We start from the raw sequence: 279,998 nt of genomic DNA on the forward strand, positions 1-279,998 counted from the left end.
CAGCCCTAGCAGCCTGTTAGCCCACTGCAAGGCTTCTGGCCACATTTTGCTTTCCCAGAGTGTCAAGCCCTGTTGAGAGCCATTGCTGATGCCCACTGCTGATGCCCATGGCTGAGACGGAAACACGCTCTTCCCAAAATTGGCCTGGCTGTGGCTCTGCTGTTGGATGTGTGTTCTCTCCCATGCTCAGCAGCCTGTCTGGATGCAGAGTGAAATGCCCATTTTCCTGCCAGCTTCCCGTGCCCCTGGGTGTGCGAGCGCTGCCGTTCCCGTGCCAGGGCTGCCGGGATGAGGCGGCGGGCTTGGCTGGGAGAGCAGCAGCTCCACAATTCCCCAGCCCCACGAGGTGCCAGCAGTGCCAGGCTCTGTCAAGCGACGTGTGAGTCACCAATCAGCTTCTGCTCAGCAGCGGGGCAGAAATCCACAATTCTGGCAAAATTTAGGCCCTTTTGTTATTCTCTCTAGCAGCCTTACTGAGCTGGCTCCCTTAGCGTCCCAAACCAGAGTTGAATAGAGCTGCCAAGGGCTGTCATCCCAAGTTTCTGTTTCTAATTTCCTTGCAGTGGAGATGCTGAGATGGCTGAGAATATTTCATTTTACCACCTGGCCGCCAAAAGGCTGGGTCTGCATTTTGGGTGATGTCACATTTCCTGAGCTTTGGAGAATGGTTGTCTCTCCTTTCTCTTTTGGCGCAAAATGATCTCAATCATTCAAAAAAAGAAATCCCTCATGAGCTGCCAAGGAAATACCAATGAGAGAGACAGGAACAAAAGCACAACTGTAAAATCAGAGGAGACAAAAGGATTCAATAAATCTGATTTTTTTTTCCCCACACAGACTGTAGCATCCATGTCAAATAATGACAAGAATTATTTGGTGACATTGGAAGGAGCTGGAACAAATCTGTTCTTCCTTAACAGCCTTGTGTTTAAATCACCCATCCCAGTGGGTTTGTGGTTAATCTGGCTAAGGTCTATGCCCTCTTGGACACAAGCTGTAGCTCCCATACTGCCCTTCCTAGCCGGATTCATCTCAGAGATGTCAGGGATATGACTAATAACCAAATGTGCTCTCAAGCCCAGGGACTGAATTCATTTGTGTGGCCAAAAGCCCCATTAATAGTCTGTACACACAATATATATAGTTACCTTTTAAATATAGAGGCTTTGTCCAGAGGTATTTCCATTAGCCCTGTTTACTCCCAAACCACTCGGGCTCAGACATCTCGACGTCCTGAACCTAAATGTGGATAAAGTGTGAGGCAGCTGTCCAAAGGGTGAGACAGAAGGGAAATCACAGTGCCAAGCAGCTTTAATGGAAAAAAAAACATTTGGAGTTGCCACAGTTCAGTATTTCTTTTTCTTTTTTTTTTTTTAACCTTTGTAGCCCAAAAAGTGCAATGGCTGGGTTACATCAGAGGTAGGGATTACCACTACATCAGGTGCTCATGGAAAAAGAAGATATATCAGTCACAAAGGGAAAGCTTGATTTGGTTATTTGAATATCTCACTACTGGAAAAGTTTGGAGTCTGATTTGCTGGGAATTCCCACAGCAGCAACAATCTCCTCTTTATGTCAGCATTTGCCAGAGCATGGCATTTTTATCAGTTTGCTAGTGAAGTGACCCCAGCTTCTTTAAGAACACTTGCAAATCCAAATAACCTATAATAGAACCTTTCCTCAGTGATTTTGGGTTTAGTATCCAATGGCTCCTTCCTATTTGCTCCTTATGCTGTGCCACTCAAGAGCTGAATAGCAGCACCAAGTTTTGATTTTGGTTTGAGTTTGGTTTTGTTCTTGAGGGTGTGTTGACTTTGGTTTTTTCCCCTTTCTGAATTAAGAACAGGAAATCAGTTTAAAAGAGCAACAGGAAAAAATAGCACCTCTATGGTGAGGACATGTGATCAGAGGACAGGCAATGCTTAATGAACACAGGGGTTTGGAAATATTTTCACCCAGAAACAACGTTCCACCACCTGTAAATAGCAGCAATTCAAACAGAGAGCTCAAGCTCAGAAATAAATACATGAATCACTGTTTTTATTCCTTAGTCACATTAGTTACTAAATCCTCAGGAACTCCAGTTCTTCCACTCTTGGTTGGGCTGGGAAAAGCAGAGGTGTAAGGCCAAATGCTGACTCAGAGTGGCAAAGTAAAGCATGTATGTGATAGAAGGGCTTTCAAGAGCCATTCTCCATGCAGTCTGCCTTATTCCTGCCAGAGTTCTTCTGAGGCTCCTGTTGAGGACTCACAGCTTTAGAAACGAGGTTTGGTTTGATGAAAATAAAAATGAAGCTCTCCAGCTAAAGGAAAGCCTGAGAGTCAATGGCTCAGTGGTGGTTCTGCTGGCTGGGGTGGGAAAGGATGCAGCAGGGGTCTGATCCCAGCCATGGGTGGCTGTGGGACTGCACTGTTCTGTGCTGCCATCACTGTCCAAAAGGACAGTCCTTTTGGCTGGCTGCAGGAGATCAGTGCAGGTCCCAGCTCACCAGGGAGGCTTCTGGAACATCTCCCAACACGCCAGGAATGACAACCACAGCCACGAGCTTTCATTCCCACATTTAGAGAAGCACTGTTGGTGTTTTTGGCAACAATGAAAACACATGAAAGAAAAAGGGGTCTTGGGAAAGGAAACTGGGAGAAATTAAAAGGAAGATCCTGAGACTGTATCTCTGTCACTGAAGGGACAAAGAGAAATGGGCGTTGCTAATTAATGGGTGTTTTTCAACATTGTGTAAAATATCCTATAAAGTCTCCTTTGAGCACGAGGTGCCCCGATGTGCTGGGGGATGTTTGGGCCTTTTCAGGTCTCAGCTGGCTCTGCAGAAGTGGGGCATTCATTCATGCTGATGGAGTGTTAATGATTTCACCCGCCGTAAACCCGGCCACTCAGCCATGCTCCATGGACACACACCGAGATGAAATGCTCCCTGTGAAGCCCACCAGGACAGGACTGAATTTTCTTCCTGGGAGAGTTTCATCTCCATCCCCAGGGAGGTGCCCATGGGAAGCATTGTTTCGTTCCTACACATTCCACCAAAGAAAAATCTATTCCCCTTAGCCTCCCTGGTGTTGGTATATTTTAGCATACTTAGACAGCCCTGGGCTCAGGAGGCTGTTAATGCCTGACCCAGAGCATTTTCTTGGCTCCTGCATTGAGAAAAGGGCATGGGGACTCTGTACAGCAGCACTGAGGGGCAGAAGACCTTCTCATTGCTGAGCTCTCCACCCCAGACACACACACAGTTAATTTCTTCCTCAAGCACTCTGTTGACAAATTTTACAGGAGGCTGGGAAAGTAATGAAAATAGTCTGCACTGCATGTTTATTTGAAAAATGCTGTAAAAGCCCCTGAATTACTTTTACACTGAGGTGATCTGACCAGCCTGACATGGAATTCTTAAGTGGGTAACAGCCCCAGGCCTGCCTGCATCACCCAGCTGGGCACGATGCTCTGTGCTCCTGGTGCTGCTCCAGCCATGCCTGGGGCTGAGACAGAGAAATTATACCTCTCTGCTGCTGCCTCTGGGCTGCTCCCATTTGCATCCAGCTCTGGGATTTACCATGTCACTGTCAGGATGACTGGTGCACTGCTGTGCTCCCCAGAACATGGGATACAGGGAATGTGCCTGAACCAGGGATGCTCCTGCGCTGGGAGATTCTCCTGTGGTGACTGAGGGTAGCAAAGCATCATCCCAAGGTGAGGGGAGTCAAGGGGAAAGGGATAAGCAAGGAAAAAACAGGATTTTCTTTCTGTTTTCAAGGAAAGAAAATCATGAAACCATTCAGATGTGGTAAATTAAATGTGATCCTATCTTGGGAGCCATCTCTTCAGATGAAACTTCACAGGCCTGTCTCCCAGAAGACTGGACATTTGCAGTTCAAAGGAACTACAGATCCCAGTGTGCAGTGGTCCCTGTCCTTCTGGAAGGTCTGAAGGGATTGTAGATACTGCTGGATTGAAATATTTTCACTAGTGAGGCTCCATGCCAGTAGAGATGTTTCTATAGCTTTTATCCTCGCTCAATCCAATGACATCACGAGTATTTCCCTCTATGATTCACAAATGCTTTTCCCACAGGTGTTCACAGCAGGAAGATCCAAATCCACCATCTCCTTTACAAGTTTACAGGATGGTCCCTTCCAGCACATCCTTCATGGATGGAGACCATGAGAGGGGGGACTGAGAGCTGGTGAAGAGCAAGGGTCTTCCCAAAGAAAGGGATAGGCCACAGCAAGGCTTCTTCTGGAAGAGTCATGAGCAACACCTCCATAAAACTACATGGTTCTTTTGGAAGGAGGGATTTCTTTCATGGGGTAGCTGAAGTCAGAATTTGGACCAGTGTGTAGGACAACAACTCAAGTTGTTCTGGGCTTCAAGAGGACCCAGCAATGCTTCTTCCAGGGACAGCCACCTGCACTGCTCCCCTGCCCATGTCCACACTGAGACAAAGATTGTTCTTGGTCCCAAGAAGAAGATTTAAAAGCAAACAAAATCTTTATTTGGCTTCAGCACTTTCAGGTATTTGTCACAGGAGCATAGACCCAAAATACTGACACGGCATGAAAAACGTCTCTTCTATTATTAACCTTCCAGGGTTTTTTTTTTTTTAAATTATACCTGTCACCCAAATGAATTAAGAATGGACCTTTCAACATGAGGAAAATTTTTAAAAACCCTAATAATAATATCAATCTCTACTGAGCTGGACAGTCTCACACTGGATACTCTGTGGGATTTTGGGTCTGGGACACAGTGGGAAAACATCATAACTCTCTAGCACAGCTCCTCCGGCACACACAACACTCTAATGGACTCATAACATGACACTCATGGTGTTTGCTTTGTTCCTGCACAATTCCCTGTGACTTTCTGTGGAGCTTAAGCATGTAAATCCTGCATAAATACATAAATTGGTTATTTCATAACAAAGCACCCTGCTCATAACTTTTCTAGGAAGGAATGGCTCAAGAACAGCTGGGGATGTGGAGGGTTGAAGGTTGATTTTTTTTTTCTTTCTATTTACCCAAGTCATATTCTCTGTATGCAACATCAGATTAAGGTGTCCCTTGCAAGACTAGGGCAGGTCCCCAGCAGGGACTTGCAGCAGAGCCACATTCAGCAGGACAGTATTTCTGTGACAGATCCCTGGCTGGATGTTCTTGCTGGGCTGTACGTGAGTCCCACCTCACATATTTCATTAATACTCCCATCACGGGAATTTGGGAGTGTGTTCATCACCTCTAGAGTGACAAAAACCACTCCAGTGTCTGGGAGCAAAAGGAGCTGCTGGAAGCATTTCTGCACTGCACAGGCAGTTCCCAAAATCCTCCTAAAACCAATTTGGTAGTGGGTGGAGGTGGGAGGAGTTCTCCAACCCCCACTGCGAGTTATCCAAGGTGAGTCTCAACTATATTGCACTGCTTCCAAATAAAAAATATCACTGCTTACACATAGTATTTATATGTTCCTCCACCCTGGTTTTGGCTCCTTCCCCCTTTTCTTCAGAAAAGGCTGAAAAGGGCCATTCAGGGAGGCTCAGCAACATGAACACGGCTCCAGCCCCTCTGCCAGCTCCCTGCTCCAGAGTGAGCACAACACATTTTCAGCAGGAGAAAAAGATGTCTTGGCCTGTGTTAACATTTTCACTTCTCACACTCAGACTATGATCCCTTGGGCTTTTTTTTTTCCCTCTCCTTTTCTCTTTTTGATACTGACCATTGTAATAGAGACCATAGCAGCAGAGCTGCAGCCCATGTAAACTGAGCTGAATTTCTATGTCTACATAAGCCTGAGGAAGCAGCACCTTCTTCCCACGACCCCTGTTCTGAGATTACACTAAACTGATAGATTACACTAAACTGATGTAGGTAGCCCTTGGTTTCTGCTCCTGAAACGTATTTGCAGCTGGTTCCCTACCAATAAGTGCAAAATGGAAAATAAACACGAATATGCATTTCCCTGTTGTGGATTTGGGCATATGATTCCATTGTGGGGTTTTTTTTCCTTTTTGGAAACTGAATTTCTCGGTCTCTACAGTATATTATCTGTGTCCTAGTGATCAGATCTTCAGCCAGGACAAAACAGTGTGGCTCCACTTGCTCACTGGAGCATGGCTGATGTGCATTTCACAGCCAATTCACCTCTCAATTCCAGTGCCCTACAGGCTTGCATGAACACACTTCTGTGTCCCCATAATTGCTATGAAGCTGATTTTCAGGGGAAATTTGAAATCTCTTCACTGTATGTCAACTCTCTGAAGACATTCTTAGTCTCTTGGATTGATACCTCTAGTTATCGGTGCAGGTAGTCTGGGCAGAATTGGGACAGAAGATTTTCAATGGTCAGTAAGGTCAAAGTAGTCAGTATTGGTCAAAGATAAGCTGAACCTGGTGGGAGAAGCACATGGAGGACTCTGGAGCACACAGAGTGACCTTGATCCTTTTGCCAAATCACCAAGCCAGGCAACACCAAACTCCACAGCTGCTGGTTTTAAGCATGTTGTCACTGGGATCAAAACTTGGATTTCCCAATTCCTGCAACTAAAAATACTACTAAATTGTAATGGCTTTTGGACATAGCCAGGGTCAGAGGACGCTGTTCTGACAGAGAGAAAAGCTGTGTTCCTCTCCCAGTACTTCTGCCGGTTGTGCAGGGGACAACTCTTCCCCCCCAAAGGCACCAGGGTCCATTTGCTGTGATTCAGGGTCATGTTTGTTGTACACAACCACTCCTCCAGCCTTTGGGAACCTGCAAAAAAATTTGTGAGTGCAGTGCACATAGCATCTCAAAGATCTACCTGTGAAGGAGATGTTTATGGAGAAGCACATCATTATTGTCCTGGTTTTGAAAATATGCTTTATACACCCAGGGTGCTGGACTCTGGTGGCCAATTGCCAAATGTGGATGCCAAATGAGTGGAAGGATGCATCACACAGATTGCCATGGGCTGGCTGGGGTGATTCAATAACTCCTTAAAAACATGAAGGAGAACATGGTGAGGGCCTGGTCCCATGCCAGGGTTTGTGGTGGGGATGCCAGGATGCTGAACAGCATCAATTCAATTCCCATCATTTCAATCCCAAGCTGCATCTCCTCTCCAGGTGAACTGAGACAGAAAGAGAAGCTGGGTTTGTGCAAGATTTTGCACAGGAAACGGGGAGTAATGGCAAGCTGGGGGAAAGCTCTGCAATAAACCAAACTATGGGAAAGACACAATGCTCCCACAGCAACACCCAGAGCTACACCTGAGGACTGCTCATAAATCCCAGCCCATCTTCACTCTCCAAAACACCCCTGGGGCAAAGAGTGCTGCCACCTGCCCTGGTGTGACCAGACCTTGTCCTGTGAGCTTGGCAGAACTGCCCCCAAGAGCAAAACCAGGCCACAGTGTCTCCCTGGCATCTGCCAGAGCACTCCAAGTGCTGCCCAGTTCCAGGGATCTTACAAGCTTTGCTTCTCCCCATGCGCTTGCCATGTGTGTTTTCTTTGGCCGCCTCGCCCCAATCTCCTTTTCATTTCTAATTTTTGTATTCAATCCCTTCACACACAGCAGTTGGCTCCAGCTGGAGCAGACACAGGTCCTCACTTGTTCCAGCCAGAGCCATAGACCAGGGAGTGCTCTGAGTTGTGAACAGGAGGAAAATGGTGACAGAGCAGAAGTGACTGAGAGACTCAGGTGAATAAAGGACAAGGAAAGTGGAGGGGACTGCGTCATGGGGATGCTGGCCCAAGGGGTTTGTGGAGCTGAGTGAGCTCCCCTTTCCTCAAACAGCTTTCTGTTGTCCACCCAAAGGAACATCATGTTTTTTAAAAACCCCAGCAAATCACAAGTGCCAGCAGAATACAAAACACAGTGTTGTTCATGGCTGGGTTTTTCATCCAGGACTGGTTTTGACTGTATTTTTCCTGTTGTTTATTGTCACTTGTGGTGTGTGTGTGAGCTGGTGTCGGCGTGCCCTGGTGAAATGAGACACATTGGTTTGGTTTGCTTGTTCTTCTCCAGGAAATGTGGCTCCCTTGTGGCAGCCTGGTCCTGTCACTCTCTTCTGTCTCACCATGTAAATGCAGAGGTTGTGATGGTGTCTGTGCTAAAAACCATCACAGAATGCATGGAAGGGATGGACCCAAGACCTTACAGAGAACTGCAATGGAGGTGAGCACAGGATGCAGCTCTGTGCCTCAAGCACAGCCTTTGTCCTCACACAGGGACAAGAAACTCTGCCACACTGAGGGAACTTTGAAGGGGTAAAGCCTTGAAGTGGTGGCCACCCATACACCACACTCTGCACCTGCACTGGGACAAACCTCATCACCCAGTGGCAATTAACAGGTGCACTGAAGCTGGCTGAAGAATTAGATAACATCCTTTCTTCTCCTTGACGTGCTTATTGCCTTTGAAATGTCTACAATGGGACACTGCCAGCTTGGTCAAGCAGGGTTCTATAAGGGTCTTCACAAACATCAGTGCTCCCATCTATAATGTCACCAATGTCCTCAGGACTAGGTTAAAAATCTCCAGCTCTTAAAGCTAACATGGTTTCTGAAGACCACTTTTCAATTTTGCTTTGACAGGTGACTTTTTACTTCTATTGATTTTGCAGCATGGAAGGGTCACATTATGAAATAAAACACCTCTGACCATAGACACATATTGCTTCTGAAATGCTGCCCAAACAGAGGCCAAAAACTGTCTCAACCACTCAGAAAGGCACAGAAATGAGCCACAGAGCTTGTCCCTGCCCCTGGGGAACTTCCCAATCTCCTACTTGATCACCATCTTGTGTCACAAGGAGATGAAAGGAGATGCCTTTTGAGAGGGAAAGGACCATAGTCATCACTGTCACTGTGATACACTGGCACTGGAGGAGTTAAACCAGCAGCACCTCTGAGGGGCTGGAATGCACAAAGGTGTGCAAATGGCAGTCAGCCTGTCAGAAATGCTGAGTTTGCCCAGGGACTGCTAAATTCCTGCCTCTCCCCATGCAGTTGACATCTCCATCCCCACCAGCTTGCTGGCTGCCTTCCCTTCCCTTCCCTTCCCTTCCCTTCCCTTCCCTTCCCTTCCCTTCCCTTCCCTTCCCTTCCCTTCCCTTCCCTTCCCTTCCCTTCCCTTCCCTTCCCTTCCCTTCCCTTCCCTTCCCTTCCCTTCCCTTCCCTTCCCTTCCCTTCCCTTCCCTTCCCTTCCCTTCCCTTCCCTTCCCTTCCCTTCCCTTCCCTTCCCTTCCCTTCCCTTCCCTTCCCTTCCCTTCCCTTCCCTTCCCTTCCCTTCCCTTCCCTTCCCTTCCCTTCCCTTCCCTGCAGAGCTGGGAGAGAGAAATGAAAACACACATGACTGTGAGGGAGAAAAGGCTCCCAAAAGGTGGTTTCTGGCACAGGAGGCTTTGCCACGTCACGGGCACTTCTTGGCTTCAGCCCTACGAGCAGCTCCCACCGAGGCAGCCAGCAGGCTGTGAGGAGGAGGATGGAAAAGTACCAGGGAGTGCTCTCTCCCAGCCCTCCTCCTGCTCCTGTGGGGCTCTCAGACACCCTGCACACACTCACAGCCTTGCTGTGGTATTTAACATGGGGCTGTGGTGCTCTCACAGGGCCTCGAGGGTCACTGACCCTGCAGTGGGAGCAGGGAGGGCACAGGGAATACAGGACCTGGTCCTTGCAGAGCTGCACTGGGAAAAGGTCTCCAGCTGGCCCTGTTCCCACAGATGATCCAGGGCATTACAAGGACAATGGAGGGGTCACTTGGACAGACTCAGGGTTTCCAAGCCTGTCTGCTGGCAAAGGTGTTAAATCTTTAGACAGCTCCTACCAAACTCCAAGCCCAAGAAGGAGTAGATGCCCCAGAGAGGACAGACAGCCTGATTTGAGAGCTGGATGAATGTTTTGCAGTCACTATTTAAAAACGGGACATGAGCAATTTATAATGAAGCAGTGTCACCAGCTGGCATGTGAAAAGCATTTCCTCTCCGTCAGTAAGCAGGAGAGAAACTGGAGGGAATTGCGTGAAATCGAATTTCATTTGCCTTTATTTATGAAATTATTGCCCAGCTCAGCAGCTGAGCAGCCTCAGGATCGGTTTGGGGATCAGGGTTCAGGTCAGGGTGTGCCCTGATCCTCCAGCAGCAAGTGCCTTCAGCCCTGTTTGTGGTGTGATATTGCAAAAGCTTGCCAAGGCAGCTCCTGTGTTTGAATATTGGCAGTGGAGTCATGCCCATATTTTCTTAAGCTGATGCTATGTAGGAGATAAGAAAATTCAAATCTCATGTTTGTGGGCTTCGTGCAGCCATGCAGAGAAAGAGAAACAGCTTCTTTCTACCACTGAATCTGATTTGCCCATTATCTCCCAGCTCCTGTCCTCCAGCCTGGGGAATAATTGGGAATACAGATCTCTTTATAATTCTTCTCCATAAGCACATGAGTCAGAGCTGCTGCCTTCATTTGCAGGTAATCACACTAGTGAATGCAGCCACACTAGTTCCTTGCTTTTTAGCATCCTTAGAGGGGGTCTTTGAAGTTTTAATGCTTTGGATCTGAATTAGCTCTTTCAGCTCATTATTTATGGCCCTTTCTCCCACCCTTTGGGTCCCACAAACTCTCTGCTAGGTGGATGAGAAATCATCTAACTCCAAGGGGGTTTCTGGAAGTGTCACTGCCCTCTACTCCAAACAGCATCCTCAAGAACATTTAGCTTCATGATTTTCCTGCCATTTAATGTCACAACTACCCCTTCCATGCCTCTGCAGCTATCAAGGAGTCCAGGGGCCTGTGCAAGTCACCCTTCTCTGTCACAGAAACACAGTGTGCACAGCATGTCCCCTCTATCTGGACAAGGGGAAAGATTATGCACTGCATTGCTGTACAGGTGATAAATCATTGACCTGGCTCCCTCTTCAGCCTCACTGGGCAGTAGGTAGTCTGTTGGGAAGGATGAGAGTTTGACAAGAAAGTCTCGCAGATATGTATCCTTAGCAGAAAGATTTTTAAATGTGGAGTCTGATGAAGGAATAGAGATGGAAGCAAGTTTTGATACAGAAGAAAAGAATTGCTGAGCCAGTCTCACTGGATAACCAAGGGCGAGTTAGTTAGAACGGGTTTTTATGACTTAGAGCAAAGGATAAACCCAACTCAAACAAGAAGATGTTTTTACCAAGCAGAAAGAGAGCACAGGCAAACAAGTCAGCAAATGTGGCAAGTAGAAAAAAGGTCTCAGAATTTTCCACTGCAAGAAAACTGAAAAACAACTTCTAGCTTAAACTGTAATGTACCAACTTTTAGTGATTGGAGAACAGTAACATGAATATGGTAATTACAGTAGTTATGATAGGCTATAGATAATAGTTAAGGTATAGATTGGTTCTACTGTATTGAGATGCTCAGCAAAGAAAAGTATATAATGCATTGTAACCAAAGCCAAAGGGTCTCCAGGCCTGCCTGCAGCTGGAGCTGACAGCTGTGGGCACAGCTCTGTCACCCACCACCCTGGGCTGCTGTAATGTATTGGATGGAATAAACTGCATTTTGGAGAGCCCCTGGAGTCACACATCTCTCATTTCGGCTCTTACAGTAGTCAGTTCTGAATTAATTCCTCAGTTTTTCTTACTCCTGTGGCTCTGCTCTTCAAAGGCATTACCATCACACACCTGTGCTAGGGCAGTGCTGCCACTCCTGTTTTGTAAGAGGAAATCCCATTCCTGAGAGGACAAAGGCCACAACGTCCACTCAGAGGCAATGCAGGGAACTGAACAGGTCAACACTGCATGACACAGACATCCTTCCACCGGGGTGGAGGGAGCCCATGGAGGGAGCAGCACTGCAATTTATCACTGCCCCTAAGTACAAAGCACTTAATGCAACTTGCAGTCTGACTCATGGCACTCCTTGGAGTCATTTATTGCTGTATGATGTCATTTATTGACAGAGATTTGCTGTCAGTCAGGTTCCTGGTGTTGGATAGCAGGAAAAATTTCTTCACCAAAAAGACTTTTAAGTGCTGGAACAGCCTGCCCAGGGAAGTGGTTAAGTCTCCATCCCTGGGGGTATTTAAAACCTGTGTAGATCGGGCACTAAAGGACATGGCTTAGTGGTGGGCTTGGCATTGCTGGGTAAATGGTTGGATTTGATCATCCTAGAGGTCTTTCCAGCCTTAGTGACTCTGTGATTCTGTGATCCCCCAATGCCATCAGTGATCCTGCTCTGAAGATCCTGGTGTGGTAAAATGGGAGGGGAGGGAACTGGAGAGCAGCATCCCTACCACCTCACCAAGCCACTCCTCACATCTCCAACCACCTCACCAAGCCATTCCTCACACCTCCAACAACCTCACCAAGCCATTCCTCACACCTCCAACAACCTCACCAAGCCATTCCTCACACCTCCAACAACCTCACCAAGCTTTCAGCTTTGCTAAAGCAGGAGGAGCAGTGGTGTCTCCATTCGATGCCATGGGTAGCTGTAGCCTGACTTCTGCACTGCCCAAGCTCAAGGCTGCTCTCAGACTTCACAAATAACCATTTAACCCCAGATAACAGTTTGACTCCCACTGAATTCCATTAAAGGATTGAACAGCATGAGTCTGTTGAGTTCTACGGGGAAAAATACAAAAGCAGCAAGCAAAAGAGCCTGTTGATTTAGGAAGGGTGACAGGTAGAAAACAGCTGTCCAACCAAGCTGAGGAGCGTGCAGCAAAGTGCAGGGCCCACTCTGAGCCCTGCTAGACAAGAGTGCTCTGTGCACAGAGAGCTGCAGGACTTCCAGTTCTTCCACAAGTCCAGCTCTTCAGTCGCTGTTCCCTGCCAAATGCCTGTGGTCACCAGCTCCAGGGCACTGGCAGCCAGGACAAGATGACCAGAGTTGCCTCTTCTCTCCTCAAATCACAGTTATGCAAGTTGCTCATTGGCTTAACAAACTGTTTTAAATTAAACATAGATGTATAATTTTTTTTTTTTTTTACCTGAAGGTTGCAGTGCTATCTGTGCTACCACTAAGACCAGGAGGGTATGTTAAATTCTTGCCCAGGGCCTGAAAGAAAATCAGGGCCAACAAGCAGAGCTAATCCAGTTTGTACTCTAAGCCTACACAGTCCTCAGTGTTTTTGTTTTATCACTCAGAAACCCATCTCCATGCACTTTCATGCTGTTTTTCTGATGAATCTTAACCTTCTCCCAAAGGACTTCATCCTGCCACCACTGGCAGGAGCCCTTGGTTTATGTCCACATTGGTGCCTTCAAACCCTGAGTGCTGTGTTAGGGCCACTTCTTGCATTCCCATCATATTTCTGCTGCTTTCCCCACACAGGCACTGGCCTAAAACCTCTGTAGATTCCTGTTTAAGAGCTTCAGAAACTTTGGCCATTTTCACACCAGAGCACCCTCCTTCTTTACTTTAACTTTTAACTTTAACTTCTTCTCCTGACTTTTCTGAAGTTGGGGACTTCACCTCTTCCCCAGCCAGGACACCTCATGATGGATTATTATATTATATAATAAACATAACCTATTGTAACAGATTCACTGGTGTTTTTAGGAAGATTCACTGGTCAGTTGCTGGAACAAATGCCTAGCAGCTGGAGCAGGGCCTGGAGAAAAGACATCCTCCATAAAATCCCTCTCTACAGCTGATTAGAGCTCAGCAGGTTTTTCTGCTGAGACACTAATGCTGTCCTTGGTCTCAGATAGGGACTTTTCAATATTCTGAAGTGGATTGTTTAGTGAACTAAGCACTGGACTGGGAAGAAGACTCCCACTTTTCAGCCCCAGGGCTATCTGCAGCTTTGGTCCCATCCTTTAAAGTCAGTGTTTCATGAGTTTCTGTGAAGAGGCTGCTCTCAGGCCATGTGTGCACAGTTATCCAGGGAGCTTTAAATGAGTTACCACTGGAAGGAGCCCAGCCCCAGGTGTCCAGCTTTCAGTGCTGTGGACCCAACCTGTTCCCCCAACAAGGAGCCAGGATTTAGGCTCACCCCAGTGTCACCAGGAGAGACACCCCAGCAAACCCTGAGCCCACAGTTCCATCACTGCAGTCTGGGGCTTTGACAGGCAGGGCCACCTAAATTAAGGCAGGGCCACCTTAATTTCATGTGTGAGTGCAGCAATGCAGACTGCCCAAACTGTGCTGCACCTCCAGCCCTTCATCCCACACATAGACCTGGCCTGGCAGGTGCTTCTCCAGCCAGGGGAAATGCATCTCTGATCAAACCTTAAAATCTCTTTTTCTCTTGCTCTTGCTTTCTCTCTGCTGGTATTTTCTGGTCCCGCTGGGTGCTGGAGCTTGTGCAGAGGTGTCTGATGTGTGAAGTGAAATATGAAGGCAGCCACAGGCCCTGCAGAGAGAATCTCTGAGTCTCCAACAGCAGCAGGCTGGCTGTTCTCAGAATACAGGCTAGCAACCACCCCAGGACAGAAGATTCTGTCTGAGTGTGTTTGAGGTCAGCCTGCTCTGAGCTCTGTCAAGCCTCTCATGGAGGCTTCAGCTCTTATTAACCAGTCCCTTCACTCCCCTGCAGCTCATGTCTAGAAAGGAAACCTTTTTCTTCATCTTTACACCCTGAATTCCCTAAGCAGGAGGTCCCTGCAGTGCAGAAAGGCCCCATGGAGAGGCTGTACCCAGGGTGGGGAGGCAAATACATTGCTGTCCAGAAAGCCAGAAGCTGTTATACCAGACCAGTCTCTTCTTCCTCCAGCCTCATAAATATCATGTTATTTCTTTTGCTGTACTGAAAAGTGACCATTTATATCCCAATCGGGATTCTGATCCTGGATCTCTGATTTTGATCTTGAGGCAGAAGTTTCCCATCAACTCTCTCCAGGCTTGCTGCTTTGAGGGACCTTAAAATAATTGAATTGTTGTTTCATATTATATGCTTGTATTCATTTGCCAGGTGTATTTCAAATGAGATTCCTGCTCAAAGTTGGAATCCTTGAGTCATTCCTCGTCACACAGAAAGGAGGCAGTTTTCCTCCTGTGCTCAAGTTGCCTTTAAGGTTAAAGTGATGCAGGCAAGGTAAAATTAAAGTGTCTTTGTTAGGAGACTGTCAGAGAGGACAAAAGTGAGAGAGTTTGGCAGGGCCAGCAGCAGGGAGGGGATGCTCTCAGCATCCACTTGAATAAATGGCAGGGAATGTGCTGGTCTCTTACTCTGAGTGGTTAGGGACTGCAGCCTTGAGCTGGGGCAGGGATCATGCACCTGGCCCAGGTATTCCTGGGGGCAGGGGATTCCTGAGAGCAGCACTCTGCTCTGTGGGAAGGACCCCTGGGCTGTGGGGCAGCACTTCCCAGGCAGTGGGAAGGGAGGATGCTTTGGTGTGACGGTGTTCACAGGGGTCTGAGGATGAGGGAAGAGATGAGGATCTGACTCCCATGTTTCAGAATATAATATATATCATATTTTATTATATATATTATGTTAAAACTATACTAAAAGAATAGAAGAAAGGATTTCATCAGAAGGCTAGCTAAGCTAAGAATAGAATAGGAAAGAATGATAACAAAGGTTTGTGTCTTGGACTCTCTGTCTGAGCCAGCTGACTGTGATTGGCCATTAATTAGAAACAACCACATGAGACCAATCACAGATGCACCTGTTGCATTCCATAGCAGCAGATAACCATTGTTTACATTTTGTTCCTGAGGCCTCTCAGCTTCTCAGGAGGAAAAATCCTAAGGAAAGGATTTTTCATAAAAGATGCCTGTGACACTTTGGGGCACTCAGTTTCCAGCTCCCCCTTTCCCACCACTCCTGCTGCCCTGTTTTGCTCTCCTCTACCTGTGGTGTGCCACACTCTGCATGGCTGTGGCAGGAGTGCAGGACCACTGGCTTTCCTGAATCAGAGACACACCAGCAGCTTATTTGCCCACGTCAGCAGAGAAAGAATTAATGTCACAACCCAACCTCAGCACTAACGGACACGGAAAATTGGCAAGGAAGAGAGGCCCATAATTGCAGAGGCTGCAGCAGCATGGAACAGTGCTGCCAGACACACATCAAAGGAAAATCCCTGCCGACCTGGCTGCCTCTGCCTTCAGCCCTGCTGCCCTCCTCCACCAGCCCTGCTGCCCTCCTCCACCAGCCCTGCTTCCCTCCTCCATCTTTTGTCTCCTGGCCGAGGCCACCATGAGCCAGCCCTTCACCTCTGCAGCCAGAATGGGATGTACATTGTGGCTTTAAATGAGAGAAGAGTGGCAGTGAAGGGGCAGATGGAGCCTGAGTGTCTCCAGGGCTCCCAGAGGTGGGTCCTGTCCTTCCTCCCACCCCAGCCACATCCCCACACCTGAGCAGTGTTAAATAGAGGAGCCTCTTTAGGGACAGCTGGAGCCGGGGCTTTTCCAGAGTCAGGGACAAAGATGAGAGCCACACACATGGCAAATGGAAAAATCCAACCAGCACACCTTGCTGGTGGCTAACAGAGGGTTATTCTTGGCCACCTTCACCCTGTGCCAAGGAGGAGCTGTAAACACTGTCCCAGGGCCTGCCCTGCCTCCTGCTTCCCAATTAATCAGCAGCCTGAGTTACAGGCAGCAGCTTAGTAATGGGAATAAACACTCATTTGCTTAATAATTTTCCCAGTGCCCAGCTCTCCTTGGCCAGCAGGGGTTTGATGCATGCCGTGTTCCTCAGGTCCTTTCTCAGCCCCTCAGCACCAGTGCAGCACCTTCAGCTGTGACAGGGGGGTTCCCTGGGCAGATCCTCCTGCCTAAGCCCCTTTGGGTACCTTTCCAGTCCCTGCACTCACCTCCAGGCACTGCTCCTTCCCTAATAGCAACCACCACAAACAGCCTTCCCTCCTCTCCTAAGTACAGCAGGAAATAAACAGCCTCAGTGTGTTTTTGCCTTCTGCTGTAAAGCTGGCACATGGAAAAGCAGAAGGAACATGAGCTGGGAGCCAGGGATGTGCACAAAAAAATGACCTTTCAGATTGGAGAGAGGTCAGAAGCTTCAGGAGAGCCTAAGAGATATTCCAGCAGGGAATATTGTACAGGGCAAGGTCTAAAGTCCGAAAGGAGAAGAGGACACGTGAGCTCCCAAGAAAAAGAGATAGGCAGAACTTGAATGTAGTGAATGTAGCTTTTTGCACTGCTTTATTTCCACAGCCCTCCCTGCTCAGCACCCCTCAGTGTGTGTGCTGTGCCAAGCACCACCCTGCAGCCAGAGAACGCTCGGTGGCAGCTGAGGTGACACCCAAACAATTGAGCTGCTGTTGAATTACTGAATTATCCAGGTGCTGCCAGCTCACTTGTGGACCAGTTAAATATACTGATGAGGATGAGGAGCCCAGGTCATGTCATTTTGCCCCTCAAAGCCAGTGGCATTGCTGTGAATGTAACCCAGGAGCCCCTGCCCATCCCTGTGGAACCACCAGGCACTGCTCCTCCCTGATGTCCAACAGCAGCCACCACAAATATGCCTCACTCCTCTGCACAGCACAGCAGGAAATAAATGGCCACAGTATATTCCTGCCTTCTGTAGAGCTGCTGTTCAGCCCTGGCATTGCCCTCAGGTAACCTGGGAAAGAGTGGCTCTTGTATGACACCCAAGACACTGCTGGCCACAGAGTGATGTAAGCTTCAAAAACCAAACAAGCAGAAACAATAAGGAGGACAAACCAGCCAGCAGCAAGCACATTATTTTCATAGGAAACAGCAGGATTTGTGAGCAGGAGAGTCTAAATGCTGCTTCCCCTGCCTGGGAACAATTGTAGCAGGGCACTGTAGGTTGATTTGTGGGCAGCTAAATACGTGTGAAGCAGAGATTTTTAACATGGCCTTGGGCAGGGCTGTGCACTTCACATCTCTGCTCTTAAATCATGGTACTTCTGTGTGTCTGAAGTTAAAGTGACACCAGAGAGTGGATGGAGAGCTCAGAGAGTTCAACAGAAGGTGCTGTGCAATAAAGTACCAGTGTGGGTCTCATGGACACATCACTCCTCTGCTCCTGTATCAGTGCCTCTCAAACGAGAGTAAAACAGAAAATTAGGTTCTTCATTTTCAGGCATATCACTGAGCTACAGAGATCAAAAAATGCCACCTGAATAAGATCATATCTCACTCACATAACGCTGTTTTTGGATGTAAGTAATGTCCACCAGGAAACTCAGAACTCCAGGGAATGCAGAGCCCCTAGTGACTGGTTTCATGGAAACACCCAGGGAGAGAAAGGCTTGTGAAGGGCTTTTCACCAGAGTATGGACAAGGCTGAGCAACTTGGGTTTGTCTTGGAAGTTTTTGCATTGAAAGAACTCCTGTTCTCTTAGGAGTGGGTTCAGCAGATGGAGGAAGTAAGTGAGAGCTCTTATATTATGTTGAAGAGGTCTTCAAGACAGAAGGACTGGCTGGTTTCTCACACTGGCACGGGGGTAAAACTGGAATTGGGTGGCTTTATCTGTAGGAGACACCAAGGATTTTGATACTGAGCAGTGTCTTGGCCCTTGCTCTCCTCCATGCATGGCAGTGGAGTCTCCCCCAGGGCTGACCACCCAGCCTGCAGCCCTGGTGGGGCTGGGGGAAGGCAGCAGGAGCATCCTGGCCTGCAGCAGCTCAGTTTAATCCCAGCCCCTGGTGCACATGCTGCCCTCCTGAACAGTTTCTTTCTTGCAGCTTGAACACTCCACATTGTCCTTCCCCTCGGTTTTGCAGGCAGGGTCCTTCTCCTGGCTGCTAGTGTTAACACAGCTTTCCCTTGTTCTGTCCCTTGAAATTTCCAGTAAAGCGCCCTTAATACAATCTCTCTGTGGCTGTGCTAATTATGTGTGAAATATTTTTTTTCCCCCCATAAACCAAAGAAAACAAATCAACACAGTAAGATCCTTTCTCTCGGGCTGTTTGGCAGGTCTCACAGTCGTCAAAAAAGTTACCAAAGGTTCACACAGCCTCTGCTGTCTTCTCAAAACAGCTACTTTTGGGTTCCTGTAAAAGGACCCAACAAAGGAAAGGGTAAAACAAATCAAAAGCCCTGAAAGACTATTTCCCACCTGAGCAGTCCCAAGCCAAAGGACAGGCTGTCTGCTGAATGTTTGTGCTACGTGTGGGGGCTGAAGAGGGCAGAGGAAAGGGGCAGGGAAGCACATCCCCACAGCCCTCACTCCCTGGTGTGGGGATTTCCTTGGTCTGACTCTGTTTCCACCTCTGCAGCCTCAGCTGCTGCTCTGTTCCTCTTTCCCAAGTAATGGATCTGGATTTTCCCTGTATCCAAGACATGTATCCAGCCTTTTCTAACAGTGCTTGGGAAAAGAGGGGACAGAAGGTAAAGCACAAGATGAAGCATGAATGCCACTCCTTCCATGCAAGAAAATATTCCTATATCTTTGTTGTTGTTGTTTTTCAACACCAATACCAAGCACTTAAGGGAACACTATCCCTAGAGGGAGGGAGGGAGGGAGGGAGGGAGGGAGGGAGGAAGGAAGGAAGGAAGGAAGGAAGGAAGGAAGGAAGGAAGGAAGGAAGGAAGGAAGGAAGGAAGGAAGGAAGGAAGGAAGGAAGGAAGGAAGGAAGGAAGGAAGGAAGGAAGGAAGGAAGGAAGGAAGGAAGGAAGGAAGGAAGGAAGGAAGGAAGGAAGGAAGGAAGGAAGGAAGGAAGGAAGGAAGGAAGGAAGGAAGGAAGGAAGGAAGGAAGGAAGGAAGGAAGGAAGGAAGGAAGGAAGGAAGGAAGGAAGGAAGGAAGGAAGGAAGGAAGGAAGGAAGGAAGGAAGGAAGGAAGGAAGGAAGGAAGGAAGGAAGGAAGGAAGGAAGGAAGGAAGGAAGGAAGGAAGGAAGGAAGGAAGGAAGGAAGGAAGGAAGGAAGGAAGGAAGGAAGGAAGGAAGGAAGGCACAGTTTTGGTGCAGGAACTGCGCTGGAGTAGCATCATTCCTAAGCAGGTATCAAGGCTGTTGCCCCCAGGCCCTCAGACATCTCTGCTGCAGCATCCAAGTCAACTCACTCGTGCATTTTGCTGAAACTCTACAGCATCAGGGCAATGCTTGCTGCCTGCTTCTCTGAAGAACAGGCTAAACCTCACCCCAGCCTCAAAGGGGCAGATGAGGGCTGTGAGCAGAGCCATCCCCTGCCTCCCCCAGCCCTCAAGGAATGGCCAGGGGCTTCTGCAGCAGTGTGGAGTGCCCCAGGCTGAGCCCCAGCCCTGTGCACAGAGGCTGCATCTGGCAGGACCCTTCCTACTTCACAAATATTGACACTGGGATCTCAATATCCAGCTGAGGAATAACATAGCCTGAGAGCCCATGATCTGCAGAGCTGCTCTGATAAAGATGGGGGAATTTGGATTTTTGTCCTTTGCTTTCATTTCCACTGTAGCGACTCCTCAGGTGGACCTGTCCAGCCCTGACCCAGATCCAGGCCCCAGGAACCTCTGGAGAGAGGCACAGAAATGCCTCCTTGGCGCTGCAGGGGATGTTTCCCAAAATGTACAGATGCCAGGAGGCAGCAGTGGTCAAAGGGAGACCTGTTTAGAGCTCCAAGCAGGGTCCCAGCTGGGTTTTTAAGAAAGCAGGGAAGTAGAATGTACAGATCGCTGGGAAGTAGAATGTACAGATTGCTGGGAAGGTGTTCTGAGGATTTCTCCCCTTGCTGGGCCCAGCAGTGGCAGGGAGTGCAGATCTGATCCCAGCACAGATCTGATCCCAGCCCCACACAAAAGCCTGGGGCACTTCACAATGTTCTCTCCTAAAACCAGCACAAGCCAAGGCAGGTTTTTCTTACCAGCCACACCACATGAGCTTCAACCCAGGCACAAATCTCTGTTGTTCATCTCTGTCGCAGACATCTTTTCATTAAAAATCCTTTCTTAGGATTTTTCTTCCTGAGAAGCTGAGAAACTTCAGGAACAAAATGTGAACAATGGTTATCTGGTGCTGTGGAATGCAACAGGGGGATTTTTGATTGGCCCATCTTGGATGTTTATAATTAATGGCCAATCACAGACCAGTTAGCTTAGACTCTCTGTCCAAAACACAGACCTTCATTATTCATTCCTTTCTACTCTTAGCTTAGCTAGCCTTCTGAGATAAAACCTTTTCTTCTATTCTTTTTAGTATAGTTTTAATGTAATATATATAATAAAATAATAAATCAAGCCTTCTGAACCTAGAGTCAACATTCTCATCTCTTCCCTCACCTGAAAACCCCTGTGAACACCGTCACACATCTCTTCCAGCCAGAAACTCAGCAGAGGGCAGAAAGAGACATCAGCCTGAGGGAAGGGCCCAGCAGCACAGAGCTGAGGAAAAGGAGGAGGCTGGCTTGAGGTGTGTTTAATAATGGAAAACCATATGAGCATCTGGATGCTTCTCTGCTTCTCTGACTCTGGATGCTTCCCTGAGAACCCCAGCCCAGTGCTGGGGAAAGGATGAGAGGGGTCACAATCTCCTCTCTAACCATGGTCTTGTTAATGGGAGGTTTATCTGTCCCCCTGAGTACTCAGAGCTGAAAGGTAAGACGGGTTATATATTCCACTGGCAGAAAAAGTAGAGGTTGTTCTATTAGGAGTAACCCTGAGGATATTTCTGGGCCTTTTGACCTAAAACTCCAGCTCCACCTACCCAATCTAAAATCCAAAAAGAGAAATGTCCTCTCTTCTGCAGCAAACAAAAAGACACATTTGCTGAAGACTGGAAAACAGAGAGTGAAATGATGGAATCAGAAGATGAGATTTCATAGTTAAACTGAAAAAGAAAGAGAAAGAGTAATAATAAATGCAAGAGAAGTGGAAGGAACAAGCTCCCTACTCACTGCCAACCCTGAGGTTGGATAATTTATCGAGGTTTCCATGTGTCATGCCTCAAGAAGCCCCCTACACTCTTTTCCATTTGTACAGGTCTGCAGCTGAGCTCTGGCAGCTCCAGCAGCTGCAGATAGCAACATCCAGCTCTGATCTTACATCCACATCTGCTGTATGTGGGTCTGTGCAATTACTGCCCAGCTGAGTCAAGCTTTTACTGGGATTTTGGTTGTGAGATCGACTTTTTAACAACATTTTCTTGTTTACCAGAATGAAACCTCTTTCACTTGCAAATTAAGAAGTGAGATATAAATGGGAAAGGGAAAATGAATATTCTGGGCAGGAGTGAGAGGGTTAAGAGGCTCAAGGGGATTCTTGTGTTAATGAGACGACAGAAGAGGCCAAGAGATGAGTATACACTTCTTGCTGAGGGCTGAAAACCAGTTTGTAAGAAAAGCCCACTGCCTGCTGTGAGTGTTCTTGGACAGTCTGCTTACAAAATGACCTCTGGGCCGTTGCATGCCAGCAGAGCCAAGTCTCCCTGCAATCCCTTTATTCCTCAGCTGAAGCTGCTCAGCCTGGAGGATTCCTGGAAAGCTCTTTGCCACCAAGTGCCTTGGCCTGGTCCTCTGCAGAGGCTTTAAATTATCAACACAGTGGCCATGACCTTCAGGGTGGGAAATACAGAATGTGTTTTTTTCTTCCAGCTTTCAGGAGAAAGCCTTTACCCTTGCAGAAGTAAGTGGCTCTGGGTGGGGAGCACCTCAGCACTGAGAGGCACAGGTTCATCCCTCCTGTTTTTCCTGTCCAGAGGAAAAGCCATACCCAGAGCTTGGAGCAGCCCTTCCCATGGGTCAGGTTGCTGCTGGTGTTTCTGTTAAGCTTTCTTTTCACCATCAACAAATCAGCTCAGCATTTCCTTGTGAAGGAGCACTGGTGTGCTCAGGTGTGCCAGTGACCTCTCCCACCTCCAAAGCACCTGGCACATCCCACCAAGCCCAGAGAAGCCTTCAGAGGAGGCAGATGGAGCTACACCTGCTACCAGAGCCTGTTTGCTTCCTGCTCTTTGCTCTCCCACATCCACTCCCTGCCTCTTCCTCGCTGACCTCAGACAAGCAAACACTTTCCACTGGAACAACACAAACGCCATAAAAAACCTTGTTCCACAAAAACAGCAAACAAAAGCTTACAGGAAAAACTCTCTGAAGAGCTTCCCCTGAGCAGCAAATTTCACTGGGGGGTCAGGGAGACCTCCAGGCTCCTCTGCTGCCACGGGCAGAGGTGGGGACCCCCCTTGGGAGCGCTCAGGGTACGTCACCCCCGCTGGAGCAAGGGGTGCAAGGCTGGAAATACCCAGCCCAGCAAAGCTGCCGGGCTTGACGTAACCTTGCCAGGCTTCCAAGGTCAACAGCGCCCTGTTTGCACTGTGCAGGGCGAGGAGAGGCATTCTGGGAGAAAGGCAAACACAGGAGATGTCCCATGCCCGTACAAAAGGGGCTGTATTCCCGTGCTGCTCCGTCCCAAGTCGGGAGGAACATAAAATTAGCGCTGTTTTCATTTATTCATTGTACAAACACTCCGCGCCGTGCCCACCCCCACGTTTCCTTGCTGAGCCTGCAAGTCTCCATCAGGGAGGCTGGGAGGGGGGCGAAGCCAGGCTCAGTCCAAGCAGCTGATTAACAAGGTGAGGTGAGGGCATGAGTGTGGCAAGTGGGGGAAAAAGGAGAAAGGGACAGCCGTGAGTTGTGTGTGAGGGCAGGGAGCTGTGCACAGCCTGGCCCCGGCCAAGGGAGCAATCCACACTGTGCCTCCTGCACAAAAGCGGTTTCACCATCACCCAGGGATGGCCAGGAAGGCTGGACATGTGTCACACACTGTGAGCATGGTGCTGGGCAGCGGGAGGGACAGCAAGTCCCTTGTGCACCATGGATTGTGAAGCCACGTCTCACCCCATTAACAGCCCTGTGCCACCAGGCTGACACCTCACCACTGCCCTCTCCCCTCAGCCAGGAGATGACAGCCCTTCCCTGCAGCTCAAAACACAAGAGCAAGTACCCCTGGGGAGCCCTCCAGAAGAACAGAGGGATGAGCAGCCCCAGGACACTGGCTATCCCCTCTGAGTGCCAAACCCCAGCCCAAATGCTGGTGTGAGCCCTGACATCACATATTTTAATCAGGTGGTGCCCATCACCTCCAGACCTTCCCTTTGGCCATCCAAGGATGAAGAGGAGATGCTGGGCAGCCAGGATAAGCTTAAGAGGCCTCATCTTGGTGATCCAGTGTGACAGTGTTCACAGGAGTCTGAGGATGAGGGAAGACACCAGGATCTGACTCTATGTTTCAGAAGGCTTGATTTATTGTTTTATGATATATATTATATTAAAACTATATTAAAAGAATAGAAGAAAAGTTTTCATTGGAAGGCTGGCTAAGAATAGAAAAAGAAAGAATGAATAACAAAAGCCTGTCTCAGACAGTCTGAGCCAGCTGACTGTGATTAGCTATTAATTAAAAACAACCACATTAACTAATCACAGATCTACCTGTTGCATTCCACAGCAGCAGATAACCATTGTTTACATTTTGTTCTTGAGGCTTCTCAGCTTCTCAAGAGGAAAAATCCTAAAGAAAAGATTTTTCAGAAAATATCATAGCTACAATCCAGTGCTGTCCAAATCTTTAACCAAACGTGTCCATCCCCACTCCTTTCATACGGCCCCGTTGCACAATCGGAAAGACACCAAGGGGACCAGAGACACAAAAAAGAAGAAAACATTTTTTAAATAATCCACCACCAAACAAACCTGGGCCTGTGTGCACCATCCCACCCTCCAGCCCAGGATTCTATTTCAGTCAGGGGATGAAGAAGCCACAAGGTTGGGGTGGGGGCGAGCCCCACTGTTTACGTCTGCCCGCGCTGGCACGGGCTGGGAGCAAAGGCAGCTCATTCAGAGAGCTCCTGGCCACTGCAGCTTCAATAGGTGCTTTGTCCAGCACAGGAGGTTCAGGAAGGGCACTGCTTCCAATCTGGGATGCAAACAGGCCTGAGAGAAGATGTGTGTGTGTGTATGGGGTTGGCTCTTCAAATACGGGGTGAGTTTTCCACCTGCGCCCACAAGGCCGATATTCACACTGGAATAAAGGGGCACAGGTGCTGTGCTTGGTGGGGAGGTTCCTCTGTGTCCTTTTTACCCCCAGATGTTGACTCATTTCAGTCCATTTCCATGCTTTCAGGATAAAATTTAAGTAGACAAAGCCTCTCCTGGGAGGTTTTAGGCCTCTCCTAAGTTTTAGCTAGAGGTGTGTCAGCACTGTCCCTTTTCATCCCTCCAGTGGGACTCCAGAGTGAAGCTATACAATGACTCCCCACATTGTGACTAAAGAAATTACATGGACATTTCTATATTACACAATGCTATCCCCATCATGGGATTTAGGCTTGAAGAAATGCAGAACCCAAATTTGAGATGGCAGCTTCACCTCTATAGAGCATCACTGCCCACAAAAACAGCTTAGCAGAGCAGCAAACATACTCCTGATCTGTTGCAGCAGATAAGGCCTATGCTGGCTTTGAAAGAGAGAAGAGGGCTGGGAATGGAGATGTTCTGGCTGTAATGCTGGCTTCACCCATAGCTTTGAGCAAGGCACTTGGGTTCTGTGTGCCTTCAGCGTGGTGTCAGAGCTTCAGCTGCACCGCTGGGCAGGGAGAGCTCAAATATTGATTGCTGAAGGAAATTGTGGCAGCTGATCAAGAAGTGTCTGTTGCAATGTCAGATAACTGACTGTAAAAGCATGAACAATACTTTTTGGACATAAATCCAATCTAAATCCTCAGAACCAAAGAGTGTTCATAGACTGAAATTTTTTCATTCTGAGAGTAAGACAAGCTGAGAGCTGTGAGATGACTACTCTGGTAGCTGTAGGAAAGGAGCAGCACTTCACAACCATGAGTGGTTTGATTAGCACAAATTTAAAGCAGTTTGAAAAGTTTATTCTTTATTCTACTATTATTCTATTTATTTTTTCTTTCCCTCTCTCTTGCCTGAAAACCCATCCTAGCCCATTTTTCATTGTTTTTGAAAAACTGCAACTATCACCTTAATTGACACAACCTTCTTCTGTCTGGTGTTTTTCCCTTTGCTGGCCATTTTCATTCAGTGACTGCTCCCACTATATAAATTCTGGATATTCAATAATTTTCACAGAAAAACTATTATCTACTTTTACTTGGCCACGGGGTTTGTTCTCTGTTCAAATATTCATGCTCCCTGAACGCTAAACTTGACAGGGAATAGACATAAGCCTCCTTTTAACTTTATAATGACATGTAAAAAACTTACCTAAGTGCAAGCACTTTTGCAATGTGTTACCTGCATTTCAAAAAGCCATGAACTGTTGCTTTCCTTCTTTAAACAAAAAACAAAAGTCATCTATGTGACTTTTTTTTTTTGACCTGGCCGCTCCTCAGCTTAAAGAACAAACAAACACAAGAGCAGTTTATGAATCACAATTTCTCTGAACATATTTAGCTGTTTTTCCAATCCTTCCTGATTCAGACAAAAAACTGGGACAGCCAGCAGGTACTGAGCAGTTTCTATCCCTTTCCTGAAGCTGCTAAGAAACCACGATGTGTGGAGCATCACATTTTCCTAACTGGTCAGCTCTGAAGTGGAATTTTCTCTGTTCCCTGGCTTAAGCTCACCAAAGGTTCAAATGAGGTTTTCTTTGCCAAACCACGGCAGCAGCAGAGGGTACAGAGGGCTCAGTTATTCCACAGCAAAACAACTAAACATGTACATTTCCCAAAAGATCTTTATGTTACAGGGGAGAAAGGGCTGTGGTCAGGCATGAGCTGTTTCGGAGTGTCTCACGTACGTGAGTCTGAGCAAAATCAGCCAGGTCACATTTTATAGATCCTGTCTATGTGTCTTTTATACCCAGCTGGAAATACCGAGTCCTGCCTGGAGCATGAGCTGTCATGGCCCATCTGCAGTGTGTTTTGCCTGTCTCCCTTCATTGCCATGGCTACACTGTGCTGTCCATGAGGAAACACCCCAGCTAGTGCAGGGGGGAGGCAGGTGATGGTCCAGCACAGCCCTGGCTGTCCCAGCCCACCCAGCACCTGCAGGTGGTGGCAGCCCTTGGATGGATCCAATGCCCTTTGGGTAGGTCCCTGGTTTATCTCAGCAGATGAAGAATTAAATTTGATATGAGCAGACAGCATTTGTGTAGACTGACAGGTTTGTGAGGTGTGGGAAGCAAGCACAAATACAGGCTGGACAGAGAACAGATTCAGAGTTTACTCTCACTGATGAGCAGGACTTGGTGTTGGTGGATAACAAGGTCAGAATGACCCAACAATGTGCACTTACAGCCCAGAAAGCCAACATGTCCTGGGCTGCACCAAAAGCAGTGTTTCAGGTGTCAAAGACACTGTCCTTTCCCCAAAGCTTTCCCTCACTGCCCTTTGCACTTTTAACAGATGGGCACCTGGAAGTTCTGAAACTGGTATCTATTGGGGGAAAAAAGGTGTGTGGAGGTGATCCAAATGGAAATTCACAACCAAAATTTGGTATTGAATCTCTGAGACGGAATGAGGTACTTGCAGGAAGAAGTGAGGCTCCATGCTCTGTGGTCTGGGAGCATTACCTGTCAAGGTGATGGATGCAGGGCTGGTGGTTATGAGCCTCGGGTTAAAAAGTGAGGCAGTCAAGGAAGCAAGTTTTGAAGGGAGGCATGGGACCAAAATAATTTATGGAGAGAGGAGAAACTATTATATCACAAATCAGACAGAAAAGCAGGATCTTGGGAAAAGAGCGGGAAGTGCAAATATTAAAGATCATAATAAAAAAGAAATGGAAGGAGATATACTGAGGGCAGCCATGTGGTTTTGGTGCACAGGGGGACCTGCCTGTGCTCAGTTTCAGACTTTACCTTTACTTGTGGCTGGTGGTGCTCTATTCCATGTTAGAAACAACAGATTTTTCAAACAGAAGTGCTTTTCTCAAGTGTGAACACCTCAGCAGTTTCTCACCTGCTCCCAGCTGTCATCTGGCCCCTGCACAAGCCAAGGTGTAGGTCTGCAGTCACAGACCCATTTCCTCCCCCCAGTCACAGCTTTTTTATCCATCTTAAAGGTAACAGCAACCCCACAGAATAAAAAAAGGAAAAAGAAAACACATTACAGTTCTCTCAGCACTTTCTCACAACTTCACTGCTGCCCAGGATTCAGTTATGGAATCCTCCTCAGTTTTGGGGTAGTCTCTTCAGGCTCCACCATTACCAGGTGTGTGTATAGGCTCTCCATTTCTCCCCAGTTCACCCCAAATAACCTTTAAGCAAACTTATTCCCAATACCTCCTTTCTCTGCCTTTATATCACTTATCAGTCACTGATGTTCCAGGTGCTTCCCTTTTCCAGGAGCATCCCTTCCTTCCCTCCATCACCTGCCTCCCTACCTCAGCAGCAAGTGGGGCCATGCAGAAGTTCCCTGAACTGTCCTGTTTGCTGCTGTTTTTGGGGCTATCCCAGTGGATCAGCTCCTTTCTGCTCAGACTGCAGTGATATTGACTGCACTGCAGACACACACACTTTGCTCAGGTTCCTTAATTAGCTTCATCTTATTTTAGTTTGCATAAACCACGTTCTCTTTTTATTACACAAACTATTTCTTCTCTCTCAACCACTTGTGGTGCCCCAGCCAGTTTGCTTCCAAACCAGAGGGCTAAATTTAATCCCCCACTCCCCATTTGGCTTTCTCCATTTACAGTATTTTTTTTTCAGTAATGCTTTTTTTCCCCTTTCTTTTCTTTTCTGGGTTGGGTGTTTGGTTTGGGTTTTGTTTTTTTTTTTTTTTTTTTTCTTTTTCCCTCCTTCTTTCCAAGAGGCTGGGCTTCCTTTTTGGTCCATAAGCCCTCCTATTTCCCCCTGCCCCCTGGATGCCTGCCTACCTTTACTCTAAAATCCAGAGGAGGATCCAATACACTTAGAGTGCCAGCTCTTCAAGAGGTATCTAAGGAGGCTGACAGGAGTTTGATGGTCTCTTTTGCAGCCAGTGGCAGCTAATGTGGTCTGAAGCCCTCTCTCTCTTTTTTGCCATTCACACACAGTACTTACTCTTCAAGCTTGCTGCTGCTGCCACTGCCTGAAAGGACCTGAAATACCACATAGGGAATTTTGATTTCTTCTGGGGAGCCGGGGAAGGAAAAAAAAAATCAAAAATCAAAAACGCAGGAAAACTCATCTGGAGATTGTGAAGAAGACCTACAGTAACAGCAAGAAGTGGAAAGCTCTTTACTTCTTGAACACCGAAAAAGACCTCATTTCTCTGCCAGGTGTATGGGACTTAGATTCTGGAAGCACTGCACTGAACTGTTAAAGGTAATGTATTGCACTTTCCTCCTTTCTCTCTCCTTGGTGTCTTTTCCTTAACTTTCCTAAGTGCTCTGGAGAAGCAGGCTCTCAGTGGATTGGTTGTTTCCCTGCTGAGCAGCCAACAGAGAAATGTGAGATAAGTTGTAAAATTGATATTGAGCCGGAGCTTCTCCCTCCTGCCAGCCGTGAAGGGGAGCCTGTGCTGGGCTTCAGCTTCACCCCAGACCTTATGGGGAGCAGACCCCCAGCCAGGGGCAGCAGCTGTGTGCCAGATTTGTTGGCTGGCTCGGGGAAGGGAGGGAAACAAGGATGGATTCAGAGATGCTACAGTCAGACCATGAGGTGGGAGAGCAGAGATAGGGCTATCCCATTCTCCCTCTGAGCCATCGGTGTGTGTTTGTGTGGATTTCAGCTGCTGTTGGAGCTCAGGTGATGTGTCTGCTCCTGTCCCTGAGCTCTGGGCACAGAGGCTGCTGTCCTGCTGATTTGTGGAGAGTTCCCAACCAGCACAGGGGTTTCCTGTGGTCAGGGCTTTGCTCAGTGTCATTGCTCTGCCACAGGGCAGGCAAAGGGTGAGCCCTGAGCTGGAAGGGGCTGAAAAATTCAGGGGCTGAGCTCTGGAGGGGCTGAAAAATTCAGAAAGAGAATGAAAAGAAGCAGGGTGCCTGAGGGTTTGACAGCTCTCCCCGTACGTGAGGATGTCAGGGCTGGCGGCTGGCAGAGCCCCCTGGGCTGGTTCCAGTGAGCTGCTCCGGGTGTTCCTCAGTACCTGCCCGTTTTCCAAAGTCATTCACACATGAAGTATATTTTTAGCAATAGTTTTCAGGGAACTGAGCTCTTCTCCAGAAGTAGAGTGAGCAAAAAAAGAGGTTTTATTTGTCAGAATCTCGATCAGAAATTACTTCTTTCCATTCGTTTGCTACTCTTTAAGACTTCTCATTTACATCTTGTGCTCAGTAGAGGTCTGCACACAGAATAAAGAGTGCATTTAAACCTTTCCCTTTTGAGTTGTGTAGCTAAAAAGACGTCAGTTTGTTAAGCTTTCCTCAGTTTCTAAAATAGCTTTGCCAGACGTGGAAAGGGGGAAACATCCCACAATGAAATAGTTGGGAGAGAGGAATTTCTTAGCATTCCTCATGACTTTGGTTTCCATCTATAAGCTCCCGGTAAGGGATGTTGGCTGGGCAGAGGGGCCAGTGGTTTGGGGATTGATATTTGTGGGATTTCAAATCCTGCAAAGGCACTATTGGAAGCTGAACTATTCCTTTCTTTGCTTTGGCTGTTTGATGTTATATTTTCCTGCCGGCTTGAAGAGACTGTGTCTACCCTGACAGGTCAAAGGGGACATTGCTCCTTTCTGAGACGTTTCAGGTTGCTGTCACTGTGGAGAAGGGGAGGCATCACCTCCCACTATCGCTGGCTGGGACAGAGGCTGAGCTCTTTCTGCAGCCTGGGCAGCCTTTGGAGGGGCGCTCCATCTGTTCCACTTGAGCTGCTGTTTAATGTTTCATATAATCACCTCCCTGTACACCAGCCAGGTTTGACAGCACCACGAGGCCTGGGGGATGGATGGGCAAGGAGAGCAGACAGGATAGGAAATTGAGGGTGTGAAAGAGGTGGAGGGGAAAACTTACCAAGGAAAAGAGGACACTAAACAAAGTTCGGCAGACTTAGATTCCATCAGAGCAAACTGCAGCTCATCGCTGTAAAACACTCCCAATAAGTGAGGAACATTAAGGGGTTGAAAGGAAAAGAGAGTGGATGGTATCACTTTAAAGACAGAAATAAATGAATGTACATGGAAAGAACGGTTAGATTGTTGTTAAGTGCAGGAATGCACATAATGATTAGGGGCTGCAGAACTCCAAAACCCACTCCGTCTTTACTTTCCTCTTCCCTCTCTGGGCAGATCCCCTGCCAGTTGCACGGACCCAGTGACTTCACTGCCTTCCCATGCTGACTGACACCCGGCGGCAACGTGGGCTGGTGGTGGGCCAGCTGGTCCCATTTTACAAATCAACGGGACCTTTCTTAGCTGCCTGAGGCATCTTTTCCACCACCCTCCTCCTCCATCCCCTTGCTTCCCCCTTTCCCTTGCCAGCGGTGGCACGGCTGCTCTACCACAAGACATCCTAACCCAAGCTGCTCTCCTCCTCCTCCTTCCCCCCCTTCCCAAGCCCTGTGCAGGCTCCGCGTGTGGAACAAGCCGGGCTGTGTGTGCCGCTCTCAGGCAGCTTCCCAGCATCCCTAACAAAAGCTGTGTTCATAGCGGCTCTGGACCACATAGGGAGCCAGCGCACGACGGCTGCCGAGCAGCCCAGAGCAGCCGGGGCTGTTTAAAGAGTGCAGGAGAGAGAGGGACAGGCAAAGAGAGGGAGCTGTTATATATATTTAAAAAAAAAAAAAAAAAATTACTTGAGCCCAGTGCAACAACGGAAACCTTACAGTTTACTTTTAAGAACTCAGAGCTTCCTTGTGAGCGGGCAGAACAGCCCGGCCTGTGTGTGCGGGGCAGGTCTGCGGGCTCTGCTGTGTGCACAAGGGCGGTGTGTGAGCTGCCTCCCTCCCCTCCCTCTCAATGGGCTCACAGTATAAATCTAAAGAAGCTTTTTGTTGGCCTGATGAATAGGCAGGGGGTTTTGTCGCAGTCTTTTTTGAGACGCTTCACACCGAGATTTTTTTTTTTCCCCCCTCCATATGCTTTTCACTGGACTTTCCTTTTTTAAGAAAAATTTCCACGTCTCAATCCCCCCTTGCCGATGATTGATCCGTACAGAGCAGAGAGCAGAGGGGTGGGGGAAGGATGGGAAACACCAGAACCATTCTGCTTGGGCACCTCAAGCCCCTCCATGTGCTTCAGCTGTTGAAATGCCCTGAAGTGTTAAGTAGCAGCCCCATGGAGCATCCTGGTCCCACTTCCTTCCCCTGCTTTGCAAGCCCCACTGCTGTGCCATCAGCTGTAGTGATCCAATGCTCCCAAAGGCTCCAGCACATGGATGGAGGCAGCTGGAGCCGTATCATTGTTGCTGTGACCAAGCAAGGATAAGGGAGATGCTGTGAGTGGAGCATATTGGTCACACAGTGATGTCCAGAAGCCACCAGGACCCCATTCCTGCTGCACAGGCTGCATGGAAGTGGCCTGGAATCTGCTTTGCCTGTGGGTTTCCATAGGTCTGGCAGTTCCTGAGGATGGCTGAGGGGAAAACTTGCTGTGCTAGGGAGCTGGGCAAGAGGAGAACCACAGAAAGAGTTCTGCTGAGAGAAGGGAGCAGATTAAAGATTAAAGCAGGATAATTAAAGACCTCTGACAAGCATAATCCTCTGCGTTTTCACCTTTGTAGTTGCTCTTTATGTTAACCAAGGCTTTATGCAACTCATGGCTTTTCCATAGAATGCACTTGATAAATCAAGCCAGAGGATAGCTGGGGCAGTTGAAGAAATAGAGAAAATTTTGGACAAGACCCAAAATTAACTCAGGTGAATGAGTAGCCCTACCTCAGTGCTCAGTTCCTGTGTCCTGATTGCATGGGGGCTTATGATGGAAAGGAGCAGTGATTGCTGTGAAGAACTTGGGTTAGGGGATGTCCCATGAGAGGCAGGTCTGGACAGCTTAACCCTGGTGCTTGCTATGATATTAGTGAGACACCACACTATCCTTGAACACTTGGATAGTCCTGGTTGCCACCGGGTTATCAGGGAGCCACCAGGGAGCCAGGGATCTCCTGAGACACCTTAGTGAGGGAAAGATGAACCCAGCCTGCCTCTGTGCCCAGCACTGGGCAGGGCAGGTCCTGAGGAAAGGGACTCCAACAAAGCCCACATCAAGTGACAAGAGACAAAAAGGCAAGAGCAGCCACCTCATGTCATGGGGATGAAGTGATCAGGACAGGAAATCTGTTCTGGCAGGGTAGTGCTCACGGGTTAGGCCTGAGAGGAGTAAAATTGTCTATTAAGCCAGGCCAAATAAACCTAGTGTACATTAGTGGGAGAATATGGAATGTAAATACTCATGATTCAAGGCAGAAGGGAACCACTAAATGCCTTGTGTTCAAAGAAACTTCCTCCTCAGCAATTTACTCCCTATTTTTCGATGATGAGAACTTTGCTCTGAAGCTGGTAATATAGGTCTTGTCTAAGACAGGATGCTGGTCTGAGCACACACCATTGGTTTCATCTGGCCTGGCAATTTCCATGTGCCTTTGGATTCTCCAGTGCCCTTGGTTAGCAGTGGGCAGACGACTTGGACACTCCATTATTTGTTTATTTAGTCGTGTAGACAACCACTGAAAGACAGAAAAAATCATTTGTCATGGCTGTAGGACATACAGATTTATTTGACTTAATAGGAATGATTTGACAGGACACAAAAATCTGTAGGGGAAACTAAAAGGAAATAACCAAGGAACATCTCCTGCCTGAGGTTAGATCACAGACTGGATGAGAAAGGTGTGTGGAAAAAAAATGCAAAGGCCAGCAGCTGATAAACAGATGGAAATGCTTCTGATCCCTTCCAGCTGGAGCTCCCATCCATCATTTGCACCTCTGCTGAGAGAGCAGTGGCTGTGCTGGTGATTGAATAACCTGTAATCCACAGCACAACCTGCAGTTCCTGCTGGGACCTTGCACAGGGTCAGGGATAAACACCCCTGGAAATCCCACAGGCTTTGCACAGGGCAGGGCAGATTCAGGAGTTTTGCTGGCCTAAATCTACTGACTGCAGAAGATTATTCCAGCTTAGCAGTCCTATGGTAGAGCAGCTGTAGATCTCAGTATAATTAACATTACATCATCTGTACCACAGCTTCAAGGTTGAAATAGTCATGTAGGTTACATATTGGAAATTACAGAATGGCTTTCATGTAAATGATTAACTTTCACTGTTACTTACCCCAATAAAATAGTTTCTCTGGTGTTTGGTATATAAATAATACCCTGTACCTCTGTAGTGCTCAGCTTCAAAGTAATACTTCAGTGCTCCACCACAACAAACACCCTCCCAATCTGTAATAACTGGCCTGCAAATTATGTCTTTTCCTCTGTTGTAAATTACACCATGCAGTTACTGCCACTGCTGCTATTGCATTTGGTCTGGTTAGTAAATAATACTCTTTCCCTACCATTGTATCTGGGGTTTACATAATAACCTGTCCTCACAGAGTAGTTGGCATGTGAGCATCACCCTCATCCTGCCTGGCACTTTGGAGTGCACAGAACATCCTGCTGGTGCAGAGCAAATTGTAGCTTTCCTCTCCATAGTATTTGCCCTCTAAATATTGCTCTGCTGTTTTGTATAGCACTTATTGTATAAATAATACCCTTATTGTATAAATAATACCCTGCTGCCTCCTAGTAATTGATATGTAAGTGATCCCATCAGGCTGCAGGGTTCTTACTCTGCTAATATTGTCTACTTACACCAGCCCTGTGCAGAGAGGGACACTGGGCTGCCAGCTCAGCCCTTCACCACTGATACTTGGGCCTTCTCTCATGAAACAGGGTGGTCAGTGGCCACGGAGCCAAGGCTACCCTGAGCCATCTCTCTGTGTCAGCAGGAAAAGGGATCACCCCTTTGCTTAGCCAGCCTGTGGGAATGTGACCCTTCCTCGTGTCCTTCATAACCAGGAGCCACTTTTCCAGAGTCAGGACAAAATCCTTGTGCCTTCATAATTCCCAGATTCCCTGCAGTTTGTCTCCTGAAAAACTCCTTGGTGCTGCTTAGAGCAGAGATCACCTGCTAATCCTCTTGTGTGGCTCCTGCCTGTCACAGGAGACATGAAAGGATTCTGCACCACCAATGATGTTCAGATGTGTTTAACAGAGGACAGAAGGGTCTTCATTGCTCAGGTCTGAATCTGAACAGCATTTTGAATGCTCCAGGCCAACCCCAGCATGCCCTTGATCCCCTCTGCAGTTCTGCACCCATTTTATCTGCAAAATCATTCCCGTATCAGCACAGAGATAGGCACATGCACCTTCCATATACCCATCAGCAGATGAGTGTGTTTTGGACAATTTTGGCCATTCTTTTGCCATATGCAAGCAGGAATGTGAAGAATTTAATTAAGAACCCAGAGACAACCAAGATCTCCATTTCAGCTCACCTTCAATGCTGTGCTTCCAGCTCTCACTGGCACATAAAACATCTCACCCAGGCACCATCACTCTCTGAGAAATATGGCTTCAAGTTCAGTGTGGTCTGTGAAGCCTTCCTGAGAAATAAGTTCTCAGGCCAGCTGGCCTCTGATGAATATCACATTGCCCTTTTTCAGCTTTTAAATCCACACAGGACACCTCACTTCTGCTCTTATTTTGGTTATTGCATACAATTGCTGTTGGCCTCCTACTTGGATAAGCATATTGAACTGACACAAACACATGTTCTTTTTGAATGTTATGCTCATTCTTTCCTAGATGCTAAGGTTCTCCACTCCTCCTGCATATTCCATGGCACCTCATCTGCTCAGGTATTGATGGAGAAAGGGTGTTCTAGCAACTTCAGAATCACAGTCTAGCAGAAAAGACAAGAAGGTTGGGGTTTTTTATGCTTGGAATGGAAACTTTCTCACACTGCAGTCTCAGTTTAACTCTCAGGCTTTACTCATTTCTCCATTGTGTGTATTGGCAAAAGTGAAGATAAATACATTGGCTGGCACCTTCTCTTCAACCCTGGCACAGTTCATTTCCAGTATCTTCTGCTCTCCAACTGGATTGCTTTCTGCTCTGTAACACCAAGTGTAGCTGACTGCTTTTCTGTAAATCTGCATGCAGCACCTCACCCACCAGAGATGTCTCTCTCTTCTGTGCTGTTGGGTATAATTAAACAATAATATTACTAAACTGGTTGGGTACGAGGGTCATTAGATGCTCTGATAGCTGATTGGATTTATCTCCCTTATAAAATCAGTCCTTTCCCAGATTGTTGCTTTAGGGATTCAAAGCCAGTTTTACAGCAGAGTACCCAAAGACAGAGAGAAGCAATTCTGCAAATTCCATTATGTGCCTTGCTCATCCATTTGCATCTCTAAATTCTGAAATACCCTGCACAATTGGGCAGACCAGCAGAGTTTTACTGCACAGTGTTGACATCCCCAGAAATCTCACAGCATCTCATGAGAAAGCACTATACCCTTTGCTATAGTGTCAAAATTTGTATTCAAGATCCTTGAAAGCACCATATAGAAGCAATCTGTCAAATTTGTTAATGGCCAGTGGGTCTGGCGTCTCTTGATTTCCAAAATACTTGCTTTTAGTTTTTTGGGTTTTTTTAGTTTTCATTCCCTTTTGCAATTTCCTTATGGTGGGAATGAGATACACTGAGTTGTGCAGAGAGCAGGCACAGGGCTCACAGCCTGAGGGGAGAGGATGTCCCTCTGTACATTTTGGATGGATTTTGTACATTCCCAATGCCCACAGGAGGTTCAAGGGACTCCACATATTGGCTGGACAAGGCTGGAATCTGTATGGACCAAATTTAAGGGGCCAAAATGAATCTCACTGTAGGCCCTCACCTTCCCATTGTGTTTTCACTAAAAACCATTAACTGAAAATATGACTCATTCAACCACGTTTGCAGGAATGCTCATCCTAAATGTTAGAGAGAATATTTTTGGTTTGAACAGTTAGCTGTCAGCTATTTTCCTGAGCATCTCTCCTGTTGTGTGGTTTATTTCAGTGGTGCATCAATGCCCTCTAAAGCTGTGATGGCTGTGGAATTTCCATGCTCTGCAGGCTGCTGCGTGACAGTGCCCAAATGTTATGTATGATTTCATGCAATTCTCACACTGTGTGTAAAAGCCATAGTGCATTTTCCTTGCTGTATTGTCTTAAGGAATCAATTCTTGTTCTGTCTGAAAGCAGTGTTCTCTGTGCCAACTTGTGGGGATTTAGGCATCCTTTTGAGGGCTCTCCCTGCTGTCTTTTCAGGACTTGCAAGTAGTTACCTGTCTAGACTAGGTTTTAATAGAAGAATTTGGGATTAATGTTCCCAGCCTCAGAGGTAAATGGCATCTTTACTACTGATTCCAGTGGTAACTGGATATAGCCACAAGAAAATTTACCTGCCTGTCTTATTGGAAGAATGACAAGACAGGTTAAAATAAATCATAATTATTACTTGCTTTTGAATTGGTCTTTTATGCCAATAGTACAAAACAAATTTACTTTTATACAGTTTCCCTTAGTATTGTTGCATATTTGAGTTTAAATACCAGCATAATGTGCTCCAGGGTCCACTTTAAAGCCCACATCTCCTCCATCAACACTGGACCATATGTGCATATTTTAAACTCTTTGCTAGGCAGTTATTCTGCCTACAAGGGGATCTGTGTTGGTGCCTTTCTGTGCCTCAAAATGTGGGCACTGTTGGTTTTAAGGTGTTCCACATATCTCTGGAAAAACATTTTCTGTTGCCCTTACAGAACACTTCAGCAAACACTGGACAACATTTTGGAGCTCTTCCTCAGCCACATCTCATACATAGGAATTTATTTATTTACCTCTCAGAAAACTTGTTTTTCTCATCTAATTGCTGTTTGGGTTTTCTCCATACCTCACTTTCTCTTTTTGAACGTATGACATACAGACTTTGCTTAGCAAACTGCAAATTTGGGCTTAGCAGCTGCAGCTCTCCAAATGTCTGTGGCTTGTGTTAGGGTTACATTTCTTTCCCTTCACAGTCTACACCTTACAGAATAATTTTATATTTCATGTTAGAGCCTTGCTTTTATTCAGGATTCCCGTGGTCTCCCCAAATTCACATCTGGGCTGTCTAAGCTTGGCCAGCAGAACCTTTCTAGGTTCCAAGATCCCTAAGGCAGAGACTGTCATCTGTCTGTGCTGGGGTTATTCAGGGGAGCCTAGAGATGTGGGCTGGAATGAAAAGATTATTGATATTCATTCACTGACCCTAGACTGAAGCCCATTTTGGAAAGGATAATTGTCTTCCTCGTGTTCTCTCTTTCAATGTCACATCCACACAGTTTTCTCCTAAGTTATACCATTTATAAGATTTATAAGATTGAAGGATCTCTATATACAAAATGTACATTCAGGTCACAGAATTTGGCTGTATTTCCAGTGCAGTGTCTCTGTTCTTTAGTGTAGTTTCACCATGTGTTTGGGGGGAACAGACTTTTCAGTGTGGGCAGAGTTTCAAGAAGACACTAAGACCTCATTTGGGAAAAAAGGAAAAGGCTGTGATTGAGTTTTGGACTGAGCAATGGGTCCCATATGATTACAACCTTACCCTTTTATCTGTGTTGCTTTTTTCAGGAAGTGTTTGTTTGAAGGGTTTTCTTGGTGATGTTTTGGCCTGAGCCAAGATGAGAATCTCAAGGCAAGGAACTGAAACTCTTCTGCCCCTTATTCTCTCTCTTATGATGCAGAGTCCCATTACCTTTCCTCCTGAGTGGGTGAATACATCACCCAGAGAACAACATCCACTGCAGGGAGGACAATTTCTTAAGCACCTTTTCCATCACATCACTCCTTTCTTTCCAGCTCCCTTGCCAGTCTCATAAAATAGGACTTAAAGCTTTTGAGGTCTCTGATGGATGGTCCCTCTCTGTGGCAGCCACAAAACAAGCTAGTTTGGCTGTGAACCATTTTGTCCTTATCTTCTTTCTCATTGGGGTTTCTTCTCCTCTGTACAATTTGGCTCCATTTTAAAGCACCACCATAGCAGAAAAACACAAGGGAGAGATTTATTTTCTGCCTGGAGTCCCCGTTGGTTTCTTCCCAAGAAGAAAAGGACAGTCTGAACCAAAGGCAGGAATTACTGTTTGGACAAAGTGACCTGACAAGTGAATAGGAGCAGTGGGTGAGTGTCCGTGCCCAATGGAAGCACCCCTAGCACAGAGAACTGAGCATCCCTTGGTGTTCCCTGCATTGTGAAATCCCCTTGGAATGGCTGGTGCAGGACAGGACAGTTGGCTGCACTCTGTTCCCCAAAAGCAGCACTAAATTAAACACAGAACTTATTGACTGAGCCAGTTAAACACACACTGTGTGTCTCAGCTCAGAGTGAAACTAAGAAACACTAGAATGGTCTCCTGGTACAGGAACAGTTTGAGCACATGAAAAAAGGAAGGAACTGTGCAGGCATGCAATGCTGTGAAGATGCTCAGAGATCTGGAGCACTTTTTAAAGACAGGCTGGGAGAGCTGGGAGTGTTCAGCCTGGAGAAGGGAAGGTTCTAGGAAGACCTTAGGGCACTTCCCAGTGCCTAAAGGGGCTGCAGGAGAGCTGGAGAGGGACTTGGGACAGCAACATGTAGTAACAGGACAAAAGGGAATGGACTCAAAATGACAGAGGGGAGTTTACATTAGATATTAAAAAGAAATCCTTTCCTGTGAGGGTGGTGAGACACCAGTACAGGTTGCCCAGAGAAGCTGGGGATACCCCATGGCTGGAAGTGTTCAAGGCCACGTTGGACAGGGCCTTGAGCAGAGTGGTTTAGTGAAAGGTGTCCCTGCCCACAGCAGAGGGGTTGGCACTGCATGATCTTTAACATCCCATCAGACCCAAACCATTCTATCATTCTATGAGTGCCATGAGATGGCAACGGCTGGAAGAGTGACTGGGGATGAATACAAAGGGAAAACATGAAAGAAGAGATTATCTGGTGAGATTTCAGCAGGGCCTTAAGCCATCCACACACTTCCAGGAAAGGCCCTGGTCTGCAGAGCCAGGGCAAACCAGGACCCGCCGGCTGCTTGGCTCCATCCCTGGACCGGACCAAGAGGCAGAGCTTTGTCCAGGGCCCACAAAACCTGTCACCACTGCTGAAGCTGTCAAGAGGGGGACAAAGTGGTCTGGGAGAGCTGGTTGAGGAGGAAATGAGAGGAGACAGCGAACCATTCTCCTGCTGTCATGCATGAGGCAGTTTCAGGGGGTGCAGTGCCCAGGCATTGATTGAGTTTTCCTAGAACCAGAGATGGGAGTGAAAAGCTGCTTCTCTTCCTTAATCCTTCCTGTGCCATTCAACCTCCTGGAGAAATACAAGCTGGCATGGATGTTTTGTGCTCAATTTAGTTGTCAGAGGTTTGCTGGCAGAGGAAATGGAGAAGTAGGAGAGTCTTGTTCAACACAGCCAAGGCAGCAAAATCCTCATTTATAGTCTGAATGTGGAGCTTGTGCTCTCTTTGTGCTGCGTGCCCTCTCCATAAGCTGGAAGGCAGAGTGAGCCCAGGACCTTCAGAACTGACAGTGATCATATAATTCCCAGACAACAGACCACTCTGGTGAAAACCCACCCCAATGCTCTGGCAAAGACCCTTCTTTTGACACCAGAGTGCGTGAGATCCTTCAGCAGTACTAGCAAAACTCACAGTTTCATTGTGGCTGGGGGTTCACATTGCTGCCAGAGAAATTACCTGAAGTCCCAGTGAGTAGAGGCTGGGAGGAAAAGCTCTTTTCCTCCTGGGACTTCCTCTGCTTGCCTTGCACAAAGAGTGTGTGGGAACATTTGGTATGCATGTGCCTTTCTAAGGAGTCACAAATACTTTGAGGATCTGGATGCAGGAGAAAATATTTTTCCAATGAAAATGCCAGTGATCTGCTCAGCAAGAAAAGATTGTTCTCCATCTTCTGGAGTTATGAAGGAAAAAAATATGCCAAGAAATTGGTAGATTTCAAAAGTTGCGGATTATTTATGGCAAATAGCAACAGGCTCCTGGAGCACTGGCACTGCATCCTGAACAGCTCATGGCAGGATGGCTCCCCTCTTTCAGCCAGTAACCAGAAAACCCCAGGCCCTCTCCCATGCCATTTGCCCTTTTGTCTTCCAGGTCATCCCAAAGGGAGGATAAGTTTGAGATTCCACCTTCCTAGCAAAACTAAACTGTTCATGTCTTGAATTTATGAGACAGGAAATCCACTTGGGAGGAAAACTGGGCCTGAAACAGCCTCATTTAAGTAAATCTAAGCACAGTGTTTACACAATGTCTGGAATTAATGCAGAGAAAACTTTCAGGTGCCAACTTTGGAAGGAGAAAATGGGGAGCAAAAAGAGGCAGATAGTGAGGCTGTGATGAAGCTGGAAGCTCTTCCTCCAAGCTGGATGAAAGGTTGCTTTTACTGCTGTTAAGCACCAGCAGCATGCTGTACTCTAAATCAAGGCACAGATAGGATTTGATTGCTCCCCTATCTTTTTTTGGTTTTTTGTGAACACCATGAGGAGGTTTAATATCACCAGCTGTGTGTATTCCCAGCATGGACAGCCTCACCAAAGATCATAGTAGAGTCTGATGTGTGAAGAAAGGAGGAAGTGTCCTTAGCCAGAGGTTGCTGCAGTTTTGTATCTTGTGAGAGGTGTCCATTCCCATTAATTAATTAATAACATTAATGCAATGGAGCCATGGGGTTACAACATGGCATCAGTGTGGCACAGTGACTAGAGAGACCTTACAGCCACATACAGGGTCCTGTGGCTCTCACCTTGAGCCTCCTGAAGTTGTTGTTAGTCCAAGCTAACCATGATGTTTTCTGTCCACCTGGAAAAATCAAGCAGGAATCAGCTTTGCAGTGTCTCTTCCAGTGCCAGCCAGTGCCCTGTTAGGTGAACTTCCACATGGCATTTCTTAGGAGCATCCAAGGTGATTTTGGATAGCAGAGTATTACCAGCTACCAGACCTGGGCAGTAATGAGCTTGTGAAGATTTAGGTCTCCATGCCTACAGATTGTCTAATAAAACATGGTTTCAAAGACTTCATTACTTTCTGCAAAGCCATTCTTCTGAAGGGCTGAGCTGGGTCAGGGCAGAAGGGCTGTCCATGAACCCTTTAAGGTTCTGTTCCAACCCAAACCATTCCATGGTTCTTTGGAATCTTCTACCAGCACAGAAGCGCTGCAGAGATTTGCTGTCCCATAGCCATATTCACATCTTGTTCTGCAGCCAGAGAGGGATGATTTCTCATTTTTAAGGCCACATCTTTGTACAAATGAGGTTTCAGCCTTCTCCTGAAACAAGTGAGAAGCCAAACTGTGCACTAGGGAAAACCTCAAATGCAGCCTGTGCATCATCCACACACTCCAGCAGAGCAATAGGACATCCTGAGATGGGGACAAGAGGATGCTGCCCCTCAGATGAGCTTTACCCGTCCTACACAAGCTCCCTCTGAGGATTTTCCAGGCCCCTCAATCTTTTCCTCCTCCTCCTGCATACTGGGCTTTGGCAGCTCCAATCCTGTGTGCACAGAAACAACAGCTTTTGTGGTTTTCATGGGATTTATAGTGAGCCTGTGCATTTGGGTGGAAAAAGTTGTCAGCTTAAGGTCTCTTATTAAAAGTTAAATATTATATAAAGTCTATATTAAAAGTTGTCAGTTTAAGGTCTCTCCTTGGCTCATGGCCCAAGCTGCTATCTTCACACCTCACATCTGGGGAGAATCTGGTTGCTCTTCTTTTGTGTTGTGCTGGTTTTGCTTCTCATGTCTGGGGGAGTTTCACTTAAGGCTGACAGCAGCTCCAGAAAAAGTGGACAGGATAAAAGAAAATTTTATGGAGAGCATAATCACCCACCAATTTCTAAAATTAGATTTCTATCAGTGCTCCATGTTCCCTTGCTAGCTGACAGAAAAGGCTGAACTCCTCTTTAAAGGTTCTCAGCTCAGACACCTATTTTATAAGGAGATTAACTGCTCTTTAAGAACTTTCAGTTCCTCTCTTGGACTAGAGAAGATTTTGAGTGTGAGCTTCAGCCAGTCTCAAAGGCTCATTGTTCCCTTGAATTCACAGGCTCCAGTGCCTGTGTGAGTGTAGTTCTGGCTTTCCATATCAAGCAGACACTTGGAGCCACGGCAGCCCAGGGCTTGGTGCTGATCCCACACCTTGCCTGAAAGGCTCCAGCTTTCATCTGCTTGCCATAAGTGGGTGTTTTACAGCTTCCCTGTCCTCGAAGGATAGAAAAATTACCATGGTGGGTGTTGCTAGTGGCAGACAGTTCTGGTTTTCCTGCAAGAGGGATGGTTTTGGAATGACTGGTGGCGTCCTGGAGCCTGTGTGTTTAACTGTTGCTGAAATCAGTGGAGATATGATGTAAAACCAATGTATATCAGGGGAAGATGGGAGCAGTTCTGGGGCAGATATCAGATAAATGCTTGGGAAACATTTTGTGTTTTGTAGTTTTTTTCCAGCCCATCTGTCTGAGCTTGGATAAATAACTTAACCTAGAACAGGACTGTTTAGGTTTTTCTCAAGATTTCCTCTGGCATCTTGCTCATTGAAAGCACAAGCCTACAACCCTGAACATTTTGACTTTTCCTGCAGTGTGTGAGCAGTACAATCAGATAAATTATAACAGACTGCAACTGTTTTATTGGAAGAGAAGTCATAAAGACGCTGTAAAGGGCAGGGCAAGCACCAGCTTTGTCTGTGTGGGAGGACAGAGAGGAGCTCTGGAGCTCATGTCATGGCTAAAGGCACCCTGGTTTGACCATGTCCATACCTGCAGTGGCAAGGGGTGCTTGAGGACAGGAGCCAGCTGAGGCTTGAGGTGAAACCTCACATTATCCCTCATCTGCACTAAATGTTCTCTGTTTTGTGCACCTAAAGTGCCTCAGTGCCACCAGCTTGCCATCCCCTGGAGCAATCCTGCAGGGCTGTCAGGACCACATGCCTCCATGGCAAAATGTCTGAGCAGTTGCTGCCGTGTGTCGTTTTGACTGGGAAAAAAAAAAGAAAAGACTTTGTTGTTGGAGGGGTAGTTTCAGGAACTGAGCAGGCAGGAGCAGCATCCAAGCTGCTCTGCACATAAAGACCTTGCAGAATGGTTAGGAAGCCAGACAGAATGGAATATTTCTCTTATTTTCTTTACAGCTGAAAAAACATGAAAAATTACAGGAGTGCAGTTATTGCCATGTTTCTGTTCCAAAATTTTGCCTTATTTAAAAAGAAAAGAAGAAGAAATAAAACTGATTTTGCCTGCCTCACTCACTTCACCCACCTCTCCTTCCTTCCCTCCCGTTTCCTGGACCTGGCTGAGGTTTTTCACTGACAAACCCTGATTCCAGCACAGAGGCTGAGAACACACAGAGGGACAATAAAGTGTTTGTTAGTAGAGATCACAGAGGAGCAGTCTGTAGGTTCACAGAGGAGAGGAGAAATCACTGCTTGATTCCAAAACCTACAAGGGCATAGGGTGTGCTCTCCGGATGCCCCTGCTGGGTGATGGGGTCTCCTCAGACCCCTGGTCTCAAATGCTGATACCTGAAAAGGATAATGTTGAGATAAAGCTGGATGGAGGTGACCACGTGTCCTAGAGAAACAAAAGTCCATTCCTGGTGGGGAATAAGCTGGGGATGGAAAACCAGTTGAAGAAAGAGAATCCAAGGCTAAATAAACAGAGCTGAACTTAATTCTTGCTCAGGAGCCTCTTTATATCCATAATTTTAGAGGAAATACTGTGTTTGGACATGCCTTTATGTCCAGGCATATCTTCTAGGTAATGAGTGGCATTTTGTCAGCTGCCAAAAGCAAAATGGAAGTGTACTAAAGGCTTTCCAAAATTGAGAAAGTAGGAAGCTTAAAATGACACCTCTGCCCAAAAAAAAAAAAAAAAAGAAGAAAAAGAAAACAATTAAACAATTGCAATTGCAACAAGGGTGATTAACATGGTATGGAGCAAGCAAAGGCCACAGGAAAAATTGCAGCAAACATCTTTGACTGTGCTGCAAATGGGCCATCTGGCTATTTTCCACTGCACAGTCTGACTGTGTAGGTACTTTGTTGAACTTCCACTGTAGTAGAAGACTTCTCCTTTTCTTGCTCCCTCTTCGTTCTTCATTCCTTTGAAAAGGTGGGGATGTGGTTGGGAGAGCAAGGGATTAAACCTGTCTGCATATAGGCACACTCTTCCCTCCACACACACTTGGATTCTCAAATAAACACATTTATATGCAGCCAATTTAGGACACTGCACACAACCTGACACAGAAGCACAGTGTTAGGAGTAAAATAGAGTGGCAATAAACTTCAGTGAAAGGGACAGTTGTACTCTGGGATGGGGAGCTCCTGAGCAGAGCGGCAATTCCCAACCCTGTCCTTCTCAGAAAGGCAAGAGTTCTTTCCTGAATCCTTCCAGGCCCAGGGTGAATTGGAGAGGGCCTTGTTTCTGTCTTGGGCACTGGTTGGAGATGGTAGGATGGCTGGAATTTTTGTGGCACTTTGGTTGGATTCTTGTTGCTCCAGGCTGCTCGGTACCCCACACAGGGACAGAGGCACAGCCCTGACCTTGTGTAACTCCTCCTGCCTCCTCCTCCTCCTCTCTTCTCACCACAAACCTGCCTGCTCCCTCAGAAGGTGCAAATGGAGTTTTGCAGGAGGTCAGTCTGCAGGGATGGGAGGTGTTTGTGTAGCATGGACCTGGCAGGAAGCAGGGTGTGATCATTGCTGCCAGTCTGTGGGGCTCTGTGCTGCAGGAATTACCCCTCACAGGGCTCCCCACTAGAGCCTGGACAAACTTCTCTTCTCAGCTCCACCAAAGTGCAGAACAACTTCTGCCAGGGGAGAAGGATCCTGCAACTGAATTGGAGTTTGCCAGCAGTGACCTGGCAATTCCTTATTCTAGTAGCCAGAATACCTCAATGATTTTCAAAGAAATAATCAAAGGAGGACATGTCCAGAGGCCTGTGTTATTTATGACACATATGGTAGGGCCATTGGCTGTATTCCCAGCATGTTTCCAAGGCTTCTCTCCTTAGCCATTCAAGGGGGCCAACCAATAAGATCCTGAGCAGGGGATGCTCCTGCCACTGCTTAGCCTGCTCCAGGCTGTACTGAGCTGTGGCATTTGCAGGGGTCCCCAGGACGAGGTAAGAGAGGAGAGAATCTGACTCCATGTTCTTAGAAGGCAAATTTATTATTTTATATTATTTTATATTATTTTATATTATTTCATATTATTTAATAATATTTTATATTATTTATATTATTTTTATTTTTATATTATATTTATTTTATTTAATATTTTATATTATTTTTCTTTATTATATGATAATAAAGAGTGCCACACTAAAACTGTACTAAAGAATAGAGAAAGGATGCCTCAGAAGGCCTAACAAGAATGATAATGAAAAACTCTGTGACTGACTCCTCAGAGTCCCACACAGCTGATGGTGATTGGACATTAAGTAAAAAATAATTCACATGGAACCAATCAAACATGCACCTGTTGGTAAACAATCTCCAGCCACATCCCAAAGCAGCAAAACAGGGAGAACCAAATGAGGTAATATTGTTTTTTTCTCTGAGGCTTCTCATCTTCCCAGAAGAAGAAATCCTGGCAAAGGGATTTTTCAGAAAACACGACAGTGACACAGAGCCTTTACTTATCCTTGAGCACTGTTCCTCTGTGCCAGATCCCATCTGAGTGAGCACACACTGACCCTGCCACACACTGAACAGCACCTTCCTGCACCCTGAACCTACACCTCAGTAAGAGACAGCATCCACACTGCAGCTCCTCACCCTGCTCTGCCCCGCAGTCAGCCTGGGGTTTAGAATGACAGGATCAACCTCCCCACTCCCCTTGACAATGCAGAGCAGGTCTCCACCACCCATGCTATCCACATCTGCTCACACAGACCTCCCTCCTTACTCACTTGCTCCCAGAGCTGCTTCTTCAAGAAGCTGTTTACCCGTTAGCCAGTGCCTGGACATCCATCCCCCTGCAGACCCCAGGGAGCAGGGGCATTGCAGCATGGAACCACTGCTGTAACAGCAGGACAGGCATCAAAGGCACTCCCAGAGCACTGAACACCAACCAGAGCTGCCTGCAGACTCAGGGCTGGAGCTCCTTGGCATGCTGCAGAGCAGTGAAAAATGAAGATCAACATTGCAAATAGCACCCTGAGGAGTAGGTTGGGTTTCTCGCTGGCTGAGACTCAACACTTTCGCGGAATACACCCAAAACATTGTTATTCTGATTTGTTAACCACTGCTCACAAGGAAAATCCACTTCCTCTGGGCTTCTGTGGGATAGGAGGAGGTTGGGTTTTTTCCTCCATAGCTAAAGCAAACTGCAAAGACACCACTGGTCTCAGCTGCTGTCATATGGGGCTGTTTTCCCTTGTGGAAGATCAGCATGAAGCTTAAATAAGACTAAGAGTACATGAGCTTGTCTTGGCTTTTGGGACAAAGGAAATTTCTCCTGGTTAGGACATTCTGTGGTGTGTTGTCTACCTGATGGGCAGATGAACCTGCTCTCCTCCTATCCACTGCCAGTGTACACAGAAATACCAACTCAGAACAATACCTGTTTCCTGTGGCTACAAAACCTGGAAGTCTTTTCAGCAGGCAGCTCCTGTTATATTTAAACATCTGTGTCTCCTTGCTTTAGGGTATTTCTATTTCTTAGTAGGTAACCCAGGCCTAAAGCTGCCTGCCTCTCTTGGCTGAGTTTGTCTCACGACACTCAGAGCTATTCAGCCTACTTTGATTCTGGCAAAATGCAAGTCAGTGAAAGGTACCTCATCTAAGCAGTCTGGAGAAGCAAGAGCTTTTATTTAATGCTCAAACAGGTATTTTACTAGTGATTAGGAGGGTGTCCTCTACCCAAATCCCTTCTGATCTGCAGGATCCACCCTGACAGAAACTCCTTTGGTACCAGTTTCAGTGATCCATCACCCACTGTGCAGAATGTGGGCTTTGTTTCTCATTTGATTTTACTCAACATATGTCTCCAAGCTATTAGTTCTGGTCATGAATTTCTGCTAGATTAAAGAGCCTTTTAGCACCAGCAGTCTCTGCTTCAAATTACTTGTGCACAGTTGTCAACTTCTCAGTTTTTCTTTTTTTTATTTGTTGCAATAATTAGGTTCAAACTTCCTATTTTCTAATCTTCCTCCATATAGCATCTGTCCAGCCCTCAGATCCTTGCTAGTGATATCTTTATCTTTTTTCCTGATATCTTTATGACAGCCCAGGGGTGTGCAAAGTATTCCCATTGTTCACCTCTAAGCACAGAGAGGAATTCCTGTTTGGTTTACTGTTGCATAGTAGCAGTAGCTCTCCTGAGTGACTTCTTTCTAGGACTCAATATCCCATTGTCAGGAATGCATTTCTTGTACAATTTTATATTTGATTCTATTAAAATACAGTCTATATGGAAACCCATTGGCTCTAATACCAACCTGTAGATGCCCATTAGAAATATTTCCCTCAAGGCCCTCAGATGGATCCCATTAAGGACCCACCAGCCTGGCTTCTGCTCAGCCATTTTAATGGATGTGCTACTGGCATTACACATCTTCATACCATAGAACCCTGAAAAATGCAAACCTTATCAAAATCTAATTACATTGTGTTGCAGCCATGCAGGCAGCTTTATCAAACAAGCTTAGAATCATGCCAAATAATAAAAGGCTGGAAGCATCTGTTTTATACACAAGTGCCTTAACTAAGACTACTATTACATCTATTCTTCAGTGCTAATGAACTGAACTCTGTATCAGATTTTCCATTATTTTGCCTGGAATTTATGTCAATCAAAGTAGCACGTATTTGTGAGGCTCATCATTGTGTATCTTGGCTGGCTGTGGGCTCAGAGCTTCAGTGCTTGGGACCTGCCCCAGCAGAGATTGTGAACGAGCATCACTGGGCCAGCAGCTCACCCAGCCAGCTCTTTAAGGACTCCTGGGTACAGCTTGGCCCAGCTGAGTCCAGGCTGGTGTTTCCAACTCCCCTTGCTTTGCTGAGGAGCAGCAGGCCCTTCACTGCCCCCAGAGCCCATCCTGTGGGCTACCAGACCCTCTGACCTTCCCTGCACAGGGCAGTAGCTCTGCACTGCCCATCCCTGCTGGGAAATGTGAAGTCAGCTGTCATCTGCAGAAGAGGTTTGTAATGCATTGTTTGTGCAGACATCACTCCTCACCAGAGAGACACCCAAACACATGTACAGCTCCCACAGTTCTCCCTGAGGTTAGCTCTTACCTGGAATTTTATTCCCATACACAGCAGAAAATATCTCCATTTGATCTTGTTCAGCCCTACAGCTGCAAACTGCAGTCTCCACACTCCTCTGCCAGTGTGTTCCATCCCTGTTCTCTCCCATTTTCTGCCAGCAGAGCAGTCTCTGTTCACTAAAGATGAGGTTTTGTGGTGTGTCAGATTAAAATGAATGAGAGCATGTAGCTCAGCTTGTTCACAGGTGAAAGGTTAATGCTGAACTGTACAGGATGGGGTTTATTTCTGACCTTTTCTTGTGCCAGTGAGGATATGTAATGGAGTTTTCTACAAGTCCAATAGGCATATACCTGGAATGTTACCTGTCAGCTGAAGTCATCTGGAATCTTTCTAGATCACAGAAGTGAAACAGCCAATATCCAGACCTCAAAGGAAACACCAGTGATTCAGTAGGTGTGGTCCTTCCTTCTGAGTCAGGGCTGGAAAGTGATGCCAAACTGTGCTGGGTTGCCAGAGGACCTGTTTTCTCTTTGAAATATTGAAACCAACTTGAGTCTTTGTGCTGATTTAACACAACATGGTATTATGCATGGTAATCCAGTTAGGATTAAATTAGCTGGCCTCCCTATATTGCTTCTGTCACTCAATGTCAGCAGGACCATCCTTTCTTTTCCTGAAACCTTCATAAGGAGCAGGCTGCTCTGACTAATTGAGGGATCCCAAGAAGATATTTTTAGGGGAGATTTAAGATGCCCAGAACTGTACCCTGTGTATTTCTTGTATTAGTTCTGGAGCAATTTGCACTTGAGGATATGCTGGCTCTCTGTGCAAAAAGAGTTGTAACATTTCACTTTCCCCCATGCAGAGGGCAATTTTCCCTTCAGAGCATTTTAAGGAGTAGGAAATTCTTCCAATCATCTGGCCTGAAAGCCAGTTCTGGCTTGATTTGGGATGCCCAGTGAGGAGCAGCTCCTGTTCTGAGACAAAGCTTAGTGGATGTGATGGTCCCTCATTAGTAAATATATAACAAGTGTGTAAAACCTGTTGTAAAATTGTCTTTCTGCTCCATAGGTAAGACTGAATCACAAGAGAGGGAGTGGGAAAGCAGTATATTAAGTGTTGTGTAATAACACTTCAGACTGTTGTACATAGCAGAGCATGTTATTTATTTATCCCATGGACTGATGTCCCAAAGCAAGCAGCACTTTGGGGCAGAATCATTCCCCAAGGACAGGCTTTCCCTGCTGGTGTGAGGAGTGTAGGAGGCTTTAGGAGCAGCTGAAAGCATTGCACTGCCTTGCAGCAGCATGCACAGCACTCAGCTCCTGTGAACATACACAAATCATTTCTCCCTGTGTTGTTTCTTGCAGGTAAATTATGACCACTTTGCTATTAGTGTTTGTGTGTTTGCAAGCCATCACCGCAGCTGACTCTGTGGAGCTCTCAGGTACGTGTCCAGGGCTTGGCAAAGCAGGACTGAGCCTTGTGCTGCACCCTGGTCCCATCCCCATGGATGGGCAGCCCCCAGAAATAAGTTAATAAATATGCCCAAGGTCTGTGCTGTGCACACACAAGGCTCCTCTGTTTGGATGGCTGCTGTGCCACAGCCTCTCGCTGCTCTGGTGCTTGGGAAGTCAGGGAAATAGCTGCAGATCTGTGGGAAATGAAGAGAATTTCAGCATTTCCCTTTTAAAACATTATCAGGTATGAACTCATAGTGTGGGCAGCAGCTAGGCTGCAGCAGAGCCCTTTGTTCCCTTCATTCCCAAATCCAGCACTGGTCCAAATCTCAAAAGCAGCCATGGTGCAGTGGTCATTGCCACAACTTCCCTTTCTAGACTAGACAAAACAATCATGTCTGAATACGTGGGTACAGGTTTGCACAGCACATACAGGCACTGGATCATATGGAAGCATGGGACATTTTGTATTACAAGTGTCATTGATGCAACCATTGCTCTGTTTGGGAACTGGCAGACAGTAGTGATGGCCTGGAAGTCAAGATACCTGAGCAGTCTCCCCTGCGTGTTATCCTGGGAAGCTCCCTGAACATCCCCTGTTACTTCAACATCCCTGAGGAGCAGGACACCAGCGTCATGCTGACCCCACGCATCAAGTGGAGCAAGTTGTCCAACGGCACCGAGGTTGTCCTGCTGGTGGCCACGGGTGGCAGGATCCGGCTCAACAGCGAGTACAGGGAGGTGATCTCCTTGCCCAACTACCCCGCCATCCCCACGGATGCCACACTGGAGATCAAGGCGCTGAGGTCCAACCACACCGGGATCTACCGCTGCGAAGTGATGTACGGCATTGAGGACAGACAGGACACAATCGAGGTCCTGGTCAAAGGTGGGGTGCTGACCTTGCTCTTTTCTCTCTGTGTCTTGCTGCTTGGCCTGAAGGGAGGAAGAGGCACTCTCCTGGTTCAGGGCAAATTTTGGAGAGAAGGCCCAAAGGAGCTCCTCTAGAAAAGCAGATTCAATTGGCCCCTCGTCCGAACTGGTCCGGGAGAAAATACCTCCTTGGAGAAAAGTGGAAAAACCTGTTTATTAAACAATAAAACCTAAACAATATTAAACAATAAAACCCCTTGCTGCTCCAAAAGAGATGACAAACTGAGAAAGTTCCCTCCCCAGGTTGAAGCTCAGCTCACTCAGTCTCTGATCAGTCCCTCAGTGCTGGAAATGTCGCAGGCCCGGCCCGGCCTGGAGCTGCCAGTGCTCTGCTGGGTGTTCAGGCCAGAACAGATTTAAACAGCTCCAAAGAAAAGGGAAAAAACCTCCACAGTCTAGCTAAAACTAACTAAAACACAGGAGAGCTCTGTCCCGCTGTCTGTCCATCCGCAGACAGCACAGTGCAGGAGCAGGAATGTGGAGGAGTGAGTGCAGTGTCTGAAAACAAACTGCACACTTCTTCTCTCCCCACTTCACTCTCTGTGACAAGTCTTAAAGGTGCAAAATTTATTATTCAGCATAAACAGAACAAGATGATTGGGGATAAAAGCATCATGTAGTCAACCCAGGACAGGCACACAGAGGCAAAGAATGCAATGATTTCCTCGTAGGAATAAGCCCTTTCTCTCAGGTCACAGATAAGGTGATGAGTGGAGAAGCCACAGGCCAAGCATTGATTTTAGCAGGCTAGGACCAGACTAAACAAACCCGTAAAATGACTCATGGCAGAATATGGCAAGAAAACGTCTCTTCTGGCAGAAGGTGAATTGCAGAGGCAGCAAGACGACATCCTTGGCGGGAGGTGGTACTGGGTACACTGGGTTATTACTCAAATGGGTAAAGCTGGAACAGAACCTTTATCAGACCTTTAATTTTTTCCAAACATTTTAAGAGATGGGATGCCCTCATCTGGAGAATTGGGCTGTTCTGGAAAAACTTCCATTGCCACATTGTAAAGCCTGTCCTAGTAATAGGTGGATAAAACAATGAAAGTTTTGTACAATCCTTCTCCTTTTTGTGGTTTTTGCTTTCTGTATAAGACAGGGAGACAGCTTCCACTGCAGGGCTCTACAGGATGAGGTTTAATTTTGCCTTTTTCTTGTGCCTTCTCTGGAAGGCAGGGGCTGGTGGTTGTGACTGATGTCCATTGTCTTTTCCAGGCATCGTATTCCACTACAGAGCGATCTCCACAAGGTACACCCTGAACTTTGAGAAGGCAAAGCAGGCCTGTATCCAGAACAGTGCTGTCATTGCTACCCCTGAGCAGCTGCAGGCTGCCTACGAGGATGGGTACGAGCAGTGTGATGCTGGCTGGCTGGCTGATCAGACTGTCAGGTGAGAAGCCACTCAGGGGCAGTGAAAGCCACAGCAGCATTGTTAGGGAAGGATTCCTGTGATGAAGCCACCAACTGAAAATGGTTGCTAAATCTCAGCTGTTGTAACTGCTGGTGTGCAGAGGGGGTGGTGGATTGCAAAGTCATTCTCTGCTAGAGGGGAATCTCCAGTAGGAAAGCAGAGTGACCACTGCCCTCCTGGGCTGGTGGTGACAACTGAGTGGACAATGGCTTCATCCTGATCCTCCATCTTCCCTGAACAAAACCAGTGCTGTGCCAAGATGCACAAATTTGGCTCAACCTCACTGGGGAGGCACCTTGTCCTGATGTCTTTGGTCAGGGTTCCAAAGACCATCAGAGTGAGGGCAGGACAGCAGATCATCCTTTGCCTTTTCCATAATCTGGGAAAAGCCATAAATCACCCCACTGGGCAGTGCTCTGCAGCTCCCTCCCAGCCTTCAGTGGCTGCCAGGGTCCTGCCTCCCCTGCTTATCCACAATCTCTCCCTCAGGTATCCCATCCACTGGCCCCGGGAGCGCTGCTATGGCGACAAGGACGAATTTCCAGGAGTGAGGACCTACGGTGTCCGTGAGCCAGATGAAACCTATGATGTTTACTGCTATGCAGAGCAAATGCAAGGTGATTTGGGGTTTTTATTGTTACTAGAGGCAGAAGCAGTCAAAGCCCTGATCATGCCTAGACTGGACAACAGCAAATAGAGAAAAGACAGGTTAAAGCTGGAAAAGCACATTCCCTGGCCAGTCCAGATGTTCTTTACAGTCTTTTTATTAGACCTTGGACAATTTTAATGTCAAATGACTAATGCAGTGCAGAGGGTGGAGTCCGTCTAACCTCCACCAGAGTCCACGCCATCCTGCCTGGTCAGCCATTTGAGTGTGTGACATTCAGATGCACCAATCATTCATACTTATGACATGGAAATATTCAGCACAACAGAGCTGCACTTGTCCTTATCTCCCCCTTGCCCTGTGGCTCCAGCTGGTGTGGTGTGTTTTGCTAAAATCTGCATTTGGTCTGTAAGACTCACTTTCTTCTGGTCTTTACAAAGTCACCCACATGGGCTTGCATTTCAGCTCTAATACACACAACTCCTCATCTTATCCAAACTCTTTTGAGTGGGAGGGGAGCCAGAAAGAAAATTAGAATCCAACAGGTAACGAGGTAATCCTCGTGGTATTCACATGCCTTCTGAACAGAAAGAAGCTGTGAGACAAGCAGAGAAGAAGGAAAACACAATTCTTATCTCACTTGCTGTGCCTGTGTTGTGCTAAAATAGAATGCAATATGGAGATGGCATTCCACTTTAGCACAACACAGGCACAGCAAGCCAAAGTGAGGATGTTTTGTTCCCTTGGCCTGTCAGGACCAAGAAGTGTGTGTGTGTGTCAGATTGACACGGGACAATCACGAGAGAATGAGAGATGAGTGCAGTGTGAGCAATTGTGAGCAAGAGTGAGCGCATGGCAGATTCAGTTTAGATGCAATGTACATAGTATAGTATAATAATGTAATTTTTAGCCTTCTGATGATGGAGTCAGATGCACCATTCTCTCTCCCCTTTGTGCGAGTCACCTTTGATTTACAGTAATTCCTGTGCTAACGGATGATGTGATTGCAGGCAAAGTCTTCTACGCCACCGCCCCGGAGAAGTTCACCTTCCAAGAAGCGTTTGACAAATGCCGCAGTTTGGGAGCACGCCTGGCCACCACGGGGGAGCTGTACCTGGCCTGGAAGGACGGCATGGACGTGTGCAGCGCGGGCTGGCTGGCCGACCGCAGCGTGCGCTACCCCATCTCCCGGGCGCGCCCCAACTGCGGGGGCAACCTGGTGGGCGTGAGGACGGTGTACCTGCACGCCAACCAGACGGGGTACCCGCACCCCGACTCGCGCTACGACGCCATCTGCTACAGCGGTGAGTCTCAAATCTCTGCTGCTCACAGTGGCTCTGTGTAAGAGCGGAAATGAGGGATGCGGGACTTCAGGGGCTCTCCAAAATGCAGTTTATTGCATCCAATACATTACAGCAGCCCAGGGTCGTGGGTGACAGAGCCTGTGCCCACAGCTGTCAGCTCCAGCTGCAGGCTGGCCTGGAGACCCTTTAGTTTAGGTTACATTGCATTATATACTTTTCTTTGCTGAGCATCTTAATACAAGAAGATCTATAGAACCAATCTATACCTTAGTAGTTCTACCAATCTGTAGAACCAATCTATACCTTAACTATTATCTATAGCCTATCATAACTACTATAATTACCACATTCATGTTACTGTTCTCCAATCACCAAAAGTTAGTACATTACAGTTTAAGCTAGAAGTTGCTATTCAGTTTTCTTGCAGTGGAAAATCCTGAGACCTTTTTTCTACTTGTCTCCTGTGGGTCAGGAGACAGTCACCAGATTCTGGGCAGTTGAGTTGAGTTGGGTGCTTGTGAAGATTCCGTTTAGATGCAATGTAATATAGTATAATATAGTATAGAATAATATAGTATAATAACGTAATTAATTAGCCTTCTGATATAATGGAGTCAGATGCAGTCATTCTCCCCGCTTTGTCAGGGCCACTCTGCTTTTACAATACAGAGGAGCTCCCTGGCCAGAGACAACCTCTTGCTTCTTTGATGTTGAGGTTGTTTTTAAAAAAAGAGAGGGGAGAAAGCAGGTTTTGCAAAGGACTAAGTCCTCTGCTCATGTTGAGGTAGAAAGCAGATCTAGAAAGGCTGCTTGACCTGCACATGGGGGGCTCTGTGGAGGTGAGGGTAACACAGTTCCCATCTCTCCAGTCCTCCCACACCCTCCTGCTTTTAAAGCTCTCCTGGACACACGAAGCAGAGCTCAGGTGCTTCACACAGGAGACTTTGAATGCTGGAGAAGGAGGTGAAGGAGAAAGAGAACAGGTCTGACCCTGAAGATGTGTGTAGTGATGAGATGTGGTGTGGAACAGATGCGTGACTGACTTTCCATGCTGGGATAAATCTGAGACTGATGCAGTCTCTGGGAAACTGTGGATTAAAATTTCATCCCAGCTGCTCTCCCTTTCTCCTAACTTTACACTGTTCCCTGCAGCGAGAAGAGGGGGAAACAGTGATATTTTGTCTATTCAGGGAAACCAGAAGCTAACATTCAAGTAGGATTGCCACAGTTAAAAAAATAACAAATTTTAAAATATTTGTTGAAACCCTTATGATCAGATCTGTTGTGCCCAGATACCTCTCCCAGACCCGTGGAGGTACCCAGTTATGTGGCCAAGCTAAAGACTGGTCCACCAAGCCACAGCCTTTTGGTTATCTCAATGTTTGCCTCTGAAACTGCTGCATATGGTCAGTCCTTTTCCAAGCATCTTCATAGAAATCTCTGAATCCCTTGAGATCTGAAAAGTACTGCCTAAAATGAACCAGCAGCAAAATGGAATTGGAAATATAACAGGGAACGCATGATTAGAGGAAAATCTGGGCATTGTCTCATCCTTTTTCCCTCCCCTGCCATGCTGCACATCCAAGATGTGATCCACCCCTCCCTTATCTGCCCTCACAGTTCTGTTTCATGCTGCTCTACCAAACAGCGTCCTTGTCAGCTGAGCTGCTCAGTGCCATGTAAAGCACGTTGTCCTAGACCCAAGGGATGTGGCTTGAGCAGGAAATTGATTTGGAAGGGGAAAAGTGGGAGCTGTTTCAGTGTGTTTGGTACAGCAAGTGGCCTTGGCTGTCCTGGCAGTGGGTTAGGATGCTCATACGGGATGAGCTCAAGTCACCGCCTGGGCAGAGCAGAAGGTGATCGTGATCCTGCTGAGGTTTCGTGCACCAAGTGTGAGGATCCAGCTGTCTTTCTCAGACGGATCTGCCGTGGAGGTTATCCAAGCTCCCCGACTTCCCTCCTTCCAATCCAATTTCCTTGCGGCAGGCACTAGGGGTCAGTGCAGACTCGGATATGGGCAAGGTGTTCCCGGGAAGGGGAACTGGCATGAACGGGGGCAATGTTCCCGCTGATTGACCACATTTGGAGCATGAGGTGGCTCGGTGCCTCCTCACATGCCCTCCGTGCTGAGGCGTTGCACAGAGCCACAGTGGAGGAAGGAAAACCATTTCTTTTACCAAACTGTCACGATTTCCCTAATACTCCCGTAGCAGAGATACCCAGCTGCTCCTTGGAGGCAGCACCTGTGCAACTCACCTCATCAGGCTGGCATTTGTCACAGATATCTTTTATGAAAAATCCTTTCCTTAGGATTTTTCCTCCTGAGAAGCTGAGAGGCCTTAGGAACAAAATGTAAACAATGGTTATCTGCTGCTGTGGAATGCAACAGGTGCATCTGTGATTGGTCTCATGTGGTTGTTTCTAATTAATGGCCAACCACAGTGACCTGGCTCAGACACAGAGTCTGAGCCACAAGCCTTTTTCATCATTCTTTCTTTTTCTCTTCTTAGCTAGCCTTCTCATTAAATCCTTTCTTCTATTCCTTTAGTATAGTTTTAATATAATATATATCATAAAATAATAAATCAAGCCTTCTAAAACATGGAGTCAGATCCTCGTCTCTTCCCTCATCCTCAGACCCCTGTGAACACTGTCACAGACATTATCCCCTCTGATTGCTGCTTTGTGTCCTGATGCAGGGGAGGACATTGAGAGCCTGGTCCCAGGGCAGTTCATCGACGAGCTGGGCAGCGGGCTGGGCAGCGCCTTCACAGTGCAGACTGTCACCCAGACCGAGGTGGAGCTGCCCCTGTCACGCAATGCCACGGAGGAGGAGGCCCGCGGCAGCATCGCCACCCTGGAGCCCATTGAGATCACCCCCACGGCCACCAGGCTGGACGAGAGCTTCACTGCCCTGCCTGATCTCTTCACCACCGCTCTCACACCAGAGACATCTGCCACAGAAGAGGAAAATGTGACCAGGAAGGATGGCACAGCGGTGTGGACTGTACCTGAAGAGGCCACCACCCTAGATTTAGGCACTGCCTTCACCACCTTAGCCTTTGGCACAGCTAGCACTACAGAAACAGCAGAGGTGAGCTCGGTGGAAGAGGCCGTGGGGGTGACTGCCACCCCAGGACTGGAGTCTGCCTCAGCGTTCACGGTGGAAGATCAGCTTGTGCGAGTGACAGCTGCCCCCGGTGCCGGCCACCTTCCCGAGCAGCCCATCTCCCCCACAGGTAAGGCACCAGGACTGAGAGAAGCCTGAAGGCCAGCTCATTCTAGAGGCAACCATTCAGCTGAAAACAGCCTGAGTTTCTGCCATCTCAGAGGGCATCCAGGTCCCTGGAGGTGCACAGGCCTGTTAGGGGTCAGGCTGAGAGCCCCCATCACAGTGGGGCAGGAGGGGAGAGGAGAAGGTGATGGGCCACCCCATCATGGGCTGACCAGAGCTCAGCTGGGCTGCAGTGGTCACACTCTGCTCTCCCATATCCATCTGACTCCAGGGAAGGGGAAAGTCAAGGCAAGAAGACCTTAGAGGAGAGCTAAAGAGATCCCCAGAACTCAATAGCAGCAGGGCTCCATGAATGAGGCATTTGCATCAAAAGGAGTTTGAGAGGGCGTGGTCCTTGCACTGGTTTTTGGAAGACCATTTCTGGTCACGCATCTCAGTGCAAGGGAGTCCTGTACCCATTGTCTCACCACAGCTTCTCTTTCCCCAGGTGTGGTGTTTCACTACCGTGCGGCCACCAGCAGATATGCCTTCTCCTTTGTCCAAGCCCAGAAGGCCTGCCTGGAGAACAGCGCTGTGATTGCCACCCCCCAGCAGCTCCAGGCTGCCTACGAGGCTGGCTTCGACCAGTGTGATGCTGGCTGGCTACGGGACCAGACAGTCAGGTAAAGTTACACTGACCTGGGGAAGACACCCTCCAAAATGGCCATTCAGCCATTGAGGCTTTACTCTGGGTTGTCCTGATGCTCTCCTCATCAACAGCATAAGCTTTCCTGACCCAAAATTTTCTCCAGACCATGATATTCAGTGGCCAATAGATGTATTTTTGCCCACTTCTTTTCCTCATTTCCTAACCTGTGTATACATCTTGCACCAGTGAGCCCTCCTGGTGTGTAGGAAGAGTAGCAGGAAATTTGTATTTATTGCCTCGAGCTGTAAGTAGACTTGTCTCCAAGTCACACTGCAGACTCTGAGCACCTCAAACAGTGAAGAGTTCATGTCGCACTCCCAAGCACACTGAGGTTCTTCAGTCCTGGCTACATAAGGCTGACCTTGGATTACCTCTTCTCTTCCTTTTTTTGGTAGGTATCCCATCGTGAATCCCCGAAATAACTGCATAGGAGACAAAGAGAACACTCCAGGCGTACGGTCGTATGGCATGCGCCCGGCCTCGGAGACCTACGACGTGTACTGCTACATCGACAGGCTCAAGGGTACATCCTCCTCTGCCCCTGGGCACTGCTGTGGAGCAGAAATGTGCCCCACACCTCAAATGCTGTCTGTAGATGTCTGGCATGCAGGGATTCACTCGTGTTTTCCCTCCCACCCCTCAGGTGATGTGTTCTTCGCAACCCAGCCGGAGCAGTTCACCTTCCCCGAAGCCCAGCTGTTCTGCCAGAGCCAGAACGCCACGCTGGCCTCTGTTGGGCAGCTGCACGCCGCCTGGAAGCAGGGCCTGGACCGGTGCTACGCGGGCTGGCTGGCCGACGGCAGCCTGCGCTACCCCATCGTGAGCCCCCGGCCCGCGTGTGGCGGCGACGCACCGGGTGTCAGGACCGTGTACCAGCACCACAACCAGACCGGCTTCCCCGACCCGCTGTCCCGGCACCACGCCTTCTGTTTCAGAGGTACCCACCCTCCTGTTGTGGTGTGGTGTCATGGCTTGCCTCAGTTTATCTCAGTCTTTCCCCAGGCCTGCCAGCCACCTCTCCCTCCCCATCCCTTGCCCCTGCTGAGTGCTGTCTGTCAATGATTGGCAAAGCTCAAAAGATGTTTCTCAGCCCTGGGGGACATTGGGCCATCCAGGTGTCAAGTTTAAGTCTCATTGCTTAATATTAACTACTGATGAGTAGCCGTGGGGGTGTGGCAATTGCAAGGTGTTTTGGGCTACAGTCATGGTGAGCCTGATACCCGCTCCTATCTGCCTAATTAAGGTGTCCAGGGCATCTACACTGGAGCGTGGGTACTTGCATGTATATACCTAGCAAAAACTAACAGTAAAGTTTAGGAGTAAGTCTTTTTTCCTTGGGTGTGTGTGGCAGCCATCTTGACATCTTCAGTGTCCCCTGAGAGGGAGAGGGATCCCCCCCACACACACACACCTGGTTGGTGGGATCCCTCTCCCTCTCCCTGGGGTTAAAAGGAACAGCAACCACATAGTTCAAGGTTCTGTTAGGGCTGTTATGGGACTCAGAGGCCTGTGGGTCAGGAATAAAGCTCCGGATCAAAACCCTCTAGCAGAACCCAACTCCTTTTCATTCACCTCATCTTAAAGCTTCTCTGCCAAGGTAAACCTGCGCTCCTGCATGTCTGGACTTGTCTCTAGCACCCAGCTGCAATATCCAGCTAGCCAAAGGTGTCTCTGAGGTGAAACCACCACAGTTGCCGCCTTTGATCAAGCAGCAAGGGCCAGACAAGCCCAGGCATATCCCATCTGCTTATATTGGTAATAATTCCAATACTCTCCTGCCCCTGCAGGGCACAGAAATCTGTCTCCTGAGGGGAAGGGATTTCAGAAGGGAGGCTGGGAATGTTGGACTGCTGGTTTGAACGCGGTACATCACCGGCGTCTTGGATTGTGAATTTTTAGAAACTCCTTCCAATGCCTTTTTGTTCCAGCTCTGCCTCCTGTGGAAGAGGAGGGGGTCACCCCGTTCTTTGAAGATGTTCTGGCAACACAAGTGATCCCTGGAGTGGAGGGGGTGCCCTCGGGAGAGGAGGTGACCATGGAGACAGAGTCTGCCACTCAGCCTGAGAATCAGACAGCCTGGGGCACAGAGGTCTTTCCAACAGATGTGTCACTGCTCTCAGGTGCGTTCAGAGCTTCCTTGTAGGCTGCATCGTGCTGGGCTGGTGGTGTAGGGTTGGGACCCTCACAGAGTATGAATAATTTTCCCAACTCCTTCTCTTTGTTCTTTCTTTTCCAGTGAGTCCATCTGCTTTTCCTCCAGCTACCATACTACCAGAGGAAACCAGTACCAATGCTTCCCTCAGCGAAGTGTCAGGGGAGGTGACTCAGCCTGGAGAGCATCAAGTCAGTGGTGAATCTTCAGCATCTGGCTGGGTTCCTGGAGTTCCAGATACAAGCGGAGAACCAACTTCTGGAGTTTCTGAACTTAGTGGAGACCACTCAGGCGTTGGAGAGAGCGGATTACCATCAGTAGACCTGCATGCCAGTGGATTCCCACCTGGAGAAAGTGGGCTGCCGTCAGGAGACCTGAGCGGTGTGTCCTCTGGCATTGTTGATATCAGTGGCCTGCCTTCTGCAGAGGGGGAGACATCATTTTCTGTTTTGAGGATACCAGAAATCAGTGGGATGCCACCTGAAGTGGAAAGCAGCGGGCTGCCCTTTGGAGCGAGCGGAGAAATCTCTGGCACTGAGCTCATCAATGGTGTGTCATCCGGAGAGGAGAGTGGAGTGGCCTCTGGTTTTCCCACCGTGTCTCTCGTGGATACCACATTGGTGGAAGTTGTAACAGCAGCAACAGAACGGCAAGAGGAGGGAAAAGGGTCCATTGGAGTCAGCAGTGAGGGAGATCTGTCAGGGCTGCCATCCTCTGAGTGGGACAGCAGTGGTGGAACCCCCAGCTTGCCCTCAGGAGCTGAGCCCAGCGGGGAGCCCTCCGGGGTACCCGAGCTCAGCGGGATGTCCTCAGGAGGGTCTGAGCTTAGTGGCTTTCCCTCAGGACTGGATGGCAGTGGAGAAACATCTGGAACACACGAGATCAGTGGCCAGGTGGACCTGAGTGGCCTTACATCTGGAATTGAGGGAAGCAGCGAGGCCTCCGGCGTCACCTTCGTAGACGCCACTCTGGAGGAAGTGACAACAACCTCACCAGTTACAGGAGCAGAGGCAAAAGAGACTTTGGAAACCAGTGGATTGCCTTCAGGTGTTGAAGATGGATCAGGCATGGTGTCTGGGAGTTTAGACATCAGTGGTGAGACTTCTGGGCATGTAGGCTTTGGTGGGAGTGCTTCTGGAGGGCTGGAGATGAGTGGATACCCGAGCGGAGTGACAGACAGCAGCGGAGACATCTCTGGAGTTGATGTCACCAGTGGTCTGCTCTCTGGAGAGGAAAGTGGACTCACCTCTGGCTTTCCCACAGTGTCTCTTGTGGATACCACTTTGGTGGAAGTTGTAACACAGCCATCAGTGGCACAAGAAGTGGGAGAAGGACCATCTGGGATGATAGAAATCAGTGGATTTACTTCTGGAGACAGAGGACTATCTGGAGAAGGGTCTGGAGCTGTGGAGACCAGTGGTTTTTCCTCAGGAGACTTGAGTGGGGAGCCATCTGGAATCCCGTACATCAGCGGAGACTTTTCTGGAGCCACAGATCTAAGTGGACAGTCTTCAACAGTGGCTGATATCAGTGGGGAGGCCTCAGGGCTTCCAGGAATCACTTTAGTCACTTCTGATTTAGTAGAAGTGGTGACAAGACCAACGATATCCCAGGAACTGGGTGGGGAAACTGTCACGTTTCCCTATGGTTTGGGGGCAAGTGGTGAAGGCTCTGGATCTGGTGAACTAAGTGGGGAAACATCTGCACTGCCAGAAAGTGCTCTAGAAACATCAACAGCTTATGAAATCAGTGGTGAAACATCTGCATTTCCTGAAACGGGTACAGAAACATCCACGATTCATGAAATCAGTGGGGAGGCATCTGCATTTCCTGAATTTAGCACGGAAACATCAACAATTCAAGAAATCAGTGGAGAAACCTCTGCATTTCCTGAAATTTTCACAGAAACGTCCACAAGTCAGGAAGCCAGGGGTGAAACATCTGGGTATCCTGAAATTGTCATAGAAGCATCCACTGGTCAAGAAGCAAGTGGGGAAACCTCTGCATTTCCTGGAAGTGGCACAGAAACGTCCACAGTACAAGAAATCAGTGGGGAAACATCTGCATTTCCTGAAATTAGAATAGAAACATTCACAAGCCAAGAGGCCAGGGGTGAAATATCTGGCTATCCTGAAATTAGCATAGAAGCTTCGACGGTCCACGAAACCAGTGGAGAAACATCTGCCTTCCCTGAAATCAGCATAGAAACTTCAACAGTGCATGAAATTAGTGGAGAAAGTTCTGCATTTCCTGAAATTAGAATAGAAACATACACAAATCAAGAAGCCAGGGGTGAAACATCTGCCTACCCAGAAATTAGCATAGAAACTTCAACGGTCCATGAAACCAGTGGGGAAACTTCTGCGTTTCCTGAAATCAGCATAGAAACTTCTACAGTCCATGAAATCAGTGGGGACATGTCCTCTTTTCCTGAAATTAGCATAGAAACTTCGACAATCCATGAAACCAGTGGTGAAATACCTGCATTTCCTGAGATTAGAATAGAAACATCCACAGGTGAAGAAGCTCGAGGAGAAACATCCACATTTCCTGAGATTAGCATAGAAACCTCTACAGTCCATGATAGCAGTGGGGAGACATCTGCATTCCCTGAGTTCAGCATAGAAACACCAACAAGTCAAGAAGCCAGGAGTGAAACATCTGCCTATCCTGAAATTTTCATAGAAACATCCACAGTTCAAGAAGCCAGTGGGGAAACTTCTGCATTTCCTGAAATTAGAATAGGAACACCCACAAGTCAAGAAGCCCGTGGAGAGACATTTCCTGAGATCAGCATAGAAACATCCACACTCCATGAAACCAGTGGTGAAGCATCTGCATTGCCAACCGATAACATCAAAACAGCTGCCACATCTTTGGCCAGCAGGGAGCCCTTTGGTACTCCTGAGGAGAGGGAGATTCCTGACACAACATCTGGAGCTGTGACACACTCTATCGCAGGCGTTTCGGGGGAAACCTCTGCCCCAGACACTGTAATTAGTACCAGGACTCCAGATGTTGAACCAACACAGGGACTCAGGAACCCTGAAGAGGCTCAGCTTGAAATGGAGCCTTCCCCTCCTGTGGTGTCAGAACAAGAGACAGAGACAGCTGTTGCTCCAGACAATCCCCATCTGCTGGCCACCACCACTGCTGCCCTGCCCCAAGTCTCACAAGAAGCAATTGACGCATTAGGACCCACTGCAGAAGGTAATGTGTCTGATATGGAAGGGAAAGCTTTGTGGATGGGAAGGAGGGGGCATAGATGTCACTTTTTTTGGGTTTTATACAGCAGAGAGCATTAACACGGAAGCAGACTTGAGCAGAGCATTGTTCTGATAGAAAGCTATAAACATGGGGTTTTCCACAGGTCATGATCACAGAATCATAGAATTGTTTAAGTTGAAAAAGACATTTATCATCACAGAATCCAACCATTAACCCAACACTGCTGAGTCCACCACTAACCCATGTCCCTCATGCCACGTCTACATGCAGAGTTTTCCAGCCTGCATGCAGCTGACAAGCTGGAGAAGTTGGGCTGCTAGTCTCAGTCCCGTTTCTTTTTCCATGGTGGGCTGACTTGCTGCCTAGCCCAGGTATTGCTCAGCCTGTGGCCACCCTCTGGTCTGTGTCTTATGCTGCTCTCTGCAGCTATAAGATGATAAACGTGTGAGATACTGCTCAGAGCATCACTAGCTTTTGTCAGCTCTGTTGATAAATGCCCTTCTCCCCACCCTGCCTTTTTAGTGTTTTAGTGCACTGTCTTTGTTTGGGCCCCCTCGTTGCCAAGTACAGACAGACAGAATATTTAAGCCAAATTAACCATTTATGGTGAAAACACTCTCCTGGCATTCTGATGAGCATTTCCTGAGAGGAGTTTGCATGCTGTGAAAGCGTCAGTGCACTGCAGTGAGAAAAAAAAAACAAACAAACAAACACAAAACATTGTGCCTCTTGGCCAAGGGAGATGCCCAGTCCTGGTAACATGGGACTTCCTGCAGCATCCCTGGACACAGCTTGGTTTCCCTTTGCTGCCATCAGGAGCTGGCACCTGGGGACAAGCCTCACTGCAAAGCCATCAGTGCTTGTGCTGCTGTGTTAATGTCCTGCATGTCCTCAGTTCTCAAAGGGACACATGTTCTTGTAGGACCACACATTGCTTAAGCATGGTACAAAATGGATGTGCAAAGAGATTTCCTCACTTCCTTCTGGCAAAAGTGTCATCAGTTCCACTGCTTCCCATGCTACCTCCTAAACTGCTTCTTTTGGGTCAATTTACAGCATTCAGCATGGCTAGCTCTGGACTCAGTAGGGGTCTGTAAGTGTAGGGCTTTGTGAAGCTCAGCCTGGTTTCCAACGTCATTTCCACCCCCTAAGTGTCCCCAATGAGTCACTGCATTTCCCTCTGTGAGCACAGTAATCACAAACCTTTGTTCAGCCCTGCTCACAGCACACCTGCAGTGCCCTCTGCCCGTGCTGAGCAGTGCCCTGGCCGTGCTGCAGGAGTGGGTGAGGGCAGAATAATGACAGCAGGGTCATTCCCACTGCACTGCACCAGCCTGGCACAGCACAGGGTGGCACAGGAGTCAGGGACCCCCAAAAACCCTCCTTGCAAAAGCAGGCTCTGCTTTTGGGCCATGCCCACTGCCACGTCCAAACCCAGAGACAAAAATAAGCCAGCAAAGGCAGCGTTGAGGGGAAGGAAGGAAGACAGTGAGGCTTAGTAAAAAATAAAAAAAAAATTAAAAAAAATATTGGCCCCAAAATATGGATTTTATTCCACTGCTTTTTCTTTTTAAAAATCAACCACAAGGCGATTGCCAGATTCCTCAGACCATTTGTTAGCCAACATTTTTGTGAAGTATTTTGAAAGAAAACCATGTGTTCAGCAGCTCATGTGTGAAGAATCTTGAAAAGTGTTCTGAAATAGGAATATGTGTATTTGCAAGTCACAGAGAGGACAATGTAACAGCTGGGGTTTCTTAGCAGGAGACAGCAAGAGGTAAGCAACCACTGCCTGAAATTTAATTGTACATTTTATAAATTAGAAATGGGCTTGAACACATTTCTATGGCTGGAACTCCCACATGAGAAGATATTCTAGGGTAAAACTTCTCTTTATATTGGTAAATTTTACTACAATGTCCCTACAGACATTCTACTACAATGTCCCTACTACATTAAATGCAGTCCTGGTCAGGGTATGAAGGAAGCTCATAAGGTGGCAAAAGAGTTTTTTGACCATGAACTCAGAATACCCCTAAAACAAAACAAACCTCTTCTAGAGAATTACAACAAAGAGATGACAAAAGAAAAAAAGGTACCAAAAAAAAGAAAAAAAAGGAATCCTAGGTTTCTTTTTTTGGGTTGTTACTTTTTACAGAGCTCTGGGGATTGTGAACATGGGAAGTCTACATGGAAGAACAGTAGGCTGGATCCCAAAATTCAGTTTCCCATGTTGTGGCTGCCTTTTCACTTGAAGCTTCCCAGTTTTGAAATTTAGCTCTTGCAAAAACTATCAGCTGCCACGTGCATTCCTTGTGCTGTGCTCAGGGTTTGGAGGGTGCAATGGGTGCCCATGCAGTGCAGGGATTTTCACTGACATTAAAGCACAGGTGAAGCTGGCTCAGCTTTCCAGGAGCTTAGAGTGAGGAACAGGAGGAAATGTGGATTTTGCCCTCTGGCCCTCTTGTTGGAGGGTTCCAGTTAGATCCAGCAGCGTATTTAGTGGGATGATTTAAGAAGAATGATATTATTCTGCTCTGCTGGAGCCTAAAAGTATCCCTAAAAGCCAGAGCCAGAAGACTGAAGATTAACACTTGGAGTGCCAGTATGTTTTAGTGTTTAACCAAATTAAGGGCTGTGCATGTAGATGTCTTTAGTCAGCATTTGATTCCTCCATGAGGACAGGAACCCCACAAGCTGAAAGAATTGTCCATAGGCTTGGCTTCCTCACCCAGGGTTTTGCCAACTCAGCGGGTCTTTTTGCTTCTGGTAGCATTTGAAGACAAATAATTATTAGCTGAAAAATCATGCTGGCACTTCAGTGAAAGGCTGCGGTTTGGAGCTCTCAGACCAGCCAGTGACTGAAAAACTTCACTCCAATTGTGGGGGGAAAGGGAAATGTGCTGAAATGGCATCTTTTTATGTGAAGTTTTGCTTGTCTCTGGTGAAACAAGTCCATAAAGTCTGATGCCTATGGCCCCACACAGCAGAAGGTTAGAATACAAATGAGGAAGGGTCTCAATGGGCTTTCCTCATTCTTCACAACCTGGAAGTCCAAGGGATTGGGTCTTGTTGGTCCAGAGAAAATCATCCAGAAGAAAAAGGTCAAGAAAATACTCCCCTGATTCAGAATGTTTCACCCAATGTGGAGTGCAAATGATGCTCCCAAGAAGGAGATGGAGGTCCCAGTCCTGGCTGAGAGGCACAGACCCTTTGTGGCTGAGCAGGTGATCTGGTGTCTCCTGGACCCACTGTCTGCTTTGCATCACAAGTTAATTTGCTTAAACAAAACCTAGCCTACAGTCTTGGACTGGTGTTATTTCCACGTCCATTTACTTTTACACATCATATTATGGAGACAGAGATATCCAAATTTCCTGAGCTCTTCTTCCACGAGAGTGTTGGACAAATTGAAGGTTCCAGCAGATCAACAAGTCCTCCTGGAAACTCCTGGTCTCTAGTAAAATCGGTTTTTTTTAAGGCTACAGCAATACCTGCCCCTTCTGCTGCAGGGAGGCTTTCATTCAATTATTGTAGTTAATTATTTTAATTACTTAATTGCTCATTGTAAGTCAGTGGCTGGCTACGTGATGTTCAATACTAGCATTTAACTTAAAATGTGAGAGAACTGGTTTCCCCAACTCATCCTATTCTTTTCTTCTAGGACTCACCCTACAATTGCTCCAATGTTTTCCTTTGATGTTTGAGCTATCAGATCAGTAGTTCCAACTTCCCAGCAGACTCCGAAAAGCAAATTTAATTTGTACCTGGATTTTTTTTCACCCAATCTCTAGGAGATAATTATCTAGTTAGTCTCTGATATCCTCTTTGGATAATTGCACTTACAAGGAGGCCTACAAAGAAAGGGTGAGGGGCACAACAGGGGATCCTGTTGGGCATCCTGAAAATGCCTTGCCCTTCTCTCTGACCTTTTCTGCTCTGTAGAACAAAAACAGGAGAGTATAGAAATATCATAGAATATATTACTAAACCTCTTACTCACAGCTTCAGGTAAACTACAGTTTGTTCAGGGTCTGGGTGACAGCATCCTCTCTGTTCACCAGCTGCTTCTCCTTGGTAGATGTTCTAAGCACAAAAATGACCTTGTTTAATGGATATTCTTGCTCATCTTCCATATAGGCAGCCATGGAGAGAAATGCACAGACTGCACTGTTTTAGGAAATGGTAGCATTGTTTCTGGTGTTGTCTCAGCTTGAGATGGCGAATTTCAAAAGCATTCCCTTCTCACCACTGACACTGCATGTTCACTTTTACATTGCCTTCTGAGCAAAACCAGGGCCAAACTATTTTTCTTTCATTTCTTCCATGTTTCTCTTTCCAATTTCCATGATCTAGTACAAAAATTTTTTTTCAAAGGCATTGGGAGAATCATAGAGTCATAAAATGGTCAGGGTTGGAAAGATGATCTAGCTCAAGCCTCCCCCTACCAGGGGCAGCAATGACAAGAATACTTCTCTTGCTCTTAGTTGCACAAAAAGAAAATTATTCTGACTAAATATAGTGTATATCTGGCAATGGAGAAGAAGTCTTAGGAAGAAAATGGTGGAACAAACTCAAACTTTGCATTGCAGCTGTGTGACTCCCCTTGCTTTCTCCAGCCAGCAGTTTACATTTTCCAGATGCAAGACCTGGTTTACATTGTCCATTTCGTTGTAATTGGTTTATTACAAAGAAAAGAAAAGGATCTAAAAGTTAGACCTTGGGTCCTGTTAGTAGCAAAAAATAGAAACTGTTGTGACAGTAGAATTGGGGGAATTTTTGCAACTTCTGGGCAATATTAAGTGCAGCATGAATCCTCTTTAGAAGAATTGCTAATTCTGCATTATCCTCAAGAAGTGAGTTAATAACACAGCTCTGTCCGGGTTTCCTATTCTTGGCACCGCCAGGCATTTTCTCCCCGTCTTTGTTTTACAGCTGCAGCTCTTGAAGGCGAGCGCTGCCTCCCCTCTGCATTCCTCGACTATCGCCTATCGCTGTCCTTTGTCAGCTCGGGCAATAATAGCAGTGCTCTCGTCTCCTTGTCAGCTGATAAGCGCTTGAGCTGCATCGCGAAGCAGCGCTGACTTTTTGGATGACTGCTCAGCCAAGCAAATAATAAATAGCTCGTGTTGTCTAAGCCCTGAGTGTCAGGGTACCTGGCAGGCAGCTCCGTGCTGTCCTAGCGTGATGCAGGCTCTGCAGCTGCCTCAAGAGGTGTGCAGTGATTTGCTAACCCCATCTAGCTCTGAACAAAGTGGAATTAGACACATTTATAGCATATAAAAGGCTATGGGGAAAAAAAAAAAAAAACACAAACAAATACCAAGTGTTGTGTAATAGACGGATTTTTTTTTTTAATGGAGTTCTCACCTCCTAAATCGTGTTTGTGGCCTTATCTTAGAAACACCCACAAACCAATTTGCCAGCACTTCCAGAGGCAATGTCATTGCCAAATTTACCATTTAGACCTTTTTGAATACCTCTGAGATTCAGATTTTCTGTGAGGATCAGAATAAGCAACACTTTCTCCAACCTGACAGATATATTTGAGTTTTTTCAATATCAGCTTGGTGAGGTGATTCTACATCTAGGAGAGAGGGTTACTGCCTCAGCAGCCCAACAGGCTGAAGGGCAATTTGGTGTTTATGATCATCACGTGTTTAAAACATTGAAACCCAATTTTGGGGAAAAACAACCTGTCTATGTCTCGGTTGTATTTGATGTTTGTTTCTCCAACATTACCTACAAGTACACACCCTTTCTCTACATGTTATATACAAAAATATATATGTATATGTATGGAGAGATATGTAACATATATATTATAATCAGAGATTTGTCTTTACTGCATATATAATATGTACAACCATATTATATGTGATGCCTGTAAAAGGAAACTCTGTTCCAGACTTATTTCCCAGCTGGAAATTTGTGGCAATGACTTTGCACATGTGTGCCTGCTCCCCCCTCCTCCAAGGCCAGGGAAGCACACAGCAGGTCTCCTGCATCTCAGAGGAGATCTTGGACACGCCAAGTTTTATTCCACATGGCCGAAGACAGCTGAAGGCTCATTATCCACTGCTAAACATTCAGCTTGAGCTCTTGTGAGTGCTTCCCTCCCTCCTCTGCAGTGTTCTTTCCACTTCATGGAGCCTGACAAATGAAGGAAAAGCCTTTCCTTACGTGTTCAGCTGGAGCCCACTGGAATCAACGTGAACTTCTGCTGCCACTGCTGTTGAAGAAGCCCAAAGGGCCTCTTGAGTTGCAATCACCCCTCAGGATGCCTCGTTTCTCTATGCTCTCTATCTTCTAGGAACTCCAAGTGTGACTAATAAGCAATACTCAGCCAAGTTCAGCTCCTCTATTCTTCCTCTAGGCTTGTGACTCCCATTTTGTTCTGTAAAGTCTCAAAGTATTTGCTAGCATCATGGAAACAGGGATTATCTTCATCTTGCAGTGAACAAAGAAATCTAAAAAGAATCCATGACATTTAGAATGGCAATCCAGAGTGAAAAATTCATTCTCTCGAAGAACTGCAAAACTGGAGTAAAGGCTCATCAGCCATCTGAGGAATGATTTCACTGCTCACAGTGATACAGCCTAGAGTAAAGATGACAATCTCCTTGCTCCAAAGCACACACAGATTCACCATCCAAGGTCAGAAAGGATTTTTTCCATCACTTAGGCACATTACAGAGCATGTCAGCTTTTAGATGACGTACCAGACCTTGGCCACTGAGTCACTAGACAGCCACAGGGAGTGTAACACCCATCTGTTCTCCTGTGCCTGGGGACATTGAGCAGCTGGGCCTCAGCTCCAAGAAAACAATACCCAACCAAATACACCCCAGTCAGAAGATGATCACAGATCTTGGGGAGCCTCTGCTCTGCTATTTCCACAGCCAGTATGTTTATCATCTTTGAATCTTTCCTTGCTAAGACTGTCATCCACAAGAAGAGCATGGAGTCATCACTTTTAAAGCTTTACATTTCCCCTGCATGTGAAAGGAACACTGTCTCACACGAGGATCTGACCAGCCATCATTTAATCCAGTCTGCGTGGATGTGTTCCCATTTCCTTCCTCAGTCTTCCCCCTTGTTTCTGAGTTGAATGTGTCTGAAATCATTCCATTCTGAATGACTCTTCTTTTGATTCCAAAGCTCTCTCCACCAAGATGGAGTCCACAGCTGGAAAAGATGTACCAGCTTCTTCCATTCTCAGCACAAGCAGAAGAGCACATAGTGGGGACAGGTCTGGAGAAAATGCCACTGCACTCCAGTATCCCTCACCAAGCAATAAGCACCCATAGCCAGGTCTGAGATCCTCAAAGAGAAAAAGTTGAGGGGCTCTGAACCACCTTTGAACCCACTTTTTTTCTTCTCTGCACTTTCTTCATCTTCACTGAGAAGATATTTCTTCATGCAGAACTTCATCTAAATTATGGTTAGGAAGAAACTATTAGTGAGAATGGACCCAGGAACGCTGCTTAGGACATAGAGATCTATTTGAGGATGTTTCTGACTTATGGAAGAATTCCACATTCCTTCTCATAGACCTTTATCTGGTGGAGACACAGATACAAGTTTACATGTTTGATGCATCAGGCAGAGGATGCAGCAGACAAGGAAGAATTACCACAGCCAGTGCTGTGTGTTGGATACATCCTGCTGAGCTTTGTTCTGATATCTTCAGAGTGGTATTCAACCACCAGAAAACCAATGTCCTCCTTGTAGGGTGGGTTGGGTCTCTTGCCTTCATTCTTCCAGCAGCGGCAGTGGCAGTTATGTTATAAAACACAACCCTCCCAAGGGTTGTGATATTGCCTCCTACACAAGCAAAGAAACAAGTTCTCCTGTTGGTGGAGTTGCCTCCCAGAGCCCTAATGGAAGCCCTTGATTTCTTGCAGACACTGATGTGTGCCACCCAAGCCCCTGTGTGAATGGAGCCACCTGCGTCGATGGCATCGACTCTTTCAAATGCTTTTGCCTTCCCAGCTACGGAGGGGACCTGTGTGAGATCGGTACGGCCTCCCTGGCTTCAGCTAATCCCACTAACTGCTGCTCCTCCTTGTTCCGTCTCTGCCCCCCAAAAACAGCTGATCCCATCAGTGCTGCCCTCATCTCAGTGAGCTAACCTCTAACAGCAGCTTAAAACACACCAGGGAAAAGCTTTGAGCCTTTTGAGTGTCTAATTTGTTAAGTTTGCTCCTCACAGCATCATGATTCCTCTAAGATTCCTAAGCAGGAGTTTCTGGTGTCTTCTTCATCTTTTTCTTTTTCAAGTGTCTCTGGTGAAGCTCCACACAGATCAGAACAATGTTGATCATGGAAATTGCTGTCTCTTTGGGTCAAGGGTGATTCTGTTCTTCTGTAACAATAGGGAACTTTCTGAGCACATCTTCACCCCAGGCAAACTTTCTCTGCTAGACTGGAACTTCGTGGAGGGATGCTTCAACTGAGCCATGAAAAATGATTGTGTTTCTCTTGGGGAAGATGCAGCTGAGAGAGGCATCATTCACTCCAGGAATCTCCACTGATTTGACAGAGCATGACATTTTTGTCATCTCCACAACGTGGCTTCCTTTGGCAAAATCAGCAGGGAATGTGTCTTTGAAAAAACAGGAAGCAACCTATATTTCCATCAAAATTAGTGCACTAATACTTCTTTTTGTTTCTACAAGGAAAGAAAAATAATTTTTTTCCTTAAAGCTAATGAAAGTCCAAACTTTTACCAGCTTAGCTGAGAGGAAGCTCTCCTGCCTTGCTCAAACAAAAGAGAAATAAAGCTGCAGTATCTTCTTCACCTTGCCATGAGTAATGATAACAGATGTTGGATTTTCTCCTTCCCTTTCTCCGCATCTCTTCCTGCTTCCAATATGAACATATGGAGTAGACCATGAGGAGAAGGCTCAGGATTATTGGACCTTCTGGGCAGGAATTGTGCTGCCTTAAAATCAGTTTTCCAATGCAACCTCATCAACTCTTTATTTACTCACCCATGATACCTGTTGTTGAAGATCCTTGTAATCCAGCCAGAGACTCTCCACCCTGTCACTGCTTATGATCTTGTTTCATCCAAGCCAGACTAAATTTCTTCTTTTCTCGGATTTATGGGCTCTGGTGCCTGGGAGATGCAAGAGGAAGCCAGTGCCCCAAAACTTGTTGGAAATGTAAATCTTCATATTCCCTTGAGACTGACCATCCTTGCTGCTGGTGTCCAAGAACAATGGGACACTGTAGGTGAAAAATGCAAACAGACCATGAAAGTGTCCTCACCAGGGAACAAGATTTTCATCATTCTTTTCCGAGAAAATTTCTGTCATATTTATCTGTAAGAAAAAATTAAGTAAGAAAGCATGGCCTTTCTCCTAGAAAATGGCCTGCTGAGATTCTTTATCATGTGCTGTCCCATCCCCAATTTGTCATGACAAGGGATGCCATTAAAGATAATGGGAAAAAGTCTTAATCTCAAAAGACAGAGCAAGTTCCCCGTTACCTTTCTGCAAGAGATCTGCCTGCAAAACCAAAAAATCCCCTGAGCTTCACCTGCTTCTAGATAACCCATCTGATCTGTTGAAGAAGGCAAGAAATGCTTTTAATATCTCAAATAACTACCAACTACCCCAACATCTATGGAGTGCCTGCAATCTCCAGCTGGAAGAAAGGTGGATTAGGAGGAATTAGAGTTACTGAAAGTGACAAGTGCTTTGACCTACCAAGTTTAACAAAGAAGAAAGAAACTGAGCACAGGAAACCTTACTGAAAAGGGAGGGAGGCATGAGGGCTCCTGGAAGCCCACCACTCTCAGAGCAGCAAGGGCCTGAGAAAGGATGGTAGATCAGGCATCTGAAAGGCTGAGATTAAACACATTTCATTTTCTGTTTCCTTTAGCCACATGTAGCAGACAGATGTGTGGTGTTGCATTGTGTGGGAACTGCTGAAGATCTTTTCTGGTGGCTTTTCGATTTGTTTCTACTTTCCCCCATCTGTGGTTTTATTTTTCTTAATGAGTGTGTTCAGTTTCTCAATATTTCTCAGATGGTAAAAGATCTTCTGAAAAGCTGAGAAATGTTTGTACTTCTTTAGCAGCTTACAAGCTTTTTCACTAAGATTTAGTTCTCTCTCCCCACTGTGGTAAATTTCTGTCCCCATTTGTTTTCACCCATCTTGGTCAGTTTGTTTCTCCTCCAGAGCTCCAGAATCACACCAAGTGATGGAACCACCTCTGGTGGTCCCGTCTTTCATTTTCAAGACATATGCATTGATTCTGGACATCTGGGTATGGGGTTGGAGGGTTTTTTCCAAAGCAAGAAAACTCTGCAGGCCAGCACAAGTGGGAAGAGAAGTGTTCTTGCTTGGTCAGTTCCTCAAAAACGGACTTCAGGAACATTAGACAGGGATTGAATTTCTCAGGAATCAGTCTGCATCATTCAAGCTTTCCAGTAGCACTGGTTGTGTCACTGCAGACACAGGGCCTTGGACGCCTTCTGACAACTTTCCCAGGGAATTCCTACAGGCAAAGGGGTCAGGGTGTGTTTTTTAGTGAAAATGACCGTGTGTTGTCCCATGCCATGGGAGCACGAGCTGCTAAGAGGTGAGTTGAAAGCTTTCAGACACATGCACCAACTCCTCTTCATCCCTCCTCTGTGTGTTTCAGACTTGGAAAACTGTGAGGAAGGCTGGACCAAGTTCCAGGGCCACTGCTACAGGCACTTTGAAGAGAGGGAGACCTGGATGGATGCAGAGACCAGGTGCCGACAACATCAAGCCCACCTGAGCAGCATCATCACCCCGGAGGAGCAAGAATTTGTGAACAGTGAGTGCTGAGGGCAGCCTAAGACTGGGCACGAGTCCAAGCACTGGACTCTGACTCTTCTGTGTGTAAAATGGTGTAAAAATCACCATGAATCCTGGCAAAGCCTCATCCTTGTATGGGTGCACCCATGCTCATGGCAGTTGAGTGGGGAGGGAGCTGGGCAAACATGATGTAAGGAAAAAGGGCATCAGGGAATATTGACTGGGAGGCAGCTGAATGAGCTAGAGGCTCCAGGGCCAGGCACAGCTGAGATGGCAAAGAAATGCTTCCAGCAATGTTAAGGACAACCACAACTCTTTTCTCTTCCTCCTGCTCTTCCAGGTCATGCACAGGACTACCAGTGGATCGGGCTCAGTGACAGAGCTGTGGAGAATGACTTCCGCTGGTCTGACGGGCACTCCCTGGTGAGCCTGGAGCCCACAGCACGAGCAGGCACCAGCTTTTTGGGGTGGTGGGAAGGGCCCCATGGCCTCCATGGGTTGGGCATTGAGTGGAGGCAACCCTAAACTTTGTAGGGCTCATGGTTTTTCCAAGCCTCTAGAAAAGCTGTTTTTCTGTTGACATCACAACAGAAATAACTGGTGCAGGGGCAGTGCTGACAACCCGTGAGATCTGCTGGAGAGGTGTGGGAGTGGTGGAGTGAGGATGAGGGAGGGAGTAAGAGGCACCAGGGCCCAACCTTAGCTGAAGGACTGTCCTCTCTTGGCAGCAATATGAGAACTGGAGGCCCAACCAACCCGATAACTTCTTTTCGGCGGGCGAGGACTGCGTTGTGATGATCTGGCACGAGAAAGGCGAATGGAACGACGTTCCCTGCAACTATCACCTCCCTTTCACCTGCAAGAAAGGAACAGGTCAGCACCCTGTGCCATACTGGCAAGGATGGGGGATTCAGTTGGTGGCTGTGGGTCTGGAGCAGAGAGCCCAGTGCCCAGGAATGTGGGTTTTGTTACTGCAAAGGGTGAGCAAAGAGATAGAAGGAATTAGAAACAGAAGTTAGCCAAGGGTCTAGGAGAAAGTTTCTCAAGGACTTGAAACTGAATAGGACAAGCCATTAAGATTCAACACCCCCAGGCAGAGTCATACCCTGGCTGCAGCATCACTCCCACAAACACCAGCTCTGTGCCCTCCCACAGACACAGGCAGCTGTTGCGATGCCCAGCTCTCACAGCCTCTCCAGGAGGCATGAGAGGAGCACTGAGGGAAACCCCTACTTAATATCAAATCACAGAATTTCCATATCTCCCTGCCCATAAGCCTAGTGGACAGAGGCAATCTCAGAAGGAGTTCAGGTTTTATTTGTGGAAGAGTGACAAGGCTTTGCCCTCTCAGCCTGCCCTGGGTGTGAGCTGCCTGCTCAGCAAGGCTGGTGCTCTGTCTCTCACTCTCCAGTCTCTGCTTGTGTCTGGACAGGCTGTTTGGGTCCAATCCAGCTAGCTATGGACCCTAGCCCACACAATCTTACACAGACAAAAACAAAAGGTGAGAAGCGCTCTTCTCCACATGGGGACAAATGTCCTCTGTTTATTGACTTGAGATGGAAAAACCCACATGGGAAGAGACCTCATGGCTCATGGCAGGAGACTTTTATCCCAGGGGAATGGGGGGCCAATGGGATACCAGTAAGGAGGGGCAAGGGGAGGGAGTGACAAGGGAATAGATGACCAGGGAGTAATGGGGACAGGGGTGGGTAAGGGAAAAGCCATGCGATAGGAGAGGTGGAAGAACAAACCATGTGGTATAACATAAACTATTCAGCGCAATATAAAGACTACTCGGTGCAAATCTCTAATAACAGAGTGCAAAACAACAAACAAAATAAACAATTTAGTGCAATACATCACCTGCCCACCTCCCACAGTGGCCTGTGGGGACCCCCCTGCCGTGGAGAACGCCAGGACCTTCGGCAGGAAGAAGGAGCGCTACGAGATCAACGCCATGGTGCGGTACCAGTGCGAGCCAGGCTTCATCCAGAGGCACGTGCCCACCATCCGCTGCCAGCCCGACGGGCACTGGGAGCAGCCACGGATATCCTGCCTAAACCGTACGTCTGGGCTGGGGCTGGTGCCTCCCTGCAGCTGGAAGGAGCTGGGAATGTGGGGCATTATCGTGGGGCAGGATAGCTCTGAGCCAGGCAGAAGGGGACACAGTGGTTCTCTTAACTTTTTGGGAGTTTCCCCTGGGATGGGGACATGGGAGGTGATATCTTCTGGGGCAGGTGGGGACCATGGAGCCTGGCTTGCAGGACTGCCCTGGAGACCCACCAAGGCAGAGTAGGGGCAGCTCCAGAGTCAGGAAAGGACAACAAGGAGCTTAGCAATGGCCCAGGCTACTCAGAGAAGGAAAAATAAATGGCTTCTGAAAGGGTGATGCAGGTTGTGCCAAAACCTTCTAAAAGGTATTGGCACAACCTGCATCAACAGAGAGAAGAGGATGGGAGAGCTATGGGATCCCCAAGCCCTTCCCTGGTGTCCCCCTGCCCTGGGAGCAGACAGGAGTCCTGCAGCAGATACAAGCCAAGGCACAGGGCTGGGTTCCTGACTCTCTTTCTGTCAGGCCTCCAGCTGATGGCAGTCAGCCTTCTTCCACTGGTGTCCCAGCCCACTCCCAGGCCTGCCTACACCCTTGTCCCATCCCTGATTGCCTGCAGCTTCCCAAGAATTTTGTTGGCCTCAGACAAATCACATCTGTCCAGTGGCCTCCTTGCCAGGTCCTGCTGGGCAAGTCCAGATAAGGCAGATTAAGCAATGGTCCCACAGCCAGGGAAAGCTGATACAGGCTTAAGGGACAAACCTCTGCCCAGGGAGGAGATGAAAGGAGGAGGGATGGAGGAGGTGTCCAAGGGCGGCTGCCTGGTGCAGACCAAGACGCTGATTCCTTGGCTCTGCTGTGGGTCTGGAGAGCTGCAGGCTGTTCCCAGCACGGACTGCCAGAGATCAAGAGATGCTGGCAGTCCTGGTCTGCTCTCAGCCAGCTTTTGCTGCTTCCACCAAAACCCTCCTGCAATTATCACACCAGAGCACTCGAGCTTCCAGGGAGAGTGGCAGCAAAGATCAGGCAGAAACCTTGTCCCTGTCAGCCAAGCCGGGCTGTTTCCCCTGCTGTGCCCTGAGCACATCCCATACCAATGCATATTGGGGTTGGGGATTTAGGGATTGATAGGGCAGAGATGGGGACGAGCTGCGCTCCTGGCCGGGCACAGGGAAGGATGGGACGAGCAGCCGTGGAGATGATGCTCCTGCCCAGGCTCTCTCGGAGCCACAGGCCCCTTCTCCCCTGGGTGAGGCAGAGCCGGGGCAGGGTGACAGAAGGGCCGATTGTGCTGTGCGGGCGGGCTGGCGCCCCCGTGTTTTTCCAGGCAGCCGGGGGCCGAGGCGGCCAGCGAGGGACAAGCAGCTTCTCTGTGCCGGCTTCTCCTGCCAACAAGGTGCCTTTTCTTCTCCTCCACAGCCTCCAGCTACCAGCGCAGGCTATACAAGAGGAGCCCCAGGAGCCGGTCGAAACCCAGCGGCAGCGCCGCGCACAGCACCCATTAGAGCGGGGCGAGACGGGGAAAGCGAGAAAGAGAGATTTTTAACGGAACAGTTATATTAACAGAGTCGATTTCTTCTTCTTCTTGTTGCTTTTTTTTTGTCATATAAGGAAAAAAAAATTATATTAAAGACAAACCCACCTTTGTGTATATATATAAAAAAAAAATTGTTTTTCCAAACACCAAAGCAAAACGAATTAGATCTCAGCATTTTTACTAACCGTCCGGTTCCAATTATCTTCGTGCCTTTGGGGACAGGGAGGGGGGTGGGTTTGCAAAGGGCAGGGGGTTAAGTTAAATAATAAAGATGATTATTTTTTCCTGATTTTATCCACGAACAATGTAATTATTTCTGTTATTTAATCTCCAGGGTGAACAGCACCTTTTGGGGTTTATTTTATTTTTTTTTCCAGAATTCTTTTACTGCTGCAGCACGTCAGGACGGGTGGGGAGGGCCGGGGGGCTGTGGTGGAAGGAGCTGTGGGAGGAGGGAGGAGAGGGGATGCTGAGACCCAGGTGCTGAGACCCCTCTGTGCTTCCCCACTGCCCCCTCTGCAGCACAGCACTCGTCCTGGGACAACGTGCTCTTTCCAGGGGACCGTGCGGGGCACCAGTGTTCCCTGCACCTATTTATATTTTTGAACATATCCTATTTTGAAAGAATGATAAATAATAAAGAAAGCGAAATCGGAACGGGCACTTGGTCAGTGTTGGTTATTTTTTATAGGGAAGAGGGATGTCTGGTGGGCTGGGAGGAGAGGGGTCTCCCATGGCAAGGCAAAAAGGAAGGAAGGGGAACCCAAAGAGGGTGCTCCAAGCTACACAGGAATGGCTCAGCTCCAGGCAGCACCTAAGGGACCTCAGAGGTGGGAGGGGTGTCCCAAACCCTCACTGAAGAAGGACCCTGGAGTAGGATACTGCCCTCCCTGCTCAGCTCTCAGTTTGGGAGGGGGTGAACCCACATGCCTAAAACCCATCTAAAACCCATGACCAGCAGAAACACCTTGCAGCTTTCAGTCCTGCCACCCAGGGGGTTATTAACACTCACTAATGAGGGAACACGAGGCCCTTGCAGGAGCTGAGCTGAGCCAGCACTAATGAGATGATGCTCAGCCAAGGATGAGACAGCCAGGGACCCCCAAATCCTTTCTCCACAGCAGACCCTTGTGTTGGGACAGAGATGGGGACACAGCCATGTCACTCCAGGGCTTTCTCCACCATTTTATTAGAAGATGTCCAGAAAAACACATCTTTTCATAGCCAATGCTCAGAGAAGAAGGCACCAGAGTTCAAATGGAGTTCAGGCAAGGGGCACATAAAGATAAGGCACTTGTGCTCCAGCAGGGACAGGCACAATGGCATCCTTCAGCAGGACACGGATGGGGCTGGAAGAGGGGCCAGGATGCAATGGAGATTCCTGCTCTCTGCTCTGGCCAAACCCAGCCTTGCCTCTCTCCCTCATGGCCTTGCCTCATGGACTGGGAGGCAGGACCAGCCTGGAAGGGCAGGTGGGTGTCAGTGACAACCTGCCACTGCAGGGAAGGGCCACCACCCATGGGGTGGCACGGCCAAGTGGGGTGGCAGCAGTAGCCCATGGGGACCATCCCTGCACACATCCCACGACAGGGACTATCCCACGCTGCCCAGCTGGCAGCCACCCCAAGCAGCTGTGAGTGCCAGCTGCTGAGCAACATGTGGAAAATATAAAGGAAGGAAACAAAACAAAACAAAAAGAAACAAAACAAAAAGAAATCTCTCCCCAGCCCACCTCCCCCAGTCACCCCCAGAACAGCCCTTGGAAATGCCCAGCACTGGGTGCTGGCAGGATGGAAACGTCCTTCATCCAAGAAGGATCCCTCCCGGCTCCTTATCTCTCTCGGTAGCAGAAGACTCCAAACCTGCCCTTTCTGGGGAAGCCGAAGCTGCGGACGCCGGGCTCGGCGGGGCCGCAGTTGGCCCGGGGTGTGACGATGGGGTAGCGCACACTGCCATCTGCCAGCCAGCCGGCATTGCAGCGGTCCAGCCCCGCCAACTTCCAGGCCGAGTAGAGCTGCCCCACCCGGGCGATCTCGGCCCCGGCATCCTGGCAGCTCTGCTTGGCCTCCTCCAGCGTCATCCCAGCCGGGCGGTCCAGGTAGAAAACCTCTCCTAGGAGGGAGAGCAGAGCGTGAGAGGGGAGCATCATCCTGAGCATCCCCATCTGGAATACATCACAGTGCAACAGAATGCCTGGAACAACCCCATCCAGGCCAAGTCCTGTGCCCTAAAAGGGAGGGATGGCCCAGGTAGAAAACCTCTCCTAGGAGGGAGAGCAGAGTGTGAGAGTGGAGCACCATGCCGAGCATCCCCATCTGGAACGCCTGGAACGACCCCACCCAGGCCCTAACAGGGAGGGACACACAGCACCTTCCGAGCACCCCAGCCCCCTGCCCGGCCCAGAACGCACCTTTGAGCGCGGAGGAGAAGCAGAAGGCATCGAAGCGGTGCAGGTGGCGGTGCCGCGGGCCGTAGCTGCGGATGCCCGGGGCGAGGTGCACGCCGCCGCAGGGCTTGCGGGGCAGGCGGATGGGGTACTGCACCGTGCCATCGGCCAGCCAGCCCGCGTTGCACCAGTCCAGCCCCTCGCTCCACGCCTGGAAGAGCTGGTTAAAGTTGGCGAGGATGGCACCCTGGTCCTGGCACACTCGCTCGGCTTCGTGGAAGTTGAGCCTGTACTGCCCGCGGGGAGGCTGGTAGGGGAACACGATGCCTGGAGGCAGACGGGACACTCAGCTGGCTCCGCGGGCAGCCCACCCAACCCGAGCCCAGCCCCAGCAGGAGCCACGGGGGTCCCTGAGCCGTGTCAGATTCAGGCTCTGGGACAGGGACCACCTCCGTGTGGCGGAGACAAGGCTCAGGCATGCAGGGATGGGGACGCTCTGGACATGCAGGCGCCAGCAGCGAGTTGCCAGCGACATCTGGTGGCACAGGGACACACGGGCTCGGTCCTGGGGACACCAGGACCCCCTCACGGGGACAGCACCTGCATATACAGGGATGCACAGACTATTATGGGGATGCAGGGAGCACCGCTACGGTCCTGGGAACGCACAGACAGTGGTCCCAGGGAGGCATGGACCACCCCTGTGGGGATGGAGAGATCGTTGTCATGGAGATACACAGGCTTCAGGAACAGGGATACAAGGGTCAGCATTCCCATGATCCCAGGGGGCACATGGACCACCAGTATGGGCATGAATGAACCTCTGTTGGGGATGGATGAACAACAGAGCCACGGACATCACCACTTTGGACACAGTCACAAGGACTGGCAGGGACGAGTCACCCTTGGAGGCAGGGCCAGGGACCAAGGGGGTGGGGCAGGGACAAGCAAAGGGGACATTTCCACAGCTCTGAGCTCCAAAGCAATGTCAGGGCTGAGTCAGGTCCCTCATGACAAGTGAGAAAGAGAGGCTGGAGCAGTCACCAAGGATCAGCATTGGGATATCCAGAGCTGGGAGGGGAGGGGACAGTTCCACGTAATGCAGCACAATGGGAAGATGGGAGGGTAAAGGCAGGAAATGCTGCGGCCCTGGGGTCACTCCCAACTCTGACTCCAACAGCACCCTTGGTGTCCCAGCTGGGCAGGCAGCTCTGGGCTCACTCACTCCTGAGGCCAGAGCCAAACAGCCCCAAGCCACTGTCCCACCACACCAATCATTGCAGCCCCTTTCTGCCGTGATCAAGCTCCCCAAACCCCCTGCCTTGCTGGGTCCCCAAAGGAGAAGGTACCACAGGAAGGCCAGGCTCACTGGCTCGGCACAGAGGGTGATGTGGTCCCCAGCATGCCCCCACCTTGCAGCCGAAGCTCCACAACGTCGCTCTCGTCCTCCAGCCCATCGATGACCGTGCAGCGGAATTTGCCATCGTCCTTCAAGCGCACGTCGCTGATGACCAGCGAGGCCCCGTGCCAGCTCTCCTCACCAGCCTGGCTGATGTGGGCACGGCCCTTGAAGTCCCCAAAGGCCACGTAGGTCTTGCCAACGGCCACCATCACATCCTGCTCTTTGGTGTAGTCGTCCCGCACCTTGGACCACTTGATGCGGATTTTGTGCTTGGGGCCCTGGTCAGGCTCGTAGCGGTAGCGGCAGGGCAGGGTGACGTTGGCACCATTGTAGCTGTAGACAGGGTCTCTGGAGGCTTCCACCACTAGCCTGGATCCACTGAAGTAATCCACTGGGGGGAAGAAGGAAGGTGTGATGCGCATGTCAGGATCCAGGGCTGGGCATCCCCAAACCTTCCCTCCAGCCACCACCTCTTCTACCATGAGAATCCCCAAATATCCCTGAAGTGTTCCTACACGCTCCTCTGAGCCCCACATCCTACCAAGTGATGGGTCTCCACCCCACCAGAGTCAGGGGGGTACTTCAGCCTCTTGTGACAACCTGCCAGCCCCCATTGTCCCCGATATACCTTTGTCCTGCTCGTCGCTATTGTCATTCATGATGTGGTTGTAGTAGAAGCCATTGCGGAAGGGGTGGTAGGAGCCACTGGCCAGGTGCAGCAGGGTGGCCTTCAGGAGCAGTGGGAGCAGCAGCATGGCTGGGAAGCAAATCCGGGCTGCAGAGGGGGAAAGGACTGCTGTGACACCCCAAATAGCCAGGAGAAAGCCAGCACGGCCTGGCAGTGGTGCTAACCATACCAGGGGTGTGAGGAGAGGGTGGGAAGAGACAGCAGAGCAGCTTGCCTGCCCGCAGGGGAGAGTGCAGGCAACCTGAGCCGTGCCCCCACTCCCCTCCATCCTCATCCTCCCGCCTGGCTCACACCTCCACATTCCCTGCCCATCATGGGGGTGCCCACTGGGGGGAACACCTGGCCCCAGAGCGAGTCGGGGATGGGGCAGCTGGAGGAATGGGATCCCAGGGTGTCCTTTGGGCAGGGAGTACTGGGAAAAGATCACGCAGGGGTGCAGGGGGAGAGAAGAGGCTGAGCCCCACTGCAAAGCTGCAAGCTCAGTTTACAGAGGCAGCCGAGCGTGCAGCCCGACCGAGGAGTGGGCGAGAGAGCTCGGGCTGCCTCTGCTGCCCCGGCTCGGGACAAAGCCCTGCAGCACTCACCTTCCTGGCCAAGGACCCCCTGCTCCAACCCAGGGCTGCCCCTCTGCATCACAGACATGGCTGGCACCGACCCCACGCGACACATTTGGCCGTCAAAGCACGTCCCATCGGTGGGGAGTAGCCTGGCTACCCCACGACGCCAGAAATGTGCACTGTCCCGAGTTCTGGGGGCCAGGACGCTAAAAAGTGCCCTGCCCGGGGCTCACCCAGGGTGCTACCAGAACTGGCTGCTTGTGAGCATTCCCGGAGCCGGCAGAGGGGGCCCGGCACCCGGCAAGCCTCCGGCAGACCCCTTCCCACCCCGAGGGGGGGTCTGAAATCCGTGCCCTGCTTAGACAAGGCTCACCAGTGCCTGCAAACATACCCCGGGGCAGGGGGCTGGGGGAGAGCAGATGCTCAACCCGGAAGGTTCCAATACGGGGTGCAGCGGTGCTCTCCAGGGTCCGGGCTGTGAAACCGGCTGCTCCCACCGCAGCTTGCTCAATCCCTGACTTTCCCCTGCAGTCAGTGCCTCTGCTCACCCTGGGGTGCAGCCGCACTTGCCACCACCCGCTGGTGCCAGCAGAGCCGGTGCCCGAGGGCGCAGGGTGCGGGCACAGCCCGGGAGCTGGCACTGGCGTGGCGCTGCTGGCACCGCGGGGACACCGCGGGGACACGGCGGGGACACGTGCTGCCCACGCGACACAGGGGGGGCTCGAGGCTCGGCAGCTTCACACCTCGCTGTGCAGGGCACAGCCCCGCTCCCCCTGCGCCCCAGTGCCGGGTGACCCCCCCAGAACCCAGGGGTGTGCAGTGTGCCCAGCGCTCTCAGCTGTGAGCATCGTGCTGCAGCGCCCAGCACAGCGATGCCTGGCACCTACAGCAGGGATGCCCGGCTCCCTGCATGGCAATGCCATCCCCCCTGCCCTTCGCGGCCAGCAGGGTGCCCATCGCCCCGGGTGCCAGCCCTCCCCAGTCCCGGCACTGGGGCCAAGCCCTACTCACGCTGGCTGCGGGCAGGCGTGCAGGCAGGCTGCAGGCAGATGCACTGTGTTTAGGGCTCTTGCAAGGCTGAGAGGAAGCAGCTCCAGGGCCTGCCTCTTAAAGGGAAACACACGCCTTTCCCAACCCCCTGCTCGCAGCCCGCAGCTGGGGTGGGTGCCCCGGCCCCCGCCTGCCCACCATGCCTGGGTGATGTCCTCACCGTGTGTCCTCACACTGCCCACATGCTGCCCACACACCTTATCTGCGGTGTGCCAGCTGCCTGCACTGCCCCCGACTTGGAAGGGGCAGCAGTGGGGAGAAACCTGTCCTATTCAGGCTGGTGGGATCCTGTGATGTCCCATGCAAAGCCCCAGTGCCAGGGAAGAAGAGACATCCCTTGTGCCACATCCCACTGGAGGGGACTGGCCACTGTCTCCAGACAAAGGAGGTGTCCAACACACATGTGGCAGGAGCACTGCAGGCACAAGGAGCTCGGGACAGGTGGGCTGTGGCACGGAGTGATCTGTGCCCAGTGCCTGCCTGCTCTGGAATTCAGGAGAGACAGCTGAGCTGCGGGGTTCAGCCTCTTCAGGGTCTGCTTGATGCTGTGGGGACAAGGCAGAGGTACAGAAACCAGGGCAAAAACTCTGGGGTGCCGAGTTGCACCCATCTGTGGGGGCATCATCCCTAAACTTGGGTGATGCCCTCCATGCCAGCTCCCCCTGGCACACAGACACAGCTCCAGGAGGATCGAGTCCTCAGGCAGGGCAGCACGGCGGCGGCACCGCCAGGGGATGCCGGGCAGGGGATAGACAGAAGGGACAAACAGAGGAACCACGACGCGGCGTGTGCCCTGACCCATCGACCCACTCTCCCAGCCCAGCGCGCCGCTTCATCCCCCACTTTGTTGTTTTACAGCGAGGAAATGAGGCGCGGGGGCCCCGGTCCAGCTCTTGCCGCCGTGCAGGATGGCTTCAAGCCGGAAAGAAAACAACCCGTGTAAAAACAAACGGCCCGAGGCTGGCTGGGGGTGAAGGGGGCCGGGAGCCCAGCCCGGAGCGCTCGGGGTGCGATGCTGCCTGCCCGCCGCCGCCGCGCTGATAGCGAGCAGCCAGCAAGGAAACGGCGTTATCAGCCGCCAGCGCCGGCACCACAGCTGCCCCGTGGGAAGCCCCGAGCAGGGATGGCCGCACGACCCTTGGAGGCACTGCTCTTCCTTGTTCTCCTTGTGCCTGCACACCCTCATCCCTGCCAGCCCTCCCTGACCAGGGATGCTCCCTGCACGACCCGGGGTCTGGAGGCACTGCTCTTCCTTGTTCTCCTTTTCCCGGGGCCTGGAGGCACCGCTCCTCCTTGTTCTCCTTTTCCCGGTGTCTGGAGGCACCGCTCCTCCTTGTTCTCTTTTCCCGGGGTCTGGAGGCGCTGCTCTTCCTTGTTCTACTTTTGCCCGCACACCCCCAGCCCTTCCAGCCCTCCCTGACCAGGGATGGATGCGGCACCCAGGGTCTGGAGGCACTGCTCTTCCTCGTTCTCTTTTCCCGGGGTCTGGAGGCACTGCTCTCCCTTGCTCTCCTTTCCCTGCACCCCCGCAGCCCTGGCAGCGCTCCCCGAGGCGGGACGCGGCGGAGCCGGGCTGCCCGGACCCGGGAGTGTGACGGCCGGGCGCGCCGCCCGCTCGGCTGCCCGGAGCAGCCTGTCCCGCAGCCCACAATGCAGGCACAATTACACCTTCCGGCATGGGGCCATGCACTGCCTGCATCCTGGCCGAGGGTCGCTGCTGACCCCCAGCCCTGCCACTTGGCCGGAGGAGGTGGTGGGATGGTGTCCCAGCTGCATCCTGGCTGTCAGTGCCCCGCTGCAGCTGCTTGCCCAAGTTGTTCTGGCGATCCAGCAGTTGGGATGGTTCCCTGAACCTCCGGCTGTGCAGAGAACAGACAGCCCTGTTGGGACACGCTGCTCCCTGGCATGGCTGTGCCATTGTTCCAGAACCGAGGAACAAGCCCCACAGTGTCCTGCACTGCCTGCACCACAGTACCTGCCAGCAGCCATCCTCTGCCCGGCCTGAGCAGGGGAGCAGCAGCAGCAGGGAAGGGGACAGGGATGCTTTCTGGCACCTCTTCTCAGCACCAGCTCCTGCCTCACCTTAGGCCACTCTTTTCTGGACATGGGCAGTGATTTCTTCATCTCCTCCTATGGAGCAGAGGCATGAGGAAGGATCTGGCCACCAGCAGCCCTGAGGAAGAAGGGATCTCCTTCATTCCTTCCCACCTCTCATCCTCTTTTTGTTTTCTATTCCCAGAGATGTACCTGGGTGTGACCACAGGTTTCAGGTTGAGCAAAGCTGTGCAGGGTCAGGGAAGCTCTGACCTGGGAGCACATGTTTAGGGCACGTGTCTAGAGCTGGCTGAACATTTGGCTGAATGGGAGCCATAAAAGTGTCATCCCCATCTTCCCCACCTCAAAGCCAGCGCCTGACAGCTCTGCTGTGGCCTCACCAGAGATCTGTCCATGAAATGCTGCTTGCACAGGATGATTCCAGCAGGAACACTCACATTCCTGGTGGGATGGAGGAGTTTGTGATCTGTGCTGGGCTTTCCGGGTGGTGTGAGAGGACGCTCTCCCTGACAGCTGCTTCCTGAGGATCCAGCTGCCAGCAGCTGGCAGCAGCCAGCAGGGTGCCACAGCCTGCCGGCCATCCCGGCCTTCCTGCTGTCCCAGCAACCCAGCCATGTCCGGGAAGAGCATCCAGGAGATAGGGACAAGCCCCAAGGGGCTGTGCATGGCGGGGAGGGCACTCTGGCTCTCCCAATCCCCCCATCCTGCAGCTCCAGTGGATGAAGGAAATGCCACAAGGCTGGGAAGGGGCTCAGTATCCATTAGAGGGGCTTGCCTGGGGGGTAGCAATGGGCAGGGGGAGCAGCAGCAGAGGGCTGAGGATGCATCCCCCGCCCTGGTGTGCAACATCCTCTCCCATCACCCTTCTCATGGAGCCCCTGCCATATCCCTGGCTCTTGGCTGGACTCAAAGCGAACTGCTCTTATCTCTGCCTCAGCTTCTCGATGATAAGGGTGGCATGTCTGGAGGTGAACTGGGCAGACTGTTCCCCCTGTCCCTGTCTCTATCTGTGGCTGCTATTTGTCACCAAGCAGCTGCAGCCACAGTCACAATGAAGTCAGCCCAGTCTTCACAAGCAGATCCCCAGCTCCTCTGATGCACACGGCTGGCACTCCCAGGGCAAGGCAAGAGCCCACCTCCCATAAGCAAGGCCAAGGAGGAGATGCCTGGCTGAGAAAGGCACTGCTGGCTACAGGGAGGTGCAGAAGACTGTCCAGAGCTGCAAGGACAGAGAGCTGTGGTAAGATATAGATGACACTTGGCTATTCATGCCAATTTCAGGGGTTCCTGCCCAGTGTGGCAGATTCTGGACATGAGCAAAGCTCCTCTGTCCTGTTCCCCACAATGTTCCCTACATGGGATCACACCCTCGGTGCAGGCAGATCCTGCTCCAGCAGCATCCATGCCCCAGCCCTCCCCAAGAGGGCTCTGCTGGGAACATCCCCACAGGCAGCTCTTGCAAAATTCACAGCTCCCTCCAGCCCTGGGAGCGTGCCTGGGTGTAAGAGCCGATCTAGCTCCAAGCTGGGGGATTTGCTCCAGGATCAAAGCCAAAGGAGGAGACACAGGGTGTGGGTGCTGATAGAGGCTTCCCCTCCCCAGGTCCCATCCCGCTGCGCCTGGCCAGCTGCGAGCAGACTCCAGCAGCTGTGACAGGGTGGAGACGGTGGGAAAGATGCACACAAAGCCCTGAGATACCCTGTTTTTCAGGCAGGGAAGGGAGCTAGGAGGGTCTGTGAAGGCAGGAGAGGTGCAGGGCCAGCACAGCAGCTGGCACCCCCTCAGGGTGGAGGAGTGGAGGGGCTCAGAGGGAATCCTGGAGGATCACCAGACCAGGGGGGCTTTGGGAGATGGACTTTGGGGAAGCACAGATCAGACAAGCCAACACCCCCAAAAGTTTCAGCTGGTTTTAATACTGTCAGAGACACCCCAGAGTGGGGCCATCGCTGCCATCCCACTCGGGCTCCCTCAGCCCTTGCCAAAGCAAACCCACTGCCAGCCCAGCCCCACGGCTGTGAACATCCCAGCAGGCAGGGGAAGCATCGCTGCCAGCCCAGGACAGCCTGCCCGTGCTCCCACCTGGGACTCACTCATCTCCTGCTGCTAATCCCAAGGGCTCGAGCATTGCAAGAGGCTCCCCTCCACCCCATGTAAAGGGAAAAAAATCAGGTTACAAAAAGGGTCATGGCACGGCCCTCTGCCCACTGCATTTGGGTGGTTTAATCACCCACCTTTCCCATCTTTTCCTTGCATCCTTCTGGCTACAAACCAACTCTCCCCACTACCAGATCACAGTCCCCCTGGTCACCACTGGGCTCTGAGGACAAGGGATGGCCAGGCATGCCAAACTGCAGTAAGCTGGGGATGATGGCAATGCTGAGACTGGGAGGCTGCTGGAGCTGGCATCCCAGCAAGGGGAATAGGCAGTGCCCACCAAAATGCCCACTGTGGTGCCTGCCAGAGTGCCCAGCAGATAGAGCCACCATCAGTGGGGATCTGGTGCCTCTCAACAGGAGCTGTCTCATCACTCCACTCGCACTATGTGGTGCTGACATTGCAGGCAAGGAGACTCAGGGCCTGGCAAAATGGGTAGGGGACAACAGCTGAGATTTATCAGAGGATTTTCACAGCCCCTGCTTGCAGACAAGCAGGGAGCACGAGGGACATTGGAGGCTGCAAGCCAGGGGAGCCTGCCCTAAGACCCTGAAAACTACTGAGCCCCAAGACACAGCTCAGGCAAGGGACTGCCACTGGCTGTAGCCTCTCTGCTGGAAGCAGAAGCAAGAAGGAGAAAATTTGTCCCCAGGCTTAGCTGAGAAGATAAAGCCAAGCCCTGGTTGCAGGACAGGGTCCCCCAGCAAGGCCTCATTTGCAGGATGGTGTCCCCAAGAAAGCCCCAGTTGCAGGAGGGGGTCAGCCCTGGCTGGAGCAGCAAGAGGGCAGGAGCCATCCCCACATCCCACCTGCAAGGGCCCCGTAAAGTGCAGTGCTGCAGCCCCAGCACCACCGCGGGGCAGGGCAGCCCTCTTGGCCGCCTCCTGAGTGTGGGGACATGGAGAGGGGGGTGTGAGGGCAGAGCAGGAGTGGGCAGGGCAGGCAGGGTGCAGGCTGGGCAGCGGGGAAGAGCAGCCCCGTCCTTGTTCTCCATGCCTACTCATCGCAGCCCAGCAGCTCCACGCGCAGGGTGATGCGGTTGTGCCAGGCCACGGGCAGGATGCGCACATAGCGGGCGTAGAAGGGCACGTCGAACACGTTCTTCTTGTGGGAGTAGTTGTCACTGTTGCCATGGAAGATCTAGAGGAGAAAGGTGGGTTATCAGGGCTACCAGGACCCCAGGGCAGCGGTGACAGCATCGACTGACAGAGTTCAAGAAGCCTTTCTCAGCCACATGGTGTGAGAGTGAGAGCACTCTTGGGGTGCCCTGTGCAGGGCTAGGAGCTGCACTCAATGATCCTTGTGGGTACCTTCCAACTCAGCATATTTTTGTGATTCTGTGACCTCAGCCCCACCCCTCATCCCTCCCCACCACGGCATGTCACAGACACATTCTATGAAAAATTCTTTTTTTAGGATTTTTTCTCTTGAGAAGCTGAGAAGCCTCAAGAACAAAATGTAAACAGTAATTATTTGCCGCTGTGGAATGCAACAGGTGCATCTGTGGTCTTATGTAGTTGTTTTTAATTAATAACCAGTCAAAATCAGCTAGTTTGGACTCTTTGTCCGAGATACAAGCTTTTGTTATCATTTTTTTCTTTTTTTATTCTTAGCTAGCTTTCTGATGAAATATTTTCTTTTATTTTTTTAGTATAGTTTTAATATAATATATATTATAAAATAATAAATCAAGCCTTCTGAAACATAGAGTCAGAATCATCTCTTCCCTCATCCTAAGACCCCTGTGAACACCACCACCACGGCATGCCTGAGCCCTGGGAAATCCCTTTGCCCTCCTCACACCCACCTTGGTGCTGTTTGTCTGGGCATCCCGGTACAGGGTCCAGGACGTGCCGTTGTCACTGTAGGCCACCTTGTAAGCTGCCACATACTGGATGTGCCCAAAGTCACGGGCTCCCTGTGTGATGATGCCTGTCACCTTCTTCTGGTCCCGGAGGTCAATCTGGAAGAGACAAGGCTTGTCACAGCTCCTTGCAGGAGCAGCGCTCCCACCCTACAGCACCCTTCACGCTCCAGAGGCAGCCAGGAAGAGCTGGCCCCCAGGGGTCAAGAATGGAGAAAACACCACTTGACCCCCATGCCACACAAATCATAAAACATGACTGTGAAATATTTCGCCCTTCAATACTCACAGCGTCACTCAAAGCAACCAGAAGCGGGCACAAACTCATCTCAACTCCCTTGCCCACTCCTGCCACCTCCACATTTTGTGCTGGAAACACCAGTGTGGGAAGGACAGCAAAAAATCTCAACTCAAAAAAAATACAGGATTCACAGAGGAAATTCATTTCCACTGGAAAGTAATTCTGGCTGAGAAAATATGCAGTTGAACACAATCTGACATTTGGGTTCTAAGCAAGACGGTTTCTATTCTCTTTACTCTGCCACACTGTGTTTACTGCTGCTGGCATGGTACAGGGTAAACCACCAAAGGAGCTGAAAGCCTCATTAATTTAGCTCTGTTTTCATGCTCATGGAGGGCAATTCCAGTGATACAACACACATAAATCCTGAGTGCACATGTAAATCTATGCACATATATACAAACAGGCAGCCTGTGGTGCAATAGCCCAGCTCAGCGTGTCATCCTGACCCTGTCATCAGCCAATGTCTCGATAAGCTGGTTTATTTAGAGTTCTGAGACAGCTGCTTTTAATCATTTCCCAAATAAAAAGCAGGACAAATATCTAAACTGCTTTGTCCTATTATGTCATGGAATCATGTGAAAAGTACAAAAACAGGGGAGCAAGGGAAAATGAGAAGGAAATTTCAAAACTATTTGTTTCTATTCCAGACTGAGAAGAGAAAAGCAAGCCTGATTTTCTCCTGCAAAACAGAAACATGGTGTTCTGGGCAGCCAGAGTGTGTTGGGATGGTCGCTCCAGGCTGGGATGGCATTTCCTCAGGGGGTGAGACAGAACTGCGGTGCTGCATGCTTGATGCACCCCACAAGAAGGTGCAGATATGGCACCACCTTGTTCCTATGGGCTGATTCTGACCCAGAGCTCCAGGACTGCTCTTAAAAGCAGTGGCTGTGGTCCCATCCTGACCTGCCCCTGTGATCCCCGCTCAGGGAGAGCACTGCTGGACTTTGTGACCCACAACAAGGCTCTGGTCACACCAACCCAGCTGTTCAGCTCCCCTGAAACAGGAGGTGGCCCTGGGCACAGCTGAGGAGCTGGTGAGGAGATATCAGGTTACAGAGACCAGAGACCCACCTGCAGCCACTCGGACTGGTCGTTGTTCAGGGCTGTCCACGCGTTGGTTTTGCCTGTCATGTCCAGGCGAGCGTAATGAGGGTGCCAGGTAAAGGCATCGATGCCCCAGGTCTTGAAGGAGCTGGAGGCTGTGATCTGCTGGTCGGAGATGAGGCGGGATTTCATGCCCAGGGGCTCCGAGCAACCTGCCGTGTTGAAATACACTGTAACACAACAGTTTACACAGGCAGTGAAAAGGAAAGAGACAAGTGCAAGCACAACCCCACAGATCTGTCAGAAGCCATCCCCACATTCTCATTCCACTGCCCAGAGCGGCACCAGGGCCGAGCAGGGAAATGCTCAGCAGATGAGCAGGGCGGTCTTTTCCCAGGATTTTTAGCTCCCAGCTATTCCCTGGCTCACAGTGCCTCCTGCTGCAGGGATGAGTAGATGTCCCCACAGCCCAGCCCAGCCCAGCCCTGGAATACAGAAAGCTTTGGCAGGAAGCAGAGAAGGATGTAGAAAGAGCAATGCAAAGACATCCGCAGCCAAAAGCACGGATGGCACCACACCCACGCAGCAGAGGGACAGGACCCAAGCCCCCACAAGATCCCACTCCCACACCGACAGGCGAGTCCCACTCAGCTCCCAGGGATGTGCTGCAGGGCAGGAATGCAGGAGGCACAGGGAAAGGGCTCAGGCTGATGATCGCTTACATTTCCCAGAGGACTTTGATCCTCTGCTTCTTTTCAAGCTCTCCAGCAGGAAAAGCAGCGAGTTCACAGCTCAGACAGGGAGGGGGCACAGTAAAAACTCCTGCCTTGGGAAGGTGTTAGCAGGGTGAGGATGCAGCTTGAGCTGGCTGAGCCGATGGGATTAACGCCTTGCGCTCCCCAAACGCACCCCTGGGTATTCCCAGGCACCAGCATGAGGAAAAGCAAGCACTGACAAACTCCCTGTCCTGAGGGACCAGAAGCAGGCCAAGGGGTGCTGCCCTGCCCTGTGTCAGCCCCTGCCCTGCCGCCCTGGGAGGGGACAGCACTGGCATTTACCGTTCATCTCGCAGCCGATGAGCTCGAAGCGCAGCGTGCAGGCGCGGCGGCACATCACGGGGTAGATGCGGATGAACTGGGCCGTGATGGGAGGGTTGAACATGTTGGTCCTCATGGTGCCATAGTCCACGTTCCCCTCAAAAACCTGCAACAGTAAGCAGTGCTCCATCTCTCACAGTCCCCTGCAGCAAATCCCTTGCACGGCAGACAGAGATCTTGGCACTGCCAATAGCAAAAGAGGGGGAAGCTGGGCTCTGTTTTTGTGCCCTGGAACAGTGCAGGACCTTGGAGGAGCTCCAACACTCCCAACAGAGCTTTGCAACATTCCCTGCTTCATCCTCACCCCCACAGAGCCACACATGCAGCAACACCCACTCCCACCACCACAATGCTCCTCAAATCATGACAAGCAGAGAGGTGGCTCACTTCTTCCTTTTTAACATAATAAATAGAATCAAATTGCCTTTCACACACTTTTTCCACTGCTTCAGAAACAAGAGGAATTTTTCTATTTTTTTTAAAGCAAACCAGATACTTCCAACCATTCCCTGGATGCTCAGAAAGCCAGCAGGAGACACTTGCCATAAAGAACTGCAAGTGGAGAGTAGGCAATCTACAAGTATTCCCACTCTGAGACACACTGTCAGCTGGTGCTTGCTGCAGATACATCACCGAGCTACCCAAGCTGCTCAGTAGCACTCCCAGACCAAGCCCAGTTCCCACAGGGTGTCAGTGATACTATCTGAATGACCTAAATCAGGCAGTGCTGCTTCTTTGGTTATGCTTATTATGGTCAATTAAACAGAGGCAGGGAGTATTGCTTGGCACTGGAACTGCCTGTGCCATCTCCCTGCTAGCAGAGTTCCCATCCCAACGCAGCTTTGCCCCAGGTCAGAAGCACTTTCCCACACACAGGGATGCAGCTCCCAGCCACTCCAGCACCCACAGCACCGCTGGATGGGAGCAGCTGGGACATCCCTGCACACAGCATCGCAGCCCACCTTGTCTACATCCTTTTTCTCATCCTTGAAGAAGGTGAACTCCCTCCCATCGAGGCTGTAGGCGACTTTGTAGGCGCGCACAAACTCCTGCTGCCCCACGCGGCGCGCGCCCTGCGTGATGATCCCGCTCAGCCGCATCTTCCGCAGCAGGTTGGCCTGGGGGGGGGAGAAGAGGATGAGTGGGGTGCAGTGACAATGGCCTGCACAGCCCTTGCACCCACCAGGATCACCAAGTCTGGGTGGGAGGGTGGGAACTGGGACAAGGAAAGGGGCTGCTCCCTTAGGGAAAAAGCACTCCATCCCTCCAGCCTTGCATCCCAAGGTGGGCAGAGCAAGGGGGATCATCAACCCACGTCCCATCTTCCTCCAATGGACTTGCCTCCTCCAGGCACATCCCAAGATAGCCCTGAGTGGCAGCTTGACGCAGCAATTTAGCCCCACACTTGCCACCAGGAGCAGTGAAATGGCATAACAGCAGCACTGCAAGACCAGCCATGGCTGCTGGGCTGCTCTCTGCGCTGGCATTCCAGTCCTGCCACAGGTACCTGGATCCAGGGGCTCTTGTCATAGTTGCTGGAGGTCCAGGCGTTGACAATGCCGTGGTTGTTGAGGCGGGCGAGCTCCGGCCCCCAGCGCTGGAGGCCAAGGAAGCCATAATAGACAGAGGATGCTGAGAGCTGGGCATCAGAGATGGCTCCTCCTTCCATGCCCAGGAGAACAGCACAGCCTGGGCGCAGAGGGGAGATCAGGATCAGAGAGAGACAGTAACCAGGGAGCAGAACTAGAGGTCATTTTTTCTTCTCTGGAGGCAGAACAGGAGAAGGAGGCCAGCCCTAGTGCCTGGCTGTCCCCAAGGTGGCCTCTCTTCCTCATCCCTCAGCCAAAATCACACCATCCATCAGTCCCCCTCCAGCACAGAGGTCTGGAGGAGAAAGGACCTTTCTGGGGCACTCCAGAGAGGAGAAATTCCTGAGGATGTTCCCTCCATTAGGACCAGGCCTGCTGGCATCAAGGATAGCCACAGAGGCCCTCCAGATGCCCTAAACCAGCTGGTAAGAGCCTTCCTGACAATGAGGGACAGACAGTGGGGAACAAGAGGGAAAGGGAATTCAGTACAGCTGGTGCCAAAGACTTACGGCTGTGGCAGGTCTTGCCCAGGAATGGAGAAGGACACTTGCAGGTGTAGTCACCATCCAGGTCCAGGCAGGTGCCTCCATTTTTGCAAGGCTGGGAGGAGCACTCGTTCTTGTCTGGGAGAGAGAGAGGAGCAGCTCAGGAGGCAATCACAAAACCAGTCCCAGAGAGGAGACCCCTCATGCAGTGCAACAAGAACAGGGGGAGGCATCCCCTGAACAAGGGCCATGGCAGGGTCCCTGAAGAGAGGGTGGCACAGGTAGAAGCTTGAAGCCAAGGATCTCTCTATGCTGTGTTCCCACAGAGTGCAGCCATGCAGGTGCACCAGGACACACAGTCACATCAAGGCTGGGAGCCTGCATGGAGCAGGCTGAGCCTTAAGGTACCTCTTGTGTTATTACTTGAGACACCAAGTCCCTCCAGAGATGCAGAGCAAGGTTCAGACATAACCCACCCCACACCATGGTCCTTCCCTCTACCCTGCAAGCTCCAAACCAGCCCATAATCCCTGAAAGCCTGGTGCCCCACGCAGTCACAGCTGCTCACAGGCCCCAGCTGTCACCCCAGGAGTCCCCAGGCTCTCAGTGGACAAGGTTCCCCCTCGTGCCCCCTGCTGTACTCACTGTTCTGGCAGTGCACCCCATCGTACCCCGCAGGGCACTTGCAGATGTAGTCAGTGAAGACATCACCCCGGTTTGGGACCAGCTGGCACTCACCATTGTTGTGGCAAGGATTGGGGTGGCAGGGCCCTAGGGAAGGGGAAAAACAACTGTAATATAGGCACAGGTGGAAAATAAGAGCAAACAGTGTGTTTCCACTCCCCAGAGACATTGCATTGCCCCCAAGTTCATCCCGTCACCATATCCCTACTCAGATCTGTGCTCTGTGTGTCCATCAGCCATCAGAAGGACTGAACCCCAATGGTGTAGGGCCAGGACAAGGGGAGCACCTGGGAAAGGGTCAGCTCCTCACCTTTCTCTGTCTCATTGCAGTCAATCCCAACATAGCCCTCAGGGCAGATGCAGAAGAAGGGGGCCTCATTAATCCCAGTCAGGCAGGTGCCCCCATTCTGACAGTGGTTCACGTCACAGAAGTCACCTGGAAGTAAAGCCAGGTGTCACTGCAAGCCATCCCTAAGGCAGCCATCCACCAGAGCCCCACACACACAAAGGCATCCCAGCCCAACAGCAGGAAACTGGTCTGCTGCAAACCCCACAGGGAAAGGGAGCCTGGCAGGGACAGGCAGCTGGACCTTGCATAGGGCTGCTGGCATTCAAATGCAATGGTTGAGACTGGGAGCATAACCAGCAGCAAGGACCTGCCTTGTAATGGCATATTGAAAAAGAGGTTGAGCAGACACTATATGACAAAGTGAAAACAGGGGAAACCCAGGTTTTGGTGCATTAAATGCTTTTGACACTTGGCTGGAAAATGTGAGTGGCCAGGCTGGGGCTCGCTCAGGCATGAGAAGGACAGAATGATTCAAGGGAATGGGGCTGGTGCTGTTGCTGGGGTTTGCTAATGTAAGTTTGTACTTGTAAAAACACCAAAAAGAAAAATCATTGTAGGGGGAGCTCGCATTCCTCAGCTCCCAGATGCTGGAGTCAGGCAGGGAGGAAGCACAAGGTCCATCTCTGCAGGATGCCTGCCAGACCTCCATCATTCTCCAAGCAGCTCCCACAAGGCTGCCCTGGCTCACAGGAAGGTTCCCCCAGGGAGCTGGTGGGGCTGCAGCATCTTCCCTGCCTGTTCATCCATCCCCAGCATCTGCCACGGTGTAGGGTTTATGTGGCAAGGTGGTGGTGGCAGGGGGCTGCAAAGGTGGCTCAGCAAGAGGACAACAGGAGCTGCTCCCATGCTGGAGACAGCCAGTCCAGCCAATGCCAAAACAGACCCTCTGCTGCTCAAAGCTGGTGCCCATCACCAGCATGGCTTCTGTGATAATATATCCAAGATAAAGTAAAAAATACTGTGCAGCAGCTGTAGGAGAGGAGTGAGAAAAATGTGAGAGAAACAGCCCTGCAAACACCCCCGGCAGAGAATGAGGAGGGAAAGGAAGTGATCCAGGAGCAGGAGCAGGGATTCTACTGCAGCCCATGGAGGAGACCTGTCTCCCTGAAGCCTGTGGAGGACACAGGGAGCAGATATCCACACTGCAGCCCACAGACAGCTCCAGGCTGGAGCAGCCTCTTCCTCAAGGGCTGTATCTCATGGAAAGGACCCACACCAGAGCAGTTAATGAATAACTGCAGCCCATGGGAAGGACCCACTCTAGATATTTTCCTTTTTTTCCCCACCCTGTCCTGTTGAGGAGGGAAGTGAATGATGTCAACCCACTGCACCCTCCAACCTTCTACGCTCCATTGCTGGGCTGAATCAGATTGCAAAAGCTGGACTGAAATTCCTCCCACCCTCAATTTATTCTGCCTAAAAGCTGCAAGGCAGCAACATTCCACAAACCTAGACCAGATTTCCACAGGACTGGTTGAAAGCCTCAGTAACTCCTCGTCAAACAGGACAGCACATCCCTTGATGCCAGGCATTTCTCTGCTACCCTGCAGAAGCCAGAAAAAGGGCTGAACCCAGGTGGAGACCTAAGAATAACCCTTCACTGCCTCCATGACCTGGAGAAGGTGGAAGTTGATGAGCTGTGGGCTCACTGCCCAGACGAACACCAAACAACGCAGGTTTCATTTGCCTAAGCTACTACTCAATGAGCTCCTACTCATTAGTCCTTTAATAGCAGGACTCCTTCAAGTTAATCCTACTCTTCCTGACACTCCACATGTGTAGGGTACACACTGGTGGCAGGCAGCAACCTCCAGCATCAGGTGGAGGTTTCCATAAGGATGCTGCAGCTCCCTTAGCCCAGCCTCGGGAGGCAGAAAAACTTGGGCACCAGTTCAAATCACTGCCTGTGCTGCCCAGCCTGTTCTGCATGACCTCATGCTCCATCAATGCGCTGCCATGAGCTACAGCATGGGAGGAAAGGGCTCCCGCTGATAGTGGGGATGCCTGTACTCCACACCCCTCCACCCCTCCACAGGTCTTGGGCACATCCATCCACCCCATCCCACGGATCTCTCCCAGTAGCCCGTCAAGGCCACACAGACTGAGCTATTTTTGTTTAACAGTGGGACACAGCTGCTTCCCCAGGCACACTTATGCTCCCCAGCATCAGCACTGCCCCCAGGACAGGAGTGTCTGGGGTGTGACACAGCAGCAAAGCAGCAAGGTCTCCTCCCAGGGTTGCAGCAGGAGGGGTTTTACACTTCACTTATTGCAAGTAACTGGACTCCCTTTTATCCCCTCCCAGGAATAATCCTTTACATAGTGGGTGTTGGTAGCCAGCCCCCTGCCTAGCAGTGAGGCACACAGGTCACTTTTTCCATTGTAGCAAGCAGTTTTGGATGCTCCTGTTTCTGGGCTGTTTCAGGCCTGGTTTCAGAGCTGTTCAGCATCTCCATCCTCCACACATACATTTTTCTCCAGTCAAGGACAGAGCTGTCGCAGGCTGAACACTCAGGAACCAAGGCAACAAAGATCAACTACTGCTTTTGGAAATGTTTGCTTATATGAACCCACAGGCTGGCTGGGAGGCAAAAATAACATCCTCCAAATACTGGGACAGCTCATACCAGCGGGGCTGGGGGAAGTCATGTCTTGAGAGGGCAAAAAGGGCACCTCAACCATGCAGGGAGAGCAAACATAAACAAGGCCTTTCTCACCCCCTCCTGCTGCCCTTTGTCCCTGACCTGGAGCCTCCACTTAGGCTTTGCTCCCCTTTTCCCTGGTCTTATCCATCCCTTCGGGAGCCAAGCGCCCCAGGCATGACCCACGGGGTTATGATGAAGCTGCTGCTCCCCGGGGCTGCCCTGGCCAGGCCAGCTGGGCGCGTACCAGGCGGTCCCAGGGACGCTGTTTACATTGCGAGCACGGTTATCTGAGCCTGAAAGCACAGGACAGCCCGGCTCAGAGACTCCCGCCTTGGGAGAAGGGACGGGGCCGGGGACCCGCCATCCCCGCTCCGGCAGCAGCAGCGGCCCTGGGGCTGCACGCTGTCCCACTCCTGGACCCGCTCACCCTGCACCCCCAGCTCCTCTCGCTGCACCTCCCGGATCCCCGGCACCGCCGATCCGGGCATCTCGGGTTTCCCTGCACACACCCCCTACACCCGGACAGCCCCTGCGCCCCGGATCCCTTGCCCTCCACATCCCCGGCATTCCGGGCTCCCCTGTACTCTGGATCCCCCGAAACTCATCCTCTCCTGCACCGCGGATCCCCTGCACACCAGGCAACCCTGCACTCCAGATTCCCTGCGCTCTGCCTGCCCCGCACCCCGGAATCCCTGCACACCGGACAGCCCTGCACTCCAAATCCCCACTGCTGCGGATCCACAGCACTCCAGCCTGCCTGGCACCCAGGTTTCCCTGCACCCCGCATCCCCTGAGCCCCGGCACCGCAGATCCCCGGGATCCCGGCGCTCCTGATCCCCGGTTCCCCGGCACTCCTGATCCCCGGCACTCACCGGACACGACCAGCAGCAGCGGGAACGCCACCGCCACGGCGAGCAGCGCCCGAAACAAGCTCGCCGCGCTCATGTTGCGTCCCGAGCCGTGCCGTGCCGTGCCGTGCGCTCCCCCCGAGCCGCTCCGCTGTGCTCGGCTCCGCTCGGCTCGGCTCCGCCGCGGGCTCGGGGCGGGCAGTGACTCAGCCCGGCCCGGCGCGGCCCCACGTGCTCCGCCGCCCGCCCCCGGGGCGGGACCGGCCCGGGACAGCCCGGCCGAGGGTCCGCGCTCCCGGCGTGCAGCAGCGCGGAGAGTACAGCAATAAAGCAGCGAAAGTGTCTCGGCAAAGTGAGAGCCACCACGGGCACGCTGGTGATGCTCAGTGAGGGACACTGCTGGCTCACCCCATGTCCCTCGGGTGGCCGGGAGGGACTTGCCGAGCCTGGCAGTGCCCACGGCTCCTGGCCCTGGCTGGCAGGCACAGGGTGCAGAGTTGGACCGGAATGTGCTGGGGGCTGCCAGCACTTGGCAAAGGGAGAGCTGTTTTGCAGCATAAACCCCGCTTTTCTGTCCCTGGGTGGGATGAAAGCTGGAGAGGGCTTCCCCTCCGATGGACAGTGAGCACAAGTACCCTGTGTGTGCTCTGTGTGTGCCCTGTGTCATCCAGCATGCCAGTGGCATGCTTGGGGTTTTCCCAAGTTCCTCCTAACTGGCATCAAGGAAATCAGCTTGCAGCCAGGTCCAGCAAATATGTGAAAGGGATTGGCAGTGACATAACAGCTTTCTGCCCAAAGCACTGCGCCACAGCTCCACTGGTTTGGCCACAAACTAGCTCCTTTTTGAGCTGTGCCTGACCACCAAGAGCTAGAAAAGCCTAGCCACGCTCTTGAGAGGAGCTAGTGCCCTGTGGGGAGCTCTGGCCTGGAAGGCAAAAACATATTTAGCCCTGGAAGACTAAAGCATATTCAGGCTAAATCCATATTCAGCAGCAAATTCTTTGGAAAAGAGCACTGCACAGCAAAGGAATGCTGGATCATTTGACCCTGTCATGGAAATCCACTCCAAACCCTCCTCCTCCTAAAGGTGAAGCTGATTTTATCTCTTCTTGCAAAACCCTCCATTTCAGCATTAACTAACCCACCTCAGACACTTGGGCTGCTCATATTTATGTGTTGACTCTGGCAGAGTGTTGCTACATTCCTGCCTTTGGCAATGCAGCCACGCAGTCATCTGTGAGCTGGGCAGTCCAGCTGCATGCCACGCACTTTGACCAGTCTTTCCACCTCCACTCCAGTGTCCAGCTAATGCTTTTGTCAGATGCAGTGCCCATGAGAGCACCCAGAGCACGAGCAGCACCCTGGGGAGAGACCCAGAGCAGATCCAGCTGCCCTGTTGTGTTGTGACTTCTCAGGGCACCAGAGAATGAGAAACACATGGGACTGGACACGTATTCCCACCCACACCCACCGCCCTTGCTGCTGGTGTTTCCCTAAATTAGCAACCACACAAGGAAAACTCCAGGTAGAGTTTAACTCCAGTGTAGGGAGAAACAACAGCTGGAAAGGAGAGAGCACACAAGACACAGGACTTGCTTTCGAATAACCCTTCAACCTCAGGGTAATTACTGCTGTGGTGTTCTGAGGAAAATAAGGTCAGGAGGAGGAGAGCTCAGGGCAAGGTTCCCAGGGCTGTGCACAAGCAACTAGGACAAGGGTGTTTGTTCGGCCTTTTGAGGGGCTACAGCCTGGATTAATCTCAGAGAGAACGCAAGACCCAGAGGGAGCTGCAGAAAAAGCATCAGCCTCTCTAAAAACAGAAAGCAAAATGTTTTCTTTCTGTCCCCAGAGGCATGAATGCCAATGTCCTAGGAGCGTGCATGGGAAAGGATATTAAGAAGCGAGTTGTGGAGGCCAGATGGAGCAATGCTCTCCACAGGGACAGTGCTGCTTGCAAGTTCCAGTGGCTCTTTGAATGATGCTGTGGAGAGGGGCATTCTATGAGAAACCACACTTGGGAAGTGTCTCTGCTGTCCCAGTGGGAAGCTCTGGACATGGGCAGCAGAGAAGAGAGAGGAGCAACCTGTCAAGGACAGGGAACAAAGGAGGAACAGAGACAGCCTCCACAGGCAAGCACCACGCCCGGACTCCTATGGCTGCCAAGCTTTTGCAAGCGATGGCTCCACTTGAAAGAGCTGGGTAGGTCGAAGGTCAGGCATAATTTCACTCCCTTCTGCAGGGACTACTTAGGCCTTGCTGTTGCAGTATTTACCACTGGGTTTGGTTTCTTCTGCAGAGAGATCTGCCAGATTCTGCTGTGCGTAACCCTTTCCAAGCTGCGCTGATAGCAGATAGCCTGCTTCCCGTAGCTGGGGTGATAAAGAGGAAAATAGGTGAAGATGGGGGCCTTGCATTTCTCTGATGCTATCTTATTTATTTTCCAGCTTATACAAAGGTGTTTTCCTGTGAACAAGAGAGGTGAGCAATGCACAGGTGATCCCTTGCCCAAGCATAAAGCCCCCATCTGCCATAAAACTGACCAGGGCGCGTCTCGTGGCTGATGAATGTGCAGTGACAGCTTTGATATCAACACAATTTCATGTTCCTTCCCTCCACTCCCTCTTAGAAACTCACAGGACCTCACCCCACTACAATCAGGTAGCAAATATGCCCCTCCATCCCCCCACTCAGCCCTTGAATGCATCTTGTTTTGGGTAGCAGCTCCTATTCTTTCAACTATCTGCTCTGTAAACAAGTTCACTGGCTTAGGTCTATCTCAAAAGTCAGCTGTTACACCCCAGAGGGACTCTCCACCCAAAATGCTCCCACAACACTCCTTGAAATGTGGTTTTCCTCTCCCACCCCAGTTTTGAGAGCCCCCAAAAAAATCCCTGACAGAGGTAGCCCTCATCCTTCACAGACACCACTCTTTAAGAGTTCAAAGTTGTGGTTCAGGCCACAACACAGGTCCTGGGAAAGTTTCCTGTCATGTGGGACCAGGCCTCCCATCCTGCCACACGTGTTAGCCACTCTGAGTGGGAAGGAGAAATGATCTGTGGCACCACAGCAGTGGATTAAGCCCCAGTCTGCTCCTAATCCCTCTAACAGGATAACCAGGGGCTTGTGCCAGCACCTCCAACCTCCTGCAGCCCCTGCCAGCGTCACTGGCCTACCAGCACGAGGTTTCCAACAGCTGCCCAAGACATCCACTGGCTGGGACAGCCCTAGCATGTAGCCAGACTCCTCTGTTTAGCTTCTTGAGGAACAAAAGCCTTCCACACTCTCTGCCCTCTCCACCAAAAGGGTAATAGCTTCTTTAAAGACAGGCTGTACACTTAGGGATGCTGCTGTTTAGGAATCTTCAGAACTAATCAAAAAAACAAGATACGGAATATCCTTGGGGCATGGAAAGCTCCATAAGGCTACTGAGAGCCCTTCAGGATATCTAAAACTTTCTGATTTGAAAGGAAAAAGGCAAAGGGCAGCACGATCCCCTGGTTTCACTCTGCTGCCCGCTGCTGATCTTGTCAGAGCTCAGATGAGATTCCAGCCAGTTTAACTTCAAGTCTTTTGCTCTAACCTAAATAAACAAGATTACACCCAGCTTAGAGCCGGTGTGTCTGTGTAAGGTGCTTAATATAAGCACCTTTATATAACCCCCCTCTCTGAATCCTTTGCAGTCTTTAAGGATTTATCCATGCTTATCTCCAGCAGAAAAGGTGTTGCCTTCATCTTCATCTGGCAGATTGGAAACCAAGGGCTGGAAGGGCTCGAGGGAAGGACGTATCTCCCTTTATTTTGTCCATCCAAAAGCTGGACATGCAGGCTTGGCCTCTTAACACATGGCCTCATCAGCCAGTGGTAACTGCACCACTTCCTAAGGTCATTTGTAAATGCTGCAGCAGGAATTACCCTGGGAAATACCTGTTTCCTCACTGATGATGGATTATCATCGACCTCAGGCCAGGATTAAAGCCCTTTGTGGTGGTGGCTCCCTGTGGTGCTCATCTCAGAGAACTGCCCAGGACAGATGGGGCACAGTCCAGTCCCTCTGTAGCCTGTTGCTTGGGAGCACCAACCTGTAACACAAGCCCACGATCCGTGGTACACCAGGGTGCTTAATCCCTGATGGATTAGAAGCTTCAAGCAGCCTGAGCACTGAGCAGATACCACAGGAAGATAAACCATGGCTCTTTTGTTCTTTTTCAGGAAGACCTTTACAAGCTCCTGCCTTGACACAAAGCACTAAATTGTGTACTTGATAGCTTTATTATGCAGGTCCCTCTGATAACCTGTGTTTCTGTGGCAGGTTTCTGATCCTCACCCTGTTACCACGCTCACAAGACCCTTCCTTACTCAAGGCACCAATTTGGTGCATGTGCTTCTGGCACATGCTTGATGGAAGGTCCTCCAACGCCTGCAGGGCTTAAGGCAAGCTCACAGTCTGATTAAACAGGGGCCTGATGGCGCTAATGCTGTATGAATATGGAACAACACTAATGAACTCTAACGAGCTAGACCACAGGGTTTGTTTGCAGGAGCTCAGAACCTGTCCTACCGGCTGGTGGAGAAGAGGCAGTTTGCTCATTAGTGCACGCTCCCCTCCCGCCCATCCATGCCGAGAGAGGCTCTGCCCAGGTGGAGGCTTTATTATAATTTGTAAAGTTGTCTTTTGATCTCTGTATCTCGAAGCATAATGAGAAGGTTTGAACTCTGCCTGTCCCACCCTCTCCGTACCTCCCACTTGCTGTGATCCCCCAGAACCTGGCAGGCAAGGGGAGAACTGCCCCAGCTCTAGGATTCTCTTCTTCCTGGAGAGAAGCATATTTGTGGCCTTCTAAAACATGCTTTAGTAACCACAACCATGGCTGATGTAGCAGGAAAGCATCAGTCCCTGCACACCTTCCTCTCTCTCACACACACACCTGACCCTGTGAGGGAATCCAGTGTGATCACATCTCAAAAGCAGCTCCTTATTCCCTTGGTCCCCCCAGGCCAAAGCAGCTCTTGGAGGCCACCTGGAGACACTTGTGCTCCTAGGTGGAGAGGCTGGTGACCACTGATGCAGGATGTTGGCTCCTGTCGGACCTCAGCTCTGGAAGGAAGTTCCTGGTGACCGGTGCTTTCCGCTGGAGCTGCAGCAGGAGCTCCTGTGCTGGCACAGAGCCAAACATCCCACTCATCCCATGACCCATCAGAGCCTTCCCCTGATGATTCTGTCTCTCTCCCATCCGGGATCGATCCTGCACTGCTGTACAGCTGAAGCTCCTTCTCAACCACTTCCTGCCCCTTGGGCGGCAGCCTCCGGAGCCGCAGCGGAAACCGCAGCAAGAGCTCGTTTGGCACCGCGCTCCGTGTCCAGGACAGCCAGCTCAGCCACTCAGTTACTCCTCTCCAATGGCTCCTCCTTCCCTCAGAAGGAAATAAAAACAAGCTCCAAGGCAGCCGTGTGTCCCCAATGAAAGCCATCTGTCAGAGCCATCGCCACGGTCCCACTGGGCTCCGGTGAGTGTGTCCAGCCCCGCCATGGAGAAGCGCACGTAGCCAGTCCCAGGGGCAGCACGCACCCAAGGGGACACGAGGCTGGAGCAGGGGGTGCCACGGGATGGCCAGGCAGCTGTGTCCTCTCTGAGCACTCTGCCCGGGGCTGTGCTACCTCCTCTCTCAGCAGCGACAACAACTTCCAGGCAAGGAGCCAGCTGATAGCTCTGCACATGCACAGATGTCTCCATACAGTTCCCATACCCACTGTTTGGAGCGGTGAAGAGCTCCCTTGAAGAAACAAGAGTGGGCTGATGGGCAGGGGTATCCATCCATCTCCCCTTTCCTGCTTCACAAATTTCCTCCAAGGGATCTTTCCTAGCACTTAGTTGTGTGACCCTTGTGAAGACTCCCAAGCGTTTCCCCATCCCTGACAGGAGGTTTATACCAACATGTTTTTACAACAGGCATTGTTAGTCATACTCCATATGTCCTCTGCAATCACCCCTCCTTCTCAGTGGGATTTCCCATCACACCAACTATTTTGTCCAGCCTCCAACAGAGCCCTTATTAGAGCGTGAACCCATTTGCCTTCTGCCATCAACTCCCCCTACAGGCATTTTCACATTTCACTGTTCCCTCTCGCCTCCTCATTCTGTCCCACAGATCAGTTAATAATAATAGATCCCACCTATTCCATCTAGTGTTCTTGGAGAGCTAAGCAGCTGCAGCTCCAGTGATGAGTCCCTCTACACATCCCCAGCTGGCAATGGGCTGCTGCCCTGCGAACCCCAGCAGTAAAACCAGTGACTCTCGCTGCAGACATCCAGAGTAGACACAGAGTGAAAACATCTGGGTTCAACAGCCCTCAGCTCCTAACAGGGCTTTGCAGCTTACCACAGCATTCCCTTTGGTCCATGCTCTGGGCCAGGTTTGTTTGTATCTCTTTTAAGATGTCCTCCAGGGACCTATGGATGCAGCTCCAGCACCTCCTTTAGCACCAGAGCAGTTATTAGGGGCTTGTGTGGTAATCTGTGTCCAATTTAGAAAGCTCTCTTCCACTCCTTGCTAACCCACCTCAGGACTGAGGTAGAAAACAGAATGGAGGTCACCTCAAGATCTGATGTGGCTCATTTCTATGAGCAGGGCTGGCTTCTTGACACTGTGCTGCACACACCACTCACCCGAAAGAACCCCAGAACCTCCCCACCCACCCTAGGGTGGTTCAGTCCCTTTAGCTGTGAATGGGGCTTATTTACTCTCTCCCTCCTCTGTTGTCTGCCTGTTGTCTTCTCCCTTTAGGTGGGTTGTTTTCTGCAAGACCTGAGAACATAAGAACACATCTACCTGTGCTTCCTCCTGCTCCAGCTACACCTGCACATCTGCCCTGCCTGCTGCAGGCAGGGAGAGGAGAGCAGCCCTGCCAGCTGTGAGGACAGTGACCCCAGCCTCAGGCCAGCAGCAGGGCTGTGTTTTGCAGAGCACGTGCAGCCCCACGTAGGAGGCACGTTTGCTCCTGCTGCCTGTGGTTCCTGGCAGGCTTTCCAGGGAGCAGCCCTCAGCTCACAGAGCTGCTTGTTCAGGAGCATGTTGTGTTTTTGCCTGGGCTTGCAGCTGCCTGTCAGCTGCTGTACAAACACAGCCCTGTCTCCCATCTCCCCCCGGCCTCTCCTCGCTCCTCAGCCCGGCTCTTTGCGGTGCTCAGGATTAGCCACACCTTAGCTGGGTAAACAGGAGCTGATCCTGCCCCATCAGCCAGGGGCTTTGCAGCCTCAGCTGCCGCAAGCAAGAAGTGCTCCTTTATTTTTCTCCCAAGTAAATCTCCCTTTCATCATTCAGCAGATCTGAAGCCTTTAATTAGACACAGCAGTGGATGTGATCAACTGCATTGGCTTCATCTTCTATTTTCTTTCTTTATCCTTTTATTTTCTTTCTTCATCCTCCTATTCTCTGCTTTTATTCCACTCAGCTTCCCTATCTTCTGAGCTGTTCTTCATTTTCTCACTCCTTTTATCCACTTTTTTTTTTTATACCCATCTGAGAAAAGCCACCCTTCCTTTCTGTATGTCACCTTCTGCGTGCTGAATAATGAACTAATGAACTATTCTGGTCTGAAAAAAAGCCCTGGAGATTGTTCCTAACTCCAGCCAGCACCTTAGTCTCCATCCCAGCTCAGAGGCAGCATTTCCTGCAAATTTCTACCTGGCTCTGCAGGGATGCTGAGCGGGGAAGGAGGAGGACACCCATTCCCTGCAGCACAGCACCCTCTAGCCTCCGCCGGGGTGGTAGCTCTTTCCTGAGCTGGAAGGAAGGACCTTCACCATCATCACTCAGCCACGCATCCTCCCATCCTGCCGCACTCTCCACAAATCCAGCCCTGCTCCCCACATAACTCCTGCATAACAAAATCCTCCTGCAGCATTACTGCCAAATCCCAGGATGGATTTCATGGGAATCCGGAGGTCAGGATTCAAAGCTGGTCTGCTCTGAGGAGATGTGTGGCAAATCAGACGTCATTTCCCAAAAGTTGAGACATCAGTTTTGCAAGGTGGAGCCGCAATGAGCCAAGGTGAGGTCAGCCTGGAGATGGGGTCATTACACAGCATCAGCAGCACTGTTTATTTCCTCCAGCCCATGCAATGCATTAACTCAGAGATGGTACAAAGGGAAGTGCTGCTCCTGCAAAGCCAGGTAAGTTCAGCCAGAGGAATGGAGTGCAGTAGCTCTGCAGTTGCTTTGTTTCCTTGGGACACTGATCTGCAGCTTTCCAGGTGCCTGTGCATGGAAAAGGGTGGTCACTCTCAGCTCACCATGGCCATGGTGGCAGATCTTCACTGCTTGGCTGTGACTGCCAGTGCATCTCCAGGAAGCCATCAGGCAGGTGGAGATTCTCTGGATTAGCCTTTCATCCCAGCCATCCCACAGCTCTTTGCACCTTCCTGCTCACCTACCCTCCTTGCCAAACTCTGACTCCCATGGACCCCACCAGCCTCAGCCACAACCCTCCTCTCTGCACCAGCATCAAGCCTGTTTCCTTTCACCCCTGCCTTCCTTCTACACCTCCAGGAAACAGAGCTCTGGCTCTCTGCTCCCAAACACCATCACTCATTCTCCCAAATCACAACTGTAACCATTTCTTTTGTACTCACCATCATCCAAACACCGTTGTATTCTCCCTCCCTTCCTCCCAGACCTATACCAATTCCCTCTATTTTGGCACAAAATCAATCTTCTGCCTCCACTCAATTTATTTCCATGAATATTGCTCTCTAGGAAAAGGCCCATTCCTCAGGCAATACTAAAATTTGGATTTTTACAAGGGGCTGCTAATCCCATTGTTCAGTTCACTGAGCATTTCAGTTTGCAGGATTGCCACCCTGCATTCTCCTCAGGCACCACTACTTCTATGGAAACTTTCCCACAGAAAGCATTTTGCAAGCAGCCCCTGAAAAAAAACTCCACAAGACTGTGGCCTTAGCAGACTCCTTTGCCAGCTTTCTGAGGTGGGACAATCACAGCCTTTCCAGACTCCAACCTCAGCAACACACTGAGGCAATAGTGGCAAATGTCAGACAGACCACTTGGGATTAAACAGAAGACCAGTGGTTTCCTTTATTCAGCAAGACATCTTGGAGACTCTCCAGGAGAAGCTCATACATCCTTCTGGCTCTAGTACATTCATTTTTCTGAATCCACCCTGCTTTCTCCCAGAGATGCCTCCTCTCCCTGCTCTCACTGCCTGCTAAACACTTCCTGCTCTGGTGCCACCTTCACTGCACAGAACCCCCCTGCTTCTGCAGGTGGTTCTAGGGACAGGTGCCATACCAAAGCACTGCCTGGCACCTGCAGCTGTATCTTAAGTTCAAAATGTGTGAAAGGGACAGAAACAGCTCTAACTGATCAAGAGGTGGTATTAGAGGTAGCTGCAGAGAACAAGTCTGCTCAGTCTGGCAGCTTTTGGGGAAGAAGGTATCCTGAAAGTAGGAATTTCACCTAACCAGACTCCCTGGAAAATTCAGTAGTGTTGTGGCACAGGTTTCTCTCAGGGAGATACAGATGGATCCTTCTCCCAGACCACTGAGTTTGTTTGTGGAGACAGGCAGGGCTCAAGTGCCATGGAGCAACCAAAGCAGGACCAGCAGCACTGCTGATGCCAGGAAGTGATTTTTAAAACCTCTTCCTCTGGGCAGCAGCTGTGGCTGGATGTGGGATAAAAGCAGTGAGCTGGCTGCTGGGAAATTGTGGACAGAAGCAGCAGAACACAGCCTGGTAAAGTGCTCAGCTCAGTGGCATTTCTCTTTTGGCCTGAAGAATTTGGGAATGCAATAGCCCATCTGCTCTGAAATGATCAGTGATGCTCTCTGTACAAGCAGTCTGAGCTCTCTGGGGTTTGGGAGAAAAACAAAAACAAAAAAATAGTCATAAAGTCTCTAGCAATGGCTTTCAGCCATTAGAGGAGACCAGAGTTTATGGTCTAGAGGGGACAAAAAGGTGGACAGCAGTACCCAGAAGGGCTGAGGTCAGTCACTGCAGTTCTATAATTAGGAAATAAATAGCATGCTAAATAAACCCAGAGTAGAAGCTTTTGAGGAGAGTGACAGAGCTGAAAGTTGGCAAGGAGCAGCTGAATGAGAATGTGATGGAAAAATACAGATCAGGTGGGCCACATGCCACCTCCCCAGCTGGTTTGTATGATGCAGCCTTTCTCCCATCCCTGGCACTTGCCTCTGTTCATTGCCAGCTCCTCAGGACAGAGGCTGGTCTATTTAGAGCTCTGCAAAGTGCCCATTACTCTTTTAGACACCATTTTCAGAAAATATGTAAGAGTCCAAAGAGCACTGTGCCTCGAGATCCAGCAGGGTCAGGAACAGCATGGCTCTGCAGCCCACAAGCCAAAGCCTCACTGGCACTGCAGGGAAGGCAGAGCAGGAGAAGAGGAAAAAGCATTGCCTTTATTTCCATCTGCAAAGCCTTTTTTGTGCTCACATGTCACTGACAGGCACTTTGCTTATTTTCAGCTGGCAATCAAACCCTGCCTAAGAGGTGTTTTCCTTTTTGCTCCTGCCACACACTGCCATAGATGAACACCCTGATGTTTCCTCTGGCAAAAATGTTTCCTCAGGGGTGCAAAGTCCGCAGGAGTCCTTCAGTGCACAGCTGAGCTGAGCAGTCCTTGCTGAGCAGGAGAAAAGCTGGGCCAGGGGAAATGAAGCAGAAAAACAGTTCAGAGTTGTGGCAGCAACAGCCAAAAGAGAGAGGGATGTGAAGAACAAAAGGTGATTGTCACCACGGTGTTGCACGGGGGTGTCTCGGGCTGGCTCAGCAGCACGTGGAGCTCTCTGTGCCTGGTACCTTTCCAACTGCTGCAGTTAAAAAGGTGGGATTTTCATTAGGCTTTTTTTGGCCTCTCTGTACAGAGGTAATTGCCTGCCCAAAGCACAAGGCAGAGCTGCATTCTTCCTGTGCTTGCAGTTTCCAGCATGTACAATTGTCCATTTTTGCCACACAGCTCAGAGAGGGATCCTCCTGTCTCCAAAGCATTGGGGTGTTCCTGGACACTCCCATCCCACCTCTCAGCAATACCAGCAGGCAGAAATATCTGCTGGGCTGAAGCAGCTAAATCCTTCCCTAGAAGACTGGAAATGAAGCTCAGCTCTTTCCAGCACTGTTCCTTTGGGATGGCTCAGGCTCAGATGGCATTTTCTGGGTATGAGCTGTTCACTGTGAATGGCACAACCTTGCCCCTGGCTCTGGGCCAGAGAGCTCCACCCATGGCACAGGCACCCAGGGCTGCTGCAGCACCAACCCTGCAGAGCCCACCATCGGCCACAGCAACTCCCCACACATACCAGCTGTTTTAACTGCCCAAAGTCGGATTTGCATTCCCAAAATGTGCCTGCTTCCCCCCAGACATCCCTGCTCCCACGCTGCAAGGTGTAGCTGGAACCCCTCAAACTGCTGCCCAGAGTAAAACACCAACAATCTGCTCTGGTTCTTCCCTCCCTCTCTGGAGACACAGCACCTTTTCCATCACTTCCCTCCTTGGGAACACTGCTCAGGATTCCGGCTCCCACTGTAAATTTATGCTGCCACCTCTTCAGTGTTCACCTCTCCTCAGCAAGAAGTGAGCAGCAAGTTTGGTTTGCTTTGTTTTGTGACAGGTCTGTAACAATGCTGTCTTCTAACAGCTGAGCTTCTCTCACTCCAACAGTCTCAAGGACTTAAAATAAAAGCCTTGCCTGGAGGCTCAGCTCAGGTTTGAGGCGTATTTTCCTGCCTGGATCTGTTTTTTCCTGCCCGGATCAGATGGTGAAAGAGCTAAGGTACACCTGGAATCAATTGGACTGCAATTTTCTGCAATCAAACTCAAACACATTCCTCAAATACCTAAAGCTGAGTCTGATACCGGATGTTTATCTGCTGAGCCTATCTGCTAACTTGATCACAAGCATAGCTGCCTTGAGACGAACCAAACCTCAGCCCAGCTGAGCCACTGACAAATTTAGCAACCATAAACCCTGGGTATTTTCACAAGGTTAATTAAAAGATAAGGAATACAACTCTGTTTGACTGACTGGTGTGGGATCACACCTGTAGCAAGCGTGGAGAGAGGAGGATGCTGTTTGTTCTGCCACCTTCATTCCAGAATTTCCCTCTCTGCCCTTACCCAGAGCTCCCTCCTTCCCTGTGACTCAGGCTACAGCAGTTACTCATCCCTCCACGTACACAGCGCCCTGGAAAATGTGACTTGCTCCTTGAGAGCTTTCTCCACGTAGGAAGCTCCAACACCCGGTAAACAGAGGAAACATTTAAAATATCTGAAATGAGAGGAAGGATTTTTCCATCCAGTTATATAAAGCAACCATTAACACAGCTCAGAACGGTCGATATTACCAACAACGTAACGCAGGGCTCTTCTGGAAGAATATAAAAAACACAGGTTTATAAACATCACATCAGGGACAGTTTTTTAACTTATAATTTATTTTCCTCCCAGCGCCATTGAGATAGGGTAGGGTCCATCTACCTCTGAGTGGATTTTGCTGTCCCCATCACAGACCCCACTTGGTGGGACAGTGCTGAGCACTCTGAGGGACCAGGACAGAGCCTTCACTGCCGCCAGCTCTGAGGGACCCTTCACCACTGCCAGCACAGCCCAAGGCTGCTCTGAGGGACCAGGGCAGAGCCAAGGCTGCTCCCAGCCTTGGCCACCCAGAGCTGGGCCCACGATAAACAATCCCAGCGTGCTGAGGGCCCAGCCACCATTCCTAAGGCTCGAAGGTACTGTTTGTAAAAGACGCGGTATTATGTAAGCAGCAGCGGGTACATCACACGGCTTATCGGCAGCCTGGAGGGATCTTTGCTCCTCAACACCACCCAGCTCCGTGGCACTGAGGAGCAACCGTGTCCTGCAGCTGGAGCCGCTCCCCAGGCTGCGTCCCCCACGCCACGTGGGGTGACTGTGACGGCAGGAAGTGGCGGTATACTGAAAATACAGCTGAGGAGAAGGCTGAGGCTGCCCCCACCCCTCCCAGCCCGCCGTGCCCTCAGGCCCCGCTCTGTCATGGCCGCGGCACCACCGGCACTGCCGCTGCCCATAGCCCCGCCCTGAGCCCACGGCCGCTGCCAATCACCGTCCTCCGCCTGACTGACAGGTTTCCGAGCCATTGGGCTCGCGGCGTCCCTCCCCCCGCTCTGCTCTAGCCAATGGCACCCGCGCTCCAGTGATGGAGCGCCCGCCCCCAGCTCGCCCTCTGACCAATCAGCGTGCGGGTCTGGGCGGAAGCGGCGCGGTGGTGGCCAATGGGACGCAGAGGGCGGCCGGTAAAGGGCAGCGGGCGGCGGGCCCGGGGCAGACGGGCGGGAGCGGCGGCAGGAGCTGGCGGGGCCCTTGTGCCCGGCCGGGGCTGCAGGTGAGGAGGGGGCGCCCGGCAGCGCCTTCCCGCAGGGCCCGGGGAACGGCTCAGCCTCCTTCCGTTCCTCTCGTGCACGCCTGGGGGGCTGCCCGCGGCCGGGCGGGTCCCTGCCCAGCCGTGCGCTGTGTGCACGCTCGGCCCCGCGTGTTGGTTGCCCGGGGGACGATGGGGATGTCGCTCGGTGGGGCTGTGGCGGTTGGGGCCTGGGCCCCTCGCGGTTCTCCCGGCGCTGGGAGCTCTGGGGATGGCGGTGCGGTGACGGCTTCCCCCGTGGCTGCCTGGGGTGCGGGGCAGGGGCGGCAGTAGGGGCAGCGAGCCCGGGGCTCGCAGTGAGGGGAGGGGAGGGATGCGATCGGGGCTGGAAGCGGGGCGGAGAACGAGAGCGTGAATGAGAGCCGGGGGATCGTGCCCCTGTCAGGCCATACTGCTCCCGATAAACCAGGCTCTTCCCTGGTGCTCCCACTCCAAGATCCTGACTCTGCTACCAGCATCTTGTATCAGCCTCAGGCTCCCTTTTGTTGCCTGCTGTTTGTTACCCTGTGTGTTGGGGCTCTGCTCCATCCCGCACTTTCAGGTGTAACTTGTGCATCTCCTCCAGCACAGGAAGTGTGGATGTGTCTATCACAGTTGATGAGTTACAGCTGCTGAGATGTCTCACCTGATGCTATCTTGTTTGCAGAGGTATGTCAGGAGCAGCTTTATCCATGCAGTTATGGCTGGAGGGATTGCATTCTGTACTTTCAGTCTCATGTAGGTTCTCTCAGAGAATTCCTAGCAGCTTCCTCTTATTGTTGATGAACAATTGTCACTGGTCTGGCAAATATAAAGATTCCTGTCAGCCTCTTAGATTGCTTTTTGGCTTTCACAGCACTGGTGTGTCCTTCTGTAACAAGTGTTCCTGGCTTGTTAGTCAGCTAGCTGGTACAGTGTGTTCGTCTTTCATGCCTCATTTATCAATTCTTATCATGCTTAGCCATGTTCATAGTATTGCTTAGGTTGATATGTTCAAGTCCCTGCTGATGTGGTGTCCATAGAGCACTCAGTTCAGTTGTTTGTATTTGTGATATCTCATTTTTAGACTTTCTTTGATAACATGTATTTCCTGTGCAGGGAGTTTTCTCTTGGGTTGCTGTCTTATCTTTCATGAGTCACCATCTCTCTGAGGTGCTTGCTTAGTTCTCAGATCACAAGAGAAGTTTCAATAGCTTCTCTTGCCTCTTCTTAGATCAGAGGACATTCAGCCATTCTTCTTATTCTAGACATCGCTTATTTTGGTCTCAAAGTCAAGAGTAAGAACAGGAAGGATATGAAAAGAGAAGTAAAAGCTAATGTTTAAGTTCTTCCATTCTCCTGTCTTAGTCTTAAAAATAGTGCTTTTGCATGGGAGGTCCTCTGTGTTACTGAGTGAATTAGCTGCACAAAAGATGAGGCTGACCTAAGATTGTGCCAGACAGTCTTTTTTAGGTGTGGAAGAGAGGTTGAGGTTATGGACAAAATCTTCTACCTTGTAGAACTGTTTCTGAAGAAACTTAAAAATTAACTTGTTCTTATTTTCCTTTAAAAGCTGTATTTCTCTATTCAGAGAGTGAATAGCAGCTTAAACTCTTAGTGTTTCATAAAGCTGCTTTATTAAACCTGTCCTGTGAAAACTCAGAGATTAACACATTGGAAGAGTTGTACTGGGCAGGAAAGGTGGCGAAATAAGACTGTTTGACCTTGACACAGGCACATGAAGCTGTTTTCTAAGTTCCAGCTATACTCCAGATGGGATTTGGTGTAGGATAGGAAATGGTTGCTTTAGAGCAGTGAAATGCCTGGGTGCTACTGGCTTTACAGTGTCCTGTTACCTTTCTTCATCCATATCTCTTGCCTCTTCATCCAGACTTCCACACTGCCAGCTCTGTACCAGAACTTGGATTAAGCTAACCAAGAACAGGATTTTTCTAGTAGGAGTGTAAATGCTGGGCTTGGCTGCTTGTAATTCCTACTGAAAGGTGCCAAGACCAGCCTGAAACTGGTCACTTGGACTTTGCAGCAAAAGCCTAAACAATTGTGGTTTGTTAGTGCTTTGGAGTCTTCACCTACACTTCTGAGTTTCTCTGGAAAAGTGTTTGGTGATGTGTTACACTCTGAATTGCTGTTGTTAATGTGCTGTAGATCAGTTGATCTTCTGTGCAAGTATTTACCCTTCTTCTGCCTATATACCTTGCAGAGTTTACACTTAGATGCAGTTAAACATCTGATCAAACTCAGCTGATTGATTGAATTTCAATTGATTTCATTTCAGTGTGCAAGGGCACACTGTCCTTCTTGTGCAGAAGCAGAGTCCCCCTTGCCCAGCATACATGGGTGGGGGGCAGTGATGGTGCCCTGTGGGGCAGCTGTCTTAGCATTTTCTGGCTCTAGCAAGGCTTCTGCACCCAAGGGCTTGCCTTTCATTTAGCTTCTTCAGCTGACTTAATAATAAAGATTGTCTCTGACTGCCAGCCTTACTCAGCCAGTGTCAGGTAGCAGTAATTGAAAATGCTTTGCAAAGCAGTTCAGTACAAACCAGGTGCTTGAAATGTCATTGAGTTCTTAAAGGTAATGGCAGTGGGAGGCTGTGCCAGGCTTGGCAGAGAAAAGATTTTTATCTGTATCTCCAGACTGACCAACCAGTACAGTTGCCTATTACTCTCTCTGCTGTTGAGTAATGTTTTCATTTCTTCTTATCATGGGTTCAGTCTGACTAAAACAAATTACACTGACAACTTAAAATGAGTTGAGCTCTTGGAAATGCTGAACTTTTCTGAAATGTCTCATGTCTTACTTGCAGGTAACTGAGCTGCAGCCCTATTCAGGGCATCAAGTACTCAAAAAGTATAGTACAGGTTCTTCACAGGAAGGGACAAGTGACTGCTGCTGAGAGTAGCTTGTCCTGCTTCTAAACTTACCTCAAAGCATCCTCAAAGATGCTTTTGTATAGAGCTGCAGGTTCCAAAAAGCTTGTGCAGAGGGGATTCAAGACTGGCTCTCTTATCTGGAACAACCAGTTCTATGAAGTGTTGGTTAAGCATATGTGAATATGAAGGGTTGTACTAAGTGAAATAAGCACATGCACAGTCATTTACAGTGACCCTCCTTGTAAGAGGTAAGGACAAAATGTCCTAAAACACGAGCCTGTAATACCCCTAGCCTGTCACTGATTCAGCAGGAGAGAGGGCAGTGCAGCTCTTTGCACGTTGAATTGCTGGTGACTGCTGTAGTCCTCCAAAACCTCTCTTTTACTTGCAGTCTGGGAGAACCTAAATATTCAGCAGTGGTGGTGGCTGTGTGTTGGTCCACCCCTGTCTCTTTGTGTGTAGTTCTTCTGTCCTGAAACGTTTTTGCTTCAATTTCGATGTTTCTTGTGTGAATTATGTTACTCCTCCAGTGCAAGCCTTCTATCTGTCATGGGCAGGCTGTGAGAGAATGACTCTGCAAATCTCCTGCTCCCCTGTGGAGAGGAGCTGCTCTTCAGGGGAACAAAGTAAGCAAGGTGTTTGTTATTAAAGACCGCAGTGAAACAGCACCTCAGCTTTTCATCCTGTTCAATATTTTGTTTTCAGGCTGCTTGAACTGGACTGTTCTCAAATAAAGTTCTCTTGCCTGTGATTTGTTGTAGGTGGGCTCTCCCTGCTGTGTGTGGAGCATGTTCCCCACTTGCTCAGCCCTCTGGCTGAGCAAACAGCTGTGATGTATTTGGACTTTGAGCTATTCCTCCAGTATGTTCAGCTGAGCCCTGTGGCAGTGTGGAAATGGAGGAGTTGCAGTCAGAGGATAAATGAGGCTTTAACAATGTGATGTTTCAAAATATAATGAAGGAATAGAGCAGACTTCCTTGAGAAGAGATGGTCTATAATGCAGTTTTTATTAGCTCACTTAGCTCTCTGTGGCTTGGTTCCAGCAGCATTCCCTCAGCTACTGAGCATGGTTTGTTGGGTTCTCTACAGTCTGCTCACTCCATTTCTTCCCTGGAGCTTAATGCTGGCACAGTTATGTGGTAGGCAAGGGACACCTGCTAATGCTTTAGGACTGTGCAAAGGTGTTATCCAACATTCCTCTCTGTACCTGGAAGTTATCTTGACCTCCTCAAGACCTATAGTTACATAAGGTAGTGGTTGGAGAGACAGTCCCAAGTCTCTGCACCTTATCTTATAGGAAAGACCCATGTTATTTGAGCAAACGTAATTATTTGACTACTGCAATTAATAGATTTCAGTGAAGTCAGCGTCTGCTCCTGTCTTGGTTTAATCATGTTCATGAAGTGTGTGCAATAAAAGGTAATGCAGAGGTTTTCAATCCATTTGACACAAACAGGAGCCAGGATAAGGTGATGTAACAAGGACTCTACATAGCAACCTTAACTAATGTCTAAAAGCTGCCTGTCCTGAAATAGAACTATTTCTGATTTAGTTAAGATGATATTGTGGGGAAACAATGGCAGTTCCTGTAGTTAGGAGGAAATGAATATCAAGGCTCATTTGACTGCAAATTAACATTCTTGGAGAAGTGAAAGTGCTGAAGAGCCTTTGCCCCTCTTGGCTATACATTTATTCTTGGGTGCATTTTTAAGCAACCTGCCTTGGGCTGTACACCCAGCCCTCTGAGATGCTTGATTCCTGCTCTGAAGGTGTAGAACTCCTCAAGGGCAAGGCAAAAAGCTTCAAGGCACCTGTCTTTCTGACTGTGCTGTTGGTTCCTTGTGCTGTGAACTTTATCCCTGTAACCTCACAGTACCTCTGAATTTAGTGTGAGCCAAGTTTGTAGCTGATGAAAAGGTCAAGTTCCAGTGAAGGCACCAGCCAAGAATTTTTTTCAGAGCAGGGTGTAAACAATACTTGTTGGTTTCTGTACTTGCCAACCAACCAAATCCTGACCTGGGTATGGCCCTGGCCCAGGGAGGGATTTGCACTGAGGACTTCAAAAGGCTGTCCAAATAGTGTTCTTTAAACATCCTTATGATGGGGCATGTCAGTGTGCCCTCTTTATTTTGGAGACAAAATCTGTCACATGTTAGACAACAAACCTGTGGTGGGCTTTGCCAAACTCCTGAGGACGGCACTTTATCTCTCATGGCCACATCTAACCCTAAACTTAAGTGCCTTATGAGCTCAGCTAATTCTTAATCATACCCTCTGAGGTCTGAGACTTAGCTGGCTCTTTTAAATGGCCAGAAGTACTGAGTGATGCATCGAGATCTCAGCATTTGCCTCTGACGTGTTCTCTGAGCCACACTGAAGGTAATGGGAGGTTCTGCACTGGGTGAGCTTGGGCTGGGTAGATGCCAGTCTCAAGATAAATGGTGTTATAACTTGCTTTTTGTGCATAAGCTGATGAGGCATAGTATTGGTGTGGCCCTAAAATACTTGTGCCTGTAGTTTTCAGAGAACAAAGCAGTTTAGATTTAACATTTTCCCATGAAAACAAAGGCACTTTTTATAGAGCTGCTGGGTAAAAGGATCTGGAACTGTGCAATAAAACTTGAGGCTTTCCTCATGAGTCCTCTTACACAGGTTCTGTACTTGTCCTCCAGTGCTTAGTCTGGCAGCCTTTCCCATCAGGACACATGCTTCAGAGCCCTTCTCAAGTGTTTTCATCTGCATGGTCTCTAAACATCATCCTCTGCATTTAAATTGCTGAAAGCTCAGCAGTGTGACACTTCCATGCACTTCCTGGAGTGACATTTGAGTAATATGAATGAAACTTGCCTTTGTTTCAAAAACTATGCAGGGCTCTACTTTTTACCCTTTCCTTAATGAAGTTCCTTTCCCCATAATGTGGTTCTAAATATCTTACATGGTAGTGACAAGCCTGTACCTTCTGGTTTTGCAGTGTATCTTTCAGAAAGGTCATTAGCTTTGGCTGATGTTAAAGGTGTTAATTTCCTGGAAACATTCCACAAAGAACTAACTTCAGCCTTCCTCCTTAAAAAGGTGGGAAAAAAACCACACCTTATTTCTGATCCCAGTCTGCCTAGGCACAACTCTAAAGTAGGGTAAGTTTGCTTTCCTCTTGTCTGATATACTTGTTTTCAAGGTTTTATTCCCAAACTAAAATGTATGGAGCCAGTCTGAGAAATGTCTGATATGTTAGTTAACAAAGTCTGCCTGCTTATATCTGTCAGAAATGGCCTCTCTGGCTCTTCTGAGTCCTAGTGGGTAAGAGTATTACTGTGCTTGGTAAGCTGTAACTGAATGGGAAAGGGAATTGTTAAAGCCTCACTGTTGGCCAGGCATGTTTCCAGTGTTGTGGTGTCCAGCTGAGCTCTGAGAGCATCAGTCAGCCAGAATGCTGAGGGGTGGGGAGGCATCCATGAGGCTTTTGTACCAAGCTGCCCTTTCTGGAAATGGCATTCCTTCCAGATTCTTCAGGCCATGTAATGGAGAGCAGGAGATCTCGTTAGTGCAGCCCCTTTGCTCTTTGTGTTCCATAAAGCTGCATCCTTGCATTAGCCCAAAGCATTTCTAATGCCTCAGTGAAATAAATGAGTCTGCCAGGCTTTCAATGGCTTGTTAAAAGGAGGGAGGATCCTGTGGGAATGGCTCCCTTTAATATCTTTGCTTTTTTAGTGTTGCTTTTCCAGTATGAAGAGTCAGACTCTGCTTTCGTGGGTGGAGGAGCTGTAAAGCTTGGTAGCTACCAAATCCTGTGTGTGCCCTGTTGAGTCACAGTGGCTTCTGTCTCTGGAAGTTTCCTCTCCATAGGAAACCAGAAACTGAAATGTGTACAGGTCTTGGATTTGTTGATAGTTATGAGTTCACTTACTGAACAAGTAAATATTTTGATGATAGATTTCCCAAAAACACAGTGTTTTTGAAAGGCCATATAAAGAATTTGCTGTAGCTCTACTGGCTTTTGTTGTTCTTGTGTCTGTTTCTGTCTGGAAAGGGTGAGACTTGGGATTTTTTCTCATTGTACTTGTACAAATGATGTGCACTCTGTTAACAGTAATGCTGAAATCTTTCCTGTAACATGATTTTCAGCTTTTTGTGATGAAAGGGCATATCAAAAGGTCACAAATCCAGCACTCACTGTCCAGTGATTAATTTTAAAGTTATCCCTCAGTTAAAATTGGGATTTAACAACATTGCTTGAGAGGCCTGCAGGTCTTTGGGGCTGTCATGCCTGTAAGTGATTATAAAAAAAAAGAATTCTGCAATTAAGATGCTTCAAAATAACATGCTTGAGGCCAAGAGCTTCAACTTCCTTGGGTTCCTTAATTTCAAATGCTTTGATGGATGGACAGGCTAGATTGCTTCCAGTGGTGTGCTTTTTGGTAATTTTGCCTAGCCTGCCAGCAGTGAATCCAGTGTTTTGTATATGGAAAAAGCCAAATGTTTGTCCATTTAGATTAATGGTGACCCAGATAGGGGAGATTCTAGATTAAAATTTGTCTGGCTCAACCCTGTGGTTATCTATCTTTTTTGTTTAAACACACAAATTTATTGGGTCAATGCAAAAAGGGTTTAACAAAACAGAAGCAAGGTGACCTCATCCCAGCTGGTTAAAGAGGGAAACATTTGTCCTAGGTGATTAGAGGCAAAGCTCAAATCCATTTTAGTAAGCTAAAGCCTTAAAATTTTAGAGCTTGACTCAGTCCTTGCACATCTGCCCTGGCTGAGACAGGTGTGTTTGGGTCTTCAGAAACACCAGGCTTCGGAGCAAGTGCCTCAAGTGACACAGCTGAATCCACAGAGCATGGAGTCTTCGTGGGCTGCATCCACTGCTCAAATAATCACTGCAGAAAGCTGTGCCATTGAAGCAGTGCCAGCTTTGTGTTACATCTACAGGCTGATCTGAGCTTTTGGGTAAAGATTTTGACAAATACATAAACCTCTAGCACATGTTTGTGGCGTAGGTTCTGTGAATGTGTGCTTTAGACTGTCTAAAATGGAAAATACTAGTTCATAAGTGTCAAACATAATCCTGCCTACCAACAGCTGATTTTTCTGAAAGTAATGGCAAGCTTGTATGCTGTTTTAAGGGAGTGACAGGCTAACATGAGATATAAAAGTATGAGAAAAGATGTGGTGTGTTTGTAATCTGAAGATCATATGGGAGAGAACATTTTAAGGGAGGTAAGATTTAGTTGGATTAATTAGACTGAGTCACTATTACAAAATCCTAATGACTAATTGTGCTCAGTTTTATTTTTAAAAATTCACTTAGGTGAAAGTTGTAAACAGCAAACTAGCTTAAAATCCAGGTGTCAGGATGGTCTCAGGTATTAGTGCCTTTTAATTTTCTGAATAAAACAATGATAGGAAGATGTCAACAGAACTTCAGGGATTTTGGTATGAGAGAGATTTGCTTGAGCACCTACCTGATTGTTCTGGAGTTCAGGAACCTGTTCTGCTCTTCAGCCAGTTGTACCTTCCCTGGTGAAACCATTGCTGTATTTTGCCTGTTGTCTCCTACAGAACTGATGGTAGTGTTGGTGAAATATTACCAAGCAGAGATGTGAGATAACATCCTGCAGCTAAACATTGTACTGGAACTCCTCTCATGATGCTCATGCAGAAGAATAGAAGGCTTTTTATGGCCCATCTTCTCACTTCTGCTGTACTGCTCAGAACTGGAAAAGAAAAGCTAAAGAGTTGTCCAAGATTAAATGTCTCTGCTTCCCTCAATCTGTTTTGCTGTGCAGATGGTTGTGCTGGCAGAAACTTGAAGCTTTCCAGCATGCTGTTAGTCAATAGCTGATGTCACACGTGTTTTCTTCCAAGGGGTTTTGATGTAGCTGCCCTGAGTACAGAAAGTACTTCTGAGGCTCTTTACTCCTGCTGTAAAGGAGAGTTAGGCTTTGGTATGGTCTGTCCTGGTAGTGTTTTTCCATTTGGAAGCAGCAGCTGTGGTAGGGAGCAGACAGTTCTGGAGCTTTTCCTGGAAGCCCCGAGTCGCCATCGATTTGTTGTGCCTGTGGGAAGGCAGCTCTAATGGCAAGTATTGCTTACCCTGGTGTGGGCACAGGCTGAAAGCTTTCTCTTTTATTGGCAGCATCAAATTCTTGTAACAAGCCTTCTTGCATGTGCACTGGTGTTAATTAGGTGGCTGTGTCTGAGCCTCCTGTGGCTCCCACCATGGTGAAGTGTGATATATTGTAACATCTCAAAAAGCAAGTGTGGGAACAGGCAGAGACTGTTTACAAGCTTCCATCTGTAGGAGTGAGCTGCCTTGCTAAGCCGAATAAAAGTAGCAGAAACTTCTTTCAGACTGGCTTCACACTTCAGTAACATTGTAGATACTGCAAAGTTGAGAAGACTATCCTGCTAATCCTAGTGCTTTAAATAGGAAGAGATTTGGGTAGGTTTTCTGAGTACAATGTTTCGCTGTCTTGCAGGGATGGAGTCTCTCTGCTCATGAAGTTGTATTTGCCCGCTGCAGATGAGTTAACACTGTAGGCAAGTGAGCTTGTCTGGAGTCTGTCCACTGGCAATGAATTTCAGGTGCAGATAGATCAGAGTTGGTGATGACTAACTACACAAATAGCTTGCCATGTCTGTGATGGGACCTTTGTATAAATTTGCGTTCATCCTTTCTGGCTGAGGAATGCAGCTTGATCATTAATAATCAATTTGCTTTCCCCCCACAGGGTAGCTCAGGCAGCACGTGGATCGGTGCCAAGTCTGCTGAGGACTGGCAATTTTTTCTAGCTTGAAGAAAATTGAAATAGGTAAGACTTGGCTTGTCACTTAGCTTATTTGGGTTACCCATGTTACTTAGGAAAGACCCAGGGAAAAACCTGTGCTTTCAACAGTAAATGCAGCCGGCTTTTTGAACTGTATATTCAAAATAAGCTGGATCAGTTTAAGAATTTGATTTCAAGCTGGAAGGATATATTTTTATACTACTTTGCTTCTGTTCCTTTACTCTGAAGACTAGATATTCATCTAGTCCTTCAGCTGCGGAATTGCAGTGAATAAAAAGAAATGCTGAAAATGCCAGTACATAAAGTGGCCATCTTTAAGTGCAGGCAGGATTTAGTACCAGTGTTCTCATGGAACTGCAAAACTCAGGCTGAGGAGCTGACACAGTAGTTCTTTCAGGTGCTCCTTTTAAAGTCTGGCTTGGACACCTGTGAAGGAACACCTATCCAAAGCTGCCAAGGTGCCTTTATAGCCTGTCTTTTCACCCAGCTCCTGTTTGACCTGACTAGTCTTGGCCAAGATCCTGCATCTGTTGTCTGACTGCTGATATCTGAGACACTGGTGCAGTTCTAGGACAGCACTGATTAGGAAAAAATCTCCTTCACAGCTGATCATCCAGTTTTCCTTCTGTTGGTCTGGGTGTTTAGAACAATACTAACTAAATTTTCTTCCAACTCAAATGTTGGTATGCTAGGATTTCCTGGCAGTGTTGGCTGACAAATCTACTTGTGTATTTAACATGACAGTTGATATTCATATCCAATGCTATATTTCTAGAAGCTGTAATGTTGTTTTTTATCTGCAGGCTGAAAATGAGTACAATATTGGAAACCTCTGAGCTGCCAGCAGTGTTTGATGGGGTGAAGCTAGCTGCAGTTGCTGCTGTTCTGTATGTTATCGTTCGCTGCTTGAATTTAAAAAGCCCCACTGCCCCTCCTGAACTCATTTACCAGGACTCTGCTTTGGCTCGCTTTCTACTCAAATCCTGCCCACTTCTGACCAAAGAGTAAGTGGTAAATTTTTTCCATGCTGACCTGTATTATAGGAAGAAGACCTGCACTTATCCATTCTCCTCATGTGTTTCAGAGACTTGGGTTCAAATGAATGTCAGGGTATACTCTTACTAAAATAAATATTTTTAGCATTTCTTTGTCTCGGGTACCTGGATTTGACCAAGCCTTGTTGTGTGAAGTCTTCCACAGACATAGAAAAAGTCATCACTGTCCATCTTTATAGAAGAAGATACAGAATATTATCTGTATGCTGATGTTGTACTATACCAGCACCAGCAGCTCACTGTGCAAATGGGGGAGGGATGGATGCAGTTGGCACTTGTTCGTGGTCTTGTACTCCTTTTTATTAGGAAAGGAGTCTGTTGGGGCTCACAGGAGGGAAGCATTTTCATGGTGTGTCAGTGCCCTTATAATGAATACAGGGTTGGCTATTAGTTTTAAAGTGCCTGCTCTTATCAGAAGTACTTCAAGCTGATTGAAAACTAATGAAATTTATTACTGGTAGAGCACATCCTAACTAGTTTAATAAAGTAATGACATAGAGGCCAGCTCCAAGCCTGTTGAATGCACTTTCAAATTGACCTTGTGTCAGCTGTGTATTTGAGCAGGCTGATCCCTGATCTTCCATTCCAAGACCTCCAGAATCAGTGCAGCTGCCCTCAGCTTCACCAAGACCATTCTCCAATAATAGCAAGCATTTAGTACAATTTCATGAGGCTTTGGAGGGACAAGGACTTTGATTACAGTATTTCTCTTCTGCAATCACTTTGAAAACTTGCAAGTCCTATTTAGAAGCTCTAAGTACATCAATTATATAGTAAGTGCTGAGTGCAGCTGCATGAACTTTCCTTTTGGATCTCAAAAGTCAAGCTGACTTAAGGATAGTCATTTTAGGGGAGATGAGAGGCTTTTAGCAGTGCTGTGTTCAGTGCCTTGATTACATAAGGTTTAAGATGTTAGGCCGTGGGCTCTGTAAACTTTTAGAGGAAACAAAGCATTGTTATCTGTTGAAATTGGAACCCAGAGAGGTTTCTGTGATGTACTCCAGGTTAGTGATAACAAATGTGTTTGGATTCTTGATTATGTGTACTGCTTTAACTGCAAAGCAATTCCTTTTCTAAAAAATACCTTGAGGAGGTTTGAGTAACTTGGTACTTCAGGTAGTTGCCATCCCAGTGTTGCACTCCAGTATGACATGTCCCTAGTCACTGAAAGAGCAAGCATGAAGCTGATTACCTGCCTTGAAGGCATATTGGTATCAGGCTAGTCTTTGGAAATGGATTGTAAGCTAATTTAGAGTCCATTTCCCTGCTATTTCAGCTCTGTTCTCACAGCACAGGCTCCTAGCACTGCTGTATTATTGACTTTCAGTTGGAGAACAAAGCACTCCCAAAAGAGTGAAAATGCAAAACATGTCCAGCAGTATTGAGGCATCTGTTGTGCATTAATTGCAGGAGTGATGAGCTGCTTGCAGAACCCTGGTGTTGTGTTGGTTGTGTGCAAGTTTGATTTGTTTGCTTTCTCTGGATCAGCTGAGCTCAGGCTTGCCAGCTTCTCTGAAAACTATAGCAGTCCTCTCCAGTACCTGGTTCTTGGGCAAAATATTGTCTGAAAGACTTCCATGACAAAAAGAAGCAAACTCAGCTGAAACAAACCAGAACAAGATGTGCCAATAAATAACTGTTCAGTCCTCTTACCTCTATATCTCTGTTAAGGAAGACAGCACTGTTAGGAATATAATTGCTGTTGGGTGCTAAAAGGATTTACAGGAAAGACAGCTCTAAGACGTATATGTGATTATTTCTTTTTACTATTCTAGTGATGTTATCACAAACTTTTTTTTTCAATATAGAAACTTTTTAAAAATCAATGAAATCCTGTCTTTAGGCATAAAAGTCACCTGGAGACTACAGGGAAACAAATGTATTTAAATTCCTGCAATTATGCATGAAACTGTTTGTAGGATAATTAGGGAAAAGCTATGTGAAAACAGCTTGTGCAGTACTCCACCAAAAAATCTTGCAAGGCTTTGATTACTTGCTAATTATTCAGAGTGTTAGGAAAGCTGATTAAGCAGCTCTTTTCAGATTCTACCATGAAAGCAAAATAAGTAGCCCAGCAATCCCTTCTGTTATATTAGTACTGAGTTTGTTGTCAAATCTGTTTCAAGACCAATTCTTCTGTGCAGAGGAATGTTCATAGCTGTGAGCTGACTTTCAGGCCTGGTTTGTTCAACTCCTGCTTAAGGGAGGAAGGGGTGAGGGCACTGCTATGAAAAACAGGCTGGCAGGGAGAAAGAATAACTTTATTTCTGCTATCTATGCAGGTGTTTAAAAATTCTTAGAGTAAACACTTTTGGACTTTATTTTCCCTTTATGGCACAATCCTAACCTCTGGTCTAATTCAGTGCATTGTAACTGTGGTGTCATTCAGTAAGCCAAGTGGTGGTGGATGAATAATTTAAGAACTTTGAATTGTAAAACTGCTTGAGATGGCTGTGTGCCAGGTACCTTGTACTTGTAGATGTTAGTACTGGTTTTTACAGTTCTGTAAACTGCCAGAAACCTTCTACATATCTGCCAAACATTGAGAAGCAAGAGAATCTGTCTTCCTAGAGCTCATATTCTCTTACCCCTTTTTCCATTGCTCTGACCCTGTCCAGCTCTGTACTTTGGCTTACCAAGTGGAGTAGCATAATCAGGCTTTTCCATTCAAATTGCTGCTTCTTATATGGAAGCTCTTGCAATTCAGCACAGCTATTGGTGCCCTAGAGCACTTGGGCCCAACTGCTGGTGGCAGCTGTGTCCTTTTCCTGCCTTTCAAAAGGGTACAGAAAGTCCTTCATCTGCTCTTATTCCTGTAGAAATGCAGTGCTGGCTCTTTGATTCATGAGGGTAAATTTGGCCAGTGCTTGCTGTGCTAGGTTAGACATTTTTGGCTGTTTACAGTTTATTCTAACAAAGTGTGGGTATCTTTATTTCTGTAGAGATGTAGCACGTGCCATCCATATCAAAAATAATTATCCTTGCTGTCTGCACACTTTTTATCATCAGTAAAGGCAAGCTCCTCAAAGATTGAGGCAAATGACTGTCAAGCCTGTTAGTAAACACTGTCAAAGATCCAGTCTACATCCTTCTTATCCTTTGTTTGCACACCAACCTGTGCTGGGTGAGCAGGCTGCCTGGTACCAGAAGACTCTTTTTACACTGTCACTACTTTTCTCTTAGATGCAAGGAGATGAGTAGTCAGAAAAGCTGTCTTCAAGCTTTTCAGTGCTCTTTTCTTCCCCCTAATAGCAAAGCAGTGTTTGATCCCTGTCAACTCCTAGGTGTTTTACTCTGGGAGGAACACTTCCAGGAGAATAATAAACTAGAAGAGCGGTGTTACCCCTGAAGCTTTGGCAAGTGAACATGCTGAAAGGTAGAGGAGAATGGCAGCTCCCTGTTGGTAAGTTGAAGCTTTGACCTTGCAGAGGAAGCAGCCTCGGGGGTCTGAGTTTTTGCTGGGTGCTGTGGCATTGGCAGCAGGCTTGTGTTCTCCAGCTCTTATCAGCAAGGGAGATTTGAAGTGCTGTAAATCCTCATGCCTTGTTTTGACTAAAATACTTCTTGTATTTCAGTGGGGGAGGAGGGGTGTGATGGGCTCTTTGCTAAATAAAAGCTTCTTAAATGGTGAAGGAGGTGGTTTAGCCAAGGGGCCAGTCAGTACTTTTAAATAGTTCTGACTTCACACAGGTACTGTGGGCAGCAGACAAACACTTCTACTCCATTTGTTTCTTTTTTGAGACTCGGGGAATGTAGAAGCTCCATAAGTCGCTTAAATATTTTTGTTACAATTTTTTTTTGCTGTGTCCTCATCACATTGAGCAGTCTAGCTGAGCTGATGCAGAAAAAGCTGCTTTCTACATATTTGGGGTTGAGGGCTGAACCCTGCAGACTTCTGTATGAGTTTCCTTTATTGGAATTTAATTTGCTTTGCCTAGCATCAAATAAAGGACAAGGCTCAAAGTTTGATTTTGTGAAACATTCTTTAAATACCTCCAAACTGCTCTGTAAAGGGGAAAATAATCTTACCTGTTGTAATGCAGGCAAAAATTCTTAGAATCCTGACATTGGCAATTTGTAGACTGTTTTCTCACCATCAGTATCCAGTGTACACATAAAGGCTATGTAAGAGTTAATGTTTAAAGTGTTAATCTCCTCAGATGAAATGAAGCAATGCACCAGAAATAAGCCTGTTGCTGAACTTCCACTTCACATCTTTGAGGACCTGAATGCTGATGCCTGCTAATAAAAATAGCACAGTTTTTATGTGCTTTGTGTGAGCTGCTTATACAGCTGCTGCTTTCCTAAATTCCTGCATACTGGATTATGTATGTGCTTTAAAATGATAATCTACTGCCTGAGAGCCACTAAATTTAATCTACAATCACATGCTGGAATTGTTTTAAATATAAAAATGCCAGGAGAAATTTTTTGGGAAAACCTAAGAGTTGTCTTGTTCTCCAGCACTGTGGGCAGCCACCTATCAAGATGTGAGGCTGTGCTGCACAGCTGGAATGCAGGTTTGGAGCTCAAACACTAACACTGGTGAGCAGATTTATGTAACTGGCTGTGAATTCACTTAGCCACTTAAGGGTAGTGAACTCTGTACTTGCTGGGCCATGTAAGTGACCTTCCATAAAGAGTAAATGCCATCCCCAGGCCTGTTCTCTCTGCCTTCTGTTACAGAGTTACTGGAAGCTACAGGGCTGCTTACTGGAAGACATAACTGCTTCAAATATTTATCATGATTCAGGGTGCCTGCTATCTATTGCAACCAACCAAAACAGGGAAATGAATCAGTTAAAAAACCTTTGTATCTGGAGAAAGCTAGGAAGCCATTTTTGGTTCACAGAAATAAAAATCTCCATTTTTGGTACAACACAACTTTTCCCTTGGAATTTTTTTTATCAGCACATGCTTGTCTGGGTTGTTGTTATGCTGTCCTTGTCCTCATGTGGAGGCCTTGGCAAGAGGTCCTCCTGGCTGGTGCTCACTGCTCACCTCCTGTCACCATCAGCCACTATTGCATAACAGTGGAAATGCTGCTTATGGACATGGTGTTTGTTCCTGGGCTTTTGTACATCTGGGAGCAGCTTCTCTGGAACAGGACACTGAGGGATATGTACTGAACCATTTTTGTGCTCTGCTGGAGTAATCTCTGCAGTACACTGCTTTTCAGAACCATTTCAGTTTACAGCAGACAGAGAGGAAGGAGTTTAAAATCTGCTGTGTCCTCCTTGAGTGCTTTCCTTGTTTCTGCTTGTTATCAATGCTGGAGGAAAGCTACCTGCTTTTGAGTGAAGAGCCCTTGTTTGGAAGATATGGTTAAATTTAGCAGTAATTATAGTTTTAGCATAAAATGTGAAGGGCAGTATTCAAATGCTCCTTAGACTGAATACTCAGTTGCTCAGTCTGCATGGTTGTGTTGCATCCTGCTGAGCTTGTTTTCTTAAGGTAAACCACAGGAACAATGCCCTGAGTACATGCTCTTCTGTCTGCAGGAGGGTTGTTTTGGAGAAGCATCTTTTTTCAGCTGTTTGCCAGGAGGAATGTTGACTTCACTACAAAACAATCTGTTCTAGCTCTTGCTATCAGCACTGGGTAGTTAGGTTTTTTCAGCTGAGTTGAGGATAGGAATATCTCTGGAGCTGCTTTTCACGTAATAGGCTTAAATAAAATTGATCTGATCTGCCCTTTCAGAGGGTAAAGGCATTTCGTACAATTCCTGGCAAGTTTTCTCCCTCACCCGTGTGGTATCATGCACCTTCAGGACTGCAGAGTTCTTTCCATGCTCTCTTCTTTGAGTGGGTTTAGTAAAAGAAAGCTGAAAGTCCACACAAACCCTGTGTAAAAAGATGAGCCATCCTTCAGCCTTGTGCAGTCTTGCACTATTAGGCTCAGTACTTGCTCTTGGAAGTTCTTGTAGATTTTGTCTCAGCAAGAGACATAAAAGTCACATGAAGATTTCAAAAATAGATTTGCCCATTGGCAAAATGGAGGGTCAACAGAAATAGTGTGACAGGCAGATCATATGTCTGATTCTGCTATAGATTATAAGGATACCTTGTCCTCAGCTGAGAACAGATTTTACCTGAATTCAGTAAAAGAGAGGAACCACTCTTACTGTAAAGGCTTTACAGGGTTTTGTAGTAGGTTAGATTGGCAACTTGTCTTGGTAAGCAGAAGTAATATTTTTATTAGCTGCCTTGTTTTGTATCAATCTGGTAAGGTAAACTCTAATGTCTTTGTTTTTCCACTGATAATACAAGATCTATGCTACCTGGGCAGCTTTCTTCCCTTTTGCTGTTAAAGTGTCGTCGTGCTCAGTGTCCTGAGCCTGGATTAAGGAATGTATTTTGCTTCACAAGTCTGTTGCTTAAAGGCTGATGGGCCTAAACAAAAAGACTGGTGAGATAAAAAGCTTCTGCCTGAACACTTGCATGTATTTCAGAGCTTCAGCTGCTTTAAAACTTTTCTAGTGCAAACTAGAAATATGTCTAATGCCTCAGTAGCAGTTACAAATCTCTGCTTGGAGTACTAGTACATTACTCATGCTGAAGCTTGGCCCTTAAATATGGCTTTGACTGTAAGAAGTCCCCCTCCTAGATGAGGGAAAAGACTGAGGAGAAAGAGGCCATACTGCTGCTTTTGTCTTGCTAAACAACCCCAAGTGGTTTTTATTTCATAGGAAGCATTTTTATGGCGTGTAGGGGAGGAGGGAGTTGCGGATATGACACATAAGCACTGGCATGGGGAAAGGTCCAGCTGTATGAAGAGGGAGTGTCCGAGCACAGAGGTAGGGTTTCTGTCACATTCTAGTGGATTATGGGCTTAAGCAGTAAATTTGTGTGCTGAGCTGCCTAGGTTTTTTGTGAACAGGGAAGAACACAATCTCTGCTTCATAAGCTCTCTCAAAGTGAAAAGGAATAATTGCAGGAAGCCCAAAACACAACAGGGAGGGCGTTGCTAATCCCTCAGGATCCAAGGTGAAGTCAGAAGCTCTCAAGCTTCCTCTGGGTGCCCTGGTCTGTGCACCAGAGACCACAAGTCCTTTAATTGGAAGTGTGTTCCTTGGGACTGCTGTTGTTCTCAACAATAAATCATTCATGCTTTCCTGTTCAGAGCTGATGTAACTCTCTTTTTCAAGGCATTGGCTCAGTCTCCTTAGAGTGACCAGGTGACTTGCCCACATGGTGTTGGTGCTAGGGCACAGTATGTTTCCTGTTAAACCACTTGCAGTTCTGCTTGTGCTAAAAAAATCTGATAACTAAGCCTTTAATGCTTTCCAGCTCGTAGCTGTGTTTCTCTTTTTTGAGGCCCTGTAAGCCAGGAAAAGAGAGACAATCTGCTTTGTCACATAGCTTTAAATATACCCTTGATAAGCATAAGTAATTGGTAGACTCACCCCTCTTACTGAAAGGGATTTGTTACTTAGTGAAGTTTGATCAAGTTCTGACTGATTCTCTTAACACTGTCCAAACTTTTACTTAATTCTGAAAGGCAAAATCAACCTGTACTGTGCTCTTTGCTTAACTTAGTAAAACAGTTCTGTGTAAAATGGTCCCAGCTATCAAGTCTTGGGGCTTTCCATTTTCTGGAACTTGATGTGAATCTTGTTGTTTCTGCCACTGGCTTGTACAAGTGCTTACACAAGTTCATGTGGCTCAGCCCAGGAGGCTTCAGTGTTTCAATTAAAACAGATTTACAGCACTGTACAGTTCTGGAGGTCACTGTGGTTGGTTGGCAACAGGCACTCTCAATCTCACCCAGGCACAAGGCCTCTGTGTATTTAGTGAGAAGCATTTGTTCCTCTAACATCTCAATATAGGGAATGTCTGGGGTTTGGCTCCTGCTATCAGTGCTGATTTTTCAGTTTTGAGAGTGTTTTGGTCTCTCCCCTTGTGTAAGGCTGCAAAGATCACTGCTGCCAGTTGAGTCAGAGCAAAAACAATTCCATATTTGTTGCTCTATTTGGGAGCTAGTGAGATTTGTTATGGGAGTGCTGATTCTCAAGGGCTTGTTAACACAGCAGGGGTAAGCAATTAATTACTGCCTTTCAGGTACATTCCACCCCTCATCTGGGGGAAGAGTGGACATATCCAGACAGCTCTTTATGGAAAAATGGGGAGAGTGAGATCACCACATCCAAATGGACACCGAAAGTACCTGACCATGCCAGATGGAGCAACAGCCACCTTTGATCTCTTTGAGCCACGCTCTGAGCACTGCACTGGAGGTCAGTCCAACAGCTGCTGCCTGTGTCTAGCTGCTAACCTTGATTGTGTGCTCTGTCCCTCATCTGCAGATCCCCATGGCTCCCATTTGGCCCTCAGAAAAAGCAGATTTCTCTTTTTAAACTGTCAGTGTTGAGATCTTCATGGTACAGTGCTGCACTAGGACAGTTACTGTTATCTTTATTGCTGTGAGCAGTGCTTTTCTAATGAGATAAAAATTCAGTGGCTAGAGCTGGTAATGTTGGAGCTTTGCACAAGAGAGTTACAGTTAATTTTAAGTGCATATGATAATCCTGAATGTAATTTACTCTGCTTACTTGAATCACAGCAATTACTTTCTTGGTTGATGAAATGATATCTTTTTAAACTAGTGAACAGTGTCAGCAGATCAAATATCATTAGATTAGCCACAAAGTAGATGATGGTTAATGTCAGCTGATCAGAATGTCTGTGCTTAGCAGAGCTGCATTTGGAAAATCTGCATTACACCCAGCTCTAGAGGGGAAATGAGGGGGAAATAGAATAAACCAATCTCCTTGGAGTGCTGGGCTCCACAGCTTCCATGCACGTTGCAGTCACAACAGGCTGTCAGAAGGCAGAACATGTGTAGCATCAAAAATGTCCTTCAGACAGAAGAATGTACTCTGGGTCTCTAAGCAGTGCCTGGAGAACTGTTTGCACAGCTTTCCCTGAAGCTAAAAACAGTTCATCTCCCATAGCATGAATGACTTTTTCCCATCTGAAGCACTAGAGCTGCTGGTCTCCTGTCCCATCCGGGATTTTTGGCAGACTGGTAGGAATTCTAGCTTGCTTGTGGTGGGTGGTTTCCCACGCATCTGAAATGGAAACCTTCTGACTCTCTTAATTTGCATGAAGTGACATTTGCTCAACTTCCCTCTCTCTCTGAGCACAGAGGATGTCACGATGGTGATCTGCCCAGGGATTGCCAACCACAGTGAGAAGCAGTACATCCGCACCTTTGTGGACTATGCCCAGAAAAATGGCTACAGATGTGCTGTGCTCAATCACCTGGGAGCCCTGCCAAACATTGAGCTCACTTCACCACGGATGTTTACCTATGGTAGGTACTTCATGGCACCTGGGGAATTTATTTTCAGGCTCATGGAACTTCTAGGGATTGATCAGCCTCCTCCAGAATAGCAGAACTGCTGTACCTCAGTGGGGGTAAAACAGTTTTGTACTGTTTCTTAAGAACTAAACTGAATTTACATGGTAGGAAGAGAGGAGGCTAATACTAAATTCACTTTTGTATATTCTGCAAGCTCTTACACATGTATTCTCATCAAGGAGGCAGTTTTTTGTAAGAAAAATTTTGGGGAAAAAAGCCCTTTTGTGCCTACCCAGAGCCTGTTAAAATGATTTTAGCAATACTGAATTTGCCAGTTTGATGGAATGTGAAACAAGCATGTCTCTGAAGGATAAATGCCACTTCTGAGGCTTTGTAAAATACAGCCTGAGAGGAGTTTGTACCAGCCTATCCAGAAAGTACATTTATATCTTAGGGGGTTCATGTGAGGATTTGCTCTTGGATGTTACACAAGTCAACAACAGCAAGAGTTCAGGAGTGTGACAATAAAACTACAGAAGTGGGTAGTGCTTAACTGCCATGATTATGGCTCTCACCTTGAGTATAAGGAAGTCTTTCTTAACCTAGAAATTAAAAGGAATAAATGATCTGAAACTGTGTGAAGGGTGACTCCAGCCTTAATTGCCCTTTTGGTGAGTAACGTGATCCTTGTAGAATGGGGCCTCTTTGCCCATGACCTAATCTGCTTGTTCCTGAGCTCTCTTGAGCCCTCATCTCCCTCTTTGCTGCAAGTATCTATAGGTCAATTCTGTGTTTAACAGACTTTAGGCTTTATTTTTTAAAGTTAGCTGCACTACTGCTTAGATTTTGGATTAACTGAATAGTTATCTTGAACAGTTAAATTGTCAAAACAGAAATACTGTGCTTTGAGATGCCAAGGTTTGGCAGGCAAATAATAATGCTTTGTTGCTTGTTTTAGAATTGTTAAATATACTCCTCTTTGGGAAACACTTCAGGAATACCAAATACCCTCATTTGTAGTGAGGCCCTGGGCTGTTATGGCTGCAACACTACCATGTCTTGAAAACTAAATTTTAATGTTAAAGCAATTGCTGTTTTGATAGAAGTTAAGAGTTTGCTTTCATGAAGCTTTGCTTTAGGCCTTAGGATGTTATTCTGTAGTGCATCTCTTGGGACATACCTTTCTGAGTCTTTTATAGCCCTGGAAAGGGCGAAGAATGACTAGCACTTCCTTTGAGTAAGACAGTAAATCACTTGGCAGAGTTGCTTCTTAAGTAAAGTGCCAACAAGTTCAGTAGACTTTACTCTGCCTGCTACCCAAATAACTCAGTGCCCTTTCAGCTTTGCTCTGTTCCAGGCATACTTGCTGAGGAACAAGTAGCCTAAATTTGGGATTTGCTGAATCCCAGCCTCTATATCAAGCTTGACCTGTTGATTTTATCGTTTTGGATTTTTGAGCTGCCCTGAAATCATGAAGGTCAAACACTAAAGTACTTTGACTGCTGGCTTCTTCTAGAGGAAACCAGAGCAGTACAGAATTTATCTTGAAGATTATTCATTAAAAATGTTCACAAGGAAGTGCCCAAGCCCTGCTGAAACACTCAGACAGGAGCTTGCTGTTCCACTGAAGCAAACAAGCTCTGGTGCTCAGGATTTACTCCAGAGCTAGGTTAAGTTGGAGTCTGTCCACTGAGGATGCTACAGATGGGGTGGGGATGCAGTGGAGCAGTGTTAGGTTACTACAGGGTGGAATGCTGGAATCCTAGGATTTATCTCTCTGGACAAGTTCCACAGAATAGAGCTGAGTTTGACTCTGGACAAGAAGAAACATCTGGAGTTCTATTTCTGTTGTCCATGTGATGCCTCCTGTGGTTTGCAGCCTTAAATCCAAAGGGAAGGTTAACAAGCTGCATAAACACTTGAAACCAGTGTACTAACGCCATCACTATTGTAGCTGCTGCTCCATATCTCCTTTTCCCATACTCACAAGCAGGAGAAATACTTGTAGGTATTCACATTGTTGTATGTGTGGAGGTCTTCAAGTCTGTCGAACAGTTGGAGGATGCCAGCACTGCCAGAAACTGGATCCCTCAGTGCCTGTGGGATGCAAGTGGGTGTTTGCTGACAGTGGAACAGATCTCTATAGAGACACTTAACCATTCTCCTGGTGTGGGGGTACCCATGTGTCTTTCAGGGAGCTGCAGGATCTTTACTTTTTCACTGGCTACAAAGGGTTGAATATCTGTGCTTAAACCCTTCTCCCTGATTCCAGAAATCACCTGCTTAGTCAGGCTCTGCAGCAGTCTGCTGGGAGCTCTTCCTGACAAGCCACTCCTTTCCCCTCCCCACGGCAGCGGGGATTTAGGGATCCATATCATCTTGCTTAAAAACAAAGGAGCAAACTGCATGCCAAATACCTCACTTCACTTTGAAAGTGGCAAACTGCCTCAGGAAAGCAATGATGTGTGCTGCTCTTGCATGGTAATGTCAAGCCCAGAGTTGCTGGACTCTGCTTTTTAAAGCTGTTTTAGAAACAAAGCGTTTTGATTGTCATGTTAACTGTCACCATGATTTTTAAGCAACTAAATTTCATCTTGCTTTGGCACTCTGTCAGAACTAAGCATGAGCTAAGCTCCACAGGACTCACAGATGTATGAACACATGTGAATCAGAGCTGTTAAAACCTTAAGGCTATTGAAAAGTCAGAAAGGGTAAGAAGCTGAATTCAAAGCAACTGAGGCTTCAAATGAGAATTTAAATATATTGGATGATTTTTTTAAACTTTGTTCTTCTTTTTAGGATGCACCTGGGAATTTGGTGCCATGGTGAATTACATCAAGAAGACCTACCCTCAGACCCAGCTGATTGTTGTGGGCTTCAGCCTGGGTGGAAACATAGTGTGCAAATACCTGGGAGAGAGCCAGGCCAACCAGGAGCGAGTGCTGTGCTGTGTCAGCTTGTGCCAGGGGTACAGTGCACTCAGGTGGGTCTGGAGCTTTCTCTGTGCTGCTCTCTTCTGGGAGTACAGGAGGGAGCAGATATCTGGAAGGGCAAGGTGAAGATGGGTGTTTCTCTTGCATGAACTGATCTGACAGACTGTGTAGGATAAAACCCTCCTGAAGGAACACCAGAAGCTCTGCTGATTTGCAAGCACAAGTAAACTTGGTCAGCAGTGCAAACAGGTTTTGTGTACCTGTCCAGGTACGTGCTGGCAGCTTCTGGGCTGTGCATGTGATGCTGTCTCATGGCTAGAGTGAAGAAGTGGCATTCCCTGTGCAGTCCTGGTGTAATTAACCAGGCAAGCTGGGCAGCCTGAGCAGCTGCTGAGCTGATGCCAGGTCTGCAAGCAATAGTTTACACTGTCTCATCACTCTGAGAAATATCCCATGGTTTGTAATAGCTTGTTTGGCCTCAGTGTGCAGTTTCATCTGGCAGCTCTTACCCAGGGAGACTGGAAAGGCACAGCACAGACTCTGTCAGTCTGTGCTCCTCTCTAGTGTCACTGAAACAGTGCTGGGTGATCAAGGGATGGAGAGGTGCTCACAGCTGTCTTATAGGAGTGGGGAAGGTGGGGTGGAAAAGTATTACAGCCCTTAAGCCTGAAAATATTGATGTTTCCCCACCTGGAAGACAAGGTTGTGGCACTTTAGGAGCTGTGATGGCTTCACTTGCATGTCCTGATGGAGGGTACAGCAGTGCTGCTTGAAAACTGAACTCAACTAATGCACTTTAACCTTTCCATATATGCACAGGTAATTGAGATTAAAGCACTGTAACTGGCTAAGCTGCTGTTTTCAGTTTTTACTGTCTGTACATATGGACAATTACTAAGGTGCAACTGACTCTGCAGTAATTTACCTGCAATTTTGAGCTGTGAGACTACCTACAAGCCAAAAGGGACTGTTAGAACTCAGGTATTTGAGTCATAATCCCTTGGGCTGATAGGAATGGTGAAACTGTAGCAGGTCTGTGAGGGGCTTGCTATGGAATTCAGCCTCAAAGCCTGATCAGGGTAGCTGGAACTCTTGGTGCTGTTGCTGCCCTGTCTGTGTAGGGGCCAGTTTGTTATTCAGCAGCCTGAAGACACCTTTTATAAATCAGGCTCTTTACCTATTCTCAAAGCAGAAGAGGTAAAAGCAAAAAGCTTTTCTGGAAGCACTGAGATGTCAGTAAAAGCTTGATATGCTTGTAATACTCTTGCTATCTAATCCCTTTTGAGGTCAGATGTGACTACTGCTAAAAAAGTGTATCATCTGCTGCTAGTTTACACCCTTAAAATCTGAACAGATGCTACAGGAACAGCTGTTCTGTTTTGTTTCAAGTAAAATGTTCTTAGCTATCCTGGGATTCTGGCATAGAGCACAGAGCATCCTTTTGAAGCCAGCTCCTTAATTGCAACCATCAGAGAGGGTTTGCAGGGATAATATCTGGCTGTGGTCCACTTGGTTCATCTTCTACAATTATGCAATATTGTATTCCTGATCTCCAAAATGCTGTTGTGAGTAATGCTATTATGCTTGCATGGCAAGGACAACCTGATTAACAATTCTCCACTTGGATATTTGTGTGGAAAAACAACTCACTGGGTTTTTTTCCCCCCTGAGTTTAATGCACCCCATAGTGTGGGCTGTGTGGATTATTGAGCTCTTGCCTCCACCTGCTGGGTAAACATCTCCTAGCAAAGCTCCTGCCACAAAACATCTGCTCTGTATTACTGGACAGCCAGCAGGAAGGATTTCAGGTCTTGTGTCTCCCTTCCTAATGCCCACATCTGCTGTAAGTGCTAATTAGCTGAAGAACCAGAGGGAAGCAACATCTACTGGGCAAAGGGCAGGAGGAGGGAGGGCCTTGTGCCCTGGTTATGGAAGTGGGAGGAGGAGGTGTAAAGCACCTCCAGGTAGAATGGTGAAGCCACTGATTTCCTGGGCTTAGTCTGGTACATGAAAATAGCTGGCTTCAGCCTTCAGGGCTACATGGAAGTGAATTACCCTGGTAACATAACCAGTTTAATTTACAGTTCCATTTTTTAAAATATTAGCTTGTCCAGCATTTATTCCCCAAATAACTTTCATAAGCAAAGGAAAAAAATTTAGTGAGCAAGGTGAACCAAAGATTTCAAATAGGAAAGCCTTTGCAGAGCAGCAGCAATACTAGGATCTGCCAGAACAATGAGATCTTTAATGAATTAACAGTCTAGGGAATGTGTTCCCTGAGGCTAAACAGGGACAGGTCTCCTTATTCCTTAATCTCTGCCTGCATAGGCTTGATTCTGCTTCTTGATCTTGTGGAATGCATCTTCATCATAGCTCCAGGCTGTGGGGAGAGACCTCAGCTCTGAAACCTGGGCAGTCCTCACAATACTAGAAGCTGCCTGTGGGGTTTTTTTTAATGCTTGCAGCTCTTCATATTAGGAGAACTGCTGTACACCACAGGAACTGCAGGGAAATGTAGTAGCTTCAACTTCAAACATCTTGTGATAACTTAATAGATTTGCTTGGAAAACCTTTTATGAAGAAAGAAATGTGCATTTTCCAGTCTTCTTGGTAGGTATAACCTGGCTAGACAAATAGATAATGGATTTTTCTTTTTTTTTAAATCCATACTCTCCAACATGGCTAATTACAAGAAAACAGTTTGTTCCTGCCTGGTAGGGGATTTGCAAGCTGTAGCCTGGAAGGTCATGCTAAATCTACAGTAGTTCTTGTGGTATGTTAATGTTTAAGTGGTAGGAGAGCTTCAGTAGCTGAAGCTGCTCCCAGCATTCTTCAGTCTCTCAGTAAATGATAGTGTGTTCCCTCAGCAACAGCAAGCCCTGCTAGGAGTAAAGCTCTAACCTGCCCATGACCCTGCATAGCAAAGCAGTGCTGGTGTCTGCCAGAGCTCACACAACTCTGGATGGCTTAAATTCTGTTTTAACAACAGATAAGCTGTGAAGTGCTCTTCTGCTTTGAGAATAGGTAAAGACTTCAACTCAGATGCCACTTGCAGCTGCAGCTAGTATTTATTCCTACAGTTCCTGCCAATGAACTGAAACAATAATAGTATCTGTATATGTTGGAAACATCTGCACAAATTGTTTCCTCTGCAGAGCTATATTACACAATAGACAACACTGTTGAGCAACAGGTTTTAGCCCTTTCCTTGAAAGTCCCATTATGTAAATTACATTCAACTTCTGCAAAGGGATACTAAAATCCTCTTGTCAGTGTTATGGATCTTGATTGATGGCTCTTAAATGCTCTGATCAAAACTGCTAATTGTATTGTGCAAGATGAGACTGCAGATCTGTTTTCTGATACTAACAAACTTCATCAAAGTGGAAGTCATTTCCTGGAAAAGGTTAAGCTGTGGCAGAGAAGGCCTGGAGGTTTGTTTACACAGCCCCCAGGCTGCCATAAGATGTTAACAGTGTATTAATCTGATCTTTCAAGGGCTCCATTAACAGCTTTGTTTGTTCTGCTGTGTTTTTTCTAGGGCACAGGAAACCTTCATGCAGTGGGATCATTGCAGAAGATTTTATAACTTCCTCATGGCAGACAACATGAAGAAGATCATCCTTTCTCACAGGTACTGCAGTACACCACTCACACTGACAGTATTGATTGGGTCAATTGCTGTATTGGATTTGTCTGCCTGGTCCTTTAAAATAGGACTCCTCACAGGTTTAGCACAAGTTCCTTGGTAGATCTTTAGATGAACCAACAGAGAAGGTGAGCCCCTGTCAATCTCATTATACTGTAAAATAGACAAACAAGCTTTGGCCATTTTGTTAGAAGGAAGACATTGTTGTCTCCTTGTGTTTTGTGGGAACTTGCTTAATGAATAAACAAGACGTGCACAGGAAAACATTGCAATTAGACTTCAAAGTGGAGTGTTCTGCATCTGTTTTACTTCTAGCCAAAGAATTCCCTATTGAAGGAGCCTCTTGTTCTGCCACCTACCTGAGGTAGGACTAATCTTCCAGATCTGCTGTATGGAGTTGCTGCATATCAAATAAGCAAATAGTCAAACCTGTAGCTCTGGCTTCTAGCTGTTCCTCTAGAAAGAGCATGTAGCCAGCAAAACACTTAACATTGCTGTTCCTGGAGTGCTGTAGGATCCTTGTGCTGCTCTTGCTGATCCATTGCTCTTGCATAACAAAAGAAATTTGTGTGCTAAACAGGTGACATGCTCATGTTGGTGTTGTTTTCCCCATAAAAAGTTCTCTGGGTGGTACTCTGTAGACAAGAAAATACCTCATCTGTATTGGAATTTGCCTGACTGAAGAGAAAGGAGGGGAATATCTTAAAGCCTATTTCATTGAAGGAGCATGTGTCACTTCAGACTTCTGGTTCTTTGTTTACACTCCTGTGCAGTATGAAACACTTGTAGAAAGAGGGTGGCCAATGTAGGATGATCCATGTAATTCATTCCAGGTTTACAAATATTTAGACAACTTGAACAAATTTGACAAGTGAAGTTAGGTAAGCTCCCATTAAAGGGTGCTTCAATTCTTAACCCAAAAAGACTGGTGCTGATTTGAAAGGAAGTGTGTTGAGCAAACTTTTTCCATAATCACTTGTGCTCTACCTTGCCCAAATCAAACCTAGCCTGCCCTGCAGCTGCCTCTCAAAGGGAATACAAATCCCTTTCCAACTTGTGGCCTTTGTTCTGTTAGTTTGGGAAGAAGTTTGTTCTGGTAAAGAAACATGTCCTCTCCTGAGGGCAATAGCCAGCTATGACAAGTGTCCATAGTAAAAGCTTTCTGCTAAGGGAATACCCTGAGTAATTTCTGTGTGTGGTAGCCTGAAGTCTGTGCTGGGGGCTTTAGAACCAGATGATGCAGGAAATGCTGTGCCGAGCATTGCTGGTGCTCTCACCCAAACCACCCACAGGTTTCATCTGAAGCCAAAAATCTCTCCCTCTAACATGTAGCCTCAAGTCCAAATACCCTTAGTGCCCTCTGTTCTGGGAAGTTTCTTTTAAGAAGGCCCCCTCATGCAATTTTTCAGTAGATAAGGAAAACATTTTTTCCTACAAAGAGGCTTCTGGGGTTTGTTATGTCTTGCTGCTAAGGTAAGTGGACAAACAACTGCTCTTGCTCCCAAGGAAGCCTCATGTTTATATAACCCACTTCTGATCTTATCTTGTCAGATTTAGTAAACTCAGTTGTCCTTGAACAGGTCATGGTTTTGCTGCCCTTGTGTTTTTTGGATGTAATTCTTGATGTCACTCTTCCAGGCAAGCTCTTTTTGGAGATAACATGAAGAAGCCACATAGCCTGTCAGAAGCTGATCTGGGCAAGCTCTATACAGCAACATCACTTATGCAGATTGATGATAATGTTATGAGGTATGAAGGGCAATTCCGTGCTCCCCTGTAGAACTCCAGGTACCTTCTCTTCCCAGTGTTTCTCTTGTATGCCCCTTGCTGTGCCTGTGGGACTCTGCTGAAGTACAGTGAACACAACTTCAAATTGTTCAGTAAATTTGAGGTTTATAAGCTATGCTGGGTTTGTATTTAAAAAGACTTTTAGGGAAAGATGAACAAGATCCTAACTTCCTTTCATTTACATGTACAATTAAGTGAAGTGGGGTGTTTTAAAAGAAACACCCTGAGGGCTGCTGGTCTTCAGTTTGCATGTTTGACTTGCCCATGTTCTCAGAATGTTTGAGAAGGCACAGAAACCATCAAGGCATGTGCTGCCAAAGGGTATTGCAAAGAGACTGGGTATTAAAATATTGTCTATGGAAATTGAGCCATTATTTCTGTTTCTGCATGTGTCCTCACTTAAAAGTAATAGTGACATGGCTGGTACAGGTGATATTAATGACAATCTGCTCTATTTCAGGAAATTCCATGGTTATAGCTCACTGAAGGAATACTATGAAGAGGAAAGTTGCCTGCATTACTTGCACAGGGTAAGCTCTTGCAGCAGGCTGTTCTTGCATTAAGGGAAATTACTCTGTGTTTCCTTTTGTGATACCTGCAGATGACTTAGCTGGGATTTTCAGAAATAATCACCCACAGTATATTGAAGTAGAATTTCAGATCTTGCTGCCTCTAACATTGGGGCTAAATTATTTGGGTTCTTCAGTGTGTATAACTCTGGCAGGTGATAGCACCCAAGAGATGGAGACAAAGCCCCACATTCAGCTGAACTGCTCTGAGAGTGTGAGGATAAAGTGGGAAATGGGTGCCTGCATGGAGCCTGCACCTCCAAGGAAGAAAGGCTTACTGGATTCTATGGAGGAGACTCAGGACACTGACAGGCAGATGCTTGAGCAAAGTTTTGCCAAAGTGTAATTGAGATCAGTTCTTCCTTTTTCTACTGAACCAGAGAATGGAGATGTTCCAAGGGAGTTTCCTGGACTTTAACCAAGGTGTCCATAACAGAGCTGGCAATAGCTGCCTGGTGTGCAAAGCAATGCAGAGTGAAAACAGGGTGTAGCTCTTTCAATTCTAAGAGTGAGGACTCAGTCTGTTTGCTCTCTGCCTCTTTCTTTGAGGCAAAATTAACTCTGAAATAAGATCTTAATTGAGTTATGCTAAGATACTTTTACAGTTGGTAGATTGACATTCAAATACTAACCCCTTTCTGGTTTGGTTTCTTCTTTTTATGTCATGTTTCCTGATGCAGATCAATGTTCCTCTTCTGTTGGTTAATGCTGCTGATGACCCTCTTGTTCATGAGAGTCTTCTATCAATTCCAAGAGCTCTTTCAGGTATGCTGAATCAGTCTCCTCCAGCTGGGCATGTTTGTGTACCTACAGCTTGCTTACCACATCACAATTCCTGATTTCAAAGCAGCTTGACTTGCCTCCTTACATCTGTAATGCTCTGGGAAGTGTGCTAAGCCTCTTTAAGTCACCAATTGCTAGAACTAACAAGGCTAATCATGAGCAGGAGGAATTTCAGTCCTTTCAGGCACCTCTTGCTTGTGTTGATAGCAGCAGGTTACATTCCTGGATGAAAAAAGATTTCCTCACATCTCCATTGCTCACTGGGATTTAGTAGGAAGATGGGTGGTGGTGACAGTCTGGATGAAGCACAGATAAACTCCCCCTTTGCTGATGAAATGGGGACAGTGCATGCATGGCTCTGTCACTTGGCACTGAACTGGGATCTCTCCCTTGAAAGGAGTTGAGCTGTCTGTCGTCAAACAAGGCAAAAGGTAAATTATCCTTAGAAGCTCAGAAGAGGGAGCTGCTGCTGCTTCATCACACAGAGAGTTGGTGCACAGGGAGGGAAGCAGGGTTCTTTCTTTTCCTGGTCAGAGGCTGTGAGCAGAGAATTTATTCCCAGCTGCTTTCAGAGAGAAGCAAGCACAGAGAGTTTTTCACTGTCCATGCAACAAGATGGTTGATGCACTGTCAGAGCTTAGTGCAGTTTGACATGATGCAAACAGTCCTAGTTCCAGGGAATGTGAGTTAAAGGTGTTCATTTGTTAAAGAATGACAATTCTTACAGCAGTATTTTTTTATTATTGTTTCTATTATTATTATTATTATTATTATTATTACTGTTAGGGCCCAGTCAGCAGCATCTCTTGGGCAGCCATTGTCCTGGCAACTCAAGATGCTTTCATTGTCATCTTAAGATGTTATCCTGGAATTTTCTGCCTCTTTTTCTTTTACAGAGAAAAAGGAGAATGTCATGCATGTGCTGCCCCTTCATGGAGGCCACCTGGGATTTTTTGAGGGATCTGTGCTGTTCCCAGAGCCCCTTACCTGGATGGATAAGCTTGTGGTGCAGTATGCCAATGCCATCTGCCAGTGGGAGAAGACAAAGCCTCACTGCTCAGATGCTGAGCAGGCTGTGTCTGGCCAGGAGTAATCGACCCAAAGACTCTGGATCACTTCAGTAAATCTCTATTTGGGAGCATCTTGTTCCCTCACCTGCTGCTTCAGGTCTCCATTCTCCTTGATATCCTATGGCTGGGGTTTGATCACCATGTGTTTTTCCAAAATTGAGTTAAAGCAGAGGTTAACAACTGGTCAGAGCCTCTTTGGATATCCAGTCACGTGGATTTGTAATTTACTGCTCTGCTTGAAGAATTGGGTTGCTGTCTGTAGCTTGTTCCAGGGCTACTGAGCTAAAGACTGCTTGCTTTAATATAGCAGAAGTTTCACATGTCAAAATCTCTTTACCTGCTGGTCAAAAACTTGATCTGCAGCATTTGTTTAGGTGTAGATGATGGGATAATTGTGGCTCTCTTCTCTCTCTGGGTGCTGGAAAATCCCTGTACCAAGCCACAAGCCAGTGAGTGATTCAGCCTGTAAGCCACTATAGTGTGGCTTGGAAAAACAGGTGCTTGACTGCAAGTGTAGTGTCAGCTTTGCACCATCTCAAGGGAAACCTTTTAGTACCTAGGAATGCACTTGTACAAGTGAATCACTTTAAAAATATTCAACTTTTCCATGCTTGAGCTGTGAGTGGATTGGGGTGGCTTTATGCTGCATCTCCAAGAAGAGAAAAGCTGCAGCCTGGTAATGCCAGTTAATGTTTCTGTGTAAACATGTTCTCACTTCAGGACCTGATCAGTCGCCTTCTTGTCACCTTTGCCTCTTTTGAAATACTGTTTTCTTTTCAGTACTGGATTCTTTGTTTGACCTGGGTCTTTTTAAAGCTGGCTCTAGCTTCCAAATGGAAACCCATGATTAAGAATCTGCAGGACTTTTTTCTGTGAGCTCAATTTGCTTGAAAGACTATTTTATGGAAAGCTATTGTACTCTCTTAGGGATTAATTGGTGGGGAGTAGGGTGTATCTGTTTAGATTTACTCCCCTTATGTCCGGGTAAATAATACCAAAATTCCTCCCATTAGCTTTCAGAGCATCAGGTGGGTTTGAGACATGTGACTTGCCTTACAGTTGATGTGGAACCGGTGTCCCCAGCCCTGTGCAGCTGAAATGACATCTTTGCATGGCTGACTACTTCCAGATCTGTGTAATCTGTAGGATTACTGGCTCTGGTAAGACACTGGGCTCTTTCTCACCAGAATTTTTTTTCCACAACCAGACATCCCCTTCTAGTTTTAATGTGCAAAGTGAAGTGTGAAAGCTGTTTGCAGGAAAGCTGGCTACTCACCTGTGCTTTTCCCTCAAGTGGCAGCTATGGTCTGTGCCAAAATAGTTATTAAAGGAAAGTTGTCCCATGACAATCTGGAGACTGAAACTAGTGGTAAAAATCTTTTTTTTTTCCCCTTACTGTTTGTTCTCTCAATGTTGTAGAGTCATTAATCCATCCATAGAGTTTCTTTATCACCGTGTCAGTGAAGTTCTTTTCCTGTCACAACTTCCCTCATCAGCACTTTATTGCTTCAGCCTTGGTCTGTGTTCAGGCACTTTAATTTATAGCTTAAGGGTGAAACAAGCTGCAAGTCTTCAGGCTGGTAACAACAAACCTGGGGAACAAGCCTCCTGGACTGCCCTGTCCCTGAACTTCAGTAGGTTGAGTAGGTGGGGTTTCATTTTAATAAAGCAATAATTAACTATTGTAGCAAAGATGCATTGTCATATCAGGAAATTCCTTTCATTTGCCTTAGGCCAAACACCTTGGCCTGTGATCCACGGTGAACTGTGGATGTCTGCACATTCTCCTAGTCAGTAAATCTCGGCTTTTTTTCTTCAAAGAGAAGATGAAACTAAGTAAAGCTACAGCAAGATTTGGCTGTGCTTGTGGCTGTTCCTTAAGAACTATTTTAGGGCATCAGTTAGCAAGGATATTCTTAGCTGATGGATATCTTGTCTCTGTGTTATGTTCTTATACTGCATCACTAAAGTATGTCATAAAAGACATTTCAGTTTTTTTGCTTAAGTAGTGTTCATGTAATATTCATTTGGTATGACTTAAATATCTCCTCACTTCAGCAGAAGTGTAAACAACACATGTACACATCAAATAGCTACAGTATAAATTTAGGTGTCTAAGTCTCCCAAAATGAGGTGAGCAACTGGACAGTTCTCAAAGCAGCAGGAGCAGTACCTTTGTCTAATCAAGTAGAGATTTTTCTTTAAACTTGGAGAGCCTTTCTGAGGAGTACTCCTTCCTACCCCACAACCCCAGCCTTCAGAAGTGCCAGTGCTGTGGACTTTCTCAAACTCTCCACTACAGAAGTACCATGGGTCTCTGTCTTGCTCCTTTGCCCTGGTTTTGCACTTGAATCTAAAACTGCTCAAATCACTTGTGACTTGACTGAGTCTGGCTTATTTGGGGAAGGACAGCTTTTGTTGTGGCTTTTTTGTGCAAGGTTTCTGGAGCTTGAGCTTCAGCTTAAGCCTGTAGGTGGAAGCAGTGTTAAAAAAAAAAAAAGCTGTTCTCTCCATCTCAACAAATTTGATGCTTCTTTCAAAGCAAGACTTGTAGTCAGACTTTGTCCAGTCTCATATGAAATGCTCTTATCTCCCAAAATAAGGCAATACTACTCTTGTTGTGTGGGCAGGTGGTCTTTATTTGCCCAGTGAACCCAGCCTTAAATGCAGTCTGAATTTTTCAGTCTTAGAGGTGAAGTCTTTCATCTCTTGTCCAAACACATGAGGCTGCTGAAGTGTGCACTTGTAGATCATTGCAGTGTGGTGTGATAGAGCAGTTCAAGATTACAGCTTGGTGAATCTGACATGTGCTCTGCTTAGTTTCAAACTGGGATTAGAAAAATCATTAGGAGAGCTCTTCCATGGGTAGTCTCATGGTAAACACACCTTCCCCATCACTGAATGTAAGTAGCACTTGAGCATGAACCCTGAGGACCCTCTCAATGAGACAGCAAGTTGCAGAACAATTACTCTTTGATGGTTAGGCTGGTCCAACCATCACCTTTGCCGTTTTTCTGGAGGTATCTGAAGATTGTAAATAAGCAGCTCAGACTTGCTCTGACTGAGCACAAGGAACTTCAGCTTCCACTACATGAGCTCTGCCAGCATTTTTAATTGTCCCTTTGTTCTAAATCAAGGTGTTTTCAGGTGTGTCTGGCAGTGTTGTAGTTGCACTGTAAAGGCAAACAGTGAACTTCCTTGCAATCCTTTTCCTGAGTGTTTTTCTGCAGTTTCTGTTTATGAAGGTATGGGTTACAAAGACAGGGCATTAAGTAAAAATGTTGGGAACTATTAACTCCAGTACTGAATTTAACCAAGCTACGTGTGTGTCATCTGTCCTGGGCCTGTCACAAGTTCCTAGACCACAGCCCTTTGACACATGGTGCCTTGCCCTTTTCCTCCTCCTCCCCTGACATCAGCATATCTAGAGACTTCAGTAACAGCTCTGTCAGAGCTTTTGGGGCTTTGCTTTTTGGTGAATGAATTTTCAGACACTGAGGCACACCAGTGATGCACATGGCACAATTGAGTGCTGACTTAAAGGACCTTTGTGGGCGGCCCACAACTGGCTGCAGTCAGTTTCAAGGCTGAAAATAACAATGTATATAAGCAGTGGATCACTTTCAACTCTCTGCTCCTTTAGCAGTAGGAATTGAGTCATAGAAGCAGGATTTGCTTTGCTTAAGTGTGACTTGTTATCCTGCAATCCCAAAGTTTTTGTCTGCTAACCCTCCAGCAGCATAGCTGGAGGTAAATTGCTCAAGTGGCTGCATCTCAAAGGAAAGAGCAGAGAGTACCATCTTCAGGACTTAATTGCCAGTTTAGTCACCTGGATTGCTTCCAGGTTTTTCTGGAAATGCTGTGCTTGTCTGGAGCTTAATGAAATTCTTCAATCTTTTTTTGTGAGACCAGAGAAGGCCTGAGCCTTGTGCTGCCTGTGTAAGTCACTTGTTGTAAAGAACATCTTGTTTCTGGTTTGAGTCATACTCCATGTCTGTATCCCTTCTGTGGGTTGGCTCATTTGGGAAGGTGCTGGAGCCACAGTGACTCAAAGCAGTGTCTCTTCCATGGCTTCTGGGTGAAAAGCAAACAGCCCTTCTTTGTGAGGACTTTAGGATTTTTCTCCAAGCTTAGAATGCCTCAGAGCAGCACCAGCCCGAGGGAGGGTGCCCTGTTCCTGTACCCTCCTCTCAGTGACAGTGACACTGGCCTGGGCTTCCTCAGCTGTCAGGGCAGCTTAGGCACAAGTGCCATCAATGAGTCAAAGCAGTTGCCAGCTTTCCATGCTGTGCTGGAAAGGTTTCTGGAGTTACCCTGACCATCTGTACCAGGTGGCACAAAGCCCCTTTGCTTTGGTCTGACTGACAAGCTCCCATTGTAATCAAAGTTTTTGTATGACCAGAGAGGAGATACAGAATTTTCTTCTTGGATCTCTACTATAGTTCTGCTGGGATGTTGACCCATCTCATGTTCTCTGCCAACTAAAAAGTCTTTATTTTAAAATTTTTAAAAAGCCAAATAAAACCCATTTGTATTTGTTATAACTGAATCCTACTGCTTTGCCCAAGTCAACAGCTTTCCAAAGGGGCATTTTGTCTCATTGTTACATGATACTTGACTGTAATTCCCAGTGACAGATCTCTAGCCATTTTTCTTGAGAAAGCATAACCTCTTTCTCTGAAAGTTCCTAGCCAAAAAGGTGTGTAAAGAGGTTGGGAAGAGGAGACCTGTGCCCTTGTTTCTCTCATGCAGCTGTGTTAGAACAGGCAGAGTGACTTCCAGTGGTCTTGGTGAGCAGTTGACTATGGAAATATTTTCAATTTGGCAAAATTATATTCTGTAACTATCTCTAAATGCTGCCCTGAAGAAGCCTGTATATTGAGACACCCTCCCTGCTGCCATGTTCTGAGTCAGATTCTCTGGAGCTGAGAGCTGCAGGGGAGATGATTTGCAACTAGCAATGCAATTTTTCTATATCTGCTGATGTTTACCTTTAAAATTATATATAAATATATATAAAACTGTCTTTGATTTTTTTTCTTTAATTTTTGTTCTTGTGTGGTGTAAAATGGAAGTCATTGCAAAACAAAATGTAATTTTGTTATCTTTGATTCAGTGGGGTTTCTTTATTTAAAAATAAAGGACTTATTGAAGTCAGTGCTCCAGCTAGTGCCTGTGTGTGAAGTTCCATATGTTGGCAGAGGCTCTCAGTGTTCCCTGAGGCTCAGCTTGGGGAGCTGGCTGGGGGAAGGTGGTATAAGTGGTGCTCAAGCCTTTCCTGGTTGCTTTTTGTCTTCTGCCCAAGAAGAGGTCTTTGATGCCACTCTGGTGGAGAATGGGTATAGCATCAGCTTCAAAAGGGCACATCTGCCATGAAACTACTGAAAAAGAGTTATTTTTGCTGCTGGAATAGAACAGCTGCTATTTTTCCCTATGTGAGAGCAAGTGCAGTGCCTGATCTTTCAGCTGCTGGCAGAAGAAACACAAACCAGCTCCTGTGGCCAGGACAGTGACATCTGTGACCCTTGAGTGTACAAAAGCACTGCTCACCTGACCTAACAGCTCTCCACTGTGTGATTTATTGCCTACAGCCCAAGGGAGGGAGTTGTGCAGGGTAACTGGGACTGGTGCCATGCTGGGGCAGCTGGACTGGGTGCTCTGTGGGACACAATAGCCCTCATCTGTAATTTATTGGCCATTGTGAATTAGCTGTTAGATCCACTTCAGAGCTCCTTCCTGCCTTGCTCAGTCACTCAGCTGCCAGCTCTGCTGTGCTGCTCTGTGTCTCCCCATCACAGCAAGCTCCTGGCTGACAATTTGTCACAGGAGTGCTGAGCAGCCACAGGCACCTCCCAAGAGCTGTGACTGTCCCAGTGCAAACCCCAGAGGCAGCAATGTGATACTCCTGTCTCTGTGGATGAGGTTTTTTTTCCCCCTTGTTCTGTTTCCACAAGCTGCAGTTGCTCTGCCTCCCAGGCAAGCTGTGCTGTTGTGTTTGCACTGGCCTGATGCTTGCAGGGTTGTCACACGTGCTTTCCTTGGGATGGCTCCAGGTACAGAAAGGAGCCAAAGGAGGTGGAGAAGTGCCTTTTGCTCTGTCTCCTGCACAGCCTCAGGCTTCAGGACTCTTCATGCATGGACTCAGCAAGCAGCTGAGGCTGGAGCAAACATCTAACCCCAGGCAGGCCCTGTCCTGTTTGGTTTGAGCCTGAGCCAGTGCCCTGCTGAAATGTGGCTCTTGTCAGCCCCTCCACCTCAGCCAGCCCTGGGTAGGGGGGCTGATCTGGACGATGAAAAGGACACACGTGGAGCTGGGAGGGAGGACAGGACCCACTGTGGGAGCAGGCTCAGGGAGAATGTAACCTTGACAGAGACCAGGAGCTTGTTCCTTTCTGAGCCCTGCTGCTGGCCAAGGGAGGAGATGGTCTGGGAATGGGTGTCCAATTTACTCTTTGGAGGAGATGCCTGGTTCATGAACCAGAACAGACTCTCTAGACAGGGACAGCTACCTATGCCTCCCTCCTCCCCACCTGAGCAAGCTGTAGTTAGTGTCAGGTGCAGCTGGTTTGCTGCACAGGTACCATCCTCTGCCCTCCATGGTGACTTTTGGCAGGGCTTCCCTGAATGAGCTCCCTTTCACAGTGCAGTGCTGGGAGAAACAGCTGTGCTGAGGCTTTTGAAGGATTTAGGAGGGTATATTCTTGTCTTTCAATTGTTTTGTGATTGAAACAATCTCCTAGTCCCAATGGCTCCTGCAGGTTCTGTTCTCCTCCCTGCCCAAGCAGGAATTGGGCAGAGACAGCTCCACCTGGGACCCTGGTTGGGTTTTTGTTTGCATCTGTTCCCTGGTTTGTTTGTTTCTCTTCCCTGGTTAGAACAGATAAGGAAGAACTGGGGGCCCTTTCTCAGGCAAGAAAAGGACTTGATCTGGAATGCAGGAGGATGGAGATGGGCAGTGCCTTGATCCTGGTGCCAAAGTGCAGTCAGTGATGAGGGCACTGGGGTCTCCTGCCAAACACTGGTCTCCTTAGAACCACCAACACAGCCAGCACCCAGAAAGCTGTGCCCCTGCTCCTCACCATGAGGCACCAGAGCTCTGCTTTAAACACTTTATTTCTCCCTCACTGTAGCCCTCCCTTCCCAGAGCAGACACTCTCCTGTCCTCCCCTTGCAGCTCCAGGAAAGGCTGTGGGAGAGGGCTGGTGGCCTCCTTTCTCCAGTAGCTCCAGAGGGAAGGATGCTGTGCCTGGGAAGGACAGCCCTGTGCCTGGAGTGGGGACAGGAGGGACAGGCATGGAGCAGCACACCCAGGCTGCTGCAGCACAAACAGTCACTCAAGCAACGCTACAGGAGGGAGGTGGTGGGGTTAGAGGGCCACCTCTGGTGCTGTGGTATAGGGGAGGCAGCAGGCTCCTGCTTTAGAGAGCTGTGTCCTCAGACTCGATGCGAGGCCCAAAGAGCTTCTCTGCAGTTGCTTTGCCATCGTACTTGGGCAGGTTGCCACCAAAGTCTGCTGGCAAGATGTCAGCATCGATCTCCTGGTAGAAGGATTCCAGCTCCTCGCCGTGCACAAAGACCTGGGGGAGATGGGAGTGACCCTCAGCAGAGGACCAGGACAGCTCTTCCCAGCTGCTCTGTTCCACCCAAGGAGGTGCCTTTGCCTGCAGGTCCCTTTCCTACACTCACCCTCTCCAGCAGTTTGCTCTTCAGGAAGGGTTTGACCACGTTGTAGGTGGTGGTGAAGTACCAAGGCTGGTGGATGAAGTGGACGGCCTTGAACCGCGCTGGGAAGGAGTCCTGGGATCCCAAACCCAGACACAGATGGTTACAGATCTTACCCTTGCTCAGATCTTACCCCGATCTGAGCAGGCAGCAATGGATACACCAGCACTGGCACAGCACTCCTTGCTCCATGTCCCCTTCTCTGTTCTGACCCAGAGGATCAACCACCCCCACCTCAGGAGCACCAGGGAGCTGAAGAACCTCCCAGACTGCTCCCACCTCATGAGAAGGACCTTCCCTGGGAAGAGCCAAGTGTCTTTGGCATTTGGTCCAAGGGCAGAAATGCTGGAGTGCCTGTGTCTCCATTCAGCCTGCAGCAGGCTGGGCTGAGAGGCTCATGAGGAAAGCCCTCCAGGCCATGCCCTAGGATGCTGCAAGGAGTGGTAGCACTGCTTCTGGTCAGGCATTTGAGAAGGCAGGGAGATGGAGTGGGGAAATTTTTGCAGGGTTAAGCCAATTAGCTGGCAAGGCAGGGAAAGGGTGATGGGGAACAGCCTCTCCACAATGTTTTCACATTGTTCCAGCACGGTGGCAATCCCAAACCCTGCTAGCCCTGCCTCTGAGCTCCCTGCTTGCCCAGGGTCCCCTCTGCCACTGCTGGGTGCAGACTTTGCCACCTCACCTGCAGCATGTCCACCATCTTCTTGAGCTCAGAGGGTTTGATCCCTGATGCCTGCTGCATGGTGAAGCCCTTGAAGTTCTCAATGATGCAGAACCCATTGATCTGGGTCTCTTCATTCTCCAGCAGCTTCTCCAAGATAATACAATAGGCACGAAGGATCTAATGGAGAGGAGAGACAGCAGGATCTTGTATGAGGTCTCACCTGCCATAGACCTAGAGGGTACTCAGGAGGAGTCCCATGGAGTGTTATCCAGGGTCTGTTGGACTCCAGCCTGCTTGTCACAGCCAGCCCCCAGATTTCAGAGCAGGGACAGGGTGAACACATTCTCTTTTCAAGTCATGAGTATCAGATCTGGATCAGTGATACACTGAGACCAGATTCAGAGCTGAGCAGGAAAGGAAACTGGGAGAAGATTTGAAGACCTCTTTGCCAAGAAGCCCTTCCCATGCCCTGTGCCTCAGTTTCCTCCTCTGGCCCTGATTTAATGGTGTGGTGCCTTTCTTCTGCCCATGTTACAGAGGCTGGGGGATGCACCCATTAATTTGGTATCTTGCACTGCATCCTTTGGGGTGGACCATGCTCTCCCAGGCTCCCTCAAAGGATAAATGCAAAGGGCTGCAGATTTACTTCCACCTGTATGGCTGGACAGATGCACATGTATGTGTAAGGATGCTGTGCTCACAGTGAGTGTGTGTAAGGATGCTGTGCTCACAGTGAGTGTGTGTGTAAGGATGCTGTGCTCAGTGTGTGTGTAAGGATGCTCTGTGTGTGTGTAAGGATGCTGTGCTCACAGTGTGTGTGTGTAAGGAGGCTGTGTCAGTGTGTGTGTAAGGATGCTGTGCTCAGTGTGTGTATAAGGATGCTCTGTGTGTGTGTGTGTAAGGATGCTCTGTGTATGTAAGGATGCTGTGCTCAGTGTGTGTGTAAGGATGCTCAGTGTGTGTGTGTAAGGAGGCTGTGCTCAGTGTGTGTGTAAGGATGCTCTGTGTGTGTGTGTGTGTGTGTAAGGATGCTGTGCTCACAGTGTGTGTGTAAGGATGCTCTGTGTGTGTGTGTGTGTGTGTGTGTAAGGAGGCTGTGTTCAGTGTGTGTGTAAGGATGCTCTGTGTGTGTAAGGATGCTGTGCTCACAGTGTGTGTGTATAAGGATGCTGTGCTCACTGTGTGTGTGTGTAAGGATGCTCAGTGTGTGTGTGTGTGTAAGGAGGCTGTGCTCACTGTGTGTGTAAGGATGCTCAGTGTGTGTGTGCGTAAGGATGTTGTGCTCACAGGTCCGAGCAGGAAAAGCCCAAAAGCAGCACCGCAGCTGTGGGAGCAGCCTCTGATCTGGGCTCACCTCATCGAAGGTGATCTCCTCGTAGTCCCAGTTCTCGATGTTGAAGAGCATCACCACGCGGCCGTACTTGTCCCTGCTGGCCAGGATGCCGGGGTAGCCCGCCTCGATGGTGCTGCGCACCGCCTCGGGGCTCAGGTTGTCAAACAGCTCGGGGTACTGCTGCCGGAAATTCACGTAGCCTGCAGAGGCAAAAATTGGGAACACTGGCTGCTTGCCCAGCCTCGGGAAGCTGGGGGAGCTGCCAGAGATGGGATGGGCTGGTGATGGTGAGATGTCAGAGCCCAGAGCTGTGGAAAGCTCTGCCTGTGGCACACGTGGGTCAGGTCTCCTCCAGCAAAGGGGGAAAGAGGGAAAGCAAAGAGGGAAAGCAAAGGGGGAAAGAGAAACTCAGCAGCAGACCAGCCCCAGCATGCTTGGTGCAATCCCTCCCCTTGCCAGGATCTTCCCACACCCGCTTTCTCTCCAACACCTTAAAAAGCAGATAAAGTAATTTCCCCCTCATTTCCCTTCTCCTTTTCCTCCCTGTTTGGGTGAAAACCCCCATCTACCCTCTCTTGGCACCCTGCAGGCACAAAACAAGGAATTTAGTCCTGGGAAAATGCAGGCAAACAAAACAGCTCGTCGGAGAGCCAGCGCTGATAATTACAACTCATTATCCCCTAAGCTGATACAAAGAAGAGCAGAGCTGGAGCCAGGCAGGTTCCAGCCAGCAGCCAGCCTGTGGGCTGCCCTTCTGCTCCCCCTCCACCCCTCTGGGTCACTCCCAGTGTGAGGAGAGGGTGCCACAAGCACCCCAAGCTGTCCCCAGACCTGGGGGTGCCCCAGGGGTGAAAAGATCCCCAGGCACCGTGCACAGGAGCATCAGGAGGGTGCAGAGCTGGCTCCTTACAGGGGTACAGAGGGAGGAGTGTAGGGCATGTACAGGGCATGGGTCTCTCAAGGGGATGCAGCTCAAGCCAGCTGGGTTTGCTGCATGAGCAAAACCATCACCAAATGTGAGAGTTTTTTTTCTGTTTTGTTTGGGTAAATTTGCAAGGAATGGGACTGTCCTGGTGCTGCAGGATGCCTGGTGTCACCCTCATTTATTTCCTCCCCCATCCCAACTCCTTCCAAGCCCCTCAACCTGATGTTTTCTATTCATCACCTCTCTTCAAACCCTGACTTTTTCTATTTACCCCCTCTCTTAATTCCCTTCCCATATCAGGGTCCTGCTCTGCCAGCACAGCCCAGTCTGGGCTAGGAGGCACCAGCACAGGACTGTGAGCTGCTGGGGGATGTGTACCCTCATTCTCACCCAGCATCAAAGCCCAGGAGCCCTCCCCACCTTTCAGCAGGTCACGGGCTCTGTGCCCTCCCCACCTTTCAGCAGGTCATAGGCTCTGTGCACGTCGAACTTGCGGGCGCGGATGAAGCGGAGCAGGAAGGAGTCGTCCCTCTCCTGCACCTTCTCGGCCACCTTCTGGCAAACATCCTCACCGCCCGCCCGCTCCTGCACCAGCTCCCGCAGCGCCTTCACCGCCACCTCCCGCTTCTCCTCCGTCTCGTTCAGCTCGTCCTTTGCCTGGGGGGAGCAGAGAGGGCACCCAGTGATGGGCACGCGTGCTGAAACACCCCGGGGGTGTCACAGACATCTTTTATGAAAAATCCTTTCCTTAGAATTTTTCCTCCTGAGAAACCTCAAAAACAAAATGTAGATGATGATTATCTGATGCTATAGAATGCAACAAGTAAATCTGTAATTAATCTCATGCAGTTGTTTCTAATTAATAACCAATCACAGTCAGCTAACTCAGACTCTCAGTCCAAGTGACAAGCCTTTGTTATAATTCCTTTTTTTTCTATTCTTAGCTAGCCTTCTGATGAAATCCTTTCTTCTATTCTTTTAGTATAATTTTAATATATCATAAAATAATAAATCAAGCCTTCTAAAACTTAGAGTCAGATCTTCATCTCTTCCCTCATCCTCAGACCCCTGTGAACACTGTCACATGGGGGTCCTGAAGGTACTCAGAAACTGGGGGAGGACAGTCAAGCTCCTTGCAGCATCCCAGCACAAGGAGGGCAAGGTCACTGAATCCCCAACCTGGAGACATTTTGGTAAGTGCATCCCCCCTTCACTGCCACCTCCCTCTTCTCCTCTGTCTCATTCAGCTCGTCCTTTGCCTGGGAGGAGCAGAGAGGGGAACCAGTGATGGGCACACATGCTGAAACACCCCGGGGGTCGTGGAGGCACCCAAAAACTGGGGGAGGACAGTAAAGCTCCTTGCAGCATCCCAGCACAGGGAGGGCAGGTTCACTCAATCCCCAGCCTGGAGACATTTTGGCGAGTGCAAGAGACAGCAGAAAGTCTCCCCTGTCCCCTGAGGAGCAGGAGCTGCACCTTCCCCCCGTTCCCCACAGCTGCCTCACCTTCTGCAGGGTGTGTGGGGGGATCTTCTCGCACTTCCCGAAGACGGGCCCGTGGTCCTTGGTGGTGAGGCGCTCCAGCTTGGAGCGCAGCGCCTGCTCCTCCTCCGACACGATGCGGAACGTGCCCGTCTGCGGGGAGGAGAGGCTGTGGGGGCTCCCCAGACAGCCCCCCAGCCCCCTGCCCCACCTGGGAGCTCTGGGCAAGGGGAGAGGCTCCACACAAGGGGGTGCAGTGGGTTAGGGATGGGCTGTGTGCTGCTTGGACCGAGGTGCACCCTGTAGGGAGGGCATGGTCAGGGCACAGAGGATGGGGCAGCGTGGGGATGGTACTCACAACTGCAGACATGCTGTCCTCTGTCTTCTGTCGGCAGCAGGACACTGGCAGAGGGAAGGAGGAATCAGCATGGATCCAAATGGTCTCCACAGCCTCCCTTATGCCCCATTTCCTGACATATTGCACAAATAGGGGCAGAAGTGGGGGTCCAGAGGAGACCCCCAACTTTCTTCATCTCCATCACCTACTGCCTGCATTTCTGCCTACCCGAGGAGGCCAAGCAGCCTGAAGAAACACCAGGGATGTTTGCAAAAGCAGCTTAAAAATCTGTGTATTGATCATCTGATACTTCATATGTTTTTCTCAGTCTGCCTTTCCTCTTTTGGCTGGGGGTATCTCAACCTGCCCTCACCCAGGTAGTCTCAGACCACCTTCCCATTGGCAGAGACAAGCATCCAAATTTGGCCAGGCAGCCAGCTCATCCTTTTATTTCTACTACCAAAATAAATAATATTACCAAAATAAATACTCATCCCCAAAGTATTTCCCAAACTCTCAAGTCTCACTGCTCCACCAGCTGCAAGGCTGGACTGCAAACCTCTCAGCATCTTTCCAATGCAGTCTGGGTGAAACACCTTGTTCCCATCCACAAGGAGGAGGAGGGCTGCCTTCATCCTGCCTCCAGCACCTACCCCTGCCTGGCTGTAGCCCCAGCTCCAAGCCCAGGCTGTGCGAGCAATGCTTGGCTCCAGCTCACCCATTTGCCAGGGCCATCCTCTTTCCCTCAACCTCCTGGGGAAAGGACAGGCATCAAAACCAATTCAAGCTCTGGACATGCCAGGTTGAGTGAGGTTGATGGTCTTCAACGCTGCTCTTCCAGTTGAAAACTGTCCTGGGTACTCACCAGGAGGAGCAGAAGTGTCCTGAGCAGGTGAGTGCACAGAGCTGAGGTGGGAGCAGGGGTGGCGAGGCCGGAGTGGAGCAGGAGGGAGCTGGGCGAAAGCTTTGTAGAGTCACCGGGTTGGGATTAGACCGTCACAAGGCATCAACTCACTGCAGCTTTGCAATTAAGTCAGCCCAGCCCAGGAAAGAAACCCCATTAAAACATTACAAAAGGCAGCTGAGGAGAGAGAAGGAGGGAGCCGGGGCTCCACGGCCAGCGGGAGCGTGTGTGGGGAGGCGGGCTGGATGCCGGGCCCGATTAACAAAGTATAAAAGCTCCTTGTTGTGTAACTCGCTCATTAGCACGGGGCAGGGGCAGAGGCAGGGGGTGGGCAGCCTGCCATCCCGGCCCGCTCCCCGGGGTGAGCAGGACAGGTCTGTTCCCCAGCTCCTGCCCCACAAACCCTGGCAAGGCCCTGCTGTGAGTTCGGCTGCGTGGGCAAGGCCCTGCTGTGAGTTCGGCTGCGTGGGCAAGGCCCTGCTGTGAGTTCGGCTGTGCGGGCAGGGTCTGGCTGCGGGGATGGGTCTGTGGCAGAGGATGCTCCTGAGGCTCTCCAGTTCCTCCCCTATGGGGCCTCCCAAACCAGCATCCATACAAGGCCCCTTTCAGCTTTTATAAAAAAAAGGCACAGATAAAATCTCTACAATGCCCTCAAGTGATGATTGACTGCTCGGAGCTCTGGGAGCTGGAGATGCCACAGACCCATAAGGGAGGGGAGCCCCAGGATGTGGGAGAAACAAAGCTCAGCCCACGTGTGGGTGCAGCAGGATGGCAAAAGGGCTTTTCTGGGATGCTCCAGCATGCTGAAGCTACACAGGGCAGGAGAGCCCTTGCAGCCTTAATTCTTTGGGTCAAGGGTTGTGGGATCTGTGTGAAGATGTGGAGAGGATGGAGTGGTGCTCAAGCCCAGGAGAGGAGCTTGGCCAGGCTCTTACCATGGTGGGGATTTTGGGGAGGTGGCAGGGCCGGGCTAAGCACCAGAGCAGGGCTGAAAGGGCTTACACAAGGCATGTTTTGTAATGCCCCTGGGATTTAGGGATTTGGTTTCCACACAGGGCTGTCCTGCAAGCGGAGCTGAGACCCCAATGTGAGGGAGGGAGGAGGAGGAAGGCACGAGACTCCAGATGAAAGGCTGGGGTGCTGCTGCGGGAAAATTCGGACCTGTGCCAAACCCCTGAGCAATGTCACTGCAGCCTGAGGCAGCGTGCACTGCTCTTCAGAGGAGACCCCCAAGCCTCCCATCCCCTTCCCACAGCCCTGGTGCAAGGCTCAGCTTCCTCCTACAGTTCATTGGACCTTTGTGTGCAGCTCAGTGCAAAATAGTGCATAACAGGGGTACATCATCAGCATGAGGTTTCCCAAATATACCCAATAATGCTCTGTTGGGGTGCCAGAGAGAACCTGTGATCTCTGGGGCACCCGGGCATCCCGGCCAGCATGGTCATCACAGGTGAAATCGTTTTGCAGACACACGTACAACCTCTGGCATCACAAAGCGAGCGTTTTGTCCTGGGTAAAGGGGTCTCAAGGGGGACCCACCCTGATGTGCTGTGACAGAGCCCTAAGTGCACATCTCCCTTCCAGGTCTGGTTATCCCCCTGCCCACAGCCCCATGTCAAACCCTCAGCACATCAACTCCTGCTCCACGTGAGCACAGGGCTTGTGAAATATCCCACACTGTGCTGGCTTGGGATCCTTTGGCCAAATCCTGCTGCTTAGAGGCAGGCTACACCTCCTGGTACGCTCAAGGCCACCCCGCATGTCCCCGGGAATTAAGGGGTTTACTCAAACGTATCCGAACCCCACGTGGGTGTGTGAAAAATGCCAATCACTTGTTTTTAAAGTTTTAAAAGTTTAATAGTAATTAAATGGTTATAAAAATAGCAATACAATTAGAGTAATAATAACTAGGACAATTTGAATTAGGACAATATGAGACAATAGAAACAAAGAGTTAGGGGCAGTCCAGGTACCTTTTTCTGGGCAGCACAAGCCTGAAAATGACACTCGTTAACAGAGGATTAATCCTTAAAAGCAACAGCCTGTTGTATATTCATACACCTCATATGTGATGCATAAATTCCATTAAAATACAGGATTCTGTCTGGTCAACTTCTTCCTCTGAATGCTGACAGTGCCTTCCAGGCGGGAAGAAGTTCCTTTCTTCTGATAAGACAGCAATAAATTCTTTTTCTCTGAAAGATTCAGGTGTCCTGTGGCCGCCATTTCGCTGCAAGTCCTTTTTTAAAAAAAAGTATCTTACACAGCATAGTGTCTATTTTAACATATTGTTTTTATAGCTGAAAACTATATTTAACACACTGCTTAAGAGAATTAACACAGCATTACTTTCTAACACAATATATATAATATTAATTTTAATATTTGGCGAAAAGCCAATCATAAAATATGCATTTTTCACACCTAGGACGACCCTGCTTGGGCAGGGAGGCCGAACAAGGCGAGCCAGGGCGGACCCACACTGTGACACAGCGACACTCCCCCCGCTGGACTCGAACCCGCGGCCCCACGGGCGGGCAGCGCGCCGGGGGCGGGCGCTGTTCCCCGGGTGACGCGCGGCCACTTCCGGGCGGGAATTTCGGGGCCCGGAGCCGCGGCCCGGCGGTCCCGGTGTTTCCCGATCCCATGGCGCAGCGCATCCTGTCGCTGGCGGCCGAGGAGGGCCCCGAGCGGCTGCAGGAGGCCCTGCAGAGCCTGGCGGAGGGCGAGGTGGGTGCGCGGTGCCCGCGGGCCGGGCGGGAGCGGGGATGCCCCCCAAGCGGGGGCTCACAGCGTCCCCTTGTCTTGCAGCTGGGCGACATGGTGACCAGGCAGGCCCTGAAGGGCAGGGAGACGGCGGCTCTGCTCAGAGGGATCTTCAAAGGTGGGTGATGTGTGGGCTGAGCTCGGGGGGCTGCGGGCCCAGCCTCGGTGGGGGCCGGTGGGTGCAGCACACAGGAAAGTGCTCAGCAGCACAGGGAATTGTCACTTCTGGTAAGAAACCCGCTGGTCAGGGCTGTCACAGGGAAGCACGACATCCAAAATACATGCATAGAGATCGCAAACTGGGCTGGAGTTGTGAAGAGCCCGTGGTAAGTGCGATTTGCTTTTGAGAGCCCTTGCAGGCCAGGGAAGAGCTAATTGCCCCGCTGGTTCTTCTCAAAGTTTTGACATTTCCCGATCTCTGGCTGCAGGCTGAGTGAACCACAGGATGTGGTAATAGGGTGGCCGACTCTTTTGTCCAAGTATCTTGTTTCCTGTTCTCTGGGATTTTTTGTTTATTTTGCCAGATAGGTAAAATAGGAAGTTGCAGCCAGGTGACAGTTTATCCCTGCTGATTTCCTGTCGTTTCACAACATGTTACTTGCATAACTTTTCTCCCCACTCTTTTGTCCCTCTTTTGCTCGCTGTAAGGCTCCCCCTGTTCCCAGAGGAGCGGTGTCCTTAGGAGACTCCAGGTTTACAAGCACTGCGTCCCACTAGTGGAATCAGGGGACCTGCATCTGGGCAAGGTGTCTGAAATCATAGGACTGCTGATGCTGGAGGTAAAGCTCCTTTGGGCTGGCTTTCCTGGGCTCTGCTGAGTATAATTTAATATGTAAATTGAGATACTTCACTAAGCCACTGAGGAAAGTTAGTTGTATCCTTTCCATGGATCTTCCCTGGACTAAATTAGCTTGTATTGCAATTGGCTCTGTGTGTGAACTTGATTATCTTTGGATATTTAATCCTAGGCTCAAAACTCTAAACCTATAATCACATAATCTTGATTTATTGCTCTGTTCTATTAAGAACAATACAAACCAGAGATCTCAGGGCTGAATATTTCTTTAAAGGGAGCATTTCCCTATAAGAAATTCTGTCTTCTGCTGGGTTTTGGTGACAGTTTGGATGTGTATGTGGAATTCTGTGTACTGCCTCAGGCTCTCTCCTGTTGTATGTTCTGCCAGGCCCGCCAGCTGCCAGGCCATGCATTAGCAGAGCTTGCCAGCCTGTTTGTGGATGTCATTAAAGGGGGCAGCCTGACCAATGGGAAATCCTTGGAGCTGTTTTCCACTGTTCTCACAGCCCTGGCCAGTTCAAAGGAGAACTTGGCCTATGGGAAAGGTAATCCCTATCAGCTCCTTCTCTGCAGCTTGTCCTCCCTTCCTCTGCAATCAGCTCCTAAGACTTGTGCTTTTTCAGGTGAACTGAATGGGGAAGAGTTTAAGAAACAGCTGATAAATACCCTCTGCTCCAGCAAGTATGTATGTCTGGCAGGTCTTGATTTCATGGCAAAATATTGTGTTTCACATTGTGCTTGGAAAAAGGCATCACCATGGACTGTGTGTCCTTTCATCCTTGAATCTGTGCCCTCTGTGACAGTGTCTTCTCCAGCTGGGAAAGCAAGGGAGCAGCCTGTTCCCAGAGCTTGTGAGACTCCTGCATGAACTGGTCTCAGGAAGTGCTTGTTTTTATTCCTTTTCTGTTATTAAGGGGGCTGGGGCAGTTCAGAACTCTGGAAATGTGGGTGGTTGGATTGGTGCTGATGATTCCTGGTGGAAATCTGCCTTCTAATTTTTGTATTAGAATGTAACAGGAAAGTGGTGCCATTGAATAATTGTGTAGGAGGGGAGAGCTAAATGATAGTCCAGTTTGCTCTCAATCTTCCAACATATCTTTGTTTTGCCAGGTGGGATTCTCGGTGTGTAATACATCTTGCCAACATGTTCAGGTAATTCTTTTTCTCTTCAACATCAACTTGTGCCATGGTTCTGTCTGTGTCCTATTTCATAAGCAGTTTGGGGCAAGTACAAATAGGAGCTCTGACCATGCCAGGCAAAGCACCATGGATGGTTGGTCAGGGTTGGTCAGTGAGCATCCACACCACATTTGGATGCAAAACACATCTGGGCATGGCATCGTGGTTTTTATTCCATGTGTGTGTGAGTCTTGGCAAATAAATTTATGAAAAAAAAAAAAAATCTTTGATTCAACAGGGATATTCCACTATCAGGAGAGGAGCTGCAGTTTGTGGTGGAAAAGGTCCTTAGGATGTTCTCCAAATTAGACCTGCAGGAAATTCCCCCTCTGGTTTATCAGCTGCTGCTGCTTTCTGCAAAGGTAAAAGCTCATGGGAGCTGGATTTCCCTCAGGTTTAGTCTAACAGAAAGAAAATGTCCAGAGTGATCTGTAGTCTGGATTTTGGCAGGGATTCTGATTGTTCCCATGCTGTAGGGACACTACAGAACATCAGTTAGGTTTTGTTTCCTCTAACTCCCTCTAGCCTGAAGAAATTGACTGCTCAGAGAAAGATGGGATCTTGGTCTTCTTTGTGGGAAAAGAAGCAAACCTTTGGGAAATAAGGGATGAGCACAGAGCTAGCAGACAGCAGAGAGGATTGGTTTATTTTTAGTGTAGTTTTGCTCACTCTCTGTGATCTGCATGATACAGTAATAGCTCATGCACTGTGATTGTCTGCTGGGCTGTAGTCTGACTTGTACTGGGAATGTGTCATCTCCTGTGCTCTTCTCCAGAGCAGAGACTGCCAGGGACATCTCTGCACTTTGACAGGGTGATATGGCTCTTTTCCTTGCTTTATTTGTGACCAAGTCAATGCCAAAATGATCCAAAGACAAATTTTATGTATGTTATAGAGGGTCATTTGGGTCCACTGGCCAAAATGTATTGTTAGATTTAAAGTTAGGAATTTGAAAGCCTTCCCAATTGATTAAAGCATAAAGGATCCTTTCTAATTAATAACAACTTAAAAAAAAAAGAAAAAAAGACAATCAGAATGCCTGAGAGCTTGAGTTTCTTCCAGCTATTCTATAATGCAGTCAAAAGAAATAAGTGCAGTCAAAAGAAATATGAAAACTGGAAATCTGGAAATGAGCCATAGAGGAGTGCTCACCTGCCTTAGCAATTTATGGAGGGAAATGAAGGATACCCTGAGATTTGTGATAGGTGTGGGAATTGAGTATTGTTCTCTGGGGTACTGCAGGCCCTGCAATGCTTATTGTAGTGTCCTGCCTTGCAGGGCAGTAAGAAGACTGTTTTGGAAGGAATCATCAGTTTTTTCAATCAGCTGGATAAGAGACAGAAGGAAGAACAGAGGGTTCCAGAGTAAGTTCTTGCTCTGTCACCCCTCTTTTTACTGCCTGGGTATTTGTAGTCACACTGCTCCTGCCCAGGGCTCCTTGAATTTGAACACTTAAACCTTGTACCAGAACATCCTGCTTAATCATAAGGAATAATTTCTGGCTGTTATTTTCTGGTAAAACTTACAGGTCAGTGGACCTTGAGGTGGCCACAACGCCCCTGGACCAGCTCCGCCACGTGGAAGGCACCGTTATCCTCCACATTGTTTCTGTCATCAACCTGGACCAGGACCTGGGTGAGGAGCTAATTAAACATCTGAAGGTATGGCAAAGATGGAGCAGCCACTGTTCTGGTTTAAAAACTTAATTTATTATCTGGACAAGGGATTTAATAATTTTTATGATTGCAGTCATGTTCTCTTTAGCGAGTGCTGTGATATCTTTGAAGAGACGTGTGCCTGATGGCTGCCTGAATTTCCAGGGTGTTTCAGTAAAGATAACAAGTTTTCTCACTGCTCCTTGCTGTTTCCCAGACTGAGCAACAGAAGGACCCTGGTAGAGCCCTGTGTCCCTTCAGTGTGGCTCTTCTGCTGTCAGTTGCTGTAAAACACAGACTGCAAGAGCAGGTATGTGCTTGATAAGCTTGCAGAGGGCTTCCATGGGGATGCACTCTGCACTCCCTGTCAAGGAAAGGAAGCATGGTTAGGTCAGAGTCCCATCAGAATTAGGCTTAAAATGGTTTCAGGATGCTCATGGGTAGGCAATTAGATCACTGGTATGCTGTACTTTACTGAACACTGTAAAAGACCCCAGAGCAATATCATAATTTTCCAGAGCAGTGATTCCTGTGGGTTGGTATTGTAGGATGAGAAGAAAAGCAGTCTATTTTTCTAATGTTTTGGCTCTGTGGTGGCCACATGAAGAGCATCTGGCAGCAAGTCACCCTCCTTGAGGCACTTAATGAGACTGGTGTATTTGTCCTGACAAAGAAATGAGTTAAGATTTTTGGCAGGCTGTAGTGGAACTTGTGTCTGGCTGGTGCTCTTACTGGAACATACCCAAGACTATACAGGTCCCATTTCAAAGATCATTTCCTCACACGTAATGATTTTATGTTCCAGATATTTGATTTCTTGAAAACATCAATCACAAGAAGCTGCAAGGACCTGCAGTTCCTTCAGGCCTCCAAGTTTCTGCAGGATTTGTTTCCTCAACAATATGATATAACTGCTGTCATTCTGGAAGTGGTGAAAAATAGGTGAGTTGTGCTGCCACGTGCTGCAGAACATTCAATGGGCTTTAGAAGTGGGGAGAGTTTCAGCTTTGTTAAAACACTCTGGGGTGCTAAATACTTCTGACCATGTGCTGGTAGGGATCAGTGTCAAAATCCAAAGGTTTTATCCCAGTTTTATATTAGCAAATTAAAAAAAACAACAACAACATAAGGCCTGTATAAATCCACTCCTTCTACCTCAAATCTCAGGCTCTGGTGGTACAAAGGACTAAACTGATCAGGGCCTAATCTGCAGTGTGAGTCATGCTGCTGGCTGTAGTTTGTGTTCTGATCAAGGGATGAGGAGTAGGTTCACTGTTTAATCTGGTTTACTGGTTAGTCCTTTAAACATCCTGTGGGATAGCTCTGGTCTGTCACCACTTGTCCTTTAGTTTGATGGGAGGCATTCCTCTTCTCTTTTTGTCCAACTTCAAGTTCTTGACATCAGTAGGGTACCTGTGCATCCCACCTGTAGCCGGCTGTTATGTTCAGGTCAGACCTGAGGGCACATCATTCCCAATGGTGAGGAAGCCTTTGGGCTGGAAAGGAATTCTGATGGAGAACCAAGACTGCAGAGAGGTGCTGAGCACCTGTCCCTCAGCCTAAGGACACTCACAGGCTTGTGAGGGCTGTTATCTTCCCTGCTGTCATCAAGTGTCTCTCACTGCTGCTTTGGACCCTGGAATGACTGCAGAAGATTTTACCTCAGCTCTAATCCAAACTTTCTATGACTAAGTTGTTTCTTTCCTCATCTATTTCATGTTTTCCTCAGTGCATTTGGTTGGGACCATGTTACTCAAGGCCTGGTGGATCTTGGCTTCAGCCTAATGGAATCCTATGAACCAAAAAAGCCCTTTGGAGGAAAAGCTGCTGATAACAGTTATGGCCTTTCAAAAATGCCAGCCCAGCAGGCTTGCAGACTGGGAGCAAGTATCCTGCTGGAAACGTTTAAGGTAATGTAGGTTTTGGAGAAGGTTTTTTTGGTGGGAGGAAAACAACTCTGTTCTTATGCTGTCCTGGTAAATGGTATCAAAACCTTGCCTGCTATATCCATTGTGAGTGTTTTGCAAACAATACTAGATTTTGTCTCCTATTTGACCCTTTCCAGCCATCCTCATGAAGACCTAATTCTAATCTGTTCCAGCTGTCATGATACTTGTGTAATCCCTATTATTCTAAACTGCATTACAGTTTCCAAGAAATTGCAGAGGTAGAGAAATTCAGAGGTACAAATAAAATCTGACAAGGTGGGATTGAAATCCATTCATCTTGACCAAACTGGTAAATTTTGATCCCATAGATGATTGGAACCATTATGTTCTGAGTGTACTGTGTGTGCCTTGATGTGCTGGTTCTGATTGTCCTGGGATGAAATCTGAATCAATCTGTGTGAATTTAGCTGAAAGGGGATTTCTGGTGACCATCCTTGCTTACCTCTCAGATCTGGATTTGCTTTGTACTGTACAATGCCTGTGATGTGAAGTACAGGAATATCTTAAGGTTTTGATTTTTATTTATTGTTCTTCTTCATTCAGGTTCATGAGCCCATCAGAAGTGATATTCTTGAGCAGGTCCTGAACAGAGTCCTCACAAAAGCAGCATCTCCTGTCAGCCACTTCATAGGTAACAGAAAAGAGAGAGAAATGTGCTCTGCTCTGTGGACAGTCACAACATAGCTCCTCAAAACTCATTATAGAATCACAAAACTGGGTTTGGGTTGGATGGGACCTTTGAAGGTCATCTAGTCCACTGCCTTGTAATGAGCATGGAGATCTTCCACTAGACCAGGTTACTCAGAGCCTCACCCAACCTAACCTTGAATGTTTCCAGGGATGGGACATCCACCACCTCTCTGGGCAACCTGTGCTAATGTTTCACCACCTTCACTGTAAAAAATTTCTTATTTATATCCACTTTGAATCTACCTTCTTTTAGTTTAAAACTATTATATCTATTCTTATCACAAAGTTACTCATAAAAAGTCTGTCCCCATCTTATAAAGCCCATTTGTGTACCAAAAGGCTACAACAAGGTCTCCCCAAAGTTGACTTCTCCAGGCTGACCAACCCCAATTCTCAGCCCATCTCAATAGCAGAGGTGCTTCAGCCCTCTGAGCATTTTTGTGTCCCTCTGGACCTGCTCCAGCAGGTCTCTGTCCTGCTTGTGCTGAGAACCCCAGAGCTGGACACAGTGCTCCAAGGAGGCTCTCACCAAAGTGGAATAGGGAGGAGAATTCCCTCCCTCAGCCTGCTGGCCAAGCTGCTTTTGATGCAGCCCAGGATGTGATTTGGTTTCTGAAGCACCTGCTGAAGTGACCTGAAGCCAAGAAAATCAGTTGTTCCTACTCCTCTGACTGAGGTATCAGCTGCATCAGATTGCCTTGTATTCATCACAGGTGAAAAATATGTTTGCAGGCAGTTGCCATGGAACAGCTGACGCACAAAAAATCAGAATCATCAGTCAGTTGCCTGTTCCACGTTCCCAGCCTTGCCTTCTCGTCCTTGGGCTTGGGAGCCACTGGGCTGCTGGGATGTCAGTGCTGCAGCCTCTTCCCTTGCATCTCAGTGCCCTCTGGTGGGTGAGGCCCTTCAGCTGGGCTGGGAGCGTTTTTAGTGCTTGTTGTCTGCAGCAGACTCAGTTTGTCAGTGACCTCTGTGTGCCATGGAAGGTCTTTGATTAGTCTGTAATTGTTAGCTCTACAGACATCTTCTGCTCAGGCTTTTCTGGCCCCTTGGCATCAGCTGTTCTTTTTGTCCTTTTATTTTTCAGACTTGCTGTCCAACATTGTTGTGTCTGCTCCTCTCGTGCTTCAGACTTCATCCTCCAAAGTCACAGAGACCTTTGACAATTTGTCCTTTCTGCCCATTGACACAGTGCAAGGCCTTCTCCGGGCAGTACAGGTAAAACTTTGCATTTCTCCATGGATCTCCTTGCTCCTTCAGTTCCAGTGACAGTTCTGGAATTACATGCATGATCTGATAACCCTCATGAAATCAGCCTTCATTCTCTGCTGTGGGTTGTTTGGTGTAGCATGGAACTGTTCTTCAAGCATGGATTTGCATGTGCCCTCTGGCAAAAAGCATATGGCATGGTCTGGCACAGGACCAAAACTGCTCTGTGCTGACCTTTCATCTGGAAGATGCCCAGATGCTGCACCCTGTAGAAAACTAAGTCCACAGTGTGTAGCTGAACAGCTGTAGCTGTCACATTGATTTTTCTCCTTCCAAGCTCTATATCAGTGTTCCTCTTTGCCTGGGCTGAGATACTGTCCTGGTGGTTTAACTTTCACCTGTTTTGTCCAACCTGCGGATAACAGTTATTTTCCTAAGCCCTTGCACTGTGTCCTCACTGACCTGCTAAGGTGTCTCACTGCCACAGCTCTATGGGTTTTCTTGTCTATTTTAAAATGTTTTGGTCTTCCTACTGTACTGATGACAGTACTGGAAATGCAGGGCCAGATGGGCCTGAGGAAGATGAGCTCATATGCCCCAAGGGCTTGGCATGCCTTAGTGCTTTTCTCTCCAAAGGTTATTTTCCTTTCCAGCCTCTGCTCAAAGTCAGCATGTCAGTGAGGGACTCCCTGATCCTTGTTCTCCAAAAAGCTATCTTTTCCAGGTAAGCTGGGGAGAGGATTCTTTGAAAAAAATTCTACAATTCATTTATGGTTTTGGAGCAGAAGTATTTTTTATTTTGAGCTAAGTGTCTTCTTATAATGTTCTTCCCATAACTGGATAGTGACATCTCCTGTCCCTTTAGGCTGAAATTGTGGTACAGTCACAGCTCCACTGAATGGTAACAAAAATCCCAATCCCCATCTGAATGAATGGGCTTTGCAAGTTCAGAAAGCTGTTGGGAACTCCAAATACATAGGCAAAATTAAAACCAATTCCAACATGTGTCTAACACAGCTAAATACATCCAGGGAGGGTCTGGGAGGAGCCACTGATCAAAATGCTGAGCTGCCACCTTCCCTCTGATCTCTTACAAAGTGTTGTCTTGGTCATGCTTGGAGCAAACCCTCCTGCTGTGGCTGTGGACTGGATTTTGTTGGCCACTGTCTGCCTGGTTATGAATGTAGAATTCAGAATTTAGGATTATTTTTCAAAGCAAGGGACTTGGTCTTGGGAAAGACTTGATGTTTCTGTGAGTAAAGCAAACCACCAGGTTTTTATTAAGAATTTTCCAACTCTGAGGTCTGTGATACTCTCCCAGCTTTCAAGGGATATTTAATACTTGGGTCTTGGCCTGGGCTTTTCCTGAATGTGAGCATTGTAAGACAGAAAGGAGTTTGAATATTTTGAGAGTGTAGAGCAGAGGGAGTTTTCAGCAAACTGCCCAGCTTTGACTGTTTGGGACTGCACTGCCGTTTTGGGAAATACAGTTGTACAGGGCCCAGTCACTCTGTATTTGTGGCCTTTTTTTCATTGCTGAGTTGATATTTTATGTGCTTCTGAGCTTCTTGCTTCCACATTTCCTTACATAACCCTCTTTCCTGTCCCAATTCCCAGGCAGCTCGATGCTCGTAAAGCTGCAGTCGCTGGTTTTTTGCTCCTGTTAAGAAATTTTAAGGTTCTGGGCAGCTTGTCCTCTTCCCAGTGCAGCCAGGCCATTAGTGCCACTCAGGTGAGTGCTGTTCTGCAGTCCCATGTGAGACAGTCTGTCTAATAGCCACTGTTTGAAACAACTCAAAAGGGAAGTGTTGCCCCAGAATGGAAATACAGCTTTAGTGAGGATTACTGCTGGAAATCCAGCAAGAATTTCCTTCCTGTAAGGAAAGCTTTAGGAAGTGCAATGTGCAAAGAGAAGCTGGCCTAGAGATGTTGCTTCTCAGAGCCATTCTCTCTCACAGCACCAGTGCTCTGGGGAGCATTCCCACTGCTCTATGGCAGTGATGAGGAGCCTGGCAGCACAAGGACTATCTCAGTGATTGTTCAGGGGCCAGACCCTTATCACCTTGCTCCTGTGTTGTGATACTGTAACCAGTATAACGTGACTAATGTTCCTTCTCAGGTCCAGGCAGATGTTCATGCCTGCTATAATTCTGCAGCTAATGAGGCCTTCTGCCTAGAAATCCTGGGCAGCCTGAGGCGATGTTTGAGCCAGCAAGCAGACGTTCGACTCATGTTATATGAGGTAAACATGGTTTCTTCTGTCTCTTAAACAGCCACAAGCTCTTCTGTGGTCTGATTCTTCTCTAGCCTCAGGTAAATAGCAGCCATGTTACTGTGAAAAACAGGCTTTCAGCTCAGTTTTGTTCTTCATGGGACATATGTAACATGTTTTCACTCCTTCTGTTGCTGATTTTTTGACCGTTATGCACCCAAAGACACGTTGATGTATCTTCTTCAGCTCATGCATTGTTTAAGAGCAAAAATATGTTAAAGTCTGTCTTGCTGTGGTAGGGCCTAGGGAATGGGAAGGATGTTTGATGCCCTGTGAGGAGGAGTGGTATAACAGGTGCTGGGTAGATGTGGGGCTGTTGAGAGTAAATTATGGGCTCCAAAGAAAACCCTGTCTGGAGAGTATGGAGAAACTTCCTTAGAGACTGCATCAGGGATGTGTCTTTTCTCCTTTTCCTTTCCAAGTTTCTATAAAATCTTGGCTGTCCTTAGGTCTGTTGTGATAGGCCTGTTATAAAGGGCCATTTTTGGGTGGATATCTTGGGTTGTGTTATAACCATGGGGTATCACCTTGAGGAAAAAAACCCTGTACCAGTCAGAGAGGTTTTGTTTTCTTCTTATCTTGGGTTGGATTGACCTTTGATGAGCTGCAAGTTCTGGGTGTATTCATCACTGTTGCTAGAAAACTTGTGCTTGCTTTATCCATCCACTGAGTTTTCTCAGTCTGCAGGATCTGTTGCCTCCTACAGTTTCCCCACTGGCTTGTTTTGCCTTTGAAGCAGGGTTTCACAGTTTGAAGTTGGATCCTGTGCTCGTGTTAAATAGCAGTGAAAGTCACTCTGGGCTTGATGCCACTGCTGCTAGGGAGATACAGCTTGTGAGAGGGCCCCTGTGAGGAAATTCATACTTTTTCTGATTCATACCTTCTTTCTGTGGTGCCTTTGCTTTGCCAGGTATGGAGTTTTGCACTGAGCACATTGTTACTTCCTCATGGTTCCTTGCGGTGCCAGAGTGTCGTGGCAGTCTGATGACGCCAGGTTCTTATGCCTGTGGTTCATTTTCTCTGCTGTGTCAGCCAACTTGTCCTTCCTTCCTGTCTCCAGGGTTTTTATGATGTCCTTCGCAGGAACTCCCAGCTGGCCAGCTCTATAATGGAAACACTTTTGTCCCAGGTAAAGTCCTGCTCCGTGGTGAGGCTGCAGAATTCTGCACTTCGACCAAAATGGCAAACAATTCAGGTTAAATATTGGGGAAATTGTTTTTCCTCACAGTGGAAGCATGTTTGGGTGCTGTGACATTTCCCTAAGGAGGTGTTCAAACCCCTGCTACACTGAGAGAGCAGACTGGGTAAACATCTGGAGACAAATTTCCTGCCATCGGGTTGGAAGAGGAAGGATCTCTTGGAGCTCTTTCCAACCCTTCAGTTCTTAGGTGCTGTGGAAAATGTGAGCCCAGAGAAGTTCTTTGTGCTCTCCCTGTTCCTTAGCAGTGCACAGCAGTTACCCTCCCATAGTTCCCCAAGGATATGTGCTGACACAGTAATTATTGTTGCTGTCTTCCCATCGGGAGAATACCCAAGTCCATGTAGGATCTGGGAGGATTAACTCATCCCCCAGCAGTGTTGCTCATGGCAACAAGACAATCACATTTCCTCAATCCATTGGACAGGCTGTGCTTTCTTTGAGACAAGTAATTTTCTTCCCTTTAATCATCCAAAGAGTTCATGCTGACTAATTCCAGCTTTCCCATGACAGTATAGGGTCTGGGAAAAGAACATGAACGGAGCCAAGACAGCTTTTGGGTAACAGAGGGCACTTAATAGTAAGTTGGTGTAAAGGTGTAAAATTTTATAGCATCAGTCTGTATCTATAACTTTCTATAGCAGCAGCAGCTATTGATCCTCACTGTTTAAAGGAGGGATAACACTGCAGGTGGGGTGCAAGTGATGTCACTTGTTGAGGCAACAGAACAGCAAGTGGTCAGCTAATCTTGTTTTAGGGCACTGACGTGTCCTGGCTGAGCTACAGGAGCAACTTAAGAAGGGATTTTAATCACCAGTAGAGGAGATGACATGGCTCATGTACTTGTACAGTCCCCTTATCACAGTGCCAGGTTTTGCTCTCTATAATGGGGTACAAAGATGATTGTGCTCTGTTTTCAAACATCTTAAGAGGCTCAGTTACCAAGTAACTGGTTATTTTTATTTCTTGTTTTCTGTGACAGATAAAGCAATATTACCTGCCCCAGCCAGACCTCCTGCCTCCACTCAAACTGGAGGGATGTATTATGGCTCAGGGAGATCAAATCTTTCTGCAAGAACCACTGGTAAGAGCTATATTGGTTGGCCACAGCTGCAAGCTCATCTGTTACTAGCATTTTAGTTGTCCTACATGAGCTGAATACCTTGTGCTTCTTCAGCCTCTTCTAGCCTGGAGCAATTTTTTTAATAGCAACAGAGCTGGGCATCTCACCCCTGCCTCAGGCTATTTATTTGAGCTCCCCAAGCATAGTGGTTGTGGGGACCTGTGTGAAAAATGCTCTAGGAATAGTGTTCTTCTGTTATCCTCCACTGAGTTCACCCTACGGGGTTTTTTCCCTCCTTTAACTTAATTCCACATAAAATAGTTGTGCAGTGTGTATGTGTGTGTAGCAGGGGGAAGAATTTGTCCTTTGGTTTTGCTCCTTTGAAATTGTTGGAGATGAAACCTCAATGATTTGTTGGATTTCCAAGGGAACAAATTCAAATTAATCATTTTGTTTTCCCCTAAGGAAGCTTGTGTGCAGTAGCACACCCAGGAAGGGCACAGACACTTCAGCTAGAGTGAGAGTCCCTTTGGAAATTCCCTTCTCCTTCAGTGCCTGTGGTGGCTGGGTGGAGAGAGCAGTGAGAGTTAATTCTTTACGTCCCAGCTAGAAAAGCTCAGGCACAGAGCACTGTCTGAAGCTGGAACTGAGCAGTTTTGTGTGAGATTACTGATCCCCTCAGTTTGGGAATCAGGCATATCTTCAAGGCTCAAGGCAGTTGCAAAGGCAGCCACAACTCCTTACATCCCACCAGAACAGTCTGGCCCCTGTCCCCTGCTGCCAGTGACCTCCACCTCAGAGGCTGAGTGTGACTGTGTGGCTGCTTCCTGCAGGCCCACCTGCTCTGCTGCATCCAGCACTGCCTTGCCTGGTACAAGAGCACTGTGCATCTGTGCCAAGGAGCTGAAGATGACGAGGAGGAGGAGGAGGGTGTGGGATTTGAGCAAAACTTTGAAGAGATGTTAGAATCTGTCACACGACGAATGATCAAGAGCGAGTTGGAAGACTTTGAACTGGTAAATCAGATTTTCAGTTTGACTCAGTGGGAGAAGATGCCGAGTTCTTGTCAGTTTTTGAAAAGATTTTTCACTTGTTTCTTTTACCTCTCAGGATAAATCAGCAGATTTTTCGCTGTCTTCTGGTGTTGGTGTGAAAAACAACATCTATGCCATTCAGGTGATGGGAATTTGTGAGGTTCTGATTGAATACAATTTCAACATTGGGAATTTCAGGTAAAACATTAAATGTTGCCCTATAGCAGTAGCTGTGCTATTATTTGCCCAGCTCTTTGGAGTACAGCCCCATTGCAGGCACAGGATGGTAGTGCCAGCACAGAATCAGTGATCTGAGCGTGAGTGCCTCGTGGCACAGCCACTCACAGAGCCTTGGGTAGTGTTTTCCTTTGGAATGTCATGTGCTGTGGGAGATGGGATCTGACATTTTGTAGAATTGCAGGCTGAGGAGGATTGGGTGAGGTATACACTGTTATGGAGGCAGGGAGATGTAACAGGTTTCATCATTTAGGCAGCATCATTGTGTAATTTGGCAGCTGAAGCTTCAAATGAGAAACTCCAAGAATGTATTTTCTCCATTAATACTTTCTACAATACTATTTTATTGCAGTAAGAACAAGTTTGAGGATGTCCTAGGCCTGTTTACATGTTACAACAAACTCTCTGAAATCCTGAAGGAGAAAGCTGGAAAGAACAAATCTGCCTTGAGCAACAAAACAGCACGGAGCTTCCTGTCCATGGGTTTTGTATCTACTCTGCTCACAGCTCTGTTCAGGTGAGAAGGTGTCCAGTCCTCTGTGGAGCAGAGCCAGACATCAATTCAAACCATGTGTTATTGTGCTTGGAAAGGCTGGTGCACCTCTTATCCTCTGAGTGTTCACTACAAGCTACCAAAACAACGGGTCTTTTCCACCCTCAGTTCAGCCAGAGCTTTTATTTGCAAATGCATATTAAGTTTGGGATTTCAGGGAATTCCTGAGCTTCCTGAGTGCATCCCCGGTTGTCTGAGAGTTGTGGTCCTGCAGGGACAATGCCCAGAGCCACGAGGAGAGCCTGGCTGTGCTGCGCTCCAGCACGGAGTTCCTGCGCTACGCCGTCAGCGTCGCTCTGCAGAAGGTGCAGCAGCTGGAGGAGACGGGACAGACGGATGGACCAGACGGACAGAATCCTGAGAAGATGTTCCAGAACCTCTGCAAAATCACGCAGTGAGTCAGTGTGGCACGTGGAGACATCAGCAATGCATTTGGGGGATTTTTATTCTCATTCTTCTTTGGAAGAAGAATGCAGTCCATAACTGTTTCATGCTGTTGCTGTTGCTGGGTTGGGGTCAGTGCCTTTCTGTGCTCCTGAGAAATCAAGTGGAGGCATTACAGTTTCTGTGCCATAGTGAGTGATACAGCTTTAATAACTTGGCCTGGAAGAACCAAATGCCATCAAACATTTTCAGCTTCTTTCTGACTTCTTGTTCATCACTCTTTGTCACAGAGAAGGTAAGATGATTACAGGCTAGATTCTTGAGGCCTCTGGAATGCAGCAAAGTTAAAATTCACTTCAAGCTACAGAACAAAACAGATGTGTGAGGGACACAAGCTTTAGAAATCATTTGTTTAGGACTTCTGCAAGATGCTTGAAGACATTCATGCATCTAATCCTTTGGAAATCCAAGAATGTGAACCATGTAAATGTCTTTTGGAATCTAGGTCATATCTGCATGGGGTCTTTTCAGAGCCCAGTCAGCAGAGAGCACAAAATGCAAATTACCCCTGCCATGCATAATGCCGGTTTTGTGTCTCACCCCAAATAATAGAGGCTATTTTTGTTGCAGTCATTAGGACTACATGTGAGCTACATGTTTTGCGTGATTGGACATTGAAACAGAATAAGATCATCTGTGCAGGCAACAGAACTAATGAGAAGAAAGGAGAGGGAACAAAAAAGGGAAGAAGTGGGGTTAGGGAAGCAGGAAAATGATGTTTGCCTACAAATAGAAAAGTCTTCTTTGGGCCAAACAATTTTGCTTTCCTCACAGATTTTTACTTTGCTTTGCCTGCCTTTACCTTTCTGATTTTATTTATAGAGAGCCCCGTAGTGAATTCTGACATTTCACAGAACTAAACTGCCATGAATAAAGCTCTTTTTGTCACTGGTGGATTTGACACCAGTGGTCAGGGTAGTCTGAGAAAAAGAGAAAACAGGGTGGAAGAAATGAGTGTAAAAAGATGGACTTGAAATGGGATTGGAAGGTCCCTTGGCACCTGGAAAGAATTAAATTATTTAGCTGTGCAGGAAAAATGCAGTAGCTGTTTTGCTGACATTGAAATAAAATCTTTTTAAAAAAGATCTCTTCTCCACCATTTTCTGTAGGTAAAAGACCTTCCAGTTATATTAAAAATGGGATCCTAAGAGTAGATCTAGTTCTTGACCTATGCAGCCAGCTTTACTGCAGTAAATCTCATCTGCCATCCCACAGGGTTCTGCTTTGGAGGTACACTTCAATTCCCACCGTTGTTGAGGAATCAGGGAAGAAGAAAGGCAAAAGCATCTCACTTCTGTGCTTGGAAGGTTTGCTGCGGATCTTCAACACGGTGCAGCAGCTGTACTCTGCCAAGATCCCCCAGTTCCTGCAAGCCCTGGGTAGGCACATGGCACCATTCTGCTCTGCTTTCTACCCTCCAGGTTCCAGCCCATGTGTGGGCAGATCCCTTTATCCATAACCAGGGAGAGATGGGTCTGGTTCTTGTTTCTCAGCAACAAGGTGGGCTTAGTAGCATAGATTTTCACACCAGAGACAGGTTCTAGAGATATATTCTACCTGCCTTTATAGAGCTCTCAGTCTGTCAGCAGAGGATAGCTGGGGTCTGACACAGCATTCATCTGTTTGAAGTTTGCCTTTAACATGTTTTTCAGCTCACCGTGGTTCTGCAGTCTGTATTCCTCCTCTAGCTGTGAGCAGTCTTTCCCACTTTTGGAAATAAATCCTGTATTCTGCTCTTGGCATTTAGCTTTTTTTCTGCACCTTTCTGTCTCTGCCAGATATTACTGATGGTGACGCAGAAGAAGCGGATATTAATGTCACAGAGAAAGCTGCCTTCCAGATCCGACAGTTTCAGGTGAGTACCACTGTGTGCTGCAAGTGTTCCAAAGCATTTGGGATTCTGGCAGGAAACACTGCTAGCTCTCTGTTGCTTGACCACAGGGTTGAGTTTGTGATAGCAACTGTGGCACTGACTCACTAGCAGTTCAGAGAAGTTTCTGATCCCTGAGGAAAGCTTCTTTAGGGTGGGTGGATGTGCATGTGTGTTTACAGAACTCTGGGTTCTTCAGTGCAGCATAAACTTACCTGAGTATTCTAAAAGTCACACTGACCATCTGCAGGCTGTATGTAAGCACTCCTATCAAAAATCAGCACTTGTTCTTGAGAAGAGTCCTGTTTTTGTACTCTTTGTCATTCTCCTTGCTGCTGATCCCTTTATCTGCTTGCAGCTTCTGGTTATTTGCTTATGCAACACATATTCACACTCAGGGAGTGTTTTCCTTCCCCTAACCAGAGGTCCCTGGTGAACCAGCTCAGCAGTGCTGAAGATGACTTCAATGCCAAGGAAACACAGTCACTCATCACTGTTCTCTCCACACTGTCCAAACTGCTGGACCCAGCCTCACAGCAGGTACTCCTCAGCCTTCACTTGGTGGCTGGGTGTCATAGCCAGGGGTGTGGGAAGAGATTATCAGATGGGGTTGGCATCTGTGGCCTCTGGCATGTGTCCCTGCCTCCTCCCACACACCACACCAGGTCAAAGGGACCATCCTGTTACACTGTGAAGGGCTCTCCTGTCACACACCCAAGGACACTTCAGAGGAAGTTGTTTTGCCATCCCACTCCTGAACATTCTGATCCTGCCTTTGGGCACCTGAATGATTTGTTTGCCTGAGCAGGGACTCCTAACATAGCCTAGTTGTGGTGTGGCCTCCACATGGGAGTAGAGGCAAAAAAGGCCAGCAGACTTGTGTCCAGTCCAAACTGGCTGAGTGCCTAATTCCTTCCATGCAAGGAGTCATTTTCTAAAGTGCCCCAATTTTACAAGCTAGGAACTGCACTAAGTGTGCCAGAAGTCTGGAGTCATCATTTACCTTAAATTAAATGGAGCTGTTACTCTGTCCAAGGGGATGTATAGCCATTACCCTGTCCTGGGTCTCAGTTTTTACTTGTTAGTGGGCTAAGTGTCCCTTGTGGAACTTCACAGGGCACAGCTGGGTTCCCTACTCATCTTCCTCTGCTATGATTCATTGTCTTGGATTTGTTTTACTAGAACTAGTTTTGAATTCTGTTTCAAACTCATGGTATCTTTTCTCCTCCTTAATAGTTTCTTCAGTTCCTGACTTGGACAGTCAAAGTTTGCAAAGAAAATGCTCTTGGTAAGTAAGCTTTGAGGAGCATATTTAGACGTGATGTGTCAGGTCTGACATTAGACCCTTACATGCTCTGTCCTGGTTTTACCTCTTTGTCAAGATACATTCAGGTCCCATTCTGTGGCAGATTGCCACAACATTGTGATATAAGTACAAGTTTTAGAGAGGGAGCTCAATCTCTAAAACTATTAGCATTTCTGAAGGAAAGGAAACTACTCACATACTTGACTTTTCTGCCTTGTTATTTAGGCTTAAATTGGGATTTATACTCTGGAAAGACATTACTCTTGCCAGGGTTTGTATTGCACTTCCTCAGTGCTTTTGGTCACCATTTTCCTATCACTCAACAGCTCCAGTGGGCCATAGTTCACCTTGCACTATTGCAAGGGATGCCTGATGTTTTAAACCTTGCTTTTGTAGCTGAGGTTATTTGGTAGGATTTTTACCTACTGCTGAATCCATACTGAATCTAAGACTTTCCCTCACTAGATGTCTGATGTTTCTAAGTAGCTAGGCAAGCTCTGCACCTGGCACTGTGTCACTTTCTCTTCCCCACAGAGGATATTTCCTGCTGCAAGGGTTTGCTGTCTCTGCTCTTCAGTGTCCATGTTCTCTACAAGAGCCCGGTTGGTCTCCTGCGGGAGCTTGCACAAGACATCCACGCCTGCCTGGGAGATATAGATCAGGTATGATGCAGGAGCAGCTGAGCTCTTCCTCACATAGTGCTGTCAGAACTGAGTGCATCTCTGGTGCAAACTGTGTGACAGCAGTTAAAGTCTAACCAGGATTTGTTTTCTCTCCTCTGCCCAGGACATAGAAGTGGAGGGTCGGTGCCATTTTGCCATAGTGAATGCCAAGACTGCAGCCCCCACTGTCTGTGTGAGTCAGAACAGCCTGTGTGTGACACCTGCAGAGTCCAGGGCTACTGTGCTTGGAGCAGCTTGCAGGTTCCTGTTGTGCCAAACTCCTCCAAAAATCTGTTTTGTTATTGGTTTCTGTCTCAGCTGCTGGTTCTGGGTCAGGTGGATAAGGTCCTTGAAGAGGTGGATTGGCTTATCAAGAAACTCACCAGTCTGGGGTCAGACACATCAGGTAATGAAAGTGGTCCAGTTCTTACTGTTACAGCTTTGTCAAAAACAGGTAAAGACAGAGATCAAAAAGATATTTGAGGATTTTGAGATAGCATCATCTGAGGTCAGCTTAAACTCTGCCTTGAGCTGGTTCCACATGAAAAAAGTAAGAAAAGGGTGTTGTCATAAAATGTCTCCAGTGCTTATTTTCCCTTTGCCCTACTGGGGCTTTATGCATCAGACCCAAAGATGGTCTTTTGTGCCTCCCACCTGCACAACTGGATTCATTGGATATATATTCACCAGATATTGATCTCTTTCTTGTAGAAGACCCCTCTCAGGCATCAAACCAAGCTCAGGCTCTGGAGAAAGGTGTAATTCTGCAGCTGGGAACTCTTCTGACAGTCTATCATGAGCTGGTGCAGACTGCACTCCCAGCAGGGAGCTGTGTGGACACACTGCTGAGAAGCCTCAGCAAGACATACACAATTCTCACCTCCCTCATCAAACATGTGAGTGTGCTCTGCTGACAGTGGGCTGCCTCTGAGCTAAAATCCTTCTCCCCATCTGCTGCAGCAAGCTCACAGTGACCCCTGGCAGCAGCTGTGCTCAGGACTGGCCTGTTGATCTCTTGAAGGAGTTGAGCCCTTGTTCTGCTGGCTTTCATGCCCTCAATTTCATGCCCTTTCTGAGCAGTGATAGTTGTACCAGTGGAGATAAAAGGAAAGCTTCTCTCCAGCTGAATTTGGCTTTGCATGGCTTGGAGTTGCTGTTTCCAGTGTGGGTTCCTCTGCACAACTGTGCACAATGAAGGGCACTCAGTGTTCTCACAGTGCTCACCAGCTCTGCCCTTGCCTCTCATTCCCATTCCCTGAAGCAGGACCTGGGGAAACTGGGCCATGAAACTCCACAGGCCTGTGGAGCTCCTTTGGGACAAGGTGGTGACTGCCCCAGAGCTGTCCTCTCACAGCTCTGGAATGCAGACATGCCATTTGGGATATAACCAGCCACTGGGGAGGATATCTGTGCAAATCCTGCCCTCCCCACTGTGCCATTGTGTGAGCTGCTTTGAGCTGCAGCTGGACACAGGATGGGAACAGCACACGTAGAAGAAACTCCTCTTTTCCTTGCAGTATATCCAGGCTTGCCGCAGCAGCTCACCTACCATCCCAGGAAGACTGGAAAAGCTGGTGAGTGTGAGCAAATTCCTGGGGAAATGGCTCATTGCCTTGAGTTAGGAGTAACAGCAGCCTCTCTGTCTGCTCCTTTGCAGGTGAAGCTCTCAGGCTCCCATCTGACCCCACAGTGTTACTCATTCATTACTTACGTACAGGTGAGGCCTGAATTAACTGGCAGAATCACAGGCAGTCTGTCTGATGCTGAGTGGTGTATCAGCTTCAGTACACAGGCACTCTTGGGGATTATTAATCTTCTTGACATGACCTGAGTTTCTTACAGTTCAAGCTTTACTTTGTCAAATATAGCATAAGACATTTCAGCACCATTGGGACTGAACATGCTGATTTCTGCTTGAGCAGGAAAGGAGCTGGGCTTTAGCTGGGCTTTTTTTTCCCCCTCTGTTCATGTGGGGCTTTTTGGATGAGATTAATACTGCTGTTAACCACAATGGCAAATAAAGGTCAACAACACTGCAGTCATCACAGTGTGAAGTAATGTGGGTGCCAAAGACTGCAGTGCTGGAGCTGGGATTTATCTGCCTGGAGAGGACCTGGGTACTTATGTGAGGACCACAGGAATTTTACAACATATTGGGGAAGGTGTCATGGTGTGCAGAGCTATCACTGCTGGAGATTTCTCATGCATGCATATTTCTGATTGTATAAATTACAAAATAAGTTTCTTTCTTGGTTTTGGGGTTTTTGTTTTGGGGTTTTTTTTTTTTTTTTTTTTTTTGAGATCACACCTAATTCTACCCTTATATTGCTACCTTTCTGCTACCTAGCTGGTAATGCTATTAGCTGGCTAGAGCAAGGACTTCTCTGGCCTTTCTTGGCTAGCCTTTCTTCCCTGCTTACCCTCTAATGACACATCTTTTGGCATTCTCCTTCAGAACATCCACAGTGAGAGCTTAAGCTTTGTAGAAGAGAAGAAAAGGAAGAAGAAAGACGATGAAGCTGCTGCAGTCTCCACAGTAATGGTAAGACTGACTCACTCCATGAGAATATAGGCAGGATCATGTACCTCGAAGTTTGTGGTACCTGGTGGCTTCTTACAGATCACCAGACAATTTGTCATTTGGACCTTTAAGTAAAAATGAAATTTAATATACTGTAATTTAGAGGAAAGTCTAAAAAAGCACAAACAAACAAAATACAACAACAACAAAAAAAAAAAAAAAAAACAAAAAAACAAAAAACCAACAAAACAAAACAAAAAAAAACCAACACAACAAAAAAGCCATCTTCACTAAATGCAGCTTAAATCCCATAGACATGAAACAAAGGTCAATCTGGATAGTCTGCCTTGTCTGGTATTTTCACCATTTGGGTAAGCTATGAAATTAGAGATAAGGGCTAATTTATTGGAACTGATGTTGCATCCTCTTTAAGTGTTTCTTAATTTTATCAGTACATTTAAAGATGAAGGAAGGCATGGATTCCACTAAAGTAAAGCAGTTGAAAATGACTGGATTGTTTGTTTGGGAGCAAGTGAGCAGGCTGGCAGGTTCCTGGTCCTTGATGTCCTTTGTTTGTGCTCCCAGACAGCATTTCCTCCGTCTCGTCAGCTGTCCCAGACATTCCTGTGATGTTAAGGGTTTAAAAAAGCCACAAGTATGATCTTCCTAGCATTTCCCTGAGTGTATGGAAATGGGCAGAAATGCTGCATGTCCTTCACCACTCTGTCACCACGGGGAACAAACACCAATGCTGGTGAATAAGCAGGAAAACAATGTGGTGAAACATCAGGGTCCTCCTTGCTTGGATGGCTCATGCTTGTGGTGCCTTGGGAGAGCTGGAGCAGAGGAGGTGCTGACAGGGATGTCAGGGCTGTGGACTGCAGGCAGAGCACAAAACAATGCACAGGAGAGCCTCACTGCAGAACCATCGTGGGAGTCAATTTAAAGCTAGTGACAAAGCTGGCAAGGCTTGCAGGGTGGGGCAGGACTGGTACAGAGCAAGGCTACTGAAGACTCTTTTCTAAATTGAGAATGTTCTGGTGTTCATGTCATGCTACAGTGCCATTGTGCCCTTTCAAATCTGACCCATCTCACTCCTCTCACATTTCAGGCCAAGGTGCTTCGGGAGACCAAGCCAATCCCAAACCTGATTTTTGCAATTGAGCAATATGAGAAGTTCCTTATCCATCTCTCCAAGAAGTCAAAGGTAAAGTAAAGCAGAGAGATCTGCAACCTGAACCTGGTGAACAGTGGGATCAATGGCATGGTGGAAGGCTGTTGTTAAAGTCTCTGTTAATGCTCAAATTAGGAAGGTGTAGGAACCTTTCAGCCTTTGCCCATGCTCCTGGCCCAACACTGCTGAATTGTTGACACATTGATACCAGCCCGTGCCACCATCAGCCCACATCTGTGGTTCCAGGTGGAGCAGAACCATGCACAACTCATGCCAGTCTCCCCTAGTCTGTGTCATGAAATGTACCACAACAAGGCCCACGAGAGTGAGAGTGAGAGTAGCTGGCAATCACTTGGCTTTTAGGAGAATGTAAATGGGCCCCTGGACTGCACAGGGGCAGGAGCTTTTTCACCCTCCTTGTGCTTCAATCCTGCATTATTATGGACTCTCTGATGGACTCTGTCCCAGTGCTGTGCAAAGGACTAGGCAGGGTAAGAAACTAAACTTAAGAGGCTCCTGGCTGAATGTTTCCCCTGGGTTGCTGCAGGTGAACCTGATGCAGTACATGAAGCTGAGCACCTCCCGGGATTTCCGCATCAACGCCTCCGTGCTGGACAGCGCCCTGCAGGAGCGCAACTCCGAGCATGCTGAGAACGAGCCCCACAATGACCAGGTCAGAGTTCATCCAGCTGCTTTTACTGATAGTTTCCTCCTCTTTAGAAGCCAGCTGTATTTGTGAGTTGTGCAGAACAGCTTGTCTTCCCTAGGTTAGATCTCACTCTAATACTAAGCTGATAGGAAGGAGCGAACAGCTTCTCTCAGAACACCCACTACAGCCCAGCCCGCTGCCTCTAGCAGCCTTTATTTTCATGCACCAGCTCTGTGTTCCTGGTCTAGGGGAAGTGCATCTGTTAGCCAGAATCAGACCTTTGCAGCACAATGCAAACTGGTTTTGTATATTAAGACCTGTCAGGGCAGATTCTACAAGGCATCATCCTCCTCAGACCCACCTCTACAACATAGTGCTGGTGAAGGCAGTGCAACATGCTGGCTAAGAAAAATAAACAGGTTACTCTGCTGATTGTCCAGGTTTTTATTGGTGCTTCTGTCCATATTTTCCTGAGTGTTTCAACAGCCAAAACACAGGACAGAGTCCCTGTCCTGTGCCACTGGTAGCCCGTGGTCTAAGTTCCAGCATGAAGTTGGGAGGGGGTGGCCCATGGGGAAAGTCTCAGTGGCTGACAGGAATCCCATATTCAGGTCATTTTGCTAGTGAGAAAAAAAAGTTAAATCCTGTTCTGCACAGCTGGCTTCTTGCTCTAGGTAACCATTCCTTAGACTATTCACACAAAAACAATCACACTCTACTTCTGCTCTCTCCCTCCCCTCTCCAGAGCAGCACAGCAGAGCAGACAGATGAGAACCAGGAACCCAAAAAGAAGAGACAGAGAAAAAAATAAACTGGAGTTGCTGCCACTGCCTCCACTCACAGTGCCCATTCCACGGTGGACTCTCCTTGGTCTCAGAGGCTGCAGATATGGAGATGATGGCTTATTGCTTCTCTTGCCAGCTGCTTCTGCCTTCTACCTTTGTGTCCACGGGAGCAACTCTGGCCCCTGTCTCAGGTTTCACAGCTGGCTGCTGCCATCAGAAGTGCCTCTGCTATTTGAATCTTCCCCAGGAATATCCCTTCTTACAGCAAAAGGGAAAGGGAGCAGCTGGGATCAGTTAGTCCCTGCCAAGAGATCTGCTTCTGAAAGGACAGGGAGGCTTTGGCACGCAGTCTGGACAATTGTCCTGGCCCTCTGGTGTTGTCACTGCTTCTCCAGCGAACCTTTGGTTATTTCAATTATCTGATATATATCCAGTGCTTCCCCTGGAAGACAAGGGGACAGTCAGTTCCCTGCAGTACACTCAGACTGTGCAATGCAAGAGAGCAATGGTTGGGATCTGCTTTAGTTCAGAGCACCTAGCACAGAACACCCTAAATTCATTCAAACTTATGTTTTGGGTGGTGGTGAGAATGCAGAAACCAGCACCAGTAGGGAGCTGGGAACATGAGCTGTTGTGCCTTGGAGTTGAAGCTGCTGTGTGCATCTCCTGAGCAGCCAGAGGCCACAGCTTCCTCTGCCCAGGCTGGTTTTGCTGTTATGTTTTTGCTGACCCTGATTGTGATGCACTCGTTTAATTTGCCTTGTTCTTGGTGAAAAGTCCCCATTTTGCCTACAGAGCACAAATCCTGTTTCTGAAAGCACCCTTTGCCTGTAAGAGTCCTAATAAAGGTTATTTAAGGGCAGAGCATCTGATGTGTGCAGTGACTGAGAGAACAAATGTGAGGGCAGGTTCTTCCCTTATGTGGTGAAGAGCTGCTGCACAGTGAGAAGGAGCTGCTTTCCCAACCACGAGTTAAATGTCTGCTTGCAGCAATTGGAGGGCTACACTGACAGCAGACAGGGATGGCTTGAGGCCTTGGGCCTGCTGAGGAAGCACCCAGCAACACCAGAATAGTGCTTGGCAAAGGGAGAGCAGGGAAGGAGGGAAAGGAATGAAAGATTTTGGGTCTGCAGGGCAAAATTGATAAAACAAGGTTGCTGAGGTGCTTCCTTTCAGAGAAGAAGAAATTAAATTTGGTTTGTGTTGAAAGTGCCAGGAGGGCTCCTCCAAGGGGCACAAAGCAAACAAAGTGTGGGAGAACAGAGCCAGGCCTGGCTCATCACTCACAAATATTTGGAAAGCAGCAGCATGAACACTTGAGGACTGAGGAAGGAGGGGCAGGTTCCAGCACAGTGGCTGCCCTGTAGGTCAGAGGATGTGCCAGGAACCAAGGGGCTCATGAGGTGCCTCAGCTAAGCAGAGCCCTCAGGGAATGACTGCTCAGGCCAAGTGCTCTGCTTAAGCTGGGAAGGCTCATGCAGAGGAGATTCCACGGGGCAGCTTGCAGGTGGAGAGGAGATTCCAGGGACCATTGCTCACCTTGAGGGATGCCATACTTCTCCATCCCCATGGGATTTGATGGTGTCACACAGTTCATGGTCACCTCTTTCCTTAAGCACTGGTCAATGTCCACTGCACTGAAGAAAGCCACTGACTGTGGCAGGTCCTGGAGGCCCAGTTTGTAGGCAAACATGCACCTGCAGAGCAAGAAAGCATCAGCCACATTTACCAAACTGGCCAGCCACCCCTCACAGGGTATTCTCACTCAGCAGGGGGGGACAAGGAGCTTTCTAAGCCCTGGATAGCAGGAGGGTCTGGAATTGCTATAGTGAGCAAGGGAGGAACAGCAATGGCGCCTCCTTGGAAGGAATGGAGCCTCCTCAAGAAAAGGGAAGAATCTAGCCCCTCACTGCTGGCTAATCCTCCCTGGCAGGCAGAGCAGATGCAGGATTTTCCCAGCAGGAAGCCCTGTGCTCACAGGAGCCAGCACAAAGGCAGGAACGTCAGGGTGCCTGCCCTGCTGTGGCTGCAGAAAGGCTGTTTGTGTCAGTCCTGCCTCCACACAGGAGCAACAGCTCACCTTGGCCAGCTCCTGTGTAACCAAACACCTCACGGTGCTGGGAGGGGGATTTGGCAAAGCTGGTTGGGACAGAGCTGGATCAATAGGAGCCCTTGGAGGTCAGGAGTTTCTAGGCTGAGCTTAGTTCTGTGTGGGGCAGGGAAGCAGCAGGAACACCCCATGTTGTGGGAGGGGGACAGCACTGGTGCTCACAGCAGAGATGAGCCATGCCCCTTGCTGTCCCCTGAAGGAAGCAGGAGATGAGGGATGGGACAGTTTCAGGCTCCCAGCTCCTAAACCAAGCCCAAAGGCTGCTGCCATGTGACAGCTGCAGACCCAAAGGGAGTGTGATGCACTTGCATCCCAGCACAGCCAGTGACTGGCCCCATCCCTGCAGGGCCAAAAGCTCATGATAAAAAAACCCTTTTGTCAGCACATTATCCCTGAAAATCAAAGCTGAGATCCATTTATAGCATGAAGGAACTGCAGCCTCCAGTGCTGCTAGCTTGCCCTGAGCAGGAAAAAACTGCTCTGCACCAGCTTGCTGCAGGCAAAGCCAAGCCCAGCCCCCGGGGCTTGCCTGTCCCACTCTGGAGTCACAGCTGCTGCTGCCCAGGAGGCAGCAGAGCCATCAGAGCTCACCTTGTGAGGAGGTTGGTGATCTGCAGCGCCAGGGCGGCCCGGTAGCGATCCTGGTGCTGCACCAGGTACCGCACCTCGTCGTGGATGCTGATGCAGAAGCGCCCGTTGATGTCAAACTCCTCAAACAGCCACTTCATGGCAACCAGCATGAGGTGCAGGTAGTCCACAGCTGAGCTCTGCACCACCCAGTTCACCCTGCTGGTCACAAACTGGGGAAGGAAAGAGATGGACAGTAAGAGAGCACTGCAGTCAAGGGCATGGTACCTGTACACGGGAGAAATCTGTTAAACTCAGGGTGGTTGGGTGTTCTTGGTGGCACGGAGATAAAGGCACAATGGGTTTCCTGAATGGCTACAAGAGCCTACTGGGCCTCCAGCAATCTGAGAGGGGCTTAACAACAGCCACCCATTTCAGAATATATAAGCAAAGCCAAAATCTCAGCATCCCAGAGCTGCATCCTTACCTCCCCCTTGACCATGGCAGGCTCCAGGGCCCTGCTGATGTGGCAGCCCAGCACTGGGGTCTGTGGGGAGGGGGATAAGGCAATGCTTTCCAGTTTGTTGAACATCTCAGACTCAGTGCCTCCAGCCCACACTCTTTGCTCCACCACATTCCACTTCTTCTCCCACCGGGACCTGTGGGGCAGAGGGGAGGTTTGCTGGAAGAGTGGGAGGGGGCTGCAGGTCCCCATTTGAGACCCTCAAACACTCCCTCCTGGTTTGGGGCAGCAGGATGAGACTCTGCTAACTGTTCAATGGGAAAGTGGGCGAGGCTGACAGCCCTCAAATCAAACCTCCTTGGCCGTGGAGGAGCAGGAAGGGTGGACCAGGACAATCCAGCCCCATGTCTCCTCTCTGCCCATCAGGCTGCAGCCCTCTCCCCCTCACATCCTGATGCCACAGAGCCATGCAGGGTCAGACCATCTCACCCTTTCATGGCTTCTCTCTGGAGCCGCTGGACATCCTGGGCCGACACCGATCCATCCTCTGCCCTGTCCACAGCCAGGTCCAGCTTGGTCACCAGCCACTCCCCCTCCTCAGAGAGATGAAACCTGTGACGGCGTTCACAGGGGTTTTTGGATGAGGGAAGAGACGAGGATCTGACTCCATGTTGCAGAAGGCTTGATTTATTATTTTATGACATATATTATATTAAAACTATACTAAAGGAATAGAAGAAAGGATTTCATCAGAAGGCTAGCTAAGAATAGAGAAAGAAGGAATGAATAACAAAGGCTTGTGGCTCGGGCTCTCTGTCCAAGCCAGCTGGGCTGTGATTGGCCATTAATTAGAAACAGCCAACATGGCCCAATCAAAGATCCACCTGTTGCATTCCACAGCAGCAGATAATCAATGTTTACATTTTGTTCTTGAGGCCTCTCAGCTTCCCCGGAGGAAAAATCCCAAGGAAAGGACTTTTCATAAAAGATGTCTGTGACAGAAACCTGCAGGGGAGAGCGAGTAACCCAGCTCCTCTGGCTGGAGCACCACCACCAGCCCTGCCCAGGCTGCACCCACCTGCGGATGCCCTTGGTGACGGCGTACATCTGCTGGGCCTTGTCCCGCGCCTGCTGCGGCGTGAGCCGGTGGTTGAACTGCATCAGCAGCCGCTCGGCGAAGGGCTGCCCTGCCCCGTAGATGCGCCCGTAGTTGAAGACCTTGGCGTGCTCCCGGCTGATGCCCACCGTGGCGGCTGTTTTGCTGTGCAGGTCTGTGCCGTTGCTCTTCTTGCCCTGCAGGGTCATCCAGCCGAAGGCTGTGCAGCCTGAGGGAGGGGAGGAGAGGGTGGACGCCCAGTGGGATCAGGATGAGGATCAGGGATCAGCCCCTGCCCGCCAGAGCCCCGGCTCACCGTGCATGCCGGCGAACTGCGCCTCGCCCAGCACCGCCGCGATCCACAGCTCCTGGGAATCCACGTCTGCTCCCACCAGCGCGTAGCCAGGTGGCACCTGCACCATGGCCTTCAGCTCACTGCCCACCCTGTCGGCCTGCAGGACACGATGGCCAGGTCAGCAAGCCCCTCTCCTTCTCCATGGCACAAGAGCAGCCTTCCTCCCACAGCCACAGAGTGCTGGCACAGCACTCCCTGTGCTCCTATATTGTCATCTTTATTGCAGGGGTTCCATACTGTTGTCTCCTTATCACAAAAGTTTCACACCTTCTTGTTGTTTCTGTGGGCAGCTCCTCAGAGCACTGACTTTCTTCTTCACAAAGCAGCCAACTGACTCCAGTTCCCCTCTCAACTAGCCAACCCGCTCTTTGATAGCATCTTCTTCTCATTGGTTACAGCTGTGGCCTGTTAAAGTCAGGCCTGCTCCTAATCTTTGATAACTGACCCAGCTGCAGCTCCTTAGGGGTAAGATTACATTCTACACTATCTTTATTTTCTTATATTCTATTCCCCTACACCCCTAAGTTTTGCTCTCAATGTAAAAACCAGGTTTAACTCATGTGGAGCATCACCCATTTGATTACCCCAGCAGAGAAGAAGGGGAGCTTGAGAAAAGAGAGAAATTGGTATGCTGGTGTTTTGTTCCACTTTCACCACATCCTGAAGCTCCAGAGCCCCTGCCAACTCCTTCCTTTCTCCCACATGAAAATACATCAGCAAGAGGATGTGCTCTGGCCCTGCTACCCCAAATCCCAGCATCCATATCCAACCCAAGCACCTCCCATCAGTCCAAAACACACAGGGAGCCCCAAATCACCCCCACAAGGATCCAAGCGTGGCCATACCCGGGCGTTGCTGGCTGTCAGCCAGGTGGGCTCCACGGCCCGGCGGGTGACAGTGCCTGCAGTCACCACCTGCGGCAGGATGGCCCCATAACTCTCCTCCTCGTTGTAGTCAGGATGCCTGGGACAGAGGCAATGATGAGCACCACCCTGCAAGAGCCCTCGTGGTGCAGGGTAAAGGGAACAGTCCGGATTTGGGTACTGTACCTGGTCACCACACGAGGCAGCTCCCCCTTCTTCAGCCACACCACCATCTGGGAACTGAGGGGACACATGGCAGGTGAGATGCTGAGCCCCTGTGCATCCACACAAACACCCCTGCCTCCACCCACAGCGGTGTGACCATGAAAGCAGCTGCTCACCTGATCCTCTTGTGAGCATTCCTCCAAAATGAGATCATTTTGTTAATCTCAAGGGCTCTTGTCCCGTGGGTGCGGCCCACAGCAGCCCGCAGGGTGCCGTCCTCCATCTGGGGCAGGAAATCCTTGGCAAAAGGGCTTCCCACGTTGTTATCATTCCCATCCTTTAGCAGCAAAAGAGGTGTCAGGGCTCAGCAAGCCTCCACTCCCCATCAGCAAAGCTCTGTGCATCCCCCTGTCCCAGCTACAGAGATGGATTTCCCCACCCAATCCCATGGGATGAGATCATGTGGGTCCCAGCAGCACTGTGGGGACAGGAAGAACATCAGGAGCCCCAACTTGCCTTGTGAGGCAGCTTGAAGAACCAGCACCCAGGGATGTTGACATCGTTGTAGGGACCATTGCCATGGTGGAACGAGGGTTTGCTCTTCTTCTCTGCACACCTCAGCTCTTCCATCTCCTCCTGCGACCAGCAAAGTCAGGCAATGCCAGGAGGGGGAAACCAAGGAAAGAGAGACCAATCCACCACCCCATTCCACAGGAAACCTCCCTTACCAGCACCAGGCTCTGGTCTGCTTTGCTCATTTTCTCCTCTGGATCCACCTCAATCCGGCTCAGCTCCTCCATCTGCAGCAGAGAGGGACCGTGGGGGAGCCAGATCAAACACCAATCCTCCAGCAACCCTTATTAAAGGGAATTTCTTACTTGCAGCCCCTGGGGCTGCACACAGGGCTGGTTTCTGCATGCACACAAGAGGAAGCACAGCCCCACACCTCCCTCCCACCAGGGACCCTCCATCCCTTCCTTCACCTTCTGCCAGATCGTGCTGCTGTCCATCACCTCATCCTCCACAGCTGCCTCCAGCCCCAGGGGCTGCTCCTTGCCCTTCTCCAGGCAGTGCTGCCTGTACAGGCTCTCAATCACCCTGGCAGAGGAGAGGGCAGGGCTGATGCACCCACAAAGGGCAGCACCTGGGCAGAGTGCCAGGGAGATCCCAGATACCCCTTTGGGGCAGCTCCCAGCCCAGCACTCCATCCCATCCCTCTCACCTGTGTGGGCAGGAGGGGCCCTCGCTCTCTCCAGGGGCTGCTGGCAAATTGTCCTGCCGTCCTGGCACCAGGTATCCCCAGCCATGCTTCTCTGAGTAGTGGAGGGGGAATCCATCCCAGGCCAGGCGCATCAGCTTCGGGGTGACCCTCATCTGCAGGCTGATGAGGCTGGGCCCAGGCACCCAGCCCTCCTCCTCCAGCCGCGGGCACAGCTTGCGGTACCAGCTGGGCATGGGAGCAGCAGGGCGGGTCAGAAAGTGCAGGGACAGCCCTGGGGACACACAGGGTGCCCAACTCACCCCGGGTGGCCTGGCAGGTGCTGGAGTCTCTTGGGCTGCAGTGTGACCGTCTCCTTCAGGCGCTCCAGGCAGAGCTGGCTGGCAGAGACTTTCAGCTCCTCTTCCTCACTGGGGGGACCAGGGTCTGCTGGGGCAAGGAGAACTGGCTTGCACAGGGCACCCTCTGTGCCACCCTTCTGGGGACAGGGACACCAAACCATCCCACACCACACGCAGCAGCATGGAATAGGCCAGCAATGATTCACCCTGCAGCAGCAAACCTTGTCCACCCCTGGGAAGGCAGCCCTGGAGCATCCCTCACACCCAGGTATCCCCTGTGCTCACCCTCCTGCCACTCCTGGGCTGACTCTTCTGCTTCCATCACTGCTGGGGAGACTTGGCTGTTCCCATCCTGACCTTTCTTCTTCTTCTTCTTCCCTGGATTTTTCTTTTGCTTAAACTCCTGTGTGTCCCACTCGAGATCCCAGAGCCAAGGGTCATCCTTGTACCTGGTGACACACCATTGTCACACCACAGCCTTGCTCCTGTCCCTCACAACCACCCACAGCCCCACATGGACCAGCCCAGGGTACCTGTGCTCGTGCAGCAGCTGACAGGCATCGTTGGCCAGGTTCATCAGGGACTTCTTCATCTCCTTCTGCAGCTCCTCGTAAATACCCTGAGCATCATCCAGGTATCTGTTCCAGTTCCCATTGACTGGCAGGTAGGACACTCCCATCTCCAGCATCCCTGCAAACGTGACAGGGTGGGGGCACCTGGACCCCAAAGCAGCAAGGAATTAGAAATCTGCCAGAGGGGACAGGCCCTGGAAGCACCAGACTACAACAGACATGAATGTGTCTTCATCTAGAGCTTCCCAGCCTCACAGAACCCTCGATGCTCTTCCCCTCCCCAGTGCCCACCAAGCCCACAGCCCCTTGGCCAACACCAGCCAGAAGCTGGAGCTCTCACCTCTCCATAAACAGCGGCAGCTGCTCTTGGAACACCTCATGGGTGGCCTGGACATCACGGGCGCAGTATGACACCAGGTCCTGGGGAGGGACAGCAGCAGGTGAGGGCAGGCAAAGCAGCCACCCCTGTGCCAGCACAGGGCAAGGCATGGGGGCTGCAGGAGCACAGAGCAGGGCACAGCCCCACGCACACCCAGGGCTGCAAGGAAGGGCAGCAAAATGGAAACTGCCCCAGCAAAATGGAAACTGCCCCAGCAATATGGAAACTACACCAGCAACATGGAAACTACACCAGCATGGAAACTACCCCAGCATGGAAACTACCCCAGCAAAATGGAAACTACCCCAGCATGGAAACTACCCCAGCAAAATGGAAACTACCCCAGCATGGAAACTACCCCAGCAATATGGAAACTACTCCACAGAATGGAAACTACCCCAGCAGCCACTACCACCCTGCTCCCCTCTCCAGCTCCTGCTGCCTGTCATTAGGATGGCCTCCTGCACCTGGAAGTTGCTCCTGATGTCAGCCATGGTGCCCTTGACAAAGAGCTCCCGTGCCTCCTTCTCCAGGGGCTCCCCCCCGACGTAGAGCGCGTGCACGTCCGCCAGGTTGTTGATGCTGCCAACGTGCACCCAGTCCCACGAGGTGACCTGTGACAACAGGGGGGTCACACAGCGTGGGAGGACAGCCAGCTGCAGCCAAGATCAGGAGGAGTACAGGATGCCTCTGCTCCAGCTATGATCAAGGCCACCTTATCTGAAACGCGCTGGGACAGCTTCACTCAGCGGAGCTGCTCCTCTCTGCCAGAACAGCAGCAAACAGCCCTGGCACAGGAGCACAGGGTCCCCTGGCACCCACAGCACTGCCAGCAGCTCAGCTCCCCTCACTCACCGCCGGCCCCTCGGCCTTGCTGCGTGTTTTCTTCATGTGCTCCTTGACCTGCTGCAGCCCCCTCCTCTTGCCCTGCTTGGCAGCCATCCAGAGGCTGCGCTGGAAGCCCGTCAGCCCCGAGATGGCCATGTGCATGCTCATGGTGTCCAGGAAACGCATCTTGGAGCCCTGGGACAGCACAGGGGGACAAAAGAGAGGGTTTGGGATATGCTGGAGGAGCTACAAGTCCTCTGCTTAAGCTGCTTTTGCCTCCCACACTCCCCAAAAGCATCCCCAGTGCAGGCTGTCAGTTCCTCAAAGGCTGCTGCCCCTGCAGCCTCCAGCAGCCCTATAGGGTGCAAGAATATCTTCTTCTAAAGGGATCCAGCCCCAAACCTGTTCTGCAGGACAAAGTGAGCACAAACCTGAGGTACCTGTGCAGAACAGCATCTGCCAAAATAACCCTCAAGAGCCAAAGCAAAGTATCATCTCGGTAAGAAATTGCAGCTGCCAGAACAAAACCAAGGCTCAGTGGATTACCTGGATGAGATACTGCTCCTTGATGAACGCCCGGTCGAAGGCCACGTTGTGTCCCACCACCACTCTCTCTGTCCAGTCCTGTTTGCTGGCACAGCTGGCACCTGCTGGGCTCTCCATGGGAATGAGGTCGGCCAGGGTGAGGCGGCTGGACCAGGAGTAACGCTGCTCCAGCAGCCGCCTGCTGCACCACGAGTACCTGCGGGGGACAGGTGGCACCTGTGGCTGTCACAGAGCAGCCACAGTGCCATGGGGGGCTGAGCAGGACCCCACCTGTGCAAGGGAGGTGACAACCCAAGGGAGAGCTGTTCTAGCTAAGCAGGACACACCCCCCACATCCCAGAGCCATGCTCTGGGGCTTTGCTGTGTCTTCCCTTCAAGCCAGCAGTGGATGCAGGAAGAGGCTCCACTCAGGACCATCCCCATCTGCCACAGACATCTTTTATGAAAAATCCTTTCCTTAGGGTTTTTCCTCCTGAGAAGCTGAGAGGCCTCAGGAACAAAATGTAAACAATGGTTATCTGCTGCTGTGGAATGCAACAGGAGGATCTGTGATTGGTCTCATGTGGTTGTTTCTAATTAATGGCCAATCACAATCAGCTGCCTCAGACTCTCTGTCTGAGACACAAGACTTTGTTATCATTCTTTCCTTCTCTGTTCTCAGCTAGCCTTCTGATGAAACCCTTTCTTCTTTTCTTTTAGTATAGTTTTAATATAATATGTATCATAAAATAATAAATTGAGCCTTCTGAAACACGGAGTCAGATCCTCATCTCTTCTCTCATCCTCAGACCCCTGCAAACACAGTCACAAGAGCTGTTTTAGCTAAGCAGGACACACACCTCACATCCCAGAGCCACTCTCTGGGGCTTTGTTGTGCCTTCCCTGCCAGCCAGCATGGACTGCAGGAAGAGGCTCCACTCAGGACCATCCCCATCCCCTCACAACCATCCCCTCCAGCCCTGCTGTGTCCCCAGTCCTGCTGCTGTCACCGCATCTCACCATGCGTGCGGGGACACCGCCACGGCCAGCGTGGGGCAGTGCCCCTCGGCCACGCACACCTCCACATCCAGCACCAGCGCCCGCTCCTCGGGGAACTCCACGGGCTCCGCCTGGCCCTGGGGGCCGTAGCGGGTCCAGCCCAGGCGCCAGGCCCAGCGCTCGGGCAGCGGGGGCAGCTGGCAGCGCAGCAGCTCCTCGGCCGCCTCCAGGTAGGGCAGGCTCTGCTTCTGCGCCAGCAGCCGAAAGTGCTCGTCGATGTCGCGGCCGTACATGCGGGGCAGGCGCAGCTCCACGTCGGGCAGCGTGGAGGTCTCCCTGCCCCACAGCCCGTGCTGCTGCAGGTGCTGCACGCTGCGCTGCACCTCCTCCGCCGAGTAGCGCACCCGGGCGCCGCGGAAGATCTGCTCGTGGAGGCTCCTGGACAGCATCTGGATGTTGAGGGGGTTCATGCGCCGCTGGCCCGTGGATGGCTCCTGGCCGGGCTCCTCTGGCAGGGGGCGGCTGGCTGAGGAGCTGGAGGGGCAGCGCCGGGGCTGGGGGCTGCAGCCCCGCACCGAGCGCACCCAGGACACGCGCCTCATCGTCCCTCTGGGATGAGGGGAGCCGGAGCTGCAGGGGGGAAAGGCAAACGGTGAGCTCAGCACTGATCACTGCCATGCACACACTGTCACACGCTCCTCTGTACAGCTGCGCCCCCATACAGCCTTCCCCCCATATAGCTATGTCCCCATACAGCCGTGTCCCCCAAAGAGCTGCGCCCCCATACAACCGTGTCTCCCATATAGCTGTGTCTCCCACACAGAGCCATGTCTGCCATACAGCTGTGTCTCCATACAGCCATGTCCCCCATATAGCTGCATCCCTATACAGCCTTTCCCCCTATATAGCTGTGCCCCCATACAGCCTTCCCCCCATATAGCTGTGTTCCCATACAGCCGTGTTCCAAATAGCTGTGCCCCCTACAGCCGTGTCCCCCATAGAACTGTGCCCCCATACAGCCATGTCCCCTATATAGCTGTACCCCTATACAGCCTTTCCCCCTACATCGCTGTGCCCCCATACAGACATTTTCTCTCACATAGCTGTGTCCCCATACAGATGTTTTCTCTCATTTAGCTGTTTTACCCCATACAGGTGTTTTCCCCCATAAAGCTGTGCCCACCATACAGCCGTGTCCCCAAACAGACGTTTCCCCATGCAGATAGTTTCCCCCGTACAGCCGTGCCCCATACAGATGTTTTGCCCCGAACAGCCGTGCCCCATCCAGATGTTTCCCCCATCCAGCCGTGCTCCCCACCCAGCCGTGCATGCCGTACAAATGTTCGCTCATACCGGTATTTCCCCCATAGAGCCGTGCCCCCATACAGCTGTTCCCCCCCATACAGCTGTTCCCCCCCATACAGCTGTTCCCCCCCAAATCCCCCCCGTCCCCACCTGCTCCCCGCAAGCGCCACCGGGGCCTGGGCCGCCGGGCAGATCCAAACTGGGGCGCCCGGGGGAGCTTCCGGCCGCCGTGACGTCCCGTCCCGTCCCGCCCCCCTCCGCGCGTGGTACGGCCCGCCGGGATTCCCTGAGTAAGGCACGCGGGGAGGCAGGAGCGGAGGTGGCCGCGTGGCCTAATGGATAAGGCGTCTGACTTCGGATCAGAAGATTGCAGGTTCGAGTCCTGCCGCGGTCGCGCCGCCAGCACTATATAGTGCTTGTTATTTTGATGCTCCCGCCCGTGCCGGGGCTGCGCGGTCCCGGTACTAGGTTCAGCGCACTCCCGGTGCCCCTTTTGCGCGAGTTTAACCGGCCGGAAGAAGGAGGCGGGGCGCGGGAAGCGGCTGAGTGCGAGCAGGTTGGTACACAGGGTGGCGGGGCCAGCGCGCACAGCGCTTGACACCCTAAAAACCCCAAATCCCACAGATAGGTTGGCGATGGAGCAGTGGGTGGAGAGCCGAACATGAGCCCAGGGTGTGGGATAATGGGCTGTGAGGAGCAGGAAGAAGGTGTAGGGTGGAAGAAATGGGATGCAGAGTGCAAGGAATAGATGCAGGGGGACGAGAATGGGATGTGGGGTGCAAGGAATGGATGTAAGGTGCAGGGAATGGAATGTAGAGTGCAAGAAATGGATGTAGCGTGCAGGGAAAAGGACACAGGTGGAAGGAGTAAGATGTAGGGTGCTGGGAATGGTGTTGGGTCCAAGGAATAGGATGCAGGGAGAGAAAAGGCCATAGATGCAGGGATGGAAGGCAGGGCATATAGGGTGCAAGGAATGGGATGTAGGGTGCAGGACGAAATGTAGGGTGCAAAGAATGGACTGTGGGGTGCAGAATATGGATGTGGGGTGCAGGGGAGGACATGTAGGATGCAGGGGAAAGGCCACAGGTGCAGGGAATGGGATGTGGAGCACGGTGCAGGGGATGCAGCGTGCTGGGAATTAGGGTGTTAGGATGTGAAGTGCAAGCTGTGGATGTAGGGTGCTAGGAATGGGATCCAGGGTGCAGGGGAAGGTCCCAGGTGCAGCGAATGGGATGCCAGCTGTGGGACAGGTGGGTGCAGGGTGTGGGGGATTCAGGGTGCCAGGAATGGGATGGGATGGAAGGGATGGCATGGAAGGGATGGATGTGGATTCACAAGGAAAGGAAACAGGAGGTGCCACGGTGCGGACAGGTGTGTGCAGGCTCCGTGGACGCCGCAGGAGCTGTTGTGGCCGGGACGGTGGCTCCCGGCACAGCCCTGAGAGGGCTGACATTGCCGTGCCGTACCGAGCCGTGCCGAGCCGGGCCGGGCCGGGCCGTGCCGAGCCGCCAGGTGGCGCTGCGGCCCCGCTCCTGCGGGCCGGGCCGGGCCGGGCCGAGCCCCCCGGGGCCGTCGGGGTGCGGACACCGCCCGGGTCCCGTCCCGGTCCCCGTGCGGCACCGGGCAGGGCCAGCGGGCACCGGGAATCCCGTTCGGCCCTCCCGGCCCCTGCGGAACTCCACAGCCCGGGCGCTCTTCATCACCCACTCCAGCCCCTCATCACCTTCCTCATCCCTGGGGGGTGCAGGCTCGGGGGGATGCAGGTGAGGAGCCCCTGCTGCCCTCCGCTCTCCGAGAAGGCAGAGCCAGCGTGGGAGCGGTGCGGGATGTGAGGAACCCGCACTGAGGGCGCCGTGCAGGCTCTGCGGCTCGGAACGCGTTCCACAGCCCCTTGGTGCCCCCCAAAGTCCCTGCAGCCCCCCAGCTTGAGGTTCGATGTGGGGTTGTGCTGCAGTTTCACCCAGCTTTGCCTGAGGCACCCGCTGTGCCGGAGCCCGCCGGGAGCCACAGGCGCTGCCTGTCCCCGGCCACTCCCGCACCGGCTCCGGGCTCCCGGCTCTTTCTGCCGGAGCTCGGCGGAGAGATGCTTGGAGAGATGCTCCAACACTGCGGGTGCTCTGGCCGGGATGGAGGAGCCATGAGTGCCCTGGAGTGAAGGGAAGAACAGTTTAGGAACCCCCGGCTCCCGGATGGCTCTAGGAAAGGACCTGGGTGCACTTGTTCTCCCCTCCGCTTCATTGTGTTAACGCCGATTTCTCTTATTTGGCATCTTTTATCTCCTTCTTTTCATCGTGTTCGCAAAAAATCAAATTCTAAAAAATCCAAACCTGCCCCATTTAAAAAAAAATTCTCCTCTCTCCAAAGCGTAAATAGCAAAAATAAATTCTCTAAATGTTTCTCGCGGCAGAGCTCTGGGGAGGGATGATGACAACGAGCTCCGCTGCCTTGTCTGCAGGCAGGACCGGGCCGGGGCTGCCTGTGCCTCACCTGAGTGCGGGCACGAAGCTTCGGCAAGGCACGGCACCACTAAAAAAAAAAAAAAAAAAAAAAAAAAAAAAAAATCACCACTGTGAACAACCCGAAATAACCTCAAAAATCCGCCGTTTCAGCAGAGCTGGCTGCAATGCATAATTCGGAATGGGGTGTGCATCGTCTTTTTTATTTTTTAATAATTTTTTTCATTCTCTAGGTTTTTTGGTTTTATTTCTGTCTGTCTGTCTGTCATGCAGAGAAGCATCCCCATCCCAGGTGCGCCCCGTCGGGGTCCGGTACCGGCGGTGGGAGCTGTGACTTCTCGCCAGCTTCTCGGAGACCCCGCTCCCCGCCGGGAGCTCAAAGCTGTCTGTCGGATAATGGGGCGGTGGGACTTTGTTTAACCCCGTTGCCCCTGGGGCCAGGGGTCAAGGGCTTCCTCTTCCCCCGGGACACGGCGGAGACGCCGCTGGTCACAAGAGGGGACGGCGGCGAGGAGGGGAAGCGATGGCCGCAGTGTCCCCCTGTCCCCGCCGCGGCCCTCCCGTGCCATCGCCCTGGGATCCCCTAAATCTCTTCTCTCCCCGGCACCGAGAGGCTGAGACGGCCTCCAGATGGGTGTTTTGGGGGAGTGGGGGGAGGCCAGACATCACCACGGGGCAGCGGGTGATGATGCAGAGAGGCAGCCCCTGCTTTCCAGCATCCCGCGGTTCTGCTTTCCCCTCCCGGGTGGAGCAGGAGGTTTTTAACGGGGTGCGGGTTTAAACGGTGCTGCACCCCCTCCCTCCACAGGTAGAGATGTCTCAGCTGCCCCCCCGGAGCCAAGAAACGGGAGAAACGGGCAATTTTTATAGGTGACGTACGGGCTTACGTGGGAATCCGTGCCCCGCACTGCTCTTTCAGCTTCTTTTTCTCCTGAAATAACCCTTCCGTGAAGCCCGTACCCCCCTATTCCAGCTCGCAACCCCTTTTTGAGGCTGGGGAGGAGTCGGGGGAGAGGGAAGGAAAAGAGAAAAGCAAAGCACCCCAACATCCCGCTCTTTCCCTGCTCGGGAAGCGAGCCCCGGAGCTCCCAAAGTGAGCGCTGAAGAGGGCGACAGGAGACAGGCGGGAGCCGGCTCCGAGCTGGAGGGGTCGGGGGTGGGATGACAGCAGAGGAGGACCCTCCTTTTCGGGATTAAGGGAGAACCAGCGGAGGAGGGAAGCTGGCGGCACCGCGGGCATCCGAGGTAAGTGCCTGTCGCGCCCGCAGCGGTGGTACCTGAGCCAGGACGCTGCTGCGGGGATGCTTTGAGGGTTCAGAGCAGCCCGATCCCGGGGGGAGCCCCTTCCCGGGGCTGCCCCATCACGAGCACCGCGCTCTGCGGGGCCGGGGCTGCTTTGGAAGCTGCGGCTCCCGTGGAATCGGTGCCGGTGTTCCCGGCCCGGGGCTGCGGCAGCGCCTGCCCCGCTCCGTGCCCGCTCCCTCGGGGCTGGGCCGGGGTCCCCCCGGGCCGAGCAGCCCCACGGATCCCGCTCCCAGCCCCCGGGGCTCCTCCCGTGCGTGTCTCAATTCGCTCAGGCTTGACTTGGCAATAAGCTCTCTCAATAGGGTGACAATAGAGCCCCGGTGGGACCCGAACAAAGAATTTGAAAGTAGTTAAATTGCAGGACACGTCCATCGCCTGGGTGCTTGAATTTAAAAAAAAAAAAAAAAAAAAAAAGAAGAAGAAGAAAAAAAAAAAAAAGAAAGAAAAAAAATCAGAGAAAAGAAAAAGGAGAGAGACTTTTCTTTGGGCTGGTGAGAAAATGCTCAGGGTAAAAGTTGGTTTGGCGTCTTCATTTCAGCGACAATGGAGCAGAGCTAATTCAATAGGAAACGCGGGGATTTTTTAATGAAAAGACCGCCGGGGTTACACCGAAGTTAAGCTCTTGTGAATTAATTATTAGGGCAAATAAACTGGGAGGGGGGGAGCGCTCGGGAGGGAGTGTTGCAATTTCTTAATATTCTCCTTTTCGTGTTTAACGACAATGCCATTAGGTTTTCGACTCTGGGTGAGCAAAAGGATTTCTTACACTCCCCGGGAAGAGGAGAAGACGCGATTTCTTTCTTTCTTTCTTTCTGGTTTTTTTTTTGTTTTGTTTTTTTTTTTTTTTTTTTTTTTTTTATGGTGTTAATTGCTTTTAAAATAAAATACTACGGAATTTGGCAACGAGCTCCGGTTTCTGCTGGCGGTGGCATTTGGGGTTGTATTTCCTTTCGTGGCAACTCGCAGATGCAAAAAAGGAAAATAACGGGGGAATTTAAAAACACGAATGTAAAGGCGAGGCGGCATGTTCGGCTGTTGCAGATCTCTCGGGCTCGATCGGTTTATTTTTTCCTACATAGAAAACCTGTCTGGGGGTCCCTGTGTGTTCATCGGGGCGGCGAGAGACTCCCCAGAGCCGCTCCGGGGCATCGGTGGAGTGAATCGGAGATAAAAATTAGGAGCCAGGTTAAACGCAGGAAGGAAGAGGAGAGGTCGAAAACGGAGCAAAGGTGTGCCAGGAGGGACTGGGGCGTGTGGGGGGGTTGTGGGTTTTTGGGGAGGGCTTTTAGATGCTTGCAGCAGAGGCTGCAGGCGGTGCAGGATGTGTGTGATGCTGTAAAGGCGAGAGGGAAGGCAGAGAGCGAGGGGAGAGCAGCGCGGTGCCCGCGCCCCATCCCAGCTCGCTGTGCCCACCGAGCCCCGCGCTGCGGCTGTCGGGGCCACCCGGGCTGCGGGCTCGGCCTGTCCGTCGGGGAAGGCCCGGCCCGGCACGGCCCGGCACGGCCCGGCACGGCTACAGGAGGGACCCCTTTGCCAGGGCCGGGGACTCGGCTCGGGGGCAGCCTGTGCCCCGCAGGCGGGCCGTGCCTTGCTGTGCCGTGCCTTGCTGTGCCGTGCCTTGCCGTGCCGTGCCGAGCCGTGCTGTGCCGTGCCAAGCCGAGCCGGACCGAGCGGTCTCGGGTCCTTTCAGCATTTGGACAGCGGTGCGGGGCCGGGAAGGCGGCCGGGGGGCGGTGGGAGCTGCCCGGGCCAGGGGAGGTTTAGGGGCGGCCTGAGCCCTTTCGCTGTCCGCCGGCACCGGGCCCGTTGCTCAAGGGGCTCGCCAAGAGGGGGCTCGGGTGTCGGGGTGCGGGGGGAGCTGGCCCGGCTGTCCCCCCGGAGAAGCGCTCCCCGGGGCCGGGGGAAGAGCGGGGCGCCCGGTGGGGCAGCCAGGTGAGCGACGGCGGCCCCGGGGGAACGGGAGGCAGCGGGGCTCTGCGGGGGGAAAGGGGGGTACGGGCCCCCCTCCCCCGAGCAGCCCCATCCTCGGGGGGTAATTAAGGGGTGAGGCGGAGGGGCTGCGCTTTCTGCTCGGCGGAGCCTGCCAGCCACCAGCCCCCGCCGCCACCGCCGCCTTCCTCCCGTCCTCCTCCTCTCCCCCTCCCTCCCTCCCACCGCCTCCTCCCCTCCCCCTCTCCCTCCTCCTCCTCCTCTCCGCCATGGTTGGAGTGAATAGGCGGCTGCCGGGCTGACGTCAGTGCGGGCAGAGCCTGCCGGCGGCGGCAGCTCCCGGCCAGCGACCAGAGCCGGCACCGGCAGCAGCCGGGAAGACGCACGGAGCCGGGGCAGAGCCGCCTCCGCCGCCCCCGCCGGTCCGCGCCCGGGGCTGGGGGCTGCGGGAGCCGCCGCTCGGCCGGGGGCAGCCCTGCCCGCCCCTCCGCCCGCCCCGGGGAGGGGAATGGCCCCGCCGCCCGCTTCTCCCGGGACCACCGTCCTGCCCTCCGCACGGCAGCAGAGTGAGTGTCGCGGCCGGGCATCGCCGCCTCGGCGGGGCGGCCCCGGGAGGCGGGAGGCGCGGGGGGACAGAGTCCTCCGGGGGGACACAGCGGCTGCCGGAGGGGAGGAGGGAGGCAGGGAGAGAGGAAGGGGGGATGCGAACTCGGGCCGGTCCCCGGCGGGAAGTTGGGCTCCTGCAGGTGCCGGCACCAGGCGGGACCGGGACCGCCCCGCGCCGCTGCCCGGCCCCGGCTCACCCTCGGCGGGGCACGAGTGGGAAACACCCCGCGCCTTCTGCTGCCGGGGACGCGTTCGCTCCGGCAGCTTCTCCTTGGATGCCCGGCACGCTGCAGCTCGGGAGAGGGGCCCGGGGCGGGCTGAGCCCCGACGGGACGGGGGGGAGCTGGGGCCGAGCGCAGCCGGGGGTGCCGGGGTTCCCCCAAACCTCCGCTCTCGCCGGTGGGAGAAGCGGCAGCAGTCAAAACGCCCGGATGAGGCCGAGCCTCCCGGGACAGCCAGGCTTTAGGCCGCGGGAGAAATCCCGAGCTCCCGAGGAAGTTCATCCTCCCGGTGCAGCGGGTGCTGCTGCAGGGCCTGATTTTAGGGATGAGGGGATGGACATCAGGGCATCCCGCTCCCCTGCTCGGATTTACCCCTGAGGAGCAGCAACGGGGCTACCGCTGCTTGTGCCCTGATCTGCCACCGGCTTCTGGTGCTGGTGGATTTTTTTCATTTTTCATTTGCTGTATGCATTTCCTTTGCTAAAAAAAAAAAAAAAAAAAAAAAAAAAAAAAAAAAAAAAAAGAGAGAGAGAGAAAAAAGAAGAAAAGGGGGAAAAAGCATTTTTATTTTATTTCATCCTTGTTTATTATAATTTTATTTTTCTTTCTGTTTTTACCATAATTTTCCATTTTTAAAATTTTTTATTTTCCCCCCATTCATTCTTCCTTTTTGCTCCCTGCCTTCCCGCGACTGCTTAATTCCTCGGGGCTTGTTGTTTGGCTTTTGTGTTTTGTTTTGTTTTTTTTTTATTTCCCCTGTATCACCCTGGAAGTGAAACGCATTTTAGGCCTCAGCCTTAAGGAAACCCGAATCATAGCAGTGCAGGTGGCCTGAGAGTCTGCACCTGGCCGGATCCCTCCGACGTGCCTCCACCCCCGGCCCCGGACGGGCAGCACCTCGCCCCGCCGAGCGAGGAGGCTCCGGACCGGTCCCCACCTGGGTCCCGGCCCCGACGGCCGGAGAGAAAAGAGGAGCCGGGGGTGAGACGCAGCCGCTTTCCCTTTTCGGCGCCGGGGCTTGCTCAGAGGCGGCTTTTAATTACTAAACAAAGCCACGCGTTTCCTTCACGCCCGTCGGGAGCTGCCGCTTCTTTGCCAAGCCCCGATGGTGAGGGGAGAAGCAAACCCCCCCCCCCCCCAAAAGAAAGAAAGAGAAAAAAAAAAAGAAAAGAAAAACCACCCCAAAAAAAACCAAATAGGAGATGCAGCTCGAGGCTGAGAGGCGTGGGGGGGTTACTCCAGGTTGGCTAAAAATAACTTCTCCTAATTAAAGAAAAGTGACGTCAGACGTGCAGGACGTAGAAGAGGGGAAGGCAGCGGACTCGTTCCTGGGCGATCACGTTAAATAATTCAGGGCCGGCCTGCTGACCGGGCTCTTCCGAGGTGCGGCCAGCGGGGCCGCCCGCCTGGCCTGGAGCCGGGGTCAGCCGAGGAGGGAGCGGGCGGCGGGGCCGTCCTGTCCGCAGGGCCGGGGCCGGTGCAGCACCATGGCCAGAGCCCGGCACCGCCGGCCCTCCCCGTCCCGTCGGGCCGCCCGCCGCCGTGGGGGCTTTTCTCTGGTGCACATGGAGGAGAGCCCCGTGCGCAGGGCAGGAGGACGCGAGCTGGCTCCGGGTGATGCCATCGGAGCCAGAGCAGCCCCGCCGATCCGTCCCCAGGCTTCTCGGCGGTGCTTTGCGCTGTGCCAAGGAGCCATTTTGTACGCATCCTGCTCAAATTGCGCCAAAAAGAAAGCCCAAACCACCCCTGCCCGCCACCAAAATAACCCTCCAAAATAACCAGAATTAAAAAAAAAAATCCCACAATATCCAAGCCTAAAACCAAACAAAAATACCCCGAGCGCATGGTATTCTCTCCCACGTACTGGGGCTCTGCCTACACGGAGAGAGAGGGTCAAGGCGAGAGCTCCGACCAGAGCAAAACACTGCCGAAAAGGAGCAGGGAAGACAAATAATATCACATATATTCCTGCCAAGAAAATCACCTCCTTTGACCGGCACAGAGAGAGAGGATCTCGTCTCCAGCCCCGGGAAGCCCGGCGAGGTGCGGTGTTTTACACGCAGCATCCTCGGCTGAGCGGCACGGCGGCCCGGGGGCTCGGCACGGCGGGCTGCAGATCTCGCACGGCGGCACAGCCGGGCACAGCTGAGCCTTGGCTGGGCTGGCTGTGCCCGCCTGGGCCCCCTCGCCGCTGCCGCAGGGACAGCGGGGCCGGAGCGGGGCCGCGTCGCCGCCGAAACGGCCCCGGGAGCGGGGGAAGCTGCCGGCGGCGCCCCAAGCTTCTCCCCGCGGTGAGTAACGAGGCCTCCCCCGTTAAAGCGGGTACAGCGAGGCCGGTGCCCGGGCCAGGAGAGCCCTTGGTGGTGCCCGCTCGGTGCCACTGTCCCCGCAGCCCCGGGCTGCCCTCCGAGGCAGCGGGGCGGGCGGGCGACATCCCCCGCCCCAGCCGCCAGCATTCTGGCAGCGACCACCCTAACAGCGAAACCGATAAATTAGGAGAAAATCCAAGGCCGTAAAATTAAGGAGATCCTATTCATGGCAATTTTTTTCCCCCATGCCTCTAGGATAGATTGAAATAAACGCCGGGCAAGTCCCCTCCCGAGCGGCTCCGGGCCGCGGGGAAGGCACCGAGGGGCTGGGGACGGAGAAAATATTTCTCCCCACCTTGCCCAGCCCCGTCGGGGCGGCCAGAGCCCAGGCGGGCCCGTTTCTCGTTAGGCAGGAGGCGGGAGGGAACGGGCAGCTCCCGGGAGCCAAGCAGCGCTGGCCGGGCTCGCCTGGGCGCCGGGAGCAGCGCCGGCTCGCAAAGGGCTGGCAGCTCTCGTCCTTTAGCTTTTAGCCTGATTGAACTCGTAGATTTTATTTATTTAATTTTTAAATTTTTTTTTGTTTAAGGGGATGGCGGAGAGGGGGAGGGCGAAGAGAGGGAGAAATAAATAATCCGAGCGGAGCTCGCCGGGAGCCGGAGGCGGCGGGACCGGCAGGCAGCGCTCTGCCGCGGCTGCTCCCGCCGAGATCGCTTCGTTTTGTAGCAGGTCACATTTACCCTCGTCTGGGATTTAAAGAAAGGCGATGTTCAAAAGCGGCGAGGGATTACAATTTTTATTTTTTAATTTTTTTTTTTTTTTTAGTGAGGAGTAGGTCAGTTAAGCACCCCAGATAATCATATTTATCTCCTGGCATTTTAGTCTCATTATTGTTGCTGTTATTATTTGTATGTGCCGGATTCGCCGCTACACGCACATCGCGTTCAGAATCTGTGCAGGAAATAGCAGAAACTGGAGGGGAAATAATTAAAAGTGCGGGGAAATGGGGAGCAGAGAGGATCTGTGAGGGATCGCGGGTGCGTTCCCGGGGCACGTTTCGGGACGGGGGGCCCCGAGTCTGGCTGTAGAGAAAGGGTTCTGCCTTTCGGGCTGCCCCCAGGTGCGGAGGCCGGACGGGAAGGGCATTGCCGGAGGAGGAGAAGGTGTGAGAGAGGTTCGCTGCATGGGGGGGCGCATGGAACACTGAGGAGAGGGAAAAATGGGAGAAGGAGTAGGGAATACGAAAAGAAAATGGATGGAAAGGGAAAAGGTGGGGAGAAAGGAAAGGCCAGGGAAAGGGAGAGAGTGAAGAGCAGAGGGGATGGGGAGAGGGAAAAGGAAGAGAGGGGAAAGGGAAAGAGGTGAAAAGGAGCGAGGGCAGTGCCGGGGAGCGGCAAAGGGAGCTTAGCTGCAGGTGCAGGGCTGTGCAGGGGCGCTGCTCGCCTCTCCCCCGGCCCAGCGGCGCTGCCGCGGGGGCACGTCGGGGCGGGAGGGGGCAAGGGAGGCGAGCGAGCCTCGGCGCAGCCCCGGCACAGGCCGGGTAGGGCGGGAGGAGCGGCGCAGGGCCCGGTGCCGCCCGGTGCCGCCCGGCGCCGAGCCCAGCCGTGCCGGCCCGCCCCGTCCCATCCCGGGCTGGAAAGCGCGGGAAAGGGGGCGCTGATTTAAATGAGGGCTCGGGGATTGGCTGGGCGCGGCGTGACGTCACTTCCCAAAGGGGGCGATTACCATGCGAGGGGAGTAGAAGTTGGGCAGCGGGGCGGGAGCGCGAGTGCCGCTCGCCGGGCCGGGCCGGCGGGCTGGGCACCGAGCGCCGAGCACCGGCCCCCGCAGCCCGGCCCGGCCCGGCCCAGCCCCGCGCTGCCCGGCCCGGCCCGGCCTGGCTCGGCTCGGCTCAGCTCGGCACAGCCCGACCTGTCTCGGTACGGCGCGGTTCGGCTCCGAGCCCCCGCGGCAGCGCGCCGTGCGTCCGTGGCTCTGCCCCGGCTCATCTTCTCTGCTTCGTATTTATCTTTTTTTCTCTCTCTCTCTTTTATTTTTTTTTTTCTTTCTTCTTTTTTTCTTTTTTTTTTTTTTTTTTAATTTTTTTTTAATGTGTGTGTGGTTCCCGGTGGCAGCTCCTGGCCGCCCTGCCCCGGCCGTGCCCGCACCTTGGAGCGGACGGACGGAAGGACGGACGGACGGATGGCCGGCATCCCCGACGGAGGGATGTTTCTGTCTTTGGTTATCTAGCTGTATGAGTGTTGTGGAGCCATCATAAAGCTAGATAACCGAAAGTAGAAATGACTTCCAGACCTGCTCGCCCAGGGGAAGCGGCCGCACCAGGACCGGCAGTGCAGAGACGGCCCGACTCGCCGCCCTGGGGGCTCCAGGTAAGGGCTGCGGGTCCGCGACCTCCCCGTCGGGCCGCTCCGGGCCGCCCGGGGCTCCGCGGCAGCAGGCGGGAGGGACGGGGACAGCGAGGCAAGCCCTGCGCCAATTCTTCCTTTGCCAAATAAATCCGGGCTTTAATTACCGGTTAAACGCACGTCGAAATTCACTCCTAGGCTGCGGAGTGTTGCGGCTCTGGGAGGATGGAGAGAGCGAGCACCCTCCCCCAATAAACCTTTCCCCCGTCCCAGCCTACTGGGCAGACCACGAAACCCCCCAGCTTTTGGATATCATTCCTTCTCTCTCTCTCTCTCTCTCCCTCTCTCTCTCTCTCTCCTGCTCTATTTTTTCGGCTTTGGATTTGATCCTGGCCTCCCTTTGGAAGGTCAAGTTGGTGAGAATGCGATCACTTTTCTTGCGTGGTGGCTGTTGCTTTTGTTCGTAGCTGCGGGGGGATGCCTGGGGAAGGGGTCCCGCTGCTGGGTGCACCCCTCCAGCGTGCAGCCGCCTGGCCCTGAGGCTTCTCTGGGAGCCGAGCGCTTGGCAAGGCACAAAGCCTCCCTCACCTCCGCTGCAAGCCCCAGAAGTTGAAACATAATATGTATTACAATGTCTGGCAAATAAAAAAAAAAAAAAAAAAAAAAAAAAAAAAGGAGAAAGAAAAGAAAAGAAAAGCAATTGGCACATCTGCATTCCGTTCCCATGGCGACACAAAGCACCGTGCTCTCCGCCGAGCCTCCCCGGCACGTTTTCCCAGCTGGCGTGGGGCGAGCGCCCCTGGCCGGGAGCGGGGTCCCCCGGGCCCCCCGGCACCCCGGGGCCGCCTGCGAGCATCGCCAGCCGCCCCTCGCCCGGCGCTGGCCGCCCGCGCCCCGCAGGGATGATCCCCGCGCTGCCGCCAACCCGCGCGGGTCGTGACAGCTCCGGGGAGGCTGCAGAGAGAAACCTCCCTGTGGCAGCGGGCTCTTGGCTGGCTCTCTGCCCCCCAGGAGATGCTGCGGGAGATGGGGAGGGCTGGGAGAGGCGCTGCCGCCTTCCCACTGCTCGGCGAGGCGGAGCGCGGGTACCCTGCCCCATCCTCCGCAGCGGGGATCCCTTGCCGAGGGAGAGAGAGGGGAGCACCGCGGGGCCGAGCCCCGGAGACAGGCGGGAGCCCCCCGCACCTCGCAGGCAGGTTTTCCACCTTCCCTTGCACGGGGTAATGGCGTCAGATGGCACGTAGGCCCGCCAAGCTAAATCTGCCTGTGCACCCTTCCAGGGCCAGCAAAGCACCGCCATAACCACAGTAAGGAAAAAGGATCTCAGCCTGAATTTGGCTATACCGGGAGAAAGAAAAGTTCTGAGGAGCTGTTATTATATATTCTAATGAGAAGTCATTGGAGAAATTAAAAAGGGCAGAGAAAGACGAAGACGCCAGCACTAATTCTGCAGGAAGCCTCCCAGGGAAAAGGCTGTGTGAGTGTGAACGCTGAAAAGCATGAAGGCCTGGAATTAGACTATCATTTAGAAAGCGTTACTAATCCGAAGTTACAGCAGTAATTCCATGATTTGCTGGGTCCCACACGCAGCGCCAGAATTAAAGATACGGATTTTCTAGAAATGTAACTCAACTGTGGCACCGAGTCTCGGCAAGATCCGAATGAATCATTCATTCCAAAGGCAGCGAAAGACGTGTCATTAAGAACCAACCTCCTTCTCTCCAGCCCATCTGGAATATGTATACTCGATGCAATCCCAGAAATTGTGGAAGAGATCGGAGGTGGGGAGGAAGGAATGTAGTCCTTTCCCTCCTTTATTATGTTGGCTATTTTTAAGAAATAATTTTCCAATTATTTTCACAATATTGTGAGTGGCGCTCAATTCTTCTATTTATTTTTTTCCCCCTTTGGTGCGCTAGCATCGAGTCAGGTGCAAACGGTTTCAGTGGAGATGCTTTAAAACTAGACTGAACAAAGCAGGAGGGAACTGAGCAAGGTGGTTGATGAATGCATTTATTCCGGAGTAATGATTTGATGGGGGATGGAGGAAAGAAACATTCAAATTCCTAATGAATGTAATTCAGGAGGAATCATTCAACCAGCATGTTAGAGAAAATCTGTTTGGTGGGAGTGTTCTGCACTGGCAGAACCCAGGAGGTATTTCTGTCCCTGGCCTTTGTAATTGCAAAAGGTGAAAATATAAAAAGAGGATCTGAGGAAAAAAAATATACACACATATAATAAATGTCTTTGTGTGTGTATATATAAATACATATATATATATATATATAATTTTATGAAATAAAATGGAAGTGTGGAAATCCATGTCTACATGAGAACTCTTACAAAGGATTGATGCCAGCCTTTTCACCTTGCTATTCAATCAGCTGGTCAGAAACCATTCTTGACTTTTACTATTTTTTTTTTCTCCACAAAATCACCTCTCCTGAGCTGATTTTTCAGGTATTTTTTCAGGCCATGTACTTGGTACACTTACCCCAGAGCAGTTCCCCCAAAGGGGACTGAGACAGGGACTCAGCGATTTGGCCTTTAACGTCCAGGAGCAAGAAACTGAGGTTGAATTTTTTCTGCTGCTTTAATACTTCATTTTTGCCCCCATTGTTGGCATGAACCTAAGGGTGCCTCGAGGAGGTGTGAAGGCAGCACCCCCTCACATAACAAGGGAGGTGGCAGTGAGTGATGGGGGACAGTGGGATGAGAATCCCCAGCTCCTGTGTGTGTGGGTCGGGGGTGAGGCAGTGGATGAAGCCCCTCAGCAAATCTCTGCCTGTGGCATACCCGCTGCATTAGAGAGTCCTTGGCAGCCCACCGACAGGTCTCTGCTTTCTGCTTTTTTTTTAAGTGCCATATTGGAAGGGAGGTCCCCAAGGGTCTGTCCTTAGGCCAGGGATGGATTTTGGCTGGATAGAGTTCCCTTTGTGGCTTTTTGCCCTGTTAGGGTAGCTGTTGGTTTGGATGGGTCTTTGCCCTTGTATAGGCAAAACCCAGAAGGGAAGGCGTCTTTTTGGGGCGTGCTGAGATGAGAGTCCATGTCCTGGCATTCCTGGTTCTTTCTCCTCTCAGTGGGACTCTCCTGGTGGAGAATAGGATGCAGCGTAGGCCAAACATGGGTGAGGTTCCTGGAGCTGGGTTGTGATGTCTTTGTTCTTCAGGCAGAGCTGGGGATGGGCAGAGGGAGACAGAAACAGAGGAATCAGCACGTGCCATTGGGGGATGAATGGAAAATACAGTTTGTGGGTTTCACCCCACGGAAATGATGCTCTGGGAGATCGCGTGCTCCAGCTCAGGATTTCCCACCTTTTCCTAAAACTTGTCCGCCATGCAGTGGGTTTGGCTTGGTGCATGAGATGAAGGGGCTTTATACCAAATACCTGGGGAAGCCAAACTCACCAGGGCTTGGGGTCAGGTGGACAAGGGGCTGTTCAGGCCCTGCTGTTGGAAGGAGCTCCCCTGGAAGTCAGGCTGTGTGAGCGTGCATGCTTGGTTATGGATGAAGTCCCATCAATGGGCATTTTTGTGGAACTGCGTGGCAATGGCGAGTTCCACTCTTGAGGCTGGGCTCAGCCATTTCTTTTGTCTCCCTTGGCTCCCATGCCCTGCCTGCGCCCTTGATGCAAACGGACAGAGCCTCCCTTTACCTACTGTTCTACCCTGGCTTTGTCTGTGCCGCCGCAGAAAGGGCAGAGCCGAGGAGCTTGGAGGGTCCATCCAACCTGTGGCCATGGATGGGTGCTGCTCGTCCACCAGGGAGGGATCACAGCTGCCTGCTGGAAATCCTGGTGTGTCTGGCTGGAGGGAAGGTGCTGCTTTGGCATCAGCACTGAGGTGCCTGGCACGAGGTGGTGCACACACACCGTTCATGGTGTTGGTACCGCGTGCCACCCTGGCACTGCTGCTGCCACAATGCAGCCCCTCAGTCACCCTGAGTCTCTGGGTGTCACCAGGGGCCACCAGCATAACATGGACATGAGGCTGCTCACACTGGCTTCCCCAGCACACGGTACAGGGAGTCGCCCTGTCCAGGTCGGGGATTTTGGTGTTTCATGCCCACAAGCCTGGTCACCTTGGGAAGATGTTTGCCAGCACCCAAACTGGAAAAACATCATCTTTGGCTTCTCACCATCCCTCTGTCCTTCTGAGTGCACGTGTTTGTGACCAGAGCCGGCATGCAAGGCCGGGCCATCACACTTCCCACAGGCGGGCTCCTGCACAGAGTCAGGATGAGGTTCTGGCTTTCGTGTTTTCTAATATTTATTCAGGGGCTCAGGTTTGGTTAGGAGCGTTTGCCTCGAAAGCTAAGGAGTGGGGGTAAAAAAAAGAAAATGGAGGGAGCAAAAGAACACAATCTCCGGCAGTTAGCTGTCTCTTGGAAACTCAGCTTGCTGTTCCTATAGAGGCTTTCTCTTTTCCTTCACCCTGGTCTGGCCTTAAGTACCACTTTAAGCGGGCTTTGCTCATTCACATCCAGGCTCCTTAGAGCAATTGAGCCTGCGGGGGTTTGAAAAGAAGGGACAGTCCTTCAATGGCAGGACCTTGGGCCAGGCTAATTGGTTTTGGTTCAAGGGGATACTGGATTTGTGAAAAGCCCAAAGACATCTTTCCCACGCCAAATCCCGGCTCTTCAGAGGGGGAAGTGAGGGGTGCTAGGTGGAGAAGGGAGCTGAAAGAAAGATGGTTTAGTTGCGGAACCTCGTCAGGCCCCGGATGCCCAGCAGCCTCGGCAGGGATGGGTAGAGCAGGGGAAGTGCCCAGGGTGGCACAGCAGCAGGGGCATGGTGCCTTCCTCCTCCTCCTCGGGGTAGGTGGACAGTGGTGGCTGGCTCCTGGTGGCATGCTGGCAGCAGTGGCCTGGTTTCATTAAAATCAGGCTTTTTCAGTGCATGCCAGACTCCCATGGAGATGCCATGAATGCAGGAAGGATGGGACATGGGTCCAGAAACCAAATTGTGTCTGTGTGCTCACCTGTGCAGCCGTAGGGGAAATTTGTTGAGGTCTCTCATATCTCATTTTGATTTAGGAATTTATTTATTTTTAAACATTTACTCTCTCTGGCGCCATTCCAGCAGTCCCACGACCTTTACTCTCCCCAATCCATAAAAATCACTTAATTATTGGGCTGAAAATCAAGGCTTGGAAACAAAGCCAGCTTATGGGACCATCAGTTCTTGATATATTTCCTGAGAGGACATATTTCTGGGCACCTTCAGAGCAGAGCACGCAGCTTGTTGGATATGAGATATCAAGGCATTATTTATTGAGGAAGTCTTCACACTCCCTCATCTGTTATAATTAACTGATGACATTTTTTCTTAGGTTCAAAATATGGTGAAAAAGTATAATTAGCACAAAGCTGAGGCACTGCATTAAAATGTCTCCTATAGTTAATGTAGGGTAGTCGTGCTATTTATTATAGGAGGAGCTGGCTCTGACCTCTGTGTTGCCTAACACTTTTTATTGTAGAGATTCTTGAACTTTTTTTTCTTTTTGAGAACCTCTGACACTCCCATTGTTTGCTGTGGGCCCTTGAAATTCGTCTGGGGGAAGCTCTTCGAGTCGAGAAATGCCTGTTCTTTGTCCCTTAAATTCCTTTCAGGTTTAGCTGAATTATGAATTGTTCAGAATCACGATTTCCCTTTGCTTGCCTCTTGGGGAGGGGGGGAAAAAAATTAAAATTTATTGTTTCCCTGGAATAATAATAACAGATTAGGAGCAGGGTGAAACCATGGACTCCCACCACTTTATTGCAGAGCTCTGGACCAGCCAGGGAAGGTGGGAGGGTGTTCACAGCCAGCTCCATCACCCCTTTCCACCTTTTGGTCATATCCTTCCAGCGCAGACCCTTCTCCTGGGAGAAAACTCCTCCGTGTGCTGGTGCCAGGAGGGAGAAGTGAAGGGGATGTGGGTGCATTGGCCTGGGCACTGCCAGCCCCAGCAGTCCCCTTCTCTGCCGGCCCCAGGAGAGCAGCCTTCTGCCGCTGCCAGATAACATTAGCCCTGTATTTCATAGTGGCAGAAATCTGTGCCGAGGCTTGGGGCTTGAAAATCTCTCTGCCCGCACAGGATGAAGCAGGGATGGGTGCGGGGTGGAGGAAGGGGAATTTGTTACACTTGCCTACAATTGTTTTTCTTTTTGCTTATATAAACAATCTATTATTTATTAGCTATAAATAATGCATTTTTCTGTATGTTTAGAATGCACGTGATTTCTGTATATTAAAAATGTACATGGTTGAAGGCACCAAAGCAGGCGCTGGCAAGTCGGGGGGTACCTGATTTCATTCTGACCATGAGACGTTAATTGAGCCTCTCCCTGCCCATGCCCTTACGAGCTGACGACACGGTCACAGCCTATTTTTAGCTCACTCCCTCTTTTCCTGTCCAGAGTGGCTGCACAGCGAGGTGGAATTAAGGTTGCGTGGACAGCCATAAATTGGACACTTCCTAACTTTGAAGTGCTTGACCGTGCAATCTCAGTGAGGGCTCTTCAGGGCAGTATTTCTGCATGTGGCGTTAACTGCATTGGCTGGGGACGTCAAACACAGGGGTAGAGAAGCTGTAGAGCAAAAAAGACCCATCAGACTATTGAAAGTGTTCGTCTGAATAGGTGGGGGAGTCAACACAGCCTACACTTGATCTGAGCTAAATGGCCAAGAAGATGTCTCCAAGCTGAAAGGGGGGAAGCCTTTGTTCCTTCAGTCCCTGCCTTGATGTTTTCTTTGCCTTTGGTTTTCCCTCGTTCCCTCCTAAGGAGGTTTGGGCTCCTGCTCTAGAGGAACCTTTGGCTTGTGTAGTGGATTTATGTGCTGGTGGGAGCGGGGGTGTCGCTAGGAATGTGCACACGCGCGCACGCTCCCGTCATCGCACCAGCAGACGTGTGCTACCAGCTCACAAGTACTTGCTGATTGGCATCCTTGCCTTGCCTTGCCTTGCCTTGCCTTGCACACTCCCTCTTTCCCATGTCACTGTCAGGAGCCATTCCACATGTTGGAGGGAAAGGAGAGGCCTTTGTGTTTTACATAGGAAGGATAATCTCTTTTTCAGCTGCTGGAAGAATTACTCCAAAGGTGATTATATGCAGAGCACATTTATCTTTGCCAGAAATAGCACATTTTGTTTTCTTTTTTTCCTTTGTTTACTGGTGGGTATCTCCATTCTGGCTCTCAGTAAGATGCTTGGCTGTCTGAGTGGAGTGGACACCTTGAACAAATCAGTCTGGAAAGTAAGCAGCCCTTTGTTTTACTTTCCCAGGTCTAATGCAGTCACAGCCCCTTGCACATACCTTGTGCCAGTACCAGAGCACTCTCCCCCAGCTGGCAGTGTATTTGCCCTGGGTTATAATTATTTGACTGAGCAGTTTTGTGTTTCCAGAATTCCTGGAACCTGATACCTGCCTGGGGCCGTTTCTGGATCGGCACAGGTTTCCTAGTGTCCTGTGTTTGGGTTTCCATTGTTTGGGCTTGGCTTGTGTTTCATGAGCATCTCTTTCATAACTTTCCCCCTCTCTCCTGCCTCTCAGTTCAGCAAAGGGCCTGTCTATCTGAATGCAGGCAATAAACATCTGTTCTCACCCTCACTTCTGTTAATGAGATAGAGACAGGTAAGCATCACACATACCAACTTCCCTGCTCTCAGCAACATCAAGGAAACGGTGACAAGCTATTAATGGAAAGTGATGGTCTGGGTGCTAATTAGTGCTTCCTTTTCAACTTTTACCTACATGTCTGCCGAGATGCCCATCCCAGCCTCTCCTCTCTCCTTGCATCCCTTTGTTTCCAGCACGTTGTGTTCACTGTGCACATTCCATGTCAAAGAGTCTTCTCTGTTTTTTCCCTACCAATCACTTTCTGCATCCCTTCATTCCCTTTTTTCCCCTTTTCCCTGGCACCCTCATTCTTCTGCGGTTGTTCCAGCCAAAGAATAAACACGATATTATAGTAGGATCTGAAAGCTTGGGGATGGGATATATGAAGTTGGCCAGGAATTGCTCATCTTCATCACTGGGTAGTAATATTTGCTTGTGGCACTAGTGCACGGGGTCAAATTACCCTGGGGATATGAGGTCAGAGATCTATCCCCTCTTCCCACAGGTAATGCTGTAGGGAGCCTCCCAGCAGCTCACAGGTCTTGATCATGGAGCAATTAGTATTTAAAGTAGATCTTCTGGTAATGCCCAGAGACCAAGAAGGACAGGCCTCCATGGTGTGAGCCTGCAGGAGATGACAGGTCCTGCCCCAGAGAGTTTGTGATCTAAACCCTAAGTGGTTTTGCTGTCCAGCAGCCCCTGGTTTTTTAATGGCTGGTTTTTGAGATCCACCCCAATTTATGCTGCTGCAGCAACACGATTCCTGGTCTCAGCTTGGTGCCCGGTCTCTCCCTTTTCTCTTTCTTCTGGTCCCTGGGCTCTGTCCCTTCCCCGAGGACACTAATCATCCCCTCCTCACCTTTTCTGCACGGGCTGTGGGTTTCTTGCTGCCAGGCTTGTGTCCCAAGGAGCTGCCTAATCTGCCCCTGTCATTCCCAGTCACAGGCTCTGCACACACCATAGCTTTATGGGGAATGCTTGCAGGGCAGTAGGAAGAGGCAGCCATGGTTTGCACATCAGCTAATTAATTTTCATGACTGAACGGTGCTGCCTGGTCTCTTGTTTATACTCCTCGCCTCTCCCCTTCTCCCCCTCCTCGCTGACACACACACAAGACGACACATCTCGTAGGAACGTCAGCATCCTTCCACAGCCTTGAGACGCGAGCGGTTATTCTGTTGGCTTGTCAAACGTGGGTTTCCCTGCTTCATGGTACACAGGGGCCCCCTGTTTCACATTTGCTGATTCTTATTAGACCCAGCGCGCCAGGGCCCTGTCTCTCCCTGCAAAGCAACGCGCCACATCCCATCCATAAATCCAACCCTGGAACAAAGCCTCTTCTACCCTGCCCCATATTTCTACCCAGCCTGCCCGCTTTCCCCTCTCTCTCTCTCTCTCTCTCCCCCTCTCCCATGCTGAAGGTTTCCTAGTGCCAGGGAGATATGATAATTCTTGTGAAGAGAGCATGAAATGCCTCTGCTCTTTGTGTCTGTTTAATTCAATGAGAATCCCAGCCCCAGATGTCATGAATGGTGGGCTTTGTGCTGGCCCTTCCTAAGCCCTAACCGCCAGCCCAGCTCTCTGTCTTTCTTGTTTCCCACCACTGGATACTGATTAACAAACTAAATTATTTTTCCTCCCTAATGATGTTTTCCCACTTTGCCCACCAGGCTGGAAGAAGCCACGGGGAGGAAAGAGTTTGTGCAAAGGATGAGATAGCCAGGGAGAAAATTAAAGAGACAGTGTTGCTGTCTGGGCTCTGGCAATGCAGGTCCACTCGACTTTATTTCCTTATTAGAGAACGGGGTCGTGTCTGGCTGTATTTTACGTGGCTGGGTGTATTTCAGCCGAGGGATGGGCTTGAAAGCATCTACACAACATACGCTCTGGAGCATGCCAAGGTCTGTAACTCACTTGCAATTGTGTGTGCAAGTTTGCACGGCCCCAAATTTAAGGTCTCTTTTCCAAACGTGAGTGACATGCGGTAATTACTTGACATCCGTCCACGCATATGGGAACCTCTTTCTAATTGAGACAAATTCTCTTTTCCTAATCAGACATGACTGAGAGTTCCTGGAGTGGGATGCCTTGGGAAGGGCTGGGACGTCTCCACCTGAGCAAGGAGAGGTGAGTCCCTGGAAGTCTTGCTGAAGGACCGAGTCCAACTCATGCATGGGAGACCAGCTCTTTTACCTGATCCCTCCCTCTCTCCAACAGCCAAATTCCCAGCCAGGCTTTTGAATCAGGGCCAGTTGTTAGCTGCTGCTAGAGAAGACCAGCAGCGATAATCCAGGGAGCCTGGATGGAGCTGGAGGCAGGTGGCCAAGGCAGGATTGTGCAGAGCCACCTGCTTCTTGGAGCCCAGCAGTGCCTCCTTGCTGGACACCAGCGAAGCTGTGTCCAGCAAACACCCTCCTGTAGCAGTAAAAGAGGGTGGGTGTCAACCTTGTGAGTAGAAAAGATGGTAGGGAGGGAGAGAACCTTTTAACAACAATCTGGGGCTCTGAGTTGTGCCATTGGGAGTAATTGAGAGGGGGTTGGTTTGGCATTTTGATTTTAAAAAACCCCAAACAAACAAAAAACAAGAGGAGCCTCTCTGTTGGTGGTGTGGACTCTAAGCTGGGACATGGGCAGGGACAGGTGTGATGGACAGGGCACAACAGAGGGCTGGGTGTGCTTAGGAAGGCTCTACAGTGGTGCAGTGCTCAGCCCTTATCAGCATTTATCAGAAAATACAATATATGTATTAATCTCTCACAATTGAGAGCTTTAGTCAGAGAGAGCCAGAGCAGATTTCCCTGTGCAGATCTGGGAGGCTTGTGCAGGCTCAGCTTGGCAGTAGCTGCTCCTGTCAGAGCCACACCAGTGGTGCAGTACCCAGCCATGGTTCCCTTTTTCCTCAGCTTCGACTCAAAGGGGGAATAAACAGGGAAAAGGGAGTTGGTTGCCTGCACCCACCAAGCCCCTGCAAGCACACCCACTGCATCCCACAAAGCACTGCCTCACATACGGCCTTTGCTTCCCACTGCAGTCACATCTGACCCTTATTACTCCTGCAAGTTAGAACAAGGCAGGAAAAATGGCTGTGCAGTGAGTTTCTTCATGCGCCAGGATTTATTAAGAACAATAGGGGAAATCAATCCATCTATGTAGAATACATCACAGGCTGCAATGGGATAAAGCATTTATTCCGCTCTTGAAGGGTAGAGCTATAACTCATGGGAGGCAAAACCCTTAGTGCTCTGGAGTCCCTTCCCTTCATGTGTGCAAAGAAATGCTTTAGCCCATGGCAACCTACCAGCTATTGAATTTGTGTGGAGAATCTGCCGTCCTTCCCCTTTGCCGGCCCCTTTTTGGAAGGCGAGTCACTCATTAAAACACACCTCTGGAAAAATGAAGGGGCTGTCGGTTCGAAGGCATCTCTGCATCTCGGTTTTACTTTAAACAGAAAGGGAATAGAAATGTCTCAGTGATTTAAAAGCAACCCCCCACCAATTTTGAATGGACAGATTGTGCTTTAACCAACGTAGGATTTGCTGCAACTTTCTGCTGATGCCCAAGGACCAGGCGCTGCAATTACAGCAGAGAGGGATGGGTTGGGGTGTTGTGACAAGGCGAGATGCTGTGCAGGGAGATGTGTGTTGTGCAGCTGAACACCTCCAGTGCTGACTAGATAGATGTGTGTGTGTATATATAAGTACTCCCTGTGCCCAGCTCTCTACTCGTGGTAGAAGGCATGCGGTGCAAAGACTGGAGCAGTAGTTAGCAGGGGCAAAAGGTGATCAGGATTTGTTATAATCTTTCTGGTTGTGAGAGAGTGTGAAGCTGGTGGGGGGGGTTGTGGAGGGGTGGCATTAATAGTGAAATGGTCTTTTCACTAAGCCTATTTTCACTGGGTCTAATCTATGTTGTGAGAAGAGGATCTCTTCCATAGGGCAGACCCAGCGAGGCTGGTGAGCTGTTTGGAGGGGTCTGGGCTGCCAAGGAACACAGGCAGTGGGAAGCCAGGCAATTGAGCAGACACGTCAGACAGCCTTCCTCAGCAGAGATGACTTGGTAGGTAGCGTGCTGTTGGGCAGATGGGGTTAATTCTTACACCCAAATCAAAAGGCAACCGAGGGGGGAATGTTTTATTAATGAAAGCAGCCCTTTGTGAGTATTCCTCCCGAGGCACGTTCCCTCCACCCGCTGCCTTCCCCCCTGGCTGCTGTCTGGCCCCACGTCTTGCTCAGTACCTGCTCAGCTGCCACTCACCCACTGATAGGTTTCATCAAGAAATGTCTCCATATGTGTCTGAGTCCTGAACCTGGGTATGTGGGATGGGAGGAGGAGGAGGAGAGATGAGTCCTTGGCCATGCTGGAGACAGGGGTTTGCCACAGGCAGGCAGAGCTCAGGCTGTCACAGGTTGCCCATCAGCCCACTGATTGTGCAATGGTGCTGCAGGAGTCACCTCTTGCTGGCACTGAAGAGCAAGAGGAACAGAATGCAAGGTAAAATGCAGGTTGAAAGTGGGTACTCTAGTGGGTAGGGGATAAAGGGATCAGCTGGAGATTAGGTTGGAGAGGTTGGAAGTTGCCTTGCCCACCATCCACCCAGTCCCCTTCCCAACCCACCACCTCTCTGCCTGCCAAGCAATGGGTTCAGGAGAGGAGTAGGGGATTTCTGTGCACCCAGAAATCAGCCTCTCCTGGTCTTTCTTACCCTGCTGTGTCCCTGTGCCCATGTCCTCAGGGGCCCTGGACACCTTGTTCTGTTAAAGGACAGGGCCGTGGGAGTGTCAAGGGCTGTGTGTGGAGATTAATTCTGTCGCTTTGTTAAAAATAAAACAAAAGCTGGTTTATGACAATTGATTCAGGAGAAAGAGGAAGTGGAGCTCAATTCCCAGAGCACCTTTTAGCAAGGCTCTGCATGCGCGCGTGCGTGTCGTACGCGTGTCAGAACTGAGCACCCACGGAAGGCCGGGTTGGGAAACCTCACATGGAAGCGGGGAAAAGACCCCAGTGCATGGCTGCTTCCCTGAGGGAACCCCCGCAGGGCTAATGTTTGATCTGAGGCTCCCTTGTACTCCTCTGAAACCTTGGGATGTCAGGAGCTCGAAGGGAGCCTGGGATGGAAGAGGATGCTATTTGCATTTTCCTATGAATGCATCTATTTGTATAAATCTGGTGTCTCTGTGCATGCGCACACTTCCCTACGCATGCATTTGTTTGAAGAGCAACACGCTGTCCCTGTAGTGTTCTCTGCTCAGGGCCAGAACTGGTTAGTCTGAAATTCAGACTCTTCCTGGAGGAGCTGCAACTCCCCTCCCCGCTTCAAATCTAGCAGTGGCTATGGACATAGGAGTCCCGAGATGGTTCACCATGCGATAGCAGAGTTTCATTGTGGGGGATGAAGGCTCCCCCTTTCAAATTTGCACAGACATCAAAAGAATCTGGAAGGTTCAAACAGATCACAACGTAATCAAAATGCCAAGCCACCGTCTGCTTCTGCCTTTGGGTTGACAAGCAGGATTAGCACCCAAGGGAAGCAGGGTGTAATAGTGTTTCACGGGCACTGTGAACAGCCCAGGAGTGTGTGGAGTACAGAAAGGTTAGCCGAAGGGCAGGTCTGGCTACAGACGTACGGTTGGGGGGCGGATTTTAAAGCAAGGAGCTGTACTCGTACAACCTCCGTGGGTATTTACTTTAGCAGAAGGCAGAACTCTCCTGTATACCAGTGATGTCACACTGGAAGCAGTTTAAGCTAAACTGGAGAAAGCCAGTTTAAGAGTGAAGATGTGCACCAGCGTGGCGAGGAGCAGCAGCAGTTGACCTATAGTGCTGTCATTATAATGGTGTGGTTTTCCGTGTAGACAACCCTGGAGCGGAGCAGCTAGCCTGCCATCCCTTATGTTTCACTGTCTAGCTGAGATGTATAACATGGCCCTGCCTGCATGCAGTTGCAATCACCCTCTGGTTCTCCACAGAGTACTGGAGCAGAAGCCGAATTTTCAACATGCATTGTGTGCCTATTGCATCGTCTAAAGTAGTCCCATCATAGCTAAAGATACATTAAATGCTTCCCAAATTCTGTTTTAGTGTCAGTAATTGCTGGTCTTGTCCTGAGGGCAGCCTGAGACCAGAAATGAGGGTTCCTTGGTTGGTGTTTGGTGTTGCTCATTTGGAGAACTGAGCAGCACTGATGTGTCCACTGTAAAGCTCCCATGGAGTGAGAAATGTATCAGTAGCTTTGTCTGTGTCGTCTGTGTAACCATGCATTTTATAACTGACCTTGTTTTAAATTTGTGTTAAATTAAGGTTTGGGAAGCTCATGTCTTCTTTACTGATATCACTGCAGTTTTGGTTTGGGATTTATTTTATTTTGGCCAGGAGAAAGGCATAATTTGCCTATAACTCACTCTCTGATGGCTGGACAGGTGACATGTTGCCTTGTGGCTCTCAGAATGCTCTATCTGTCCAGGCTGTGTCTTCCAGGGCCACTCCAGTGCCTGGCAGCGTTCAGAACTCCCTGGGACACAGTGAGGCAGGCTGTGTGGGGTACACCCGCTCATGTCCAACGGTAAAGCCATGGCAAGGGCACAGCCGCCTCTGCGGCCACAGGCAGGGCCCAGGCAGTGTGTGCTGCCTGGTGAAGGAGAAGTGTACCAAGATTGTTCCAGCCAGGAGGGCTGGGGAGAGAGCTGTGGGAGCGTGGCGTGCCCAGCGCCTTGGCGCCGTGAACAGGGCCCGGGCTAAGATGGCCGCTCGCCAGCGCACTCTGGTCCACCATGGCAACTCCTTTTCTCCTGGGGCCCCCTTTGCTGGCTGCCACTGCTCCCGGGTGCCCACTGCCTCGGGGCTGGCGGAGGGGAGCCCGCTGGGATGGGCCAGCTGCGGGCCTGAGGCAGTGTGGGCCCCGGCGGCCATTTTGCGGGAGGCGAGCGCCGCCTGTAAGATGGCCGCATGGGCATGAGGTGGGGTGCAGCGCTGCCTTGTCCTCGCCACGCTGCCTCCCTCACGCCGTCCCCTCCTTATCTTGCTAATTACCGATGAAGGCAGAACAATAACGGGAGCTGGCATGCCCCAGTTCTTTCTCTGCCACCTCCTTCCTCGGGCGGAAAATCTGCGCACACACCTCCCCCCCACCGCCCGCCAGCCCCTCTGTGATATTAACTGAATTAACATACTTCCTAATTTGCCCTGTGTTTTTCCTGCGCCGGCTCCCAGCCGCCTCGTCATGGCTTCTCCAACTGGTGGGGAAGAGGCGAGCGCGTTCATCCCCTCCGCTTGTTTGGTTGTATGCGAAAAATCCTTAATGACATCTAAAAAGGGTGGTGGGACAATAGCCCACGCGGGGTTTGGCAGGAGACGTGCGATATTTACCCCGCCAGACCATCCTCGCTGCCTCTTTGCCGAGGGATTACGACGGCCGCCGTCCCTGCGTTCCTCCATTTATTTATTTTGCTGGTGGCGGGGGGAACGCATTGGCACGCGGCTGCTTTGTGTGCCTTGCTTCACCTATGAAAAGGACATATTAAGGTGTTGCCATAAACCCCCGGATGACAAAGAAAGTGCCTTTCTCTTCTGCTTGTGGGCAACAATGACAGAAGGCTTTAAAACCAAGGTTTTACCCCCAATTGCAGAAGGCTTCCCCTAAAAGGAACTTAAATACAAACCATTAATTGTAAAGCGCTGAGCTCCTGCTAACTATGCCATGCTTTTTGTTTCTGATAGTATTTGTCCATTGCAGAGAGCAAGCCAAGGATGCGGAGCCTCCCCCGCCCTCCTCCCTTTGTTTAAGTGACAAAATGTTTCCATGTTCTTGTTTAGAAAATAAACCTTTGTGGGTTTTTCAGATTTTAGTTTTATTTTTTTTACCCATTTATCGTGGTGTGAAATCCAAGCTCCCCTTCTTCCCAGATCTTGGGAATCCATGTTCCTCATGATCAATTTTCCCTCCTTTATCTAAAAATACAACATTATTTTATAGCATTACTCTGAAAATGCAGCAGTTATATTTTGAATTTGAGTATTCAGAGCTTCAGGATATTGCAATATTTTTTTTTACAAGCGATGAATGAAATGCAATGATTTAAGTGTGTAATGCACAATACAGATGCCATGCATTGTAAATACATTTCAGGGGCATAAAATCCAACACAGAGAGCCGGTGTTCCACGAAAGCCGGGAGTCCAAAAATAACTGTAAAAATGAATTGTCTGTCGGGACGAATCTCTCAGATCCAAGCCAATATTTGCAGGGTTACAATATACAACTGGCTTACTTATTGGCATAAATATCTCATTTTAAAATGCCGATGATAAACTGAAAAAGAGGTGAAGGAGATATTTGACTGATTACTGGATGCCATGGATTCCCTGCATTTAATTTCATACTTACATGCTATTTACTTATCCCATGTTTATGGGTATGTGCTTTAGCTTCATATAAATCTCTCCTGTCTGTCTGTCTCATTGCGTTCTTTTCTCTTCTGCCATCCCATCTGCTTCTCATGGTCCTTCTCCTGAAACCACATCACAGGATCTGATGGGGATAATGGGAATCCGCCTCTGGTCTCTATCATAAACATGCCAACGTAGGCTATTGTGTCGGGAGCCGGCGGTCACCAGATGGTGCTTGGTTGCCCAGGGTCTGTGTCACTGGGTTTGGTCTCTCGATAAACCAACAGCTCCTTTAGCATTGTGTTTTCCCCCAAGATCTACCTACCCTGGCTGAGGAAGGTGTAAGGACCTTGGGTAATGAATCCCCAAGGGATGAAATCCTTCTGGGTGTGCTGGGCGCTTTGCAGCCTCAGCTATGCAGCTATGAGCTGCCCTTGCAGAGCTGAGGTTTGTTAATCCCTGTGCTCAGCTGTGTTCACCCTGTCTGCATTCCTGGAAAGGAAAATGAGTGTGGTACTTTGGGACTGAATGCTGTCTCCATGTGAAAAGCGGTCCATGTCAACCTAAGCAGACATCTTGCTACCTTTATGTACCGGGCTTGGGAAGACAGGGCAGAGATATCTCTGTGATGCAGACAAAATCAAGCCGTCTCCACTTGCCTGGGCTCACAGACAACTCTTGAGTGTCTGCAAAAGAACTGGCTTGTGGAGGTATCATTGAGAGATGTAGATGTTACAGAGTGACTGAGGTATGGGTCTTTCCCTGTGAAAAAATGTCCTCCAGCCAGGAGAGACCCAGGGACAAATCCTGCTCTTCATTATGTGTCTGTATGTCCTCAGGAGGTCCTGGACATTGTTGTACATGTGAGCTGCAGAGTGGGGATTAATGCAGAAATAAAGATTGAAGATAAAAACAGTGAGAGCGATGTCTCTTCCTGAACGCAGACAGATGGAGAGAGCCTGGCATAATTACATTTAGCAAAGGGCCGCCATGAATGAAACCAATTAAAGGAGAAGCAATGCTCATATGAGAGAGAGGGGGAGAGAGGAAAGGAACCACCTCTGTGGGTCTTCTTGGGCATCCACATTCTATGTGGGGTGAGTCACGCACAGTCCCCAAGCCAGGGGTGAGCTCTGCATGCGCCTGCCTCCTGGCTTAGGGGGACTTAGCTTATCTGCCATGGTGAAAAAAGAGGGAAATGGAAAACATCGGGCGCTGGCGGGGCCGGCATGGAGCTGGCTTGCAGCCAGCCCCAGCCTCGCCGTCTCCATTGTCTCATGGCTTTAATGCGTGCCTAGAAATCCAGTATTTAGGATTCAGGTTACCATTGTAAAGCAGAAAGGTCGTGCTCAGCGCCGCTCGGTGTGGATTCCTCCGGCAGCTCTTTTGCCTGCGTGCCCCATGTTGGGATGGTGTTGGCCGAAGGCCTGGGGCCGGGAGGCTGCAAGCAGCACGTCTTTGCTGCCTTTGGCATGGTGTGCACCTTCCAAGGGATGCTGCTGGCTTTGGGATTTAGGGAGGGCAGCGGGAGGTGCCCAGAAAGCCACACAAAGGAGAGGTTTGCACTTGCTGGGCAGCCAAAGCTGAGCGTGCCTTGCTGACAAGCTTGGCATAAAATCCAGCAAGGCAGGATCAATGTGTCTCTTCCTTTGGCTCTCACTTGGTGGGAGCTTCACGAGTAGCTGCTGCTGGTGGCCAAGGCTAAGAGAGGCTTTTGGGACTGTTCCTCCTGATTTCATTTGTAGTCCCAGAAATGGCTGTTTTCCAGCTTTCTTCCCTTCTTCTACTATCCTGCTCTCAAGGGAAGGTGCCTTTCGGGTAGAAGAGCAGCTGGCAAGGCTGGACTAGAATAATTCACAAGGGTTTTAGAGCAAACCTTGGGATTTGGGGTGTCTGTTGCAAACCTCCAGCAACTGTAATCAAGGACTGTTTAAAAATCTCAGTTCTCACTTAAAATTAATAGAATTATGCTAACAAGAAATGTATTTAGGGACATCTTAATTGCAGGGAAAACTCTGGAAACAAGTCAAAGACCTTGTAGGGCTTAGGCATTATCAGTCTGAAGAAAACTCCTCCAATTAGTTGGTTTTTAGAATGAATCTTAGCAATTTTGGGGATCAAGACTCAAAGCTCGAGGCTGACAGTGCAGGAAAGCTGTGTAACACCCGAACAGGGAGGAAAAGAGAGACTGACAACTCAAAGTGTCATGGATCACACTGGGTTGGATAGTGGCTGGCTTGGGTCTTGTTTAAGCCCCTAGACATACTGAGGGCTCTCAGGAGGTGTCCCAGCCACTGTTGTATGGCCCTGGGCACAGAGGTCTGTGCTCCAGAAGGTAATAATTGGTGATGTTGGTCCCTATTCTACAAGAGAAGGATGCACATCTCTGTATGTGCTAATGAAGGTGGTGGGAACAAGGCTGTACAGATGCAGATTGGCTGTGCCTGTGGATACATGTGGCTCTGTCTCATTCTGGGAACAGCTTGAAAAACAGTGTTTGACTTCCACACTGCCAGGACTCAGAAAAAAAAAATGCTTTTTAAAATTTATTTGGTCGTTGCTTTAACTGAGAGGTCATGTACTGTGTGCAGCACTGTGGAAGACTCTGCTTAAGAGCCAGAGGAGGAGATGCTGTCTCTGTGGTGTCCTCATGGTACTGTGCAGGATCTCCCCAGGCTGCTGCAGACATGTCCCAAGCTGCCACTTGGACCAGTGACTCAAGGGAATGTGCTCCTTGAGCCCATTTGTGATACATTTCATAGGTATTGCCCTGGTCCCAGTGGCTGCTTGTCTGAATGTGCTGTTGCCAGTGTGAGTTTTAATTTATCTCATGCAGAAGTGTACTGGAGCTCCCCAGAATGAAGGGCAAACTGCATGTGTGAGTCTGGACCTGTACCAAGCTCTTAAGGCAGTTGTGGTCCTGCACAGTCCCCAGGCTGAGCTTTCTGATGGCGTGGCACTGAGGAGCAGAGTAGAAATAGAGGGCTTCTGAGTGGGTGCAAGGCTGGGACCCATCTGACTCATTTTGCTTGCAATCAGGGGAATGGGTGATGTGTCAGAGCAAGCTGAGAGCTTGGGGAGGAAACAAATGGCTCACATAGATAAGTGCTGGCTGGGGAGCCCATCAGGTTCCTGTTCCCTTGCGAAGGAAAGATCCTTCCTGCAGCTTGTTGCATTTCTGTAGGCTCTGACTGACTTCTGCCTCCTTGCCTCCTTCTCATCCCCAAAGGACAGAGACTAAAGGAGTGCCTGCTATTGCTGCAAGAGCTTGAGGATGTGGTAGGAAGTGGCTGGTCTCTGCTACCTAATTAACAGCATGGCTGAGTGCTGGGAAACAAAGGCTCCGGTTTCTACACTCTTCTCATCCTTCTTCCCTTCTTCCTTCCTAGCCCCTAAAAGAAACCTCCCTACTGATGCCATGAGATGTTTCCATAGATACCTCTGTGGCTGCAGGGATGTGGAGGGGACTGTCTTGCTGTGTGCAGTGGGATGAGGATGGTGATGGTGTGCTTTATTCCAGACTTGGATCAAGCACTCCAGGGAAGGCGTGGCTGGAGGGACAGGTATGCGTCTCTTCTGCTTGGGCTATTTCCAGCTGCAGCTGTCTCAAAGCTCTGCAGAGTGCCCTTCTGCCTCCTTTGGGAAAACCCTGCCTGTGTTGACCCATTTGGGCATGGAGCAAGCAGAACTGGCCACAGATGCCTGCCGCAAGAAAGGCTTTGCCTGTTCCATGCTCCAAAGGCAGTGCCAATCTACTGGGATCGTGGCACCAGTGGTCAGCAGGGCCAGTGCACTTGGCTGAGGGGCTGAGAGCTGCAAGGGCTCTGCTGAGGAGGGATTCTCTACATCTTGGGGAATTTTCACACTTCCATCCCCTGATCAGACCCACTCCGTGGGAGTCATGGTGGCAGGCAGAGGGACACGGGGGTGTTTGAACTGCATGCTGTACTCCTGAGGGACTTGCTTTATGGCTGTGCAGAATTAGTCTGTGTTTTCTAGGCCACCTTTGAAAAGTGGCTGAAAATTTGATTTCCATAGCCTAAAAACTGAGCTCTGTGTTTGGCTCCTTAAAAGACAGGCAAGGACTAGAAATCTCCTGCGACCTGAGAGCCCAGTCAAACTCTAAATGGCTCAGTGAGGGTGGAAATGGGCTTTACTTTTACCACAGTCAAGTTTACTGCTGTTGTTCCCCCAGTTTGTGCACAAGTGCCACACTGAGGAGCTTCCCAGCTGCTCTCTGCTGCCTGAAGTTGCTAGGGCAGAAAGGCTCCTTTGCCAGGGCTGGTTTGGGAAGGACTGGAGTGGTGGCTGTCAAGACTGGCACCTCTTTAGTGCTATGTTTCCATGGCTGTGCTTGGAAAGGGCGGGTGGGCGTGAGGCCACCAAGCCCTGAGAGGAGGGATGTCTCTGGTGACGACCACTCATTTTGCCATGCAGCCCTGAGGAGAGGGAGGCTGTGTGTCAGCCCGATGGAAGCTCTCTGCAGGTCCTCTTGCCCGAGGAGCAGGCAGTGACACATTTCTGACACAAACTGAGAGGAGATGCCGGCGTGAGATCCCGGTCATGTCATCTGGGATCAGGTACCAAACCCAGCCGTGGCTGCAAGCGGTGAGGGAAGCAGCTGCCCCGAGCGATGGTGGACATGATCCAGAGCTAATCCCGGGGCATCTTCTCCCTGTGTGTGCCCGTGGCAAGGTGCTACCCCCAAGGTCTCCCAGCCCCACACCAGAGCTGCTCCTGTGCTCTGCAGAGTGGAGCTGTGGATGCTGGGGGGATGCTTGCTGGGGATGTGACAGGTTTGCACTGGGCTTGCGTTGGATGACGGGTGCCGGCTCCACAGGGTGCAGGCACAAATATCTCAGGGGGATTTGCTTTCCTACAGAGCCTACTGCTCTCACAGGAAGATGGAAAGATTCGGGTCCTAAAGGGATGAACACTGCCTGCACTTTGAAGGCAGACATCCCAGGAACCATAAAGAAAAAAAGACACCCACTGATTTTTTTTTTTATTATTTCTCCCTGTTTCTGTCTGCCTATCAGCCTGTCAGCCAGCTAGATGCTAATCCACAGCAGCAGCAGCACAAATAAAGCTAGGCTAGAGGGATGCTAATTTATGCCTGGATTTCATGCTTTGTTTTACTTCCCCACTTTATTGGACAGAGTAGGCTTTGTGAGTGACGTAAAATGTTGCGTGTGCTCTCCCCATGGCAGGTTTCTGCACATGCAGCAGGAGAAGTTCATTTCTCTGTAGCCCTTGCAGCCTTACACATGCCTTTCTCTGCCTCCCCTGGATCATTTTGGGGGGGTCATTCCTGATAAATCCCCACCTGATGAGGATTCCCTCTAAGTTTTGTTGCACTGTATGTGAAACCCAGGGATGTGTTTCCAGTCTCATCGTGTCTTCTCTCATGGTGCCAGCATTTATGCATCTAAACTGTAATTTTTTATGCTCTTGCTGGGTAACTAGACTACAGCCTCGGCAATTTGCATGAATAAATGTCATGTAAAATCATCTGCTCGTGGGTAGTGGCCAGCCGAGAAGTTATGTTGTGAGGCAATCTGTTCTGAGTGATCTGTTTAATGAAATGTTGAGATTTACAGCTCTCAACGTCCATGGGGAAAAGCATGTATGGATTTGAGATCACAGCCCTGAGGTGACTTTACCTGTGTGGTACAAGTAGGTGAGGAGTTGTATTACTTGTTGCTTGGGAAACTCAGTGTGTTAAACTGTGCTGTTGGGCAAAAGCCTTTGAAATGCCCTGTCTTGAAATAAAGGGAAATGTAAAGAATAGTCAGAGGTGTTAATAACAGAGGTTCTTGCAGGGTTTCTTGCAAGAGTCTTGCATTAGATCCCCACTGGGACCCTAACAATTTTGGAAAGGAAGGATCACCCACCAGAGGCAGGGAATGGATGTGTTGGGGCTTTGCTGAGGTTTTCAGTTCCCATTAGAGGAACTGAAGGGAAGGAGATGCCCAAATACCATTGAGTCTCTGTGCTTGCCATGCTGGTACTGACTGTTCCCTGCAGCCAGAGCTCCATGAGCAAAGCTGCAAATCACTGGGGAAGGAGAGAACAGGCAAGACAGAGCAGAAGGGGGCTTTGAAATGGCCACAGTGGCAGGGATCTATGAATTCCCTTGCTTTTTCACTCAGTTTTCTCACAGCTCCTGCTGGCCTCTGCAGAGCAAGTTGAGGGGAAGAGCTCAGAGGTGGGTCTTTGTAGCAAGGTCTGCCCTCAGCTTCACCAGGTTAAATCCTAAGTGAGGATTTAATTGCGTTCAGTAAAAGCTGCCCAAATTTACAGCATGGAAATGAGAGCAGAATCATGAGTGTCCTTGTTTCCTTTTACCATCAAATAGATTTTCTCAGCCTTGAGTTCTGCAAGCTGATCTCTGTAGGGTTTTATTTCATTCGCTGTCTTCATTGCCCTATTAAAACAACAGCTCTGTCCCCGAGTCCCTGTGTGTCACTGTGTGTCGAGTACTTATCCCTGTGTATTGGGGCACAGGAATGTGGCAATAAAACTGCTCACAACCACTTGTTTGGATAAAAAGCACAGATTTGCTTACCTTGCAGTACTTTCCCTTTTTTAAGCAGAAATGTTTGCACAGGTGACTTTTGGTTTTGCCTCATGTACATTCTTGGGTTTCTATGTGACATTTTGCCCGGCCTTGTTTAGTAATGTCCAGGAATTTCCTAGCTTTCCTCTTATGGAAATCACACAAAGGTCTAGGGGGTGGATCTGACTGCAGGAGCAATGTCGGGAGAGCTGAGCTACCTCTGCCCACCAAGGCAGGGCTCATGTGGGTTTGCATCACAGCTTTTCTCTTCTCTGACTAAGCTAAAGGACGGGAATAGTTTTGTACTCCTAAGGTGCACCTGTTTGTGTAGGAGGATGTGGGATTGTGGCATTTGTCTTTGCAGCTTTCACTGGGCTCCTCCACCAGGCTTTCTTTAGGCTGATATCTGCTCAGATTTGGGGGGAACCTCTGGGCAGCACTGCATCCTGCATTGCACGGGTCCTCACGTGCAAACACCGTAGGTGTGCGGAGGTATCTGGCTTTGTGCGGGTCTCAGAGCCAGCCTCTTTGAGGTCTCTTTGTTTTGTCTCCCTCTGGGTATCTTGTGTGGATGCATTTGCATATATGGAAAATGTTGTCATCGTCTTCTCCCCCTCCCCAGCTCCCGTTGCCTGTGCTCTGCTGGCTCTTGGGCATTTCCAGCTGAACGGAGCCTGCCAAGGCCAGCCAAGCGCGGTGGGGCTGGGGGAGCACCCCCGTCTGCACCTTCGCTATTTCCCTCCCCAGGCGTGCCTGGGGGTGGGCAGGGCATTGGGGCGTTTTTCCCTATTTTTTTTTCTCCTAGTATTTAATAACCAGCAGTAAGGGTCCTGAAGGAAGTCTGGTCCATCCTCTGAGCCCCCAGCTCTAACACCCTGCTGCTCCCCCCTTTCTTCTCGTGCTGTAGCGTGTCTGGCTGGCTGCAGCACCAAAGAGAGCAGTCCAGACCGTGCAGCGAGGCTGCTCACTTGCTCTAAATCCACGAGGCCAGGTTTAAGCACTTTTTGTTCCTGCTGGAAAAAGCCTTGGAGTGGTTATACCAATAAATCTCTTGCTCCTCCATGAAGATGTCCTTCCCAGGACATTTTAAGTCCCTAATCCTCTCCGAGGCATCTCTGGCTCTATCTTCTCTTCTCTAACCTGTACCTGCCCCCCTGCTGCCAAAGACTTGAACGCCCTGAGGCTTCATCCGTTCAGTCTGCCTGCTCTCCGTGCACCTCCGTGCAGCCTCTCCGCTGTCCCGACATCCTGCTGCCCGCCTGGAACTGGGGACAGGCTGGGCCATTGGAACGGCCGGGGGCGGAAGAAGGGGGTGGAGGAGAGACGGGGCAGCTGCGAGGCTTGTGTTAGTAAACACTTCCTTGGGTTCACATTTTAATTCCTTACCCCCCCTTCCACATCTTCTCCCCCATCCTTTCCCTTTTCTATATGCTCACACAATGAGACCATTGTCAAGGGGTGATTTGAATGAGGGGTCTCCGGGCATGTTCCCAGCATTGTCAAACAGAGTGGGAAAAAAACCACAACTCCAGCCTAGCCAGGAGGACCAGACCAGACTGAGACAGATGCCTAAATTAGTGACAAAGCCTTTTGAATGTCCCCCCTAGACAAGGGTTGCCTTGTGCATGCGTGCGTGTGTGTGTGCATGCTCGTGGGTGTGTATTTGGGGCTGGGTGGCAGCTTGCATGTCTCCCCATGTTAATTAGTTTTGCATGCATGTCTGATAAGGTGCCAATGAATATATTTGTACTCCTTCCATTGGTGAAAGCTGTCTCGGCGGCGGGGGAGATGCGGGGTGGTGGGGGTGTGCTCAGAGCAGCCTGGCAGCCCGGGGTAATTGAGCTGTGCGGGGCTGGGAGAAGGGGTGAGGGTTACACCGCCACAGCTCGGCTTCCCAGCCATGGGATCTGCTGCTTTCCTTGCAAATCATGGAGAGTTTAAAAGAGAACTGAGGCTTTTTTTGGTTCACTGGGTCTTTCTCTTCATCTTGGCTGATTGTCTGGCTGAGGGTCTGTAGGCTCTTTCTTCTCCTTTGCCCTGTGTGTCTTTCTCTCAAGTCCCTTAAAAGGTGTTTATTTCCAATGGATTTGTATCCATCTTTGTATACACACATACACATGCAATCACTCACACAAAGCCCCAGTAACAAAACCTCCGCCTCTTTCTCCAGAAAGGGAGTCAAATCTGCTACCAGTTACAAAATATGGGAGGGAAGTGAAGCGTGTGGGTGCCAGGGGTGGAGCAGTGGAAACAGGCAAATAGAAATGCAGAACAGGAGTTGTAGAGACAGAGATAACATGCTCTATAAAGGATTTATCAACATTTGCTCAGGATATAGTTATTAATTAGCAATGCAGAGGAAAGTCTTTCTACATCCCCAGCGTATGGACCAGCACATAATGTCATTCCTAGACTGCTGTTATCATCCATCCATCCGTCCATCTGCATTCTGTAGGTTCACACAAGAATTCATTGTATGTGTGGGGATGTAAACATCAGTTCACATCTAATTAATTTCCTGTCTAAATTAATTTTGTATCCTTTCCCTTAAATCAACAAGACTTAAGAGCCCACATACATTTCTTGAGCAGAACGGGAAGAAACTCTTGAATGGGCCAAGATGTCTTTTCTCCCTGTGGTCCCATCTGAGCAGCTGCCAGATGCTGAAAGAGCATCGATTTACATGGCACAAGGCTGCTCTGAAGCAGGGGTCATTTTGGGAAGTTTACTGGAGCACAGCTTGCCTCCTGTGAAGCTTGGTAGCACCCAGCTTCATGCTGGCTCCAGTTTGCTTTGCCTTTTCTTCCATACTTGGGTTCTGGTACAGTGAAGGAATGAAGAGCAGGAGCTGATGCACAGTGGAGCAGGGCTGGCCCTGCAGGGAGCCTGGGTGAGAGATGCTTGGTCCAAACAGCAGAGCATGGGGTTTGCTCCTGATGGGCTGGCTGGGGAGGAAGGGGAAGGTCATGAACAAGGTAAGGTGGCTGTTGGCATCAGCAGGGTTTGGGCTGGGTGGGGCTGATGCCTCTTCCCCCATTGACTTTGTAGTTGCGCTGGGTTTTTGTCTGTTACTGGGAGGGAAGCTGGGAAGTGACATGGAAAGATGGTAGAGTAGCCAGGAAGCAACAAAGCCACCTGCCTGGAGGAGAGCTGACAAGTCCCTGGTGGGCTGCAGGAGGAGCAGCTCTCCTTTGTGCTCAGAGAAGTCCAGGAACACAGGCAGGGCCAGGCTACACCTCCCCATCAACCTGCCCAGGATATCTATGAGGGCCAGCCCAAAGAGTGCCCCAAAATCCTCACTGCCGCTCCAGCAGTAGGTACAGTGGGCAGCTCATCAGTAATGTGCAGGAAAAAAGGGATTCCCGTGAAATGCAGGTCTTCCAGTTGGAGAACAAAGGCAATTTCGTGTGACTTATCAGCGGTGCCTAATTGCGCAGAGTGAATAATGAGCAGCTGGAGAGGCAGCACCGCCGTCCCTCCGCGGGCTGCAGCCGGTGGCCACGGCTGGAAACCCCCATCAGTGCCAGCAGAAGGTGGGCATCCTCAGAGAGGGGCAGCCCCAGCACTCTGTGCCCGTTTCAGAGCTGTTTGGGCTCCTCCATTGCAAGGAAATTGTGTTAATCCCACATGGATGTAAGAGGGGAACCTGCTGCTGGAAAAAGTCTCTCTGCGGTTGCTCAGACCTTTCATTTACGCAGAGGGTGAATGTGTCATCCATGCCTGACCCAGATGCAAGGTGGCCTTTAATCACAAAGAAGAACCAGGCACCAGCATCCTGCAAAGGGCTTGCAGTTCCCTCCCTGTCTGGTGCCTCATCTCTGAGCAGTGGCCATGCTAAGGACCCCTTCCAGCTGACCTGCCACCCCTGTGCCCTCCTCTCCTGTTTGCACATCCCTATCTCTCCTTAATTCTGCTCCCAGACTCTGGGCAGGGCTGTGGAAAGCGCTTTGTCAGGGCTCCTCGCCAGGTTGATCTGCAGAAAGGGTTTTTTTCCCTTTCCCCATTGGGATGACTATTCCCACACAAGCAAACCCTCTTAATGAATCCGTGGCAGCAAAGTAGGTAACGTGCTCTCCCTGCCAAGGCTGCTTGGCACAGCTGGAGTCACGTAATCAGGCTAGGCTGCCAGTCGGGGACAGAGTGGGAAGAGTTAAACTGAGGACAGTGCAGGGACAACTAATCCCCAACAGGAAGAGCAGCAGAGACCTCCCTGTCCTTCATCATCCTCCCCCTCCATTCATGCACTTTTCCTCCCTCTCCACCACATCCTATTCCTCTCCCACATCCTCCCTCTACTTATTTCTTCTTCCGTCTTTCTCACCCTCCTCTCCTCCGTTGCTTTCTCACTCCTCCCCCGTGGTTTCCCTCCGCCCCCCCATCCCCGGCCCCGTCTCCTCTCACATGCTCTGTCATGTCTCCAGAGCTGCTTTTCGAGTGGGACCGAGGGACGGTGTATTTGGGCTGCGGTGGAGGTCACAGCTATATGGGGATTGTTTAAAAGAGATTTGCCCACATCCCAGCCCATGTGACCAGCCTCAGCTGCAGGTCTCTCTTTCTTAATCTGGAGATAAGCGTGATTATCCGAGGAAGGGCTGTTCGGAGCTTTGTAACTGTGACAGGGGAGCTTTCAAGTCGCACTTTGCTGGCAGAGCAGCGTTTAAAGCCGGGGAATCAGATTCCAAGCGTGGCTTTGCATCTCTTTTCTGCTGGGAGCATGGTGCAGGGCTGGCAGTGGGGATGGGAGCTTTATTAGGACTTTGCTTATGATGCGGAAAAGGAGTTAGGGGAGGGAAAATGGGGGAAGAAGGAGGTGAAAAAAAAATCCCAATTTGCTTTTTCCCCATCAGTGGTGGCCCAGGAGAGATTGGCACTGAGTCAAGGGGACAGGCCAGCCTGAGCCCTGGTGCAGAGCAATAAGGTCCATCAAACCTGGGGTCTGTCTTGTTTTTAGCCTGGGGTTGTGTCTCCTTGTTCTGCTCTACCCTGCCTCGCTCTGTTGAATCCTTCACACAAGAGGTCTCTGGGGCCCTGTTTGGAAATGAAATGCTGTTTTAGCAGCTCCCATGGCACAGCTTCCCTGGGAGAGATGGCAGGGCCAGCTTTGCTGCCCGATAAACACACCGGCCCCAGCACTCAAGGCAGCCAGCTCCCTGTCCAGAGAAATATTTGCTGGAGATGAGCCCTTGTGGGCCATCTCTGCAGCCAAGGTAGAAGTGCAGGGACGTACAGCAATTGTGTAGTTCAGTATTGTATCAGTGTCTTGTATTGCTGGAGGTTGAAATATGTAACATCTCCTACAAGTGACACGGTCCCAAAAGATTTCTTTGGCCGGGACAGGCATCAAAATAGAGTTTAGTGGAAATGTTCAGCTCTGGAGCAGGTGCTGCTTTGCTGCTATTTGTAGACTAGAAGCTCAGAGCAGAGCCTCGTAACAGCGCTGCTTTTGATGGAGATGGGTCAAGGAGAAAGGAGCCTGGATGTGAGCCAAGGGCGGGAATCTGGGGCGAGGTTGAATCGGGACGGAGTGCCAGCGCTTTGGACCGTCACTTGGGCAGGACTCACTGTTCTTGCCATATCCTCCCTGGAAACGCTTCAGCTTCCAGCACAGCAGCTGAGGCCAGCCTGATCCAAAGGACACCCCGAATCCCATCTGCTCTCCCCACACCACCCATTCCCAGGGGGTGGGAATTTGCAGGGAGAGCACCAAACAGCCCCTCTGCCTGGGTTTGTTCATGGAGGGGCAGTTCCTTGCCTGTGTCAGAATACCAGGGGATGGAGTTACATCCCTCTTCTTCCTCTCCCACGAAGGCACATCTCATTTTTGTGTCATGCTGCCACAAGGGCCAGCCAGCCTTAAAGCAGCCCAGGACAAAGTCCTGTGCGTGGAGATTGAAATGTCTCTCTGCAGGGCAGGTAGCTCAGTGTACCTCCAGTGGTTGAAGAAGGGAAGCGGTTGCAAATGTATCATTTTGAGAGCAAGCTCTGAAACATCTCCCACGTTGCCTGCCTGTCTCCAGAGCCCCACACAGCTGCTCTGTGGGTGGAAGCTCTGTTTTTCGTGTGCCCCCGTGAACTTTATTTTTTGCTATTTTTCTTTGAACGCTGCTTAGATGAATCCTCTTCAGTGCCTACAGCTTATTCCAGGGCTTTACTGAGGATCTGGCCAACACTTGTAGCCTTACTCCAGGGCATGGTTCTTGAGGAAACCAAATGGGTACAGCATCTTTTTAGTCTAGTGTCTGCAAGACCAAACAGCCCAAATCCCAACCTGCAACCGTGCTGTGCAGATAATTCCCGTGCCCCATTGGAGAACAAGAGCTCCCCTTGAAATCCCAGAGCCTGGGATGTGGCAGCGGGAACGTGGGCAGGAACATGTAGGTGTTGGCATGTGCAGGCAGGAACACGTGTATGCCAGGGCAAGTGTGCCCATCTCTGCAGGCACAGGCTGTCTCTGCACCAGCCTCACAGGAATCTGCCCCACACCTGCCTGAAATGAGGGTTATGGGGTGTAGGGCTGATGGTAAATTAACCAGTGGTAAATGGAGGGAAGCACAGTAGATGGGTTTAATGGAGAGAGCCATTTGGGATGCAGCAAGGGAAGGTTTCCTGATGGAACAAACAGAAGGAGCTAGAAAAGGGAGCAGAGTGGTGGATAGGAGTGTGAGATCAAAGGCTGTGACGGGGCCAAGAGCGATGAGAGGCGGGAGCCAGGAGCAGTTTGTGTTCCTGGGTGTCGAGCAATGCTGAGGAGAGTGAAGGAAAAACACTGGCTGCTCTGAACAAAAGCCACTGAATGGGGAGATGGGAATGGCACGGAGGGGACAAAGCAGGAGTCACAGAGCAACCAGCACCAAGCTCAGGCGTGGGTGGCTTTCCTTGCTGGGTGGAAGATGGGCTGGAGAAGAGGCTTGCACCCAGTGAGGATGTGCAAGGTGGTCATGGCCCATGACAGGGAGCAGAGTGCCACAAGTTTGGGGCACAGAGTGGCTTTGGGAAAAAGAAGCTGTCACAGTGACAAGGTGGGTGTTTCCCCAAAGGAGGCCAGTGTTTCCAGGATAGGGAAAAGGAGCCCTACACCTGGGATGGGAAGAGCTGAGTCATTTCTCCAAACACCAGGTTAGGCCAGTGCCGGAGTTTAAGCACAAGCTGGGCAGTAACACAAGCCTGGACAGGAATGCCTGCACAGCATCCCTGAGCTGCACTGGGCCTGCAGCTCACCCTGCAGCACCAGGGCTCTGCAGGGTCCAAGGGGAAGGGAAGAGCTCTGGCTGTTGAATTTGGATTCTCCTTTCACCCACCCAAGCATCCACCTTCACTGCACAGGCAGCTGAGACCCAAGGGCAGTTTGGGCCCTTGCTATCATTGCTGTTGATCAGAGCCTTTTCTTACGATGCCCTGGCACCTCCTTACATGAATCTGGTTTTTGTGATTGATGACAAGCAGAACTCTTGTCCAAAAGGCCATGATGTTTGCTTGCACCCTCATTGCTATAGTAACAGAGGTCCTCAGGACACCTCTGAAGTAGGTCACCACGGACCCCATATTGCTGTGTCTCCCAGTGCAGCACAGCTCCAGAAACAGAGTGCACTCACCCCAGTCCAGCTGGGCATCACCCTGGCACAGCCCAGACGCTCTCAGGCAAGGCCAGGCTGCAGAAATGCCCTCCAGTTACAGCGCCCAAGGGTACAAAGGGCTGTCCTGCACCTGGTCACAGGAAACTTCTGTTCCTCGTGCAGCCCAGTGCCAGCTAATGGTGTTCCCCAAGTCAGGGCTCACTTCCAGCCTCCTGTCTCCCCATCCCCCACCTCCTTGCTGCCTCCCTCCCCCCTTTCCCCCAGTGCCTCTCCTCCTGCTTTGCATAATTTTCCATTTTCAGTGTCCCCTTTTCTTTTTCTCCTCTCCATATGGTGCGTCCCCCTCTCTGCCTGGTGCAGGAGCCATCCTTAACAAGCTCGGCAAAGCCCTCTCTCAGGGGCTGCACATGAAAGATGCTCTGTAAAAACAGAGGCTGGGATGGAGCTCCCCCTTTTTTCCCCCCTTGATTTATATGGGGCTGGGATGTGGGAACGTTTCTGGGTCGCATTTTAGAGCCGCCGAGTGCTTGTGCCTGTTCTCTCCAGCCATTCAGTGCAGACCCCTAAGGCCGGCTCGTCCTCAGCCTTTGATCTGCAATGCAGAAAGAGCATCCTGGGCAAGTTTGTGCCTCTCATCCAGCCCCTGCCCTCATTTTGGCTGGCAGGGAGGGATGCCCTGTCCCACCACACCGGGGAGAGGCCGTGCCCTTTCCTCTCAGTGTCCGGTGGCCTTTTCCAGCTGGCTACTTTGGCTCCCTCCCACATCCCTGGCACCATGAGGACCTTCCCACTCACGAGGTCCAAGGCACTGGGTCGTGGTGAAGCAGCAGGTCGTGGGATTTGTGGTGCACGGCGATTCTGCACGTCTAACCCACCCCTGCCCCTCTCCAGCTCCGCTGCAGATACTGGCCAGTGAGCACCCAGGGGTGCCTGGAGGGTGCTGGGGCCGAGCAAAGGGTGCTGGGGCTGGCAGCGCCTGCCCAGCATTTGATGGGTTAAGCCAGTCTCTAGCTAATTTCTCCCAGAGGCTCCCCTCCTCCTCCTCGTACTTCTGTATGCAGCAGGCAGGGCCTCAGCGCAGGTTCCTGCACTGAGCTGTTGCCAGGGGAGTAGTTAGGCGAGTCTGAGCTATGTGGGGAAAAGGCCCGGGCTGTCAAAGTGTCTGAGATGAACCATAGCCCGGTCCCCCTGCAGCTGGGCCCAAGCATGCATCAGCCCTTGTTTGGAGCCTGGGAATGGCAAAGCCCAGGGAGGTTCAAGGGCAAACTTGCTATTCATTAGTCAGGGGTCCTTGACGTTCCCACTCTCTGTCTCCCTTCTTCTTCTTCTTCTTCTCTTTTCTGTCCCTCTTTTGACAGATTCCTGGGTGCTTTTGGGGAAAACTCCCCTCCTCCTCCTCACCCCAGCAAAAAGCCCTCCACATAAACTTCCCCAGCAGACAAGGCAGGAGGACAATAACGTCAGGGCCGCGATGCAAACGAGAGCCAGCGGAGCAGCCGCATCCCCCGGGTGTCCTTTCTGCCCGGCCCTTCCCGCGCTGCTGCGGGAGCCTCAGCCGCCGCATTCATTTTGCTCATCTTGCCCATCTCCGATGTTTTATTATCTTGATGCTTGCAGGAAATTGTAACTTGAGATAAGGAAAATGTCAGGCGCCTTCTCCTCTCTCCTGTAGCCCAAAGCAGCGCCAGGTTGCTCCGTAGGAAATGTAAATGCTTTGCCCAGGTGCAGAGGATGAGCACGAGATGGAGGGAGCCTCGAGAGGCCGCGCGAGCATCTCCGTCAGGAGATAAAACTCGCGGCATAGGCGGAACACGGAGCCTCCCTCCCGCCCCGCTGAACGGAATATTTCATAGCTCTTAGAAGCCGAAGCTCCCTTGTAATTATCCAAAGCAAACAGCACGTGTTATTAGTTTAAAATGATTTTTTTTTCCCCCTCCCCGGGCCCCTGGAGCAGAATGGAGGTGTAATTGTGCTAAGGAGTTAGCAGGGGAGAGCACAGCTTTTGGTCACATTCAAGTTGGAGGGCTTGAGCCAGGGAGGCTGGTATGAAAGGCTGGTATTTGCATAAGCAGCGTGCATCCCTACAAAAAAGAAAGATATCAGGGGCTTGCAAAATTCAATCAAGGCTGGGAGGGAAGAAAAAAAAAGGGGGGGGGGTGGAAGGGAGGGGAAAAAAAAATTGACAGTGAAAAAGGTTTTTCTAAGTAACACCCTGTCGAGATTAAATTGTCCAGAAAGTTTCTCCGTGTGAGCCGGTGAAGCGGAGGCTGGGCTGAGGGCAGGGGAGGAGCGGGGTCCCTCCTTCCTGGCCTCAATAGGGGACAGGAATCTGATTAGGCAGAGCGTTCTGCATCCATTTACCATTATTTGAGGTTTTTTTTTTTTTTTCTCTTCCCACCGCCCAGAATTGCTGTGGCAGGGCAGTTTATCAGCATATAAACCTCAGTGCTGGCTTTGTAAGGGCACAAGGAGGCACTGGAGCAAGTGTTGGGGCAGAGGCTGAGCTATAATTTCAATTGTTTATTCAGCTTTAAAAAGAAAAAAAAGGGACAGTAAATCCACACACAGAGCAATGTTTGCCCTGCGCAGGGCACTGGGGAGGGAAGGCAGTGTTGGGGCTGGAACTGGGTCCTGGTGGAGCCCTGTTTTTGCAGGCACTCTCAGTGCAAGGCTGAACTTTGCACAGAGAGAAAGTGCATGCAGGACATTTGAGTTTTCCTGAAGCTTATGTCGAGTCAGTTGGGTTGGTCCAGCCCCTCCTGCCCTCAGTTACTGAGTGCCAGAAGTTTCAAGCCCACCAGGCAGGCAGTGGGTGATTTCCAGGCTGGGTTGATGTCTGGTACCAACGAGCATCCCCTCTATCCACACTACAGAAGAGTTTCTTGTAGGCCAAAGCAAGCTCAGCCTGTCCCTGCCAGGACAGGGGACTTTACCTGCCAGGTAAAGGCTTTTCCCTGGTGAGAACAAAGGTTCAGCTGCCTCCTCCTCTCCTGGGCTTGTGAAAGCACCCAGCGTCATTCAGATCTCATCTGTCCTGACCTCAACATCCTTTCCAGGCTTGGGGCAACATTTGGGATGACTCCTAATCTCACATAGGAAAAAGAAGTGCTGAGCCTTGGCTTTTTGCAGCCTGGATCTCCCTAAACACATGCAGCATGGGGTCTGTCCTCTCAGCACCAAACCCAACCACATGGGGTGGGTTTGGCCTCTGCCTCTCTTAAGTTTTAGGCTTGCTTCAAAGTTGCAGAAGGGAAGGGATTTTCCTTGGATTTCCATCAAATGCTTTATGAATATTGCAATAAAGGGGTTACAGAAGATCTATTTTTAAGAGAGAGAAAAAATACCCATGAAAATTGCAGCCTGGACCCCAGAGTGTAGAGTATTTGCACAGTTCAAAGAGTTACGGTGGTTCATCCAGTCACAGCCTGGGAACGTCGCGGTGCGACCTACAGCAGATCACATGCCGGCTGCTCCCAGGGCGGCTCATTAGAGAGCCACACACAAGATTTATCTCTTAAAATGGGCCTGCAAATATTTTATAAAATTTGCAATATTTTATAAAATTACAATTTGGTGCAATAAAAAGAATAAATTAGCCAGCTGATGGTTCCTTTTGCAAGTGTACTCAAGGATTTGTTATATTAGTCTTTGCTCCTTCCAGTGTAACAGTTTGTGGGCAAAGCAAAGGGAAGATAGGAAAAGGGTGGGACTGGTTTGGGGGCTAGGGAATACACACTCAACATGGATAAAGTGTAAAGGAAATAGATGAAAAAAATCAGGAAAAAGGGAGGAGAACGTGCTGCAAGGTGTGAGATGTGGGAGGCGTGGGGAAAGCCGAGAAGGGGACTTGGGCTGAGCATCACAGCTTCGGCTCCAGCTCGGTGGCTTGGTATCACTTTCTCCAGTCAGGCAAGGGCGCCGAGGGCAGGGAAAGTTAACACGAAGATTAAAACATCAGAGGGCTGTGCCTTTAGTGGCTCTGACATGCAGAGTAATCCCATGCCCCAAAGCCTAGGGAGGAAGGACATGCCGTGAGCCCTCCCCTGGCTGGCGGTGTGCGGGGCAGGCAGAGGTAGGGGATTGAGGAGGGTGCAGGGGAGGCTTGGCATCTTGGGGACTACAGTTTTCCCAGTAAGGAAGAGGGTGAGGTGGTGGTCCAGAGCCATGAGAAACGTGTGGTGGGGAGGAAATGAGGATTGGAGTTCTGCTCCACCAGGGACAAGATGGTTTGTTCTCAGCCGAGCACTACTGGACCATTTCTCTGACAGAAAATATAACCACTCCATTTTCTTTCTTTCCTTCCTAGATCCCAGTGAGTGGACAAGGAACTTTTGAAGCCTGTGAGTTCCTTCTTCTAGTTGGCTGCCACCTGCCTGGACTTGCCATCTGACTTCTCCGAGTTTCTCCAGAAGTGTCCCAACCTGCTTCTCCATTGGCCCCAGAGAGGAGACAGCTCTGTCTCGTGAACACAGTGGATTTCTGCACGACTTCAAAACACAGCGGTGCAGCCATGGGGAGGGAGCCAGGGCAGCACAGGGAGCCGAGGGATCATCCCACATCACTCCTGTACGTTGCCTTCAGTGCCCTCAATACCCCAGAGCAGGACCAAAGTGCTCAGGCAGAGAGACCTGAGCCAGTCACTGTCTCACCTGGTGAAATACCAGGTGTGTGAAGTTTGGCTTTGCTCATGGAGCAGAGCTCAGCCCTTGCTGCTCTTGATCCCCGGGTCTGTGGAGCTGTGGGAGTGCAGCCTTCCCAAAGGCACTGTGCTTGGGGCCCAGAGGACCATGAGCTTTTCCAGGCCATGCAGCCCTGCTGCTGTTGTACTGCACCCTCTCTGTTCCTGTAAGAGAAATGTACTGCCTGTAATTCTCTCCATTCAAATCCTCCCAACCCCATGCACTGTTGAAAATAAACTCTCTCTTTTGCAAAAGCCAGCGTGTGATTTGGTGCAGTCTCTAGACGGAGGAGGCAACGGGCACAAAATAAACCCAGGCAAATCAAGAGGGAAGGGGGAGCAGCCGAGGGCCAGGCAGCCGGGCTGCGCCATGCCCCGCATCAGGCACATTTCCCTGAAAGCCCGAGCGAATCCCTCGCCGCTCAATGATCTTTATTTGGTCTGAACCCCGTCTGGGAAGTAACCGCTAAACCCAATGCAAACAGACCCCCGTGAAAGAATATAATGAATATGTCTCTCAAATGATTTGGAGCCCTTCTGCCTGCAGAGCAGGGTTCCCCATTGTGCCCCGCTCCCGGCGTGCTCGGGGCAGGCTGCGCGAGGTGGCCGCTTTCCCAGCTGAAATCCGAAAAAAGCAAACAATGGGTCAAGGCCGGCATTGTGCGAGCCCAGGCAGGCAGAAGGAGCGCAGCCCGGCATGGCCAAGTTCAAGGCTGGGCAGGGGGCCGGGCGCGGGGATGCTAATGGGGGCTGCGCGGGGGCTGCGGAGCAGGGGGCCCGGGGGGGCTGCGTGCTCCTGCCCTGTGCAGCCCTGAGCACCCAAAAACCACCTCACAGAGAGGCAGCGATGGCCAAGTGCAGCGAGGGGTGCTGGGTGGGGACACCGGTGGAACTGGGAGGAATTTGGGTTGCTGGGGGGCTGATGGTGCTTGGGGGGGTGGTATTGCTGTGGGGGATTAGCGTGAGTTGGAGAAGAACTGCTACTAGGGGCAGACTGGTGCTGTGGAGGTGTTTCAGGGGGAACTAGTGCTGTTAATGGATATTACAGGGGGAACTGGTGCTGTAGGGGGGCTGCAAGTGATGATGGCACAGTGCAGGGCCCTGCTGGTGCAGTGGGCATCCTGGGGGCAATCTGGGCTTGAGAGCCTCGCAGAGGACGCAGTTTCTTTGGGTCTGCCTGCCGTTCCAGGCCCGAGCAGAGACCCCCCCACACCCCCTCATCTCCCCGCCGCTCCCCCCTCCCCGGATGAAGTGTGCGGAGACAGGCGGAGCGGCCCGTGGAAAAACACCATGGAGGGCCTGCACAAAGGGGGTTTTATTCAAATTTGTTTAGAGTTTAGCGGATTTGCATGAAAAATGTGTGAGAAAAGCCGGCTCCAATGACCTCATCCCCAGCTGCCATTAATGTTCAATTAAGTGCTGAATAGTAGCAAAGGGGGGACCGGCCGGGACGTGCAGAGAATCCAGGCTCGGGCGCAGACTGTGAGAACCGGGCGGCCCCCCCGACCGTCTGGCCCCGGCCAGCCCCGACGGGGTCCCCCCGCCGCCGCCCCGCTCTGCACCGCGAGGTGCGCTGAGCCCGTCGGGTCTCAGCCCGTCTGGGTTAGTCCCCGGCTCAGCCGCATTCTGAAGCAGAGTGCCCCCCCGCCGCGCCCAAGGTGCGTGTTTGGAGGTTGTTTGCCCCCTCTCTGCGTTGCCGGGGCTGTTGTCGCTCCCCCCGCAGCCCGCCTCGCCCGGCCCGAAGCCGCTCTCCGCCTGGCAGACGGTGTCAAAGCCCAAGTTCAAGTCCACGCCGAGGGGCTCTGCCCTGGGATTCCCAGCTCCTTTCCATCCTCCGCCTTTTGTTCGCTTCTGACAATTGCTCTTTATTTCTTACACACCCCCAGCCTCCCCCCCGCACCCCCCTCCCTGCCCGCACTTGGCACCGTTTAGCTGTCTGCCTGCAAACTTAACAACCCCGGTTCTTGGTATAAGCACTCAAATTACCCTTCTTTCTACATATAAACACGGCCCGGGGTGTGCGGCTCTCCCCGGCCGCGGGGTCCCCCCGGCCCAGCCCGGCTCCCCCGCACCGACCCCGGCCCCGGCCGGAGGGAGTTTCTGCTGCGGGACACGGCAGGAGAACGCGAGCCGAACACAGAACCCCCGCTCCGCGTGGCTCCCCCGGGCTAGCGCTCAGGTAAGGGAACACACCCCCCCGTTCGCTTTTGGGGGGCTGCCTCTGCTTCGGGGCGTGATGACACAGCAGCTTTCGGGGAGTGATGGGAGGGTGTCTCTCTGTAGGGGCTCCCACATACTCCTGGCAAAACCAGCCCTGCCCGGGGCACGCTCCGAGCCGGCCTCCCCCGGGCGTGCGGACCCACCCCCGGCCGGGTGCGGCGGGGACACTGTCTGCCGGGGGCAGTCGGAAAGCCAGGGGAGGCGGCCTTCCCAAACCTGCCTCTGCCCCGGCCTGCCTCTCTCCGCCCCCCTCGGGAGGGGAACACCCACCCGGGGAGCGGAGCGCGGGGCTGGGGGGCCTTTGAGGGCCGGAACCCCCCGGGCTCCGCAGCACCGACACCCCCGGAGCCGCTGCCCTCCGGGACGGGGCTTGGGACAAAGCCCTCGCCGAGGGTCAGCGGCGCCATCCCAGCCGGGTCACACCTCCCTGTGCGCAGGTGTGATGACAGGGGGCAGGGGAGGCCACAGCGTGCTGACTGACCCCACAAATAAACCCCTTTCCCCTACCTGTGCCTGGGTAGTGCTGGGATAAACTGGTCGGGACAGGGCGAGTCTGGGGGCCCCGGGCAGATTTAGGTTTTCGGCTGATTTATTTTTTTTCTAAGATAATTTCGGGTGAAGGAGGGGAGGGTAAACACGCATGCCCCTCCACCTCCCGGGGCTAAAATAGAGATAACCGATGCAAGGAGCGAACACACCTTCACCGGGGAAGTGAGCGAGGTTTGGGAGAGCGCGAAAAGAAAGGAGGGGATAAGAGGCTGAGAAGGGACCGGGAGGAGGAGGAGGGATAACGGGTGGGGAGACCGGAGGGGATCCCCCGAACGCCGCCGTCGAGGCCAGCGCAGCGGGGCGGGCGCCCTTCCCAGCGCCGCGGGGCGGGCCCGGGGACACCGGCGGGGCCGTGCCGTGCCCAGGGCCGGGCGCTGTCACGTCGCATCGCGTCACGCAGCACCGTGTGGTATAACACGGCGCCATAAACCATAGCGGAACATGAGGACATACGTGTTCTTTATTTATGTATGGAGTGGAGCGCATATAAGGCTGTATTGCATTGCAGGCGGGAGTCGTCCCCGAAGCCCCCGGGGTGTGGGGAGGTCGCGCTGTGCTGTGTCCCCGCCGAGGGTGCGCTGGGGTGGCCGCAGCCTCGCTCGGAGAGCGGGGACAGAGCATTCCCCGCTCCGCAAAGCATAAAACATCCCTTCTCTCTCACGTGCGGGTTTGAAAATAGCGGCGTGGGCGCACCCGGCGCCGTGGGAGAGGCCGCGCTTTTTTTTTTTTTCTTTTTTCTTTTTTTTTTTTTTTTTTTTGTGGCTATTTCAAAACCCCACACTCGCACCAGTGCCTCCACTGCCAGTCCTTTCCGTGGGCCAGCACGCGTGAATGTACGCACGGCTGCTTCTCCCCACCCGTGCCTGGGGACACCTTTCGCCCCCCTCAGCAGAGGAAGCAGGGGCGAGCCCCTCGGGGCACCCACCCGCGGCTCTGCACCCACCGCGGACTGCACACGGTGCCGGCCGACCCACAGAGGTCACAAACTGTCGAGGGCTCAGCACCCGGGGCGAAAGTCGGAACCCATTGGAAGGATGGAAAAGATTTTCCCCTGGTCGGTGGGAAATCAAAAATATTCCCGTGCATGGAAACAGTGGAGACTGGGGTCTGGGTTTGGGAAAAGCGGGACAAAGTGGGGGAAAAAGGAGGGATGGTAAAAGGAATGCAGAGTTGAAGGAGAGGATGGAAGAAAGGAAAGGGAGAAAGAAAATGAAAGGATGGAAGGGGAGAAGGAGGGATAAAGGGTAGAAAAGAAATGGAGGGTGGAAAAGGAGGGATGAAGGGTAGAAAAGGAGGGATGATGGGTAGAAAAGGAGGGATAGAGGTGGGATAAAGAAATGGATGGAGACGGGAGAAGGAAGAATATAGAGTGGGGGAAGGAGGAATGTAGGGTGGAAAATGAGGGATGGAGGGGAAGAAGGAGGAATGGAGGATGGAAAAGGAGGGATGGAGGGAGAAAGGAGGGATGAAGGGAGAAAGGAGGGAAGGAGGGGGGAAGGGTACCGCGCCCCCGATTGGCTGCTTAAGCACAAAATCCGGAGGTGGCTTTGCGGGGTGGGGGCGCGGAGGGGCCGGGCACTGCTGGGGGGCAGAGGTGGGTGCTCGGGAGGTTGCAGGCCCCCCCGGCAGCCATTTTGTGGCAGTACCTGCCTCGGTGCCAGGGCTGGGCGGTGGGGCCGGAGCCGAGCCCTGCCCGACCCTCCCGGGCCCGGCGGGGCGGTGAGGGGCACGGGGGGGGGGGGGGGAGGCCTCCACGCCACGGTGGGAAACGTATTACCGCGCCCGCCACGCTTGCCCATTGACAGAGATAAACATGCAAATGAGTCTCTTTGCATGTCATTAGCATACAGGCAGATTGTGGGGGGAGGGGCCGCAGTGTGCGCACTGCAGCGTGCTTTAATGCAACACCCAAACAGCCATTGCGGGTCTCTCCCGCCAGCAGCACCTGCGGCTCCCCGCGCCCCCCGCCGCGGGCACTGCGACCCCATCACCCCCTGGCACCCCCCCGGCCCTCCGAGCCAGCACCGCGGCTGTCCCGCCGGGCACCCGGCTCGTCCAGCCTGCCCGGGGCTGTAAGGCACAAGGATAGGCAGGGATAAATAAAGCCGAATCTCGGGAAGCGGCTCTTTTTGGGACTCTTTCTGTGTTTTCACCTTTTTTTCGTGTTCTTTCACCTTGTGCAGGGAAGGAGGCGGGCGGGGAGCCCTCGGCCGCCGCCTCTTGCAGCCCCGCTCCCGCCGCCGCCCTTAATTGAGTGGGTTGGGTGGAGTGGGGAAAGGGAGTGACAAAGCCGAGGAATTTGGGGCGGGAAGGTGCAGGGGAATGGGTACCCGGGTTAGGGGATCCCCGCGGCTGCCGGAGCTGGGCAGCGGCCGGGCAGGGAGCGCGTTTGCAAACGACGGGTGCCAACCTGGGGGCTGTGTCCGTCTGAGGACGCGGCTGTGACCGCGACCCCCGCGGGTGCCGCCCCGTGCGTGCCCGCACACGCGTGTGGCAACCCCGCACCGCACGCGTGTCCCCGCTCGGGTGGGTGTGTCACCATCCGCGGGTGTATGAGCGTGTCCCGCACACGCGTGTGTGCACCAGAGCTCAGGGGGTTGGCACACACACCCCGGGCACCCTTCCGCAGCGTTTCTCCCACGGGCGAGCACCGCACCCACGGCCAGGGGGGTGCGGGAGAAGGGATGAGATGCGGGATCCCTCCCGGCCGCGCTTCCCCTCCGTGCCCGCCGTGCTGCGGCCAGGCTGGCACCGCACAGGGCCCCGCCGTCACCGCTCCGGGTTTTCGTTGAAGGGGGAACAGCTCTCCCGTCCTTGCCAGGAGGGCAGGCAGACAGCGTGCGACGGGCCGCGGAGCGAGGAAAACGCATCCGAGGGGCAATTCAACCTCAGCGGGAAAAGGAGGGCACCTCCCGGGCACCTTTGTGTGCCACTTTCTGCCCCCCAAATTCCCGCACATCTGCGGGGACAGAGCGAGGAAATGCCCTGGAGCCGCGGCTGCGGGGCTGGGCGCGGGCCCCCGGGGAGACCCGCTGGGGAATGAACCCCAGCCCCATTTAGGAGGCACTGGGCTGGCAAGGCACCCCCTTTTCTTCTGCGTGCCCCCGAGACCCGGCACAGCTCCCCGTCCCACACCTCCCCGAGCACCGGCTCCTCCCTCTGCAAAGAAACCCGATTTTTGGTCCCGCAAGTACACCCGATTTTTATTTTTGCAGAGGAACACGCTTTTAATTCCTCCAAATAAACACGATATTTAAAAAAAATCTTGTAAATAAGCCCGATTTTTATTCTAGCAAACAAGCCAGCTTTTCTCCACCCCGGTGGTTTATTTCTGGCCGGGAATGACAAGGCGGGGAGAGGACGTGGGGCCGGACCGGGCAGTGTTTTGGGGAGGGGAGAACCCCAACTCCGGCAGGCGTTGAGAAATTAAATCGCCCTGGCTCATCTTCGTGTCCCATCACAGAGGAGATAAAAGCGCCGGCGAATTTGTTTTCTAACACAATTTTTAAAACCCGGAGTATGTCCTTTGCCCGTATGTCCTCGGGAGAGAGAAAATTCACAGAGCATTCCCGTAATGAATTTGTTTTTGCTGAAAATTCCTCCCAAACTCAGTTAATAGATTATGATTACAAATAATGCTGCCTCTTTTTTCATTGACTAAGTATACAACTGGAAATTAGAAACACCGATGTTTTGGTATTATTAGTAGTATTTTTATTATAATAATAATTTTTATTATTATTATGTATATGGTTTGTTTTGTGTGTAGTGGGTTTTTTTAAGTTTGGAGGTTGGGTTTTTTTTTTTTTTCAAATAAACCTGAAATATAATTTTCTTAAGCTTTAGCAGCCTTTCAGAAGAGGACTCCAGATAAAATTCGGAGTTTCTGCCTTTTAAAACGACAAAAGTGTTAAGCGAAGGTTCTGGGAGAAGCCCCGTGGCACGAACAATGCCGAGCGGGGATGACTCTGTCCGGCGTGTGCCACTCACGGAAATCATTCTTTTAATTTCAGTCTCGAGTAAGAGAATTCCACGAGTCTGAAAAAGTGATTTATGGAGACCTTGAGACCTGCGGCCGCTGGGGCGGCCCCGGCAATCCCGGCCCCGGCCCGTAGCAGCCCCCGAACCCGCTCTCCATCCCCCTGTGCCCGATTCCTGCAGGATCAGGACGGCAGGGACAGCCCTGAGCTGCCGGGCAAAGTTGGCAGCGCTCGTCAGGATTGCTGCCAGGGCTGTGTGGGGCTCAGGGTCCGGCCCGGCTCCGCGGAGCCGGTCCCGGTGTCGGTCCCGGCTGTCACCATCTCATGCCGCCCATCCCAGGCACAGCCCTCACCCGGGGCATCTCTGCCTCCGCTTTGGGGCAGCCACGGGCGGGGAGGAGAGGGGAGCGCGGTTAACGAAACTGGGCTCTATTTCTGGCTGCAGGGCCGGCTCTTTGTCGCTGGGACCGGGCAGGGCGACCCCGGGTCCGTGGCACCCCGTTTCACCGTCGGGGCACGGCGGGGAGTCCGCACCGTCCCCAGCCCCGGGAGCAGCCCGCATGCCGACGGGGGCGGCGGAGGCTGCCCGAGCCGCTCGATAGTCATTAAATCAGCCCCAGGCTGCACTGGCGTCCCCCACCCACGATTCCCGCGCACGATTCCCGGCGGGTGTGTTTGTGTTCGAGTGGGCTTCCACCGGTGCCAAACCGCGGCCCGTCCCCACGGTACGGCCCCGAGGCTGCGGCGGGCGATCCCAGCCCGGTAACGCGGGGAAAAGGAGGGGAGAGCCCCAGACCGGGCCGGCCCAGGGAGGACCGCTCCTCCCTCGGCCCGCCGGGACGTGGCCGGAGGATGCGAGGGGACCTGGAGGCGCCGCGCCCCGACGGCGGCCCCGCCCCTGTCCAGGGTCCTGAAACTCTCCGGGGCCGCCGAGCCCGCCGAGCCGCCGACGGGACGGGCCCGGGGCGGGGGGCGGCGGAACCCCGCGGGGCGCGGGCGGGACCCCTGTGCTGCGGGGAGGGACTGCTCGGGTGCGGGGCGGGAGGCGTCGGTGCACGGGAATGCCACCGAGGAGACGGTGGCTCTCACGGCGGCGAGACGGGCCGGCAGCTGTAGGGCCGGCCAGCGGCCCCGACGGCGCGTTTCCATGCGCTATTCTTCCCCGATTTACTGCTTGTCACCGGCAGCTCAATGGGGGTCCCCCCGTCTGCGGGACCTGTGCTGCCTTCCCCCTCTCCCGCCCCCGCCGTGCCCGGGGCCGCGCAGAGCCGACCCCCCCTCCCCACCCCCCGGCACAGCGCTCTGGCCGTCGGCCGCTCCCCTGCGCGGCTGCGGGGAAGTTCAAGAAGTTGCCTGGCCCCGCTCCCTTCCGAGCAGAGCCAGCCCAAACACCAGCGCCTGCCCCGGAATATTTCACCGTCGGGCAGAGGGGAGGGAGCGGGGAAGACGGCTTAAATCCACCCCCCCAAGCCCCTCGGGCTCTAATCTCCCATGCATCGTTACAACTGTCCGCAGCGAGGCGGGGGAGGCCGGGCTGCAATTAGCTATAGAGCCGCTCGCCTTGCAAACAGAGGGGCTCGGATTATTGCAAATTCATTTCTATTTTCCAGGCCAGCGCTTGTATTCTCTGTTAGCATAAGAATAGAGCCAGGCCCTGTGAACTCCTCCGACCTACTGACCCCTCTCCCCAGAAATGAATAGCAGCACTTTCCGTCCCCCCCCCTCGCCAGCCTCTCCAGCAGACTCGAGCCACGGCCTAAATTCCTAATCAGGGTAATTTAATATATCTTAAGCCCCTGGCTGCTTTATTTTCACTCCTTTTTTTTAGTTTGTTTTAGGCATTCACTGGCTCTCACCCCGTCATTAGAGATCCTTATTTGACGGATATAAGAAGCTGTTATGAGACTACAAGTCTCTTTTTATCTTCTAAATAAGCTGTGCTTCCCCGTAATTAGAATGGTGTTCCCAGCCTTTGAGGCCTTTCAGGGCCGCCTAACAAAAAACTTGCAGGAGCTGAATAATCCCGAAGTACAGACTCCCCGGCCCAAGCAAAGAGCCGGGACACAGAGCCGCGCCGGGCGGGGCAGGGCAGGGCAGGGCGGTGGGAGGCGGCGGGGGCACCCACGCGTGGGCTCCGCCCGCGAGTGTGCAGGGGTGGCCTCGCCCGCACCCCCGGAGCGCTGCGGTTTCGCTGGGACCGGGACAACGCTCATCCTTTGTTTGGGGCTCTGCTCTTAGCGCCTCCACCCCTCTGCGAGGGTCTCGCCCCCTCGCACACCCGCCCTTGCGGCAGCGTGGCCCAATCCCACGGGATAACCGCGGCACCCGGCGCCGCCCTGGCCCCACGGCCCCGCGGTGTCGCGGTGTCGCCGCTCTGTGTACCGGGAGAAGCGGCCCCAGCGCGGCCGGTGTGTGTGGGGGGGGTCCCGGAGCGCCCCCGGGAGCCTCGAGCCGTCGAGGGGATCCCGCCGGGGCGCGCCGCCCGCCCCTCATTGGTCAGCGCGGGCTGACGGGCGCGCTCGGGGCTCGCGGATTGGCTGGCGGGGCGGTCGGGCTTGGTGTCGTCACGGCTGCTCGCTCGACGGGGCTCCCGCGGGCGCGGGGACACGGGGGGCGCGTCCCCTGCCGTGAGCGGAGCCGGGCCGGGCCGGGCGAGCACCGCGTCCCTGAATATAGACACACATAGGTGTGTGAAATAGATGTGGAAAGTGGCTTTGGGATAATTAGCCTTCTTGATGTGGTTGGAGAGTTATCTAATCCAGAGGAGCCTAAAGGCATCATTACGGAGACAATATTTCAGGAAATCCAATTCATTGGAGCAAAAATATGACATTCATTTTGCTGGTTATGTTATTACAAATATCCTTCAAAGCCGACATTTCACACGCCCTCCCTCCCCCCCAGAAAAAAAAAAAAAAAAAAAGTGAAGTAAAATAAAATAAAATAAAATGACCAGACTAAAAGCCGCAAAGCTATGGGATGGGAGCTGGGAGGAGGAGGCCGACGGCAAAGAGATCAGCCCTCAGCTTCCAGGACCCGAACGCAGAGGGCTGGATAGGGCACGAAGGTGTTTGATGCTGGAGGGAGCTCCCGGAGTGGGGCAGAGAGCTGTGGGGGGTTCAGACAGAAACAGCCCCAAACACGGACACCAGCGCTGCGGCTGTCGGGGGCCGGAGGAGGCCGCCCCGTGCTCGCCTTGCGCCGGGCTGCGCGCTATTTTCAGCTCTTCGCGGAGGAATTTGCGGGGCGAGCCGCGGCGGGCAGCGGGCAGAGGGCAACGGGCAGGACGGCGCTGCCCCGTACGACCGATCTCGGAGCCGAGCGGGGTAAAACCACGGCCCCTCCGGGCACGGCTTCGCCTCTGCCGGCGCTGCCCGGAGCTCCGCTGCCCGGGCACGGCAAGCGCCAGTGCCACTGGTGATACTGGTGCGACTGGTGCCCGCCGGGGCGCAGCTGGCCGGGAAAGGCTCTGCCGGGCTCTCCCTGCCCGGATCAGACGTTTCCCACCGTTTGTGTTTAGGGCCGGGGACAGGCGCGGCGCCGCAGCCGGTGATGGGGTGGCTGTTGGTCGGTCAGCATCTCCCCAAATCCCACTCAACGAAATCCGCCCCTTGGAGCGTCCCTCGCCTCCGCTCCGCACCTCACACCGCCGGGCACCCGTCCTGCTCCACTCTGGGGCAGGACACGCGTGGGCCTCCGCCGTCGTGCTGCGCCCCGCGCGTCTTTTTGTAAAGAGACGGGCAAAACGGGGGAGGAAAACGCTGTTTGCCGGCCCTGGCCGCCAGCCTCGGCTGGGAAGCCGGGCCGCCCATACGGCTTCGGTTTCCCGAGCCATGCGGGGCTCCGAGAGGCCGATGTCGGCTCGTCCCGGCGGGGCGGCGGCGGGTGCGGGTCCCGAACCGCGCCCAGCCCGGCTCCTCCAGCTGCTGCCACGTCCCCGCTCCAGCTCGCAGCCTGGTTGTTTTGTTTAATTAAACTCAATGTCAGTGTTAATTTTCCGCCTGGCCGGGCAGCCCTGCCTTTGCCGGAGCCGGAGTTTGGTTACAGATGTCAACGCGCCCCATCGGGGCTGCGCCGAGCCCGTGGAGACGCGCCGCGCCGGCCACGCGTGGGCACGGCCACGGGTTCATGGCCGTGGGTTGCGGGACTGGCAGAGAGCAGTGGCCGGACTCGCCCGGGATCCACCCCTGCCACTGGCGTCTGGGTCCTTGCAGGGGCGAAAAGGGTGGGCACTCATCGTTGTGATGTGTGTGGTGTAAAGAGCTGTGTCTGTGTGTCTCGCGTGGATTTCTACGGAGAATGGGGGAATTGGTGACAATCCATCCCTGCGGGTTGGGGGGACACGCTGGGAAACCTGGAGAGGCGTTTTGGGAGGGAGGAGATCCTTCCTGATGCTGTAGGAAAGAGGTTCCCTACCGAGGTTCGTGCCTGGCTCTGGAGGGTAGAGATGCTGCAGGGACAAGTGTAGGACCCCGGGCCACTCCCAAACCAATGTCAGCTCTGGAGATGACTCCCTCCCTCCCCAGAGGTGTCCCAGGCCAGCCCAGGGCACAGGACAGTGACAGGGAGGGGACACTTTCTTGCCTGCTCTTGCCCTACTTTCTGCAGAGCCCTCAGCCCCAGCTCGTTCATTGCCTTTCCAGCATCCAGGCAGCTCTTTTCTCTCTCCAGTTACTTTTCCAACCTTTCCAAACTTTTGGTGGCTGCAGCACCCTGGGTGGATGCAAAAGCAGCTTCCTGTGCCAGGCATCCAGCTGGACACCCGAGCCCCTCTTTCTGCAGGCTGGACTCTATTTAATTCCTCCTCAGACTGCAGCTATTGCCCAACTCCAAGATGCCTCCTCGCCCTGCCCTGTGGGATGCCCTCAGTGAGGCAGTGACCCACATGGCACAGGGTGAGCCTGCTCCTCACCTATCCTGCCCTCTTCTCTGGTCTATCCTGAGTCATTCCTGACATGGCTCTTGCCAGTGCCCAGGTTAATCTTTTCAATACCCATGTCTTGGAGTGCTCTTCCTCCATGGATGTAGCTGTTTCCTGGCCATGTAGGTGATGGATTTATTTTCTCTGTGCTCAACACTGAGTTCCTCCTCCACTTGAAGGCCAAGTTCATTAGCACGATGAGTTCCTTTCCATAGCCCTCCACACAATGCCAGGTCTTACACTGGAGCAGCAGTGGATGTTGTTCTGTTGCTACTTCCTCCCTGCTCCTGGCACTTCTGAAGGCTCACACTCCTCTCTGCTGCGGGGCTCCGGCACTGGCTGCTCTGAGCTGGGAACCCCTCGGGTTTGTTATGCCACTTTGTCTTCTAACTTTTAACCGGTTATTCATTCCCCAGCTGCTTTTCAAACTTCCCTTCTCGGCAACAGGCTCAGCCTTATTTACCAAACAATCAGGTTTATTGCTGTTTCTCCCCATTCTTTGTTGCCATTTCTATCTGTTTTCCCCATTAAACTCAGGACGTTGTGGTTTTCCGGACCCCCCGTAGAGCCCTTTTGGGGAAGTTGGCTATCCTCCATTCCTATTTACAAAGACCGATTCACACAGGAGGCTAAACTACAGCTACTGAAATAGCCATTTCATATTTAGCTTCTTCTAAAAGCCTCCCCTCAAACCCATCTTTTCTCACTGCCTGTTTCTGTGCACTCGATCAAGCTGTTTTGCAACCAGGGCATCCAGGCCCCCATAGGACTGGGAGATTTTCTGTGAGAGGATGGTAACGCTATCCAGTGCAGGAGGGTCTTCAGTGTAGGGGTTCATACCATTTTCTTCTTCTTCCATTCTCTTCTCCTGCAGATTGCAAGCCCCCAGACACCCACCTTTGGTGTTTTTTATTTGTTTATTATCAGCAAACCATTCCTAGAAATTCCCTTTGTCCTGCTTTGTTGTTTATGTGGATACGGGGGAGTTCACCTTGGAGAGGAATTTGGGATGCGATCTGGGGGCTATAAGGGGTCACAGCCCTTACATGGGTGACTGGTAGAAACGAACCACCACAATCCCCACCCTGATGGGGGGGATTTACTTCTACCACCTGTCCCTAAAACTGCCCACACAGATCCCTCTCTTCTGGCGGTTGCCACGGTCCAACTATCCCAGTCCCTTTTCCAAGACAGGCATCACATCCCAGGAGATGCAGGATGGATGATGGTGGGCTCTAAACAGGAGGACCCAGAGGGGCTGCAGGGTTGGCCAGTGCCAGTCCCTGAGCAGATCCAGCCCCCTGGCATGTGTCCACCCTGTGCCTGGATGGAGGTGCAGGTGTGAAGAGCAGGAAAGCGGGCCCTGCCTTATTGGAGCGGCTGGTAAACAAAGCCACTTGAGTGGAGAGGATTCAGAGAGCCCAACAGCCGCAGGAAACTATAATTACGTTTAAATATTGTTAGCATCATTATCTTTTATCCGCCATCAGATTAAAACAATTATGGCATTTTCAGGAATTGTCCTTGGCATTCTCTTGACCGACGTTATCTGTCAGGCAGGAAATGTGATTTTCACTTGGAGAGGTGCCAGCCACAGTGCGGCCGGTCCCACAGCCCCTGCGATGGGAGAAGCCAGCAGCCAGCGTGAATTCCCATTTTATGGAGAAGCCCACATTCATCCCATTCCCTGTGCTCAGGCATCAGTCACTCCATCCTCGTCCCCATATTATTCAGAATTTCTACCGATTTGCCTTGGGATTGCCGAGCGGTGGCGAGGGGAGGCAGAGGTGGGGACACCGGGCTGTGCCATCACCTCTGCCGGTGGCTGTGGCAGCGTGCCGGAGCGGGTGGCCTTGGCAAACACAGCTCCGTGCCTGAAAGCTGTGGTGAGCAATTTACCCGAGGAACTCATTTCAGGAGATCTAGTCTAAGTTAATTAAAGATGGCTGGCTGGGGTCATCGCCTTGGCAACAATTAAGGGCAGGAAAGACGCCTCATTAGTAATAGTTTTTAACAAAAACCATAATTTTTCATATCAAGACAATCCCGGGCGCATAAGACGGGGGGCAGGAGGATGCTTTCTATCTGGCTTTCTCTTTCCCCACCCTGTCTGTGGGTTAGCTCACAAGGCAGGACTGAGAGATGAGAAAACAGGATGGAGAGGAAAAGCCCCTCTGCAGATTTTTGTGCTGGCAAGGGTCTGGTGGCCAGTGGCCAGTGCCTAGGCAGCAGCACCAGAGCTGTGGAGAAAGGGGCACATGGATACTGGGGGTTATGCCTGGAGGGTGAAATCCAGTTTCTTGGGAAGGGGAGAAGCCGCGAACTGGCCATTGCTGCTGTGCAGGGGCTGCCTGCATATCCTAACCCAGGGAACATGGTGCCAGGCTGCCACCCCCAGCCACCGGCGATGGGGTTATTCCTCCAGCTGTGCCTTTGTTTTTTAATTTCCCCCTTGTACTCCAGAAATCTTAATGCCGCTGCCTACTAATGCCAGGCTGGGCAGAGCAGCTTTATTTTCTACTTAATTAACTGTCATCCAGTGATTGATCAATTAATGATGGAGCCATCATGGTAATGCTCTGGGAGCTGGTGCGCCGGGGCCAGGCCGAGTCATGTGCTCGCCTTCCCACTCCTACCTGCTCCGGCACCCGGCGCGCTCCCCCCGGCACCAGGGCTGTGCCGACTTCCCTCCTGACAGCAAAGGACACTGTGACAGATGGAAAATCCCTTGCTCCCAGGAAATTTGGCCATTTACAGGGCAGCTGCATGAGGGATTGGGGATGAGTGACTGGGGAGCAGGAGTGATGCTCCTGCCCTGCCATCCCTGACTGGTGTCTGGGGGTGGCAGAGGGGCCACTTCCCTGCTGGACACAATGCCTGCTGCTGCGTTAAGCTTTAGCTCAAGTATTTCTGCAGCTTCCCCTCGCCTTAGTGGTATTTTGGCTGATTTTACCACCTGGGTGAGGCTCTCACCGCTGACCAAAAGGAGTCAGGGTTCAGCAGAGCAAGCAGCAGGGCGGTTCTGCTCTTGGCCTCCTCCTTCTCCTCCAAAGTTGCACACACGGCTCAAACGGGAGAGATAAATATAAACTCCACTCAGATATCCATAGAAACAGAGCTGGAGATGGAAGACCCCATGCAGATAAAAACCTTTCTCCTTCCCACACGCTGCTATTCCCAGTATTATTCCAGACCATTTTATAAAACCAGTAGAGCTGGGCAGGGAACAACAGAAATGACCAATAAGGTGTTAGCAGGAAAATCCCGGAACGGGGGAAACACTTTTTCTGCTGAATAATTCATCTATTATAAAAAACCCCATCAGGATCATGTTTAAGAAAGGGTGAGGCTGCACCTGGAATAGCGGGGCCCGCTGGCACATACGTGCACGGGGCTGAGAGGGATGCAGCGAGGAAGTGGCGTGAGTCCTGTCGCTTAATTACTGTTTCCTCTCCGCGCCCTGCAAAGTGCTGAGATGTGGATTTGATGTGCTGAAAAGCGTCTGGCATCTTGTCATGCACCAGCCCATCTCCAGCATTCAACAGCTGGAGAACAAACCTCCCCACGCACCCCCAGGTGTATTCCTGCACCTACAACATCACTGCCTGTTTATCCACGGGTCGGTCCCGGTGATAACGTGTTTGTTCAGACAACTCTGACGGCTGCTGGGGAAGAAACCGAGTTGGTACCAAAGGGAACCAGCCGCTGCTCAGGGCTGCATGTGCAGCTCCTCCTCCCCACCGGCTCCAGATTGAGTTGTTTGTCTCATTACATCCCTGCACACACATCCGCACCCACACACCGACACATATATAATCCCGTGCGTACAGCCAGGAGAAAACCTTATATAGTATTATAAACATCATGCTATTTTTTGAATTAAAGCTCAAAACCGTTCATTGGAGATGACACACGCAACACGTTCAAGCCCAAGAATAGGTTTGGAAGCAACTCGGGAAAATATCAATATTCTCCAGCGTTTCCTTACATCCCAAAACCAATCCAGCATAATTTCTGCTATCAATAATGCATGTTTACAGGGAGAAGACATTCAAGGAGGCCCATGGCTCCAGCCCATCCTCCCTTTAGGGGTGACGTTTCCGCACTTCCCTGGGCTGGGAGAAAGATTTATTTCACCTATCCTTATGGCAAGGAAGTTGTTTGCGGAATTAACCCCCCTGGGAGTTTTTTGGGTGAAGAATAGAGCCTTTTCTCTGCCTGCTCGGTGCCTGGAGGTGCTCGGTGGTGTGAGGTGTGGTGTGCCAAGAGAAGCTTAGGCAGTCCTTGGGCTCGTGCTGGCTGCTGAGCTCCCACATGTCGTGGCCATGTGGAGCCTCGAAATAAGCTGAGGTTTGGGTGGCAAGGAAGGGTTTGCAGTGTGCCAAGGTGGGGGATAAAGTGGGGAGTGGGTGGCAAAGCAAATCTCCCTCATAGTCACACAGGAGAGAGCAGAGAGCTGGAGAAATTGTGAATTCATTTGGAAAAGTAATGGCTGAGCACCCTCAGCATCTCCCCGGCTTGTCTCCCCGTTGTCTGCACCCTGTGTGAGGCAGAGGGAACTCGGCACATCCTGAGGGGTTTTTGTAGGACTGACCATGGGGTGGAGGAGGAGGAGAGGCCATGGGGAGATGAGCTGGCTGCTCACCCACACAAAGGGGCCCAGACCAGCGGTGCCCAGCATGCCCTGACCCCATGTGGGGCAGTCAGGAGGGCACAGATATATTGTGGCCAGCTCAAGAAGATGGTTCAAGGCAGAGCTGGAGCAATTTAAAACCAATTAATAACTGTAAACTGTCCTGGCCATTGCTGTTCATTAGGCAACCACAAAGAAACTTTATTTTAGAGTTGCAAGTCCTCTTTTTTTTTTTTTTTTCCAGAGAGAAACTTTTTAAATATGTAATTGGCTCTGGGAACCAGGACCCAAAGGGGTTGCAAAAGCAAGGGAAGCAATTGCCTTAATCAGACCAAGATCTCTGATTTATTTATGTATTTATTTCTATTTCAAAGCAGTGCTGCTCATCATATCAGAGCCTTTAGAAGCACAATTATTCTCTCGACAGAAGAGCTAACCTAGGCTGCGATTATTTGCCTTTCTGAAAGGCAGCGGTTCCCCGTCAGCCGTCCTTCCCACGAACGCAGTCCCACTCCCGCATCTCTCCGAGCGATTTTAGCATCTGAGAAACATTCCCCCCAGCCTTCCCAGAGCCACAGCCTGCCTGAACACCCAGCCTTTCTGCCGAGCTTCCCAGCTTCAAAGAGTGGGGCGAGCGTTCGCTAAATAATGATTCTTTATTCCTGTTCTTTGGCTGCTTTTCAATCGGTGGTCGGCAAACGTGCTCACGCCTTTATGGCTTGTAAAAGACCCTCGAGGTCACAGGTGGAAGGAGCTGGGCAGACCCAGCCCCAGGTGGGTTTTGGAACATGGGGGTTTGCTTGTGTTTCACCCCTGAGAAAAGCTTTATTTCCAGGCTGTGCCTGGAGCTGAGATCGGGGTGGAATTCAGAGGCGATGCTCTGCTGGCCTGCAGAGACAGAGGGTGTTCCAGCAGCGGAAGGGAACAAGTGGAAAGACAGGCAAAGAGGGAGCTGTCCTTTGAAAAGAAACCTTCTGGAAGCTGCAGCGGGATGCCCGGGGTTGAATCAATGTCCCAAGCCCTGGCTGCCCACCCTGGGAGCACCCATCCACAGGGTGAGTGGGCAGGTCAGCGCTTGGGATGGGCAGGCTGGTTCCTGCGAGGTCAAGGGGGCCACTGGGGTGGATCCTACTCTGTTCCCTCCACCAGCGGCAAATTTTACCCCATAAAGAGACAAATCCCTTTTCAGTGAGAGCCCTGCAAGGATCCCCATCTCGGGGGGGGCTCAGCTGCCCCATCCCTGGAAGGTTCCCACAGCGAGCACAGATACAACACCGCGTCCCCAAGCCACCACGGGGCTCCTCCGCAGCAGCACGAGCCATCCGTGGGCTCGGGAGAAATCCTCGCGTGTTGTTTCCCCCCCATCCCCGTCCCTGCAATGCATATTTTGCGAAGGTTTAATTGGCAGCAATTATTAACTAGCACAGACCCTGGAAACCTGCCAGTCAGGAAAATAATGAACCATTTTAAAACACATTCAGCCCGTAAACAAATGCGGCTGCCAGAGCCATTGCGGCCGCCTGGCACTGGGAGAGGCAGCACAGAAGATCAGCAGGGAGACCCAGGGCAGCCCCACTGTCCTTCTGGCACTGGGCTTGTGTCTGTGTCCCCAAGGCCACCCTGTGTCCCTGTGGGAAAGGCCTCACTTTTCCCTGGGGTCTCTCCACAGGACCCTAACACTGCCCTGAAATAGGAGCATCAGCAATGGAATGGAACCAATCCCATGTAAATTTAAGGTGTAGATTTTGGCTTTGGGATAGTTTTGGTGGGTAGAACTGGGTCTGTGCATTGGGAAGTGGGCACAGGAGAGCCCCAACACTGAATCCTGCATCTCTCCCTTGCTCCCTGCCTTGCCCTGCATCTCTCCCTTGCTCCCACAAACCCAGCTGGGGTCCTGGCCCCTCCAGCCCGACTCTCAGAGTCACAGGCATGGGGAACAAACCCGCTGTCCCCTGGCAGATCCCTCCTTTATCTGCCAGCAGGCTGCCCCCAGACAGGCTTCCAGGGCATTCAGGCAGTGGGCAAACAGCCTCTCCGCCCGCTGCAGGCAGGAGAATGGGATGCTGTGTCCCTAGAACATCCCTGGGGCATGGGCATCCTCCAGCACCCCTCAGCATCCTCTGGCATCCAGCTTAAAAAGGCAGGACCCCCCTGCTAAAAAAAAAAAAAAAAAAAAAAAAAAAAAAGTGGGACACAGGCTTGAAATTTTTCATTCAGGGAAATATTTCTGCAAAGGAGCCGCTTTAGGTTTATTCTACAAGGGATACATTTTTCCGTGTTATTTTTTAATTTTCTCTCTCTCTTTCTCTCTCTCTCTCTCTCTTTTTTTTTTATAGTAAAATGGGCTGATGGTTCTTTTAACTTTCAGTAATTTGTGGAAATTAAAAAAAAAAAAAAAAAGAAAATAATTTGCAACGCGACCCAGATTTAAATGGCACTCTGAAATGGATGTCGCCTGGCTTTGTTTTTTTTTTTGCTTTTTTTTTTTTTATGAACTCACTCCCAGAATGGTGAAAAATCTCTCAAATCTAGATCATGAAAGTGTAATGAATTGTTTTCCTGTTTTTTTAAAATGTTCCTGACAAATAATTATTCTGTATCTGAAAGAAGATTAAAATAATCTTCATTTTACACGTAGCTCACAGAGGCATATTTTACCATTGGAAAATAAAGTAAAATAGTATAAACTGGAGAGCCTTAAAATATATAAATTAGTAAAAAGGTGGAATCAGCTCTTCCCTCAGGTTCATGTGTGTAAAGAGGCATTTTTATGTCTTGCCTGAGCTAAGACTATTGCTGCCTGCTTTCAGAAGTGGTTTCTTCCCTTGAATTAAGTACCAAGGTAGTAAAGATACAGTATTTATAAGCCAAAAAATAAAGCAGGCACAATTTATTAAACAGCTACAATGTGACAATAAATAATTTTAATGTCAATCAAAATCGGATTATTGTCACTGAAATTTGGATTGAAAAGATAAAAGCCTGAAAGGAAGAATTGAAATCCAACACTGGAGACGATTCCAATATCTTTGTTCCTTGCAATAAATATTTTGGGTGAGAGTTTAAACCAGCTCATTCTTAATTTGGGGGGAAAAAAGGTTGGCTGTGGTAGACTTTTAAGAAATATACTAAGAAAATAAATTCATGTTTGGGATTGGTGAGAAGAGCTTTTTTTTTTTCTTGTGAGAAATAAAACAATTTTATTTTATTGTATTTTTTAAAAAAACACTTGGGTTTTAATTTTCTTTTCAGTGTCAGGCAGTGGCGGGAGAGGGATGCTTTTCTTGACCCAGTGAATATTCCTCCTTCTTCCTCCTATTTTTGAAAACCCAAACCAGCACCTCTTGAATTAAAATCGGGCACAGCCGCCCGTGATTTGGGATGGGAATTTTTTGGTGTAGCCTCACTCCAAAGGCCCAGGGAGCCCTGGGTGCTATGGGATGCTCTGTCCCCATCAGCCCCAGCCCCAACTCCCTGCCTGCCCTGCTGGGCCTTGGGGACAAGGGCCCTCTTCCAAAACCCTCTCTGCAACATTCCCCTTTTCTCCCAGGGATATTCATGGGGTAGTATGTGCATCCAGGATGAAAAAAGCCCTTTCTCAGGGTGGTAAAAACTGCAGTAATTCTCCTGGTGGGGAGCAGGGCATGTAGGAGAGTGGAGGCCAAAGACACAGCTCTGGGAGACACATCCTCGTTGCCTATTTTTTAACCCCAAAATGAGGATGATGAGGACGGGGTGCAGGCAGGGTTTCTGGCCTCTGCTGGATTACCCTGAGGGGCTGAGACCCTCTGGGTAGGATAAGGGTCCCTTCCTGACAGCCTTGCCCAGCTGCCCGCCTTGGCACCGAGTTCAAACCGTGCCTGGAGCGGCAAACATTCAACTGGAGTGGCCGAGGCAGGAACACTCCGTGTGTCTCTAGGGCAACGTGCTCGTTCTGCATCCCAATAATGCCCAATCCTTCCTCGAGACAAAGCTCCCAATTGTTTTTACAGGGATTTAGGTGCATGGTATAAATAAATACGCATATTTATATATATTTAAAGGTGGGCATGTGCTCACCAAATTAATATCCGATATTGGTGTAAAGGCAGGGTGTCAGAACACGCGGGGATGGAGGTGTGGGCTAGGAGTGGGATGTCTAAGTTTGTCCCCAGAGCGGCTGATGGATGGACAAGGAGGGGGCCGGGTGGTTTTAATCAGCATGTGTGTGTGTGTGACAATAGTTGGGTGAAGAAGGGGACCTGACACCGGCATCCTTGATTTGTTATAAATCACACACATAAAAATTGGGGGGGGTGGAAATTAAATCTTGGGGATCGCAGTTCTTTCAGTGCCAACTCAATCCCCAAGCTGGAAACAAAGCTTTTCCAGCCCTGAAATAAATGATGCTTCACCTAATGGCTCTTATCCCTTCCCCACTGCCTCCGACCAGGCAGCTTTGGGGTTTTAACGATGCTGACGTGATGAGAGGTAATGTCTGGGCCTGGTGCTGATTTTTACCAGCAAAGGTAGCCCTGCCAGGTGGGGTGGAGGCCCTGGAGGACTCATGGTGGGGAGGGGAGGCTTGTCCCCATGTCCCCAGGTCCCTGCTCGGCCGTGGCTCCGCTGATGCTCCGCAGCCGCCGGGCTCCTCTCTCTGCTCAATTGCACAGCGCGCAAATGGAATCGCTCTCCTCGCTGTGTTTGTGGCCATGGGAGTGGAAGAATTACATTGGGCTGAAAATAGTATTTACTTTTACTGATTGAAAAATAGATGTTAGGAAAAAAAAATAAAAAAAAAAAAGCAAAAGCAGGAATTGAAACTATAATTACAACAAACCATATGTAAACTCTCAGGTAAACACTGATTATACTGTGTCATTTCAGCCAGACTTTATTAGCAAGGGAAGAACAGAATCTTCTTTCTCTCTCCGCCCGCGGCGGATGCAGCACGCAGGATCCCACTGCCTGCCATTTGCAGAATACTTCTCACCCTAAAAAATCTCAGGTTCGTGGCCTGATCCTGCCTAGCTCTCATCAGCTGCGTTCCCTAGATGAGCTGTGCCATTCCCCTCCCGTGACTGCAGAGTGGGGCTCCCAGGGAGCTGCTGTGGGTGCAGGTCTGAGCTGCCCCCTGGCACATCCTTTTCTTTGGGGAGAGCCAGAGAAGGGTCTGGAGTGTGCCAGGGAAAGAGAAACTCAGGGTGTGGGACCCAGCCTGCTCACTCCTACAGCGTCTTGGGATGGGATGGGATGGGATGGGATGGGATGGGATGGGATGGGATGGGATGGGATGGGATGGGATGGGATGCCCCAGCTGCAGAATCCCCTTTCTCTCAGGCAGTTCATAGGCCTAGCTGCAGGATGACAGGGCTGGTCGGATCCATCCTTGGAGGAAAGTTGGAGGAGATGAGTGGTTGTAGCCTTGCCAGGCCCTTTGCTTGCTCCCCAGCAATGGAGCCAGACCCCCTTTGTCGAGGAGCTGCATCCCCAGAGCTCCTGGGGATGCAGGAGAGAAGCACGGTTGGAGTATTGTCCCTGGACATCTGTGTTACACAGCATTCCCCTCACTCGCTGCCACGGCACAAGGTCCCATAAAGCCTTCAAAATCTCTCCTCCCTGCCAGGTCTGGTGGAGACAGAGCAATGCCATCATGACACTTCAGTGTCCACTGTGTTGCTCTCAGGACACTCCAGAGCAGTTGCAGCATCCCCTCCTCTGCCCTGCAGTGCCAGGGTCACCCGGCAGCACTGTCCCCTTCGGGTGAATATCTGGGGAGCTCTTGCCGCAGTTGCCTTGCGGGGTGGGTGAGAGGAGATAGGAACGGAGGGGAAGAAGGAAACCACGAGCAGCGTGGGGAACGCCAGGTATCCTCCTTACACAACGGGGCCGAGGGCTCGGCGGCCTTACAGCTTTGCCATAGTGGCACCCTGTGGCAAAACGCATTACTACAGCTGGCGGCCAAACCGGAGGGGACACGGCCCGGGGGCCTCGCCCTGGGGGCTCGCACCCTGCGCGGACACACACGCAGGGATGGGATGCGGGGCATGAACAGCCGGGGGTGCCCTCCACCGAGACATCCCATCCCGTGTGGGGTCACGCCCATCTCCTGGGCTCAGAGGGATGCTCATCCAGCCCGGACATCCCCAGGGATGGGGCTGGAGCCCGGGCAGGCTCGCTGGCCATCGCACGCCGCTGGCTTGGGGCTTTCTGGCGGCACCGAGGGGCCGGGCTGTGCGGCGATGGGGAGCGGGGTGTGTGCGTGTGCTGGTTCTCTCCTCCCGGAGCAGACCCCGAGTGACGGAGCGAGCTCTTTGTCTGCCTTCGCCTGCCTGTCACGGCTCCCGGCGTTTCCCAGCCACCTCGCACGGCGCGCAGCCACTTTGGCAGGAGCTGTCTCGGAATTTTAATGCGGCTGATTAACGCGCCGCGGTGTGATCGTGGAGCCAGCCGTACCCCTTCCCCAGCCCTGCTTTTGGGGGAATGAATAGCCAAACCCAGCCAGGCACCCCCGCTCACGGTGCCTCATCCTGCTCTGAACTGAGCTGGAGAATGGGACTGGAGGCAGGAGGCGATCCCAAAGGATCCCAGAAAGCTGAGGGGTGTGACAGAGATGCCTCTGCCATCCTGGCACAACGGTGACAGAGGTGGTTTTGGGGCTGGCACAGGGATGTGCCAGGGGTTGTGGCACTGCATGACCGACAAGGAGTTTTGGGAAGGGTCACCTCTCCCTCTGGGAGCAAGGGTGAGCAGTGGAAAACTCCAGGCAGGGGGAGAGGGTGGAGAGGAAGCCTGCGTGTGGAGCAGGGAGAAGATGGCTGAGCAGATCTCTGTGCCACCCAGGAGATGATGAGGGGGAGTTATTGACACAGAGGACACACTGCTAAATTTTCAATCTGTCCCTTTCTTAGGTGGTGTTGACAGAAGAAGATGGGTAGGAGATTTCAATGGCAGGCACACGTGTCCCAGGAGAGGGTGAGACACCACCAGAGATGGAGCAAGAAATGAGCCTTGGACAGCTGCAGGAGAGAAACCCAAACCTTCTCTGGAAACTAGGGTCACCTGCAGGCTGGGGACACCTTATGAAACACCCATCCCTCCAGACATCTGGGAGCATCAAGCAGCCACCAGGAGCTGGCATGGGTTCCATGGGCACTGGGGAAGGTGCAGAGCACAGCAATGAGGGTGGCAGGTGCCACTCAGGACCCACCTCGCTGCTGGGATGTGCCCATGGATAGAAGGGGAAATGTGAAAGGGATAACAGGGAATCAGGAAACACAATAGCATCTAAAGTAAAGGGGTGAAGACACTGAACATGTGAAACAAAGGCGGTTTGGGCTCAAATGGGAGAGAAGATCCATACCTGGAGCATCTCCTTCAGTGGGAGATGATTTCAGAGAGGTTGTAAATGTTTGAGCTGGCTCAGGATTTGCCTGGGGAAGGTTTGGCTGGTGTTTCTAGCATGATTGCAACCAAGCCAGCTCTGCAATGTTTATTCGTGGTGGGGAAGGAAGGGACCAGCTGACTTTTAGATCCCCAAAAGCATAAAGAGTGGGAATGGGCCCTTTTCTGTGATCATGGACAATGATTGTACTACTTCACCTCAGGGCTTTTCAGTGTCAGTCAAGTCCCAACAAATTAAATGATGAAAAAAGGGGGAATAAACCCCAATGCAAGCAAGGCAGCACAACCTCCTCCCCTCCTTAGGGCTGCCCTTACTAAAATCTCAGTTGATCCTATTTTTGGGACTGAAAGGTGAACTCCAAATGCAGAGCAAACATCCCTTTATGGGGTCTCTCTTGTCACCCTTAGAACAGAGACATCCCCATTTCCACAGCTGCTGGGTGCAGCCTCCTGGTGCCACCATCACATCCTTTTGTCCCAAGCAAGATCTTCCTTTGGGAAGGCAATTTCATTCCCATGCACCTTCCCTGGATCTCTTTGGGTCTGTGTCCCCTCTCCAGCATCCCTTCACCCTATTAATATCCTTTGACTGTCCTCACACCTGCAGACAATCTGGTCCCCAACCACCTCCACCTCCCCCCTTCCTCAAAAGCTTCCCTCAGCTGTCTTTAAGTCGTAGCTGAAATCTGTGGTATGTAGGAGGAGAAATTCAGTCTGACAGCAGTTTAAAACACCGCACTACTTGGCAGATTTAAATGCTATTTTAAATATAAGCTATGACACAACGGACAAAAATAGCATTGAAAATACCCTGTCATGTTCCATATTGCGAGGAATAGGGAAGCAGACCAGGCTAGAAAGGAGCAGAGAGAGGGGCCAGATGGAGAGGAGAGGTTATTTTGTTTGTTTTAAAGAAACTGGATAAATGTATTTTGTATGTGACTGAGTAAATGTGTTTTATAGAGCAACGAGCCAAAAAAAAAAAAAATAAACCTTCTCATGAAAAATCTACATATTTTATTTGATGTGGGATCTGCCAAAGCAGGTTTGCTGCTGAGAGGATATATTTGTTATCAGGTTGTTTTGGAGATGCTCAACACCAGCAGCCACCAGCTACTGAAGACCACTTGGTTTCTGCTGAGTCTTTTTCTTCCCTTTATTTATTTATGTTTTAATAGGAATTTGCTCTTAAAAAAAAAAAAAAAAAAAAAAAAAAAAGGAAAAAAAAAAAAGAAAGAAAGAAAGAAAAAGACATTCCAAATACCTGGAAGTGACTTTTCACCTGTGACCTGTGACTCCCAGCTTGGTGACCCTGCACTGGAGGAGTTGATGGATTGCAGAGCTTGGCTGGGAGTGTCCCTGCAGGGTCAGCCCATGGGACCAGGGAGGCTGAGCCAGCTCTGACTGACCAAGGTGCCTGGGTGTGTGCTTGGGACATCCTGGGAGCTCTCCAGACCCTGCAGCATGGTTGCTTTCTGGCATGGATAGGAAACATCTGGAGCATCTGGGCCCTGAAACTGCAGGGCTGCAAGGAGAGGTTTCCTCATCATTTTTCCTGAATGCCACCACTGCTCCAAGCTGCTTTCTCATCTCAGCATCTTCTTCCCCACCCCTCCCCACACTCTGTCTTACAGGGAAGGACAAACATCTGTCCACGTTTTGGGTTTGTCTCATGGGGCTCGGTTTTGGCTCCTTCCAGTCCCCCCAGTATAACCAGCAATAAATCTGGTCATGAGAATGACCTGAGGAGAGTGCAAGAAACAGGTGAGAAGTCAGAATGGGAGCAAGTCTGGGCTGCAGCACCATGAGACACGCTGGAAAGCCTGGAGACAAGGGCTGGTGTTCCACACTAGACTGTCCCTACCTGGGGACAGGCACAGGGCTGGCACCCATGGCACAGAGGTGCCAGATGCCAACTGTGTCCCCAAAATGGGGCAGAATGCAAGGTTCTCTCCCAGTACAGGATCTGAGCAGCTCTGCCTCTGGCTGCCTGATGGCAATAGCAATTGCCCCTCTTGCTGGGGTAAGGATTTGATCCTGACAACACATCACAGCACAAGTTACCAGGGTGGCTGAGCTGCCAGGGCTCTGATGAACACCCTGGCAGGAATTCAGGGCTCCCCAAGCCTCCTGCATCCACTGCTAATCCAGCTGCAGCAGCTGAAACCAGGGGCAAAGACACAGAGTGAAACATTTTAGCTATCATCTAAAAAAGGTCTTTTTTATTTTAAACCCAACATGTTATTATAATGGAAATGCACAATTTGAAGAGCTTAACAGAACAGCTCAATGAAGCCAGGTTAGCATTAGAAATCAAAGACTGAGATCTTTCAACCCCTTAAAAATCACCATGGCCTGGGAAAATGTGCCCCCCAAGGGAGATTTCTCTGACCATCCAGTGGTGGATGCATAAAAAGCTTTTTATTAGGAGAGAGAACAGCCCTGAATCTGTGCTCCATTCTCACCTCTGGGTGCCCACTGCCAACCAGGGGCTTGTGGCTTCTCCTGAACCCTCAGAACCTTGGGGTTCCTGTGGACAGCAGCTCTGTGGGCACTCTGGAAGGAAGGGACACCTCAGGCACTGCTCGGATCAGGAACAGCATTGCTGCTCACAGTGCCACAAAGTCTGTGACCTTTTCTGCCTCTAGACTAAGGCAACTGGCAGAGCAGGGCACCCACACCTCCACACCTTAATAAAGATTTTAAAGACTCCCAGTTGCCCCGCCTGCTGCAGGGCAGAGTCAATAGCAGCGGTTTCAGCATGGAGTCTGGCTCCACACATGTGCCAAGTGGGATGTAACCAGCTCTCAGCCTTGCAGAGGGGGCTGTGTACCCTCCCCAACATCTCCCTGCACTCACAGAAACCCAGAACTAGAGGGAAACAGGAGGGACCCTGGTGAGAAGTGAAGGAAAACTCCTGGTAGGGCCAGCAGAGACTTTGCTGGGCTACAGACTGAGTAGCATCACTGCTGCCAGAGCTGGGAGCTCCACTCACCAGTGATTTTCATGCCCCACTCAGAAAAGCAGAACCATCGCTCTGTAAAAGCAGCTCTGTTGTGCTTCTTTTTTATTTCAGATGAAAATAAAAGCATTTCAGTGTCTTTTGATCTGCCTCGCTTCCTTACTGACACATTCAGGATGCTCACAAACATTTTGGCGTGGTGGGTCCCCATACCTCAGCAAGGCCCCAAGATTCCCTGGGGAATTGCATCCATGCCGGTACAACCAGCAGCAGAGAAGCAAAGCAAGGATGGGGATGTGTCCCCAGCCTCCCTGCTTTTTCCCTGGCTGTCACCCCCGTTGCAGTACAAGCCTCAGGGTGCAGAGTTACTGATGCTCAGGTACTCGGCAGCTCCGGGTATGTCGGGCTCCTGCCCACCTGCAGCAGGTATTGCAGGGCCAAAGCTGCTCGCTGGAGTGGTGGCATTGCAGTCCTGCCTCTTCTCACCGCCCTGCCCAGCTGCGACAGCAGCTCAGCTCCCTCCCTTGCTCTTTGTTAACCACTGAATTCATCTGACAACTCAAAGAGAGAGAGAGAGAGGGGAGAGACCCTGCGGCCCGCCGGCGCGGTTCCCCGGCTCCCCCTCTGCCCTCATTTGCAATGCTTGAGTGGGGATTTCTCTATTTACTAAGCTAACAATGTGGGTTCCCAGGGCCTGGGCTGATGATGACATCCCGGCGCTGGTGGGTGGTGGGGCCGGGGGGGCGGTGAGGGCTGGGGGGGATTGCATAATGCCGAGGCAGGCGTGGGAAACCACAGCATCTGCGAGAAAAGTCTCTGCCAGCCGCTTTGAGCGTGGCTCAAAGGGCTCCGGGGGAAGCCACGGGGCACAGGGAGCCCTGGGGACCGGGCGGCTAGGGGAGATGCTCCAACCCGCATCTCACCGGCACGGCCCCGCTGCCACCGCCTCCGTCCCCGGAAGGGTTAACGCGGGCTGCCACGGGTCTGCTCATTACAGGGTTAAGGGGGAGATGGCACTTGCAAATCCCTCAATTACCCGGGCCAGAAGGCTGCTCAGGAAGAGCTTTATTAACGGTTGCCGTCTTCATTAACCGCTTCTCCACAGCTGCCTAATTACGGCCGCCATTAGGCTCGCTGGGTCTCCCCACCACCGCCCTGATCCCCGGCCCCCTGATTAACCTTAATTACACCTCCATCCTCGGAACGGGGCGCTCACCTGAGCGGGGCCGCGGCCAGGGGCTCGGGGCTGCCTAATTGCGGGCGAGCCCGGCGGGGCGGCGCGGGGAGGGGGCCGGGGCCGTGGCCAGGCGCCCGCCGCACGCCAGATGTTCGCTGCTGAAAAGGCGAGGGCTGCCCTCGCACTGAGCTAAGCGGTGGCAATGAGATCGGTAGCAGGGTATTGAGGGAGGCGGTGAAAGCGTTTCCCACCTGAGCCGATGGGGCTCTGCTGGGAGGAGAACGGGGCCTGCCGGCGAGGGAAGGCAGAGGGTGAGCGTGGGCAGATGCTGTGGGTGCTGCTGCTTGTCCCCCAGAGCTCATCCCCGCCAGGAGACTCGGCATCCTTGGAACGAGGTGGTTTGGAACTAGATGATCTTTAAGGTCCTTTCCAACCCAGACCTTTGTACGATGATCCCTCTGGATTTCTCCCCAGCCCTGTTCCTTTCCGGTTAGGCTAAGGGATGTCTCAGGGCTGGATGCAGCACACGTGGGCACCAGTGCCCGGATGCGGCTCTACCGTGCACGCCCAAGCTCAACGTTTCAGGCAAGGCCACAGATGCTACGGAGGATAGCAGAGATCCCGCTGCCCTCCAGCCCTGCTGTCCCCAGGATGCCACCACTGCTACAGGACAGCCCCAGTGTGATGTGCCACCCGAACCTCTTCCTTTCACAAAGAAGATGCTGCTGCTTTTTCTCTCTCCCTCACTGAACAGGGTGAAGCTCAGCTCCTCAAGCACAGGGAAAATGGAGCCGCTTTCTCCCTCTCCCTCAAGATGCCCCTACCACCTTCTTCCCCCTCATCACCAGACACCTCCCTTTTGGGAGAAAAAAAAAAAAAGATAATAAAGTTCTTATTTCCACCACATTTGCCATTTCCTGGTCTAAGTAAAGAGTGTCATAAGAGTGACAAGCTAAAAGCCACTGATTACTGTGGATTCATGGCATTTATTCTCCTCGTGAAAAGAGCAAACATCAGAAATAATGTGGTCCGGCCTGCCTCGGAGCCTAACCCTGCAATTAATCAGCATTCATGTGCAGAAGGTGCACGAGCATCTGATATGTAGAGAGGGAGTAATTAAAGGCAGATGCAATCTCTGCTTCCCGCAGGCCTGGGGGAGGTAACCACGCTTCCCCCTCATTGGGGTGCAGCCCCCCAAAATCAGCGCTGCTCCCCCTTTCCCTCGGAGCAGCCGCTCCCCTTGGCCGGGTGCCCGGGCCCGGCTCCGCTGCCCGGGGCGAACGGGCCGGCGGCGGCTCTGCCTCGCTCGGCTCTCGGCACAGCGAGCAGGAGCGCTGGGGATGCGCTATTTAGGCGAGCTTCCGATGCCTTGAACCCTGACATGGCTCGGTGACACCGCGAGGTCCCCGGAGAGAGGGATTCTGCGGGTTGGAGCTTGCCCGGGACTATCACTGGCCTCCTCCCGCCGGGGTCTGCCCCGCTGCTCCCGCTGATCCTGTCGAGACCTTTAATCCGTGGGGGATCAGCAAATTAATCCACTAAAGCATGAAGGGCCTGAGCTGTGTTTAATCGCTCCCTTTTGTGTCAGGGGACGGCTAAATGACCATACAAGAGAAAAACCCACAGAGGGGTCAGAGGGGAGGCGGTGGGCGATTAACCCCCGTCACCTCCCTCCAGGCTGCGGCGCGGGGTGAGACGGGGCCGAGCCCGCAGCCGCCGGTCCCGGCACCAGTTGAGCCGGTGTCCCCTCGTGCCCCGACAGCCCGTGTCACCCATCGGGGGTGGCACTGCTGCCCACAGCCCCCCCAGCACGATGGGAGCTGCCCCAGCCGCGGGCAGGATGAGCCTTCCGAGGTCTCAACCTGGCTCCCAGCAGACAAGATGTTATCACGGCAATTACCCCCCAAAACATCCTCTGGGAGCTATTCCGGCCGAGGGGTCAGCGGTGCTGAGGGCGGCCGAGCGCTCCCGGCGGAGGAGGAGCCGTGCCGGGGGAGGCTGAGCACAAGCACAAGCCGTCTGCCTGCTCCGGCACAGATTGTGCCAACGCGTGGTTGAGCGCGGCGAACGCTCGCAGCCAGCACCCTTCAAAAATATCACTCGGGGAACAAATGACACCACCTCCCCCTCGCCATCCTCGCACACCAACGCCCTCGCCCAGGCAGGGGCGGCCACGCCAGCCTGGGTGCTGTGGCCCCCCGGTTTCTTCCCCCCTCCCATTTTTTTCAGAAGGAGAATAACCTGCAGTATATATATATATGAATGTATATATATATATATTTTTTCCTTTCTGGAAACTAATGGACTCCTTAAATAGCAAAAATTGCACCCTGTAATTAAGATCTTGCTTTTTAAATGATTAATCATTCTAACCCCTTCCAGCGGCATCCCACTTACTGCTGCTCTCATATTGAAATGCAGATCTGAGAGGGAGGGAGCCGAACAGGTCTGTGGAGAGGAGCAATTAAATCTTCCAGCTGTCGCTGGTCCACCCCATCCTCCATTTTTTTCGGGAAGCCCTGGGCGTTGTCCGCCAGGCTGGCTCTGTGCCCTGATTCACATCCCCCTTTATCATCCTCTCATCTTCATCCTCCTTCCCACCTCCACCCCTTCTTTCTCTGTTGTCTCGTGGTTTCTGGGCTCAGTGACACTTTGTCACTGCAAGGTCTGACCTTCCTTTCCTTGGAAGGGCTGTAAGCTCCCCAAAAATCTGCATGTACCCCTCTTCTTAGGTGAAAGGATGTGAGTGCATGGTAACATCAGCCTTGGAGAACCAGCAATTGCAGTTCAGCCCATAACAAGCAGACTCCTGTTCTGGTCCTGCTGCTCTGCATGTCTGCCTAAGCCTGTCTTTGCAGCCCTGTGAGGTTGCACCCTCCTGTCCTTCCCTTGGCTTTGCTCTGAACCACATCCTGCTGCAAAAAAATCAAATCCTGCCAAAGACACCCATGAACATGTGCCACTTTCCTGCAAGGGGTTTCCACAGCCTTGGCACAGCACCTCATTCACACTTCCCCAGGACCAACTACAGATTTCTCAGGATGCTTCACCAGGAAAACTGCTCAGCTGTGTATAAACCATAATAAAAAGAATGTCTTCTGGCCTAAATCCATCCTGTAGATTCTCTTTGGATTGCAGGGTACCCTTCAGGTGATTCCAGAAGCATGCAGCTGGTTTTTCGTCCCGTTTCTGAAGCCATGGGTGGATGGAAAAAAAATGGGTAAAATGCATTAGGTTTCAGTCCCCAGCAGTGCCAGGATAATGGTTTGGGAGGGGCAGGCTCCTTCATAATCATCACCCAAAGGGGAAGGACCTGTGGTGTGCATTTCTGTGTCAGTGCTCTGCAATAAATCCCCCTTTCTGTCAACCCCTCCAGCCAGTCCCATGGCAGGTCTGTGAGATAAATGGGACTGCAGCCTCCATTCCCATGGGCCAAGGAAGAACCTGGTACTCTGGATCTATTGAAAATGGACAAGAGTTTCTCCAAGAAATCAGAGAAGGGACTCTCTGGAATTTCTGTGCCTCTCTGTTTGATTTTTCTGCTATAGAGACAGAGAGGAGACAGGAAAGTGTATGCTCATATGAGATGGGGGAGAGGGAATGGGAGAGTAAAAGAAGTGGGATTATGATGGGGAGAGAATGTTCCCCAAAGAATGGAAACAAGAGGAGAACAGGCTTTGCCAAGGAAGTGGAATGGAAAGGGGTTTCCTGTGCTACTGTCACCTCTAAAATACTCACCTCTCCTCTCAAATGTTTTCAAAATAGAAGATTCCCAGAAGATCTGGGAAGGATGGAGACTGGAGCTCCTCTGGACCATCCATCCTACAGTCACTGCATGGCGCATTGGGCCAGCACAGTGCTGAGCCCTGGGGCAGAGCATGGGAAGGATACTCCATGATTTGGGGGAGTGAGGAGCGAGCTTCCTCCACAGCACACACCAGACAGCAAGACCTCAGCATCTGCACTGTTTCCACTCTGATTTCCAGGCTTATTCCTCATATTCTGGGCTGCAACATCTGCCTAGGACAAGGCTGTACAACAGGACATGGTTCTCCCCACCAGGTACTCACCCATCCCAGGGCACAAGACAATATTTCCAATGAGGCCAAGGCGAGTTCCGTCCCTCCCCCCTCGGCCTCTTGACATGGATGTATCCCAGAGGGAAGAAGGTCCTTGTGTACCTTGTCCCATCTGAAGTGTATTTTGGTCTCTGTGGTCACCAGCATGTCTTTTAGTGGCATGGACAACACTGACCAGAGGCTTCATTCCCCCCTTACCCAGCTAGAGCTCAGAGGCCTTTTTCCTATGACAAAATAGAAACAACACCAACAGGCCACATAATAATCAGCAGTGAGACATGGAGAGCATGAGCTGCCCTTCCAAAAGGAATCATTCCTTGCAGCCTCTGAACTGTCCTGGCACCCTCTCTCACATAGTCTGGATGCTCCAAAACACCCAGTGATCCTCCAGAATTTTAAAGCATTAAATGCCTGTTTTTTTGCTGTTTTGGCTTTGGTATGGGAAAAACATAGGCAGCCAGGCTTATATGGCCAGGAGCTCCACAAGGGTTAATCAGTGGGAAGCAGAGTCGGATACAGATGAGTCTTGATGAGACTAGATTCCCAGGGCACCATGAGGAAAGTCAGCAAACCCCACCAAGCTCTCTATTTATGGATCCCTACTCCTCGGCATGGCCCCTTTCTTCCTCCTCTTTGCTTCCCTCTTTTTACTCCCTGCCCTGAGTTGCAAGGCACAGGACCCCGTCCCGTCCCCAAGCCCCCTCCATGCCATCATTTGCATTTTCACCAGCCTTGATTAATGCCAGAGCCTGTTTATAGAGTTACAATCTCCAAATTAGGTTGCCGAAGGCATCCCGGACCAGCCCTGGAAAAATCTCGGTGGCTGAAAGGAGCCATAACTAAGCCTCAAGCAGACGTCTTTATTCAGCTGTAATTGACGTTTAACAGACGTCTGTAACTTCGTCTGGACTTATAAAAAACCCCGAAAAAAAGTTCTCCCCTCTCTTTATGTTCCCCCCTTTTATCCAGCAGTCAAAAGTGTAAGAGCCCACCACACCGGCCCCACTCGGTCAGTGTGCAGCAGGGGCCGTGACAATAGTGGGGCTGAGACAAAGCCACAGCCCACGCTGCACACACTGGCGCCTTGTATGTCTATTTACCTCCTAGAGTGGTTTATGCTAATTTATTGGCGAGCAGCGACCACTCCTGCATACTGATGTGCCGCCACTTCTCTCTGAGCGGGGGCCCTCGTCTGCAGGCAGGCCTGTGGGGGCACCCCCTTCCCCCACAAAAGGATGCTGCAATGCTCAAGGTGTGCTCCCAAACCATCCAAGCTCCCGTGCTGATGCCATGGTGGCTCTTTGTTTTGGTTTCCTTTGGACGCAGGGTGCCGGTGCTGTCCCTCTGCACAGGCACTGGAACCAAGCAGGCAAACCCAACCCACAGCCACAGGAGCTAAGGGCAGGGGAAGAAATGCCAGAGATAGCTGTGGAGACAAATGGATTTTCATATAAATATATCTCCGTGGTGTTCTGCTGACATGTGTGAGTATGGAAGGGTGCTCACAAGTCAGGAAGACACTAGAAATCAGGATAAAATTATTTTCTTCTTTCCTGAGTGCTTACATTGTGTACTATTCTTTGCTGCACAATGGTTTATTTCATCACTGGGACATGAATTCTCAGATCAGGTTTTACCTGCTAGTTCTTGAAGGCAAATTTTCCTTTCTTCTTCAGGAAGACGTGGTGCTGCTCAGCCCTGGCCATGGAAAAGCCCTTGTGCTCTCCTGCAGATGATCAGACCATCAGGAGGACAGTCAAATCTCTCTGCAGATCACATCCTTCCCAAACAAGGCTTTTATAGAGCATTTCCAGTGTAGAGGCTGCCCAGAGTTACAGAGTAAATTGGTTTTAGTGGTTCAGGACTCCCAAGAGAAAAGTGAAGCCATATGGGATGCTCCTGCTCCCATTCACAAAGCACCTTCCAGCACCTGCCAAGCACAATCCAAGGCAAAGCCAAGGCTTGGAAGCAAAGCCAGCAGACAAAATTGAGACAAAAGGAAGCAAGTCAGCAGCAATTAATTCTGATGCTTTGGATTTGCTGTGTGTAGCATATGGAGCTCCTAAAAACCTGGTCAGTGCCATGACAGTGTGAAATTCGGGGGCAGTCAAAAATGGGTCTTCATGTCCATGGTGTGAGCATTGGGTCATTGTATTGCAGATGGTGAAGTCAATGAGTCAGAGAGTTTACCCAAGAGGAACAGAGGCCATTTGCAGGTTTAACCAAGCAATGGGCCAAGAAGCTCTAAAATGTATGTCAAAAGTCATTCAGCCTCCCCAGGAGAGGATGAAGGGAGTTGTGCTCCAGCCCCCACCCAGCTCTCTGGCTGCTCATTCACACAGGTGATTCTTGGCTGCAGAGCAAAGCAGGAGACCTGTCTGTGCAGTGGAGAGCATGACTCATGGCTGGCAGAGACACACACAGAGTGAGAAATCTGGCCTAGAGTACCAGAGGGCTGCTAAGGTCCCAAAGCTGAGAGCTTGTCCATGCCAGAATGGCCAACAGCCAGGAAAAAGGGTAACAGAATTAGGCAGGACTGTGTGAGAGCCTCAAAAGTCAGCAGACCTTGCCTGTGCTTTGCTGGCTCAAGCCTAGAGAGATTTGAGTATATCCTTCAGAAGCTGTGGGCTAGGAGGGATCTATTTGGGGTGGGTGCCCTCTGCCAAGCATGGAAAACAGCCCATGCAGCCATTGCTGCCCGTGGCAAACACAAACTGAGAGAGCAGAGAGCACCTGCACCCATAAGTCCACCTTCCTCCAGAATGACACACATAGGTACGGTACCCCTGTTCCTGGGAATACAGGAGAAAGTCATCATGCTTCTGATGTGACTTAGGACAACCTCTAGGTATTGAGGAAGCCATCCCATTGCCCATGGCACTGGAGGTGATATCAGCACTGGTGCTGCCCCTTCAGCCACTGAGGGACCCTCCACAAACTGGACAGGAGCTCACTGGGCCAGAGAGGCCAGTCTGTCAGCTGCTTTGTGCTGCTAAAGATCCAGAAAGGGGCTGTATCACAGCCATGGATCCAGTATTTTGTGTTTTAAACCGGGAGGCTCAGGGTTTCTTTGCTTTTTGTGCCGCTGAAAGCAGCAGTAACTTTTACATCCCCTCTGGCATCTTTCCCTGGGGCTTTCTGCACCATCTGGGCACAGGGCATGGCCTGAGGAGAGGGAGCAGCTTGTGATGCTGTGCCAGAGAGGTTTATCCTTCCCATGGAAAAGGAAGCAGCCTCTCTGTATGTCTCTTCCACACTCCTGCACGTCAGTGGAATGAACCCTGTTCACCTCTATCAGGATATCAAGGGCTTGCAGGAGTCTGGGGTCAAGCAAGACTTCCTGGGCTGAGGCAGGAATGAGTGGGTTTCTCCAGCTTCCTACAGCCGTGGAGATGGAGATTTCCTGCACAGGGCTGCTCACAATGAGCCTGAGCTGCCGTGCATCAGTAACACTGGGATGCCTTTGCTCGGGGCTGCTGAGGGAGGCTCGGCAGCAGCACTAGGGAGGCACTGGAGGGGTACAGAAGGGCTGAGAGCCTCCTTCCTCTCCCCACACTCTGAGCGAGGGCAGGTAGGGCGGGCCGGGCTCTGAGAAGATGCCAGCCCTAGCCCTGGCAGCCCACAGTCCTGCCTGCACCGCTGCCTTGCAGGAGAGGAGAGATGTGAGCACCATGTCTTAGGCGAGGGCACCTCATGCTGGCAGCTTCAGAAATAGCCTGGAAGCCTTTGTCTTAGTGCTTTCCCTTCTTTCTCCCAGGGTCACACGGCTGGTGCTGACAGGATAAAACGGTGCTCTGGAGCAGAGAGAAGCTGTGGGGACTAAAAAAGCAAACCAAAACTGGAGATTATCCTCCTATTTCCTCTGCCACATGTTCCCCTGCAATACCATGCCCAGAGCCACCCCTGCATGAGGCCAAGCCAGGTTTTTCTCAGACACCAGCACCAAGCATCCTTCACATCCATGTCCCCACGGTCCCACTGTGCCCAAAGCCCCCAGGACGTGGGGGCAGTGGGGTGGCTGCCCAAATAAGGACAGCCCCACGTGTGGTAGCAAACCCCAGACATTTAGGGCTGTCTGCCTGACCCCAATGCCCCAATTTCCCCTCCAACAACTTCTGCATTTTCCCTCTCCTCCCAGGGCAAGCTGCCTCAGCAGGAGCATCCCCAGGCCTCGCCGGCGAGCTGTTATTTGCCAGGCAGAGGTGGGTGAGAAAAGAAACACCCTCCCTAAAAAAATCCCAAGATGTCTGGTGTGAATATCCTGATCCTGCTAACCCTGGAGCCGGCCGCGTGCAAGCAGCAGCCCCGGGTCTCGCTTAGCAACAGGGCACGGAGCAGCCCGCGGCTGGCAGGCAGAAAAAAGGGTCTTTTCTTGTCGCTGAAAGATTCATCGTTGGGCTGAAAGTGGCCCCTCCCCTCTTTCAAATACTTGTCAGCAGGGAGAATACAGCTTAGATACTGGGCTGATCAGATCATGGCTAATCTGTTATTCCTGGCCGGGAAAACTGCCGGAAGACTTTCAAACAACTTCACTGGGAGCGTGTGCGGCGGGAGGGAGCGGGCAGGAGGTGCCGAGCCCCTGGCAGCCCCATGCCGGCATCCTGAGGGCATCCCCCGCTCCTGAGGTGTGCAGGAAGGGCAGCACTGGTTCCTCACCCCGTGCTGACCGCTCGGTGCCATGCTCAGGGCTGGCAGAGGGGAAGGGGTCAGTGCTGAGGAGTAGAAGATGGGCTGGCCAAAATGTCCCTGTGGTGAGAGCAGGCTGTCCTCCTTGCATGGTTTTTTCTCACAAATGAGGTGGTTTGAAGATGTTTGTCACTGTTGAAGGACTTTGGTCACTCATGTGTGGGAGCCTCATTGCCACAGAGAGTACCAAGGAAAGGATGGCCAGCTCAGAGAAAGGTGCTTTCCTCCCTCTGGGCTGAGGTGCTTCTAAAGAAAAAACCAGACCAGACAAGTCAGACAATTTGTGTCCTCAGTGGCTTGCAGAAATTTCACATGGTGGCCCAGATCCTGCTCCTGTACATGGGGTACATCAAAGAGATGCAATATCCTACAATATCTCCTACATGTCCTGCTATGCCCAGCACTGGGGCCAGTGTCTGGCTAGCCCAGGGAACAGTGGCAATGCACCCTCACTGCCAGAAACCCACTTCTCCCTACAAAACCAGGATAGGTGGAGCTGCTTTAACCACTGCCACTGCACACACAGGTAAAATCTCATCCCTGGGCCTGGCACATGCTGCTCTGCCTCTTCACAGATGCTCTGCATGCCCATACATCTTGGTCATGCACCTTGCCCTGCTCCCTGGCTTTCCTCCTGCTGCCTTGTCCACTGCATTCCACTGTCAGCTTGGCTTTAGCCCTAAATCTTTCTCTTCCAGGCTCAGCAGTAGCCCAGGTTATTGTCCAGCACATGCCATGAAGACAGACCTTAGGTGGGACAGCTCTGTGATAGAGAGGAAAACTACCCTGAAGTGGCCCAAACTGATGGCAGCCTGTAGGAGGGGGATGGATGCCCAGAGAGCCTGGGGACTGGCCTTCACCTCAGCAAGCTCCTCTTAGTCAGGAATAATTAATTACCTTCTCAAGGATCTTAGCTTCAGCCCTTCCCTGCTCATGCCCCAGCCCAGGAGAGGAGGGAGGAGGAGACGGCAGCGAAGAGGGTAGAGAATTAATTGGACATTGTGTTGGGAATCGCCTCCTGGTTGCTGTCAATCTTGGGAGTGAACAGCCTCTTGTCTCACTCAATAGGAACTTTATATGCTCCTTTAATCCTTCAGTCTGTATTGTCAGAGCTTCCCCCCTCCTCCTGTCTCTCCTTCCCACCACAGGACTTTTGATGACCCCAGCTGTCTGAGGCAATACAAAGAAGCCCCTTAACTAACACCCTGTGATCTATACAGGCAATAAAGAGGGTCCCCTTGACAAGGATTTGCGGGCAGAATATATGCAAATGCTGGGAGGTGAGTGGGTGGGGAGGTGTGCCGGGAAAACCGCAGTGCAGAGGGCAAGGCTCCTGGCCCTGGGGATGCCGTGGCCCAGGAGGGCATGTGGCACAGGTGAGGGGTGCCCAGAGATAGCCAGGGCTGGCTAGGGCTGCTGAGCCGTTGCACACCCTGCCACGGGGTGAAGTAACCAGGAGAGCCCTGTTCATCGGGGCTGCAAGGCCAAGGCATCCATGGGCACATAAATGGGGGGCTCCAGGCCCATGTCCCCCTGTGCTTTACTCCTGGAAGGCCACCTCCCGAAGTCAGGAGGCCGTGCTCCTTCCCACATTAGCACATGAATGGGGTTAGGGGTGGGGGGGAGATGTGAAGGGGGGCAAGCCCCCACTGTCCACTCAAGCAAACAATTTGGCTAGCAAATTGACATAATTACAAGGGACAGAGAGAAAAGAAAGGCGAGCCCCCTCCCCTGCACTCCAGAGGGCCCGACCCCTGCCGAGTTACTTAGACCCTTTGTGCGACTCAATGCTAGGTACTGATGAGGGGTCGTATGCCCTTTTCAAGGGCCCTAAGCGACCGGCTGCCCTAATCTGATTACAATTTACAGCGCTCCTTCAGAGGGGCTGCAGCGGGGCTTACGAGGCTGGGCCTGGACACGCTGGCCCAAAGGTGGCTGGATGTGCGTGGCACAGGTAGCACCACGGCCAACAGTGTGTGAACATCACCAGCAGCACCTGCAGTGTGGCTTTCAGTGTGCCACCTGTGCAAGGTCAAGGAGGCTGAGGCCATGGCTGTGGGGACGTGTGGCTTTGTACATGTGGGCAGGCTGGGCCTGGACATGCCGGCCCAAAGGTGGCTGGGTGTGTGTGGCACAGGTGGGAGAATGTGCACGGTGGCACCAGGGCCAACAACATGTGACCATCACCTCCAGCGTGGCTTTCAGTGTGCCACCTGTGCAAGGTCAAAAAGGCTGAGGCCATGGCTGTGGGGACATGTGGCTTTGTACATGAAGGCAGGCTGGGCCTGGACATGGCGGCCCAAAGGTAGCTGGGTGTGAGTGACACAGGTAGCACCATGGCCAACAGTGTGTGAACATCACCAGCAGCACCTTCAGAGTGGCTTTCAGTGTGCCACCTGTGCAAGGTCAAGGAGGCTGAGGGCACGGCTGTGGGGATGTGGCTTTGCACACATGGGTAGGCCAGGCTGGGACATGCTGCTTGCG

At 50.6% G+C, this 279,998-nt stretch overlaps 7 protein-coding genes, 1 long non-coding RNA gene and 1 other non-coding gene across 12 annotated transcripts; 5 read left to right on the forward strand and 4 right to left on the reverse strand.

Annotated features, from left to right (window-relative positions):
- The first annotated feature begins 50,347 nt into the window (after nucleotides 1-50,347).
- ACAN (aggrecan) lies at nucleotides 50,348-78,488 on the forward strand. The gene is made up of 17 exons (XM_059482201.1): nucleotides 50,348-50,418; nucleotides 50,949-51,320; nucleotides 52,585-52,759; nucleotides 53,270-53,397; nucleotides 54,398-54,691; nucleotides 57,391-57,930; nucleotides 58,414-58,588; nucleotides 59,010-59,137; nucleotides 59,258-59,551; nucleotides 60,543-60,734; nucleotides 60,851-63,976; nucleotides 71,902-72,015; nucleotides 74,652-74,810; nucleotides 75,132-75,214; nucleotides 75,520-75,664; nucleotides 76,672-76,854; nucleotides 78,261-78,488. Exons 1-17 carry the CDS (start codon nucleotides 50,349-50,351, stop codon nucleotides 78,344-78,346), a joined length of 6,264 nt encoding a protein of 2,087 aa, XP_059338184.1. The 5' UTR covers nucleotide 50,348; the 3' UTR covers nucleotides 78,347-78,488.
- Nucleotides 78,489-79,553: 1,065 nt separating this feature from the next.
- HAPLN3 (hyaluronan and proteoglycan link protein 3) lies at nucleotides 79,554-84,482 on the reverse strand. The gene is made up of 5 exons (XM_059482244.1): nucleotides 84,423-84,482; nucleotides 82,795-82,941; nucleotides 82,177-82,557; nucleotides 80,789-81,091; nucleotides 79,554-80,490 (listed from the first exon to the last, which is right to left on the reverse strand). The coding sequence occupies exons 2-5, from the start codon at nucleotides 82,919-82,921 to the stop codon at nucleotides 80,210-80,212; spliced, it is 1,092 nt and encodes a 363-aa protein (XP_059338227.1). The 5' UTR covers nucleotides 82,922-82,941; nucleotides 84,423-84,482; the 3' UTR covers nucleotides 79,554-80,209.
- A 3,927-nt stretch (nucleotides 84,483-88,409) lies between these two features.
- MFGE8 (milk fat globule EGF and factor V/VIII domain containing) lies at nucleotides 88,410-99,785 on the reverse strand. 2 transcript variants are annotated; one of them, XM_059482271.1, is made up of 10 exons: nucleotides 99,604-99,785; nucleotides 96,048-96,173; nucleotides 95,699-95,824; nucleotides 95,078-95,191; nucleotides 94,487-94,668; nucleotides 93,942-94,097; nucleotides 92,941-93,085; nucleotides 91,910-92,094; nucleotides 90,478-90,633; nucleotides 88,410-89,810 (listed from the first exon to the last, which is right to left on the reverse strand). In XM_059482271.1, exons 1-10 carry the CDS (start codon nucleotides 99,674-99,676, stop codon nucleotides 89,667-89,669), a joined length of 1,407 nt encoding a protein of 468 aa, XP_059338254.1. In that variant the 5' UTR covers nucleotides 99,677-99,785; the 3' UTR covers nucleotides 88,410-89,666. The 2 variants fall into 2 exon arrangements, with proteins under 2 accessions (XP_059338254.1, XP_059338253.1); XM_059482270.1 differs by having other exon boundaries at nucleotides 91,910-92,112.
- Nucleotides 99,786-112,901: 13,116 nt separating this feature from the next.
- Nucleotides 112,902-148,965, forward strand: ABHD2 (abhydrolase domain containing 2, acylglycerol lipase). 2 transcript variants are annotated; one of them, XM_059482572.1, is made up of 11 exons: nucleotides 112,902-112,973; nucleotides 122,590-122,670; nucleotides 123,450-123,650; nucleotides 131,762-131,937; nucleotides 132,849-133,016; nucleotides 135,804-135,987; nucleotides 139,479-139,571; nucleotides 141,225-141,335; nucleotides 141,835-141,904; nucleotides 142,624-142,708; nucleotides 143,623-148,965. In XM_059482572.1, the coding sequence occupies exons 3-11, from the start codon at nucleotides 123,457-123,459 to the stop codon at nucleotides 143,817-143,819; spliced, it is 1,278 nt and encodes a 425-aa protein (XP_059338555.1). In that variant the 5' UTR covers nucleotides 112,902-112,973; nucleotides 122,590-122,670; nucleotides 123,450-123,456; the 3' UTR covers nucleotides 143,820-148,965. The 2 variants fall into 2 exon arrangements, with proteins under 2 accessions (XP_059338555.1, XP_059338556.1); XM_059482573.1 differs by lacking the exon at nucleotides 112,902-112,973 and adding an exon at nucleotides 113,702-113,726.
- Nucleotides 148,966-151,214: 2,249 nt separating this feature from the next.
- RLBP1 (retinaldehyde binding protein 1) lies at nucleotides 151,215-156,291 on the reverse strand. Its single transcript, XM_059482494.1, has 7 exons — nucleotides 156,280-156,291; nucleotides 155,946-156,074; nucleotides 154,896-155,097; nucleotides 153,537-153,715; nucleotides 152,201-152,359; nucleotides 151,483-151,593; nucleotides 151,215-151,373 (listed from the first exon to the last, which is right to left on the reverse strand). The coding sequence occupies exons 1-7, from the start codon at nucleotides 156,289-156,291 to the stop codon at nucleotides 151,215-151,217; spliced, it is 951 nt and encodes a 316-aa protein (XP_059338477.1).
- A 2,308-nt stretch (nucleotides 156,292-158,599) lies between these two features.
- Nucleotides 158,600-183,329, forward strand: FANCI (FA complementation group I). Its single transcript, XM_059482414.1, has 40 exons — nucleotides 158,600-158,675; nucleotides 159,591-159,892; nucleotides 159,974-160,046; nucleotides 160,188-160,254; nucleotides 160,357-160,378; nucleotides 160,594-160,707; nucleotides 161,113-161,269; nucleotides 161,348-161,405; nucleotides 161,835-161,876; nucleotides 162,142-162,265; nucleotides 163,182-163,267; nucleotides 163,432-163,564; nucleotides 163,776-163,868; nucleotides 164,364-164,500; nucleotides 165,288-165,468; nucleotides 166,051-166,138; nucleotides 167,285-167,415; nucleotides 168,060-168,130; nucleotides 169,024-169,138; nucleotides 169,526-169,648; nucleotides 170,739-170,807; nucleotides 171,859-171,960; nucleotides 172,773-172,955; nucleotides 173,050-173,171; nucleotides 173,563-173,727; nucleotides 173,978-174,157; nucleotides 175,423-175,586; nucleotides 175,986-176,062; nucleotides 176,501-176,617; nucleotides 177,314-177,365; nucleotides 177,918-178,045; nucleotides 178,170-178,238; nucleotides 178,364-178,451; nucleotides 178,757-178,941; nucleotides 179,563-179,619; nucleotides 179,703-179,762; nucleotides 180,501-180,587; nucleotides 181,678-181,773; nucleotides 182,288-182,413; nucleotides 183,135-183,329. Exons 1-40 carry the CDS (start codon nucleotides 158,600-158,602, stop codon nucleotides 183,198-183,200), a joined length of 4,386 nt encoding a protein of 1,461 aa, XP_059338397.1. The 3' UTR covers nucleotides 183,201-183,329.
- Nucleotides 182,816-195,158, reverse strand: POLG (DNA polymerase gamma, catalytic subunit). Its single transcript, XM_059482319.1, has 23 exons — nucleotides 195,112-195,158; nucleotides 193,678-194,286; nucleotides 192,679-192,874; nucleotides 192,160-192,327; nucleotides 191,772-191,918; nucleotides 191,266-191,345; nucleotides 190,887-191,069; nucleotides 190,639-190,802; nucleotides 190,315-190,438; nucleotides 190,016-190,240; nucleotides 189,777-189,891; nucleotides 189,522-189,593; nucleotides 189,310-189,429; nucleotides 188,970-189,130; nucleotides 188,815-188,868; nucleotides 188,611-188,728; nucleotides 187,727-187,862; nucleotides 187,393-187,639; nucleotides 186,804-186,926; nucleotides 186,339-186,510; nucleotides 185,876-186,084; nucleotides 184,714-184,871; nucleotides 182,816-183,616 (listed from the first exon to the last, which is right to left on the reverse strand). The coding sequence occupies exons 2-23, from the start codon at nucleotides 194,256-194,258 to the stop codon at nucleotides 183,555-183,557; spliced, it is 3,615 nt and encodes a 1,204-aa protein (XP_059338302.1). The 5' UTR covers nucleotides 194,259-194,286; nucleotides 195,112-195,158; the 3' UTR covers nucleotides 182,816-183,554.
- Nucleotides 195,159-195,282: 124 nt separating this feature from the next.
- On the forward strand, nucleotides 195,283-195,355 carry TRNAR-UCG (transfer RNA arginine (anticodon UCG)). Its single transcript has one exon. It is a non-coding gene; the product is annotated as a tRNA-Arg (tRNA).
- Nucleotides 195,356-205,623: 10,268 nt separating this feature from the next.
- Nucleotides 205,624-241,073, forward strand: LOC132079587 (uncharacterized). 2 transcript variants are annotated; one of them, XR_009419430.1, is made up of 4 exons: nucleotides 205,624-205,703; nucleotides 205,899-206,153; nucleotides 215,790-215,859; nucleotides 240,553-241,073. It is a non-coding gene; the product is annotated as an uncharacterized LOC132079587 (long non-coding RNA). The 2 variants fall into 2 exon arrangements; XR_009419431.1 differs by lacking the exons at nucleotides 215,790-215,859; nucleotides 240,553-241,073 and adding an exon at nucleotides 207,410-208,353.
- The last annotated feature ends 38,925 nt before the right edge of the window (nucleotides 241,074-279,998 follow it).

The sequence above is a fragment of the Ammospiza nelsoni genome, chromosome 14, assembly GCF_027579445.1.
Source record: "Ammospiza nelsoni isolate bAmmNel1 chromosome 14, bAmmNel1.pri, whole genome shotgun sequence".
Lineage (NCBI taxonomy): Eukaryota > Metazoa > Chordata > Aves > Passeriformes > Passerellidae > Ammospiza > Ammospiza nelsoni.

Bases quoted from the DNA above. Each gene is read 5' to 3' on its own strand.
- FANCI (XM_059482414.1), top strand. From the start codon at position 158,600: ATGGTCATCACAGGTGAAATCGTTTTGCAGACACACGTACAACCTCTG. The intron at 173,728-173,977 runs GTGAGAAGGTGT...GTGGTCCTGCAG, and splicing joins CTGCTCACAGCTCTGTTCAG to GGACAATGCCCAGAGCCACG. The intron at 177,366-177,917 runs GTAAGTAAGCTT...TCTTCCCCACAG, and splicing joins TTGCAAAGAAAATGCTCTTG to AGGATATTTCCTGCTGCAAG.
- POLG (XM_059482319.1), bottom strand. From the start codon at position 194,258: ATGAGGCGCGTGTCCTGGGTGCGCTCGGTGCGGGGCTGCAGCCCCCAG. The intron at 187,863-188,610 runs GTATGGCCACGC...CGTGTCCTGCAG, and splicing joins TGACAGCCAGCAACGCCCGG to GCCGACAGGGTGGGCAGTGA. The intron at 186,085-186,338 runs GTAAGGATGCAG...TTCCTTCCCCAG, and splicing joins CTGCCATGGTCAAGGGGGAG to TTTGTGACCAGCAGGGTGAA.
- RLBP1 (XM_059482494.1), bottom strand. The intron at 151,594-152,200 runs GTGAGGTGGCAA...TTGGGATCCCAG, and splicing joins AGATGGTGGACATGCTGCAG to GACTCCTTCCCAGCGCGGTT. The intron at 151,374-151,482 runs GTGAGTGTAGGA...CATCTCCCCCAG, and splicing joins AGAGCAAACTGCTGGAGAGG to GTCTTTGTGCACGGCGAGGA.
- HAPLN3 (XM_059482244.1), bottom strand. From the start codon at position 82,921: ATGCTGCTGCTCCCACTGCTCCTGAAGGCCACCCTGCTGCACCTGGCC. The intron at 82,558-82,794 runs GTATATCGGGGA...TCTTCCCCCCAG, and splicing joins TAGCGACGAGCAGGACAAAG to TGGATTACTTCAGTGGATCC. The intron at 81,092-82,176 runs GTGGGGGCATGC...GTCTGCCTCCAG, and splicing joins TGTGGAGCTTCGGCTGCAAG to GCATCGTGTTCCCCTACCAG.
- ACAN (XM_059482201.1), top strand. From the start codon at position 50,349: ATGACCACTTTGCTATTAGTGTTTGTGTGTTTGCAAGCCATCACCGCA. The intron at 59,552-60,542 runs GTACCCACCCTC...TTTTTGTTCCAG, and splicing joins CCACGCCTTCTGTTTCAGAG to CTCTGCCTCCTGTGGAAGAG. The intron at 60,735-60,850 runs GTGCGTTCAGAG...TTTCTTTTCCAG, and splicing joins AGATGTGTCACTGCTCTCAG to TGAGTCCATCTGCTTTTCCT.
- MFGE8 (XM_059482270.1), bottom strand. From the start codon at position 99,676: ATGAGCGCGGCGAGCTTGTTTCGGGCGCTGCTCGCCGTGGCGGTGGCG. The intron at 96,174-99,603 runs GTGAGTGCCGGG...CTTTACTTCCAG, and splicing joins GCTGCTGCTGGTCGTGTCCG to GTGACTTCTGTGACGTGAAC. The intron at 94,098-94,486 runs GTACCTGTGGCA...TCCCCCCCCCAG, and splicing joins ACAAGAGCCCCTGGATCCAG to GCCAACCTGCTGCGGAAGAT.
- ABHD2 (XM_059482572.1), top strand. From the start codon at position 123,457: ATGAGTACAATATTGGAAACCTCTGAGCTGCCAGCAGTGTTTGATGGG. The intron at 123,651-131,761 runs GTAAGTGGTAAA...ACTGCCTTTCAG, and splicing joins TGCCCACTTCTGACCAAAGA to GTACATTCCACCCCTCATCT. The intron at 131,938-132,848 runs GTCAGTCCAACA...CTCTGAGCACAG, and splicing joins CTCTGAGCACTGCACTGGAG to AGGATGTCACGATGGTGATC.